This window comes from Camelus ferus, chromosome 10, assembly GCF_009834535.1.
Source record: "Camelus ferus isolate YT-003-E chromosome 10, BCGSAC_Cfer_1.0, whole genome shotgun sequence".
Taxonomy (NCBI): domain Eukaryota; kingdom Metazoa; phylum Chordata; class Mammalia; order Artiodactyla; family Camelidae; genus Camelus; species Camelus ferus.
Genome location: NC_045705.1, coordinates 71,037,375 through 71,286,758, shown reverse-complemented (window position 1 = coordinate 71,286,758; position 249,384 = coordinate 71,037,375). Strand labels below are relative to the sequence as shown.

Here is a 249,384-nt window from a genome sequence, read left to right as displayed (position 1 = left end):
CCACCACCAGCCTCACCGCTGCGTGCGGACTTCGCCCACTCAGGTTTGCCCACTTTACTCGCACTTCTGTCAAACTGACACAAGAAGCAACAGGGGTTTCCAAACAGTGGATGAGTTCTGACGTATGGGCAGAGATGAGGCCCAACAGACACGGGTTCCTGGCTGGGAGGCAGCACTGCCAGTTGTCACACAGCTTGAAATGTTTCCCTCAGTGACACACCCAGGTCCAAAGAGAGTGCAAAGAGGCCGTTTGGAGGACAGATGCATCAAGCCCAAAAGCACACCAGGGAAACAGCTGGACGTCCTGCATCGGAGGACCACCAGTACGTGGCTGGTGTCAGAACACGTCTCTCCTCGCCCTCTCGGTCTCCCCTTTTACATCTGCGAATTCCGGCGAAGGACACAGACACGGGTGCTCACGTCCAGCCAGGCACCCTGCCTGCTGCCTGACCCTCCAGGAAGCCAGCCCCAGACAAGCACGTGCCCCTGGAACACCTGTTCCAAAGCAGTAGGAACCAACACGCAAGTCCTCGTGCAAAAACGTGCAAGCCGCCAAGAGCACAGTCCAGGGAAGGTGATGACAGGTGTCGGCAGTAGTAGTGGTGCTTACACCTCAAAAGACGCCAGCAAGAAAATGAAAAGACTGGAAGAGCTCTGCAAGCCATATACCGATACAGGACTTCTGCCCACAACAGAGAAGATACTCTGTAAAGACGAAGAGGGAATGTTAAAAGCAACAATAACAAACAAGGTACCTCCCATAAGACTATTAGCTGATTTCTCAGCAGACGCTCTGCAGGCCAGATGGGAGGGGCACCCAAAGGGAAGAAAGGGAAAAACCTACAACCAAGAATACTCCACCCAGCAGGGCCCTCGTTCAGACCTGACAGAGAAAACAGAGGCATCACAGACGAGCAAAAGCTAAGAGCTCAGCACCACCAAACCAGCTTTACAGCTGACACTAAAGGACCTCCTCTAGAGGAGAAGAAAAGGCCACGACTAGCAACAGGAAAACTACACAACGGGGAAAGGCTCATGGGGAAGGGCGAATACACAATAAAGGCAGGAGACCATCCACACGCAAGGCCAGTGAGGAGGTAAACGACCAACGTGGTGAAGTCATCTCTATTGGTACAGCTAAGTGACATTCGAAACAATCAGATGTAAAATGTGGTGTCAAATGCTAAAATGCATTTGAAATCAAGAGATCAGCAATTTAAACAAGCACGCATGTATACAGACTGCTACACCAAAACCTCGTGGTGACAACAAGACAGATCTATCATAGGTACACACACAAAAAAGGAGAGGAATCCAAACATAACACTAAAGACAGTCATCAAATCACAAGAGAAAAGAACAAAAAAAAGAAAGAGAGGGGAAAAGACCTACAAAAACAAGTCCAAAACAATTAACAAAACAATTGTAGGAACATACATATTGATCACTACCTTAAATGGAAAGGGACTAAACGCTCCAACCAAAAGACACAGACAGACTGGCTGCATGGATGCAAAAACCAGACCCAAAAGTACACTGCCCGCAACAGACTCACTTCAGATCTAGAGACTGAAAGTAAGGGGATGGAAAAAGGTATTCTACGTAAATGGAGATCAAAAGAAAACGGGGGTAAGAAGACATATCAGACAGAACAGGCTATAAAACAAAGACCGTCACAAGAGACAAAGAACGCTGCATAATGACCAAAGAAACACTCCAAGAAGACGACGCAGCTATTGTAAATGCGTATGTACCCAACATACGAACACCTCGATCTAGAAGGCAGATGTTAACAGATGTAAAGGGAGAAGCTGACAGTAACAGAGTAGTGGGGGACTTTACCATCCTACTTACATCAATGGACAGATCACCCAGACAGAAAACCAATAAGGAAACACAGACCTTAAGTGACAGATTAGACCAGAGGGACTTAATTGATACTTATAGAGCATTCCATCCAAAAGCAGCAGAACACACATTCTTCTCAAGTGCACATGGAACATTCTCCAGAATAGATCACATGCTGAGCCACAAAACATGCCTCAGTAAATTTAAGAAAACTAAAATCACATCAACTATCCAACCGCAGTGCTTTGAGGCTAGAAATCAACTACCAGAAAAAAACTGCAAAAACACAAACATGTGGAGTCTAAACAACATGCTGTGACTTCAAAAAAGAAATAAAAACAACTGGAGACAAATGAAAATGGAAACACGATGATCCAAAACCTCTGGGAAGCAGCAAAAGCAGTTTAAAAGGGAATTTACAGCAACACAAGCCTACCTCAGGACACAAGCACAAGCTAACACACAACCTAAACTTACACTTAAAGCTACTAGAGAAAGAAGCACAAACAAAACCCAAAGTGAATAAAAGGAAAGAAATCATGAAGATCAGAGCAGAAATAAATGAGAGACTAAAACACTAAAGAAAAGAGCAATGAGACAAAAAACTGGCTTTCTGAAAAGATAAAATTGATAAATCTTTCGCCAGATTAATGAAGAAAAAAAGGGACAGGGCCCAAATCAATAAAATCAGAAACAAACAAAAAAAAGTTACAACTGATATCACAAAAATACAAAGGACCATAAGAGACTATTCCGAGCAAAACGGACACTGCAGAAGACATGGACGATTTCTCAGACAGGTACAATCTCCCAAGACCGAACAGGAGAAACAGACACTAGAACAGACCAAGTGCCAGCGCTGAAACTGAATTAGGAATTTAAAACTCCCAACGAACCAAAGTCCAGACGGTTTCACAGGCAAATTCTACCAAAAATTTAGAGAAGAGTTAACAACCATCCTTCTGAAACTATTCCAAAAAGCTGCAGAAGGAACATTTCCGAACTCATTTTATGAAGCCACCATCACACTGATACCAAAACAAGACAAAGAGATCACACAAACAAGAAAACTATAGGCCAGTACCACTGATGAACATGGATACAAACATCCTCAACAAAAAACTAGCAAACTGACTCCAACAACGTATTAAAGGGACCATACACCATGATCGAGTGGGATTTATTCCAGGGGTGCAAGGATTTTTCAATATCTGCATTACAAACACATTAACAAATCAAAGAATAAAAACCGTATGATCATATCAATAGATGCAGAAAAAGCTTCTGATAAAATTCAACATCCATTTATGATTAAGAAAAAAAAAAAAAACTCTCCAGAAAGTGGGCACAGAGGAAATGTAACTCCACATAATACAGGCCATATACGGCAAACCCACAGCTAACATTACACTCAATGAGGAAAAGCTGAAAGCATTTCCTCTATGACCAGGAACAAGACAAGGATGCTCACTCTTGCCACTTTAGTCCAACATAGTTTTGGAAATCCTAGCCATAGCAATCAAAGAAGAAAAAGAATAAAAGGAATCCAAATCAGAAAAGAACAAGTAAAATTGTCACTGTTTGCAGATGACATGACATTATACATAGAAAACCCTAAAGGAGCAACCAGAAAACTACTAAAGCTCATCAGTGAATTCAGAAAATTGCTGGATACAAAATTAATATACAGAAATCTGTTACACTTCTATACACTAACAACAAACTATAAGAAAGAGAAATTAAGGAAACAATCCCATTTACCATCCCATCAAAAAAAAAAAAAAAAAAAGAATAGAATTTTAAAGAAACAAAAAAATAAAATACCTAGGAATCAACCTACCTAAGGAGGCAAAAGACCTGTACTCCGAAAACTCTAAGACACTGATGAAAGAAACTGAAGATGACACAGAGAGAAAGATACACTGTATTCTTGGATCGGAAGAATCAATATTGCTAAAATTACCATACAACCCAAGGCAATATACAGAGTCAATGCAATCCCTATCAAACTACCAATGACAGTTTTCACAGAACTGGAACAAAAAATGGGAGACTGACCTAGGAAAACATTGCTATTAGTATGGAAACACAAAAAAAGACTCCAAATAGCCAAAACAATCTTGAGACAGAAGAACAGAGCTGGAGGAATCATGCTTTCTCACTTCAGACTACACTATAAAGCTACAGCAATCAAAACAGTATGGCACCAGCACAAAAACAGACACACAGATCAATGGAACAGGACAGAAAGCCCAGAAATAAACCCACCCACTTGTGATTAATTCATCTACAAGAAAGGAGACAAGAATATACAATGGAGAAAAGATACTCTCTTCGGTAAGCGTTGTTGAGCCACATGTAAATCAATGAAGTTAGAACACTCTCTCACATCACACACAAAAATGAACTCAAAAAGGTTTAAAGACTTAAATATAAGACAGGATACCATGAACACCCTAAAAGAGAACACAGGCAAAACATTACCTGACATAAATTGTAGCAGTGTTTTCATAGGTTAGTCTCCCAAGGCAACAGAAATAAAATTAAAAAATTAATAAATGAGACCTAATTAAACATATGATCTTTTGCACAACAAAGGAAACCATGAACAAAATGAAAAAACTTACAGACTGGGAGAAAATATTTGCAAATGATGCAACTGACAAAGGCTTAACTTCCAAAATATACAAATAGCTCATACAACTCAATAACAAAAAAAAAAAATCCCCAAACAACCCAATCAAAAAATGAGCTGAAGACCTAAACAGATGTTTCTCCAAAGAAGACATACAGATGGCCACTAGGCACATGAAAATATGCTCAGTATCGCTAATTATCAGAGTAATGGAAATCAAAACTACAATGAGGTATCACCTCACACCAGCCAGAATGGCCATCATCAAAAAGTCCATGAACAATAAGTGCTGGAGAGGGTGTGGAGAAAAGGGAACCCCCCACACTGTTGGTGGGATTGTAAACTGACGCAACCACTATGGAAAACAGTATGGAAATTCCTTTAGAAACTAGAAATAGACTTACCGTATGATCCAGCAATTCCACTCCTGGGCATGTATCCAGAGAAAACTGCAATTTGAAAAGATACATGCACCCCAGTGTTCACAGCAGCACTATTACAACAGCCAAGACATGGAAACAACCTAAATGCCCATCAACAGGTGAAAGAATAAAGATGTTGTGGTATCTCATACTAAGTGAAATCAGTCAGACAGAGAAAGATAAATATCACATGATATCACTTACATGTGGAATCTAAAAAATGAGACACATGAACTTATTTACAAAACACCTAGAATGGAATACTACTCACACATAAAAAGGAATGAAACAATGCCATTTGCAACAACAAAGATGGACCCAGAGATTATCATACCAAGTGAAGTCAGAAAGAGAAAGAAAAATACCATATGCTATCACTTATATGTGGAATCTAAAATAAAAGGACACAAATGAACTTATTTACAAAACAAATAAACTCAGACATAGAAAACAAACATGGTTACCAAAGGGGAAAGGGCGGGAGGCATAAACTGGGAGTTTGAGATTAGCAGATACAAGCTACTACGTACAGAAGAGATAAACAAGGTTCTACTGTAGAGCACAGGGAACTAAATTCAAGAGCTTGTAGTAATGTATAATGGAAAAGCATCTGAAAAAGAAGTGCTTTTTTTCGTGATCAAAAGCACTGCTCCCAGGGCAGAAAAGACAGCTTGCGGCTGGGGACAGGGGTCACTGTCTCTCCTCCCTCCCCGGCCTTCATGAGCCAAGCAGGCACAGAGCCCAGGCCACCAAAGAAAAGGGTGATGCAGGTCCCAGCAAGTCGCCCTGCCCTGCCTGCTGGTATAAGAGGCTGGCTGCAAGATTCAGCCCAAGATTCTGGGCTCCGGGCACAGGGAGGGGCTCGGAAACCCACGGGGGCAGCCCCGCTCCCGCAGAGCCTGCTGAGACCTCGCGTGTGGCTGAGACCTCCCCCTGCACTGGCACACTGGGAATCGTTCCCCCCCACAACACTGAAATCCAAGCAAGAAACAGCCTCTCACTAGAACAGAGCCAGAGAGACATGGAGGAGTGGCGCTGCGCCGTGGTGGGGCGGGGGTAAGCTTCCACGGGGTGGGGGGGACGGCCCCAGGAAGCCCAGTGCAGGGCTGGGGAAGGACTTCCTGCCCACAGCACCCCCATCCCCAGGCTGTCCCGTGTCCGCCCCCAGCAAGGTCACTGTCGCCCCTCTGCTGGAGCTGCAGACTCGGCAGTGCCCACGGGCCCATGCGCACAGAGGCTGAGCGAGCGGCTTCCTGTCACGGACACAGAGGCACTCGGCTGATTCCCGCCCTGTCCCTGGGGGGCTCGTGTGGGAGAAAGCCAGGGACGCAAGTCACGCAGAAAAGGGAGGCTGCCAGCCCCTCCTCCTCTGGACCCTCTGCTGGCCAAGGTCAAAGGGCAGAGGAAGGCAGGTGGCCCCTATGGTGCACTCCCTTTAACTGGAGGTGCTGCTTTCTCCTCTGAAGGCAGAGGGAAGGAGCCCCCCATGGGAGTGCGGGAAAGTGGCAGGAGAGTCAGCCGGAGATGCCGCAGCCCATACTTGAGATTCCTCAGGGGGAGGCGGGGGGGGGGGGGGGGCAGGCTGCGGAGCCCTGGGAGGAGGTGCTCCCTGGATAGAGGGCCAGCCAGCCACACCCTGGCCGCCCCGCTGGCTCCAACACACAACAGACTGGGCTCGGGGGTCAGGAGAAGGAAGGGCTGCAGGGATGTCGGTGACGGCGAGGTGGAGAAAAGATGTGTCCCAAGGCAGAGCCAGTCCAGAGAGCAAAGGAGCGCAGCGGAGGCCACAAAGGGGGAGCCCTTCGAGGACGCACACATCGCCGCGTGGCCTGGACGAACCCACCCCTTCCTCCTCCAAACTCGTCACATCACACACTACACCCTGCAGAATGACGTGGTACGTACACCGCACCCTGACACCACTGATCTCTCTCTCTCTGGCACGCACGCACGCACGCACGCGCACACACACACACACACACTTTCCAGCATGATCCCGAAATCTGGGAGATGAGACTGGGGTGGACAACCGCAAAGATGGGCCTAGAGGATGCCTGCCCGCCACCTCACCCGCCAGGGGAAGGCCACGTGGTACTTGTGCCCACAGTCAGGGTGGCTTATGTTACTGGAACCCAATTCACAATGAAATACAAGACTGTGGAGGAGCTTCCCTCCATGGTTCACACCTTTTCCAAAAAAAGTTCTCTGAAAGTATGCCCTGCACGTGTAACAAGGAAGGAAGGGTGAAACGACGCTGGAGCGACATGGACACGTCTGTCGTGCTGACAGCCACCGACAGGCCCGACACGCCAACCACGTGGAATTAGGTTTAATGTGGCTCGTCAGAAACTGAAGCCAGGAATTCCTAATTAGGGAAATTAAGAAGACAGACATCCCTGACTTATGGTTCAACTTAACGAATTTTTGACTTTATGATTGTGCAAAAGTAACACATGTTCAGTCAAAACCAGCCATGGAACGTGGAGCTTTGCTCTTTTCCTGGGCGGTGATCCACACCCCCCGCCCCCCGCTGTGGTGCTGGGGGCCCCAGTCAGCCCCCGATCACGGGGGACAACCACCACCCTGACAACCGTCCACTGCTCACTCGGAGTGCAGGAGTCAGTCAGTGACGCAGACAGTCAACCCCTGAGTACAAAACAGGCCTTGTGTGAGACGATGTGACCCACATGTGGGCTACTGGGCGTGTTCTGAGCACACTGAGGTGGGTGAGACGAAGCTACGACGTTCGGCAGGCATACCGAACGCATTTCCAACTTAGGCTGAGTCTGTCGGGACACAGGGAGAACAGTACCAGGAAAGGCCCCACACAGAGGATGCCCAGTCACACTCCTCTGAAATGAGCCAGTGTTGTCCGAGCAGCCTCCGGACAGTTACCCAGGATGAGTCTCAGCCCCGGTCCTTCAGCTGCGGCCCTCCCTGCACCCCAGCCATCTGCAGGGCAGCCCTTCCTCCCATGGCTGGAGACCCCCTTCCTGTCCCTTGGTACCGGGTCTCCTCAGAAACCTCCCAAAATAGGGTTTGTGGGAAGCAATTTCTTTTTTTTGCAGGACATGCGTGTGAGAAAATGTTTTTATTCAGCTGGGACAGAGTGGAGAGGCGGGGCTGGCAGCCAGGCCTCTGACCTCATACAGGGAGGAGGGGTTCAGGCATCAGTTGGTAGCTGCGTGCAGGGCCCCTACGGGAAGGTTCAGCTGATGTGATGACCACGTTGGAAATTCTTTCCTGACAGTCTCTTGAAGACTATCCTTCAGTTTCCAGGTTGGAATTTTGTTCGGATTCCTGATTTGTTTTTGATTTGCTCCTCTCTCTCAAGTTTCCCAAATCCTTTTTGGGTCCCTGGTGCTCTGAAATGTCACCACCATGTTCCTTGTCGTGGGAACAAGGAACATTCACTGTCTGGGGCACTGGGCAAGCCCGTTCAATCTGACCTCACTTTCTGTGATTCTGGAAAATTTCCTAGTTGCTTATAATTCCTGCTCTGTGTGGAGTCACCTACTGCTCTGACGGCCATCCCTTTGCCCTCCTGGTCCACACCTGACTTTTCCTTCTACTTGCTGGGAAATACACCTCCTACCTCTTTATCAGGGTTTTAATTTGCTCTCACACGTAACTTCCTTCTTTTTCCTTGCGGGATGTTCCTTTTTCGTAGTAGCCTACTCTCTGCAGCCTGGAGGTCTCTTGGGGAGAGAATGACAGCTCATTTCACTTGGCTGTTTGGTCTCTGTCTTTTCCTGCCCACACATTCAACAAAACATCCAGTGATCCGGGCCATCCACTCGCATTTGAAAGTGGGCACCAGAAAGCTCCGTGACCATGCGTGCGCACTGGCAGGCCGCTTCAGGGCCGCTCTCCGGGGGCCGTCTGGTGCCCTGGCACGCGGCACGGGGGTTGTCTGCCCCCCACTGTTGGGGCCTGGAGGGCTTTTCCCTTGGGCGGCCAGACTAACCCTCTTCTGCCCGGGGAGCAGACTGCAGCTGCCAGGGCCTTGGAGACCAGGACTGTCTGGAGTCGCAGTGCTGGGAGGCCCCCAGGCCTCACCTGCATGACAGTGGCCACAGTGCAGTCCTGTGACTCATGCTTTCCAGACTGTAACCCTCTGGGTCAAAGCAGACGGGCGGGGTGGGGTGTCCAGCTGCCTCTCAGACACACCTCCAGACCCTTCAGAGGCTCCTAAACTCCACGAATCTGGGAGCCACTCTGAACTTCCTCGGAAGAAACCAGCTCCCTGCCTGCCAGCGATTCAGCCTCCTCAGGCCTGCTCTCCACTCTATCCCCAGGGTTCAGCGTGCGACCCTGCCTGCTGTCTCGCCTCCCGCCCCTGTCCTGGGGTCTCTGCCTTCCCAGAGCCCTCAGCTCTCCTTCCAGTGGGGCTGTTGGGGGAGTAGGTACAACACACAAGTCCTGAACAGTCTACCCAGGCATCAGGGCCAAGTGCAACACAGGGTGCCGGCGGGCAGCCCATCAAAGGCCACTGTGCTCTCCGCCTTCCCGCAGGGCCCCGCACGCGGCTGCCAACTGATGCCTGAACCCCTCCTCCCTGTATGAGGACAGAGGCCTGGCTGCCGGCCCCGCCTCTCCACTCTGTCCCAGGGAGGACCAGGGCCCAGCACTGGAAGGAGCCTGCTGTCACTGCACTTGACTGTTGGGTTGGCCAGCCTCAGAGGAAGTGCGCTGCGATGGCCCCCCGCACAGCCTGGCCCCACTCTACTTCCCAGGCAGCTCCTCAGGATGACCCTCCCTTTGCCCCCTATGGCCAAGCGCCAGAGAGCCAGCACGTCCCGTGACCCAACCCTGAGGCTCAGGGAGTTGCACCCGACTCAAGGCCATGGGCTGTTACCCAAGCCCCGGCCCAAGGCTGCCTCTGTGGAGATGTGCCCAGTGCCCGAGGACAAACCACAAGTCTGCCGTCCAGTGGACTCTCCGCCCGGACCAAGGCTGCTAACCTAGGCTCCTGTCTGCACGGGGTGGGGGGGCACGCGGGAGGCAGGCACATGCCAACCAGCCCTGGCGTAAGCAGCACCCTGTGCTCGTGGGATGACATTGCCACTAGCCACACCCTGCCCTGCCTTGAAATTCGGAAAACCACTTGGAGAAGGTTTGTGCGGCTCAGAGAGGTCCCCACCCCCTCTGCTGTGGCCACAGGCAGAGTCCCTAATCCTGGCAGTGACCCTGCCCCAGGCCTCAGGCCATGGCTGGCAGAATGGCTGTTAAGTGGACAGTAAGCTCTGCCAGAAGCCTTCCAACAAAACCCCAGCATGGGGCTGGAGCGCAGGGTAAAATGAACAAGGCAAAGCAGTGGGCCACCTGAGACAAGGAAACATCTGTTCACTGACCAGACAGAGATGGGGACACTGACACCGCCCAGGTGGGAGCAGGAATCCTGCGGGGGCAGGTGTGGGAGGCTGGACTGGCCGCTCCCCCATTCACCAAGCGCTCAGGGGGGTCCAGTTGAGCTGACCCGCGCCTGCATCAGCATCCATGTGGCAGACAGGCAGCTCCTCCAGCCTCAATGGGTGGGACCGCAGGCTCATCTCTGTGCTCGCCTGGTGTTGGAAAGCCCAGCTTGGCAGCTGGCTCTGCCGCGGGCGCCCTCTGGTGGACGTGGGATCCACCCAGAGGTGAAAGTCCAGACCCAGCCTCCCTCTCTCCTCCTGCCAGTCCCGAAAAGTCCCCTGCCCCGAGGCCGCCCCACCCAGCTCCCCCAGCCACCCCCACTCCCCGCCCTCACCTCTGGGGGCTTCAGGGCCAGTGTCAGGAGGCCCTCAAAGCAGTCCCCCAGACACACACCAAAGGCTTGGAGAGCAGGCTCGGGGGCAGAGGGTGGGCATGTCACTTCCCAGCCTGGGGGCCTGGGCAACTGCCTGAACTGTGCCTCATTCTCCTGTCTGTAAAAGGGGAACACTGCCCTCCAGTCCACCGAGCAAGCCCCGAGCGGGCACCCTGCTCCTGGACACGCCTGGGCCACCCCACCAGGAGCTGCCACAACATGAGGCCCTGAACTGCGATGGGATCGTTTTCAAAAGGAACAGAACTGAGCGGATGAGGAAAGGGAGAGTCCTCGGGCAAGCGTGACTGTGGGCAGAAAAGGCGAATCTTACGCTGTGCAAACAGAATGTGCCAAGTACTGGCTGCTTCCCAGGCCCAGCTACCTCTGACTATGACAGCCCGGCGGGCTTCTGCCACCCAAGGGAAGCTTCTCTGCCTGTGAGCATCGTTGAAGGAACGAGCAAAGTAGATCCCTCCTCAGTGAGTGCTTGACTCAAAACCCAGCACCCGAGACTGACGAGCTGCTCACAGAGGAAGCGTGTAAGAGGGAACGAAGATGTAAAACAGGCTCAGCCCCGTGAGTGAGAGACACAGCGCCAGCGGAGGGACGCCTCCGCCTGCCGCATGGAGCGCCATAAAGGGCGGGCGGCCCCAGCAGCAGGAGGTGCCGGAAAGGACACGGCAAGGTGTGTCATCAAGGGAGGGCCAGCAGAGGTCTCCCTGGCCGAACCAAGTAGCAAAGGCAAACAGGCCAAGACGGTCCCGCCACACTCACACCACGCTGCGGCCTCCTGGGCGGGGAACAGCCCCAGCAGGCTTAAGCAAGAGCTGGGACACAGCATCAGCCGCTTCTGTTTCAAACACAGAAGGAAAACCAGGAGAGGGTCTGGGGTGGGGTGCCCCGACGGAAACTGATCCACGTGGAAGTGAGCCTGCGTCTCTTTGCACAAGGAAAAGCCCGACATAGAAACAGCTCAGATCCAAGCGTCAGGATGACCGCCCAGGTACATGCTCATCCCCCAGTGCGGTCCGGGGTTTCAGGAGAGAAAGTAAGTGCCAAGGACCCCAGGGGAAGGGCAGAGGCGGGGGGTGCTGACAGAACGAACGAGCCGCACTCTTCGGTCCCCGTGGAGCCCAGCCCCCCTCCCTGGTGGTGCCTCCTCCCCTCACCCATCACCCAGCTCCTGCTTCAGTGCTCACCGGGGCACTTGCAGCAATGACCACCCCCTCCCAGGCTGCTCCTCCCAGCGCTGCTTGGAGCTCCCCTTCCTCCACCCTCCCGCTCCCCTCCCAGGCACCGCTGAGGCTGAGGAGGGCAGGGAGGAGCAGGGTATGGACCACAGTCAGAGTCCGAGTGCCCACCACGTCATCATCTCCGTCTCCACCTTGGGCGCCCCAAGCTGGCACTGACCAGGCACTGGGACCCCGAGGTGTCCTAACTGGCATCCTGCTGGGGGTCCTGGCAACGTCACGTCATCCCCTTCTCACCACACCGGAGTGAGCTTGGGAAAGCCTCCCAAGGGGACGCCCCGCCCACAGCCGTACACATGGCTCACAGCCCCTGAGAGTTGGGTGCAGTCACCACTCCTGCCCCCGTGGGACGTCTCAGCTGGTACCGGGCCCACCAAGGCCACCCCTCAGTGTCTGCCTGAGTGCATGGGCAATGTCCTTCCCCACCCGTGAGCACGCCGAGGGCAGCCCAGCTGGGTGACTCACTGCCAAGGCCCCGGGCTTGGCACACAGACCACGGTCTTGGCAGTGGAGAGAGACCCTCACTGGCCTGGCCACCCGCAGGGCAGGGCTGTGGACTGACAGACTTAGCTGATGCTTGCTCTGTCAACCGGCACTGCAGTTAGCACCACAACACCATGCCCGGCCCTGCTTGGTGCCCGGAATGTGGCAGACTCATATCATGATGTTAAGTGATGTCATGTTATGTGGCCCAAATCCCCGCCTCCTGGAGCCACCACTTCCAAGGATGGACACAAACACAGAGAACTCAGGTACTTCCAGGTGAGTACGGGCCCTGCAGAGGACAGCATGGGGAAGGGGAAGGGAGGGGGCAGCTACCAGAAGTGGGAGGTCGGGGACAACCTCTCTGGTGAAGGGACACTAGCACCAAGACCTGGGTAACACGAAGGGGCAAGCCAAGAAAAGATGGCGGGAACAGCAAGTGCAAAGGGCTGGGGGCACCAAGCAGCTGGCTATGCAGCCTGGCAAGAAGGCCAGGAGGCTGCACCTGGGCAGCTGAGGCCCACAGGGCAGAGGGAGGAGTGGCGAGGCCTGAAAGTCCAGGGCCACAAGCTGACACAGGAGTCCAGGGCGACAGAAACCGATGTCCACAGCAGTGGGCGCTGCGGCAGGAGGGGTGCAGCCCATCTGCTGCTGCAGGGCGCACTCAGGTGCAGAGGCAGAGAAGAGGGGGCACCAGCTAGGGCGCCAAGAAAGTGGCGCAGGGGCAAGCCTCCTGGGGCTCCCCAGGCTCACCTGCGTGGCCAGAACCCAGCAGGCTTGGGGTGTATTTGGGGGTGGAGCTGCCTGGGCAGACGGCAGCGTTCCCCGGGACACGGCCAGTGGGCACATGGTGGGGACAATGGAGCTGAAGACCTGACATGTGGCGGAGCCGCGACGGAACCTTGACGGACAGAGGTCAGGACCCACAGGGGGCAAGAGCTGAAGGCTTGTGGTTGGGAGAGCAGGGGCCTGCGAGAGTAGCCCTCAAATACTCTCAGGAGCGCCAAGCGTCAGTTCCAGAAAGAGCTCCTAGTACTTTGCCCTGGACGCCGGCAGGAAGCAGGCAGAGGCTGCGGCTGCCGTGCCTGCTCCCCGGGAGCTGGGAGAGCAGGGCCGCAGAGCGCTGCGCACCTGGCGGGGGACAGCCTCCGGTGGAGGGAGAAGCCCTGCTCCAGCCCTCCTGCTGCTCCACCTTTCCCGTCCCCGCCGCCTGCCCACGCCGCCTGCCCACGCTGCACACCAGTCCCCTTCCGATACGGCCGGGGCGGGAGGTGGGGCTGCGCTGCGCCCAGGAGCAAGTCTGGGCCCTGGCACCGGGGCTGCCTGGGCCCTGCTGGCCGGGTGTCCGTGCAAGCAGAAGGTTCGGAGCTAAGGAGGGGTGAGAGACGGTATTCTCCCTGTTTTGAAAAACCTTTGCTCGTTCACTTAAACACGTTCGTAACAGAGAACCACACCGGCACACATGTCCTGGGGGCCTCGTTTTCTCCCAGGAGTCTCCATTCTGATTCATCACCACAACCTCATCTCTCTGGGTCCCCAGAGCAGAGGACGTGAAAGGCAAGAGGCGCCGGGCCTCCAAAGCTCCTCGCTGGGCCCCGAAGGGCGTCTGGGAAGCCAGAGCCAGGCCCGTGAGGTGGGGGGCAGAGGGCAGGGAACACGGGGTCCACACCTGAGCTGAGGCCAGGAGGAGCCCCGGTCCTGCCCCCTTCCCTCCTGACAGGAGCGACTAAGGACTGCGGAGAAAAGTCAGTACCACGGCCCTGAGGGTCCCAGGGCCCCAGCCCCTCAGCCCCAGGCAAGGCCGTGTTCAGCTCACGCCCCCACGACATGACCAGTTCCAGGGCCAGGCTGGGCTGCATTCCGGCTCCATCCCGACTGGCCGTGGCGGAGCTCTCACTCGGCCCCTGTCCTGGGAGGAGGCACCCCCGCACATGGCAGGAGCACGACCCACTCAGCCCGCACCCCCCCCGCACACGGCGGGAGCACCCGCACCCGCACAAACAGCGCATTTGAGGTCGCATTACAAAATGCATTTCTTACACGGGTAGTGATCACAACTGGGAAAGACTGCTCTGGCACCGACGGCTGCTGCCTCTGGCCCTTCGTCTGAGACGGTCTGTGGGGGGCACAGGGCTTGGGCCAGCTCGCCTGCTGCCGTGTGTCTATGGGAGGCCCTTCCTACACATCCAAGGGGCACACACAACAGAAGCATCGTCTCTGCTCGAGGCTGGTCCAGGGTGCAAGGGCGCAGCACAGGGTCTGCAGCAGCACTGGGAGATGCACGCTGGGGGAAGAAAAACGTAACTGTGCTTAAAAATGGAACCAACGGAAAATGCTTTCCAAGTGCAGTGTACTTCAGTGTGTTCAATGAATCAGTGTTTTAAAAGCTGGCTATGAACTTTAAATGAGGTCTGCTATTTTTAGAGCTGCTTTTCAAGTTCTGCTCCAGACAGTTACTCCAAGCTTCGCTTGACGAGTAAAGGTCCTCCCCAAACACCTCTCGCAGAACCGACACCTCAACACCCCCGACTCCCAGCCAGCTTCCTGCCTCCGGACCCTCAGGCTCCCAGCACCTCCCAGGCCTACGGTTCTCCCGAGCTGATGGGTGTTGGCGGTTAAGAGTGAAGACAGGCCGACGAGGGGAGCCATGGGCCCTGGCAGCACCAGCTCAGGGAGCGGGCGCGTCCGAGGCCCAGGACCTCCTCCCGCGTTCCGGCTGAAGCCGTGGGATGGGCACTGCTGACCGCACGGCCTGGGCTCCACACGGAGCCTGTGAGCAGGCCGCTACCGGGCACGGCCACCAGGCAGGCCAGCGGGCTAAGATCATACCACGGGGCAGCACATGTGCGGAAGGGAGTAGGGAAGTGAGAAGCTCTGTGACTCCCAGGGAGCCCACCACTGACACGGGCCACGGAGAGCAAGGCAGGCCAGGGCGGAGGGAGACCCGCTAGAAGGTGGGGGCACGGTAGACCCCGACGCTGCGAGGTCTGATGGTGCGAACCAGCCAACCGACCCAAACCAACCACAGGTGCTTCCCAAGGTGGAGCCGGGACAGAGGACAGGAGGAGGACACGGCTCAGACAGAGGGGGCTGACCCAGCCCTGCTCTGGCCATGCAGGGGGACAACAGAAGTGGGGCCTCTAGAGCGCAGTGCTGAGAGAGCTATGGTAGCCCCCAGCACACACACACGGAAACCCCCCACCTAACTTTAAAAAAGATCGACAGAAAAGAGAGGTGGGTGAATCTGATTCCAAGTTATTAAAAGACAACAGAGAATTAATAAATAAGAATTAGAAGAGCAGCCTCTGCACAAGGGAAGCATGCCAGACAGACCCACTCCTGAAGGTAAAAGCTGTCACCTTCAACTTCACAACTGCTTAAAAAACGAGGAAAACAGAAGAAGCCACAAGCGAACCATGATCACAAATCAGAATTCTGAAGACTCGGGGCGACAGGGGAAGACCCTACGGGCAGAGTCAGCTAACCTCCTGGAGAAAAGCGCCCCGGAGAGCACAGGACACCCTGACGTGGCCGAGGGGCACGGGCTTCCCCAGCCCTGCTCTCGGCATCAGCGCCAGGGGCAGCGCCAGAGGTGCTGTGACGTTCCGAGTCCTGAGTGTGGACAGGGATGCCTCAGGTGGGAATCTGTATCAGCGACTGAGCGCCCGGGTCCTCCACAGCCGAGGGGTGGCCACGGGCGAAGCAGGCGGCATGGAAGCCCCAGGCCGCAGGGGAATGCGGAGGGCTGGCACGGCCCCACGGCGCCTTCCGTCCTTCCACGTGTGGTCTGTTCACCGAGAAGTCCTAGAAACAACGGCCCTCCCAAAGCAGTGGGCACCCCTGGCACCTGGAACATGGCCTCTAAAACCCAATTCCCAGCACAAGAAACCAGGGCTCCGTGGACAAAAGGTGGAGTCCAGAGCTGGATGGTGCTGTCACAGTAGAGAGCAGTGATGCTGTCTGAGGTCACTAGGGTCACTGTCACCAAGACTTGGAACCAGCACAGATAAGCTCCCAAGGGCCAAAGATGGGACGATGTGACCACCTATGAGGACCACAGCTACAATGCACTCAAAGACCCCGACGGTGAATCCATGAATTCTTATTGAAAGATCTATTTTAAACCCTGTTGGCCACTTTGAGAAGACACTACAGAATCAACTCTGACAGGCGAAAGCATCTCTCCATAGGAGTCTGCGGCCAGAGCCCTGCACTCCAGGCCACCCTGACACTGGCCTGTGTCTACATCTCAGAAGAGAAGGCTCAACCAGCTCTGCCCCTCTCACCCCTTGAGGAGAAAATAACACGCAAAGTAAACAAATGTACACGCCCAACTCTGACCTTGGAGGTGAGGGGAGACCACACAATGCCGTGAGCTCGGCGGGGCAGGTTTCCGGCTGGCACACGGGGCGGCACGGGGCGGACGTCTTCTAGACCACACGCCCTGCCTGCCTGTGGCCACCGCAAGAAGCCAGCATCGCCTCTCTCCCGTCACCTCTGTGCACCCAGACCAGGCCGTGTGCGAGGATGGCCCAGGAGGACCTCCCCTCTGCGGGCCCAGGGCCCTGTGGAGGGCGAGAGGGGGAGGTGGTCAGGTGCCCGATGTTTATAAAATGGAAACAGGTGGAATTAATTTTATTACCATTGAACCCCAAATAGCGTCATACCCACGTCTAATCAATATGAAAACACTAGTGGCTCTTCACACTGGTTTCCAGGATGCAGTGTGCTTCAGACTTCAGCGCGCGCCCAGTACTCAGAGAGCACACGTGGCTCGTGGGCCTGGACTCGAACAGCTTCTGCGTTTGGACCCACCGTCTTCCAGGCTCGATTTTTCTTTGTACGATGTGAGGTTTGGGCCAAGTCTTAGATATATAATATGCACGGCCATCCAGCTGACCAGTGTGATTTATCACAAAGACTGTGCCTTCCCTCTTTCCTGACCAGTCTCACCAGAGATACTTCACTTCGTTCCTGTTTTCAAGGAGCTGCGTCTGGCCTTGATGACTGCTGAAGATCCAGCTTCTGTCTCACCTGCACTGCCCTTTCCCACCCTCCTCCTCTCCCCGGGTTTGCGCCGCTGTCCCCGTGGGGACTCGACACGTGTGTCCAAGGCCCTGGGTGGCCTTCTGGCCCCTGGACCCCACGAGTCTCCACATATAGAGCTTTGTCTAAATATGGAGAGCTAGCGTGTCTCTGTGGCTGCTTTCCGGCTGGGCTCCGCCAGGAACACCTGCTGGGCGTTTCAGTCTGCTGAAGTTGGCTCAGATTTCGGTCAGTCTTTGTTTAAGTGTCTGTGAGGGCCTGGAGAGGGTGTGCAGCCGGCTACTGTCGGGCTCCCCATTCCCCACGTTAGGTCAAAGGTGCGAATCGCGGTTTTCACAGCGCTACGCTGCAGGCACAAGTGGTCAGGGCACAGCCAAGCTGAGCTTCTGTGGGAAGGGCCACCCCCTCCTCCTGCATTGGTGCCAGGCAGGTGGGTGGGCTCAGCCTCCCCATGCCCTCCTGAGGCCCCAGACCAGCAGGGCAGCTCCACCTCCTCCTCAGGGCCATCCACGGACCCCAGGAACGCAGGAGCAACAGGAGAGGCTGGCCAGGACGGGCATCTTTTTTTTTTCCCTAAAAGTTTGTACCCTTTTACCAACCTCCCTATTTCCCTCACTCCCAGGCCCTGGTAACTGCTTTTCGACCCAGTTTTCTATGAGTTCCAACTTTTTATTTCTATTTTGAGATTCCAGACATCAGTGACACCAAGTGGCACTTTCTCCACCTGGCTCATTTCACTTAGTATGATGTCCACCAGGTTCATCCATGTTGTCCCAAATGACAGGATTTCTCTCTTGTTAAGGCTGCATAATATTCCATTATGTAAGCACGTGCATTTTCTTTATCTGTTCGTCCACTGTTGGACACTGAAGTTATTCCATACCTTAGCCACTGTGAATAATGCTACAGTGAACACAGGAATACAGACATCTCCTCAAGATAACTATTTCCTTCGACTCTATTCCCAGAAGTGGGATTGTGGGATCATACAGTAGGCCCACTTTTAATTTTCTGAGAACCTTCCATACTGTTTTCCACAGGGGCTGCACCAATTTACATTCTCACCAACAGTGCACAAGGGCCCCCTTTTCTCCATGCCCTCACCAGCACCTGCTGTCTCTTTGATGACGGCCATCCTGACAGGCGTGAGGCGGTGTCCCGTGGCTCTGATCTTCTCCGCAGTGAGGAGCAACGTGGAGCATCTTCGCATGCCTGCTGCCCCGCTGTGTCTCCTCCGCCCGCGCGGGCCTGCAGGCGCGGGCCTCTTGGCAGACCTGGGGGCTGCCGGTGCCTCCTCCTGTTCCCCGGGTGGTCTTTTCACTCGCTGATGGTCTCCTTTGTTGTGTAGAAGGTTTTAGTTCGATGCAGTCCCGTTACTTTTGCTTCTGTTGCCTTTGCTTTGGTGTCAGGTCCAAAAAATCAACACTAAGACCAACGTCAAGGAGCTTACTGCCTCGGTTCTCATCTGCAAGTTCCAGGTTTTCAGGTCTTACGTTCAAATCCTTAATGCGTTTTGAGTTCACTTCTGCATGTGGTATAAGGTGGCAGTGCAGGTCTCCCAGTGCCATTTATCAAAAACAGTGTCTCCTCCCCGCCGTGTATTCTTGGCGCCTTTGCTGTAAGTTAGCCAACCACATAAGCACAGGTTTATTTCTGGGCTCTATACTCTTTCCGTTGGTCTACGTGCCTTGTTTTTATGCCAAAACTGTCCTGTTCTTATTACCATAGCTTTGCAATATAGTTTGAAACCAGTGACTGTGATGCCTCCAACTTAGTTCTTTCTTAAGGTTATTTTGGGGTCTTTTGTGGTTCCATACAAATTTTGAATTGTTTTTATATTTCTGTAAAAAAATGTCATGGAATTTTGATTGTGATTACACTGAATCTGCAGACTGCTTTGGGTAGTATGGCCATTTTAACACTATTAATTCTGCCAATCCATGAACACAGAAAATCTTGTAGGTCTTCTTCAGTTTGGTTCATCAACATCTAACAGTTTTCAGCGTACAGATGTTTCACTTCCTTAGTTAAATTTATTCCTAAATATCTTATTCTTCTCCACGTTAATGTAAATGGGACTGCTTTCTTAATCTCTAATAGAGAGGGCAAGCATCTTTAAAAAGATGGCTGGGAAGCTGGCCCCTCGCCTCATTTGTGTTTGGGTCCTGAAGCTGAAGGTCAAGTGTTCTAAGAGCCCACAGCCAGCAAAGACACACAAGAGTCAGGCAGGCAAAGGGCCAATCTCCAGGCCAGGGAGGCAGCATGAACACAGGCCAGATGTCTCAGCTGAAGACGGTGCATCAGAGGCCTGACCAGGCTGCACTGCAACAGGTACCTATGGGCTGGGGGTCGGGGATGGGGGAAAACAGGGGATCTAGACTTCACCCATAGGCAAAGGGGTCCACTTTCAAGCAAGAGTGTGACATGGTCAGCACTCTGGTTTGTGGAGGCACCGAGAGCCTGGGCCCCGGCGGAGCTGGCTCAGCCCAGGGAACCAGGGGCCTGCCTGGAGCAAGCCCAGGGAGCTCGTGGCCCTGATGAGGCCACACCACCCACGACTGGCTCCTGGGCCGGGCTGGGCCCGGCAGCCGGGACACGAGGCATGCGAGCAGTCAGGGCCAGGCCTGCTCCAGCCTGGGTTCGAGGCCCAGACACACCGGCTGAAGAGTGTAGTCTCCACCTCGGAGCCTGCTGGACTTCATCTCAGGGGGTGTTTTGTTATTTCTAGCAGAAAGCAAGACTTCTGGGAAGGAAACGAGGGCTGGTGAGCTGCAGTGCTGCTGTGAACTGCTCCCGGCAGGCCGTGCGGCTCTCAGAGGACAGGAGGGCCCGCAGTCACCACTGTGCTCCCACCGGTGTCTGCTGTGTTACGAGGAGGACCTTGTGACCCCAATTATGTGAATCAGCAGAAGGCTGGGGACGTCTGCAGGTGCAGTGTCTGCATCCCACATGTGAACCATTGGGCTAAAAACTGTCAGAGCAGACTCAAAGCCTGATGCCTGGGCCCACAGCTCCCGGGCTCTGGGAAGTCACGAGGGCTGGGCCACTCCCTCGCAACACCCCCACCCTGCTGTCTGGTCCCAGCCCTGTCACCGCCTGCAGCACTCCGGTGCTGATGCCCAAAGGCCACAAATGCCATGACAGCACAGCTATGCACCACACCCTCCCTGTCAAGGCGGCGCAGGGCGAGGGCACTGCGGGGACACTGGCCACCAAGTCCTTCACAGCAGCGCCTGCCCCTAAAACGCGGTCACCGCTGCAGGCAGGACAAGAACAGGTGCCACCAGGAGCCAGGCGTCAGGACGTCACCAGCTGCCAGCAAGATACCACGGACCCCACACATGGCGGGTGACGGAGGCTTGGAGACCTGTCACAACAGTGCCTCCAGCCCCCCGTGTGTGCTGCCGCCAACGCCAGCCCTGGTCAGCCCTGTCCCAGCTGTGCTGATCGAGCGGGGAGGAGGCTGCAACAAAAGGAGGCAGACACCATGGGGGTGGGGGCAGACAGCACCCCTGCTGGGCCCCTCAGTCTGTGTGCCTTCCAACACCACGCCCCCGGCTGCCCAGAACCACCAGAGAGCACGCGGCTGAGCTGCTCCATCGGGAAAGAAGATCAATGCGGTCCCACGGAGGGTGCGTGCACCCTGGGGAGGGCCCCAGCCGGGAAGTAAACCAGAGCTGCCCACGGCCCCAGAGCGGCAGCAGAGCAGGGAGGGGCCGGCGGGGCAGGGGCGGCCGGGGCCCCAATGTGAGCACCAAGGGGCCTTCATAGCAGAGCCGGTGCTGTGCACACAGGCCTCCCACCCCCACCCCGCCTCCAGCGTTCACTCGGGGCACAGCAGGTCCTAGGTTAAGCCCAGTCCTCCGCCCAGGCCCCAGTGGTGCAGGGCGGGAGTCCAGCTCAGTGGCTGGGCAGGCCGGGGACCCTTGTGTGCATGGACCATGACCCCACAAAGGCCCCCCACGGCACCAGCTCCACCATCAGGGTGGCAGGGCTCCGCCCTCGCACAGAGCCATCTCAGGAGAGTGAACACTCTGCCAGTGAACCAAGGGCCCTGCTGCCTTCCTGGTGACAGTTCAGCCCTCGGAGGCCAGCAAACCACAAATGCTCCCACTTAAAACCACAAGTCCAACGAGGAGACAACAAATGAGACAAGGTGACACGGCACACACAGCACGCCAAGAGGAAGCGCATCCCAACCCCCCCAGTGTCGCAGAGTGAGGGGTCGCGGGGCCGGCCACCGTGCACCCGTAAAAGCCGGCTGCGCCAGGCTGGCCTTGGAGGCGGTGCACAAAAGCCAGCAAGGTCGCGACAAGGCAACGTGTCTACTTTCACATGAGTTATAAATGCCGGGAGCTCGACAGAGCTCAGCTGAGCCCAGCACTTCTTCAGCCAAAAGGCAGGAGACCTTCCAGCAGGAACAACAGAATGTACGTGAACACAGGATTTTCATTACAAAGCGTTCCTAAACCCCTGCTGCCGTGTCCACGTGCACAGAAGTTGCCTGGGTCTCCATTCCAGCAGCGCAGAGCAGACGTTGGGCGGCCCAGCACCCTGAAAACAGCGCCCCTGCCCAGAGCACAGCCAGACACAGCGCCTTCTGCATATGGCCACCCAGACCTAATCCCGGGCACCCTGCTTCCAGGAGGCAGGCAGGCTGCGGGGAGAAGCAGGGACAGCCTGCTTGATTACAAACGTGACCCACAAGACCACTGCCGGGTGTCCTTGGTGCTTCAGGTGCTCCGGGGGGCTTAAGCACATCAGCATCCCTGAAACCAGCAAAGCGACTGCAGTAAGGCGAACACTAGCCACTCTCCAGGGACCCACCGTGAAGGGCTGAGGTTTAGGGAGCAGTCTGGGCCCTAAGACCACCTGACCTGCAGATGGCATGTGGAGTGGGCACCCAGGCCTCCTTGTCCAGAGCCTGCAGGGCCAATGCCCCATGGCCAGCATTCACCATGGCCAGCTGCCCACAGGCTGGCTCCGGGGCCTCAGTGCCCACCTGCTCTCAGGCAGAAGAAGTGAGGCTGTGGAAGGGAAGCAACTGTCACACGTTTTGTCACAGGAGCAGGGCACAGGACAGTTGGCCAGCAGAAGGCGCTCCTCTGGTGGACAGGAGCAAGCTGTCCCGGGGACACAGCCGTGGCTCCAGTGGTCTGCACTGCACCCCATGTCGGCGATTCTCAGGAAGATGGGGCAGCCTTGGCCCCGTGCACCCGCTGAAGCCCCTCCGGTCCTCGGACGCCACACAGCTTATCCAGGAAAAGGAAGGGACGTCACTGGGTACTAAATGCCCCACACTTTCCAGCAATAAATTCCTCCAAGAGGACGCAGGGCCCTGGGGGGAGGGTCCCCATTAGCAGTGGGGTGAGTGAGCAGACAGCAGAGCCGTCTGGACGATCCACGGCCCTGATTTTCCTCTGCTAAGCCCTTTTGTGTTTGCTCATCACCTTCGACAGCTTGGAGAAAGCAAAGGCAGCGAGACTGGGAAGACGGCAGCGAGGGACACATTCTGCGGGGATGGCGGGGCAGTGGAGGCTGGGCTATGGGCCCACGAGCATCCACTCAGAGGACAGGCATTCCCTGAGTGACACTGAGAAACACTACTCTGGGCTCTCCACGTTCCCCACAGCCTTGGAGACCGGACGCAGACCCGCAGGGCCCCAGGCAGCAAGGGAGCTCCGTCTGTCCCCATGGTCCTGCTCAGGCCACACCCAGAGCCACACACACAGGGCCCAGACCCGCGCACCCGCACACAAGCCCACTGCACTCTCTGTCCCACCGCCACGGCTCCGGTCTCCCGGCACACGGAGCCGCTCTGGGCTCCCGGCCCAGCTCTCAGCACAGCCCCACACTCTCCCCTCGGCAGCAGAACCCATGCCCGCGGGAAGCGCAGCAAACCAGGGGGGCTGGGGGCCGTGGAGACAGCCCACTTTGGCTGGGTCCCAGCACCTCTGAGGCTCTGCCTGCTCTTATCTGTCTCTTTAAGAATAAGCTCTACCATCTTAGTACTTGGGATCTAATACCCTTAAAACAGAAAGAACTCCTGCCAGTCAAAAGAAGCCGGACCACTCAGCAAAGACCAGGCCGACGAGTCACAAGAGCAGGAGGCAGGGGCTGCACACCGGGGAACATCACCTGCTCCTGTCCTCCCGCAGGGGCAGACTAACCAGCACCCTCCTTGCCTGCTTGGCAACGGCCTTCCAAGAAAGAGCACCATGGCGCCCAGCCAAAAGCGCAGGGTGAGCAGACAGAGCCCCGGACGCGCCGCAGCTGCAGAGGCCCTGGCCAGTCCGCTCTCCAAGCCCACAGCGCCTTTCTAGAACTCCACCTGACGGCACGCCAACGCCCGGCAGGGTGGCCCACCTGCAGGGCTGTGCAGGACGCACACAGCCTGGAGACGCCGAGCACCCAGCCATAGCCAAACAGCCGCCGAAAATCCCCTGCTCAGAGGCCACACCGCCGGGGAGGGCATGCACAGGGTGCGAGAGCAGCTCCAAGTGGGAAGAACCGTCGGGGAGACCAAGTCGTCTACGCTTCTCGCACAGCTCCCCCTCGATGGGCCCTGAGGCCGAGTTCTGGGGGCGGGCGGCCCGCGGTGTCGGAAGTTTTTCAGAAGTGTTTGTCACTGAGACCGTGGGAGTCCTCCGCCTCTCTGGGTGTCCAGCCAGCCTCAGCCTCCCCGTGCTTGGGCTCCCCTCTCCACAGGCCTCAAAGCATGCTGTGCACAGGGACGCTGTGTCGGCTCCAAAGGAAGCAGCCAGGAGAAAGGACGAACGCACTGGCATCCACTCTGGGGTTGTGGGCCCAGTCCCCACGGTGGCCCCCAGGCCCATACCTGTCCCGTGTCTCCCTGTGTGTCCCCACCCAGCTGCCTGGGAAGCACGACCACGCTGCCCTGACGGCCCCCTCTGGCCTGATTCTGTGGCTTTCTCTGTCCATGACCCACGCACAGGATTGACAATCACCAGCACAGAGACCACAGACCACAGGCAAGTCTGGGGACAGCCTGAGCCAGGGTAGTGACCGCTCAGGGCCCATCCTGAGAAGCTGGTCTCGGCCTGGCAGGGCTGACACCTGGGCAGGGTCATTCCCGAGGTGGGGGGTCTTGCTGGCACCACAGGATGCCCAGCAGCGTGCCCGGCCTCTACCCACCCCAGCCCTGCAACAGCTCCAGCCCAAACTGCCTCCAGGCCCTTCCTGGAGACCCTGGAAGGGGAGGTGACTCCAGGCAGCCCGCTCCACGGAGTGCAGCGAGGGCAGGACCAGGACCAGGTCCCGAGAGGCAACGCACCAGGCCCTGGGGAGCCAAACGTGGGCGTGAGCCAGGGCCTGCCGTTTGGAAGTGCAGCCTGGTCAGTGAGGAAACCAACTTGCTGCCGCCAGGCTCCGTGGCCCCAGGCCTCGTCACAGTCCCGGAGCAGGGCCTGGGAGATGATCCGAGAAGAGAGCTTGAGCTCAGGGCAGCTGCCTCAGGCCCAGGCCTCCGAGCAGCCACAGGGGCTCCTCTCTCCAGCTGGGCTGGCGGCGCCCCGCGGGCCCCCAGTCTCCCACCCACCCCTCCTCTCCCATGCCTAACAGTGCTGACACAACAGAAGGACGTAAGAAAAAGCCAACCTTGCCGGCCTGCCCCGGGACCAGGCACCTCTACGTGGGCTAACTGGATCATTGCTGGCCACGCTGGCCACTCAACAAGGCTCCCTCCCACCCCCCTGCCAAGGAGGAAACAGGGAAGAGGGGACATGAGGGGCTTCAGACCGGGCTAGTGCCAGGCCTGTTTGTGTGCACCCCCCACTGCCTCCCAGTCCCCCCACAGCTGTCAGGAAGGCCAAGCTGAGATAAAGCTACAGTTCTGGGTACATCCGGCCATCTCCCATCTGCCTGCAGCGCCCTCTGCCCTGTGGGGCCAGGGGGACCCCAGTCAGTAAACACCACTCCTGGCCCCCTCCCCCAACCCTGACCGAGAGCCAGTGGGCCGGCGTCCCCACGCTTTGAATCGGAGAAGAGTCTGTTTTGATGAGAAGCCGAGGAACCCAACCAGCATTAAGCAGCCCCCTGGGGTACAGAGAACGGGGTGAGCTGCCCACAGAGAGGCTGACCCAACCACAGAAGAGGGCAAAAAGTTCTCCAAGCGGGCAGAGACGCCACAAGCGCCGTCCAGCAGGAGCAGGCCGGCCACGCTGCAGCCACTTTGGTGAGGCCTCTACTCTTTCCTTTCACTCAGAAGCCTTGGCTGCTGAGGGCGGTGTGCCCGCCCACAGACTAGGGCAACAAGGGCCAGGAGCGGGATGCTGGGACTGCAGGTATGCGTCCCCTGGGCCATGCTGAGGACCTGTGCAGGTGACACCCGCTGAGCCAGGATGCAGGGAAACACAATGGAGAACCCAGCGTGGACCCCTCATTTGCAGCCTGGCTGCACACCAAGAAGGCGCCCTCCCCTCAGAAGACAGGGCCAAGCATCACATTGCAGAGGAAGGAACCGGCCTGCAAGAAGAGGCTCTGCCCTGGGGTCGACCCCTATCAGCCTGCTAAGCTGCCCCAGCCTGCTTCGTTCCAGGGGGTGGGGGGGATGGAGGAAGGAGGTGGTCCAAGCCTGCCGGGCCCTAAGGCCTTGTGCTTCAAGGACGAGCCTAAAATGGGATCAGTCAGAAACACCCCTCACTGCTCCCCAGAGACGCTGCCAAGAGAAGCAAGCGCAGGGTGAGGGCAGGCACGGCGGCAGGACTAAGCTGGCTGAGCACGTGTGCATAAGCGGTGCCAGCACCACGGGCAGGGGCGCAGCACACTCGGGGTCAGACACCTCCGTCGGCATACGACCTCATTCTGAAAGCAGGGTCTCCTTTCAGGGGCCGTCCTTGGACGGACAGGGCACTGAGCATGGCTGAGATTCCCCCACGAGCCCGGGCGTGGAGGGGGAGGGCAGAGGGAGGAAGCCCGAGAGGCAGCACCGCGATGCAGCAGCCGCGAAGCCAGAGGGAGAAAGAGGCTGGGGCAGGAGGTGGGCTCGGAGCCAGGGCCCGCGAGCTCACACGGGAAGCGAGTCGGGAACTGGGGGGGAGAGTGGACCTGTGTGCAGAAGCCTGAGGGCAGGCCGGAGGCAGAGAGCTGCACCCAGCAGGGAGGTGACGGGAGCCACCATTTTAGTTTCAAGCTCTGCTGTGGGAAAAACAGCCAGTCAAGCAGGCAGAGGGAGGGCAGGAAGAGGGGCTGCCCTAACCCACGAAGGAAAGATGCACGAGGCGGGTGCAGAAGACACCCCTTTAAAACGAGAAAACAGTGTCGACGATGAAAAGCCCACCAGGCAAGGCCAGACCGGAGCTGATGCCTCCTGGCCCCCCGCCTCCGCCATCCCGTTCGGGCTCCGGCCCTGGGAACAGACTCTCCGCGGAGAAAGTGCAGCGACGAGAGCCAGCCACCACGGCACCTCCCATCCCAAAGGCGGCAGTGCCTTCAATACCTGCCAATGGTCACCCGATGGGGGAGGAGACACAAGGGGGCCCTGGCAGCTCCCACAGCACCCAGGCCGCACCCTTCCCGCCACCCCGGGGTCAGCGTCAGCAGAGGCGCTGGCGTCCAGCAAGGAGGTCGGTGGGGCGGGATGGCGGCACCGGGACGGGGCACGTGGTGGACAGCAGGCAGCATCCAGGGTGCCAAGCCCCAACCCATGGGCGCCCTGGGCTGTAGCAGCCAAGCCATCGGGGGAGGCCCCACTGGCACCCTATCCCCGTGCAACAGCGGCACTCGGAGAGCTGGGCGGGGGAGCACTCGGAGACAGGGACAAGGTGGCCGGCAGGATGCCAGCCCACGGAGCTCCAAGGCTGCAGCACTGCAGAGGGAGGGCAGGGACGGCAGGAGGGGCAACCCTCAGGCCCCCCCCCGGGGGGAATTCCAGAAATGAGGTCTTGAACCAGGGCCGGGGCTGAGCACCACCTCAGCTCGCACGGAGGACGCCTCACAAACCCACCTGCACCACCGGCCAGGGAAGGTGACCATTCAGCCCATCTCACAGACGACAAAACCAAGGCTCAAGGAAGTGAAACAGGACACCTAATGAAGCTGCAGTTGGGATTCAAACACTAAACCATCTGGCCTCCGAGCCCCATTCTCTTTAACACCTTCTGTGCAGAAAAGTCACCTGCCTCCAGACCAGAGGCCCTGAGCTCTGAGCTGTGGTGGACGCTGGGGTCCCGGCAAGACCTGGCCCGGGATTCCCAGCCCTCTCACCTCCCCGCATGTGGGAACCCTCAGCAGAGAGAAGGGTCCGTACCCTCCCACCCTGCCCCTGACCTGACTCTGGGAGGCCCTGGGACCTGCCTGACCAACAGAAAGCAGCAGAGCGATGCTCTCATCTTCCAGCAACGTCCACTGTGGCTGCCCTGGCCCGAGGGCTCCCTGACTAGAGCCAGGCCACGTGCAGAGCCCTAGAGCTGCGGTGCCCAAGGTGGGGTCCGGGGGCCCCTAGGGCTCCCCGAGGACCCTTCTTAAAACTATTCTCGTGGTAACGCGAAGACGTGACTTGCCTCTTCGACTCTCGCTCTCTCACAGGGTCCAGGAGAGCTTTCCAGAAGCCCAGACGTGTAAAATCACATCACAAGGAACACAGAGGCAGACAGAAGGATCCAGCACATGAGCTCTGCAAAGAGTCATACTCTTCCTCCCATTTTTTTTCACTCTGAAAAATACAGTCATTTTTTACTTTAAGAACGTTACTGACGTTAACGTATGCTGGTGTGACTATTCTCTCTAAACAAACTAAACAGTATTTTAAAAAATTTCTTAATTTAAATTTCTAATATGGTAAAAACTTCTGATCACTACAACCCACACAAACCTACCAATTTTTGAGAATGTCGAGGGTCCCAAGACCAAAAGCTTGAGAACCCTGTTCTAGACGGATGGAGCCCAGGTGCAGAGAGACCACTGGGGAAGGGGAGGCGTGACCTCGCCCATCACCCCACAGAATTGGAAAAGGTAGAGGTCCTCGTCTAGAGACATTAGTCTGGAGGTGATGTTGTGGTCCAGGCACCTCCCAACGTCCAGGCCAGAGAGAGCCCCGCAGATCCCGGGATGAGATGTAGGACACACGCCCGCACCCCGGCTAAGGCGCCACGCTCTGCTGGGAGTTGAAATGGCCAGCCACTCAAGTGCGTCCTCACCACCACCTGCGGGGACATGGCCCTGCAAGGCTGCCATCAGAGCTCCCACTCAAAGGGACACATCTCAGTGAGGCTGACCGCGTCACAGACAGCAGAGGCCGACTGTGCACCCACAGGGTGACAGGAGTAGAGCTGTGAGTGATTATGAGTTCACATACACTTTCCAACCTGACTTACGCAGTCTTTTTAGGTTTTACTTTATATTGTATCCTTCTAACATCAAAATCATAGTTACTAATGATACTGACGTATTGATTTTCTTTAAACCTACAACACTCATAAAATAGTTCCCAAATCGTGGGACCAGCATGACTTTTAACACCACCCTGAGTTGTTGGACGTCTTTCTGAACCCCTACTACAGCGGCTCGCGTGCCCCAGCTCCCCGTCCTCCCTCCCTGTTCACCTGCAGTCCTTCCCCACACCTCTGCTCAGAGCAGGTGCCCTGCATCCTCTGGCTCACACCCACACTTCACAGCACCACACAGACAAACTGCCTTGTCACAAGTGGCACCAGCACACTGCACAGGGTGGACCTGGGGGTCGTGCTGGGAAAGAGACAAGGTGCAAGGCTGCCCAGAATCAGACCCACAGACGAGCTGCCCCCCACTGGTCTCACCCCTGAGCTCGCTAGCTGGCCCGCCCAGGGCTGTGGGCCTCTGGCTCCCGCTCGGCCAGCTGGCACCACATCAGGTTCTTCCAAGGTCTGGGGCCCAGTCCCAGCAGAGCAGGGTCTGGACACCTCAGTGGAGGCCAACGGAGCTCTGGAGGTGCGGTTCCCGGGGGCAGCACACTCAACCCCATGCAGACACTGGAGGGGAAAAGTTTCTCGATCCTGGAGGGGCAGGACGGTACACCCCCCTGCTTTAGCACACTGGCCTGCCTTCTGGGGGAGAAAGTGCATCCCTCCATGGAAGCCCCACTTCCTGCCACCCCGAAATGCTCAATCAACACTTACCCAAAACCACCCCCACCACCCAACACAGCAGCAACACTCCAGACCGAACAGAGCGACATAACTGTGGTGACTCTACCCCCAGCGCCCCCGTGGTGAGCACACAGACACCTGCAGGGAGGCAGGGGATGAACGCCCCACCCCAGGCACCCGCATGACAGCTTGTTCTCACTAGAGAAGAAAACCAGGTGACAAGGAGAATGTGGCCACAGCCCAGGGCCACACAGTTCCACACAGTCCCACGGATCCCATGTGGCCCAGACGCCCGCCAACCACCCCCTCCTCTTCTCCTCAAGCATCCACTTCCTATCCTCCAGTCCAACTGGTCCCACTTCCACGCCCCTAGGCCTGTCCGAGGGAACAGCACAGAACACCCGCGGGTGCGCCCCAGCCAGGAGAAATCCTGTGCAGCAAGGAAAACAAACACGAGGAAGACAAAGAATGGGAGGCCCTCCAGCCAAGCCAGCCCGGAACGCCACCTCCCATTCCGGGCAGGACCGCTGCTGGCGGGGACACACACACAAGTCACCACTGGGGACTGAGACCAGCTTCCCACAAAAGCACAGAGGGCAGATGTCTCGCCAAGCAGACCCACCCCTGGGCCCAGCCTCCCTCAGTGGAGCCACACGAGCACGCCCATGACAGAGCCCAGGACGTGGGGTCTGGGGGAGTCCAGGTCTCCAGGACCACTTGAGGAAGACGGAGGAAACGCGGGGATGGCGGGAACACTCACCCTGGTGTCCCTGGAGGTGGCCTCCGGCACCCCCTTCCCAAATCAGCCTCACCCCTCCAGGAGGCGCCCTCAGAGCTGACGACAGCCTGGTCGGATCAGCGAACCCCTCCCAGGCCACCATTAGCTCCTGACAACATGGCACCTCCACACCATCTGGCGTTTCCAGCATCCTGGAGGAGAGGCCTCGGAGAGCTGGCAGCGGGCAGTGACACCTGGCGGTGAGGACAGGGGGACCAAGGCTGGAAGTGGGGTGCTGCAGCTGCCTCAGGAGCGCCTGCCAGGAGAAGGGCAGCCCCGCCCACCCCCCACAGGGCCTCCTGTGGCGCCTTCAGTGGATTCGTGTCCTGCCTGTCCCCTGCCAACAGCACAGCTCTGGGGACACTTTGCAACACGGCTACCAGCAGACTCACAGAGCAGGAGGACAGACGAGAAACGATGTGCTGCCAAGAGTGTCCAGGCACTTGGGGCTCACCCTACAAAGGGCTCTTTGTGACCCTGTTCTCTTTAAAGGGCATCTGAATGCACCCCAGCCCGGGCAAGCACAGCCACAAGTTAAGGCCCCAGTGGGCACCTGTGTGGAGAGCCGCTGTTCCTGGATGTTCCTCCGCCATCAGGGTTCCCAGCGCCCCTGCGCCTTCCCACACCCACCCGAGCCCACCACCCCACCTCATTCACTCACCTTCCCCAGCCCGACAAAGCTGAAACCGTGTCTTCTCCATCTTGGACGCTCTGATCCCCAGCACAGGGCCTGGCCCACGACAGACCCTGAACACAGTCGGGACCAGAGGTCTCCCGGTGGGAAGTGGGCCAGCTCGCTGCCAGAAAAGGCTGGGTCATGTCCCTATCTTTCAGGATCAGCAAAAAGCAGGAATAATCCAGATGTCAATGGGGAGACAAAATACACCTATCTCCATATGCTGGAGTATCATTTGGCTAAAATAAGGACCGCTGATACGTGCAACAACAGGGATGAACTTTTAAAACATCAGGCGAAGTGAACCAGCCACAAAAGACCACGTGTTGTGATGCCGTTCAATTCCCACATGAAATGCCCAGAATAGGCAAATCTGTAGAAATAGAAGGTAAACTAGTGACTGCCCAGGGCTGGGGTCATTGCGGGGGGCCAATTCAAAAATGGGCACAAGGTTTATCTCAGGCGTGATGGCCACGTTCTCAAACTAAACTGGTGATGATCACAAGACTTGGTAGTTTTCCTAAAAATTACTTAACTGTATGCTTGAAGCAAGCAAACTTCATGGCATGTAAATTATACCTCAAAGCTGCGGACCTTGTTGTCAGGAGCTACTGGTGGCCTCGGAGGGGTTCGTTGGTCCGACCAGGCTGTTAAAAAACAAGTCTAGAGACTCAAGCCAGTTCAGTCTGGGTATCCCCATAATCGGATTTGATTGGCAGCCACAACATCTTCCCCAGAGGCAATGTGCAAGAAAAAGAAAGTCATCCACACCCCAAATGCCTGCAGAGATGCCATCTGCAGGATGTGGTCCCCTCCGCCTGAGCACAAGATGCTTGAAGGCCAAGATGGGCGGGCCGAACACCCCGCGGCATGGAGCAGAGCCTTGTCAGCTGCCCACGAGCACCAGCTTCCGTCACCCTCTGCGTGAGAACGCCAGTCCTGCAAGCTTATCTCCTTCTGCCAGAGCCAGAGAGTGCTAACCTCCACCTCGCCCCACCCCATCCGCAGCCTGGGGGAGAAGAGAGGCACGGAAGTCATGGTAGGGTGCCGCCCAGGAAGGGGGCTCTGCAGGGCCCCACCCAGGGCCAGCAGAGGGCTGGTCTGCTCCTGCCAGCTGGAAGCGGGAGGAGGTGTGTTTCTCCTCTCTGGCAGCCCGGGTGCTTGCAGGGAAACTTCCGGACTGATCTTTGCTGGGCAGAACTTGAACTGCACTTCAGTCATCCGCTCACAGGGCCTGTCGCTACCCGTTAAGGACCAGACAGCAGCTTGCTCTGGACCACCACCCCGCCCCTGCTCCCACAGCATCTCCCTGGGGCTGGCTTCCTCCCGCCCTGTCGCCTGTCATCCACAAGGGCCAGGACTACAGGGGTGACCTACAGAAGTGGGAACCCTCTGCAGGTTGGAAATTACTTTTGCAAAAAAAAAAAAAAGGAAAAAAATGACTAGGCATCTCCTCCTACAGCCAGCTCAACGCCAAGCGGAGAAAAAGGCACTGAAGCAGATGGATGCAAGCTGCCCATCACAAAATTCTTCTCCCAAGAAGCCCCAGCAAACTCCCGCACAAGTCCTAACACGCTGGCTTTACTTCTGGCCTCCCTGGCGGGTTTCCTGCGGGACCTCCCTTCCCCGGCCGCTGCAGGGAGAGACAAGGCTGCCTGCACTGCTCAGCACGGCCCTCAGTGAGACTGGCTGCGGTCTCACTCCAACATCTGGGCACCGTGCTGTGGGTCGTGACAGTGATCACTGTCAGGAGAGGGAGGATGGCGCACTGCTTGCTACCACAGCTGAGTCTACGCTTCGTCACCTGAGATGAACTAATGCAGAGAAACTCTTTCTTTAAAAAAGTACAAAAAACACTTAAAACGTGAGAATTATATTCCAAACGACCTGGTTGACAGGATATAGTGTTGAATTAACAAAAATGTCAAAAAACAGTAAAAAAAAAAACAAAAAAAAAAAACCAGACATTTCCTCAATCCTTCCAGGCTGAAAGCTGGCCAAGGATTAAGGACAAGCGAAGCCACAGCAGCGAGCACGGAAAGGGCACCCGGCAGGAGGCAGCTCCGCGCAGCGCTGCTGGGGCTCTCCTCTCTGCTGGGGCTCTCCTCTAGAGGTGGGCGGGTGGCTCGGGGCGGGGCGGGGCGGGCTGGCGGGCCTGCGGGCCCAGGGTCTCCACTGTGCCCTCGCTGCAGCTGTGAGTCTGGGCCTGAAAACCCCCGCGCTCCATGGAGACCCTCAGTACGCACAGGGGAGGTGCAGAGGGCCACTGCAGTGTCCTGACACCCCGGGAACAAGCTCTCAAGAAGATAAGAACTTGACCACTGAGGTCGCACCACTGTTTTTTTTTTTTTAAAGAGGAGAGATTCACAATTAAAGAATTGTTAAAGAATTTATGATTCATAAAGTCTGATCTGCAATCCACTAAGTTTAAAAACACATGCACAAGGATGCCCAAACTCCATCCTCACCCCTCTTCCGAGCTGTCTGGCCCACTTTTGGAACTGACTATTTTACAGCCAGGCAGCAGCGAATGCTCCTTCCCTTGCCAGAGACCACAGGAGACGCAGCTCCAAGCCTTGTCCCTTTCCAAGCTGTATTCCTCCAGCACCTGGACAGCCACCCCCCACCCCCCCAGCATGGGGCCCACGAGGTAAGTGCTCCGCTGACCTTACCCAGACGACCGCCTGGCTGCCAAAGTCTTGACAAGGGCCTCAAGAATCAGACCCTCATGAGCCCAGCTGTGGGAGATTTCTGCTTGTCCACAACGATGACGGTAAAGTGCACAGAGAACAGACCTCGGTCAGCTTCCAGGCACAGAGTACCTGCTTCTTAGGGACACGAGCACATGATAATTACACACTGACAAAATACAACCAGCTGCTTCCTCAGCAGTCCAAGTGGCACGGCCGATCCTTCCGACACGGAGCCCTGTGAACTCAGCCAGTCAATTGTCTGCATCTCTGAAACAGACTCACAGGGTGGCCGGGTTGTCTCCAACGTAATCCCACCAATAAATGCAGAAAGGAAGCATCCAGGATTCAAAATAAAGCAAACACAGCTGTCTGCCCTGAATTTTCGGTGACTGTGGGTTACAAAAGCCTCCTACAAAACATCTCTCCTTAGCAACAGTGGCCAGCATTCACCAACATCAAGCACCGTGCTAAAGGCTTTTCTCTGTCACCTCAGTTTACCCTTCCACGAGGCTACACTGCGAGGGCTACAATTTCCACCTTACACATGAATTTTTTTTTTCCAGATGACTTTTTAAAAGCAGGTCTGGAGAAGAAGCGATCACCTAAGGTCACGGTTAACAAGCTGCAGGGCTGGGATGGCAGCAGTGCTGAAGCCAGGCCATGTGTCCTGCCCCATGGCTGGTCCCTGCATCACCCACACACTTCCCTGACCCCTGCACTCTGGCTCCGGGACTACCCCTGCCACACTCAGCACGTCTCTTTTGGTCTCGTGGTCCATCCTCATGCAGCTTGTTCCCCTCAGACACACTAGACTGCACCCAACCTGCAGGCAAAGACGGGTCTAATTCAACTCCTTGTTGTCCTGACAGCAACCCCCACTCTGCCTACGAAGGCCTTACACACACTGAAACGAAAGGTACAGCAGATCTTTCACCTCCCTCCCAGGACCTCAGTGTCTCCACAAGCCCTTCCACCAGCCCAAGGCCAACAAAATAGCAGCAGCTCCCTCACTCCCACCCCGAGCCCCTGGAATAATTAACCTGACTCCAGAGGGGTACTATTCAAATCAGAGGTAGGTACAGATGTAGAAGGACCACGCTACTGGGGGGAAACTGCCTGCCCTTCTCGTTTCTCCAAAAGAAATTAAACTAAAAAAGAAAAAAAAAAGGATCGCTTTAGCCAGAACAACTTGTTGAAACGACGTGACATTCTGCATGTTTATCTAACTTCCAGCAAGCTCAACACAAAGCCAACGGGAGGGAAGCCCGGCCCGCGGCCCCGGTGCCGATGCTTCCTTCCTACCCCGCCCTGCGGCCGGCCGCCCGCCCGCGTAGACGCCGATCGCACCCGCCCGGCCCCGCCAACCTCGCCCTGCTCTCCCTCCTCACCCGAGCCCCGCGGACGCGTTAGCACAGCTGAGTCGTTTTGCTTCTTTCCCCTCGTTTTTAAGAAACTCTTCTCTGCCGGCGTCAAAGTTTCTTCCAGAAGCAAGTTCCCTGCGGCGATCAGCGAGAGCAGCCGCAGTCCGACCTCCCCGGCCGCCCGACACCCAGCGGCGAGGTGTGGCCGGCGCGACCTGGGCCGGCCCCCGGGACGCGGCGGCCCCGCGCGGGCGCCGGAGCTGCAGGCCGGCGCGGCCCCGCTCCGGTCCCGGCGCCGCGACCCCGCTCTGAGGAGCCGCCAACCCCGCGCCGCGACCCCGGGGGAAGCCCCTCGCCGGCCCGGCCCGCTCCGCCCGGGCCCGGTGCCCTTGACCGGAGCAGCCCGCGGCGCGCCCCGTCGCCCTTCCCGCGGCCCGCCCCGCCCGCCCGGCCGCCCGACTGCCCGACTCACCCCATGAGCCAGTCCATGGCTGCGCGGGGCCCGCCGCACCCGCCGCCCGACTCGCTCGGCCCTCAGCCCGCGGCGGCGGCGGCCGGAAGTAAACACTCGCTCGCTCACTCCCACGCGCGCGCCGCTGGCGCCGCCGGAAGTGACGCGCAGGGCGCCGCCTGCTGGGAAATGTAGTCCTGGTGGCCCCGCCCGCTCGCCTGCGGCGCCTGGGTCCCCGCGGAGCTGTTCCCTCACAGCCCGGCTGTCCCCCTGCTCCCCACATTTCCCCCAAGCGCTGGCTGCCCCATCTCGCCAGAGGGAAGCAGCCCCTCCACCCGCCCCTCTCCGCCAGGTACCCTCCTTCCCCGGGCCCTCTCTACAGGCTCAGGAAGCCTCAAATATCAGGCTGAGCTCTCAGTTGCCATCAACAGAAAGGTCTGGGTGAAAAGGAATTTATGCACGGATACTGGGTAGCTCACAGCACTGCCAGGAGAGCCGGGGAGGTGGAGAACTTCTGAGACCATGGGCCACTCACAGGGGCCTCTTCTGTGACTCTAAGCCCCCGGTCTCCTGCCCTTCCCCGTGGTGGAGACCAGCAAGTGAAACCTTTCCATCCCAGCCTCCCTGGCAGCAGCGGCGGTCCGAGGACACAGCTACAGTCAAGGAGGTAAACCAGAGGTCTGCTGGGGAGGCTCCCTTCCCCAAAGGAAGGACCAAGCCTGGGGCAGAGAGGTGCTTGGACTTCTGCTGCTTCTGCAGGGGCATGATGCCTGGAGGTACAAGACCACAGGGATGGACGCCTCTGGCTAAGAACAAGGATGGAGAAGACAGAACTTGGGACCCGGCTGACATGCTGCCCGCCATAGTGTGCCCGCCCCTTAGATACTTGAAACACCACTCACCCCTCCCTAACGGGCCCAACCTGAGTCTTGTCAGGGCCGGTCAGGTGCGCGGAGACGCTGTTCTCCTTTTATTGTCTTCATCCCTGTGTGGCTCACGGGGAAAACCGCACACTTTTCCACCAACCACCTGAGACGGTGAGGAAAGACAAAGGAAAGTGGGGAACTCGCTTAACACACAGCTGCTCAGAAAGAAGCAACACGCAGATAGCCACCTGGGGCTCCGTCCGTACAGCCCAACAAGTGGCCGTGGCTGAAATGCACGACTTCGCCTGGTGCCAGGCACTCTGCAGTTGCCTCACTGCCTAGCACAGTGACCCAAAGCATCCTTCCTGAGGAGTGCGAGCCCTGGGAGTTCCTGCGTGCACCCGGTTGCTACAACCTTCCCTTAACTGTCACTGGAGCTTCAGGCAGCCCTCCAAGATTGTGTCCACCTTCCTGCCTCACTACCAGCAGTCCTGTGTCTCCATGGGAGTCTGGGTTTTGGGTCCCTGCTCTTCCACTTACTGACTGGGTGACTTGGATAAGTTGTTTAATGTCCCAGTGACTCAAGGCCTCTATTAGTGTAATGGGAGTAATAATGTCATAAGAAATTTCATCAGGTCACAGGTATCGGCTGAAGATGAGGAAGCAGGGAGGTATGACTTGGTGTATCAGGAGGGTGACCCACCTGCTCAGGCAACTTACCTGTGCTCCAGGTCCATCCACTTTCCCCTTGCTGATGGTTTCCTGTGAGGCACACCCCACTTTATGGCTTCATGTCAGCCAGTCTGTAATGGGCAGTTCAGATCCCATGGTCATGTGATGTCCCATTGTCTTAGGGACAGCCCAGAAATGGACCTCGGTGGCAAGCCGAAACTTGTATCTCAAAAAATCATGATTTATTTCATAAGAAGATATGGCTTTGCTCCAAAAGCCTGGGGCCCTCCTATCTCATTCTTCAATTAGAGTTGCCACAGTCCCCACAGAGCACCGCTGGATCTGTCGAGTCATAGGTTCCAAGTGATAGACCTGCTTCTAACGCAGCCTCAGCTAAATCTTCTTCTCAGTTCAAAGCTAGTATACCCTTAGGTCTCTTGATAATTTGATAAGAACTGTACACTCAAAAAGTGCTGGTCAGAGACTATACATTATTTGCCCAATATCCGTATCCCCTTCTTTCTTCTTCCTTTTCTTCTGATTCTCTTCCGTCACCACCTCCTCCTTCTTTTACTCAGCTTCCCATGTAGACAGGGTGGCCGATGAGATGTAAATGGAAGTTGTTGGATCGCTTCCAGGAAATCCTTTTTGTCCTTCCTCCCCACCACCATCCTGGTCCAGCCTCCCACTTCCTGACAATAAAAGGAAAATGATGGCTGGAGCTTCTGCAGCTATCTTGGACCATGAGGCAAGCAAACGATGGCAAAGGCAGAAAGAAAGAATCTGAGTGCCTTTGGAAACTCTGGGACCTCCACAGCAGTCCTGAACTTCTTACCTCCTTTAACTGAAAAAAAAAAATCTTAAGCCACTGTTCTTTCCAGTTTCTGTTACTTGAAGTTGAAGGCAACTGCCTAATTGATACACTTATCAAAATGGTTGTGTTCTTCCTATTGCTGAGGTGCTCAAGGTGTAATAACCTGTACTTCACTTTGGGGGGAATGTCTTGATATTGCCAGATGACTGAACCCCTCAAATTTCACCTAAGTGTGGCAAGTTCCTAAATTTTGGTGAGATCTGTCCCCTGGGCAAGCATGTCTGTTATTTCAGTGTCTAGAGTACCACCAAGTCCTGGGCCCCACAGCCTATCAATGGGACATACCCAGGTAATGGAATGATGTGATGTCCTGAGATAACCTGCATCTGCAGGGACTAAACCCAGGGGAAGGGAGTAAGGGCTGATGCCCATTCGGCAGGACCGCAGCGGTCTGCCAGTAACCGTGACCAAGGGCAGCTCACTGCTCTGGGCACTCCTGGTTGATGGGACGGGGTGAGGAGTGTTTGCACAATCTGTAGCTGAGTAATAACTGTACTGATTTGCTCCAGGAAGGACATCACATCGGGAAGGGCAGCTGCAGCTGGAATCATCCTGGCTTTAAACTTGCAATAACCCGTTGTCATCACCAACCTGCCTCCATCTTCTGCACAGACCACACGAGTAAGTAAAACTGGAGTGGGACAGGAGCCTCGTCCTCTGCACCCTTCGGGTCTCTGGTGGTGGCACTAACCTCCATGACTTCTCTGGAGATGCAGTTCTGCTTGGGGGCCACTGTTTTGGCAGGGAGGTGCACCTGGAGGGGTTTCCCCTGAGCCCTTCCTCTGTCCACTCATCCAGTCACTTGGCAAATAAGTATTGAGGGCCAGCCACGTGGCAGGCCCTGCTCAGGTGCCCGGAATGCAGTGGTAGATTAAAAAAACCCCAAAACTACCCCTATGGACCTTACAGGCTAGTGGGAGTAGATGGTCAAGGAAAAAAGTAAGAAAGACATATAGTACATTGACAAGTGGTCAGGACTCTGGAGAATGATGACACCTACAATGGGGACAAGGAAAGCTGGGGGTTGTGGGTTGAATTGGCCCCCACCCCCTAAAAGAGGTACACTGAATTCATCAGCCCCCAGACCTCAGAATGTGGCCTTATTTGGAAATAGAATAATTGCAGATTAAATTAGTGAAGATGAGGTCATCATAGAATAGGGTGGGCACCTAATCAAGTATTGCTAGTGTCCCTATAAAAAGGGGATATTTGAGCACATGGCAAGGATGGTGAGAAGAGACAGGGGGGAGGATGGCTCTCTGCAAGCCAACAAGAGGCCCAGGCCAGACCCTTCCCCCAGCAGCCCTCAGAAGGAAACAGACCTGCCGACGCCACCCACAACCATGAGACAGTAAACTCCTGTTGTTATAGGCCATGTGGTTTGTGGTCCTCTGTTACAGCAGGCCATCCTCACTGATACACACGCCCATCCCCAACCTTGCCTTTTCCACCAGACACCGGCCTTCTGCCCAGATTGTGAGGGGCACCTGGAGCCACGTGTCAGCTGGGAGTTCCAGGGTGGGGAAACAGGGCCTTGGTTTTCCCAATTATGCTTTGCTCTGGACTGGGGACTTCTTGAGGCAGGACCCCCAGGAATCCCCCAAAGGAAGCTGTCCTCTGTTGTGGGTGGAGGATGGGGCTTCCAGGGTAAGAGTGACCACATGGACAAGTCTGAAGGGAGGAAGCTGACTCTCAGCGGCCGATGTTGGGCACAAGCATCGAGCCCTGCTGGGTCCTCCCTTCTCCTGCACTGCCTCCAGCCTGACCGTGTCTGTCCGTCCCATAGGCCCACTCACTGCCAGTGCTGTGGGCAGAGGGCCGCCCTCCAGCTGCCTTCCCTTCTGCCTGACAGCCAGTGGGGAGCGTGTTCAGTTTGCTGTTCCAAAGCGTCCCCTCCCAGGGCCTGGTTGCCCGGCCAGGAGGCCTTGTCACGGGCCGGGCCACCTGGTGGTCTTTCTCCTACACTCCGAGGATGGAGAACAGTGGCTCTCTCTTGCCTTCTGAGCTGGTTCTTGTGTCTGGGACAGTCCCAGGTGAGGCTGAGTGAGTGACAGCTGGGCCCGGGCAGCAGAGAGGGCAGCCCTTGTGTCCCTGCCATCACAGAGGTCAGTGTTTCCTTGTCTCAGGGAAGCCTAGGGGTCTGCTTTGGGGAAGGCACTGCGGGAAGCCAGCCTCCTGGGATCTGCAGAGGTGGGTGGCCCCCCATCGACCCACTGCTGGCCTTCCCCCTCCCAAGGCATCAGCTCTTCCAGTCCCTCAGCTGCTGGGGGGACGCCCTCCTGCAGATCCACACTTACTCACTCAGTGATCTCAGGAAGGAGACAAGGACTCTTAGAGGGACAGGGACGTGTCCAGATGCCTTAGTGAGCAGGTGGGGAGCTGGGATTCCAGAACCATCTGTTCCTAAGCCCAGGATCTTCCCTCTACATTCTGCCTGGCAGAGGGGCTCTCCTCGCTGCATCCTGAGCAGACAGTGGAAGAGGTCACCCGTGGGAGCAGCCCTTGGAGCGGTCCTGTCTGGCAGTAGCAGAAGAGCTGAGCTGCCTGGAGAGCGCCCCTCCCCCTGCAGAGAGCAGGGAAACCCCTTTTGGGGGGCAGTCATCTTAGGTTCTGAGGAAGTAGGGGCTGGGATTACTTCTGGGGCACTAACCACCTGTCCACCCATGGCCTCTACCCGCTACCGCCTCCCAGCCTCTGCCCTTTTCCATTGCGCCCTCCCCGGCTCAAGTTCCTGGGTTGGTCGGGGCAGAACAGGCTAAGGGTCCCTATGCCATGGCCCTGGCAGGCGGCAGTGAAAGGAGCAGGCCTGGGAGGGAGTCAGGAGACTGGGCCCTCCTCCCCACATGCCACTAGCCAGCTCCGGCTCACCCCTGTCTCCTCCATTCAATGGGCGGGGGCTATTAGACATTGCGGGGGTCCCCAAATGCTACATCTTCCAGTCTGCACATGCAGCAGGCTCCCTGGAGAAGCTGGGAATACAAATTCCTGGGCCCTATCTCCCCCCCCCCCCACTGCCTCTGTAGGTCTGGATGGAGCCCAGGGATCTGTGTTTGAAGATGCTCTCAGGGGACCCTGAAGGGCAAGAAGCCATGGACCAGATGGTCCCTGGTGGCTTTTCCTGGTCCTGATTGAACTGGTGCCTGCTCTCTCTGGTCTGAGGATTCCAGGCAGTCAGGCCGGCTCCACAGCTGGAAATCCTTGTGCCCAGAGCAGGCTGCTGAGCAGAGCAGTGAGACAGGTGTGCGGGGCCGCCCCTGGTCATGTCCATGCCTACTGGCTGATTCCCGCCATTGGCTGCACTCTGTCCTACCCAAAATGATATGTCAGTCCTTACCTCTCCCCTCCCAGTGCCCCAGAATGGGACCTTACTTGGAAATAGGGTCTTTGCAGATAAAATTAGCTAAGATAAGGTCACCAGGTGGGCCCTAATCTTATATGACTGGTGTCCTTATAAACTGGGGACGTTTGGACACAGACACACACACAGGAGCATACCTGTTGACCATGAAGGCAGAGCTCCGGGACTGTCAGTGCTGGGCCCTTCTGGGCAGAGCGGGCAGAGGCAGACCCCCAACAGAGGGAGACAAGTGTGTCTGCTCAGCAATGGGACGGAGGATTCGAGTGAGGCCCTGCACCTAAGACTGGGGGAGCCACGGAGGAGCATGGAGTGACACTAGCAGAACCAGGCAGGGGCACCTTCGAGGAAGAGAAGAGGACCTGGCCCCAGGCGGGTTCTTTGTAGGCCGCTCAGTGGAGTGGGGAGGGACCAATGGAGGAGGCCAGAAACCAGAGGCCAGGAGGTTGGTGAGAGGTGCAGGGGGGCGGGCTGCGGGCCTAGTCAAGAACGGTGCTGCTTACTGGAGGGCAGTGGGGTGAGGATGGGGAAGGAGGGGTGAGGGGCTGTGGGCCAGGGGCAGGGAAGGGAGTTGGAGTTGCTGAGAGGGAAGGGAGACTAGGTAGCACCCAGCAGCTTGGCATTTCCGGGTCTGAAGGCCAAGGATGAAATCTGGCTGGAGACACAGTAGTGGCAGTTGACAGCATTTGTGTCCCTGATGCCTTGGGTGTGGCTGCGGGGCAGGGCGGCTGGAGCAGGTGGAGATTGTGGGCAGTTGAAGCTGCAGACGCGCCAAGGGGAGGGCGTCAGAAGGAAGATTGGGGGGAGGGTGCCGTGGGGCTGGAGGCCACTGAAGACTCGGACTCCCAGGCCACCCTTCCAGCCTGCAGAGCCCCTGGGATGTGCGGAGGCTGGGGGTCCTGGCCCGAGAACCGGCTGCCCCTCTGTTGGCGCGGGCAGCAGGTGGCGCTGCCGGCTGCTCTCGGGGTTCTGGAAGTGTGGGGACGGGTGACCCGCGAGCCCAGGTGGGAGCCCGAGGCCGGAGAGGAGCGCCTAGTGCGCTGGGCCCGGCGGGCCTAGCCTGGAGGGGCGCTCGCCTCGTCCCCGCCCGGCAGGTGTTTGTTTACCTGTCTGGGGCTGGGCCGGGCCGTGCCGGGCCGGGCCGGGGGCGGGGGCGGAGGCCGGCGATACCCACGGGCTTCCGCGCGGAGCAGGTGCTCACCGCGCCCCTCTCGGCTCGGGGCCCGGGCCAGCGAGGGTGCGCAGAGGACGGGAGCGCAGGGGCAGCGGCGCTTTGAGGATGAAGGGCGCCGCGGCGGGCAGGGCAGGCAGCGTCCGGGGGTGGGCGCGGCTTTCCCGGCATGAGCTCCGCGCGAGCCGGCGGCGCACCCACCGCGCCTAGCCTCCCGGCCCTCAGGCCTTGGGGCTGGCCCGGCGGTACGCGCCGGTTGGGGGGGATCTTGGCTCCTGGGAGGAGGACCCCAGGGTTGAGAATGTGATGGGGGCGCTTCCAGAAGGCCTAGAGGCCGGCTGCTCCCGCCCCAGCTAGGACGCTCTGGTCGCCCCTACACCTGGGCTGACGTCGCCGCCCAGCCCAGCAGCCCCGCTGATGCTGGTGGGACCGCGCCCACTCCCCACGCTGGCGCTGCAGCCGCTTCTTCCCCCTACTGGGTCTTTGGCCTTGGGGAGGGGCAGGGCAGCCACCACCTGCGGTGAGAGGTGAGAGCCCCCATCGTCCCCTCCCCTTCCCCGTCCTAGGGCCCCAAATCCTGCCCCTCCTGGAGCTTCCTGTTAGGGTTGACTCACAGGGAAGGGCCTTATCAGCTGCTCCCGCGCCACCCTCTTGTTCTTTATCCGTTCCCAGCCTGCCAGCTCCCCTCCCCACGGGTGACCACCAGCAGAAACCAGGAGCGGAGAAGGGCGGGCGCCTGGATGGGGGAACCTTAGAAAGGGTGAACTCCCCGTGGGAACCGTGTGTGAAGTCACGGGGCCAAGGGGAACTCAAGGAGGAAGCCCTGAGGTTCTCTCCTTCACCTCTGTGCCCCACGTGAGGTCGCAGTCCTGCAGGCCCTGAAGTTCAGATCCCCAGATCAGATGGTGGGAAAGGGCGGAATTTCGCTTCTGCCCCTCCTGGGAGACTTCAGGAAGGGGGGCCGCTCTGCCCGCAGGCCCCCTGGGAGCGGGAGGCCGAGAGCCAGGCGGGGAGCTGTGGCCGGCACAAGCCCCCTCCCGCCCCGCACCGGCCCCCACCCCCGCCTCCGGCAACCCGGCTGGCTTGACTTCACCCTGCCTCCCCAAACATTTCCGGGAGCGGACACCCCGTTGGACGGCGGCGGGGGTGGGGCTCTAGAACAGGGCTTTGTTTTCTCCCCTGGCCTCAGGCGTTCCGGTCCTTTCTCCTCCCGTCTGCGCTCCGGGACTCCGGCCCCTTCCCCCCCACTTCTATTTCAAGCTCTCCTTGGCTATTTATAGCTACGTCAGCCGATTGCGTCAGGCTGTGTCTGGCTTCGACCAGCCCCGACGCCAGTGATGCCACCACCCCGGTCCCGGGCCGTCACCTGCCCTGCTGGGTCCCGGGGGCGGCCCCAGGTGTGGGCGCTCGGGCGGCGCGCCCGGCCTGGGGCCGGGACGCCGGGGCGGGGGGGAGGGGGGGAGCCCTGGGAGGGCACGTGCCGCGGGCCGAAGGGGAGACGCCCCGCCTCATTCGAGGCAGGCAGCGGGTAAGGGGCAGCTCTCCCCGTGCTCCCAGGGTTGCCCCGCTGGGCTGCCCCGAGGAAAGGCTTTCGCTGTTCAAGTCAAATTTGGCGTTTGCAGAGAGACGGAGAAGCCGATGTCCGCCCGCGGCTGCCTCCCTGAGGCCAGCCCCTCCGCGCGGGCCCCTGGCGGGGGACGGTGGAAGGCCTACTCTGCTTTGAAAGACGGGAGGGAGCTCCCCAGGGACCTGCCTAGGGTTGGCCGAGGCCTGGCCCAGGCGTCGCCCTGCCCCACAGCCTTTGTGTGCTTGGCGTGGGGTGGGGGTGGGGGCGCGTTTGTCTCCGCCGCCCACCGCCGGCGCTGCCTCCGGGAACTGGACCTCTTTCGCCGCCTGGTTCCCCTGCTGGCTGCCCAAGACTGGTTTTGGTCCCCTCCTCAGAGGGAGCCACTCCTTGTTGCCCCTTCTCCCTTCTCCCTTCATAAAGCCACCATCACATCATTAGAGCCAGCTGCCCGCCTGTCTGCCCAGCGCATACCCCCTCCCGGTCTGGGAGAGTGGGACACCCACTGCCCGTTCCCGCTCTTCACACCCTCAGAGGCTCTGCGGCGTCTCCTTTTTTCTTCTCTAACTGAAGTATAGCCAGTTTGTGATGTGCCAGTTTCTGGTGCCCAGCGTCATGTCTTGAGCCACACACACACACACACACACACACACACACACACACACACACACACACACACACACGCATTCCTTTTCGTGTCCTTGTTCACGATGGGGTTCCGCAAGACACTGGGTGCGGTCCCTGCGCGCTGCGGAAGAAGCTCGTTTGTTTCATATGTACTAGTGAGTGTCTGCAAACCTAGAACTCCCGATTTCTCCTTCCCCCCCCCCTTTCCCCCCCCCCCCCCGGTAACCTTACGTTTGTTCTCTATGTGAGTCTGTTTCTGTTTGGTAGATAAGTTCATTTGTGTCTTTTTTTTTTTTAGATCCCACATATGCGTGGTATCACGGTTCTTTTCCTTCCCTTTCTGACTTACTTCACTTAGAACGAGGATCTCCAGGTCCATTGATGTTGCTGCAAATGGCATTATTTTATTCTTTTTTATGGCTGAGTAGTATTCTGTTGTATAAACACACCACAACTTATTTACCCAGTCGTCTGTTGATGGACGTTTAGGTTACCTCCATGTGTTGTCTGTTGTAAATGCTGCTGCTGTGAACGTTGAGGTGCATTGTCTTTTTGAATTAGAGTTCCCTCTGGATATATTATGACTTCTCCTTGACTGCAGAAGTCCTCTCCCCTGCCCCAGACAGACCATATTTCATCGGTTTTGCAGAAATTCCCCCACCCTGCCTGCCATTCAGAGCCATGCAGAGCCACGCCTCACTTCCCATCACAGGTGGTCCACTTCTGCAAGGCCCCAGCGATGCGCATTCCCACCTCTGCCCTCTCCAAATACAGCCTGGACTTTAGAGCCTCCCTGAGAACCTGCCTTCTTCACCCTTCCCCTGCTCAGAGCTCCCTCAGGTCTGAGCCTCAGAAGCACTGTGACAAATCCATCCTCAAGAAGACTGGTCTGAGCAGAAGGGGTCTGAGGGCCACTGAGACCAGCTACTTCCTAGATACTTTCAGAGGCTGCTCTGCCTGTCAGAGTGGAGCTTGGAGATCAGGGAACTGAGTCAGCCTCCCACTCTACCCTGACTCTGGGGGATGCTGAAGTTGGTTCCCCTCCGTGGGCCTTGGAGAGGGCTGGACTGGGCCTCTACAGTGGTGTGCAGCTCTGAGACTGGTGGTTTGTGGCTTGTTCATTGAACATTTTCTAGCACCTTCTGTACCAAGGACCGGATGCCTTGTGTTCCAGTGGGAGAATGGAGGTAAGCACACAGCTTTGATAAAAGGCCGACTGGTAGAGGTGCACTAGGTGTGTGATAGAATGTTACTATTCACCCACCTTCTTTCCCTCCTTCTCTGCCTTGCATCCATCCATCCATCCATCCATCTCCTCACCCACCCTCCCATTTACCCATCTATCCGTCTCCACCCCCAACTACCTACCCACCCATTCATCCATCTACTCATCCACATACCCCTATCCACCCATCCACTCCTTAATCACCCATCCTCCCAACCATCATCCATCCATCCATCCATCCATCCATCCATCCATCTGCCCTCTCTCCCTCCCAGCCACTCACCTACCCACTCATCCATCTATCCATCCACCAGCCGTCCACCACTGCAGTCTAAGTGCCTGATAATTAGGTTTTTTGGTTGTCAAGTGCCTGATTGTTGTCAAGCTTTTGATTGTTGAGGTGACCACTTCATCCATTTGGAACAAACACATGGCCACCTACACAACTGAAGAGCCAGGCCACCCCACCCATGAGGGTCCCTGTTCAGAAAGCCCTGGATGACAGATAACTGATCCCTTGTGTGACCCCATGTTTCCCTTTAAACATACCTTAATTCCCACTTTTGTCTTAATTCACCGATGAAGAGTGAATCCTCAAAACCCTGGGCCCCCCAGCCTTGACCCCAATAAGAGCAGAACCCCAGGTCTACACTCTCTCTCTTCCTGTGACCTCTCTGTGTGATCCCCGGTGTGCTGTGTATCTTCCAGGCTCTGTGAGTAACAAACCTTGTTTTTCCAAAGTTCTCTGGTGGTTGTTGCTGAGCGGTGTGGCAGGCAGATGTCTGTGGGGGCTTCCATGAGGAGCGCAGGCCCAGGTGAGGGCTGCCGGCTTCCCGGCCCCTAGAGCATGGTCAGCAGGCTGAGACCAGCCACAGAGGATCCCGTCCCACTCATCTGTCCAGCCATCCAAGACCCATCAAGTGCCTAACTCTCTTGGCTTGGGGGCCGGGGCAACACAGAGGCAGGAGCAGGGGTACCCAGCATCAGGGGACCTGGTGTTTGGGGACCGGGCTGTGGGGTCGGGTCGAGAGCAGGTGGAGGCCAGCCCACCAGGCCGAGATCTTGCCTCCCCACTGCCTTGTTCAGCCCTTGGGGAATCTGACCTCTGGGAACCTGGGGGACTGGGGAAATGGCCTCCCTGATGCCACTGGCCCCAGGGTCCTGAGGCCTTCTGTACCCCTGCTGGTCACCTGCCCCTCCCACGTCAGGGCAGGGGAAGTACCACTGTGCCCGTGCAACGACTATCAGCTTTTTCCAGTTCTGTTTTATGGACTTCAAGGGGCTGCCAGAGTTATAAATAGATGTTCCTGAGCTAAAGATAGCCTTGCCAGAGCCACAGCCAGTGTCTCTAGCTTTTGGCCTCTTGGAGGACTTCTGAAGATGCAAGATCTGAGGACCCTACCTTCTCCCACAGCCTCACCCTTTCATTTTCTCTCACTTCCTCTTCCTCCCAGGCCTCCAGAAACACATGTACACCACGCACACGTGTGTGCTCACCCCCTTGCCCTTGTGCTCATATACACACACGTGTGTGGTCACACCCACAAGCAGAGACACAGGTCTGGCTGTTGTCACTGGTTTGGGCTACCTGCCTGCTTGAAAAGGGGGAAGGAGCTGTAGGGTGAGCAGGTGAACCCTCCAAGAAGGGGCAGAGGCCCTCCGGGAACTGGCGCTGCGTTAGCCGGGGGACTGTGGGGCTAGGGCCCAGGTCTGCTGGCGAGGCTGCCTGGAGACTGCGGGCGCTAAGTTCTCAGGAAACACAGAGGGGTGCCTGGCGTGCCGTGAACGCTCAGTGCATTGGAGCCGCTGTGATGGTAACAACCAGACCAACTCTGGAGTGACCCAGAGGGGTCATGTCTAAAATCTGTCCCAGGGTAGCACACCATGGACGCTCAGAGCTACTGTGTAAACCCGCATGAGCATGTGAACCTCAACCCCGCCATGGGGGCTGGTCTAGCGCGTTCCGCGCACACACTGTGATCAGGGAGGGAGGCCTGCCTCCGGGGAGAGAACCCACACTCACGTGTGCACACACGCAGAGCTCTGCAAGGGCGCGTGGAACTGTTCCCAGGGGTTACTTCTGGAGAGAGGGGTGGGGGGAGCTAAGGGGCAAAACTGAGTTTCCGTTTGACACAGTTTGAAGTGATGTGAATTTTCAGTAGCATGTAGCAACAGAAAGGGGTGCTTTACAGCCCAGCGTGCAGCCAGGGACGTGGGCGCTGCCTGCCCAACCTGCCCGCTGGGCTCAGGGTAGTGAGTCCCGGGCAGTCTGACTTTCCAGGCCCAACTCCCCAACCTCCTGGGCCCAGGAAGACCCTCTACCACCCACCCACCCTCCCCAGCCTGAAGAAAGAGGCAGCCTGAGGTGCAGAGAAAACGTCCAGCTCAGAATTTATTACAACACGTTTCCAAATACAAAAGAAGGGGACAGGACAGGGGGCAGAGTGTGGCCGCGCTGGGGGAGGGGTTCTGAGGAGGGGTGGGCAGCTGGGTGGGTGGCCCAGTCCAGAGAGACCGGGAGCCCTGTCGGGGTACCTGCCACCTCTCCTCCGCTGGTCTTTCCAGCAGATAATAGGAGGGGGCTGGGTCCATTCCAGGGGACCCCCCATTGCCAGGGCACTGGGCCGGGGCAGGAGGGGTGGGAGGGCCGAGAGGCCTGGGGGCCCGCCCCCTCCCCCTTGGACCGTGGGTAGAAGTGACAAGGGAGGGGCTGTTGCCCAGTGCCTGGTTCCCCCAGCACAGGAGGTGGGGGTGCGGCTGAGGCAGGACCTTCTCCCCTGTCCCAGCTGCTCACTTTGGGGTCACCAGTGTCACAAGAGCCCCCACGCGCCCCAGGACAGAAGCCACAGGAGGCCCTGCAGCCCTGGAGAAGGACGGAAGGAGGGAGGATAGGCGTGGGACCTGCCTCGAGTTCTGAGGCCCAACCAGTGGCCCCGACCACTGTCTCCTGGACAGCACAGGGGTGGGGCGCGGAGGTGGGGGCCAGTGCATCCTCCACACCCAGGGTCACCTCAGAAACCCAACGCAATAGACAGACAAGAGGCAAATTTACATAATCAATAATAATAATAATAATAATTAACCAATAATAATAAATACTTAAACCTCTAATCCATGGATTGCAAATACAACAATGATAGCTTATTTTCTGGGGGATGGGCGGGGACAGAGGGGAGAGGAACAGGACTTCAGGTCATAGGAAGGAGGACAGGGACATAGGGCTGGGGGTCAAAAGAAGAACAAATAGAAGAAACAGCCAGAGGACAGCTGGGGGGGCAGGCACCCCCCCACACATGCCTGAGGACTCAGTCCTGCCCGGGTCACCCCTCCTGCCAAGCCCCTGACCTAGTCCCAAGGTGACCAGCCCCTACCCCTAGACTCTCTAGGACATCAGGTTGGAGGACGTTAATTCCTGCCTCCCAAAGCCTTGGGTCCCACCGACCCAAGAGGGTGGGGGCGGCTGGGGCTTTTCTGCCCTCACCCCCAGGCTGGCCCGCCTGGGCCAAAAAGCCACCTGCGGGTGGGGACTGGCACGTCACCTCAAAGATACCAGGGAGACTTCAGAGAGGAGAGCTCCCCGGGAAAGGGGTGTACGGGGGGGGGGCTCTCTCCTCCGAGGTCCTTGTGGGGCTTGGGGCAGACATAGGCCCCCTTCATCTGCTTACATCAGGGACCTTTATCTGCCTGGAGATGGCTCTCCCAAAACTAAGGGCCTCACCTTCTAGGAGTGAAAGGGTTTGACAGGCATTTAACTGCCCGCTTCCTCCGCAAAGCAGTCACTCGTGGAGGTACCTCAACCCGCAGGACCTTCCTGAACTCTAGGTCTGGCCTGGGGCCTGGGGCTGGGGGGGCCTGGGGGGGTGGGACAAGAGCCCACACCAAGCCTCTAAGTCCCTCTGCCCTCTGCTCAGTGGCGTGGGCACTAGCTGGCCCAGCTCCTCTCGCCTGACACCTGCAGGGGCCAAGCCCCCCTCCTGCTGTTCCCCACCTGGCAGCTGGCGCTAGGGGGCACCCATGAAGCGGAGGAGAGGGGAGCAGCCTCCTCTGAACCGGTGAAACTAGACCCAGGCTCAGGCAGGAGTGGAGACATTCCATCTCCAGCCCGCCCTGGGGACCCAAATCATCAGACACTCCGGGGGCCCCCTTCACTGCACTCCGGCCCTGTTCCACACCCCAGCCGTCTCAACACCCCGGTCTCCTCAGGCCCAAGCCCTCAACACCCGCCAGGCCACAGGCCTGGGGGGATGGGCAGTGGAGGTGCCCTCAGTGGCACCAAGCCTTGGCTCCTGGAGCTGACAGGCTGCTAGAAGTGCCCCCTCCGCCACACCCCGGCTCCTTGAGACACTGCCTCCCACCTATGGCTTTGGTGCAGCGCCCGGAAGAAGCAGGGGAGCTGGAAGAGGTTGGGGAGGACGGGGTGGGCAGGGAGGTTCTGCGGCTCAGTTTGTGGCAAAGTTTTTTTTTTATCCTTTTTTCCCCCTTTTTCTTATGTAAAAAGTGCACAAAAGCTCAGCAGCCTCTTTGCATCGATCAGCAGTGTTTCCTGGGGGAGCGGGTGGAGGGGACCCCAGGCCTGGCACCCCAGCCTGCAACTGAAGGTGGCCTCATATTGCTTAGAAACGTGGGTTTCAGTTTAAATACCAGACAGTAAAAATAGAGCTCCGAGGGCCGCCCGCAGTGTTGCCAAATCATTGCCAGAATGAACAGCTCAAATAAATAAAAAAATTGAAATATTTACTTCTCGATAAAAATCGCAGTAAAACCATTTACCTTTCTTTGCCATACATATACTATATATTTATAGCGGGCCGGCTGCTGGCGGCCCAGCCGAGGGAGCAGACGGCGGCAACGGCGCTCGGGGCGCTGGGTCCCCGCGGAAAGGCCGCGCCCGGCCGCGGTCAGGACACCTCGATGACCTCCACGCTGCCGGAGAAGCTGGGCTGCTTGCCCAGGGTGGCCAGCTCCTCGCCGCGCGCGCGCCCCTCCACCATGCCCTCCTCGAACTCCATCTGGCAGCTCCGGCGCTTGAACTGCGTCTCCGGGGCCGGCTCGTCCGGCCAGCCGGTCCTCGCGTCCCGGGCCTCGGGCCTCGCCGCCTCCCGCCGCCGCAGGTCGCCACCGCCCGCGCCCTGCCCGCCAGCCCGGCCGAAGGGTGCGAATCGCGCGCCGCCCGCGCCCTGCGCGCCCTCGGGGCTGAAGCACCAGGGCCCGTCGGGCGACGGCGTGCCCGGGGAGTCGAGCGGTGGCGCCCAGCCCCCAGGGCCGGCCGGCTGGCCGGGGCCAGGCAGCCCGGGCGCCGACAGGGCCGAGAGGCCGTGCCGCGGAGTCTGCCGGGGGGCGTCGCCGAAGTTCAGGAGGCCGTGGGCGGGGGAGCGCGCGGGGGAGCCGGCTGGAGGCCTGGGCCGCCTGCGGAGCCTCGGGCGCGTCTCCGGCGCCGAGTCCGGGCTGTCGGGGCTGGGCGAGGGCAGGCCCAGCGCACCCCCCGAAGGACTGTCCAGCTTGCAGAGCTTGGGGGCCTCGCCGGGGTCCGGGGGCCCGGGGTGGTCGGGCCGCCGGCTGGGGGCGTAGGCCGACTTGATGTCCAGCGAGAAGGAGCGCTTGAGGCGGTTGGTGTCCTGCAGGCGGTCGGAGGAGAGGTGCAGGCCCCGCAGGCCCTGCTGCAGCGCGCTGGTGGCAGGGGCTGGGGCCAGGGCCTCGCCCCCTGCCGTCTGGGCGCCCTCCCTGGCTGCAGCAGCCGCTGCGCTCCCGGTGGCAGCGCTCTCTGAGGTAGGTGGTGGCAGCGGTGGCAGTGGGGCCGCAGGGCCTGGGAGGGGCTCCGGGGTCCCCGGGTGGGGAGCCCCGTCGCCCTGCAGGGCGGCCAGCAGCTTCAGGCTGCGCTCATACTCCAGCAGCTGGCCCAGGAAGTTGAAGTTGGGCGAGATGGACGGGCGCCGGTCCTTCACGAACCTGGGGGAGGGGCAGCTCCGTGGGGCGGGGCTCCTTCTGGGCCAGGCTGCCGGCCGGACTTGCCCGGCACCCACGGCCCACGCCGGGGCACACACACCAACGTGCAGACCTGAGTGTGTGGGGCTAGGCTCAGGCCTCCCCCTCCCCTGAAGGGGCTGTTAGTGGCTTGAGGGGGAGGGGAGGGAGGGGCTACCTGTAGGCGTCGTCTGAGGACATGCCCATGGTCTTCATGATATACGCGATGGCAATGGTGGCAGAGCGGGAGATGCCGGCCAGACAGTGGACGATGACTTGGCAGCTGGACAGCTTGGCTTTATCTAGGGGCAGGGGGCCAGATGAGGGCTGGGATGGCACAGTCCTTCCCCGAGCCCAGGCTCGGGCCCCGCCCTCCCTACTGCCCATAATCCAGCTCCTTCCTGGGAAGAGCGCCTCCCAGGCCCCCTCCTTCAGGCCGCCCTCAGTCCCCTACCCGCCCGGCCAGCTCACCGATGAACTCGATGGACTTGTCCAGCCAGGGCAGCAGCTTGTCACAGTAGTTGTCATTAATGGGGATGCGCAGGAAGCGGCTCTCACAGATGAAGTCGGGCTTGGGGCAGGAGCTGCTGGCGTTGAGGACATAGCTGATCCCGTTCTGGGTCATCAGATCCTGGGGGAGGGGAGAGCGGAAGATCAGGCTGGAGAGGGGTGCTGCCCGAAAGGAGGTCCGAAGCCCGGGATGTGTTCAACGTAGGAGCCTGTGGCTCCTGGAGCCCGGGCATCTGTCCGAAGGGCTGGGCCTGGAAGCCCCCAGGGTTCCCACCCAGAGCCTGCAGCCCGGCCCAGCGCTGGGGCTGAGGGCCGCTGGTGGCCCACCGCGAGCCCCGCCCACAGCCTGCGGTAGGCTCCCAGGAATTTTACGGCCGCCTGGGCGTGGCTCCACCCTCCTCCCTCGTCACCATTTTTAAAACACGGGGTTCTTTCAGGGCTGGCCAGGGGCCCAGTGACATCAGCAGTCTGGCATGTGGGCTCTGCCGCCAAAGGGGCAGGGAGCTGCTTCCCGACCCGGCCCTGCTCCGGTGCTGCCAGCCCCCTTGGGTCCTCCTGTGCCCCCCAGGCCGTGCTTTGCCCACGCCGTCAGCATCCATCCCGAGTCGGGAGTGGGCCGACATCAGCGCCCTGCCTCCCCCAGCCCGCCCAGGAGCTGCTCTGGGCTCTAGCCGTGCACACACCTTGTTCAGGACGTCCTTCTGAGAGCCCAGGTACAGATGGGGCAGGATGCGGGTCAGGCCCACGCTTGGCACGGGCAGACAGGGCTGGGAGATGCTCATGGGCAGCAGGGCAGTAGGCTTGCCCTCACAGAGGCCAGGGAAGCAGGAGGAGAAGGTGGCAAAGCCCCCTGCAGAAGGAGCAGAGAGGAATGTGCGTCAGGGGCCCGGCCAGCTGGGGTGGGACAGCCAGAGCACCCCACCCCCGACGCGGTTCAGCCACACCCGGCCCGGACCCAGTCCACATGATGCCAGCCGCGTGAGCCTCTGCCCTGAGCACCTGGAGGGCGGCTCTTACGGCGATGGGGCTGCGTGCTGCGCACGTTTACAGCCTGCCCCACAACCACGTTCCTCCTCACACTAATTAGGGGCAGGCCCCATCAAGGACGCCGCTGTGATGCCTGTAAAAGCGGGCTGAGGTGGCTGACCAGCACAGCACGCTAGGGGCCGGGGCAGCAGGGGCTCAGAGGCCATGGGGGCCTTCCCAGCAAGGGTTTGTATTCCCAGCCCCTCCACACCCGTGCCCTAGGGCTAGGCTGGGCCCTTCTGCCTCTCCCTCCTTGCCTCCCGTTGGCTGGGAGTCCCAGGCCAGGCTTGGATGCCAAGGCTGGGAGGCAAGGGCATCTGAGGGGGCCCACCCCCAACCCGGGCATGACATCACCCATGGGAGTTGGCACAGCCGCAGGGGCACTGGCACTCTGGTTCTGGCTCCATTCCACCCAGCAGAAACTGGGCTGAGAGCTGGGAACCCTGGGGGCTGGGAGCACACGGGCCACACGCTCTACACGTGGTTGGTATGTGTCCAGTGGCCTTCCCCGCATGTCTCCTCCTGGGGTACAGGTCCCGGGAGCCCCTCTGCCATCCAGAAAGGCCTGAGAGGGACCCACTGGCACCGTCTGACTCAGCGTGTGACACAGGCCTCCGTTTCCTTGTCCTGCCTGTCCCAGGCCCTGATGCGAGGCTCACAGAAGATGACCATGAAACAACCTGGCCGCATGAGGCGGGGTCCCCAGCACCCTTGCCTGCCCTGGTCCCCAGAAGCAGCTGGTGCTGGAGACCTGTGTGATTCCCGAGGACCGAGCTGCCTGGTGACCTCCACCTTCACCCCGGGCCCCGCTCAGTGGCCATTCTGTACAAGCATCTGACCAGAATGCTGGCCACGTGTGCTCCTGTGCCCCCAACCAAAGCATGACTTTGGGGAGCCATTGAGGTGGGGGCACCATCAGCCTTGGAAGGGAAGGGGTCCCTTCATTGGGCACCTGCTGGTCAGGCAGGGAGAAGCTGGTGACTGGCACCACGTACAATGTCACAGCTCTCAGGTCCCCACAAGAGGAGGCTGGGCTGAGCTGGGGGATCCCCGGACGCTTCAGCTGCAGGACAGGCCCCAGGAGGCACGGGGTCTGCTCTCCCAGCAGCAAAGCTGGGCAAGTACGGGGGTGTGGGGGGTTCCACCAGGAACCTCCCTGATCAAAGGACAGTTCTGGCAGGTGCAGAGACCAGCCGGCTCTGCTGCAGTTCCTCAGGTAAGGCCCCCAGGAAGCCGGTCCAGGCAGAGCCAGGCAGCTAGGGGTGCCCCCTACAAACTCCCTATAGACGCCAGTCCTTCTGCAATGTCAGGGCCACCCCAGGCCCTGGGGATGGGTGACAAGGGAGGGCCACCTGGGACAGCACCAGTGCCAGCAACCCAGACCCTCTGCTCCCTGCACTCTCAGGGCCTGAGGTGCCCCTGGCCGTGGCACTCTCCAGGACACCCGTGCCTCAGGAGGGACCCCGCCCCCAACCCTGCGCTCTCTGCTTCGCAGGTCAGAGGAAGCCACACTGCAGCTCCCAGCCCCTCACAAAGAAATCCCCAACCGGCACAAATGCGCGTGCCGGGGAGGCACTCACTACCCGGCCACCGCCCCCACCGCCTCCACCGCCCCCACGCGCCTCCTCTCGCACCACACGCTCCTGCCTGGGTGGGGGGGGGGTGCCCCCGGTAGCGCCCACCACCCTGCCGCGGCTCCCGGGCTGGGGCTGCACCCACCCTCCGCGCAGGGGGGCCGCTCTCGCCACGGTCCCTGGCCAGGGTCCGAGGGCGGCGTGCACAGGGCAGGATGGCCTGCTGCGACATCACCAGCCTGTATTCCGCAGCAGTACGCACAGGGCGCAGGGGCGCAGCCAGCTCCAGGCGGGGCGCCCGCCGCTTAAAGGGCCAGGTTCCCTTTCCCGTCCCTGTCCCTGCCGGACGTCACCAGCCGAGCAGCTGTGGGGGAGGGGGGCGTGGCGGTGGTCGCAGCCACGGGTTCTGGGACCGCAGCATGGTCTGTCCCCACTGCCCTCTCCCGCGAACCTCCCTGTCCTGGAGCTCCCTTCTCTCCCGCTGTGACAGGTGCGCTTCCTTGACGCTCCTCAGCCCCACCCACGGGGGGGCGGAGTCTGGTCCTCTCTTCTGGCCTCTACTGAGGACCCGCCTACCGTGCCAGTGATCCTCAAGAGCCCCTTTCCCCCTTTGGGGTGAGCAGCACCCCTCTAACCTTGCCCCCACCCCTCCCATTCTCCATGGTTCAGGCGGGAGCTGTGGGCAAGGCCAGGGGGCTGTCCCCAAGTCTCGGTCCCTATTTGGTGTCACTATGAGCCATCCTCATACAGTGGGGGGTGTGGAGGGGTGTCATGACTCCTCCTTGGCCCAGCCCTCAGAGAAATAGGGGCAAATACTCTAACCTTGCAGGGTGACGCAGCTCCAAAGGCTGAGTGAGCCAGGTGGCCCAGCCAGGTCCCCGTGAGCCCCCTTGGGGCATCCCACCCAACCCAGGCCTGCCTTGCCAAGTTTTGGGTGAGGGCACCGCCCCCCCCCCCCCCCCAGGGAGACAGACCTTTAGAGGCTCCGAGCTTTCCCTGGACAGCCCGGGGTGGGGGCTCCTCTGGGACCCTCTTCTCAGACTCCCAGAAGGGCCTCTGCTTCCTCTTCCCTCGGGAATGAACACACACACACACACACACACACACACACACACACACACACACACACACACACACACACACACACGTGTTCCCAGCTGGGCCCTGGGAGAGTCCTGTTCTGCCTCGGACACCTGTAAAAATCGCAGAACTCTATCCTCCCTCCCCTCCACTCTTCACCTGCTTAGTCCCATACTGAACCCAGGGCAGTGGTTGAATCCAAGGGTCTGTAATTCTGCAGCTTCTCATTCCCCACAAACAATGCACACAAATCCCATATCCCACCCCAACAAACTCAGGACCACCAGAGGTGGGCCCCCCGCCCCCGACCATACACACACACTGGAGGAGCAGATGCTGACCGCCCTGTAACCACGCGGACTGTGACGCGGAGGGTTCCACCGGCGCCGGGACACCTGCGGAGAGCAGCACACACACCGCCCACGGTGCCGGCCCGCCCCGCTGCCTGCCACATGCCCTTCAGGGCTGGCTCCTACAGCGCCTCTCTGCGAAGTCTGCCCAGGGTTGCCTGGCTCCGGCAGTTGATGGAGCCTGCCCACATCCTCTCCATAATATGGGCTGTGCTGAAGGCTTTGGTGTCCCTGGACACTCGCACAAAGCCAGCCTGGTGCCCATTGACCACCCCTCATGTCTGTGTCCAGGAGGTGCTCAGGGCAGACGGATATGCAGAATGAACAGAAGTGTCCCGCCAGCGGATGCCGGGGCGGCCCTCCACATCCTCCACCAGCCTGCCACAGCCCACGCACAGAGGCCAGGGGCACGTACGGGGAAGGGCACACATCCCCGGGACAGGCCGGCTCCACCCGGCCCCAGGACCTGGGCCACCTATGTGGGGTGCGGGGTGGGTTCCACAGAAGCATACCAGCCACTGCCTACAGGATGAAGAAGTCAGTGGGAACCACAGCACAACCCGTGTGTGTGTGTGTGTGTGTGTGTGTGTGTGTGTGTGTGTGTGTGTGTGTGTGTGTTTGCGCGCGCATGTGCACACACACGCGCATGGGGTGGGGGGTGGGTCAGGCTGCTCTTGGGGAGAGGGAAGCCCTGTGGGGACCTCTGCTGGCCCCGAGACTGCAGTCCTGATCAAGTAAGCTATTGCCAGGCCACCTGTGCCAGCTGGAGTACGCAAGGGACCTGCCTGTTTGGGACCACTTCTGGCCCAAACCAACGTCCTAGTTTCCCCAGGATGGGGCCTCTGTCCCCTCCCTCAGACAGGCATTGTGTGTGTCTGTTGGGGGGGTGGGGGGACGCATTTCCAGAGCAGAGCCGTATCTTTGCCCAGATTCCCCCCTCCTTGCCACAGGCCTGTGCTGGGGTTTCCTCCTATCCCCCTCTTCACCTGCTAGTGGAGGAGGGGTGGGCCTATGCTGGAGGGGGTCCTGAAGTGTGGGGCACAGGGGAGGGGTTGGTGGAGCCCCTGAGAACTCCAGAGCACCTGAGATCCCCTCCTGTCCCTTCAGTGGCCCCAGCATATGCTGGTCTCTGGGCTTCGAGAAGAGAGTAGAGAGGGACCCAGAATCTCGTTTCCTGGAACAGCCCCCCTGCCCCACCCCTGCCCAGCTGATGGCGTGGGGAGAGCCTGCTGACAGCGTCCAGAACTCACCCGTGAGGATAGCCACACTGTCAAAGCAGCCGTCCAGCTTGCTGAGCAGGATGGAGAGGAAGCTGTCTGCGGCCAGCACGCTGGCGTCCCGGGTGCTCTGGTCATAGACCACCACGTCCTGCGGCTCTGCGGCCTCCACCTGGGGGCCGTGAGGGAGAAGGTCAGGGCACTGCCAGGTACCTGCCACCTGCTGGCCGGCCCATCCCCACTGCAGCAGTCCAGACGGAAAGGAGGGGCTGCTGCCACCCTGATGCCTCGAGGGGGAGGCAAGCGCCCAGCTGAGGTTCACACCTGGACAGGTATAGATGCCGACAGCCACACAGGTGGACCCTCAGAGCTGGTAGGGCAGGGGATACTCACCCCCATGCAGCCCTGCCCCGCGTGCACTCACACCGTGAAGGTGACTTAGACAGGGGTAAAGGCAGTGGGGTGCCCCAGGAGGCGCACACAGGTGCCCACAATGGCAGGGGCACGTGGATGAGGCCTGGATGGGCTCCTAGGGCACCTGAGGGAAACAGACTCTTCCTCAGGCATGTGTCGGTGGTTTTGAAGGTGGGGTGCCTTTGGGTCTGGGCTCCTTCCCTCCCCAGCTAGTGACTGGGAAACTGAGGATGCAGCAAGCCTCCCCCGCCCGCCCCATAAGGATTCAGGCAGCAGCCGGAGGCTGGGGTTCCACCTGCTCTCCCCGCCCGCAGTGCCCGCTGGGGCCCAGATGTTGAGTGGCTCCTGCGCAGAGAGCAGCTGATGCCCCCGCCCCCAAGCACGCTCAGCCCTTAAGCCAGCTGAGCTGCCAACCCTGGGCCAGATGATGTCACCAGTGGCCAATGGGAGGGCGCTCTGGCCGGGAGTCCTCGCTGGGGGTTATTAATCATCGGATTCCCCTCATTGGAGGCTGTGGGGAGCCTGTGCTGCCTCGGGGTGGGAGGCTCCCAGCTGGGTCCTCTCAAGTCCCAGCCTGGCACGGGGCAGGGCCTGTGACCAGGACCCCTCCCTCAGCCTCCGGGCTCCCGGGCATGCCACCCCTCCCCCAGTGGAGGAGCCACTGCCTTCCCAGGTCCCTTGCCCAGCGGCCCGTCCCCAGCACTGGACTTCATACTCCTGGGGGGGGGGTGGGCAGAGGCAGGACTGTCTACTGCAGGCGAACTGAGCCATTCTTGGGGGCCACAGAGAGAATTCCTGGTCCTCCAGACTCCAGAGGGGAAAGAATGGGGTGGGGGCTGAGAACACAGACTGCTTGTGTGAGCTCCTTGGCTACCCCTCCCATCCTCTTCCAAGTCCTCACAGCAGTCAGAGTGCTCCTGAGCCGGCTGCCTACCCCCCCCGCCCCCCCCACCCCCCGCTGCCCCTCTGCCGCCTGCCCGCCCCTACCTGGCTGCCCCTGTGCAGGCCACACACGTCCCCTCATCCAGTGCCCCCAGAGCCCTCGCTGGGCCGCGCGGGGCGGGGCGGTACCTGGCCGCGCACGGCGGGCTGGATCAGCTCGGCGATGGTCACCTTGCCCTGCTGCAGCCGCCGCTTCACCAGCTTGGAGCAGCAGATGTTGACGGAGCTGAGCACGTGCCCGCTGTTGTACTCCACAAAGGAGCGGCTGTCGATGACCAGCGGCCCCCCGGGCCCGCCCCGCAGCAGGCTGGCCAGTTTCCTGGCGTCCATCACCTTCCGAGGGAGCCGGTCCCCGGCCATGGCGTGGCAGTGGGCAGTGTGGAGGGGAGACCCCCAGAGCGAGCGGGGGCTGCTTCGAAGGCCAGGGTGTGGCCTAGGGTTCCAAGCGACTGGGCATGGCACCAGACCTGCAGGGAGAGGCAGACGGTCAGCAGCGGGTGGGCGCCAGGCCAGTGCCCCAGACGGGAGTGATCTCAGAGGGGCCGGTGGTGGGGCTGACTCCAGGGCACCAGAGCATCTGGGCCTGATGTGTGCCCGTGGGGCCCCGCCCCTTCTGGGTGGTCAGCGTCCCTCTGGCTCCTCCACGGAGGTCGAGCTCCCTGACCCCTCAGCTCTTGAGCTGGAACCTGTGAAGTGTGCTCAGTGAGTGGCCATCCAGTTCCGCACCCTCCAGGTCACAGTGTCAGCCTCCAGCAGGACGCAGCAAGGCAGATGGGGGACTACAGATGGAGGGGCCTTGGGGCCTGGGCTGGAGAGGTGGGATGAGGCCTGAGGGCCCCTCCTCTGGGCCTTTGGGTCTACGGACCCTTACTTATTCCAGAACACTTCTTTCTGACCCTGTGGCTCCTGTCGCCTCATCCCTGGGAGGCAGACCCCTCCCCAATCTGGCCTCCACGTCTTCTCAGTTCCCAGGACCCCAGGGCAAGACAGGGGTCCAGAACATGCCCCCCACCCTCCCTTGCTGCCAAGCCCTCCCCTCCCCGGCACACCCTCGCTCCCTAACCCCGCTCAGCCCCATGGCTCCAGAAGCCAATTATCTGGATGGGGTGAGTGGGGGAGTCTCCTGGACGTGGTGGCCAGGGTGGGGCGCTGGAGGGGGTTCGGGAGTGGAGTTCTGCTCCTGGGTTCTGCAGGCCAAGACTTAGACACGCCGTGGGCCAATGTCTGCCTCCTGCAGGGACATGACACGTGCTCACAGAATAGGGGTGACACATGGCCTGGGGTCCGAGGCACAGCAGTAGCCTGGGGTCTAGGACACCCTTTTTGGGACTGGTAGGTCCAAGGATGGGGTGTGGCAGGGGGCGCCCAAGGGCGCCCATGGGGCGCTGCTGGCCTGTATGTAGGACCCTCAGGCTCAGGGGTGCTTGGAAGGAGTGGGAGGTGGATGGGGTCAGGGGACTCAAGAGCCCTGGGCAGAAGCTCCCCCTACAATTTGGTGCCAAACCTCTGCCCCGCCTGTTACCTGTCAGAACTGGCCTTTCTCTAGGCCCACTCAGGCCTCACAGCCCTCTCCCCCTGGAGGCATTTGGCATAGGGATGATGAATTTGCTTTAAAGATGGGGAAACTGAGGCTCGAGGAGGGGGTGGGATCAACTCAAGGTCACATGAAGCAGACTGGACAGAACCCAGGGCCACTCAGTCAGGGCCTTCCCTCGACCACATCCCCAGCCAGTGTGGGGGGGGGGAGGCTGGGAGACGGCTGCCCCCCAGGGCCACAGAGAAGACCCCCTCGGCGGGGCCCCAGCTGCAGGGGCAGAGGGTGTTGGGGTGAGGGGACGTGTCGCCCTTCAAGCAGCGCTGATGACACTGCCGCAGCTGCCCCATCCCTGGGCCGCCCTCTTGGGGGAGCTCCCTGGCTGGAACTCTGGGCTCCTCAGTGGTAGTGGGGAGGCCTGGGGGTGCAGTTGGGGCTGCTCCCCACTCCACGCCAAGCAAGTCCGACAGTAACAGGGCCCACCTCATGAGGGGGACCTGCCTGTGAGCCAAGGGGTCCCTGATTTGATTCCTGTACCAGCTTTTTCCAGAAGCTTCTCCTGAGTTCTAACCCAAATCTTGTCAAGGCTGTGATGGGTCATGGCCACCAGGCCCCCTCCCACACACGGCTCCTGCAGGCCTGGGCAGGGCCTCCCCACCTTGGATGTGGGACCAAGAGGCCAGTTCAGAGGCCCAGGGCCCAGAGAGGGGTGAAGCAGGGTGGGGACACTGGGGGTCCAGAGGGTCCCAGCTGAGCCCCTGGCCTCAGAATCTTCATCAGCCAGGCGGGGGCGACTCCCTTTCACCTGAAACAACAGAAGCCAAACGGAATTTGGTGCAGGGAGGATGGAGGGGACTGGTAGGGAGAGGCCTTCACTCTGCCTGCAGCCGGCCTGCGCTGGGCTACCGCCCCCGGGTCCTTCAACAACCAGAGAAGGGCTGGGGTGTGGAGGGGTGCCCACTCCGCAGAGGGGCATGGAGGCTGGGGAAGGGGTGGGCGGCTGGCTCCCAGGCCCAGTACCTAGGCCCAGCCCCCGCCTCCCAAGGAACCCTCCAGCTCGGCCCTATTAACCACTGTAGTATTGTTATTTGCAGCCGAGGGGGACTCATTAGCAAGTTGGCACCTCCACCGTCGCCATGGCAACAGCAGAGGTGCCAGGCAACCGCTGCTCCTGCGGCAGCCGCTCAGAGCAGCTCGCTCTGCAGAGCCAGGTCCCCTCCTCACTGGCTCCCACCCCTCCCTGGCACTGCATGTGCCCAGTAGCTGAGCCTGGGACCACCCCCAGCCAGGCCACCCCTCTCCCCCCCAACTCTCGACCCCCAGTCCCAAAGCTCAGAGGGGTGGATGGATTCCTCCAGGCCCCTCCCTGTCTGCTCCACCTGGTCTTAACCCTTCTCACTCTGGGCACCCACGTGCACAGACTCATGCCCTGCAGCCCTCTCCCACCGCTGGAGCGCCTCTCCTGCAGACCTGTGGCACTCAGCTGGCTTTCTGGGAGTGCGCCCTCGCCCACAGGGCCTCCCTGGACCTGGAGCTCCTGGGGGGCAGACCCCTCACCTCCTGAAAGTGCAACAGAGATCAGGGCTCAGAGCTGGGCACTGGGGGGTGGCTGGAGAAAGTCGGGACAGCCTTGGGGACACCAGGTGGGCAGAGAGGAAGGAGACTGTAGGGTGTGGGCCACCCCCCTTTCAAGGACCCACCCCAGGCTCAACCGAGACCCCTTCCCTGGGAGCTGAGGGGGAGAGCATCCAGAGCCTGGGGCGGGTGGGAAGGAGGAACAGCCCTCCTTGCCCCAACCAAGGGGACAGCAGTACCCAGTCCAGAAGCAGAAGGAAGGCCCTCCCCTCCCTGCCCTGGCTGGGTGTGGCCTGCGAAGCCACAGGCAGCCCCCTTTCCCTGGGGAGGCCAGGTACCCAGGCTGCCTGGCCCCTGTGCGCTGGGCAGGTCAGACATGCCCCTTTGCACACTGACCGCACACCTCCTTTCCCACAATGCACCCCACCCCTGTGCACACTGTCTCACGTGACAACACGTGCGCACGTTCACGCGGTCGCTGGACGCACGCATCACCACCCCCTCCATGCCAAGCGCCCCAAGCTCCAGGAATCCCAAGCCCCAGTGCCAGCTACAGCACCTCCTTGCACCGTCGGCTGCGGCGGCCCGCACTCGGCACATCCCTGTCCCTGAGCGCATGTGTGACCAGAAAGCTCCCAATTCAGGGCAGCCTCATCAGATTCTGCTCAGAGTCTAGGGAACGCACGCCCCTGGGGCGCAGACAGCAACTGCAGCTCTCACGCAGACGGCGACTCCGGCCCGAGTGGTGCCTGGTACACACAGGCAGGCCTTCAGGAAGAGCTGCCAGCGGAGGGACCCACAGTGCTGAGACGTCCAGCTTGCTCTGACCCAGGCAGGGGCTTTGGAGGAAGAAACTGCTACACTGAGGAGGACAGGAGAGACTGGGAGGGGGTGACCTCCAGGAGGCAGGGGGCCCGAGTGCTCACCCTCAACTGCTGTCATCAGGGACCCCCAAATGTTCTTGCCCCTGCTCTCCCCCCGCCCTGTACTGGCCCTAGTTCTCGGGATGTGTGGCATGGGACCCAAGCTGGCCTTCACTTTGTCCTGGATGAACTTGGCAACACCAAGCAGAACCAGCCTAGTATGGGGAGGCAGTGGGCTTGGGAGACAGTGAGGTGAGGCTCCTGCCCTGCCCAGGGGTCTGGGCTGAGCCTGGGCTAGGGGGGCTTGGCACGTGGGTCCTTGACAGGGCAGGCCCAGGACCCTACACATGTAGATCTCCTGTTTCTGCCTGGCTTGTTCTAGCCCCACTGATGTGCAGAACTTCCACTGGTCACTGTCCCCCATGCTACACACCTGGGCCAGCGTCTACCGGTCATTGTCCCAAGGGGTTCAGGCAGAGGTGGCTCAGCCTGTGCAGTCCTGATGGCCAGAGTCTGAGCTATGTCTCTCTGGCGGTGGGTTTGGCTGCCTCCACTCCTTCCCCTCCGAGCTGCATGTCTAGGAGCCGAGCGGACACCCTCTGGCTTCCTCTGGCCCTGTCCCATGGCCCCACGAGCTCTGTCTGGTTGAAACCTCTGGGCCCTGAGGTCGGCCTCAGCCTGAGGGGGTGAGGCGATGCTGGGAAGGGTCCTGGAGCAGATGACTCCTGCATCTCTGTTCCTGGGAACCCACTCTTCCCAGAGGCAGCCTCTGGGGCCCAGGCACCTTTCCAGGGGCCGAGGGCAGCAGGGGACTAGAACCTGCCCAGCAACTCTCCTGAGGGCCGCAGGCGGCCTACAGGAGGCATTTCAGTCAGACTTCAGGACGAACTCCCAGCTCCTGGTCGCACGGTCTGGCCATCTTCGGCAGGTGCTTATCAACTATCTGCGGAGCAATGGAACATCTGTCCTCCCTGAGCAGGACAGGGACACTAGATGCTACCCTCATTCCCTGGGCTGTGCTGGGAGCAAGGAGTTCTGAGGGAGTCGACGAGGAGCGCATGGACCCTCAGACCATTGTGGACCCCTGGGAGCAGGGGCACAGGGCAGGAAGAACACTGCTTCCCTGGCCTGCAACATCCCCACCCCCACCCCAAGCAGCACAGGAACACGGCAGACGCCACACTAGATCCGGCCACCTCTCTCCTCCACCCGGCAAAGTACCCCCAACATTGCAGCACCCAGGCCCCAACACCCCCACTTCAGAAGCCAGTACAATTTTGCAGCAGGAAGTCAGAAGTCAATTCTCCCAGAATGTATGACCTGGTGGGGGCTGGGCCCATTGTCACCCCCTCCCCTTCAGGCTGGACCAGTAGGTACCCTCCAACCCTAGGTGGGCGGATAGGCTTTAGGGGGCTGGGTACACTCGGCCTGGCGGTGCCAGCCCCTCCCCCAGCACCCGCCGCTGCTTCTGCAGCAGGCTGGCGGATGGTCTTTATTCCGCAGAGACCAGCTGAGCACCCCGACGTGGGGGTGCGCTTCGCAGCTTGTCTAGACAGGGGAGACGGCTCCGCAGTCCTTCCCCACCGGACACAGAATGAGCCCTTTCTTGAGGCTCCCGCGGGCCAAGGCCTCCGCATCTCCCCGCCGGGCCCGGGGAACGGACAATTTCCTCCAATTCCGGGGCCCAGCGTGGTGCCGTTCGGGGACGTCTGGGGCTCGGGAAGGGGCTCGGACAGATCCAAGCTGGATCTCAAACGGCCCTCCTCGTTCTTAATTCATGCCCCTCCCCCACCAAATTAAGCAAGCACTGCAAGGAGAAAAGCGGCGAAGCCGTGGCCGGGTGTGGGCCGGGCCGGGGTCCGCTGGGCGATGCGGGAGGCGGGGGAAGAGCTTATCGGTCCGGTCAGTAGCGTCCCTGCGAGAGGGGTTAGGGGCCCGCGGGCCGGCACCGCTCACCTCCAGGCCGCCTCCTCCTCCCGGGTGCCCGCCGCGCGCAGCCCCCGAGCGCTCCTGATGCGGCGCCCACCTAGCCGGGCTCAAGGGCTCCGCGCCGGTTAACCCCCACTCCGCCGGCGCCCCGCGCGCCCCCCGCCCCGCTCACCTCGCTCACCTCGCCTCCCGGACGCACAGGGGACCTGAGCCGCGCTCAGCGCGCCCACTCTGCCGCGCCGCCCATGGGCCCGGCGGGGGCCCGCTCAGCTGGGGCCGGGGTCGGGGGAGCGCGCGGGCCGCGTCGCCGCCGCCGCCGCCGCCGCCGCCGCCGCCGCCGCGGGGAGCGCTCGCACGGGCCGGGGCGCGCGCACTGCGGGCGGGCGCGCGCGCTCGCGGCGCGCATCCCAACCCGCGGCTCGGCGGGCGCGGCCGGTGCGACTCCGGCTCGGGCTCGGGCTCGGGCTCCGGCTCCGGCGTCCGGCAAGGGGGGGCGGGGGGGTGAGCGGCGGAGCCGGCTCGGCAGCCGAGCTCGGCCGCGAGTGACAGGCCCGGGGCGGAGGGCGGGGCCGCCGGCGGGGATGAGGTCATGCCGAGCGAAAAAAGCCCCTGACGTCACCTGCAGCCAATCAGCGCGCACGGCTCCGGGGCAGGTGACGTCAGCCGGAGCCCGGGCTTCGGGTGCAGATTAGAGGCGGCGGCCGCCAGAGCCAGGGGCGGGCGAGGTAGGGTGGGGGGAGCCGGGCTCAGCGCCGCCGCCCTGCGCCCTCGGCCCTCAGCCCTCACCGGCTCTTAAAGGGGCCGCAAGGCGTCCCAATCCCGTGCCTGGACCCCGCCTCCGGGAAGCCCTCCCAGCCCCAGCGCTCGGCCCCACACAGGGACTCTCCCCTCAGCTTCGCTGCACACACACCCGCAGAGGGTCCGCCTGACCCGGTCCCGAGCGCGAAGGTCCTCTCCCCGCCGGCCTGGCCGGAGTTGGCGTCCCCTCTTGCGCCCCACAGCCTTTGTTCGTGCGGGGCCTGCCTCCGGGAGAGCCTTCGCTAGCCGGGGGCCCGGCGCGAGCGCGCACCGCGAGCCCGGCTCTGCGCCGCGCTTTACCTGCGGCATCTAAGCTTACCCTCTCCACGACCCCTGGAGGTGGGAACCTGGGTCTGCACTTTACTTGGAAGGAAATTAAAAGCTCAGAGGAGAGATGGTTTGCCTCAGGTCACACATCTCAGGAAGTCTGGAGGAGGGAGTCCCCTGTGCAGCGGTGTCCCCCAGCCCCACCCATGACCCCCAGCCTTTGTCGCGTCCGGTGAAAAGCCGCCCCTAAGCAGCGCTCAAGGTGACCCATCCTGATCATGCGACCCCTAACCCCATAAAGGCAGTTGAGGGACCGCCCCCAGCTGACCGCTGTTGAAACACAACCATTCGGCTGCTTGGACGCTGGCTCTCCAGTGCGGGAGCAAACATAGGTAATTACACCTTGGGCAAGCGTCCGGTGGAAGCACACTGGAGCGGGTGAGCGTCCCAGAGGCCACCCCAGGATGGGACATGCAAGCCATGACTGGAAGCCAAGGCAGCGCCCTGGTGCAGAAGGGACCACCCTGGGCAGGACAAGTCTTGTCCCTCCACCAGGAGGTCAGGGTGCTGGAGTCACTAAGGGGGAGCCGGGAGAGGTGTGACAGGACACCCTGTCTGGGGTCCACCCTCACGCCAGGTGTTTACTGAGAACCTGTGCCGGGCACTGGGGACTTAACTCTGAGAAAGGAGACAAAGACCCCTGCCGAGGGAGCCAAGGAGCCCTAAGAGCCTTTGAAGGTAATTATTTTGGGGGGAGGTGTGACCAGACAGCCTAGACATTCCTAAAACCACTCCCCCCACCCTGGGCTGCCTGGTGGAGAGTGAGGGCCGTTTCTCCTCCAGCCTGGAGCCCCCAGCCATCACAGGGCTCCCAGGGCCAACCTGTGCTCTGAGGGAGGCTTTGGCCCCCAGGAAGTGCAGCCCCTTCCCATGTAGGGTGGGATCTGGGAGGCCATAGCAGTTTGAATGAAGGATCCTATTGCAGGGAGCTGTGTCCTGTACCCTCCTGGGCTAGGTGGGCACTCAGGACCCCAGAACTCAGAGTTGTAGTGGGAGAGGGCAGCAGGCAGCAGGTGGATGTTAGGCAGGGGTCTGGAGGGCCCTCTGACTTCCCATGCTTGGTTCTCCTGACCTCCTGCCCAAGAACTTTGCACGCAGTAGGTGCTTACTAAGTGCTTGGCCCACTCCCTTGCTAGCTTGAGGAGTGCCCAAGTAGTTGTATCTGGTGTGTGTGTGTGTGTGTGTCTTGCAGGGGGAAAGAGTGTGTTCCTGGCTCAGAGCCAGCATCTAGGATAACAAATATTACTGGGGTGGAGGAGGGTGGGGAGTGGGGCTGTCCCGGAAGAAAGCACTGGTAACCTAGGGGTTATTTGTGTCTGAGGCTGGGTTCCGGTCCTTCCTCTTTCCTACCCCAGGCTGGGCCTCAAAGGAGGAAAGGCCTGCTGAGGAGAGAGGGCCTGGATAGAGGTGGTCCCTGAGCTCGGGGAGATGCCCAGCCCTGATACATGGCCAGGTCAGGTCAGTGATGGAGTGTGTGTTGTGGTGGGGCTCACTCCATGTCTGAAAAGTGGGTCCTGGGAGGGTGAGGAGGATTCAGGTGGAGCCTCGCTGCGGTCCTGGTGGCGGGAGCAGATACTTGAGGCCCTTGGGGAAGCAAGGACAGACCCCCAAAGGGCCTGGGACCCATAGGAGTGGGAGGATGCAGGCACTGTCTCCTGGGCCGGGAGGATGCTTATCTCAGTTTGCCCCTCTGCCAGGCCCAGGATGAGCCCAGTAGAGAGAAGGAAGACAGACCGCCCAAGTGGGCTCTTCTGCTCAGCCCAGATGTGGTCAGTGCCTGCATGTGGCCCCCCGGGCAACTCCCAGCTCCAGGCCTGAGCAGGGACAGTAAGCTGAGGGGAGGGGTTGGTGTCCTTGTGCCTCTTCTGGGAGAGTGGGGGTGGCATGCAGCACGCCCCACCCCCCGCCCCACTGTGTCTGGGCAGCGGAATTTGGGCCATGATTATTTTATTACTCTAAGAGTCACTTCTCCTGCAAATAAGCATTTAAAGCCTGGGGTTCTGCAAGGATGGGGCGGAGGGGAGCGTGGTACTCCCTCTGGAGAGGACAGTGACTTCCAAGGCGACCAACTCTGGCCCTGGGTTCTTTGCAGCCCCAGACCCTGCCAACTCAGCACGGCGTCCCCACCTCCCAGGGGCACGGGCGGCTTAGGGAGCGGGCTGCGCGTGGAAGGGACACCACGCGGCGGTGACGGCTCCCCGGGGGCCCAGCCTCAGGCTGGGGAGGCCGTGCGGGGCGGGGCCAGCTCCAAGCCTGGTAGGTGCTCGAGGGCGCCAGGCCCGCGCGTGCGGATGCCGCCTCGGGGTCTCCGCGGTGGAGCAGGGCCCCGCGCAGGGACCGGGAGGCACCGCGGCCGCGCGTGGGGTCGGGCCCCGCCGGACCTTCCCGATCGCTGCCCGCAGCCCTCGGCAGGACCCGTGCCTACAGCGGCCAGGTCGGAGTGCGGCTGCCCGGGAGGTCCGTGCGCGCCCCCTGCCGGCCACATGCGTTCTTTTCTTTCTTTTTCCGTTGAAGTTAATTTACAACGTTGTGGTAATTTCTGATGTACTACATAGTGATTCAGTTATACGTATATACATGTTTTCACATTATTTTTCATCGTAGGATATTATAAGATATTTAATACAGTTTCGTGAGCTATATATACAGTAGGACCTTGTTTATTTTATATGTAGTAGTTTCTGCAAATTTATTTTAAATTTTTATTTATTTATTTATTTGTTTTTAGTTTTATATTTTTTAAGGGGGAGGTAACTAGGTTTATTTATTTTTAGAAGCGGTACTGGGGATTGAACCCAAGACCCTGTGTATGCTGAGCATGAACTCTACCATTTGAGCTATGCCCTCCCCCCCAGTATCTGCAAATTTCAAATTCCCAATTTATCCCTTCCCACCCCCTTCCCGGCTGGTCGCCGTATGTTTATTTTCTGTTTGTGAGCCTATCTCTGTTTTGTAAATAAGTTCATTTGTGTCATTTTTTAAAGATTCCACATATGAGTGGTATCATATGTTTTTCTTTTCTTTCTCTTTCTGGCTTACTTCACTTAGAATGATGATCTCCAGGTCCACCCATGTTGCTGCAAAGGGCATTATTTCATTCTTTTTTATGGCTGAGTACTGTTCCCACCGGGACATTTCTTAATGCTTCTTTCTGGGCAAAAGGATTAGCAGGGTTCACTTATTTTTGTTGATGCTCAATTCTGTGTTCCACATAATGGCATACAGTAAACATGTACCCATGGCGTTACGTTTTTCGCAACCTGATTCTTTTTTCAGTCAAGGCATAGTTGATAGAATGCACATTCAGCCACGTGTTCAAGCGGTGGATTTTGACAACTGTCACCGCCCATAACAAGTTCTCTAGAAAGTTCCCTCACAACCCTTGCGGGCAGATCCCCCTCACCTCTGAGCTATCACCATCAGTGCTGTTGCCTGTTCTTGAACTTCACAGATGCGGGAACGTGCTGTGTGGATTCCTTTGTGTCTGACTCCTCTCACTCCAGGAGGTACTTCTGAGGCTCATTCTCATTCCTGTTTCCCACAACCTGGTGATAAATGTCTGTGTGGGTGGTGTTTTGTGGATGTATGGTGATACGTGAACCAATTCTCCATTTTTATATATTAGATTATTTCCGTATCTAAGCTATTAAAACCAGCAGTGAGTAGCTTCCTTCTATATGCTTTTAATACCACATTTCAGATTATTTCCTTCCTGAGTATCTTATGACATTTAAAAAATGGACAAATAAACACAGAGAATGACAGAACAGACCCCTGGCTCCTTACAGCCAGACCTGTCAGCACTTTCTCATTTTGCTTCAGGTTAGAAAACAACAGTACAGATGGGGGCAGTGCTCCCGGTGCCTCCCCTGCCTCCCTGTTCGGAGGCAGCCTCTGCGGAATGTGGCGGCCGTCTTCCCGGCTGGCTGTGTGTGTGAGAGTCTGTGTATGCCACGTGGTATTGTCTCGTGCGCTTTAAAATATTCATATGAGTATCATAGGAGCGGTTCTCCTTCAATTTGCTTTTTTTTTTTTTTTTTTTCCACATCTCAGTCCGCTCATCCTTGCTGATGCAGGTGAGCCTAGTTTATGCACTGGGGCTGCTGTACAGGTTTCCATGGCATGAACAGATCTCCTCTGCTGCCGTTTAGCTTGTTTTCCTGCGCGTGGCAGTGCCGCGAGGGACGTTATAGTAGCTATCTCCTGGCGCCTTGAGACCCCGGCCAGCTGTGTCAGCGTTGCCTGCGAGCGGGTTACAGGTGCAGACTCTCAGCTCCCACCCCAAGCCTGCTGAGCTGCAATCTGTGTTTTAACAACACCAGGAGATTCTTATGCACGTTCTGTTTTTCACTTTTCTTTTTTGCATCGTTTTATTTAATTTTTATGATTATTATGTAGTAAAATTGACTTTTGTTGATTTTCTATTGTGTAAAATCTATATAACGTAAAACTTACCATCCTAGCCATTTTTAAGTGCAGCCCTAAGCACATTCACACTGTTGTGCAACCATGACACCATCCACGTCCAGAACTTTCCATCTTCCCAAGCTGACTCTCTGTCCCATTGAACACTCAGTCCCTCCCCCCTCCCCCAGGCCCTGGCCCCCCAACCTACTTTCTGTCTCAATGGAATTGACCCCTCTAGGGACCTTATATGAGTGCGATCCGACAGGATTTGTTCTTTTTTTGCCTGGCTTATTGCACTTAACGCAATGTTTTCAAGATTCATCCACGTGGTAGCACATGTCAGAATTTCATTCTTTCTTATGATTGAATAATAGCCCATTGTATGGATGGACCGCGTTGTGTATCCAATCACCAGTCAGACGCCTGGGTTATTGCTTTCAGCTACTGCGAATAATGCTGCTAGGAACACGGGTGTGCAATTATTTGAAACCGTACTTTGAGTTATTTAGGGGAGACACCCAGAAGTGGAATTGCTGGATCATATGACAGTTTTAACTTGTGTTTAACTTTTGAAGAACCACCAAACTGTCACAGCACTGCATCGTTTTGTATTCCCAACAGCAGTTCCTTAGGGTTCAAATTTCTCAATATCCTTGGCAAAATGGACTCTTTTGAATTCTAACCCATGTGTAGTTCTGTGCCTTTTAACACATGTACAGATTCGTGTATTGTCATCATACTTAGGACACAGAAAAGCGCTACCACCCCAAGACTCTCCCTGGAGCTATTCCTTCATGGTGATGCCCCTCCCGCTGGCCTGTCTCCATCACCAGGACCTTTGTCTTTTGAGAGCGTGGTGGGGATGGAGTCATGGAGGAGGCGAGCTTCCGAGTCTCACGTGCCCAGGCAGCTCCTTCGGACTGTTCCAGATAACAGCAGGTCATCCCTCTGTGCTGCTGCGAAGTACTCAATGGCGTGTTTAAACCAAAGTTTACTCTTGCTGAAGAACATTTGGGTTGTTTTCAGTTTTTTTTAAGCACTTTTTTTTTTTTTACAATTTCACATTAAAAAATTTTTTTTTTTTTTTGTTGGGGGAGGTAATTAGGTTCTTATTTATTTTTAATGGAGGTACTGGGAATTGAACCTGGGACCTTATGCAAGCTAAGCACACGCTCTACCACCTGAGCTATACACCCCCCCCCCCTTTTCAGTTTTTGGAGATGACAAATGAAGCCACTGTAAACATTCCTGTGCATCACAGCCTCCTGGGACAGAGGACCTCTGGGTGCTAACGGGAAGGTGGTGGACTGTTCCTTGTGGGGGCAGATCTAGACAACCCATGAGGGCGAGGGTTGGTTGTTCCCAGTGACGGGCTCTTCCTCGGGCTGTTTGTCTGTCCCCAGGGTGGCCAGTCCAGAGCAGCCACAGCCCTCAGGCTTGGGACAGCTCTCCCCACACTGTCCATGGGATTCTACTAGCCTCAGGGATGTCTCCTGGGTTGGCCACACTGCTGTTGCTCAGACAGAAACCCGACAGCGCCTGCAGAGTGGATTGTGGGAGATGCCTGGCGGTCCCACCGCCCGCGGGGGAGTACGACCTTTGCCAGCCCCTGGGCATCCGGACCACCACCACTGCTCAGTCCGTCGGCCCAGGTGGCTGGTTCCCTCCTCCGCTGCTCTCCAGGTCTGCATCTTGGTCCTCTCCGCAGGGTCAGTGGCCTTGGGGATGGTCCTGCTCGTGGCTGTCGGGACAGGCTGTGGGTGTGCTTTCTCTGGGGGGGGGGGGGGGCCTCGGGGCGCTCCTGGTCCTGATGCCACAGGAGAGCCAGCAACAGTCAGGTGGCACTCGAGGGCTTCTTTAAATCCTCCTTCTTGCCACTCAGCCTCCAACCAGGTACTCAACTCAGGTCCAGTAACAGGGAGCACAGTGAGGGGCCACTTAGTCCCCGCCCCGCCCCACCCACTGCTGCCCCGCCCACCTCCGCCCCGCCCACCCGCCGCCCCGCCCACCGCTCACTGCTGGCCCCCGGAAATCTCCTCACAGGAGACTGTTAACTGTATTTCCTTCTGTTCCTGGTTTCTGCGGAGTTTTTTTTTTTTTTTTTTTTTAAATCATGAATAGGTGTTGATTTTTTTAAACGTGTGTGTGTGTGTGTGTGTGTGTTTTTCCCCCCTCGGGGGTAGTTAGATTTATTTATTTCCTAAAAAATTTTAAACGGAGGTACCGGAGACGGAACGCAGGACCCGCGCCTGCCGCTGAGAGGCGCCCTCTGCCCAGCGTTGGACTTTGCAACATGCTTTCTCCGCGCCTACTGGGCTGATCCTGTGCGGCTTCTCCGTTGTTCGGTACGTGTGATGAGCTGAGTTGATCAAACTTGGGATGTCAAGTCAATCTGTCATTGCTGGTTGTGACATAATAACCCTTTCCTATAACTGAGTCTTGTTGGACGTTTGCGTATGTTCGCGAGACGTTTCGGCATGTCGTGTTCTCTTGTTTTATCCAAGTGCGCGCTGGCCTCATGAAGTAAGTTGGGAAGCCTTACCTCTTCTCTCATCTCCGAAGGAGTTTGTGAAAGATTTGTGTGTCGGTTTCTCATTGTTGCTGTTAAACGTGACCACAGGGGTGGGGAGGGTAGAGCTCAGTGGTGGAGCGCGTGCTTAGCATGCACGAGGCCCTGGGTTCAATCCCCAGGACCGCTATTAAATCAGTAAACCTAATTACCTGCTCCCCCACCCCCCCAAAAAGGCAATCTACAAATGGGAGAAATCTTCACCACTGAAGAAACAAAATCTGTGTTAGGAGTAAACAAACTAGTGCCCATGGACCAAATCTAGCCCTCTGCCCAAGTGAAAAAGAGTGACCACAAATTCAGTGGCTTAAAACAACACACATTTGTTACCTGGTAGTTCCTAAGGACACAATAGGTCTTACAGCCCGAAATCAGGCCGTGTTCACAGCCGAGCGGGGTTTCCTCTGGAGGCGCTGGGGAGGACCCGTTCCTGGCCTCGAGCAGATTGTATACGCCAGCTGCATTCTGGGGTCACGGCCCCTTCCTCCATCTCCAGACACATCACGCCACGCTCAGCGTTTCCTCAGCGTCTCGTCACGTCTCCTTCTCTGATTTGGACCCTCCTGCCTCCCACGTAATAAGGATGATTGTGACGACAGGGGGCCTGCCTTGACAGCCCAGGACAGTCTCCTCGTTTCAAGGTCCTTGACCAAGCCACGTCTTAAAGCCTCCTTTATTCACTGGTTCTAAGGGTTAGGATGTGGGCAGCTTTGGGTGTCTGCTCTTCCTTCTCCCACCATTGGCACTACCGCTCCCTGAAGTGCCTGAAAGTGTTCACTCTTGGAGACGTCGGCCCTCTGCTTTCTTTGTGGGGAAGTTTTCAGTTACAGACTCAATGTCTTTAACAGATAAAGGACTCTTCACACTTTCTGTTTCTTCTCGTGTCAGTTGCGATGAACTTGTGTTTTTCAAGGAATTCACATATTTCATCTAAAACTTGAAGTTATTCGTGTAGATTTGTCCTCACACCTAGATATGTTTTTATTGTGTGCAGAGTATGTCATAGTGTCCCCTTTGTATTTCTTTTAGTTGAGATTTATCTTTTCCTCTGTTTTCTGGATCAGCGTTGCTAGTGGTTTGTACATTTTATTAATCTTTATGAAGAGCAAACGACTTGACGATGTTAATTTTCTGTTTTACATCTGATTCCATTCGTTGATTTCTGCTCCCACTTTTATATTTCCTTTCTTCTCCTTTATTTGAATTCAGTTTGCTTTTCTTTTTCCAGCTCCTTGAGATGGAAGTTTAGACAGCTGATTTTCACCTACTCTCCTTTTCTAATACATGTGTTTTGAGCTGTAGCCTTTTCTCTAAGCACAATGTAGCCGAAGCCAGCAGACTTGATGTCATATTTACATTGTAAGGCAGTCCAAAATATATCTCAATTTCCACTGGGATTTCTTAGACCTATGGGTTATATTGAAGTCTCTGACTTAATTTTCATACATTTGGGGATTACAGTGAGCTATCTTTCTCTTACTGAGTCCGAGTTTGACTCCTCTCTGTGAAAGGACATACTCTGTATGATTTCAATATACATCAATTAGGCAAGTTGGCTCCTTATGCTGTTCAGGTCGCCTGTATCTTTGCTGACTTTTTATCTCCTTGTTATATCAGTTACTGAGAGAGAGTTATTAAAGTTCTCAATTCTGTTTGTGAATTTGTGTACCACTTCTCTTGGTTTTGGCAACATCTGCTTTATACGTTTGGAAGCTTTGTTATTTGGTGCATAGAGACTGAGGGTCATTTTCCTCTTGATTGCATGGCACTTTCAGCATCGTCCGCTGTTCTTTGTTGTCTCTGATAACAGTTTCGTCTTGAAGTCTGTATTACCTGATATTAATATAGCCACACTAGCTTTTTTAGAAAATAAAATTAGTGTTTATAGGATATATCTTTCCCATCTTTTCACTTTCTACCTTTCTGGGTCCTGATGTTTAAAGCGTATCTTTTGTAAGTAGTGTGTGGTCGAGTGTCCTTTTAATGTCCCCGCCTGACAGTTGCCTTTTATTGGACTGTTCAGAGTACTTGCGTCTCCTGTGGTTGCCAACCTTGTTGGGCTTAAATGGCTGTTTTTATTTTGTATTTCTCTCATCTCTTCTTCCTTTATTCCTCCTTTTCTGTCTTCTTTCAGATTCATCAAATATTTTCTATTCAGCTTATCTCTTCTATTGGCTTTTGAGCTATATATTCATATATCATTTCTTAATGGCTATCCTAGAGATTACATTTTACTTTCTTGAAGTCTCATGACTTCCTGAACAAGGAGAGAACCTCACCTTTTAATTCCATGTGTTTAATTCCATGTGTTTGCTTATATTTTACTTCTGTGAATGTTAACGATCTTACTGGACATTAATGTACTGTTTTAGGCAGTTAATTTTCTTTTGTTCTTACCAGCCTATTTAGCCTCTCCATCGTGCTTTACTCACTCCTGAGGTTCACTCCCGTACAGCTACTTTCCTCCAGCTCAAAGAGCTTCCTTCAGTGTTTCTTGTGGCAGAGATCTTTCAGCTGAAAACAGCTGTATTCCACTTACATTTTGAAGGTGATTTTCTTTAGGCATAAAATTCCACGCTGGCAGTTTTTCCCTTTCAGCCCTGAAAAATGACTTTCCATTTTCTTCTGGATTCCATCATTTCTGTTAAAAAGTCCACTGTCATTCTTACAATTGCTCCTTCAGAGATAATGTGTCCTTGTCCTCCTGTTGCTTTTACAACTTTTAAAAATTGGTCTTTCGTGCTTGACAGGTGCCCTGAGGTTAGCCTCTGTGTGACTTTCTATTTATTTACTCTGCTGTGAGTTTGCTGAGCCTCTTGGATCTGTAGGCTCATGGTTTTCATGAATTCTGGAAAAATATACCATTATACTATGTCTTCAACATAGCCCTTGCTCCACTATTCCTCCCTTCTCTCTCTGGGAGTTCAGAAATGTGTTTTAAACTATGTTTTGCATTTCTCATGCTCCATGCTATTTTTATTTTCAACATTTTTTCTTTCTGTGTTTCAGTTAGCATATTTCCTATTTATATATCTTTGAGTTCTCTGAACTTATTTTTTGTTCTTAAATTTGTCGCATGAGTCATGAATTTTAGGCATTTCCACATAGTGCATTTTTCAGTATTAGAATGTCCATTAACATTTAAAAGTATATTCTATACTTTGGTCTGGCTGCTTCAGTAAAGACAATGCTCAGCTCATCACTGAGCCAGGAGTGTGTGCAGAAATTACCCAGACCCGCATCTCACCACGTCCCACCTCACACAGCTGCTTTACCATTTATAGGGAAGGTGCTATTAACCGCCCATTTCACAGATGTGGACATTGAGGTTCTAGGAGGAAAAGTGATTTGCTCAAAGCTGCTCAGATAGTTGGCTGTAGAAAACACACACAAAGTACTTGGGGGATGGGGAGCAGGCCAGCACTCTCTGGGGACACTCTGGGAAGCTTGGACAGGTGGGCTGTGAGCAGGTCCAGGGATGAGTGTAGCCACAGGTGATATTCTGATGTGCACCTCCTCCTCCCACCCCACCAGAGGACTAGAGACAGACAAATGTACCAACACAGAAATAGGGTTCTGGGTGAGTGGCTTTATTAGATGCTTAAAGGACAGAGAGATCTGAGCAACTAGTGACCAAGAAGGAGCAGAGTTGAGGGAACGTGTGCTGTCTGCTCAGAAGTCCTTGCTGGAGCAGGTGCCAGATGGGAAGGGCTTGGGACAGGCCTTTGCTGCAGGTGATTCAGGAAGGTCTCCAGATGCCGAGAAGGGGACTCTGGAAGTCATTCTTGGACACAAGTGCCTGAAGCATTTCTTAGCAAAAGGTCAAATAGGAAAAATTGTACTTGGCAAGAGAGGAGGATTCAAAACAGGGAAGTTGGGTAGGGAAGGAGAGTCCGGCTCAGAGGGGGCCGGGAGTAGGCAGATGATGGCTGTGTTGGAGCCCATGACCCCTGACCAGGGATGGCACTGGCTTCAGTAAGAGTCCCTGCAAAAACTGATAATCAGATCTTGTGCTGGCAGCAAACGGGGACACAGCAGCTGGACTGGGAGCAGCAGGGTCTGCAGCAGCTGGACTGGCAGCAAACGGGGACACAGCAGCTGGACTGGGAGCAGCCACAGGAGCCACAGCCCCCCTTGCCACAGCTAGAGCAGGAGCAGGTGGGCACACAGCAGCACACAGGCACACAGCAGCTGGAGCCACAGCCCCCCTTGCAGCCCCCGCAGGAGCCACAGCCCCCCTTGCCACAGCTGGAGCAGGAGCCACAGCCCCCCTTGCAGCCCCCGCAGGAGCCGCAGCCCCCCTTGCCACAGCTGGAACAGGAGCCACAGCCCCCCTTGCAGCCCCCGCAGGAGCCACAGCCCCCCTTGCCACAGCTGGAGCAGGAGCAGGTGGGCACACAGCGGCACACGGGCACACAGCAGCTGGAGCCACAGCCCCCCTTGCAGCCCCCACAGGAGCCACAGCCCCCCTTGCCACAGCTAGAGCAGGAGCAGGTGGGCACACAGCAGCACACAGGCACACAGCAGCTGGAGCCACAGCCCCCCTTGCCACAGCTGGAGCAGGAGCCACAGCCCCCCTTGCAGCCCCCGCAGGAGCCACAGCCCCCCTTGCAGCCCCCGCAGGAGCTGCAGCCCCCCTTGCAGCCCCCGCAGGAGCCGCAGCCCCCCTTGCCACAGCTGGAGCAGAAGCAGGCGGGCACACAGCGGCACACGGGCACACAGCAGCTGGAGCCACAGCCCCCGGAACAGCCACAGTGACTCATGGTTCTGGTGGGTGGAGAGTGGAGGAGGTCAGAGGAGCAGGTGGAGAGAGAGGGGAGGTGTTCAGGTGTGGAGCCTCCAGGGCCAGGGGCCTTTATACCCCTGCCAGGGTCAGGTGAGATGCTGGGCGCAGGGTCACTTCCTTGTGAGTGTTGATACTGTTTGTCTAAGCCCTGCTTTTTCCCTATGCTTGTGCCTTCCCCCTGGCTCAGTGAGCATCCACTTTCTGTATTTCCTATTTGTCCTCTTCCCCTTTGTTTTGGCCCCGTAACCAGGACCTCAGCTCCAGGCTCCCGGTGCTTCCTCCCAGGTGCTGGTCACGTGGATTCTCTGCTGACCTCAGGGGACCTCTGGATGACAGAGTCCACCCAGGTGCTCTTCCCTTTGCTGTGCTGGCTTCTCCATGACAGTGTTAACCTTACATGTGTACAGTTTAAAAGTCATCCATGGTGTCTACTGGAGACAATAAGAAACTAGAGAAGAAAGCAGATTACCCACAATCCTGTCCGCTGGAGATGGCACTGTGGTTGACTTCCCTCTGAAGGAGTACGTGTGTCTGTGTTCAGGTTGCCTCACTTCACCCAGGCCTTTGTCAGCTTTCTGGGGATCTCCTTTTCTTTAGAACCCAAACAAGGAGGATCTAGTCCCTATCCTGGTGTTCAGAAGGAACCCCCCCATCCTTGAGTAGTTCTTAAATCCTGACGAATGCCTCTGGTTCCTGCTTTTTTCCCCTTCTCCACTCAGACCACCCCCTCCTCCTGAGGCTGCTGCTTCCAGCTGCTGGTCCACCTCCCTCCTCGGCCTTGCTCTGTGGAAGAAACCAGGTTCCACTCTGATCACCAAGCCATTTTTGATTCAGGCCACTTCGTTGAAGGGATGGTTCTAAGCCTGGCAGAGGGGATAAGAGGATTACTTTACTGAAAAGGAAAACTTAAGCTTGCATTCCAGGTGTTGCTGCTTCTGAATCCTCTTGGGCACCGGGTCCCACTGGACGCCTTCCTCCTCAGCCCCCAACCCACTGCCTTTTTGGCTGGACCTCCTCCCTTTTGCATGAGAAGTCTCCTCCTTTTCTTCCATGTTTCGTTCAGTCTCCACCTCTGAGTCTTGTCCTGACAGGGGATCCTCCAAATTAGCAAAGTATACGATGACCTTGGCAGAGATGCACCTTTCTACTCGTGAAGTTAGCCTTTCCCTTGATTACACGGTGAAGTTAACACACCAGTCTGCAGCATCTTATCTCAGGGCTTCCTAACACGCGGTCAGATGGTCACCTCTACAGCTGTCAGTTTGACTAGAGTTTCTGATATTGAACCATCCTCACATGCTTGAAAAAACCCAGCTTGGTCATAGTGTATGTTTATCTTGATACACTGTTGGAGTCTATTGATTACTATTTAGAAAATTCGCATTGATATTCAGAAGTAAAATTTGGAGGGGATTCTTGGAAGATGACAGGTGACTATGCAGCATCTCCCCTCTACTGCCAACTTTGATTCCTACCCATGTGTCTTTCAAGGGCAGCAGGTAGGGATGTCATGGATGGGTGTCATGGATGAAGTTTCAGGCTTTCCTTGAAACTCTGGGATTGATGAGAACTCGGGAAAGAGTTAGAGACGGCCTGAGGAAGGATCAGGATGTGGTGGGTCTGGAGAAGGACTTGGACCACAGAGAGACAGAGAGCAGAGTGAGAGTCAAGCTTTCCTCACTCTTTGTCCCCAGGGAGCCAAGAAAAAGGTGGAATGAGTCCTCTGACTTCTGGAAGAACATTGAAATACGTGGGAGCAGAGTGGATTCCACCTAATGTCCTGATGGGGGTCTTGTGTTGTGCGATGGTCCACAGGGCCAGAGCCACGGTGCCTTCTACATCTTGTGAGAGTGCAGCCAGTACAGATAGCCTAGCAGGTGGAGTGGACACCGTGGGGCAGCAGGAGAGCTCACATCACACTTAAGAGGTGATGAATTTGGAGGAATGGGGAGACTGGGCACCAGCTCCCAATAAAAAGGAGTTTGTAGTGGAGATGAATGACAGTTAGGCAACAATAGAAAGGAGGAGTAGCCAAGAGGAGTCAAATGCAGGCGCACACACAGGCTTAAAAACATTCAATAGGCTGTATTATTTTTAAAAATGGTTTTAGGTTTACAGAAAAAAATGGAGTGAGAAGGTCAGAGTATTCCCATGTACGCCCTTTGCCCTCACCCGCATGGCTTCCCATATTTCTAACATTTTGCATTAACGTAGTACGTGTGTTACAACAGAGGAGCCAATATTGATGTATTACTGTTTAACCAAAGTCCATGGTTTACTTCAGAGGTCACTGTGTGCTTTACATTCTGTGGGTTCTGAAAAAAGTTTAATCCCATTTATCCGCCATTATGTATCTTACAGAATAATAGTCTCACCGCCCTAAACATTCTCTGTGCTCCATTTACTCCTCTCACCTCCTTGCACGCCCACCCCCACCCCTCATCTTTCCATCGTCCCCGTAGCTTTGCCTTTTCCAGAATGCCATGCGGGTGGAATCACACAGTCTGTCAACTTTCCAGACAGGCTTCTTTCGCTTAGTAACATGCTTTCACGTTTCCTCCATGTCTTTTCATGGCTTGATGCTCTTTTTTTTTTTTTAAAGCACGGAATAATATTTTGTTGTCTGGATGAACCATGGTCTATTCAGCCACTTGCCAACTGAAGAGCATCTTCGTGGCTTCCAATTTTTGATGATTGTGAATAATACTGCTATGAACATCTATGTGCAGGTTTTTCTGTGGACATGTTTTTCACTCACTTGGGTACCAAGGAGTGTGATTACTGAATCACAAGGGAAGAGCATATTTAGTTTTGTAGGAAACTGCCGAACTATCTTCCAAAGTGGCTGCACCATTTTGCACTCACACCAGGGTGTGTGTAGTGGTATCTCATGTCATTCTAATTTGCAGTTCTCGAAGGATATGTGATGTGGCGCATCTTTTTGTGTGCTTATGGGCCATCTGAGCATTCTCTTTGGTGATGTGTACTTCCAGATCCTTTGCCCACTTTTAAATTGAGTTGTTTGTTTCTGTATTGTTGAGTTTTAAGGATTCTTTGTATATTTTTGATACTAGTCCTGTATCTGATATGTCTTTTGGAAAGTTTTTAACTTTTTCCCCAGGCTTGTTTTTCATTCTCTTAACATTTTTTTTTTTTTTTTGCAAAGTAGGTATTTTTAATTTTAATGAAGTACAGCTTATCAAATTTTTTAAAATTGAAGTGTAGTTGATTTACACTTTTGTGTCAATTTCTGGTGTATAGCATAACAGTTCAGTCATACATATACATACATATATTCCTTTTCATATTCCTTTTCTTTATAGGTTACTACAAGATATTGAATATAATTCCCTGTGCTATATATAGTATAAACTTAAAAAATTTTTTTGGGGGGGAGGGAATTTGGTTTATTATTTATTTAACGGAGGTCCTGGGGATTGAACCCAGGACTGCGTGTGTGCTAAGCACACCCTCTACCACTGAGCTGTAATTCTCCCCGCTTTGCCTTTGTTCTTTCTTCTCCAAAATGGTTGGGCTCTCTCTCCATTGATTTGGTTCTCTGGTTTCATTCATCAGAGTTTTGTAGTTTTCCTCATATAAACCTTGTACATATTTCGTTAGATTTGTATGTGAGTGGTTCACTTTTTCGGGTGCAAAGCTAAGTGTCATTGTGTTTCACTTGCTGGTGTGAAGGCAGGTGGCTGACTTATTACGTCAACCTCGCTCACTGTGGCCCTGACGTGACTGCTTGCTCCTTCCAGGGGGTCGTTCTGGGCTGTTGTTGGTGATTTTGGATTTTCTACATGGGTGATCACACCATCTGTGAACAAAGATCATTTTATTTCTTCCTTCCCAATCTGTATACCTTTGATTTCTTTTTCTTGTCTTATTGCATTAGCTAGGACTTCCAGTGTGTTGTGGAAAGCAATGGTGAGAGGGCCCGTCTCTGCCTCGTCTCTGATCGTAGTGGGAAAGCTTGGCATTTCTTATCATGAAGTATGATGTCAGCTGTAGGTCTTTTGTAGATTTTTTTTTTATCAAGTTGAGGAAATTTCCCTCTATTTCTAATTTCTTGGGAGGAAATCACTGGTAATCATAGTCAGTCAGGTGAGTTTGTGGACATCAGATAAAAGCCCACCGTCAGATTTGCAAACATTTCCCACCATTCTGTGCTCGCGCTTCACTTTCACAGTGGCATCCTTTGAAGCACAAGCATCTTTAATTTTGCAGAGGTCCAATTTACCCATTTTCTTTTGTTGCTTGTGCTTTTGGTGTCATTTCTAAGAATGCTTTGCCAAATCCAAGGTCACGAAGACTTAAACCTACATTTTCTTCTAAGACTTTCATAGTTTTAGCTCTTAAATTTAGGTCTTGGATCTATTTTTAGCTATTTTTGCATAGCGTGTGAAGTGAGGGCCCAGCTTCATGCTTTGGCATGTGGATATCCACTTGTCCCAGGGCCGTTTGTTGAAAGACTCTTCTCTCCTCAGTAGGTAAGTCTGCCACATACTGCCTTGGTTGATGGTGGTCGCCAGTGAGTGGTGCTGGGTCGCTGTTCCTGGGTCCAGAGGGGTATCACCCTTGCCCCTGGCACACACCAGTCCTGCCTGCAGAACCCACCTTGACACCCATCCACTTTTGGTAATTGGCTGTACAGTCTTTTTTTTTCCCTTTCCTGCCAGGTGTTTGGCTTGGGCCCCTACGGTGCCTCCAGAGGTTTCCCTAACTTGGAGTCTGTGGGAGACAGGGTCGGATCTCACAAGAGGTTTCAGGCTTCTCAGGAAAAGCGTTGCAGCTCTTCTCTGGCGTTGACATCACCAATAATTCCTGTAGCAGCAGCATAATTGGAAAGCTAGACATAGGGACATTCTCTTTGCTGGTTCTGTTTCTGGTATAACCAGGCAGTGGACTCAGTGTAACCTGTTTCTTCATGTATGACTTAAGAGCATGCACATAGTTTATTTTCATTTTTGTGTTTTGCTTTTGATTTGAGTTGGGAAAGTCTACCTATCTTAGAAGTTTACGACTCACTGAACTTTTGTACCTGTGTAATCACCACTCATTTCAGGATAAAGAACGCTCACAGTGTCCCAAATCTGCATATTTAAAAAAAGTATTAATTTTTAAAATTAAAAATACAAATATTAGAGAATCCTCACCTCGTCCATCTCTTGCACAAACACGGTTGTGACCACATGCTCTGTAATGTTTTGCGTCCTGACGTTTTTCTGTGACACAACAACAAAGCCACATCCCCAGGTTATAAAAATCCCACAGGCATTTGTACTGCCTGCTTCCCCCTGCCCCCCAAAGAATATATCATGTCATGTCATTCGCAGTCATTCAATTTTAGGTGGTTGCTAATTTCATCCTCTAATGAATAATTTTGTGTTAACCAAACTTGTCCACGAAATCTGTGAACATCCAGTATCTTTTCCTCTAGATAAATACTGAGAACTCAAGGCACAGAGCACAGAGGTCAGCACGTGCTAATCGTTAGTAAATACTGCCGGCACACCATGGCTTCTGCTGCCACGAAAGGTGCACCAGACGTTCAGGAACGTTTCTAGCGAGGAAAGCGGTGAGGAAGGAATCACAGTGAGACACGGCTTGTCGAGACTTTGTTTATTTAGAGGCCTCACAAAGTTCAGAGTGGAATTTGCTAGAGCGAGAGTCAGAATGAGCTGGTGTCAGGGGAGAGGCGAGGGGCGTGTGATGGATGTGGCCCCCCAGGTTCCGGGGAATCAGCGCCAGCCCTGAGGTTATGTGAGAATGAGGACTGAGCAGGAAGGAACCGGGAGGAGGGAAATGGTAGCACAGCTCTGTGCCCCGTTCGGAGCATGAGGGGTGGGCCTTCTGGGGTTCAGTACGTGAAGAGCCTACAGATGGTAAAGTTCGGCTGCCAAGGACGAAGATTCCTCTGAGTTGTGTGTAGTAGTGAATCCCTGGATGGCTCAAAGCACATGAGGGGGACCCCTTTCTCCATCACGAAGTGTGAAGCGGGAACTCTGGTCCTGAAGATTCAGACTCCATGACTCCTGGAGGGGATGGGCATGGACCTGTGCACTGGGGGTATGGGGCATGACAAGATGCATGGCCAGGGAGCTTGAATTGATCTGATTTCAGATTCTCAGATCTTGCGCTGACAGCAAACGGGGACACAGCAGCTGGACTGGGAGCAGCAGGGTCTGCAGCAGCTGGACTGGCAGCAAATGGGGACACAGCAGCTGGACTGGGAGCAGCCACAGGAGCCACAGCCCCCCTTGCCACAGCTGGAGCAGGAGCCGCAGCCCCCCTTGCCACAGCTAGAGCAGGAGCAGGTGGGCACACAGCAGCACACAGGCACACAGCAGCTGGAGCCACAGCCCCCCTTGCAGCCCCCACAGGAGCCACAGCCCCCCTTGCCACAACTGGAGCAGGAGCCACAGCCCCCCTTGCAGCCCCCGCAGGAGCTACAGCTCCCCTTGCAGCCCCCACAGGAGCCGCAGCCCCCCTTGCAGCCCCCGCAGGAGCCGCAGCCCCCCTTGCCACAGCTGGAGCAGGAGCCACAGCCCCCCTTGCAGCCCCCGCAGGAGCCGCAGCCCCCCTTGCCACAGCTAGAGCAGGAGCAGGTGGGCACACAGCAGCACACAGGCACACAGCAGCTGGAGCCACAGCCCCCCTTGCAGCCCCCACAGGAGCCACAGCCCCCCTTGCCACAGCTGGAGCAGGAGCCGCAGCCCCCCTTGCAGCCCCCGCAGGAGCCGCAGCCCCCTTTGCCACAGCTGGAGCAGAAGCAGGCGGGCACACAGCGGCACACGGGCACACAGCAGCTGGAGCCACAGCCCCCGGAACAGCCACAGTGACTCATGGTTCTGGTGGGTGGAGAGTGGAGGAGGTCAGAGGAGCAGGTGGAGAGAGAGGGGAGGTGTTCAGGTGTGGAGCCTCCAGGGCCAGGGGCCTTTATACCCCTGCCAGGGTCAGGTGAGATCTGGGCGCAGGCCACTTCCTGGTTCCTGCTTGTGGTGTGTTTGTTTCTTCTCGTCCCCGTCCCCTCACTGACTCAGGTGGCATCGGCTTTCCTAGGTTTCTAAATTTGGTGTCTTCCCCTTTTTCGGTCCCTAAAGCTAGGAGCCCGGCTTCTGTTTGCTCAGTGTGTCCCTGGCCTCCCAAGGAAGTGGTCACCCAGCTTTTGTGCCCATCACAAGTGACCTTCCGTCGGGTGGCCCAGGCCTGTACCCCAGCAGCGTCTAAGGAACGTCCCCAGGCGTTAACGTCTCGGCAGCTGCTCACGCGAGGAGAGGCACGTGGCACAAAGCAAACGAGCTGGGTTTAGTCCCAACACCCTGAGGCCAATTCATTTCCACTTATTGAGAAGACCGTTAAATTCCAATTGCTCTTTTGCACTGATTTTAGTGTTTACTATCTAAGAGTTACCTTTAATGTTTTAAATCAAAGTAATACACACACAGTTTTAAAATTCTCATGAGGCTTTCCCCCAGGAATTCAAGGTCTGTGTACCATTCGGAAAGGAGTCCATGTAATTAACTATGCGAGTGGAATAGAGGAGAGAAGCCGCGTGATCACATCACACGCTCAGAACAAGCATTAGGCAGAAGCCAGTACCTGTTCATGATTTTTACCAAAATCTCTCAGAAAACTAGAAGAAGGGAGCTTCCTTAACGTGATAGAGCAAATGTCCAGAACTGTGAAGTGACTGAGGTATTTTTTCAATTGCAAACTGCAAGCTATACTGCCTCGGTTTCACAGGTCCTGGTAAAAGACACGAGACCCTTGGGTCAGAGACAAAGCACTGCTTGTCACTCGCCGCAGAACCAGCAGACAAGGACCAACCTTTAACGCCAGTTCCTTGAATTCCAGTTCCCACAGGGCGACCCATGTGACACCTGTGTACATGGAGGTACCTTACAGGGTAGGAGCCCTGAGCTTTGAGAATCTGAGCCTTTTATAATAGGCAGTAAACATGCCCACCCTTTGCTTCAAAGGGAGACAGTGCTATCTCCCAAGGCTGTTTGCTATACAAACACTCATGGAAAAATCATGCGGAGCTAAACACAGCTGTATCTCTATTCTTGAGACGCACAGAAATGAGAGACCCATGGTGCATTGTATCCCAATGTTTTTCTAAGAAAACATTACAGCAAACATCATACTCAGGGGTAAAACAAAAGGCTTTCTCCCTAAGACTGGGAACACGGGGAAAATGCTCACTATTACACTTCTAGTCAAGATAAGTTAGCAAGTGAAAAAAAAATCTGCTGGGATTTTAATTGACTGCAATAATAAATGTTTGGAAAACTGACATCTTGGCAACATTGAGCCATGAAATCTGGGAATAGGAGATAGCTTTCCATTTTTAAAATCCTCTTCAATAACTTTCAATAATGTTTTGTGATTTTCATTTTAGAGGTTGTGTATTACTTTATACGATTTATATTGCTAGGTGAATGATTTTGGGGGATGAATTAGAAATGATTTTTAGATTTTAATATAAATAACTATGTATTTTAAAATTTAACTTAAATTTCTAATTGCTGTTCTTAGCATATATGGAAAATTAATTTTATATTGATTGGTTATCCAGTGATCTTGCTATATTTACTTGCTTATTGCAATACTTTATTTATAGATTATTTTGGATTTTATTTTGTGTTTATCCATATCTTACCTTCCAGGAATTTCTTGACAGATTATAGTCCACATTAAAAATTATGACTTTACTCCTTCATAAAGAAAACAAGAAAAGCACAAGAGGTCGGCTCCGTCCGCCCTGCTGCTGACTTGCCCTCACGTGTTTCCCTTGTCCACATATTGCAAACCCCAGAAGCTGTACTTTTAAGCTGTTACTTTGAATGGTCATTGTACGAGCCTGCTTTGGCTGGAATGCCAAGGCACCACAGCACCGGTGTCTTAACAACAGGCATTTATCTTCCTAAAGTTCTGGAGGCTGGCGGTCCAAGCTCAAGGACGATTCTGGGCGAGACCCCGCTTTCTGGCTTGCAGCTCGCCGCCTTCGCGCTGTGCTGTCACAGGCCCCCCTTGTGTGAGGGGACACTGCGGGGCAGGCTCAGTTGTCTGGCGTCTCTTCCTCTTCTTCTCGGGACACTAGTCCTACAGAGTTAGGACCCACCCTATTTAACCTTAATTTCCCCGTAAGGGCCGTCTTTCCGAATGCCGCATTAGGACTTCAACCTGTAAATGGGGCGGGGGGGGGGGCACGACTCAGCCCATACGTGGTCGTTACTCTTTTGTATTTACCTGCAGACTCACACTTCGTAGTGGTCTTCCTGGAAATGTCTGTTTTTTATGAGACCACTTCCCTTCAGCCTGAAGAACTTCTTTCAGTATTTCTGGACGTGTGAGTCTGCTTGCGAAGCATTTTAGTTTTGTCTTCCTGAAGATGTCTTTATGTAATCGTCGTTTTTGAAAAATTATTTTTTTTGAAAATGGAATTTTCAACACAGAATTGTTCACTAACCATTCTCGTCTTTCATTCCTTTAGAGACGGCGTTCCACTGCCTTCTGGCTCCCGTAGTTTTTCCTGCAGAGTCAGCTCTACATATTACTGTTCCTTCTTTGGGAGTTATGTGCCATTTGTTATGCTCTTAAAATTTAAAAAAACCCTTTGTTTTTCAGAAGGTGGTCATTATGTAGCTAGGGTTTTAAAGATGTGTTCTTCTTGGGCGTTACTGAGCCTCCTGAAGCTGTGGGTTGGAGTCTCTGCTCAGTTCTAGACCCCACATAACCCCGTCCTTTCAGTATTGCACTTGCCCATTTCTTTCTCCTTTCCCTCTGAGTTGCCAGTTATACTTTTGTTTCTGTCTGACACACCTTTTGCACCCATTGATTTGTTCCCATTCTTATTTCTCTCTGTGCTTTAGCTTGGGTGTTTTCCCATGGACTCGTTTTTGCGTTCCCTAATCCCGTCTTTTGCTGTGTCCAGTCAGCTGTGAAAGCTAGCCAGTCAATTCTGGCCAGAATCTCCCCATCCAAGGTCAGCTGGTCAGCAGGCTGAAATTTCTTGCCACGTGAGCCAACATAGTCACCAGTTCTGGAGATTAGGAATGTATGTCTTTGGCCACAGTGGGACTGAACACAGTGAGCCAGGTGGTTCCAGAACCACTGAAAGGGGCAGAGACGTGGGCTCCAGGCTGAGCATCCTGGACAAGCATGACGCCCATGGCTGGACAATGGAATGCAGTTAATGGTGCAGCACTAAGGTCCAAGATGCCCTTACCTGCTTCTGCCTTATTTTTCTTTCCAAATCACATGAGAAGGCAGTGCAGGGCAGCTGAGCCTGTTGCAGCTGGAACCTCGTGCAAGGGAGTCAAGACAATGCTTCCCAGCCCCTGTGAGATGGGAGGGAAGGAGCGCGGAGAGGCTGCTGCCCCCCCGCAGTAAGTTTACTGCCCCGAAGGGAAACCCCCACTGCCGGGCGGTCGCAGACACAGGACGCAAGCCCCACATCCTGACCTGCAGGCCGGTTGTGCCTCATAAGGTCCCCTTGCCAGAACATCAGTGGAGGACAGTCACGGGTGGAGGCAGCCGGGACAGCTGGACGTAAACGGGGTCAGTGCCCAGGAGACAGGCGTGGGCTGCCAGGAGCGCATTCCGACCCAGGCTCCTTATTCATCAGCCCTTGCTGCAGAGGCGGCAGTGAGCTACTCTGTGACTTAAATTGTTTTGCAGTGACAAAGATAGTTTTATTGAAAAAGCATTTTGTCGTACTTTAGCAGACAAGTGTAGACCCCTGCTATCACGCAGGGGGCGCTGCAGGGCTGGGCTTTGTCGGGGAAGGACGCGTGGATGTGATCCGAGCAGCGTCTTTCCTCATGGAGGAGCCGGGAGGGATGTTCTCGACCGGCCGCCGGTAGACCCCTCACGTGGAGGTCAGCGCCTGCACGTGGCAGCTAGTGGCCCTTAGAAGGGTCAGAAAGACATGCAGTGGCCACTTGCTTTTTAGAGACTGTTAGAACATGGCCTTCTTCTGAGTATTGATGTCTAGGAGGGACAGAGACAGAGCCATTGCCACTCATGTGAATGGTGTTTCCTGTGCTGGACACAGGGCAGTGAAGGAAGGAGGTGTGCAGGGCAAGAAGTGTTCAGGGGAGTGACAAGACCAGGGGCCTCATGAGCCGCTGCAAGTGGAAGAAGCTGGCTGAATACCGGACTGGCCACTACATCCGGGCTTGTCCTGGCAGCAAACGGGGACACAGCAGCTGGACTGGGAGCAGCCACAGGTGCCAAGCCCCCTTTGCCACAGCTGAGCAGGAGCAGACAGCCGCCACTGCTGGAGCCGCCGCCCCGGAACAGCCACAGCGGCCCACGGTTCTGCTGGGTGGAGGTGGGGGGGCGGTCCGAGGAGCAGGTGGAGACAGAGGGGGTTGTTCAGGTGTGGAGCCTCTGGGGCCAGGAAACTACACACCTGCCAGGGTGTGTGCTGGGCACCCGCTCACCTCCTCGTGTCTGGACTGTTTGCCAGGATCAGGTTTTTGCTTGTTTCCTTTTCCATGAGTTCCTACTGCCTGTGCCACTAACAACTTTCTTAGGTTCCAAGTTTGATGTCTTCCTCATCCGTGCTAGATTTCAGTCTGTCCTTCCCCAGAGTCCCTGTCAACTGGTCACCTGCCTTGGTGTGGACTGCACACGACCTGTGATGACAGCCTTGCATCCAGGTTCCCTTACCTCGGATCTACTGGGAATTTTGCAGGTGTGATTAAATTCAGTCCTGACATAGAGAGACCATCCTGGGGGCTCTGGGTGGGCCTGAATGTAAGCCCATGTATCATCATGGGACAGAGGCAGGGGGAGCCTGGCGCACGCAGAGGAGGAGATGGGCTGTGGAGCAGAAGGTGGTGTGCAGACGCTGCCTTGACCGTTCGAGTGGTGTGGCCACAAGCCGCGGAGGCCGGCAGCCACCAGAAGGGAGGGGAGGTTTCCAGAGGGAGTGCAGCCTTGCTGACAGCTGCCTTAGTGGGATGAATAGCCTCCAGGACTGTGAGGGTGAGAATATATTTCTGTTGTTTCAAGCCACCGTATTTGTGATGACTTGTTGCGATGGCCACAAGAAAAACTAAATACAGATTTCGGTGACGGGAAGCGGCTTGCTGCTGTAAGCACCTGAAAACGTGGAGGTCGCTTTGCTAAGAGGGCCATGGGTCAGGGCTGCAAGGCTTCTGAGGTGTGTGGTAGCAAAAGCCTGCATTACCTCAAACGGCTTTCGGCAGGAATACGGACGTTAAAGGTGCTTTATGGCAGAACACAAGCACGTGAGAAACATGCTATTGGAAACCGGAGGAGAGGGGACCCTCGTTACAGACCAGCAGAAAACGAAGATGAATGTTTTCTAGACTTTCTAGGCATCACTTAGAAAGTGATGAATTTGGCTGTTTAGCTGAGGGTGTTTCCTAGCAAAGTGTTGGAGCCTGGTTTCTTCTTGCTCCTTACAGTAAGATGTGAGGGGAATGAGGTAAATCTAGGAAAGAACTGTTAAGCAAAGAGGAACCAGCACTTAAATATTTGGGAATATTCCAGCGTGTTCAGATTGCAGCAGATGCTAAGATTAGCCGTTCGGAAGGCGCGCTCTGTGGAGGAGGCCAGCGCGCGCCGGGACAAACTGTTCTTGAAGGGATTGGGCCGGTGGTTCCTGGATCGGCTCAGCCGTGGCACAGAAGTCAGTCCAGAGGCTGGGCTACTCGGCGAGGGGCCGGGAGGACCCGCTGGTCTAGCCGCGCGCAGCGCGGCTCCCCGCGTGGGTGAGCCGGGCTGTCTCCGCGCAGACGGCCGCGGGCGCCTGCCCTCCCGCCTGGTTTGCAGAACCTGCTGTGAGACGTTGGGGCCCGGTGCTCTTCACGAGCACACAGCCCGTGACGTTAGCATTTGCAGGTCTGGCTTTCCACGCACCGCGTCGTCCTGGCGGCCGGGGGACGCCGAGGCCCGGAGCCCCCGCGGGCACCGCGCGGCCCACTGCTTCGCGCACAGAGGCGTCGCTCTTGCTTGAGTGAGTCTGGCGTCGTTTCGAGCTGAAACTCTTGGTTTTAAGATCTGTATGCGTCCTCTGGTTTTTGGGGCCCAACTCAGAAAAAGTGTGCATATGTCTGAGTTAATAATTAGAATAAGAAATCACAGTAAATTACAGATTTAAAGAACTGACGAATACCGACAAATGCAGGAAAAGCCCTTATATTTTGTTGAGTTAATTGCCTGAACTCCCCCCGCCCCGCCCACCTCACAGCACTTTTCCCCGCTGGTTTTTGGCCACATGTCCTTCCATCACTTCCTCATATGACAGCAATTTTAAACTTCATTTTCTAAAGAGGGACTAGGAAGACGTATTAGTTTTTCAACTCTATCGTGGCTGCATGAGGTTTGTTTTTTTTATTGTCGATTTTGAAAATTTCTTTTAGTCTCATGGTATTGTAATACAGGTTTTTAGGTTTGCTGTCAAATCTGGGAAAATACTAATTAAATGTTTTAACATTCGCGCTGTCAAACTTCAGGACAGCGGCATTCTGTGTGCTGGTTAGTCTTACGTTCTCTTCTACTTAACTACATTCGTCGGTCTGTTCACAATGACGTCCTCATTAGAGTGGGCTGTTACGGGTTTTATAACACCTTTGGCTGCATCAATATTTTTACGTCCAATTAGCAGGAAACTTGAATCTCTCCCAAAATATTTAAATGATTCACTGTTATACATTAATCAGATTATCAAATAATCTATGAGCCTTTATTAATTCTGCTTGAATGTCTCTCTTCATGAATTCTGCTGTTGGTGTGATATGAAAATTTTGCTGCATTTGGGTCTCCTGTCGAAATGATTTATAGCTTGTTTTTTTATCATGTTCATTTCACATTTCATTACTTTTGGTGAGAAGTACCTCTCAGTTCTTTCATAAATAAATGTAAAGATGACAAAGGAATGCTTGCTTTATGTACATTCAACCCAGCGTCCCGTACTCCCTCACTTTTTAATTGGAAAGTTCAAAACGTATTTCCAAACTGCAGTTCAAAAGGCACATTGGTGCTGGAACAACTTTTTGTTTCTTGAACAACTTTTGTATACTGTTTGTGTTCAGCTTTCTCTTCTGAATTTTTGAAGACACGTTTCAGAGTTTTTAGAGTATTGAACCCACGTTGCAAGCCTTACGCTGGGCAGACCACCGTTACCTCTGGATTCTTTAGAGAAAAATGCCAGTTGACATGTGGCTTCTTAAGGACAGACCTGGAGCAAGTTAGGAAGCAGCTGCCTTCAGGGGCCTGGGGGCAGCCTTGTTCCGCTGTGACCGAGGCCAGGAGGTGGCTGGGCATGGCGTTCTGCGTGGACACCCTTACCTACGCGCTGTTCTGTCATCGCGAATGCCCTCCAAGGACGGGCTGGTTACAGCCATCTGCAAGTTTTTTCACTCTTTGAATAAAGCCGCAGGTGGATGGTGCTGAGTGATCAGTGCAGCCGATAAGGTCTTCTGTTTCGGCTGCAACGCGCAAGTCTTGCGGGCAAATCAGGGACCACCGTTTGCGAAGGAGGACGTTTGGCAGTGGGGATGTATTTCGTATCTGGCTTATTTTATTTCATGTATCGGTTTATTTTGTACACGTCCTTATTTAATTGGGTTGAATTTTCATCAACTGTTTTGGATAAATGAGGCACACGTGCTTTTACATTTTGACATCTTTTTAAGGGCTCATGCAAAAATGGATCCAATCCAGGATTTGGTTAATTTTGATCAAGGTTCCAAAATGTCTTTAAGAAAAAAAAAATATGCTCTCTTGGTGTTGGGAACCGTGCTCTGTATACGTTCAGGAGGCTAAGCTGCTGTTGGATGATTTGAATTTTCTGTTATTGTGCTGACGTTTTCTATTTTCAGTCTCATAATTACTGAGAGAAGCTCGTTAAAAACCTGCAGTGCTTGTAACTGCGGGGTCATCACTTTCTCCGTGTAACCCTCCCATTTTTGTTTTCTATATTTTTGTGTGCTTTATGTATTTGAATGCATGCAGGTTCAGGAACGAACGTCCTACCTTCCTTGTGAATTTGCCCTTTGATCATGAATTGAGAGGCGTTTATATTCACCATCTCCTTTTCCATTCTTCCCATCCCCACCTCCCTCTTTTGTAACTTTGCCTTGAAAACCTGCTTTGACGTTAAAACATAACTATATGCATTTTCCTTGGTTGAAATGTTCCTATTTCTTTATTCTCAGCATTTCCATGGCATTTTGTTTTACAACTATTCTCTTAACAGATTAAAGAAAACGAATCTGCAGGTTTGTCTTTGAAGTGATGACTTCACTTCCTTTTTGGGGGAGGGGAGTGTTGATACATTTTTCTTTCTTTTTTTTGGGGGGGGGTGTTTTCCAGTCACCGTACTTTTTCTTTGCTTCCTTATTGTATTAATCTAGCTTTTCATTTTTTATGTTCACCCTCCAGGCTCTGTGAAGGTGTGTAATTTATTTTTCCTGATTTGGTGGGAGGTCTTAGCTGCGTGCCCGGAGACCTGCTGTGGGTGACTTGTGGGCAGGGCGTGGAGAGCTCACAGGTCGCCTCCTGCAGGCTCGCCCCGAAGGCGGGAGCCTGAGCAGGGGAGGGGCGGCTACGACCGCCCGCCCAGCCCGGGGAGGAGGCTCCGTCTGCGCAGCTCCCGCCAGTGCTGCTGGCCCCCCACCGGGCGCTGGCCCCGCACTGGGCCGCGCTGCGGCCGCCGGGACCTGGGAGGGCTGCGCCCCCGAAGCGGACCTGTGGGGGCCCTGCTCCCCGCACCATTAGTCTCTGATGCGGTGCCTGGGGCCGGTTAGGTGGGCAAGCCTCGGCCTGTGTCCCCCTGAGAGGACGGTCAGGAGGGAGGCTATCGGCCCTCTGACTTTTCGTCCTGAGAGACAGGGCCGTCCTCTCCTGGAAGCGTCCCCGAGGAACCCCCCAGACACAGGACGGTGGCGCCGGAGCCCGTCGGCCCGCCGCCACGACGCCCTCCGCCACCACCTTCAACACGGAGCGAGCGCGGGGCTGGGTCCGAGCCCGGGGCCCCCCGGGGCGGGCCTGCGGGCCGAGGGGCCAGAGGGTCCCGGCTCTCGCGACCGCCCCCCCGGGGCCGCGTTGCTGCGCCGCCCCGGTCGGGCTGCTCTCCGCACGCGCCCTGCTCTGCGCCGTCCGCAGGCCACGAGCCTTGCGCACGCGCGTGGCTGCTGCCGTCAGCGCCCCCGGCCGCTCGGCTTTCCCGCCTCCCGAAGGGCCTGCGAGGCACGGGGGGGCCCGGCCGCGGGGCGGCGGCGGCGGCGGCGGCGGCGGGCTCTCTCATCTGAGCGGAGCGGAGCCGCGTTTCCACTTCACCCCTGACTGGTGCGGGCGGCCTTGCTGGGCGTAGAACCCCAGACCGACAGCGGTCCCCTTCCTCCTGGCGCTCGATGTCCCCCGCGTCTCCTGCCCCCTCCTTTCCAGCTGAGAAGTCTGTTGCCAATTGAAGCATTACTTAACCTTTCTGCTCTGGTAGTTTCAGAGATTTTCCGTTTGCCGTTGTGTTCTGAAGTTTTACTGTGATGTGGCTAGGTTTGGGTTTATTTATATTTTTGTTTATCATGTTTTGGCCTTGAGATTATTCAGTATGAAATTCATCCTTTTACCCATTCTGGATAACTGTTGTTTCCAAATGTTGAATTTTATCCACAATCTCTGTTCTCTCCCTCCGCAGCTTGTGTAAGTTGTACGTTGAAACTTTTCATTGTATTCTTCATGTGTCTTAAGGTTGTTTCCATATTTAAGCATTTTTCTATGCTGCATTCCAATCAGTTTTCTTTACCATTTGCCCTCTGTTCAGCATCTCTCTCTGCAGCTGTATCTACTCTTCTGTTTACTGGTCCTTTGGAGTTTCAATTTTAGTGACGTATTTTATATTGATAATTCTCTATGAACATTCTTACAAAATTTTCTGTTTGTTCTTAATATTTAAACCTTTGATAGATCCCAAGTTTTCCTCTTTAAAAGTCATGTTGTGATAGCTCTCCTTGTGTGTAAATCTTTGTGTTCATTTGCAGTTTTTCCCTTAGAATATATTTCTTGAAGGCTCATTGCCAGGCAAGTGGGTGCGCACATCTGAAGTGCTGATAAATGTGTATCTCAAGCTGGTTAGTTTTGGTGAGTCGTAACCACCCACAGTGCATGGGTTCAAGTCCTACTGCTGCAGCACAAGTCACCACAAACACGGTGTCTCAGCACAGCCCCTGGAGGCCAGAGCGTCACCAGGCGGCGGCCAAGGAACACAGGGCCGTATTCCCGCTGGAGGCTGGAAGGGAGGCTCTGCTCCTTCGCCTCCTCTGATTTCAGAAGTCCACCTGCTTCCCTCGGCTCCTGGCCCTCTTCTGTTTCCCAACTGCAGCACCCTGACCTCTGCTTTTGTGGTCACATCTCCCTTTCTGACTCTCAGAGGACCTTGGTATAAAGCTTCTGTCTTTTAAGACCCTGATGGTTACACTGGACACAGCAGAATAATCCAGGACAGCCTCGCATCTCCGCCCTCAGCTTAAGCACACCCGCAGAGTGACCCTTGCCGCACGTGGTAACGTATTCACAGGTTCCCCAGGTCAGAACATGCATGTCCTCGAGGGGCCATTATTCTGCTACCACAGTAAGTTTGAAAGATAACACAGTGAGAGGTAAATGTCTTTCTCCCACCCACGCCCCACTGCCTACTTGCCTTCCTCAGGGCCAGCGTAACGGGTTGCATCTTCTACACGTGATCTGCACCTTGATTTTTTCACTTAACACATTCTAGGTGCCAGGCTAAACCGTTACACCCAGGGCTGCTTCATTTTTGGACGTCACTGCTGATTACTTCATTTTTGACTGTGTTATATATTTCACGTAGCTTATTGTTACAGGACGTTCAAGTCATTATGGCTCCTTTGGAAGCTTGGAAGAATAATGAAATAATAATCCCTGTGTTGACTTCCTAGAACTGGGGTTTCCGGGGCAAACGATATGGACATTTAAAATTCTTGATAAATACTGTCAAATTTCCATCATGAGAAACCGATTAATATTCCCCGAAAGGTGTGAGCGTGCCCATCTTTGACAATTCATCGCGTTGTCAGACTTTCTGAGTAAGTTTGTCTGATAGCTGAGAACTTATGTATCTTAGAGTTACAATATGCATTTTTGTGTCATTTAAGACCCATTTGTATTTCTTCCCATAATCAGACTGTCCATGTTCTTTGCTCATTTTCAATATTGAATTTTTAAAAATTTTTTGGTAAGAAATACATACCATAAAATTTAAAATCTTAGCCATTTTAAAACGTACAGTCCAGCAGTGTTAGGCATATTTACATGGTTGTGAAACAGGTGTCCAGAACCTTTCCATCTTGCAGAGCTGAGACTCTATACCCATCAAAGCCAGCTGCCCTCCCCCTGCCCCTCTTCCCAGCCCCTGCAGCCACCACTGCATTTTCTACATCCATGAATTTGGCTGCTTTGGAGACCTCATATAATCGGAATTACATACTATTTGTTTTTTTGTGACCGACTTTTTTCATTAGTCTAAAATCCTCAAGGTTCATCCATGCTGTCGCCTACGGTGGGACATTCCCCTTTTGCGTCTCCATTCACCCACCTGTGGACATTGTGTTGCTTCCACTTCTTGAATGTTGTGAATAGTGCTGTTATGAACATGGGTGTGCAGATATTTCTTTGGGACTGTCCTTTTGATTCTTTTGGATGTATACCCAGAAGGGGAGTTACTAGATCATATAGTGGTTCTATTTTTAATTTTTTTGAGGCGCTGCCGTACAGTTTTCCATAGTGGCCGCGTCATTTTATAATCTCGCAAAGTGTGCACGAGGATTCTGACTTCTCTGCATCCCTGCCAACACCTGCTGTTTTCTGTTTCCTTAACGGCATGCATCTTCCTGGGGATAAGGCAATATTTATCAGACACACAACTTGCAAATGCTTTCTCCTGTCCTGCAGCTGCCTTTTCACTCTGTTGCCTGCTCCCGTTGCCGTGAAGAAGCTTTTCACTTTGATGTGATCTCACTTGCCTGGTTTTGCTTCTGCTGCCTGTGTTTTTGGTGTCTTATCCATGAAATAATTTTCAAAACCAATATCATAAAGATTCCCCCTATGTTTTCTTCTAGGAGTTCTGTAGTTTTGGGGTTATGTTTAGGTCTTTAATCCATTCTGAGCTGAATTTTGTATATGGCCCAAGGTAAGGGTGCAGTTTTGTTCTTTTGAATGTGGAGATCCAGCTTTCCTAATGCCACGTGTTGCCTAGATCGTCCTGTTCCCGTGGGGTTCTCTTAGTGCCCTAGTCAAAGGGCGTTCGATCCTGTATGTGAGGGTTTACTTCTGGACTCTCTGTTCTTCCCATCTCTGTCTCTATGCCAGTGTCACACTGTTGTGATTACTATAGCTTTGTAACCTGTTTTTGGAATCAGGAAATGTGAGTCCTCCAATTTTGTTCTTTTCCCCAAGCTGTTTGGCTGTTTACTAACAGTTTATTGAGGGTTTTTGCAGCAATGTTCGTTGAAAATATTGGTCTTTAGCTTTCCTTTCTTGTTGTGTCTTTGGTTTTGGTGTCAAGATAATGCTGGTCTCAGAATGGATTTGGAAGTGCTCCCTCCTCTTCAGTTCTTTGGGAAAGTCTGAGCAGGAGTGGTGCTAATTCTTCCTCAAGTGTTTGATAGAATTCTGGTTCACTCTCTGGTCCTGGGCTTTGTCAGGAGGCTTTGAGTTCCTGATTTAATCTCGTTGCTAGCTATCGTTCTGTTTAGAGCTTCCTTTTCTGCACGGTTCAGTCTTCGGAGATCGTGTATTTCCAGGAACTTACCCCTTCCTCTAGGTTATCCAACTTGCTGGCACACGATTGCTCACAGTATTCTCTTATAATCTTTCTTTAGTTTCTGTGGCATCATTTGTAATATTCCCTTTCACTTCTGATTTAGTTACTTGAGTCTTCTTTCTGTTTCCTTAGTTAATCTAGCTACGGGCTTGTCAGCTTTTCTACTGGCTTTCTATTCTGCAGTTCACTAATTTGTGCTCTAATATTTATTATTTCCTTCCTTCTGCTGGCTTTTGATTTCGCTCATTCTTCTTTCTGTAGTTCCTGTAAAGCTAGTTTGTTAATTTGAGATCATTTTTCTTTTGTAATGTATGAGTTTATAGCGAAACTCCCCAGCACGGCCGTCTCTTCGTTTGCTACGTTTTAGTGTGTTGTGTGTTCATTTTCATTAGTCTCTCGGTATTTTCCAATTTCTCTTATGACTTCTTTACTCATTGGTTATTTGAGAGTGTGTTGTTTAATTTTCACAGATGTACAGATTTTCCAGTCTTCCTTCTGTTATGGATTTTAAACTTCACCCTGTTGTGGTTGGAGGAGATACTTCATATGGTATCTGGTGTTTTACATCTGTTGAGAATGTTTTGTGGCCTGACATGAGGTCTATTCTGCAAAGGGTTCCATGTGCACGTGAGAAGAATTTGAACTCGGTCTTCTTTGAGTAGAGTGTTCTGTGCACGTCTGCTAGATCCAGTTTTTAAACTGTGTAACGCCTCTGTCTCCTTTTCGCTCCTCCGTCTTGCTGTTTATCCGTTATTGAGAGTGAGGCATTGCAGCCTCCTGCTGGTGTGCTGCTGCTTCTCCTTTCAGGTCTGTCAAGGTTTGCTTCATATATTTAGGCATGCTGATGTTTCAAACTTTGTCTGTGTTACTAATTTTAGTTGAAATATAGTTGACGTACAACATTGTCTTAGTTTCAGGTGTACTTCCTAGTGGTGTGACGTTTGCATACACCATGAAGTGGCCCCCACGGTAAGTCCAGGAACCACCTGTCCCCATACAGAAGCTATTACAGTGCTGTTGCCCTGTTCCTCGTGCTGTGCCTCTCACCCCCGCGGCGTATTTATGTAATAGCTGGAGGTTTGTACCTACTAACCCCTTTCACCTACTTTGCATCCCACCCCCCAGCCCCTGGCAGCCACCTGTTTGTTCTTTGTGTCTGTGAGTCTGTTTTAATTTTCTTTTGTTTCTCCATTTTGTTTTTTAGTTTCCACATATAAGTGAGACCTGTCTTTCTCTGACTTATTTCACTAAGCGTAAAGCCTCTAGTTCCATCAATGTTGTCACAAATGGCAAGATTTCACTTTTTACGGCAGAGTAGCATTCCATCGTACACATATATGTGTGTGCGTCTGTACCTCGAATCTTCTTTATCTATTCATCTATCAGTGGACACTTAGGTTGCTTCCATATCTTGGCCATTGTAAATGATGCTGCAGTGAACATTGGTGTGCATGTATCTTTGAATCCTGATTTTATTTTCTTAGGATAAATACTCAGCTGTGAAGTTGCCAGATCACATGGTATTTATATTTTTGATTTTCCGAGGAACTTCCGTACTGTTTTCCATTATGACTGGACTGATTTACGTTCCCGCTGACGGTGCACGAGGGCCCCCTCTTCTCCCCGCCCCCACCACCGCTTGCTGTTTGCTGCCTTCAGGGTAATCCCCGTCCCGGCGGGCGTGAGGTAGCCTCTCAGACGTTTTCGGAGGCTGTGTCTTCTCTGGGTCTGTGTGTGTGCTTCTAGTCACCTCAGACTTCCTAAGCATGTTGTCCCTGCCCCTTCTCAGAAGCCTGTAATGTCGCGAGTCCCCGGCACCCGCCTCTGGGAGGGCAGCTGACCGTGCCACGCGTCGCGCCTGTGTTCCGTGTCTCCCGCACAAGGACGGTGGCTGTCAGCGCGCGCGGCGGGCGAGATGCACGGCTGCCCTCGGGCGGGGCCTGGCGCCTCGTGGACTGTCCGTTGACGCTGCTCTTATTTATTTATTTTTTTTGCCATGCAGATTAGCTTTTTCTTTTTACGTGTCTATTGTCCTTTTACGCTGAATTTATCAATCTTTTCTTTTTGTGGGCTGCTGAATTTTGTGTTGTGCTTAGAAAAAAGCGATTCCATCCCGATGTTATTTTAAAATTCCTGTTTTCTTTTAGCTTTTTGTGTGTTTTTTGTTTGTGTCTTTATTCCGTATGGAATTTATTTTTGGAGTAAGAGGTGAAGTAAAGATACAACTTTGGTTTTCCTAGATCCTACTGATTGCTTTAATACCATGCACGGAGTAATACATTGTTAAACAAATCACACGTGCCGTCTTTCACAGGTAAGGGGGCCTGTGCGTGCTTGCTTCCCCTTCCCGTGGGTCTGCTCTTTGACATTTATCCGTTGGATCTTCATGTGTTTGTGTCAAGTTGTTTGAATTATCGTCACTTTATACGTTTGATAGCTGGTCCCCTTTCTTTTTAACATTGTCTCGGCTGTTTTTATGCGTATATTTGTTCTGTGTGAATGTTACAATCAGAATAGCTACTTAAAAGATCTTCTTGGTATATTTATTCAGATTAAATATATATTAATTCAATAAGCATGACTTGGTTATAGTGTTAACACTTCCTATTAAGAGAAGAGTTATCTGCTCTTTTATTCATGAGTCCTTTTACGTCTCGCAGCATATTAAAGTGTTCTTCACATAGATTTTAAGAGACTTTTATTGAAATATAAATTCAAGGAGAAAAATGCACATAAGAAAGCAGCCTGATAAACTTTCACAAAATGAACACACATGTATTTAGAAACAGAACATTACCAGACCTCAGGATCTCTCTTCCTGTCTCCCTTCCAGACACTTCTCTCCGAAAGAGCTCTGCTCCGCTCCTTGGTGGCACAGACCAGCCTGTTCTTTGCGTGTGTGTGTGTGTGTGTGTGTGTGTGCGCGTGCATGACTCCTATTGAAGGAGTCATGGTGTATACCTTTTTGTTGGATTCTTCCACTCAGTATTATGTTTCTAAGATTCTCTTTGCCATGTGGTATTCCACTGACTGACTATACTGCAAAGAATTTTTCTCTTCTACTATTAATAGACATCTAGACAATTTCCAGTTTTTACTATCATAAATGCTTCTTTTTTGTATAGATTTTTGAAATGTGTCTTATAAAGTTCATGTTGAAAGAGTGTGGTTCTTTTCTCTCATTACATTTCTGTTTATTATGTGTGACTAGAAATGCTGTTGATTTTACATATTATGTACCCAGCCCTACCTGAGTTCACTTACATTTTGTAGCATTTTTTATTTGACTCTCCCCACCCACCCAGGTATACGGTGGAACCATCTGTGGATAATGATAATTTTGCCTTCTGCTTCCAATTGTTACATTTTTCTGTTTCATTCTCTTTAATAATTGTATTGGATAATGCCGCCAAAGCAAGTAAAAATAATACTGTCAATGGCGAAATTGTAGTAAACATTGCCAAATTTACCTTCAGAAAAAGAAGTTCCACCTGTTTTTACTCCCATCAATAATGCACAGGTGTTTTTTGAATTTCCCATTGGAGCGAATATTAGAGAAATACCATGGAGATAGAGTCCCTCAGCTAGGAACGAGTTTATTTAGAGCTGTCGCCAGGTCAGTGTGGACCTTGGCAGGTGAAAGAAACACAGGCAGGTTACAAAGAAGCGCCAGAGCCGGGCCAGGTGGTGTGGGGTTGGGGGAGGGTGTTGTGCAAGCTGGACATCTCCTGGGCTGTGCTCCAGACTTTGAACTTGTGGGACTGACCAGGCTCAGCCAAGTCTGAAGCATGATGGGTGATGGGCTCCAGGGATCAGGGGCCTGAGGAGACAGTCATTGTTGAAGGGACTGTGGGAAGGAAGTTACTCTCCCCCAAGGTGGATGAGGCAGAGGATCCAGAATGGACAGAAGGCACAGGAGATCCATCTTCTCCTCTAGAATCTGGGGAGAAACCACTGGGACTGGAAATCTAGACTCCCCCATTCTAGAAAAGGTGAATTCACAGCTGCAATTTGCCACTCTGGGATGGGACACTGATCACTTCCTAGACATCCTGGATCTGCAGGAGCCACTTGAGGTCCCTGGACAGAGCCTCAGATCTTGCGCTGGCAGCAAACGGGGACACAGCAGCTGGACTGGGAGCAGCAGGGTCTGCAGCAGCTGGACTGGCAGCAAACGGGGACACAGCAGCTGGACTGGGAGCAGCCACAGGAGCCACAGCCCCCCTTGCCACAGCTGGAGCAGGAGCCACAGCCCCCCTTGCAGCCCCCGCAGGAGCCGCAGCCCCCCTTGCCACAGCTGGAACAGGAGCCACAGCCCCCCTTGCCACAGCTGGAGCAGGAGCCACAGCCCCCCTTGCAGCCCCCGCAGGAGCCACAGCCCCCCTTGCCACAGCTGGAGCAGGAGCCACAGCCCCCCTTGCAGCCCCCGCAGGAGCCACAGCCCCCCTTGCCACAGCTGGAACAGGAGCAGGTGGGCACACAGCAGCACACAGGCACACAGCAGCTGGAGCCACAGCCCCCCTTGCCACAGCTGGAGCAGGAGCCACAGCCCCCCTTGCCACAGCTGGAACAGGAGCAGGTGGGCACACAGCAGCACACAGGCACACAGCAGCTGGAGCCACAGCCCCCCTTGCCACAGCTGGAGCAGGAGCCACAGCCCCCCTTGCCACAGCTGGAACAGGAGCAGGTGGGCACACAGCGGCACACGGGCACACAGCAGCTGGAGCCACAGCCCCCGGAACAGCCACAGCAGCTCATGGTTCTGGTGGGTGGAAAGTGGAGGAGGTCAGAGGAGCAGGTGGAGAGAGAGGGGAGGTGTTCAGGTGTGGAGCCTCCAGGGCCAGGGGCCTTTATACCCCTGCCAGGGTCAGGTGAGATGCTGGGCGCAGGCCACTTCCTGGTTCCTTTTGTGCTACCATGTCCTGTTTGTGCTCCTAGAATCCCCGGGCTTTTTTTGGCTTTTGTCCAGCAGACACCTTCATAGGTTTCTAAATCTGGCTTCTTCCCCATCCTGCTTATTTCCTGTAAAAAGGAACAGCTCCAGATTCATGAAGTTTCTAGTTATCTTTTGACTACGTCTAATTGAGGGATCCAGGGGTCACTGTCAACTTATCTATCTTCTGTACTGAAAATTTCCCTATTATTTATCTTCAATATTTTATTTTATTTTTTTTAATTGAGGTTTGCAATGGAAACAAAAGCAAAAATAAACAGGTAGGACTACGTCAAACTAAAAAGCTTCTTGCACGGCAAAGGAAACCATCAACAAAATTAAAAGGCAGCCTACTGAATAGGAGGAAATATTTATCAATCAAACATCTGATAAGGAGTTAATGTCCGAAATATGTGACGAACTCATACAACTCAATAACAGGAAAACAAACAATACACTTTAAAAATGCGCAAAAGATCTGAATAAACAGTTTTCTAAGGAAGGCACACAGATGACCAACAGGCACATGAGGAGGTGCTCGCCATGGCCGCTCATCAGGGAAATGCTCCGGGAGACACCGTCACCCCTGTCAGAGTGGCCGTCATCAAGCAGGCAACAAATAACAAATGCTGGTGCGGGCGTGGAGGGAAGGGGGCCCTGGTGCCCTGCTGGTGGGAACGCAAACTGGTGCAGCCCCTGTGGGAAACAGCACGGAGTTTCCTCCAAAAATTAAAAATAGACCTGCCATATGATCCAGCAATTCTGCTAATGGGTATTTATCTTAAAGAAAGGAAAACATTACCTTGAAACAACCCTGGACCCGCGTGCTCACTGCCGCGTTATTTGCAACAGTCGAGACATGGAAGCGGCCTAGGTGTCCACTGAGGACGAATGGCACAGCAGACGTGATTTGTGACGTAATACTGTTCAGCCACAAAAAGGAAGGAAATCTTGCCATTTGTAAGAAAACGGTTGGACCTAGAGGGCATCGTGACAAACGAGTTAAGTCAGACGGAGTAAGATGCTGTGGCATCTCACTTGCATGTAGAATATTTAAAAAAAAAAAAAGCCAAATGGGCTCACAGGTGCAGAGAGCTGATTGATAAGAGGGTGACGACTGGGCAGAATAGGTGAGGGGGTCAAAGGTACAAACTTCCAGTTATAAATAAGTCCCGGAGGGGGCGGGGGACAGCTCAGTGGTGCAGCACGTGCTCAGCACGCACGAGGTCCTGGGTTCAATCCCCCGTCCCTCCACTAAAAATAACAAAGAAATAAACCCAGTTAGCCCCCCAAAATCAACAAAAACTAGTCCCTAAAAATAAGTCACGGGGGTGCGACGTGCAGCGCGGGGACTGTGGTCAATGACACTGTCTTCTACGTTTGCACGTTGCTAAAAGAGCAGATCTTAGCGTTCTCATCACAAGAAGGAAATGGTGATTCCGAGGCGGCGTCTGTCCGCTGGACTTGCTGGGACGCCTGTTTCACAGTGTATGCAAATGTCAAACCATCGCGTAGCCCGCCTGAACCTGGTCTCCGTGTGTGTCAGTCATATCTCAGTAAGAAAACGGGGTCTTAGTTAAACAAAAGTAGCAAATTAGAGGAGAAAGCAAATCGCCCACGGCCCCGTTCGCTAGTGCTCACACTTCGGTTGATCGCATGTAATTTAAAAAAAAAGTCGGCATAGCTCATGCTTACTGTGTATCCAAGGTCGCCCGTGTTTTCAGCTCTCTGAAGCGCACGTCCTTTACTAGCCAAGTAAGAATGACGTGGCCCTTGCCCTGATGTGACCGGTCCCCTTCCCGTCCCACGTGGACCCCTGGCCCGCGGGGCCGGGAGCTGCTCCTCCGTCTCCCTCTGACCGACTGCCGGGTACCCGTCCCAGGCCCCCTACCCTCCCTCCTGACTGCTCTCCGCTCTCACAGGGGAACCTCTGGGAACCAAGTCCTGCATCCCCGCTGTGGCTTCAAGTGGGTTCCCCGTGGCGGAGAACAGGGGCGCCATGGCAGGGCCTGGTCTGGGCCTGGCTCTGCGTCGGAAGTGGACGCTGCCCGCCGGTGCTGGAGGTGGTGGGCGGCAGCCTGCCGCTGGCCCGAGGTGCTTCTGTTCCTGGGGAAGAAGAAGGTGGCTTTGGGATTCAGGAACAGCGGTCAGCGTCTTGTCTGGCTGCTCTGAGTCTTGGAGGGAACAGGACTCCAAGCTCGGCGGGAAACATGGGCGAGAGCAGGAAGGCGGTCAAGACCCGGGCTGCCCTCTGGCTGCGTCCAGGGCGGTCAGGGCAGGGGCGGGAGCCGTAGGTCTGTTCACCCCCATCTTCGTCCTGTGCTCTTCAACTGGCCTGGGCGCCCCTCGACCCCCGCCCACTCTGCTTTCCCAAGTGGAGAATGTGGAACAGAAAACAGAGGCCGAGATGGGGCAGACACAACTCAAGAGTCCGGTGATAAAGGCGCCCGCCCCTGCAGCCAGCCCTGGGCTGAGCTGGGGTCTCTCTTTAGTGGGGGGGTGGTCCCGGTGCCCGGCCGTGGGGGACGAGGCAGCTCCCCGAGCAGCACCCTGTGTCTGCAGCATCTCAGGTTAGTACTTGATTGTCTTCGCTGTGGAACCAGAGGTCTCGGGGAAGTTCCGCAGGGCCGTGGGGCAGCATCGGTCAGGGGTACCCTGGGAAGCCAGTGTGCGCGCCTGGGGGCCCCACCCAGGGTCAGCCGGGTCCTCGGCGGGCTTCCAGGCACACGACTGGTTATGGTGACCTCTGAGCCCTGAGTCCCCACAGTTCTGAAGGCACGTCTCCCTACCCTTCCTCTGCACGTGCGCGTGTGCGTGAGCGCGCACACACACACACACGCCTCCCTCTGGTGTCAGGGCTTCAGACTTTCCGAACGTGAAGAGGGGACGTGAGTCTCTGCGCAGAGAGCCTCACTCCTCTTCTGCAGGTCTGGCCGCCTCCGGGTGGCAGGTGTTTGGGGACCACCCACAGGTGGCTTGGGACTTCCCTGTTGGCTTTTCTAAGACTTGAAGATACAAATCCTTCGAAAACAAACAGCGACCTCGTAGCCCGACTCCGGTGCCGCCCGGCACCACACTGTTCTGACGCAGAACCACACCCGAAACCAAGGGTGCGGGTGGCTGTGCGGTCCCCGACTCAGAGACAGTCCTTTCCTCCCGCTCCTCCTCATGCCCCTCCCAGTCCCAGCGGTCGCCACGTCCAAAATTCTACCTTCAAGTGACTTAAGACGTTGGCTGGTCCCCAGTCCCTCCACGGCCGGTCTCACCTTCATGCCTCTGTCCCTCCCCAGGTGTCCTGTCGCCCTGGTGGCTGCCTGGCCCTCTGCCCTTCTCCCACACCACGGTTGTGGGCGCCTTGGGCAGGTGCACGCCGCGTTCCTTCCTGACCGCCAGCCCCTCGCACCGCGCGAGCAGTGCGCGCTGAGCACGCCGTGTCGTGTGGGTCACTGAACACCCTGGCGGGATTCTGGAGAACCACAAAGGACGCGACGCTCCAGAGACAGGACGGATGCTGACGTGGCCGACTAACAGCAACGGTAAGAAGAGAATCATGTAAAGACCAGCGCTTGTGCCGGGAAGGGGTAGGTTTATTTAAAGGAATCTCAAAGACTCTAAGAACTTGCAGACCCTGATAAACAGAATTACGCACCTGACGTCAGGAATCTTCCTCAGAGAGATGTCCGAGGGCTGGGGCCGAGGCTGAGAGGAGGGGCCGTGTAAGTCCCGGTAGAGAGAGGCGATCTGGGAGAGGAGGCTGCCTGGCTCCATTTTCAAGGGCTCTTCACAAGATGATGGGAGGTGAGGGGGACGACCACCCTCACAGGTCCTGGGCACGCGGTTCCTGCTCTGAACGCTCCTCTGCCCACATTCCAGGAAACACCAGGCCAGGGCCAGGACTAAGGGCTGTGAGATCGAGTTCGGGTCTCTGTCCAGGGCATCCGATCTGCAGCCACTGGGGTGTGTTACAGAAGCAGAGCTCACACTGGCAGCGCAGGGGAGCACAGCAGCTGGACTGGGAGCCCCCACACCAGCCACAGCCCCGGAACAGCCGCAGCGCCCACTGTGCTGGTGGGGGGGGGAGGTCCGAGGAGCAGGTGGAGAGAGAGGGGGGCGTTCAGGTGCGGAGCCCCCGGGGTCAGGAGCCTCAGGACACCTGCCGGGGGTCCCACTCAGCCCATGACTGCTTCCTCTGATGCGTTTCCCTAGTTCACGTGCACAAGTGCTGTGTTTAAACTCTGCCACCCCATGAGCTCCCGACAGCTCAAGCCACAGTCCACTTCTCTGGTTTCTAAATGTGGCCTCTCCCTTTTGGGCGCGTCTCTTTTTAAACAGTCACCGAGCTCCCCCGTCAGGGAGCTCCTGGGAGCGGAGTCACTGCCCTCGGTTTTCCCATTTCTGTTTGTTGATATCCAACCTCTGTCCCCTGCCCTAATGTTTCTATTTCTCTACTTACACATCAGTGGGTGTCATTTTTTAAATAAAAGTGTTGAGCAGAAAAATAGACCGTTTATAGTTCCTGCTCCCCAAAACGACCAGTCTCAGTATTTTGTCAAGTTTGAAAAGCGAGATGTGAAGCACTTTGCTAGCAGTGCTTCCTTGGGGTGCCCCTGTTCTCATTTCCTGCCCCCACCTGCTCGGCTTGTCGCCCCAAACACGGATCCGACCCGGCATTCTCTCTCTCCACGTGGCCCGGCGTCACCAATCACTGTTACTCTTCCTGCGCCTCTCGGTTTTGTTCAGTCCGCTTTTATGAAACTCCCTCACGTCAGCGGACAGAGCCCACGTCCCCCGTCTTTAAAGGCTGCACAACCGCTTAGAGCGAGCGTCGGCTGCCGTCCTCTCCAACGGACCTCCGTGTCTTAGACAATGAATTTCCATTGTTTTCATGAAGGTAGAACTTAGACCCAGTGAGGCGCGCACGTCTGCACGTACGACGCGCAGGTTTGCCCCTCGAGCACCGATGCAGCCACCGCCCCGGTCACGACGGACCGCTGCCACCGTCCAGAAAGCCCGCCCTGCGCTCCCGGTGGCCGCCCGGCGGCCACCCTCTCTTCTGGCAGGCTTCGCCTGCGTGGACGTCTTAGAACTGGAACGCAGAGCGGGCGCTCTCAGCACGTCGCCCTGCGCACCGGCACCTGTGCATGGCTTTATCGCCGCGGAGGGTTCCAGGCGGGAACGCACCCCAGGGGACCCCGGTCTCTCGTTCACAGACCCTCGGAGTGTTTCCAGCCCGCGGCTCCGAGGGGTGGAACTTTTCATGGGCATCCTTGTGCGCGTCTTTTGGTGAAGCCGTGTCTCGTTCCCTTTGGGGGCGGGACTCCGGGGGAGCGCACGATCAGCTGTGCAAGCAGCCCTCATCTTCCGCGATGGGTGGCCATGCCGCCTCGCCTCCAGCCCCCCCGGGTCCGCGCCGCCGCCGCGCCCACAGCCTGTGCGTCCCCGCGGGGGCGCAACGCCACTGCCCTGGTGACGGAGGTGGCCAAGCGCCTTTCCATGAGCCTGCTGATCATTTAGACACTTTTTGGGTAAAGAATGTTTGCTCAGTTTTGTTAGCCCCTTTTTATTGTGTTTTTTGGTTTTCTTCTTTTGTGACAGATTTATTGGAGTTCTTCATAAATTCTGGCTGAAGTGCTTGCTCTGTGTGTATAAACACATTTGTATACAGGTAAATGTGTACTTTCCTCCTAGCATTTAGTTGCCTCATCATTAACGTATTAATATTAATAGCACCTTTTGATAGGGGAATTTGGGAGGGCTTGAACTGAAGTTTTTTTTCCTTTTCCAGTTTTCAGAGGTAGAATTATTACAGTCGGACCGCACATATGCAATGTATCGTATGTAAACACATATACACCACGTACTGCTCATATTTAAAAACTTTGCATATATGTGCTGATCACTGTTTACAAGAACAGATTAGAGCTTTAGCTTTTTAAACTTACATATTATCAAAGGAATAAAGCCAACCACAATACAAGAGTCAACAGCATGCGGTGATCCAGTCACGAAGGACAGTCAGATGTGCTGGCACATATTCAAGAAATCAGTCCTCTTAGTTATAAGTCATAAGTAGTTCATTTGTGTCCTTTTTTTTTTAAGGTTCCACATATGAGTGATATCACATGGTATTTTTCTTTCTCTTTCTGGCTGACTCCTCTTAGAATGATGATCTCCAGGTCCATCCGTGTTGCTGCAAATGAATGGCACTATTTTATTATTTTTTATGGCTGAGTAGTATTCCACTGTATACATACACCACAGCTTCTTTACCCAGGCATCTGTTGGTGGACATTTAGGCTGCTTCCATGTCGTGGCTGCTGTAAACAGTGCTGCTATGAACAGTGGGCTGTGTGTATCCTTTTGAATTAGAGCTTTGGTCTTTTCCAGGCAGATGCCCAGGAGAGGGATTGCTGGATCACAGGCAAGTCTATTTTCAGTTTTTATGGACCCCCATACCGTTTTCCACGGGGCTTCATGGCTGAGCGTCTTTGTCATGGTGGTTAGGGCTTTCTTCGACTTCTCTGAAAAATCTCCTGGTTTCCCTCCTAGGAGCATTGGTTTTTTTTACATTTATTTTTATGGTGGATCTCAAACCTGATTTTGTTTGCCAGGAGAGGCAGGACCAGGGCCTTAGCGGTCCCTGAGTACTGGGTCTGCAGAGCCGGCAGGGCTGCCGGATAGACTACATCTCAGGCGGGTGAGCTGTAGCGGGAGGTGGATAATTTTAGAAGGGCTGGCTTGTCCGGGAACACTTTCAAGACATGATGGACCTTTCCTGGGACTCGAGTGACATGGCCTGGGGTAACAGGCCCGCCGGACTGAGCCTGGCGAAGCGGGCTGGGTGGAGGGCTGGACGTGGAGGGAGCATGCGGGGCGGCTCCGTGCTTCATGGAGTTTCGGGGATGGGGAGCCGCTCCTGACCCGAGGGCGGGGGAGGATGGAGCCTGGGCGGCACCGACGCCCCGTTTCTTTCAGTGCCACCAGCCCCAGTCGGTTCTACTTCTGAAACCCACCTGGCATCTGGTCTTTGCCACCTTCCCTGCCCCCACCAAGCCCCTGCAGCTCCTTCTGCACACACGCACTTCATGGACGTCAAGTCCCTTAAGTGTACGCTTCTGTGGGGGCTGAGCTTCTCACTCCAGCCCCGAACCTGGGGGTGGCTGCGGACCCCTGCCACCCCTGGGGCAGCCGGGGAGCTACACGCTTAGAGTGGGGATGTCTTAGATTGAGTTTGCCTCGCCCTTTGCTGCCCGAGGACCTTCTGAGTGTCACTCCCTTCCAGCTGGGGGTGAGAATCCCGTAGCCCCCCCACGTTTCCGGACTTTCCTCACACCTTTCCTTCTGGCTTGCAAAGCAGGCAGGTCCCTGAACGTTGCCAGATGCGGACACAACGGCCGCAGGGAGGCAGCACTGAGCCCCCGAGCGGGCGCTCCTCCCGGAGACACGCCGTCTGGGGCCGCCTCCCCAGATGCGTAATAACCATCTTCCCGCCGCTGAAGGCCTCGTCCTCTCCGCCCCCGCCTGGCCACCCGCAGCACCATTCGTGCGTCTGTGCCGGGAGGTTTCTGGGGCAAGGGACAGGCCACCGCCGAGTCCGTGGGTGACACAGGCAGGTTCACTTCTTGCCCCTGCGGGTCAGCTGGGGCTCTGCCCTGCGTGCCCTCCCTCTGGGAGTCAGGATGAGCCCCGGCGGGGACATCAGGGGCTCCTGGAAGAAGGGGACGCCAGTGCGGAGACCGCAGCACCTGTTTGCCGGCTCGGACCGCCCCCGCGGCCACGCCCAGCTCCCAGGGGACTCGTGCCAGGCCGCCACCTGCCGTGCGCAGGGCTCCCGGGGCAGGGGCCAGGGTCGGCAGAAGCCGCGTCACGCTCGGTGGCGGCCCAGTGGGTGCCTGAGACGGGCTTTCAGCTCCGGGGTCCTCCGCCTGTCCTCCCGCCGGCGCCCGCGCTCCAGGCGGCACGTTGTCCTCTGAGCGCTGATTTGGTCGCGTCCAGTTAATTCGATGTGAAATGATTCATTCTCGTCACCTGTAGCCACCGTTTCATGAGTCCTGCAGAGTGGTGTGTTTCTAACCCTGCCGTTCCTCCTGCGTTCACAATCTGGAATTCTTCCTCCCACGGTGTGACAACCGTAACAGAGTTTGTTAGTATAAAAAGCAGGGTGAACGCAACATTCTCTCCCTCACTTACTCCTGTTCAAAATAATGAATCGATTCGCAGCCTCCTCCGAAGGCAACTGATAAAGGTTGGGTTTTTCGTATTTTTTCCCCTTTAAATGAAAGAAAACGGTATGATTGATCAATAAAAAATGTATGTGTTCAGGTTGTACCACGTGATGTTTTGATACATATACACATATACATACATTGCAAAATGATGACAGTCATCAAGTCAATTCACACATCCGTCACCTCACAGGTGCCTTTTTGGGGATGAGAACACTTTGCAAGCTGCTCTCTCAGCGAAGTTCAAGCATTCAAGGCAGCGCTATTACCTCCAGTCACCGTGCTGTGCATTAGGTCCCTGGCACTTACCTGTCTTAAAGCTGAAAGTTTGTGCCCTTTGACCAGCTCCCCCCATGCCCCTCGCCTCCAGCCCCTGGTGAAGAGGGGAATGCTGGTTTCATGGTTCTGTTCTTTGCTACTATGAGTTCAGTATATTTTTTAGATTCCACATGTGAGTGGGATCGCACAGTAACTGTCCTTCTGTGTGTGGCTTGTTTTACTTTGCAGTGTCCCCCAGGTTCACCCGCGTTGCCACAGTTGGCAGGGTTCTCATCCTTTTGTAAGACTGTATAATATTCCAGTGTGTGTGTGTGTGTGTGTGTGTGTGTGTGTGTGTGTGTGTGTATACACACACACACCACATCTTCTTTATCCATTCATCTGTTGATGGACACCCAGGCTGCTTCCGTATCTCGGCTGCAGTAAACGTGGGGTGCGGGTAGCTCTCCCGTATATAGTTTTATTTCTTTTGGGTATGTATCCAGACGAGGAATTGCTGGATTGGAGGGTAAGTCTATTTTCAACTTTTTGAGGAACTTCCACACTGTTTTCCGTGGTGGCCGCGCCGATCTGCATTCCCGCCAGCAGCGTGAAGGGCTCCCTCCGCTCCATGCCCTCTCCAGCGCTTGTTACTTGGGTTCTTTTTGACGACGGCCGTTCCGGCAGGTGCGAGGTGGTGGCTCGCTGTGGTTGGGATCTGCCTTCCCTGGTGGTGATGCTGAGCATCTTTCCACGTGCCCACTGGCCGTCTGTACGAGGCCTTGGGAACATGTCTATTCGTGTCCTTTGCCCAGTTTTAGCTGAGTTATTTGGTTTTTGTGGTTGAGTTATGTGAGTTCCTTGTGTGTTTGGATATGAACCCCTTATCAGATAAAGTTTTGCAAATATTTTCTCCTGTGTGGGCTGCCTCGCCCCTCACTGACGGCCCCCTCTGCCGTGCAGGAGCTTTTCAGATTGACCTGGTCCCACTTGTTTGTTTTCGCTTTTGTTTCCCACGGAGCCGCCGTCCTGGGCTTTCCCTCGGGGGCTGTTGGGTCAGTCTCCTCGCTGGTCACAGGGCTGTTCAGATTTTCTCTTCTTCATGATTCAGACTTGATTGTGTGTTTCCAGGAATGTATCTCTTTCTTCTAGGCTGCTGTGGAGAAATAAGAAATACATATGGTCTCTGTGTCCAGCTCCGGCACAGGGCCCCCAGGCCCTCGGAGTTTTGTGAGAGATGGGAGTGTCCTTTGCCGCCCACTACGAGTCCCTTTTGAGTCCTGAGTGTATGCTAATGAGGTGACAGGTGGCGCCTGGACAGCCTCCGGGTGGGGCTGGTCCTCAGAGAGACTAAGTGATCAGAGGGTGGGATGCGCAGGCCTGCCCTGAGCTCTGGGAAGGGGACGCTGCAGGCCGAGTGCTGTGAACGCTCGTCAACACGAGGGTGAGTGCGCTTCCAGGCTGCGGAGCCCGTGGAGCTTCACGGAGAAGGGGCACCTGAGCGGGCGTGGAAACTGCACCCCACACCCGGAGTCCCAGTTCCTGCTGCCAGCGACACCCGCGCGGCAGGCTCTGAGCGACACGGCCGACTCTGCCGCCGACAAGGCGGTGACCAATGGGAGCCCAGATCTCCAGTTTTTGTTCTTCTGCGCTTAGGCTCTATCCCACCAGTACATGACTGAGTTTTCAGATGACTTGAAACAATCCGTCTCCATTGGTACCGCCTTTCGTGAAGTTTGAGATAACGCTGTTGGGAGGGCCCTTAGGGTAGCAGGGACACCTCAGAGCACCACTCCCCAAGGTCCTTGGTCTGGGAAGCAGCCGCCGTCTATTCTTTTCCTTAACAATCCCTTACGTGTTCTGCAGATTGAGAAAAACAGGCGAAGGGCTGTAAAGGGGGACATGGAAGGCGCGTGCTCTTCCTTAGGTGGGCGGGCCTGCGAGGGCTTCTGGTGGCAACAGGCTGGCGTGCTCGGTCCTCGAACGTGAAAGGACAGCGGTTATGCCCCCCCAGCCCGGCCCTGCTGACTGAGACAGGGCTTCCCGAGGGCAGCTGGAGGAAGAGAGCTCTCCCATCTAATGAAGGTGACGGCCGGGGCCGGGGCCTGGGGGGCGTGGAGTCTGAACTCTCCAGGTATTTTCGGTGGCCTCCTGGGCCTCTGTTGTCCTGGGCCCAGGGACAGTTCTGTCTCCATCAAATCAATGGCTGATAAAACGCAGGGAAGAGAAGGGTCCAGAGAGAGGGAGGCGATGGGCCAAGGAGGAGGCTCGAGGCAGGGAGACCGCCAGCCTCACCTGGTGGGGAGGCTTTCGTGCCTCCTGCCGACATCTCCATCAGCCCCCGAGGTCTGCAAAGCGACCAGAACCAGAACAACAGTGACCAGAGCAGTGGTACTGACCAACGGCAGAGCAGTCGTAAGGTGTGGAGCCCAGTGTGTCGACGTGAGGCCTCTATTGATTTGCAACATGCAATTTAAGACGAAGCAGAGTGTTTGACGTGTCTCTTTAGCTCCCCCCACCTTGTTCCAAGCGGAATACCAACACTGCGGCCCCCGGGGTGAGAGCGCAGGGTTCCGGCACTCCCACCTCCGAGCGGGCCGGTCGCGGGCAGGCTGCGTGGTGGCGGGCGCGGCCTGGCCGCAGTCTGACTCAGGGGGAGCTGGCGACTTGGGTATTAGGCTGATTCTCCTCAGGAACGAGCAGCCGCATCAGGCGTCATCCTGCAGGGGTGGGGGTGTCCTGAGGCCCCGATCTCAGCAGTGACGCGCACAGCCCGCCCCGGGAAACCAGCAGGGCTCACCGGGGGCCTGAGGTCGGCACCTCAGGTCGTGCACTGGCAGCAAAGGGAGACACAGCCGCTGGACTGGGGGCCCCCCACGAGCCACAGCCCGCACAGCGGGAGCCACAGCCCTCAGAACAGCCACAGCGGCCCACGGTTCTGGTGGGAGGAGGGGGGAGGAGGTCAGAGGAGTAGGTGGAGAGAGGGGGGCTGCTCAGGTGTGGAGCCTCCGGGGTCAGAAGCCTCTCTGCCCCTCCAGGGTCGGGTGAGATCTGGGCACCTGCTCACTCCTGTTCCTGTCTGCGGCGTTTCCCCGGGGGGGGGGGGCTCCCTGCCCTGCATTTTCTAACCCCACTTCTTTTTCTACCTTGTGGTCAGTTCCATTGGTGGAACGTTGCTCTCAGTGAAGGAGAACGGGTCCCCTTCTCCTGGGGACGCGTGTGGCCGCACGGAGGAAGTGGCGGCTCGCTCAGAGACTGGTCTCGGGAGCTGAAGCTGAGCCCACAGCCTGGATCGTCCCCGTGCGAGGTCGTCCTGCAGCCTCTTCTCTTGCTCTGGAGGGGCCTGGGCCCTCATCGTCGCCGTCCACCGGGAGCCCCTGGCCAGGGGCTGCTTCTGAAGAGCCGGGGCTTCGGCTCTGTGGCCTCCAGGTGTCTCATCCATGTAAGACTTCTCTGGAGGTGCTGCGTGTTGGCGAGCGAGCGCGTTAAGACGCTTGTCCCAGGGTTCTGCCAGGGGCTCCCCGTGGGAAGGGGCTCCTGTGGTAACAGGTGTGCTTCCAGCCCTTTCAGACCTCTCTGCTCAGCCCGCCACCGGGGGCAGGGTCCAGGATGCCAGTGGAAACTGGATGCCAGTGAGACATGTACTTTTTAAGTATAATACGTCCCCAGTATCATCTGCGTGTCAGTGTCGCATCTGTGCTCAGGTGGGGACAGACGCTGTGCTGTTCTTCCCGCTGCCACACGATGTCGCTCCAAGACCTCGCAGGAGCTGGAGTGCAGGCCAGGAGGCAGCGAAATCCCAGGGCAAAGGCCGCTCCTCTTCCTTGAAGAAGTTACATAGAGAAGCGGTCACATGGAGGTGACTGAAACAGTCTCTCAGCCCGCCCGGTGGGCTCCGAGTAACTGCCCCGGGCGGGCTCCCTGCCCCGGGACGGGACGGGACGTGTTCTCAGCCGCACGCTTTCTTAGAGCAAGGCTGCATTCCCTTTGGCCCTTTGATTGCCTGTAGGTTCAGCGAGTCAGGCAAAGCGGGTCTCGGTCTGAACAGGGAAGGAGAGCCCCTAAAATGTTCCTGCTGGACTGTCGACCCAGCAGTGGCCTCTGCCCTTGCTGTGGTAAAGCCAGCAGTAAACAGCTTCTGAACAGGCACCCGTGGAATATGTGTGTTTCTACAACATACAGATGTTCCTGTGCAGTCACGCATTGCATGTTAGTTTTTGAAGGTGAAACGCATGCATGTTTTAACACCCTCTCCCTGCTCCACCTTGGGGACCACATCTGTACCCCCCTCCTCTGACAGTCCAGCGAGCTTCTCCTAGGAGAAGTCTACACCCACGTGCATGAGCGCACCAGTCTGCATAAAGCTCTTAAGACTCCGTGTCAGAGCTTATGTCCACCCACGGCTTGCGGGCCCCAGATTAAGGGCTCCCTACAAGGGGAGGCTTTAAGGAAGAGGGGAGGTGTCTCCCCTTCACATCCATGGAGGGTGTCCCATGATTGCACGGGGTCTCACTCCTCTACCTCCTGAAGCCAAAATAAAATGAGAGCAAAGGTGCAAGGGCAGCATTTTTTAGAAAAAGATAATAAAGTACTAACAGAGTTAGCTGAGCAAGGAAAGTTGCAGGCTTTAGAGAGGATCATGAATGAGCAATGTCCCCAACAGCGGTTCCCTTCAGCGAACAGAATGGGCAGAGCTGATGGTGTGTGACTTGGAGGCCAGGTCATGAAGGGCAGGTGCCATGCCACAGTCCAGTGGGGAAGCCCACATGTGAGGAACTGAGGCCTCCAGCCCACAGCCATGTGGGTGCACCATTTGAGAATGGGTCCTCCAGCCCCAGGCGAGCCTTCAGATGATGCAGCCCCAGTCAACACCTTGGCAAGAGTCTTAGGAGAGACCTTGAGCCAGGATGACTCAGGAAAATTTAGAGCCAGACAGAAAAGATTGAAAACAAGGTAAGTATTCAAATGGAGATGCTAGGAAAGTGCCAAAGGAAACTGAAGTAATTAGGAGGAAGCGGAACAGAAGTGAGACATGAGTTACAAAAGAAAGCTTTTTTTTTTTTTTTAAATTAATTAGATAGATGGATCTCTGAAAAACTGAGCCACAAAAAGGAAGCAAGATGGAGATAAACAAAATACAAACTGGGCAAGTTTGAATGACGTAGATAGAACAGATTTTACAAAAAGGAACATGGAGAAGAGATTTTGCTGATAAACTTGGTGTCTGGAAGAAATGGATGCATTTTTGAAAGAAAAAACGTGAAATGGTAAAATTCACACGGAGAGATTTGGGAAACTCGAGTGGCTCCCTGCCATTAAAGACAATGAAACGGTCACCAGAAATCTCAAGCCTGGAAAAGCCCCAACCCCGGGTGGCTTTACGGATGAGCTCTAAGAAGGGCCCACTCTCACCCACATCCTGAGAATCAAACGGAAGGGAGGCTGAGCAGGTTCATGAAGCCATTATCCCTTGGCTTCAAAGTCAGGCAAGGGCTATCAGACAAAGGAAAATTACAGACCCACTTCATTACGAACAAAAATGCACCATTTCTAAATCTAGTATTAGAGCAATCAGACAGGTTATTTAAAGAGTAACAAGCCATAACCAAGCAGGGCTTGTTCCTAGACCGTGAAGGTGGCTCACCGCCAGTGAACACATCCACGTGGCTCACTGCAGCAATGGCTCCAAGGGGAAAAGAAGGCACGTGACCATCTCAGCCTGCGTAGCAATAAAGGTTTGATGAAATTAGTTATGACGTTGCTGCCCAGAAGTTGAGGGACAGAGGGACCTTCTTTAACCTGATAAAATCTGCCTATCAATCTCTCTAGCAAATATATTTAGTTAAGAAATTTAAGAAACATTACTTTTTTTTAAAATCTTTTTTGCTGGCGGTGGGGAGGTGATTAGGCTTATTTATTTATTTTAATGGAGGTGCTGGGGATTGAACTCGGGACCTCGTGCATGCTAAGCACACGGACTACCACTGAGCTACACCTTTGCCCCAGACATATTAAATTTATGCATAAGATCAGCATTGCATCGTGACTACAGGAAAAGACAAAGGGGTCATTTGCAGATGACATGGTCATCTACGAAGAAAAGCAATCCAGAACCAGCAGAGACAGAATGAGAGAATTCAGCGAGGTCTCAGGGTATCTGCTCAGCATTCAAGAAGTAATCGTTTTCTTCATCGGGAACTGGAAAGTGAGATAATGTGCACAAGGACAAGTGTCAGCTACCCGGGATCGCTCCTCACTCAGGCTGGTCCTTCACCGAACTACTCAGCTGGAGAAAGCCTGCACTGACACAACGTAGCAATTGACCGCATGGTACACGGCAGTGGACCTGCACTGATAAAACACAGTGGTGGAAGGAAGACGCCGGTCCTCTCCCAGCTGGCCTACACAGCCCACTCTGACAGCTCCCAGAGGGCTCTGTGAAGAACTTAACAAGCAATTCTGAAATTACATGGAAGCCTGAAGCTTCAGGGGCCACAGCGAGGGGAGAGTCCGCCTCCCCGACGTGGAGCCTGGGCCCTGAGAGGCCGTGCTGGGTCCGAGCGGGGAGGCAAGGGGGCCAGGGACAGTGGGCAAAGTATGCACCAGACAGACGATGGACTGGGTTCATATAAAGAAACGTGGCTTCGACACAGGGATCTCTATTCAATTTCTTGTAATAAGCTGTAGTGGAAAAGAATCTGAAAATATATGTACGATTATGTATGTACATGCATAACTGGATCGCTTTGCTGTACACCTGAAACTCACATTGTAAGTCAACCACACCTCAATAAAAACAAAATAAAATAAAAGGAAATGTGGCTTTTCCCCTTTACACAAAGTTTCACAAATACAATATTCTGCAAGTGAGAGGAACGAAGTAAGATCTGAGGGGCAACGTGGTTGTCCATTTAAACTGAAACAGGAAGAGCCAGACTGTGTTGCCAGGAGGTACACGTCTGCGTGAGTATCTTTGGAGGCTCTTGTGGGGGGGGAGCCCCTCCCTGACAGGGAGGCAGGATGAGAGTAATCGAAACCAAGTCAGGGAGAGACCGTTTTCAAAAGACACCGGTGACCCCGGCTCTCGTGACTAACCACGCTCATTCGGAAGACGCAGGAGGAACGGGGTGGGGAGGAAGCAGAGGCTCTGCGGCTCACGGGGTCTGCTGACGTCCCCAGGGCGGGCCTGCTGCCGACTGCTCGGAACGAGCCTCCTCGGGTCGACTTCCCACCAGAGCTTCCTCTGCTCGGCTTTGATGTGGGTCGGCCCCAGCAGGATGGAGCCCTGTTATCAGTTTGTCGAGGAGCCCGCGCTGCGTCAGTTATCTGGGTTTCTGTCCTGTTTGGGGCTGTTTGCCTTTCTTCTTTACTTCAGAGGCGTTGCGTCTAAGTATGCTGTCCCTGGGTCATACTTGTTTTCGACGGGTTTTTGGAGATATTGCGCCACCGTCTTTGGGTCTGGGATGTTCTGAGGGGCATCTGGAGCCAGCCAGATATCTCCGTATCTGGGAATCTGCTGTTTTCACAACACTTTAAACCCCTTTGGAATTCAACACCGGAATCGCTGTGTGTCCTGGGCTGGGGCTCGCTCCCCCTTGAGCCACGTTGTGTCCCTTTGGCTGAACTTTCAGATTTTCCTCCAGGTCACGGGGAATTTCACATAGTGAGACTGTACTTCAGCTCCACGTCCGGGGGTCTTCACCACGCGCACGGGGCTGGTCGCCCCTGCCCTCCGCATCCGGGAGCGCCTCCCCGGCTGATGCGGCAGCCCTGCGTTCGCAGCTGCTGCGCGGGCCTCCCAAGTCTTCTTTCTTGGCGTCAGCTCTTCCTTGTCTAGCCGTCCCTGTGCCGCCCCGTGTTTTCCTACTGCCGTTACTCGGTCTGCGGCGCCTGACCCTCGTCCACGGGCCTCTTCAGCGCCCCTTCAAAGCTTACTCCAAGGTTTAATCGTTTCACCTGTGAGTCCCCTCAAGCTGATTCTGCCACGTCTTACTTGCATTACAGCTCGACCACCTGTGGGAAATGCACCTTCGTCTCCTGGATAAGGAGCGATTTATCTGGCTTTTCCTTCCTTCCTCCCTTCGCTCGCTCCCTCCTCCTCCTTCCTTTCTCCATGGTTTGTTTGCGTAGTTGTCAGGTTTGGGCAGCCCCGTCTACACCCTCTACTTTTGTTGAACAAAGTGGGAAGTTTCTTGTTTCCTCTGCCCCGTGTTTGAGGGCCGGGCTGCGGGCTCTGGCTGGACAGTGGGGCACCTGCAGCCCTGCCCCATCCTGCCCAGGGCGGCCCTGGGCACGGCGGGTGGAGGGGAGCTTCGCGAGCATGGCCAGGGGCTGCTTGTACCTTCCAGTCCTTAGGACGCGTCCCCACCTGGTGGGAAGCTGTGAGCTGCCGCCACGGGGGCTGCCCAGGCTTCAGATGCAGGGTTTTGCTGGGGGGCACGTTCCGGGCTGGCGCACGCGGGCAGAGCTGGTGGCCCCTGTCTGTGTCCCGCTGCATGTTCCTCTCCGACTCCATGAGCAACGTGAATGAACTGGAACGACACCGTCTCACTCCTCCCAAACGGGACACCGCCTTCCCCTCTCGGACGGTCATCTTACACCATCTAAACGTGCTGGCCAGGCAGAAAAAAACTGGCCATTAAGGAAAAGTGAAAAGGGCTTTTTAAAAGTCAAAAACTAAACAACCACATAAACACCTGTGGAAAACAAACCACACTGAGCACAGGGAATCTATTTCCCCAGCAGACGGAGGACTTTGAAGGCAATGAAGGGAACGCCAAGACAGTACAGTTTATAGTAAAGAGGAGACCCCTCGCAAAAAAGAAATTAAAGCAAAAACGAGATGCTTTCTTCCACGGGCGAAATTCATGAAGGCTTGAAAAATAAATGGTGACGCCGTCATGAGGCTGTTTCCACAGGAGCCAAGAGCTGGGAGCGAGCTGAGCGCTGGAGAGGCCAGAAGGCAGAAGAAACCAGTGCTCATGGGCCTGTGTGTGCTGAGATGGGACGAGGCTGCAAAATCTCCTTTTCAGTGAAGCCTCTTTAAGGACGTGGATTCAAGAGTCAGCGAAAAAGAACTAGGTTTCCCGGGAAATCAGAATCTGAAAGGAAACGCAGCTGCAGAGATGGAAGGTGGAACTGGGAGAGGCGAATCAAAGCGTCACACTGGGAGCTGGGAGCACTGGGCACTGTAGCATCCTTCCTTGCATTTCCAGAGTTCCTCTTTCTGGCACAGCCATCTTGTATTTTAGGAGTCAGAAGTGTTATAAAGATATAGCTGCTGTTAATCACATTTGATTAAACATATTTTGGCTGCAGACCTCAGGTGTCCGGGCTCTGTCTTCACCTCTCTGTGTGCAGGGAGGAGCTGGGGGGTGGGGGTGTCTAGCTCAGGACCTGAGTCACTCGGGGACCCAGAACGGAGGCTCTAGCTCTGGTTCAGGAGGGCAGTGGAGCAGGAGGGGCGTGAGACTGTGAGTCCCCACCGCCCCGTGTTCCCTGCTTCCTTCCCATGTCGGCTGCACGGTCTCCTCGGAAGGCTGCTCCTCCCCTAGGGCCGCCTGGTGGGCCTGTGGCCTCTGCAGACACACTGCGTCCCCTGCGCAACACGCTCCGTGTCGTCAGTAGGCCACAGACCCCAGCCCACCCTGTCCCGACCGACCTCCAGGTCTCCCCCACCAGCTTGCAGGACCCACAGGCAGCCCACTCAGCCGGCCCCAAACCATCTTCTTCCACTGCCCCCCACCCCTCCCATATGGGTGAGCAGCCCCAGGACCTATCCAGAAGCCAGAGGCCAGGAACCGTGCTGTGCAACCCCCGCCCCCGCCTCCACGCCAAGCATTGCACTCACCCCTCGCTCTCCTGCACGACCGTGATCCCCTGCAGCCCACACAGGGTTTTGTGACCTGTGCCTCCATCAGGTCATCAGTGCTGCCTCCGTCTGTCTGTCCACGGAGGAGAAATTGCCTGTGCATGTGCCCACAGCAACGTGAGCAGACTTGCAGGGCTAGCAGTGCGTGAGCGGGTGTGCGGGGCTAGCTGTAGCAACAGCAACAACAGAGAACCAAGTGTCTGAACCAAGGGGAATTCGGCCGCACTGCACACAACAGAAAAGTATGGCAACGACCAAACAGAGAAGATTTGTTCTCCCACGAGAACAGCATTCTAGTGAGAGGCCGCCAGGCTAGGATGAAAACAGCCAAGTAAATGCAAGTGATGGAGGAGACTTTTTACCTGTTGGAGTCCGGGGAAGCCACTCCGGCTTGCATGTGATGTAACTTGAGTTTTGAGCTAACCAGAACATTAGTCTTATGGCCTGTCAATCACGTACCGCACGCCGGCTTTAACCATTAAAGCAAAGAACGCATTTAACAATCAAAATGGAGTCACTGTGGAGCAGGCATCCAAAACGGAGCTGGGCGGCCACTGTGGATGTGGTTTCAGACACGTTCCTGCGTCACTGAGAACTTGGATTTTCTGGACGTTGTCGGACTCAAGGGCACCACCAGCCATTCTCAAAACAGCAGCTGCAGCACAAACCTTAGTCTCAAGGTCTGCCCTTGCCTGTGCAACCATTTCGGCCCCCAAGCAACCCTCACTAACAAGCACCCCGACTGCTCGCCAGCTCCCACCTTAATTCTTGATGAACAGTTCACGTAACCGTGCGGTTTTTGCCTGTGTAAGGTTCCCGCACTTTGCAGGCCGGGAACATAATTCAGGTGCTTCTGAATCTGTGTCTCCCATGCCAGAGCCTCAGTTTGGCTGGAATACAGCTCTTTTCTACTCCTGCAGGTTGTTTATTGATGGTTTCCGGCGTACAAGGGAAGCAAAAGGGTGGCATTCATCAAGTGGAAGCAGGAACGTGCGATCGGGGGACAGCCTCGAAGGCAAACACAGGACAGAGAGCAGTCACTTGGTTGTTCTGAAAAATGAAGTTCCCCAGACCAGAAAGGCAACAGAGACCACCTCATGTGAGCTAGATAAACGGCGGGCTTCTGCCGGATAGCCCAGGGAGCCGAATCCGGTATCTTGTGGTGACCTGCGATGAAGAAGGACGTGAAAAGGAGTGCCCGTATGAACATGTAGGGCTGAACACCACGCTGGGCACCAGAGGTGACGCAACATTGTAACTGACTGCACTTCAATTCAAGAAAAAAAGAATAAAAAAGAAAGTCAGAGGAGGAAGCAGTCTCAGAAGGGGGGAAAACGTGGAATTAAAACAGTCAAGGAAAAAGTTTTTTAATTCACTTACTTATTTTGGGGCAAGGAAACTGTTCGCAGCGTGGCTAAGGTGGGAGGGGGCCCGGGGGCGCGCGCGTTGCTGCTCGACCCGGGGGGCTGGCACAGCCGGCAGAGCCCCGGCCGCAGGCGGCACCTCGAAGGTGGTTGGAGCCGCCCAGAGACAAAGCCCAGGCCCCCGGCCTCCCCGGCGGCCCCCACCTGCTCTTCCCGAGCAAACACCCACGTGCAGCTCAAACACGGTGGTGCAGGGGAGGAAGGCCAGCTTCCAGGTGACTTTTGTGAGGCCACCACCCCATGGGGGACAAGACGTGACAAGAGAGGGTGACCACAGAATTTCAGCCCCTCCCATACAACAGACTTGGTGCTGAGACGCTGAATAAAAGTCCTGGCAGATCGATTCCCACGTCACATGCACAATACAGTGGCCACAGAGGGTTCGCAACAAGAACGCGAAGCGGCTGCCCCGTGATGGACGTGGGAGCCCTTCACCACTCGGGTGGAAGGGGACGCACATCTGCTCGTGTCCTCCTTCCTGGGAAGTGCTGGTGACAGGCACCAGCACCGAAGTGGCGGGAGGGCGGCCACTGGGCCCCCGGGTAGCATGATGGCAGCGCGTTTGCTCATCGATGCTCGCGTGTTCCCGTGGACACGTGTGCCCCGGCTCCAGTGCCGTGTCTTTCCCGCCGAGTCCGGGAGTGGAGCCGTGTTCGGGACACCCGTGCTTACACCGAGGATGCCAGGGCCCAGGATGCCGGGGCCCTGGCCGCGGGGCTTCGCCCGCGGGGCCTTGGGGGCTGCGGCTGGGCTGACCTGAGGAAGTGGAGGTCCCGGCGGGGCCCCCGGGAGCCTGGCCGCCCCCTTGGGCCCCAGGAGCTCTGCTCAAATCAAACAAATGAGTGTCTCCTCCTCCCTAAGTCTCCTTCCTGGACGGAGGGATATCAGTAAATTCCGGGCAGACGGAAGAATGTAAACAGCTGTCCTGCAGGTCATGTGTGCGTGTGTGTGTGTGCGTGTGTGTGCGCGCGCGCACGTGTGTGTCCGGGCCTGGGGAAGCAGGGATTTCTGTCCTCTCTGTTTGAGAAGCACTAGGCACAGATTCTCTGGATGTTCACGCTTTTTAAACAAACATAAGAAAGATTTTTAATAATGGAAAGGAAAGCCTGCAATGAGATGCGCCCAACCCCTCATTCCTGCCGAGCTGGGAGCAGAGCGCGTGCCCGCCTGCGTCCTTCTCTCCCCGGAACCGGAGCGTCGCAGCTGAAGCGCCGGTGCCAGCCCCGTGCCCCGCACCCCTGCAGGCGGTGTCGGCCACCTGCGTGCTTCACTTTCTTTCTTCGTACGTGAACGCTCGCCAACGCCCTGTAACACGCAGCCCCCGCCCTCCTGCCCGGCTTGTGGTCCCGCCGATGCCACCTTTCCTCCGTCAGTCGTGTCTCCTCCTCAGAAGGTTGGCGCCCTGAGAACAGGGTCGCTGTGGCTTTGGTGGTGTTGGTCACTGTTCTGTTCTGTGCCCACAGCAGTGCCCCAACCATAGCAGAAACTCAATCAATATTTGCAGAACAAATGGGTGGACTTGCCTGACCCTCAGCTGCTCTGGACGGTGGTTCTGGAAGCTAACTGTGGCTTCTGGGTTGCAGGTGGGACCCCCAGCTGGTGCAGGACCAGAGAACAGGCTTGGATCGGGAGAGCCGCTGGGGTGCTGTGCCCTGGGAGGTGGCGGTGGCATCTCTGAGCACAAAGGGAGACCCCCAGGGGCCCCGGGGACGGGGGGAGGGTGGCCAAGCCGCCTGGCTGAGGCACAGCCGGGCCTCCAGAGGTTGAGTGTCTGTCAGGGGCTCTCGGGTGAGAGCAAAGGACGGTCCTTCTAGAAACACGTGAACTGAGCCTTGTTTCCTCTTGTTTTGTGTTTGTGGTTAGAGCCAGGAGCAGGGCGAGTGCGAGGCCCCGAGGCCCGAGTGTGTGTGCAAGGGGGCACGGCAACGGGCGTGACACAGGTAGAGCTGGGGGCTGAAGGGCAGCGCTGGTCGCGGTGCAGGGTCGCAGCGGTGAGGCTGACGCGATGGAGACGGTGCGGGAGGAGCGGGCCCTGCGGCCTTGTCGCCCGGCTGCGTTTTAAGTGCCCTCGGACGCTCGCAGCGGAGGAGCCGTGGTGCGTGGCGCCCTACCCGGGCCGCCCGGGCCCCGCTAAACCTCCCCGGTCTTCATCCAGGCCTCCGGGCCGCTGCTTCCTTTGCTCTTTGACCCTCTATTTCTGGCAAACAAATGTTATTTTTACCTAAACATTTTCTTAGTTAGTTATCTGATTGAGCCCGGGGCCTGCTGCCCCCCCCCCCCCCCCCCGTTCAGGACATTCCTGGTCTCCTCGGAGGGCCCTGGGCTCCCCTGGGCGGTCGAGGGGTCCACGCCGGCCTGGAGGCTCCCAGGGAGCAGGGTGGTCCAACCCCTGTGCGTCCCGACGCGCCTGCCGTGGGGGGTCAGTCTCAGCCGGCGAGGGGGGCGTCTGCTCGTCTGTGGGCGACCCCGCATGCGCTTTGCCGGCGTCTGGACACAGCTGCGAGGCGGCCTCGTCTGTGTCACCTTGTTGTGGTCTCAGCTTGCTGGGACAGTCTGTGTCCAACAGGGGGATGGGCGGCCCAGCGGGGGTGCCAGCCGCTTCCCTGGCCGCGGCCTTTTCTCGTTCCCTTTCCTGCCATTCCCTCCCTCGTCCCCCTTCCTTCCTTCCTTTTTTTCTTTGCCATCCAGAAAATCCCATCATTCTTATTTATTTGTTCTCCCCCCATGTTTTAATTGAAGTACGCTCAGGTGCAACGCGGCGTCAGTCTGGTGCGCGCATCGTGTTTCAGTCACACATGTTCATGCAGACACTCCGTTTCATGATCTCGTCCAGGATCCGCAAGATGTTGAGTGCAGTTCCCTGGGCTGTGCTGAATGAGCTTGCTGTCCATCCGTGTTACAGAGCTTTCCCTCTTCCTCTTGCCTTCCTTCCCTCTGACTTGTAACTCCTCTGTCACTCAGCCCTCACCCGCGTGCTCAACCCTGAAGCTCCGGGCAGGCAGACGTCCCCAGCGCGTCCCGGGCGGCCTGGCACACCTCCCTGATACACTCCTGCCGCAGGGGCCTCCCCCTCCGGAGAAGCAGTGCCTTTGCTGTAATCTAAGGCTGGTGCAGGCCACCTCCCACCCCCCAACCCCACACCACCCCCATGACCCCCATGACCTCCGAGAGAGAGGCTGAATCTGCAGGCTCCACCCTCGAGTCTCCACTCACCCCTTCCCCAGGGACCCTGAACCGAGCAGCTCCGGGGAGTGGGGACCATGGTGGGTGGCTCTGCCACGACCTCCGACCTCTGCAGAGGAGCCCAGGCGGCCCCGCACACAGCACCCCCGGAGGCCCAGCTGCTCTGGCGCGTCCACCCCTGCCCTGGCCGCCGGGCCCTCCGCACGCGGTCCCCGGGATGAAGTCCAGATCAGTTCTTCTCGTCCCTGGCTTAACAACATCTCACAGCCGTCTAACCTTCCTGTTACTCAGTTACATTGGTCAATTTTTATTGCTAAAACTATTTCTCATTCCAAACCGCTCTGGAAACTTTTCAGAGCATTCTATCTCTTAGACATGGATTCATGATTTCTTATTTTTTAGCAGCTGAAACACACTTATTATATTAATTAGTGTTTATTTTATTTTTCTGAAAGTTCCAAAACCTCATGAACTTCTGAATCTGTTCCTTCCTTCCTTTCTTTTCTTTCTTTCTTTTTTTTGCTCCTGATGCTCAAAAAAGGTAGCCTTTTCCCCTTGGTATTTGTTTTTGGTTGTGGTTGGGAGCTCACATGCAATGAAAATCTGTTTGTGGAGACATTGGAGACACCAGTTTAGAGTAAGTTCTTCCAGAAATAATTTGCATGTCTGTCGCCCAGCTCAGCTGGCCTTCTGTGAACTCAGGAAATTGGAAAGCAGGTTCGCAAGCAGAGGGTTTGAGCGGCGAGGGTGCCAGCTTCGTCCGTGAGTCCCCGCGTGGGCCGGCGCCGCAGGCCCTGGCCTGCCACACCGGCTGCGGGCCGGGCCAGGGCAGGGGTCCCCTCCCAGCGTCTGTGCACGTGTGTCTGACTGGCTTTCTGTCTTGTGGTCACTATACCAAGACTTGGCCATCCGACACCTGACGTCGGGTCACTGGACCCGGCCGACGTCCCTTACGCCCACTGGTCTCACTGGGTGCCTGTGTTGAGTTTCCTACGGCCGCGGCCGCCAAGCACCGCAGGGACTTAGCAGAAATGTGCGGTCTCACTCGCACAGGCCTGGGGGTCCGAAGCCCAGGATCACGGCTTTTTCCTGAGGCTGTGGGTGGGGGAGAGACTGGGCCAGGCCCCTCTCCTCTTCGGGCGGCCCGCGGGCTGGCCATCGGAGGGGCCCCTCGGTTTGCAGACACGCTGCCCCCGTGTCCGCCCCACCCTCACCTGGTGCGCCCCCGGCACCCAGGTGAGCCTCAGTGCTTTCTTTTCATGAAGATACCGATCTAGCTGGATTACAGCCCACACTGAGGACCTCGTTTTGGCCTGGTTAGTCCTGTGAAGCCTCCATGTCCAAGTAAGGTGACATTCTAGGGACAGGACTTCGGCGTGTGGCTTGGAGTGAGGCGGGGAGGGGGGCCCAGTTCCACCCGCGGCAGCTACAGCAGCGCCATCGAGGGCCTCACGGCTCTTGGCGTCTGATGATCCCCTGTGTTCTCGCGCCAGGCCAGCCGGGCTTCGGGGAAAAAGGGAGCAGTCATGCAATCAGGAGGGAAGGAACGCACGCATTTCCTATAACGGGTGTGACCTCCGCTGCGGATCTTCCCGGCTCCCACAAACGGCAGGAAGATTATAAAGGAATTTGGCAATTTCTGTAAAGATAAACTCTTTGAAAACTAAAATTTATACAGAGGCAGTGAAGAAGAAATAGAACATCTAAATAATTCTGTCTGTTAAGTAAGTTGAATCCACTACTGAAGTCCTCCCGCAAGGGCAACCCAGGCCCAGCCGGCTTCCTCAGAGGACCCCGAAAACACTGGAAACAGAGCACCAACTTCACATACATTTCTTCCTGAAGAACAGACAAAGTGGAAGATTTAAAAATTTTTTATGAGGTTAGCATGACTATGATCCCCCCAAACCTTGAAGGCCATTGCAAGAAAGAATTTAGAATCCGCACTGTGTCGTGAATATAGATGCAAAGCGGCTTAACAAAATACACGCTCATTAAATGTAACAGCATCTGAAAAAATAATGTATTATGATCAAGTGGAACTGATTCCAGGTTTGCAAGGGTGGTGTAAACATCAACAAATCAATCAGCATAATTCATTACAGAACAAGGAGGAAATTTCATGTGATCGTCTCAGTTGTTGCAGAACAATTGTTTGACAAGGCCCCACAGCAATTCGCAGCGGAGCTCCTAGGCCTCAGCCTTGCTGGCGTTTGGGGTAGAGCATTCTGTTCTGCCTTGTGTGGTATTTATTTTCAGTTTTTTAAAAACGGAAGCGCGGTTGATTCGCTGTGCTCGTTTCCGGTGGACAGCAACGCGATTCAGTCGTGCACACACGCATTCTTTTCCGGGCTCTTTTCCATCGTGAGTTGCTGTGAGCTACTGAACGTAGTTCCCTGTGCTGCACAGCAGGACTTGTCGTCTGTCTATCCTGTGCATAGTAGTTTGTATCTGCTAATCCCAAACCCCTAATTTATTCTTCACCATCCTCCCGCCTGGTAGCCATAGTTTGTTTTCTATGTCTGTGGGTCTGTTCCTGCTTTGTAAATAAGTTTATTTGTGTCATGTTTTGAATTCCACATGTAAGTGATATTAAATGGTATTTGTCTTTCTCTGTCTGACTTACTTCACTTAGTATGATAATCTGTAGGTCCCTCCATGTTTCTGCAAATGGCATTATTCCATTCTCTTTTATGGCTGAGTAGTATTCCATTGCATACATACACCACGTCGTCTCTGTCCAGTCTACGGCCATTTAGGCTGCTTCCATGTCTTGGCTGTTGTGAACAGTGCTGCTGCGAGCACTGGGGTGCAGGTGCCTTTTCAAATTAGAGTCTTCTCGGGATACATGCCCAGGAGAGGGATTGCTGGGTCATAGGGTAAGTCTACTTTTAGCTTTTTAAGGAACCTCCATGCTGTTTTCCATGGTGGCTGCACCAGTTTACATTCCTGCCAACAGTGTGGGACGGCTCCCTTTTCTCCGCACCCTCCCCAGCCTTTGTCGTTGGTGAACTTTTTGGTGACGGCCCTTCTGAGCAGTGTGAGGTGGCACCTTGCTGTGCTTTCGAGTTGCATCTCTCTGATAATTGGCGATGCTGGGCGTCCTTCCGTGTGCCCGCTGGCCCTCTGCATGTCTTCTTTGGAGAAATGGCTGTCTAGGTCTTCTGCCATTTTTGGATTGGGTTGTTTGTTTTTGATATTGAGCTGTATGAGCTGTTTGTGTGTTTTGGAAGTTAAGCCCTTGTCGGTCACATCATTTGCAAATATGTTCTCCCAGTCCATAGGTTGTCTTTTCATTTTGTTTATGGCTTCCTTTGCTATGCAAAAGCTTTTAAGTTTGATTAGATCCCATTTGTTTATTTTTGATTTTATTCCTATTGCCTTGGGAAACTGACCTAAGAAAACACTGCTGTGATTAATGTCAGAGAATGTTTTGCCTGTGTCCCCTTCTAGGAGATTTATGGTGTCATGTCTTATATTTAAGACTTTAAGCTATTTTGAGTTTATTTTTGCATGTAGTGTGAGAGAGAGTTCTCACTTGATTCCATGCATCATATGATATTTAGAAATAGCCTCGTCATCTACCCACTAGAGGCCAGTAGAGCCACACACCTAAGTCACGACAGCCAGAATGTCTCCAGATTTTGTCAAATGTTCCAGGGGGCAAACCTGCACCCAGTTGAGAACCACAGTATAAAAAAAATGTAGCAAACTATGACTAGAAGTAAACATTCCTACCTGGTTTTTAAATCTACAAATTCACAGCAAACATTAAATATTGGAATAGTAAACATTTTACCCTAAAAGCATAAACAAGACCTGGCTGCACTTGATGACCAGATCCATTAAACGCTGTCGTGGAGAAATCCAGTCCGTTCAATAAGGAAAAAAAAAAAGGAGATAACATTATAGATATTGGAGAGGAAGAAGTAAAATTGCTATAATTCATGAGTAACATGATTTTTTAATGTATGAAGTTCAAAGAAGTCTATTATAATCAATACGTTTGTCTAGCAAGATAGACACCAGATCAGCATAAAAATTAATCATGTTTTGACTACAGGCAACAATCCCACAGAAGATGAAATGGAAAATATGTCATGAACAAGGACAGTTTTAAAAATCAATTACCGGGGCGTCAAACAGAAGGAAGAACTAACGAAAACTGCGACATACGCTTGAGGGGCGTGGGCAAGTAAAGCCGAGCGTCGTTCATGGAGCTGAAAAGCCAAGTTATAAAGGTGTTGATTCTTCCAAGACTTACACAGAGTGTCAGAAGGTTCACTTTGTTTAAGGTGATCAGCTGGTTCCAAAATTTATATGGAGAGTCCAAAGACCAGGAAGAGCCAAGGTGATCTTGAGGACCAAAGCTGGAGGATTTGTCCACTGACATCAAAGCCTAGCATGAAGGCAGAGTGTGTAAGACAGAGAGGGTGGTGAGAGACAGGCAGCGCGCGGGGTGCAGAGGCGCGGCCCCCGCCCCTCGGAAGTGTCCGTGCTGCCCTGTGCCCCGGGCCCTGCCACGTCCGGCTACTGGGCATTTGAAAAGTGACCAAAGAGACTGAAGAACCAAATTTTAAGTTGTATGTGTTTGTAAATAATTTAATTTAAAATAGCCACATGTGGCTCATGGCTACCGCGTTGCCAAGCACGTTTGCGGGGAAGCCAGCAACAGCCCCGCGTCTCATACGACACCTTTATTTGTAACCAAGGTGATGCTTCAGTGCAACATGGAGAGGCCGCTCTTTTCAATAAATGGTTTGAGAGAAACAGACCATCCATATTAAAGACAGGCCGCTTGCCCCTCACCTCACACCACGCTCAAAAGTCAGCTCCAGATGCCCTGCATTTCTACAGGTGGAAGGTCAGAAAGGACAGCGCTCTGCTAGGAAGCCTCGGGGGACGACTTTCTGATGGTCCATGTTCTCTTAAGAAGTAAAGTAATAGTTCGGGATATTTAAAATGTGAGAAATCTGCCATTAAAGAGAAACACTGAAGGCAATAAAAGGCACCTGGAAGAGCTGGAGAAGATGTTGAAAAGGCATGTATTTGACAAAGAGCTAGTGTCAGGCTGCTGTGAGTAATTTAAATATAATCATAATGACTTCTATGAATAATTTTTAGAAGACAGACAGTCCAGTGGAAAACAGGCCAAAGGTTGGAACAGCCGTCTCACAGAGAGGACAGGCAAGTGGCTAATACACAGAGCAGAAGCTGCTCAGATCCGTAGGCATCAGAAAAATGCAAAATTATAGTCACCATGCGGCACTGTGCTACACGGGTGAGGGCGGAGAAAACGGGGGGCTCGAGGCGCCCGGGGGCCGCGGGAACTCTCCCACGCTGGCGAGGAAGCGAAACTTGGCTCAGTCGCGTTCGAAAACTGTCTCCTCGTGATCCAGCAAATCCCCCCCGATTACTGCACACCCAACAGACGTGAGCGCTGACGTCAACCAAAAAGTCAGACGCGAGAGCGATCAAAGCCACTTTGTTCCCAATAACCCAGACCTGGAAGCATTTCAAACGTCCATAAACGGCAGAGCAGATCAGGAGCCTGTGTGTTTGTCCCGGGGAACCGCCCACAAGGGGAGAAGGTGTGGTACGTCGCGTGCGACAGGGTGAACTGTTTTCCCAGACCTGCACGTTGAGCAGGTCGGCCTCTAGAGACTGTGTCTGTACGGGTCTGCGCTTACGAGCGACCAAAGCAAGGTGCCACTCACCTCTGGTGACACAGGGGAGGGTGGCGGGTAGATCTGAAGTCCCCACTGGGAGGAGACACATGGGAGCCTTTTAAGCCCACAGGTAATTTCAACAGAAAGGTCGAAACTATCAGAAAGAACACCACTGAAGTGCTGGAGTGGGAGAACGCAGCCACAGAACCAGAGTGCCTCCCGAAGGGCCGTCAGCAGGCTTGACGTGGCTGAAGGGAGACCCTGAACTCAGACAGGGCCAGAGGAAGGCACGAGCTGACACACAGAGCGGGAAAGAGAGTGGGCCGGAAGGGACAGAGCCTCCCAGGGCCAAAGCAGGGGCTTCAGAAGTGGGACAAAGGGAGGCAAGATGCAGTTGCCTTGTTTTTAACTGTCCTACAAGGTGGCTGTTGAAGCAGTGATGGTAATGATGAGTGGGAGACGACAGCGCCCGTAAACGGGGGACGCTGGCAGCCGCGGCAGCAGACAGAGGAGTGAGGTGTCCCCTCTGCAGGAGAGAGCCACCTGCGCGGCTCATTCGTACAGGTGTGAGCCTCTAAGGGGGCTCTGAGAGTTGGCCTCCTCCCAGTGGCTTTGGTCCCAGTGCCCTCCTGTGACCGAGCCCAAGCTCGCGCCACTCGCTGCAGGGCCAGCCAGTCATTCGAGAGGCGAGGCGTTGGGGCAAGAAGGGTGGCTTTATTCGGAAGCCAGCAGGCGGAGAAGGTGGTGGACTGGGGTCCTAAAGAGCCATCTTGACTCGGGTTGGGCCTCGGGCTTCAGGAGGAGAAGCCACGGGAACTGGGGGGGGGGGCCCTCAGACCAAAGGGCAGAGGCGGGCGCAGACCTCCCGGAGCCACCTGGCCTCCAGGGAAGCACGCGCTTCTCTGTTGCCCTGGCTGCTCCGCAGCGGTCCGAGGCCCCTGCAGAACCTCAGGCTGTTAGCAGTTACTTCTGTGTTGCGGCTCTTATCTCTGCTTGTTTGCAAGGTTTCTGGGCTGAAAGCAAACTTATCTGCAAGTAGGAGCCATAACTAACCCGGACCGTGGGATGGGAACTTTCTTCAGGGAACTTAATGAGCTATTTGGGCACAAACAACATTTCTCTGATGTTTAACTCTTGACGCGCGGGGCTAAAGCAACAGGACGCGGGGTCACAGGCTGGGCGGGGGCAGGCCCAATGCGGCGGCGCTGCGCCCCTCCGTTTCCCTTCCTCTTAAAAGCCTGCATTTCCCACATTCCAGGGGGCGTTTTAAATATTATAAATCTACTCATCACATCAAAATGATGCTTTGTGAACTCTTAGAGCTCAGGTGAAAATATTAAAATCTGGTTGATTGATATTGAGGGAAGCAGTGAGTTGCGCCGTGTGGGAGACAGGCGGTGTTTGTTCTTCGTCACAGAGACGAATGGTTTTGAAGCCATGTTTTGGTCTCGGCCGAGGAGGGCCTGAAACAGGGCGTGAGTGCGCACAGGATGGGGGCTCGGTGAGGGGCTGCAAGGCAGCGTCTCCCTTGTACGAAGGGGTCGTCACTTCATGAGCTTTTCTGGAGGTAGGGGGTGGATTTCAAGCTGCGCTGGCCCGAGTGCCCCCCTCCTGCCCGTCTCCCACCGCCAGGCCAGGCCGGAGCAGCGCTTTGGGAAGGCAGCTGGTTCGTGCCCCTTCTGCACCCCCCCCGCCCCCCTGCCCAGGATCGGCAGGAAGGCTGTAAAGCCGAGAGGAATGTTCCCAGAGGAGCGTCCCCGGCAGACGCATTTCAGCTGCCATCAGCCCTGATCTGTAAAGACCCAAATACCTTCCGATAAACCGCCTTTGGGAACTTCATATCTTCAAACATTTTTGTCTTTAGTGGAAATATTTCAGATCCAGCTCATCTGAAGCACTAATCTCTCCCACAGCTGCTGCCTGGAGATAAGGCGCTGTCCAGGGGCCGCGGCGGGAAGCTTTCCCGCGGGGGCAGGGGGGCCGGACAGGGCGCCCCGGGCTCCGGGAGGCGGCCGGGGTGGCGGCGGGTGGCACCGCTCTGCCGGGGGTGGGTGCCGCTTCGCATTGCTCTATTACTGAACGTGAAAGGGCCACAGACGACAGCGACTCAGCATGAGGTTTCGTCTTCTTCCACAAAAGGTGACAGGAAAACACGCATCGGTTGAGTGCGCAGTCCCACTGGTGGCAGGGACGTGGGAGGTGCGGGTGAACGCGGGGCGGGCGGCACCTGCGTGCCTCTGCAGGGGTGCTGCTGCGGGGTTCCCCGCGCCCTGAGCGTCCTCCGGGCCGAGCCTGCTGGGCCGTCCGCTCGGGCAGACACTGCGCCCTCTGGCGGTTGAGGCGTCCAGGTGGCGGCACCTCCGGACGGAGCCCCGGCCTGAAGAAAACCCGGACAGGAGTGGGATGTGGTTTCCTGCCTCCCCGGGATGCCCACGGTTTACAGTGGCGACCCACCTCATCAGTGCCGTGTCTGCAGCCCCCAGGGCGGTGCAGCCTGCCGCAGGGCCAGCCCCGAGCTGCTCCCCTCTCTCCGGGGAGGGACCCTTACCCCACATGCTTCCCTCTTGTCCATGCTCCCCGCTGACCTCCCAGCACCTGCAGGCCCAGGCGGGACGAGGGAAGGAGACGCTTCTCCCCCTGGGCGGGCGGACCCCTCTCTTCTCTGCTGCTCGGCGGTCGTGCCGTCAGCCGGCTGGGGTCTGGGGCTGAGGCTCTCTCTGCCCTCAGGTTCTCAGGGGCAGTGGAGGATTATCAAGCCAGAAGGCCGAGAAGAAAGCATTGCAGACGACATGTTTCACTAGTAACAGGGGCAAGACGTCCAGCTGGTCTCTTTCTTTAGTTTCAGAACTATGTTTTATCTAAACCAATAGATCTGAAACAGCATGTCAACACGTGATCAATATAATAACATTGCTTCCAGGGTTTTTTTTGACATGACACTTCCTAATAGTTAAGTGTTGACAGCTACTTTTGGACGAGGGTGGGGCTAACTAGGTTTATTTCTTTATTTCTTTGTTTGTTTATTTATTTATTTATTTAATGGAGGTGCTGGGGATTGAACCCAGGACCTCGTGCATGCTAGGCACGTGTTCCACGCCTGGCTGTACCCTCCCCGCCAAGAGCGGACCTCTGTGGGCGCCCCGGGCAGTCCTGGTCTGGTGTCCCGAGACTGAGCCCGTCCACCCCAGGCTGGGTGTTCCGGGCAAGGCAGACAAGGCGATGACAGGGCACCAAGACTGGAGACCCTGCACCGGAGGCTCCTGGCCGGGGACACAGATCAAGTGAGACGTTCCCTGCCCCCCCCCAGAGACCCACCCCCCACCGCCTTGTGCTCTGCCTCCTAAGAGCATGTCCTGCGTCACCCTTTTGCCCAGATCCTCTATATTCTGGCTTTTTCTCAGAGCTGAGAAAGGGCACCGACACATTGTCTCCCCCTGAACACCCCTCCGGGGCCATCCGGAGGTGCAGGCCGCCGGCCAGGTCAGCACAGCACAGCCAGCCCGGCCTCACCCCTGCCCCCGGGAGGGTTCGGACGCTGCTTTTTCTGCCTCCGTGGAAAAGGGTGCAGGACTCTTGACCTGAGTGGCGTCGGGCCGAATTGGGAGGAGGAGATGCTTAAAGGGACCATGGTGGTACCAGACGTGGGACATCAGGTCTGCCCGACCCCTTGGTCCTCGCCCTTCCAGCCGGAGAGCCGCTTGGGCTGGTGAGAAAGACAGAAATGGCCCTCCTGAGGAGAAAAAGGGGTCTTGCTAATCCCCCGCCTGCCCCAGGGCGTGGTGCCCTTGACATGGACGTAGGACAGCTTTGTCCTGACCGGTGTTTCAACAGGACCTTGGGACAGTGGAAGCCCAGACGCTCCTGGCCGTTTAAAGAGCGTACACGGGGAGAAACTGAGGCAAGAGCGTGACGGCCAGCTGAGCTCTCAGGGGACTCCAGTCCGCCCCGCGTCTGCGAAGCCGAGGCTGGCGCGTGCCTCGCGGCTTTCCCTCCTCCGCCCAGACGCCCGAGTTTCCCCCGTTTGGGGCCATGTGTGGGCGTCCCGGCTGTTTTTGGTAGAGTATTTTGGGAACTTCAGCTCTTCCTTATTAAATTCAGTAAGCCCCTGCGTCTGGCTTAGTAACTGAGGAAAGGGTCACTTTGTGCGGGGTCGGGGGTGGGGAGGGGTCGTGTTCTGAAATGTTCTTTTCGAACTAGAAGGGGACGGGCTGCGACACACGGAGCCGGCCACCAGATGGCACTGTTGCACGGCAGACCGAGTGCAGTGGCTGGTGGGGACGGAGCCTCTCCGAGGACACAAGCCAAGAGCCATGACCGCCGGGGTGCCCAGGCGCGCGGGCAGAGAGTCCTGGGCAGCCCGACCCGACGGAGAGCCAAGGGGGACCCAGGGCAGCGCGCCCGGTGGGGCAGTCGTCATCGGGCTGTGTCCCTCCTGAGCCCAGGAGACCACGGAGGACGGGCCTCTTCCCCTGTGGAGTCGTCCTCTGCGTTCCGTGTGCAGGATGTGGCAGCCCCGTCTCGGAGCTTCCCACCCGGAGCCTCCCTGCCCCCCGAATGCAGGCACTGTCCCACCAGGTGGGGCAGAGTCTCACGCATGTAGGTGCATTTTTAACCCCCCCCAAACCCCCGGGGCCTGCGGGGTAGTGACCTCTGGACCCCAAAGCATCAGCGCTGTCTGTGTGCTTCTGAAGGGACACAGAGCCCCGGGCCCGCTCTCGAGCCTCCTCTTGCTGGGGGTCCAGTGACCGAGGGGATAATTACAGGCTGGGGGCAAAGTCCCTGCCAGGCCTGCCCCGAGTTGGGTTTGGGTTGAAATTCTGTTATTCATCTGTTTCCCACACTGTCCAGCTCTGACTGGCGTGTGGCCACAGGCTTCTTTGTCCCCATAAGTCCAGGGGAGGGCCGCAGCTGTCTGGGGAAGGCACCTCTTCTGAGGCGATGCTGGCAGGGTCCTTGCTCGGGAAATGGGTGTCCTACTCGGTCAGGGGGTCAGGACGCTGAGAAGCCTGGAAGCCAGGGAGGGATGGGTCGGTCGTGCCGCCAGGAGACAGGACGGATCTGGCTTCTTGGCTCTGGTGCTGGGACGACACCTCTGCCTCCCCCAAACTGTCCACCTCGGGGTCCCCCCCACAGGAACGCGGTGCAAATAGGAAAGATGGTTGGTGGCTGCAAAACCTAATGACATCAAAAATAGTCCCTACATCCTGCGCGAAGCACTTGATGAAACGCAGCCTCTTTTCTTTACAAAACCCAGCGTCAAACGGAGGTGCAAAGAAACCGCTTACGCTGGAAAAACCTTACGTTTCAAAACGTGAACTCAAACCGCTGCCACTCAGGAGGACCCTGAGACTTCCCTGGTCGTGTGGTCATCGGCTGAGATGCTGGTGGCCCTGGGCGGCAGGGGTAGGACACAGAATTAGCCTTAGGGGAGAAACACAGTCAGGAGAGCTGGGCGGACGGGCAGGTGCTGGTGGACCCCTTGCTTGCTGTTGACAAATCGCCGGGCAGGGAGGCTGAGCTCGCTCCCACCGCGTGGGTTGCGCAGGTCTGGGGGCTTCCCTGGGGCACGGGACTTCCAGTGGGAAACAGGCAGGGTCCCGGGCGGGCCTGGCTGTGACTGATGGACCCCTGCCTCCTCCCCAGGCCGGGACGAGGGAGGGGTCTCATTCGTGGTTTTCCTCTGTGTTTGGGCCGCGGCTCCGGGTCTTTTCAGGCGAGCGCTGCCCTCAGCACTTCCTCCTCTGTGCGAATTTCTCATTTACATGATTTGTCCATATTTCTACCAGTCCTCTTTGTTTTCGCCTTTTCCATTTGAATTGCAAATATCCTTTGGGGCTCCAGGCCCCTTTGGGATGTGCTTCTTAACTGGAACGGGTCAGCGCAGAGATGTCCATGAACAAGGGTGTCTAGGAGGCGCTCTGTGTCATGGAGACTGCAAAACAATGCAGGACAAATGATCTGGAAATAATCGTGTTTTCCACCTACAGGGTGATCGTTTAAGATGCGGTGATACAATTAAACTGTGGAATATTATGCGACAATAGAAAAGAGTGGGTTACACCTACAGGTGCGACCTTAAAATATTCCTGTTTTGCAAAGAAAAAGACGTCTGCATCCACGTCCAGGCCAGGCAGGAAACCAGGTGAAAGCTGGTAGCGGAAGGGAGCCCGTGTGGAGAACGGGGACCCGGCGGGGACCCGGCGCGGGGGAGGCTCTCACTCGTGGCGGCGCTGCTGCCACATGGGCTCCTGGTAACAGCGGTCAGACGCTCTCTGTGCGGCTAAAGACATGAACGATTTACAGAGAACTTGTCAGGATACAGAGCATCATGTACATCGTGATCCTTCTGTTGAAATAAAAAACAGCTTATCAAAGAGTCAGAGGCAAAGGGTTTGACTTACTCGTTTTTGAGAACGAGGTGAGTGGGTGAAGGTACAAGCACGACGCAAAGAGACAGAAAAGAAGGGAAACCCCAGTAAACTCAACGAGACCGAAGCCCGGGGTTTGCTCAGCTAACTAACTATTTAATAGAGAAACACGGGGAGGAGGGGGAGCCCCTCCACCCGTCCGTCCCGGGCGACGCTGCGTCCTGCCGTGCCGGCCACCCACACCCCGCGTGCGTTCACACGGGCGCAGGAGAAGGCCCACCCTCTGCTGTGGGCACCAGCCTCTGCCAAGGCGTTTAGCTTTTCTTCTGAGAACAGTGGGGGGCCAGCGGGGCTTTGAAGACCGGAGTGAGAGGGGACAGTTCGTGCTTTTTAGAGACCATGGCTGCTGCTCGGTGATGACAAGTTGTCGGCTGGAGGGAAGGATGGACGTGACCGGCCAGATGCAGGGAATAAAGCTTTGGGCACATTACAAATGATGGAGGCTGAGATGGGGCCGGAGGGGGCCGTCAGCCGCGATTCTGAGCTGTGGACGAATGTGCAGCCCATTTCAGACGGGAAATGACAGCCCTGTTGATGGATGGGGTGGGGGGTGAAGGAAGAGCGAGGCCCCAGCATGACGCCCAGGTTGCTCCCTGGGCGCGGGAGCTCTCGCACAACGGGGCTGACGCGGCCATGGGCGGGCGGGCAGGTGCCTGCGGCCCGCAGAGTGGTGCCCAGTAGGTAGCGGGTCACAAAAGCGTGTGTGGGAGCGCGGCTGGGGAGGGGGCTCCCGTTGGGAACTTCTTGCATGCAGATGTCAAATGGGGGCGAGGGGGAGAGAGGGACACTGTAGGGGGTGGAGGGAGAGACAGGGAGCGGGAGGAAGGGGAGGACGAGAGAGGGACCGCAGGCGAGGGGCGGGGGAGACGGGGACCTCACCTCTAACAGGCGAGGAGGACCAGGCAAGCCGGGAGGGAAGCTGATGGCAGATCTTGGAAGTGGGGGTGGGGAGCCCACTGGAAGGAGGGAGGGTGAGTTGAGAGGACAGCTGTGGGCGCCCAGTAAGATGACGCTGAAATTGTCTGGAGGATGCTGAGGGCTGAGACCTGTGCTGGGGGAGATGCCGCGCCCGACTTAGAGCTAACAGATCAGCCTGTGCTGTCTCCGGGTGCAAATAAACACTCTCACCACAGCCCACATCCTCTGGCGGCAAGTGTCACCCAGGCAGCTGCTGCCTCCCACAAAGAGGACGCTGCCCCGACCGGGCTCCGTACACTCTGGGTCAGAGACAAAGGCCTCCTTACTCAGCACGGCAGGCAGTGTGGACATCAGCACATTTACGTCGGTTCCCGTTACCCCAGAGCACCCAGCAGGGATGGGGGACACAGTGACCACGGGCCCAGATGCCGCTTGCACAGCCAGCCGTACTGCAGCAAGCAGCAACTGTGGCCGCAAACAGTGATACGGCAACAAGGAGCAGACACTCTAGCGAGCGGTGAACCGCGCAGGGAGCCCCGAGCACGCGCACCCCCTCCGCTGGGAGCCAGCAGCTGCGGGTGGTCACACTGAGGTCCCCACACCCGCTTCCCCGCCGGTGTGGCCAGCTGCAGCGAGAGGGCTCGGCCCCAGGGGACGGGGGGGCCTTGTCTCTGGAGCCACAGCACGCACAGGCATGGATGCTCGGGCCCCGGGGATGCCTCTCCCGACACGAGCCGAGGCTGCAGGGCCAGAACAGGAGGGAGCAGGACAACGGATCGCCGGCGCCCACCCTGCTGTCCATGTCTGGTCCCAGGCCCTTCTCTGCTGGGACGCGCTGCCCTGCAGACGCCAGGAAGGGGCAGACGCTGGGCTGGGGTCTGGAGGCTCCACTGCCCTAGAGCAGGGCTGGGCGGGCTGCAGGAGGAGGGGAAGGAGCCGGGCTCCCCAAGCGGTGGCCGTCCCTCCTACAGAACCGAGGGCCACACCGTCTCCATCCTCAAGACGGAGTTGCCCCCTGAAGCCTTCACCCGGATGCAAGCCTCTGTCTCGGCACCAAGAGCTGTCGTCAGACCAAGAGCTGTTGGTAACAGGCCCTTCGTTCCTTCTGGCTGGGTCTGCGACCAGCCGCTCTGTGTCATCAGACATGACGGCTCCGGGGACAGAAGACGGACACGTTTCTGTCTCATCCATGCCAGGTGTCTGCGTGAGTGTGTGTGTGTCTCTGTGTGAGTGTGTGTGTGTGTGTGTGTGTGTGTGAGTGAGTGTCTGTGTGTGTGTCTCTGTGTGAGTGTGTGTCTGTGTGTGTCTCTGTGTGAGTGCGTGCGTGCTGGGGGGTAATGACATAATGAAGTCACTCCGTGAATACGCATCACTTTCCCTGCGTCAGTGTCGGTGACTAACAGGTGTCTGTCACCCCGTCCACACTTCGAATGAGAAGATCCGCTCACTCGCTGCTCTCGCTCTGGACACGGCAGCGCGGTCGGGATTCGTGACCCAGAACTTGTGTCCTGTTGTCGTCAAAAAGCACAAATGCAGGCCTTTTTAAGTAACCAAATTAAGTTAACAGCCAGACAGATTCAAAGTGTGGCCTATCACCTGCTAAATACAACGACCAAGGCTGTGACCGCCAACGCCTGGACGACGTGCACAGTCAACCAAACACCAAACCCACGCGAAACGGGCGAGCTGAGACGGTGACCACAGGTAGGAAACATGCTCACCGTTTAGTTAAAAAGAAAGAAGCAAAAGGGAAGGGACACCAGGGAAAGGAGAGCTGCGGCCCCTTTGGCTCTCCGAGGCCACCCCACGCGCCGTCGTCAGACTCGGCGTTCGCTGGCCGCGGGCGGCGGGGGCAGAGCACTTCTGGGAGCAGCCGGGCAGGTGCCCGGAACCTTGCTCTCCTCCCGCGCTTGGGAACAGCAGCTTCCCTGCTGCGCTTTGCCTGCAGGAGCACCGAGAGCACGGCTCCCAGAAGTGCTGCCGGGTCCAGATCGCCGGCAGCACGACAGGACACGGACAGCCTCACGTGGAGCGACACTGACACCAACGTCCCGGAAGTAAAAAAGATCGGGGTCCCGGGGATACACAAGTGTGCGACTCTGCTTGCACAGTCACACCAGTTCTCAAGGAGACGTCAGGGCAGGTGCAGGAAACACTGGAGGGCCAGCGAGAGAAGGGCTGAGCCCCGGCGTGTCCGGGTGGTGAGGCGGGCGATCCGCTTTCATTGTTGTGTCATTCTTTTCTATAATAAGAGAGAATTATTCCAATTTTCTAAAATCTAGGATTACTTTTAAAGAGACAGTGCATTACAGAAAGCCCCCAGTAACAATGGCTTAAACCGTTCTAAGGAGTGGGAATTTAATTCTCAATCACATTTTTCAAAAAGTCTAGATGTAGGGTCCACTGAGGCTCGTTATAAAGAGGCACCAACACACACTCTGGTGTTTAAGCTCCCTCTGTCTTTCTACTCCATCATCCCAGCACGAGGAAGCCATCCTTTAAGTTCTAAGATGGCTGCTGGAGCAGCTGGCATTGCCCCAGCATTCTAAAAGGCAGAAGGGGGCACAGAGGAAAGACCAAAGAGTCACTAGGAGCAGAGAGCGTCCCTTTTGAGAAAGAGGGTTGAGCATAGAATTCCCGTGTGACCCAGCAATCCCCCCTCCTCAGTACAGACCCAAAGAATGGAAAGCAGAGATTGAAATAGATATTTGCACACCCGTGTTCACAGCAGCATTACTCACAATAGCCCGAATGTGGAAACAACCCCGTCTCCATCAACAAGTGAATGGATGCACAAAATGCGGTCCATACACACAGTGCGACGGTGCTCAGCCTTAACTTAAGAAGGAAGGACGTTCGGACACAGCTCCAAACACGGGTGGACCCTGGGGACGAGATGCTCAGTGAAATAATCCAGACACGAGAGGCCAAATCCTGTGTGACTCCCGTCACGTGAGGACCCCGGAGGAGTCAGACCCACGGAGACAGGAAGCAGGACTGGGGGCAGTGGGGGCAGGGGGGGGAGGACCGAGTGTTTGATGGGGCCAGAGTGTCAGTTTGGGAAGATGGAAAGTTCTGGACATGGTGGTGTGATGGTCTCACAACAGTGTGACTGGGTTTCATGCCACGGAGCTGTGCGCTCAGAATGGTTAAGATGCCAAAGTTAGGCAGTGTGCGGTTTATCACAATTTCAAAAAATGGAGGGAAGGAAGAAGGAAGGCGCCTGCCCGCCAGGCTGTCGGGCACCACGTCACGGGTCCTTTCTTGGCGGCCGGACACCGGCGTGTGGCGCCTGCCGGTGCGAACGAGGCCGGGCCCCCCGGGTGGCAGCGCAGGGCTCCGGGCCCCGGTGGGAGGCGCGTGGGCGCCGGGCGGCTCCGGGGGTCTGGCGGGGGCTGGGGGGAGGCGGTGGGCCGAGCGGTGGGCGCGGCGGCCCCGGGCGCCGTCTTGGGAAGGGCGTGGGTTCAGAGCCGCGTCACGTCTGCCGTCCCTGGGGGCTGAGGGGCTGGCGTTTCCTGAGAGCACCGGGGAGCTGGGCAGGGAGTTCTACCGGGGGGGGGGGTGTGCTCTGTGGGGTGGGGGTGGGAGCTCGGGACCCAGCAGTGGCCCCCAGTGATGCGGGGGTGGCCCCGGAAGAGGGGTGAGCAGTGGGATGGAGGTGGGGTGCCGGTGGGGAAAACCAGAGACGTGGACAGTCCGGGCCCACCTGACCCGCTGCTCTGAGCGGGGCTGGGGCCTGAGGAGGACACGGCCCCGGCGACCTCGGGGTCTGTGAGCTGGACGCCATGAGGGTGGTGATGCCCTAACCAGACAGATCACACGGGGGAGATTCGGGGTCCGGGCCTGGGGCTCGGGAGGGGCCGTGGTCTGAAGAGGAGGTGGGGGCACCCCTGTCTACGGGGCCACGTGGACGAGCCCGGCAGGCTCTGAGCACAGATGTCGTGGAGTCGTGCTGAGTAGCGTGGCTCTGGCAGCTGGGGGGACGAGGAGGGGAGGTGGGGGGAGGCTCGGGGAGGGGAGCATGGCTGGGACGGGACCACAGGGCCGCAGCCCCAGCACAGCCCCAGCGGCCCGTGTTCTGGGGGTGGAGGGTGGAGAGGGCCGGGGGGCAGGTGGAGGGGAGGGGACCAGGGGCCAGACGCCTGTGCCAGGGGCCTCTGATCCCTGCCGCGGGTCTGCCTGCCAGGACCCCTATCTGGGCACCTCCCCTCCCCTGCTGTCACTGAGCCCCCACCGGGCCCCTGGGGTCGGGTCTGGACACTTGGTCCTGGGAAGTGGGGCCCCTCAGAGTCCGTGGACAGCGCAGGCCCTGGTGCCACCGTCACCCCTCTTGCAGAACACCCTGGAGGGCGCGGCGCCCGGCCCCCTGGGCCTGCAGCTCCTTGGGGTGGAGCAGCCCCCAGCCCTCCACCTCAGGCTCCTGCCCAGGCTGCAGGCCGCCTCCTTCCCCGCCCAGGGGTCCCCAGACCCTCCCCGTCGGCCCTGCGGGCACAGACCCCGGCTGACCACCGGGGGCCAGGCCACGAGCTGATGGGTCCCCTGGACGGGCGGTCCCGAGGTGGCGTGACCGGCGTGGTGTCGCGGACGGTCCCGCAGGGACCCGGGAGGGACCTGCGGAGCGTTACGGCCAAATGAAAGAGAAGGCGCGGGAGAGACAGATGTGCTGTCCTGTAAACAGTCTGATTTCTCAACGTAAACCAGATTCAGGCCCTGGACATCAGGTAAACATCTGTGTCAGAGCCGGGCCCCCCACCTCGGGGAGGCCCCGCGGTCCGCAGCGCCTACTCTGGGACACGTCAGAGTGACCGCCCAGACGTTTCGTAATTAGGCAAAATTGGTCTTGCATTCCTGCCCTAAATCCCCGAGATCTCTGCAATTTCAGGTCTTCTCAAAAATGAAAACATTTGCTAATTAAATGATACAAGTGAAAAAAAGCATAGAATGTTCTGTCAACTGGAAAATACCAATTAAGGCAGCAGTTCTGATTTTCCACCCACCTTGGGCCGAGCTGGGAGCTTATCTGGCTCTGAGGCAGGAGTCCGCCGGGAGGAGGGTCTGGGCAGGGCCCCTTCCCGGAGCTCCCTCTGGGGGAGGCTGGCTGGGGAGGGCCTGGGGAGGCGGCCGGGCTGAGCCTGGCTCTCTGACACCAGGGCCGGGGGCTGGGGGCTGGGGGCTGGGAGGCCCCACTATTGGCTCCAGCTGTGTGGCAGCACCACGGACAGTGGCCTTGACGCCAAATGTGGGCGATGGGCTCCCTTGCCTGCTGGCTGGCTGGGCCCTGCCTGCCCTGCCCGCTGGAGGACCCGGGAGTTCGTGGTGGGAGCCGGCTGCCCGTGCTTCATCCTGGTTGCCAAGTGTGCCCTGGGAGCTCCCTTCCCCACTGGTGCTGCCTGAGCTGGTCTGGGACTTGTCTCTGAGGCATGGAGCTCAGGTCTGTGTGTGCGGGCGTCGGTCCCCTTCGTCTCTCGGCTGCGAACCCCTGGGTCTCCTCCTCCTCCCGGCTCAGTGTCTCCCACTGTCCGGAGATTTATGTGTCACTCCCATCGAGCCTGACCCTGGACCCCTGGGCTGGCTTTGAGAACACTTCCCTGTGCAGCCCACCAGCTTAGAATGGGATTTAGGTTTTTGTTGGTTGGATGAAACCAAAAGAAAGCCACACTTTGTGACACCTGAAAATTACACGGAGCTGGCATTTCGGAGCCCATGGCCCGTTTTGGAGCGATGGCCCGTCTGTTCGCAGACTGTCCGTGGCTACTTTCTGGCCACCACGGCAGGGCTGAGTCGTGGCCACAGGGGCCGTGAGGCCCATGAAGCAGACAAGATTCATCATCCGGCCCCTGTGTGAACTGTTCGTCGATTCTGACACGTGCCGTCTCCGGCCAGGCCCAAGTCGCTGGCCGGCTCTGGTCTCCGAGTCTGTGGCGCTGCCGTCAGCCTTTGAGTCAGGCTGGTGGAGCCTTTAGAAAGTGCTTCATGCAAGCGTTTGAATACTCTCTCCAGATCCCTGGGCTTCCAGAAATTCCAGTCAATGTGTAGACATATTTCTAGAACATTAACTTGCAATGGGCTATAGGGATGAGGGAGCTGGAGACAGGCTAACTGAGAAGTGGTCCTGGTCCTCAAGGGTGTCCCAGCCAACCCACAAAGACACCAAGTAACGGTGTCTAGTGTCACGGGTCGCTCCTGGGTCCAGGCTGGGATGCCCGCGGAGCTGCGGCTCCAGCCCCCAGGAAAAACAATCCTGAACACGGTTTTTAGCCTCTCTGAGTGTTGGCCCCCTTTTTCCAACGGACGCGGTTGTCAATCAGCAGGCCTGTGTCATGTGCCTGCCTTTTTTTAGAGAACGTAATTGCTGGGTTTCAGGCAACGATGATTTCTGTGCGTGTAATTACACACACACAAGTCTATACATACACCCGCGTCTGCAGTGGGGCCAGCGGCTTGTGGTTTTTTTTGGATGAAAATGCAGCTGCATCAGATATGGGATTGGGGGGCTGTTGTGGTCACCCTAAAGGACCCCCCCACCAGAAATCTGGTTCCAGCGTCAAGACAGTAATGCCATGCACTTACCAAGAGAAGATGGAAAGGTTTGTCACTTAGGAACGAGGTTTCTGGGGAGAGCGGGGCGGCTTTAGGAGAGGGGCTGGCTTGGGGCTCTGACTGAGGGGTGAGACCTCCTCACAAGGCAAGAGATGAGTGTTTGAAACTCTCTGGTACCAAAGGAGTACCCGGCGCTCCTAGCAGCGTGCCGCGATGCAGGCAGGACGGGAGGAGGGGCGGGGCTTAAAACTGTCAGCAGCAAAGCATCGTAAACATCACACAAATGGGGTCAGACTCTTTATTCCAGGGAACAGGTCGTTTGCATCTCCCAGAACAGCTGGAGGAGTCGGGGGTCTCTGCGCTGGGTTTTGAGGGGTGAGGGGCTTCACTGGGCCCACGCACATGGCGGATTACCCCGAGAAGGGCACAGAGAGTTTTCAGCGCTGCCCGTGGGAGAAGTATTTCCCGGTCACCTCCAGCACAGAGATGCTGAAACAGCAATGTTTACAGTCTGACGGCAGAGCTGTCATTTTTAAGAAGACAGATGGCCTGGCTGTTTTTCCTGATAAGACGGCATCCCATTGTTGGCGCTGTGAACTCACAGGGGGCTGGGGCCCCCACAGCCGCCGCCGCGGAGCCGCAGGGACCAGGCCTCGCCCCCCTCCCTCGGGCCTTTGTGCTGCGGGGACCAGATGCTCCAGCGCCTGCCTGAGGCGTGCTTTGTCCCGTCCCTGTCAGGTCCCTGATTGTCCTGAGCAGACCCTCGGCACGTCCTGCTTGGGGGCTTGCGGGGCATCCTCGCGGTTGGCCTTTGGACTGCAGTTTGGGAAGAAGGGGAGAGGAGAGGCCAGGAGGGAGGGGAGAGGGAGCAACCATTTACCGGGACCCATGAGGGCCAGGCACCCCTCCCACCAGCACCCCCGCCCGCCGCGCCCCCAGCTCGCATTTGAGGAAACTGAAGCTGGGGAACCGAAGCAGCCTGCCCGAGGTCACGCACACTGAGGGTCCGCTCCCCGAGAGGCCCTGTTGCATCAGACAGCAAGCAGGGGCCGCGGCAGAGAATCTGGTTGAGGTCAACTTCCTCAGAGCCAAAAACATTCTCTTCTGGCAGCAAGAAAGTACAGCGGGTCACGATGACTCAGTCAAGGCCAGTCCCTCACCTGCGCGCGTCCTGAGCACGGCCCGGCCCTGGTCTCGGCGGACGGCCCGGGCCCCTCTGCCTGGCCGGCCGCGCGCTGCGTCACCCCCGACGCCGCGGGGCTGCTGGGGTCTCCACCTGGGATTCTGGCCTCGAGCACTGTTTTCTGCCTGGTGCTTCCCTCCATGCAGACACAGTGTCAGTGTCAGGAGTCCCTCCAGAGAAAGTCACGTGCTAACGGCCACTTGCCTGGGGTTCTCTTTTCCCCGGGATCATGAACCACAAACATATGTACGTGTCTGCATACGTGCATATGTGAAGAGATTTACCATCAGAAATTGGCTCGTGTGGTTACAAAGGCTGGTGAGTCCAAAATCCCCCGAGTGGGCCCAGGGCGCAGATGAAGTCCACCACTGCAGAGCTCCCTCCTGCTCGGGGCGGGCAGGCTTTTGTTCTGGTCAGGCCTTCGACTGATTGGACAAGGCCCACCACATCATGGAGGTCTGTCTGATTTTCTGAACATCTAAAGCCAGTTTAAATGTTAACCTTGGCCCCCAAACACCTGCCGGGTTGATGCAAGAAATCAACCCTCACAGAAGAGTTAGTATTTGCCTCGTGATAGCCACAGGGGTGCTTTTCAGACAGAGAAAACAAACATGTTTACCGGGGGAGCAGGTGGGGGTGGGGGATAAACAGGGAGTTTGGGATTTGCAGATACAAGCTACCATGTACAGAACAGATAAACAACTGTGGAGCACAGGGAACTGCATTCGAGAGCTTGTAATAGCCTATAATGGAAAATAATCTGAAAAAGAATACATATGTGTGTGTGTGTGTGTATACACATATATGTATAGATGTGCAACTGAGTCACTGTGCTGTGACTCCAGAAATTTTATAAAAGTAAAATCAAGATAAAGTAAAATGGAAAAAAAAGCAAAAACCAAAGCAGTAGTTTTCAACAAGACGTTAGGAGTTTGAATGTCGGGCCTGGGGTGTGCGGGAGACCCAGACGGCGGGTTTCTCCCCTCTGGCGGGGAGAGGCCCCGGGCACGGCTTAGGAGAGGAGAGGGCGCGGCTCTGGGGCTGAAAAGCGCAGCCCGGAGCCTGGCCTGCAGGGGCGGTGGGAGAAAGAGAGGGCGCGAGAGCGTGGAAGTTAAACGGAGCCGGCCTGTTTTCGCCTACATCGCAGTATCCTTGGGAGCAGTAAACTGCACCATCTGAAGTGCGACCCTGGTGAGCCCCGCCGTGCATTCAGCCGTGAAGCCACCTCCACCAGCAGGCTAACGGACACGCCCGTCACCCGCCGAGTTCCCGCCAGCGCCTGACCCTCCCCGCCCCACGAGACCCACGGGCTCTGTCCCTGGGACTAACTGGCATTTTGTACAGAGGTGGACTCACCAGCTGTGTGCTCTCTGGGGCTGGCCTTTCCGCTCAGCATACATCTGAGGCTCATCCACATTCCTGCCGGATCGGGAGTTCATTCTGCTGCTGAGAAGAAGCCCACGTAGGGAAAGACCCTCGAATGCAAAGGCCGCCGGTGCGTTCATCCGTCCACCCGCTGGAGACCTCGGGGCCGTTTCCGGTTTGGGGCTGTACAGGCCCTTATGGGGTCATACACTTCCGCTGCTCTTAGGGAGGCGCCTCGGGCCGCGTGCCTGGGTCACGCGGGAGGCGTACGTCTCACCATGCAAGACGCCACCAAGCTGACCTCCACATGCCGCGCCACGTGCCCATCAGCAGGGAGTGAGGTGAGGGCCCAGGCTCCCCACGCGCGTCCTGGCTGAGGGTGGCGCTCTGACAGACGTGTGACAGCGTCTCACTGCGGTCCTAGCTCCCTTCCAGTGGCCGCGCGCACTTGGCACGGGCTTGGGTTCCATCTGCGTATTTCAGAAAGGCTGTTCAACTCCTGCCCGTTTTTGAATTGGGTTCTTTGTTTTCTGATGGTTGACACTGGAGTTACACCTTCTGGCCAGACACCCGGGACCAGATGAGTGGTTTGCAGACAGCTTCTTCCGGTCTGGGCTTGACTTCCCGTCCTCCTCGCTGTGAACCTTCAGGAGCTGAAGCTGCGCTTTTGCACTTCGATACGGTCTAGCCTAGCAGTTTGTTCTTTAATGAGCCGAAGAAACCTTTGCCTAACCCACTGCTCAGAGCAGGCCAGGTGTTGGCTGGGGACGAGGTGAGGGCAGGTGGGGGCAGGTGGTCACAACTGGACCACGCCTGACACTCTTGTCCTGGACTGTTCGGGTCCAGTGTGTGTGGACGAGTCCCTGCTGTTTGTGTGGCCACAGGCTCCCTGTGCAGATTCTCCCAAAGTGGGTCCCAACCACCTTCTCTTTGGGGACAGAAAACTGCCGTGGCATCAGGCAGTCCGCTTTCCCAGATCCTCCCAACCAGTTCCAACAGCATGCCGTCATGCAGTCTCAGCCGGGGGCCATCTTACCCCCCGGGACTCCAAGGAGCAGACAGTGTGCCCTGGTGTGTTTCCAGCGGTGGAGTGTGCGGGCTCTGGGCGCCTCTGCCGGGGATGGCGTCGTGGGACAGGTGACTCCTCAAACGTCCAGCCCTGGGACGTGCAGCCGCTCTGGCGGAAGCCACCCACAGTGACACCCAGGAGCAGACCGACACTGGGCTGGATGCTGGGGCGGGAGGGGGCGGGGGACTGCAGGCCGAGCCAGCTGGGCAGTTAGCAGACGCTACTGGGCACTTTGAGGACAATGAATAAGGTGCGACTCCCTGCTTCCGAGGCCGAGGAGGTGGAGTGTGTGTGCCCAGCCCTGACTGCCCGGCTAACCCCGCCTGGGTCTGGGCGGTGCCCTCTGCCTTGAAGTCTCGGCCTCGTCTGACCTCACAGCCTCACAAAGAACCACCCTTTAGGCCACGCCCCAGGTGAGAGTTGCAGGAGGCAGCTGTGCAGACCGTTACAATGGTTACAATGACGGCCAAGATGCTGGACTCCGATTCGTCACGTGGCAGGCTTATTTCTTCACGGGCTGCGCCCTGAGCCTCCTGCGTTTCTGGAGGTTGAATGAGACAAGGACTTGGCACCCCCGGCAGCAGGACCCCGTATGGGGAAGTGCGCCGCATCCTTCCACTCCCGGACCACGTGTGACTGCCTGCCTCGTCCCCCAGGGGCTTGGTGGCCGGTCCCACCTGCGCCGCAGCCCCTGCTGGAGGCTGGCTCTTTGCGCCGCCGAGCCGGGTCCGCCTTTACTGAGGCCGGCACGCCCTGCGGCTGGTTCAGGTCCCAGAGGCTCCGTGGGCAGGACAAGGAGTGCCAGACCCAGGACGGGGCCCAGCCACCGGTCCCCAGCCCACGGCCCTGATGCGCGGGGTCTTCTGCCCCATGAAGCCGGTCAGTTCACCCCTCCTGGGTATTTCTGGCTTCAGAGTCAAGGCCAGCCCTTCCCCAGACTGTGTCCGCCTTCCCTACAGATCCTCCCACTGACAGGCAGGCGCAACGGAAGCCGTGGAAGAGTGACGGGGGCAAAGGTTACTGCAAGACGCTGAATACAGTCCCCTGTGCCACGCAGAAGAAGTTTGCTTTTTATCTATTTTTATGTACAGCGGTTAGCGTTTGCACATCTCAAACTCCCAAACGCACCCCTTCCCACCCCCTGCCCCCGGTAACCGTAGGATTGTTTACCGCGTCTGCGAGTCTGCTTCTGTTTTGTAGATGAGTTCATCAGTGTCTTCTTTTTTCCCTAGAATAGCTAATTTTTTTAAAACCACTTTTAAGACTCAAGTCGGAGGAATCACACCACTCGATCCGCAGACTTGCTCTAGGGCTGCTGGGATCCAGAGTGGGGCCCTGGGGAAGAGATGGGCTCACAGCAAATGGAACAGAGTGGGGTCCACATACAGCCCCGCACAAGTGCGGCCAACGCTGCTTTACAAAATGCCAAAGCCACTGCCTGGAGGACATGGAGTCTTGGCAACAAACTGCTGGATGGAGCAGTTAGGTATCCAGAGCGAGGAAAAGGCCCTTGACCTACACCTCACACCGTCTCATAAAGAAAGTGAACTCAAATTGGGTCATAGATTTAAACATACACTATAATACTTAAAACTTCTAAAGGCAAACAGAGGAGAAGGTCTCCAGGACTTGGCAGACCTCTTAGACACAACATCAAAAGCCAGATCCATGAATTGTTCAAAAAATCATCGAAATTAAAACCTTTTACCCTGCAAAGGCCCCTGTTAAGAGGATGAAAAGATAAGCTATAGACTGGGAGGAGACGTTTGCAAACCGCGTATCTGACAAAGGCCTCACCTAGAACACACGGAGCCTCTCACACAGCGCGGCCGGAGGGGCACTGATGGCAAGGGCGTGCAAGCGGACGCATCGCGGGGGAGGAGACGCGGGCGGCGAACAGGCCCTGGGAGGGGGCCTGGCCGGGCTGGCCGTTAAGGAAACGCAAGCGAAGGCTGCAGTGAGGCCTCCCTACACGCCTACCAGAGCAGCGAACATAAAAAATGGTGATGACGGCGCGTGCTGGGGGGACACACACGGCTGCTGGGGATCGAAGACGGGCATCCGCTCTGGAAAACAGTCGGACAGTTTCCTTAAAAGCTAAGCGTACGCGTAGCCTACGGCCCAGCAGTCACACTCCCGGGCATTTATCCCAGAGAAATGAAAACTTATGTTCACATACAGGCAAAAACGCACACGACCGTTTACAGGAGCACCATTTGTAATAGTAAAAACTGGAAGGTAAAATGTCCTTCCAGGCGTGGAGGCTGGACAGGCGGCGGTCCACGAGTTCCACAGGAGAATGTCTGTGAGTCAGAGAAATAGATCACCGACAGGCTGAGCAGCGCAGATGGGGCCAAGGGCACCACGCCGAATCAGAAAGCCCGTCTCGAAGGGTCACATCCTGTGTCGTTCCATCTGTGTGTTGTCTTGAAAGAGACACGATGATAGCCGTGGGACGTGGCCAGGCGGTGGCTGAGGGTCAGGGGTGGGCTTGGAGTCTTGCCTCTGAGGTGCACGGTTCCAGGGGGAGCCGTCCGTTACCCGAGGCCACACAGGCTGTACTGGCTCCTGGGACCACACCGCACAGGGCACCCCCAGGGTCCCGCATCCAGGCTGTGCTGTAGCTCAGAGCCCACCCTGGGGGACTGGGGGAGTAGTTGGGCTGTGAGCACTACATCTGAAAACCCCTGCGAGTCTGTAATTATTGCAAAATAAAAACTACTTTTTAAAAGCCATTGTAAGCTATTAAAAAGGAGCTTGTAGTATGTACTGCCTCACATGTAAGAAATGGGGGAAATCGGAAAAGAACATGAAAATGAATACACGCATGTGTACGTGTGACTGAAACGCGATGCTGTGCACCAGAAACTGACACATTTTAAACAGATTATAATTAAATTAAAAATATTTTTAAGAGGCGTAAGTAGAAAAACACACGTATCTAGTTACACTTGCAAGCAAAACCCCAGGAAGGCAAACCAGAAACGGAGGAAAGGCTGAGTGAGAACAGGAGGTTTGAACTTCTGGAGCTGTTTAAATGTGTTACATTAGCAAACGATCACCGGGAATTAAAATCAACAAGGATGGGGGAAACTAAAACGCATTAAACCACCACTTATGAGCATTTCACATGAATAGCTGCTTGAGAAGGCTGAAGCACGGGCAGCCGGCTCCCACCACGAACTCCCGGGTCCTCCAGCGGGCAGGGCAGGCAGGGCAGGCAGGGCCCAGCCAGCCAGCAGGCAAGGGAGCCCATCGCCCACATTTGGCGTCAAGGCCACTGTCCGTGGTGCTGCCACACAGCTGGAGCCAATAGTGGGGCCTCCCAGCCCCCAGCCCCCAGCCCCCGGCCCTGGTGTCAGAGAGCCAGGCTCAGCCCGGCCGCCTCCCCAGGCCCTCCCCAGCCAGCCTCCCCCAGAGGGAGCTCCGGGAAGGGGCCCTGCCCAGACCCTCCTCCCGGCGGACTCCTGCCTCAGAGCCAGATAAGCTCCCAGCTCGGCCCAAGGTGGGTGGAAAATCAGAACTGCTGCCTTAATTGGTATTTTCCAGTTGACAGAACATTCTATGCTTTTTTTCACTTGTATCATTTAATTAGCAAATGTTTTCATTTTTGAGAAGACCTGAAATTGCAGAGATCTCGGGGATTTAGGGCAGGAATGCAAGACCAATTTTGCCTAATTACGAAACGTCTGGGCGGTCACTCTGACGTGTCCCAGAGTAGGCGCTGCGGACCGCGGGGCCTCCCCGAGGTGGGGGGCCCGGCTCTGACACAGATGTTTACCTGATGTCCAGGGCCTGAATCTGGTTTACGTTGAGAAATCAGACTGTTTACAGGACAGCACATCTGTCTCTCCCGCGCCTTCTCTTTCATTTGGCCGTAACGCTCCGCAGGTCCCTCCCGGGTCCCTGCGGGACCGTCCGCGACACCACGCCGGTCACGCCACCTCGGGACCGCCCGTCCAGGGGACCCATCAGCTCGTGGCCTGGCCCCCGGTGGTCAGCCGGGGTCTGTGCCCGCAGGGCCGACGGGGAGGGTCTGGGGACCCCTGGGCGGGGAAGGAGGCGGCCTGCAGCCTGGGCAGGAGCCTGAGGTGGAGGGCTGGGGGCTGCTCCACCCCAAGGAGCTGCAGGCCCAGGGGGCCGGGCGCCGCGCCCTCCAGGGTGTTCTGCAAGAGGGGTGACGGTGGCACCAGGGCCTGCGCTGTCCACGGACTCTGAGGGGCCCCACTTCCCAGGACCAAGTGTCCAGACCCGACCCCAGGGGCCCGGTGGGGGCTCAGTGACAGCAGGGGAGGGGAGGTGCCCAGATAGGGGTCCTGGCAGGCAGACCCGCGGCAGGGATCAGAGGCCCCTGGCACAGGCGTCTGGCCCCTGGTCCCCTCCCCTCCACCTGCCCCCCGGCCCTCTCCACCCTCCACCCCCAGAACACGGGCCGCTGGGGCTGTGCTGGGGCTGCGGCCCTGTGGTCCCGTCCCAGCCATGCTCCCCTCCCCGAGCCTCCCCCCACCTCCCCTCCTCGTCCCCCCAGCTGCCAGAGCCACGCTACTCAGCACGACTCCACGACATCTGTGCTCAGAGCCTGCCGGGCTCGTCCACGTGGCCCCGTAGACAGGGGTGCCCCCACCTCCTCTTCAGACCACGGCCCCTCCCGAGCCCCAGGCCCGGACCCCGAATCTCCCCCGTGTGATCTGTCTGGTTAGGGCATCACCACCCTCATGGCGTCCAGCTCACAGACCCCGAGGTCGCCGGGGCCGTGTCCTCCTCAGGCCCCAGCCCCGCTCAGAGCAGCGGGTCAGGTGGGCCCGGACTGTCCACGTCTCTGGTTTTCCCCACCGGCACCCCACCTCCATCCCACTGCTCACCCCTCTTCCGGGGCCACCCCCGCATCACTGGGGGCCACTGCTGGGTCCCGAGCTCCCACCCCCACCCCACAGAGCACACCCCCCCCCCCGGTAGAACTCCCTGCCCAGCTCCCCGGTGCTCTCAGGAAACGCCAGCCCCTCAGCCCCCAGGGACGGCAGACGTGACGCGGCTCTGAACCCACGCCCTTCCCAAGACGGCGCCCGGGGCCGCCGCGCCCACCGCTCGGCCCACCGCCTCCCCCCAGCCCCCGCCAGACCCCCGGAGCCGCCCGGCGCCCACGCGCCTCCCACCGGGGCCCGGAGCCCTGCGCTGCCACCCGGGGGGCCCGGCCTCGTTCGCACCGGCAGGCGCCACACGCCGGTGTCCGGCCGCCAAGAAAGGACCCGTGACGTGGTGCCCGACAGCCTGGCGGGCAGGCGCCTTCCTTCTTCCTTCCCTCCATTTTTTGAAATTGTGATAAACCGCACACTGCCTAACTTTGGCATCTTAACCATTCTGAGCGCACAGCTCCGTGGCATGAAACCCAGTCACACTGTTGTGAGACCATCACACCACCATGTCCAGAACTTTCCATCTTCCCAAACTGACACTCTGGCCCCATCAAACACTCGGTCCTCCCCCCCCTGCCCCCACTGCCCCCAGTCCTGCTTCCTGTCTCCGTGGGTCTGACTCCTCCGGGGTCCTCACGTGACGGGAGTCACACAGGATTTGGCCTCTCGTGTCTGGATTATTTCACTGAGCATCTCGTCCCCAGGGTCCACCCGTGTTTGGAGCTGTGTCCGAACGTCCTTCCTTCTTAAGTTAAGGCTGAGCACCGTCGCACTGTGTGTATGGACCGCATTTTGTGCATCCATTCACTTGTTGATGGAGACGGGGTTGTTTCCACATTCGGGCTATTGTGAGTAATGCTGCTGTGAACACGGGTGTGCAAATATCTATTTCAATCTCTGCTTTCCATTCTTTGGGTCTGTACTGAGGAGGGGGGATTGCTGGGTCACACGGGAATTCTATGCTCAACCCTCTTTCTCAAAAGGGACGCTCTCTGCTCCTAGTGACTCTTTGGTCTTTCCTCTGTGCCCCCTTCTGCCTTTTAGAATGCTGGGGCAATGCCAGCTGCTCCAGCAGCCATCTTAGAACTTAAAGGATGGCTTCCTCGTGCTGGGATGATGGAGTAGAAAGACAGAGGGAGCTTAAACACCAGAGTGTGTGTTGGTGCCTCTTTATAACGAGCCTCAGTGGACCCTACATCTAGACTTTTTGAAAAATGTGATTGAGAATTAAATTCCCACTCCTTAGAACGGTTTAAGCCATTGTTACTGGGGGCTTTCTGTAATGCACTGTCTCTTTAAAAGTAATCCTAGATTTTAGAAAATTGGAATAATTCTCTCTTATTATAGAAAAGAATGACACAACAATGAAAGCGGATCGCCCGCCTCACCACCCGGACACGCCGGGGCTCAGCCCTTCTCTCGCTGGCCCTCCAGTGTTTCCTGCACCTGCCCTGACGTCTCCTTGAGAACTGGTGTGACTGTGCAAGCAGAGTCGCACACTTGTGTATCCCCGGGACCCCGATCTTTTTTACTTCCGGGACGTTGGTGTCAGTGTCGCTCCACGTGAGGCTGTCCGTGTCCTGTCGTGCTGCCGGCGATCTGGACCCGGCAGCACTTCTGGGAGCCGTGCTCTCGGTGCTCCTGCAGGCAAAGCGCAGCAGGGAAGCTGCTGTTCCCAAGCGCGGGAGGAGAGCAAGGTTCCGGGCACCTGCCCGGCTGCTCCCAGAAGTGCTCTGCCCCCGCCGCCCGCGGCCAGCGAACGCCGAGTCTGACGACGGCGCGTGGGGTGGCCTCGGAGAGCCAAAGGGGCCGCAGCTCTCCTTTCCCTGGTGTCCCTTCCCTTTTGCTTCTTTCTTTTTAACTAAACGGTGAGCATGTTTCCTACCTGTGGTCACCGTCTCAGCTCGCCCGTTTCGCGTGGGTTTGGTGTTTGGTTGACTGTGCACGTCGTCCAGGCGTTGGCGGTCACAGCCTTGGTCGTTGTATTTAGCAGGTGATAGGCCACACTTTGAATCTGTCTGGCTGTTAACTTAATTTGGTTACTTAAAAAGGCCTGCATTTGTGCTTTTTGACGACAACAGGACACAAGTTCTGGGTCACGAATCCCGACCGCGCTGCCGTGTCCAGAGCGAGAGCAGCGAGTGAGCGGATCTTCTCATTCGAAGTGTGGACGGGGTGACAGACACCTGTTAGTCACCGACACTGACGCAGGGAAAGTGATGCGTATTCACGGAGTGACTTCATTATGTCATTACCCCCCAGCACGCACGCACTCACACAGAGACACACACAGACACACACTCACACAGAGACACACACACAGACACTCACTCACACACACACACACACACACACACACTCACACAGAGACACACACACACTCACGCAGACACCTGGCATGGATGAGACAGAAACGTGTCCGTCTTCTGTCCCCGGAGCCGTCATGTCTGATGACACAGAGCGGCTGGTCGCAGACCCAGCCAGAAGGAACGAAGGGCCTGTTACCAACAGCTCTTGGTCTGACGACAGCTCTTGGTGCCGAGACAGAGGCTTGCATCCGGGTGAAGGCTTCAGGGGGCAACTCCGTCTTGAGGATGGAGACGGTGTGGCCCTCGGTTCTGTAGGAGGGACGGCCACCGCTTGGGGAGCCCGGCTCCTTCCCCTCCTCCTGCAGCCCGCCCAGCCCTGCTCTAGGGCAGTGGAGCCTCCAGACCCCAGCCCAGCGTCTGCCCCTTCCTGGCGTCTGCAGGGCAGCGCGTCCCAGCAGAGAAGGGCCTGGGACCAGACATGGACAGCAGGGTGGGCGCCGGCGATCCGTTGTCCTGCTCCCTCCTGTTCTGGCCCTGCAGCCTCGGCTCGTGTCGGGAGAGGCATCCCCGGGGCCCGAGCATCCATGCCTGTGCGTGCTGTGGCTCCAGAGACAAGGCCCCCCCGTCCCCTGGGGCCGAGCCCTCTCGCTGCAGCTGGCCACACCGGCGGGGAAGCGGGTGTGGGGACCTCAGTGTGACCACCCGCAGCTGCTGGCTCCCAGCGGAGGGGGTGCGCGTGCTCGGGGCTCCCTGCGCGGTTCACCGCTCGCTAGAGTGTCTGCTCCTTGTTGCCGTATCACTGTTTGCGGCCACAGTTGCTGCTTGCTGCAGTACGGCTGGCTGTGCAAGCGGCATCTGGGCCCGTGGTCACTGTGTCCCCCATCCCTGCTGGGTGCTCTGGGGTAACGGGAACCGACGTAAATGTGCTGATGTCCACACTGCCTGCCGTGCTGAGTAAGGAGGCCTTTGTCTCTGACCCAGAGTGTACGGAGCCCGGTCGGGGCAGCGTCCTCTTTGTGGGAGGCAGCAGCTGCCTCTGTGACACTCGCGGCTGGAAGAGGGACGTGGTGAGTGGCGAGTATAGCTGTCATGGCTCTGGGGAAGACTCTGGCCTTCTCAGGGGACCCTGGGTCCTGAGGGACCTGGGTCTCAGGCTGGAGGTCCTGCAGAACACCCTATGGGGCTCAGGGAAGGCAGGAACCCCCAGGTCTCCAGTAGCGCCGAGCTGGTCCTTGGTGGTTTTCCTGAGCCTCGGCACCAGGCAGCTGTGCGGATGTCACATGTCTGCAGCGCCAGCTGCTCAGATCCTTGGCGTCCTCATCCTCACTCTCCCTCCCCCACCACCCCGGGAACCTTTCCCCTGGCTTTCCAGAGGCCAGTGCTGACCTGTCCCTGAAGCCCTTTCCTTCCCCACCTGCATCCCCCCAGGGCCAGTCTTCTCCACGGCTGCCTCCTGCATGTCCATCTCTGATCCTAACGCTTCCAAAGTCTTGCCTGAGATGCTCCCCAAATTACTCAGCGGTGTGCTGGCATTTGAGGGAGGGCATCAGGCTGTGTCAGCAACTCCTCCGTTGATTAGAGAGAAATCGATTTAGGGATTAATTTATGGTGAAAAATAGATGAATGGGACCCTCGAAGTAAGTGCTTTCCAATCTCCAGACAACGTCAGCCTGCTAGCCTGGCCCCGTGGACTCGGTTCGGTTCCACTCTTTTCTCGGGTGGGCCCAGGCCGGGAGAGCTGTGACCTCATCAGAGCTCCAGCTGTTTCAGTGGCACCTGACCCGCTGGGGACACCGCCCCTCGAGGTCCCGGTGGATTCCTGCCGACCCCAAACCCTGGAGGTCAGCTGGGCACCCTCCCAACAGCCTTCCTTCTGCCGGCCGGTGCGCCACCGTGTGCACCCCCCGCCACCAGGTGGCGCCCTCTCACCCCGCTGACTTTTCAGGGCCTGGAAGAGGCCCCCCTGAGCATCTTCCCACTTAGTGGGGATGGGCTCTACTCTCACTGTTGGGATTTTTGAGTTGAGAAGAGGAGGTTCAGCGAGCATCAGCAACTTGGCAACAGACAGGCCGAGGACTGGAGCCTACCCAGGACACAGACAGCCCCTGGGGATGGGGACGGGGCTGGGGGACAGGGACCTGGAGGACCCAGAGGCTGATGGGGGGGGCCAGGGACGGGGGCACCAGAGGCCAGCAAGTGCGGGGCTGCTTCCTCGTGGGCCTGAGCCCGTAGACCCAGTGCCCAGGGAGCTGGCCCGAGCCACGGAGTGACGGGCAGGTGGGGGGTCTGAGGGCACAGACCAGCCGGCTTGCCGGGCACACGGCGAGGACCCTGCTGGCAGTCGGACCCAAGGGAAGGGCCTTGCTCTTACCCCTTCCCTGCTCAGGCCCTTCCAGCCCCGGGACAGCTCAGCGCGGTCCACACGGAGGGGTGGGGCCAGAGTAGGAACATGGGTCACCTCAGAGCCAGGGTCAGCTCCCTGGGGGGAAGGGTCGTGGTACCAGTGCTCCAAGCGCACAGCCCCAGGGAGCCACGTCGGCGCCCTTTCTCTGCACCAGCCTGTGCCCAGGGTTCCAGACTATCTGCTGCTCAGAGCCGGGGTCCTGCCCCAGGGCCCTGTCTGCAGACTCAGAGCTCCCGGCACCAGGGGGCGCCCGCGGACTTTGCAGCGACCTCTGCTCGCCCCCCTCCTTTCCCACCCTGTCTGCTCCTCAAAGAGGCCCTCCCTAAACCCTGAGGGGAGGGAGGACCATGCGGACAGCCCCGGGCCCAGGAGAGGACAGAGGGCCAGAGTGAAAAGGTCACCGTGCTCTCCCTGGGAACCTGGGAAGGGCCAGGTTTTCATCCACTCTCATGAAGTAACCTCAAAGCAGTTACTGTGGGTCCTTTTACAGATGAGGACCCTGAGGGCCAGCAAGCCTGTGTGGCGCCCCAGGTCACCGGACAGGGAGGGGAGGTGGGCGTCTGCACCAGGCAGTGTCTCTGCCAACTGGGCCTCACGGCCGCACGGCCTGCCACCCCGACAGGCAAGTCTCCAGCCCGCGTGAGGAGGCTGTGCTCGTGGCGCTCAGGGTTACCTGCGGGGGCAGAGCCGGCAGGCCGCCTTCACTGGGGGGGTGAGTGGAGGAGGGATGTGCGGATGGGGGGTGGGGGACCGGGGACGGGGGACGGTGGCTGGGGGGTGGGTGGACACCTCTGAGGTGAGGAGACCGGATGCGGTCATTGTCCATTACAAAGCCAGCGTAGCAACATGTCTGCTATTCAGATGGTCTGTCCTTAGAACATTAAAACACATCTACAACTTGTTTTTTCACAAGAACACAAAATGCCCACAGACATCCATGCACCCCGAATGGCTGACCACGGCTTATAGGGGATGATGACCAGGGACTGGAGGCGCAGGGAGGTCGAGGAAAGGGAGCTGGGCTCCGCTGCCTCCGCCGTGAACTCCTCCTCTCCTCTCCCCCTCCCTCCTTCCCTTCCTTCCTTCCTTCCTTCCCTCCCTCACCTCTCCCTGTCTCCCCCACCCCCAGCTCCTGACAGCTGCTTTTCTTCTCTGCTTCTGTGAGTTTGGGTCTTTACTTTTTAGATCCCACATGGAAGTGACACCAGGCGGTGTTCGTGCTTCTCTGTCTGACACTTCACTTAGCACAGCGCCCTCCAGATCTGTCCATGTTGTTGCAAATGGCAGGGTTTCCTTCCTCCCGTGGTTGAGCACTGTTCCACTGGGTAAACACGCCACTTGAAGGGCACCGTGTTTGTTCCCGAGCCTTGGCTGCGGCGGACGCTGCGGCGGTGGACGGGGGTGCCCGTGTCTCTTCGAGCTAGTGTTTCCGTTTCCTCAGGTGTCCCCAGGAGCGGACTTCGGGCCCCAGAGCTGGGAGAGGACACATTCCCACTGTTCTCCACCCCCAGATGTCGTCATCTGTTCCAGCGGCCACTGGACACCAGGGCAGGCAGCACAGATGGACAGAGCATCGGAGCCAAGGACCCCGCCCCGCCATGGCCAACCGACACGGACACCAGGGCTTTGCTGTTCCTCAGGGACACGTGAGGGAAAACAATGACCTAAGGAAAGAGCACAAGATGACGGCACCATCGAGGTACCTCTGGGGTTAAACAGAGAAACGCAGTCTCCCCGGGGAAGACGCCCAAAGGGGAACCAGGAGTGAGCGGCGCCCGGCCTCACCTGACCCGGCCCCGGAGGCTCCACACCCGAACACCCCCCCGCCCCCCGCTCCTCAGACCACCCCCACCCCGGCACCGCGGGCGCTGTGGCTGTTCCGGGGCAGTGGCTCCAGCTGCCGTGTGCCCGCCTGCTCCCGTTCCAGCTGTGGCTGGTGGGGGGCTCCCAGTCCAGCTGCTGTGTCCCCATGCGCTGCCAGTGTGAGATCTGAGCCTCTGACCGTGGGTCTTGGGGGGCCACTCTCCCCAGGAAGTGACCTCTCGGCTCTGGACTGACTTCCAGACCCAGGAGCGGCGTCCCCTGAGTCCTGAGGGAGGGAGTGGCCCTGTCACTGTCCTTGGCCTGTCCCGGGACCCCTCTGCAGTCACGCACCACGAGGACTCTCCTTTCCCACCCTGCCCGGCTGCCAGCAGCTCCCAAAGCCCAAAACCTCCTGCAACAAGCCCCCGCCGGGTCCAGCCCAGGCGGGACCCTCGCTCTTGCCCCTTTCCCTCCCACAGACTCGCCGCCTGAGCCGGCCTTGCCGCCGGGTCGGCCCCGGGGGGGACAGAGCCACAGCTGAGGCTCTTAGTGTCCAGCTGGACCTTCGGTCCCTTTGAGTGAACGTTCCCCTGCCACGGCCGCCTTGCTCTCGCTGGCTCTTTTAAGGTCTTCATCATTCATTGCAGGAGCCCCGGTAGGTTTCGGGCTGTCTGCTCTGCCAGGGACACAGCAGCGAGGACGTCAAAGGCCCTCACCTGAGGGCTGCGTCTGGGTGGGGACGGCTCTCCGGCCCACAGCACCCTTCAGGTTGGCCCTGTGGCGTCTGCGTTTCTCGACGCAGAGCCCCAGGCACAGAGCGGTGCACACCTGGGCAGGCGGCGCAGGTGGAATTCCGGCCCCTTATCTGCCTGCAAGTCCCGCTCGTGACCACAATGGAACACCCAGCCAGTGCAGAGAGCTTCAGTGTAGAAAGATGCCGGGAGGGCAGAGGACAAGCAGAGGCTCCTCTGCTCGGGGGCAACAGGCTCACACAGACACGCTGTGACACCTCGCACTTGGATGGCCGGGGAGGTGGCTGCACTGGGCACCTGCCTGGGGCTCGTGTCCTTCCTGGGCCCACGGGGCACACAGGCTCAGAGAGGGTACAGTCTGGGCTTGGCCGGCAGGCACAGGATCTGGGGTGTATGTGTCAGTTTCCTTCCAGGGCCCCCACAGCCCCAGGTCTGGGGAAGTTCAGGTCCCTAGTGGGCAGTGGACCTGGGCCTGGAGGTCCCCGTGCCTCCTCTGGGCTGGCCGCAGGCTCCCCTCCCACCCTTCATACTCACAAGGTGTCCAAGGCATCGTGAGTGCCACATCACAGGAGAAGCTGTGTCCCCAGGGCCGTGGGACCCCTCGACCACTCATCAGGACAGATGCCTGTGGCTCGCAGGAGGCCCCGGGCTGTGACTCCAAAGCCCCTGCCCTGTCTGAGCGTCCCCATGTGAGGTGGCACCAGAGGGCTCAGAGTGCTGCGAGCATCTCCCCAGCCCCACCTTCCCACCCCGGACCGCCCTCCCCTCAGGAGCCCCAATTAAGGCCTGTGCCAGCCCAGACCTCTTCTCATCATGACTTCTCTCTCTGACCCAGGGCCAGCGTAGGGCAGGCGGGACCTCGGCTGGACGGTGGCACCTTCTCCCCAGGCCTTCCCGACAGGCCCCTGAACCCCAGGTGTCAGCAGCCGGACCCCCTGGGGACCAGCCTTGGGCACTGGAAGGGCCTCGCATCTCTCTGCCTCTGCCCTTGGCCAGGAGTGCTCCCTGCTGGCTGGGGTGCCCACTCCATTCACATCTAATTTAGTGCTTCCCATAACATGAAAAAATGATTTAAAAATAATAACAAATTTTATTGAATGTCAGGCTCTGAGTTAAATATTTACACATTCTGTCCTAAATGTAGAATTAAAAAACCGAGAGGTAAAGGAGTTGTCCCAAGCCAGAGAGCTAGGAAATCCAGAGCCAGAGTCTAAATCAATGTCACTCTGTCCCCAAGGCCAGATGCTGACTGGCTTTCTTTGGATGTGTAGGTTATTTTAGAGCAAAAGTTCAGCAAGAATATGACCTCCCAGAGGAAAGAAAGAGCAGACGGGACCATGATATCATTGCATCCAGGTTCAGGGAAAGGCAAGCCTGACAGCCCAGCTTTTGCTGTGAGCTCCCTAGCAGCCACAGCAAAAAGGGAGAGGCCTCATAGACCTCGTCACCTGTAGGAGGGAACAAAGTGGTTTACAGAAGGACCTCTGCCCCATTTCAGAGGGAAAAGTTACATGCGGTGACGCGCCCCAGAAGAAAGAAGCCCTCCAGGGCAGAGGGTCCCCACTGTTGCCTCAGAGACTCAGGGACCTGTTCTCAGACTGACGTGGAAGTTCTGCACACCAAGCCTGAAAGCGCGAGTAACTTACGCACGGGCAGCAAGTCTGAAGTTCACGTTCAGGGAAAGCGCGACTGGTCCAGTGTGAAGCAAGGGCGCGACTGTCAGCTGGGCGGGGCCACGCTGCCCAGGCATTTGGTCACGTGTTGCTCTGGGGGTTCCTGCGAGGGCGTTTTTGGACGAGGTTAGCATTTACACGGGTAGTTTTTACTGTTGTTTGTTTGTTTTTTTGCTGGGGATTAAACCCAGGACCTCATGCGTGCAAAGCATGTGCTCCACCGCTGAGCTACACCCTCGCCCCACCCCCAAATGGGTGGATTTTGAGCAAAGTGGACAGCTGGCCATAATGTGGGTGGGCCTCACCTAATCAGCTGCAAGCCCGAGCCCAACCGAAGGCCGACTCCCCCACCACCCTGAGCAGGAGGAAGTCCTGCAACAGGCGGGCTTCCCTCAGCCGCATGGGCACCTGCTAGCTAGCCAGCAGACTGTCTTCAGACGCAGACTGCAGCTCTGCCCTGAGTCTCCTAGCCCGCCTCCCCCATCAGATCGCACTTGCCAAGCCGCCACAGCGGGGTGAGTCAGTTCCTTAAGTAAGTGTCCTTCTGTGGACACACATCTTGTTGGTTCTGTTGGGCTGGAGGAGCCGACTGGCCCTGGCTGTCGGCGGCAGGGACACTGCCCGCAGACCCCCACCCACAGCCTGCGGGTCCTGGTCCTCCTGAGCCCTTCTGCGTGATGCGGTCCTAGACGGTGGAGGCGAGAATTCTGCGAAGACCTCCAGCAGCCAGCTCTGGAAAGACACCTCCCCTGCAGGAAGGCTCTGGTGTGAAACCTGAGCAGGTCTGCACACGCCTGGAACCACACTGGGGTCCGGGCCGAGCCGGGCCTGTTGCTGTGTGCGTGGGCCTCCTTCTGTGAGAAGCAGGTCACTGAACCTGCCGGGGCGGGTGGGGGGTGGTGGCACGAGTAAGAGATGGCGTCAAACAGTAGAAAGCCCACGGCAGCCTGGCATCAAAGGGCAGGCCCAGGCGGGGGCGTGGGGGAGGCCGAGGCTCGCCGGCTCCACGCGGTCCCGGGTCCCCCGCACCCAGGCCTCTGTCTCCTCGCCCTGACCTGGCTGGAGCCGGGCCCGCGGGTGCGAGGGGGTGGCTGCTGCTGGCCCCCACCTGCTGGGCTGTGCCGTTTCCAGCGTGGGACTCATCCTCAGAGGGTCCTCCAGCTCTCGAAATGCAAGATGTGCAGCCAGGAACAATCCCTCCGGCTTAAAAGACATGTAGCTGTTGGGTGAAACAGAGAAAGTGCTTGTCAGCCCAGAGCTGACTCACGGGTGCCGGGCCGGAGGTCACGGGACGGCGGGGAGGAGACGGACGCGGCTGTGAGGGGCCGAGGTCAGGGCGGCCCATCGATGCCCTCCAGACTCCCCGCCGCTGCCTTCTCCGTCCTGAAGCACGTTCTGCTGAGAGGAAACCACAGAGAAGGGGACCAACGATGCACACAGACCTTGCCCTTGCACAAGCTGACCGCCCTCCCGTGGCCAGGCCTCAGAGCAAGACACAGAGCATTCTGGCGTCCTGGGAGCGCCCACGTCCACCTGCTGCCCTGTCCCCCAAGGGCCCACTGGCTCGAATTCTCCAATCAAATGAGTCCTGCCCGTCACTGAGAGCCACACAAATGCCATCAGACTGTGTATCTTTCCTTCTTTTCCACCCAGGTGTGTTGGTGTGTTTCATCCACGTGGTGCAGGTGACGGGGGTCCACTCAGGGCCCTGCGGCAGAACGTCCCTGGGGTGGATGGACCGCCACGTACTCGTGCGACCTGGGACTTTGGTTTTATGAGCCAGGTGAAGGCAGGGCTGCACTGCTCACCCGGAGGTGAGAGTCCCAGAGGCTGCACACACCCCCCCCCAGTAAGAGGGGCCCGGGGAAGCCCGCCCACGTCTGAAGGGGGCAGCAAGAAAATGTTCTTCCTGAGTCTGAGCTGTGGGCGATGAGGGTTCCATGCCTCCCCTGAGAAGTGACAAGCCAGGCCTCCCTCACATAGCTGGAGGCCCAAACCGACATTGACTTGCAGTCCAGGAAACCGCAGGCTGAGAAGGACACGTGGAGAGGTCTTGGGTCCGGAGTGGCCAGTGCAGCTGGGCGGAGGCAAAGCAAAACTTCAAGGAGAGGAGCAGCCTCACCTGGGAGCTTGGGTTCCTGCTAGAGTCTGGGCGACACGAATCCACAGCAGAAACCAAAAACCCACAAAACCACACAGCACGCGAGGAAGAAGGCCCCTGCGTGAGAGCCAGCAGACACCCGGGGAGAAGCGCGGACCCCCAGAAGCTCGTGAGAGAGAGCGCCGGGGGAACACCTCATGTGGGGCTTCGCCAGCGGTCTTGGGACCACAGGGCTTCCTGTCAGGCAGGAAGCTTCCAGCCCTCAGGGTTTTAGGGGGACACGGGGAGCACGCTGACATCTCTGCCCACGTGTGCCTCGACAGCTGAGGTCCCGAGGCCAGGGTCCCCAGGGGTGAGCCGCCAAGCTCAGTCCAGAAGACACAGACGGTCTGAACAGCCCTACATCCCCGACGGAACCGAAGTCATCGTGAGAACAAAAGCCTCCCTCACACCCGAGGGAGCTCCACGTCCAGACGGCTTCGCTGGTCAGTCAGACAAAGCCTTTGAGGGAGAAATAATCCAAACTTTGTAGTCGTTTCCAAAACATGGAAGAGGACGGAACACGTCCCAGCTCTTTTGGGGGAGCCAGTGCTATCCTGACACCAAAACTTTTCAAGAGGAAATCCACAGACCTGACTCAGCCAAGCACCAGCTCAAACCCAGCTGCGATACGTGTACACATGTAACTCTGTACGCGGGTGCACGGGAACACATACGCGGCGTCATCTGCGAGTGTGCGCAGGTAAGCGTGCCGTGTGGTAGAGGGGAAAGGGAAGAGGAGATATTTACAGAAACTTAGTTAAAGATTAAATGCAGGGAATTCCCTTCAAATATACATGATACATAATCACATATCTATGTACAAAACATATGCTTTATATTACATACATACACCCATCCATCCGTTCGTCCGTCCGTCCATCTGTGCACCTATCATCTACCACCCACCTGACGTCCACACCCACCTGCTGGCGCCCCTGCACCAGAAGAGCAGCCGACCACCCCGCAGCCCACGGCCCTGAGCCGCGGTCCTGCCGCGGTCCTGCCGCGGTCCTGCCCCGGCCGACCAGGTCGGGGTTGAGGGTGTCTTCTGAGACCTGGCTGACGTCGCTGTATTAGGGCTGCAGTTTTGCTTTTTCTTTGACTGTGTGACTGACTTTGTGGCGATCGTGTGGCATCGGAGGCTTTTCCCTGGCTTTTATTTAAGGCGCACCCAGGCCCCAGGAACCCGGTGAACAGACTGGAGGGAAGATCTGGAGGCAGATCCAGGAGGCACCGGGGCAGCCTTGTCTCCTTCCCTGACTGTTGGGATGGTGCCTCGAGGGGCCTCATTTGCCTCGGGACAGGGATGGGCTGGGGCAGGCTTCACCCTGCCAGCGACTTCCCTTGAGCGCCCAGCAGGCTGGGGGGAGGGGACAGGCCCCGCCCACCCCCAGGCTCCTCCCGGGCTGAGCCCCTTGCTTGGGGAACAGAAGCAGCCCCGGCAGCGGGCTGCTCGTGGCCTGACCTCAGAAGCTCCAGGGCTGGTGAGAACCTGGCTCCTTCATCGGGAGAATTTTATCCTGTCTCTTTTGTTCGGTGGTTTGGAGACATTCCGGGGTGCGGTTTGGTTAGTTACAATTAAAAGTTGACTCTTTATTCAGGAAAAAAAAATACAGCCTCAAAAGTGAACCCTCAGGTACACGGTGGACTTTGGGTGATGATGACGGTCAGCGTAGGTCCTCAGCTGTAACAAACGCGCCACCTGATGGGGGTGTCAGTGGTGGGGAAGCCTGTGCGAGTCCGGGGCGGAGGGCACATGGGGAGTCTCTGTACTTCCCACCCAGTTCTGCTGCGGTCCTTAAACTGCTCTAAAAAATAAAGCATGTTTTTAAATAAATAGTCTATTTAAAAAATAGCCTCAGAGGTGAAATACTTAGGTATAAGCTGAACAAATCAAGGGAGACTCAGTGGTGGGGGAAGAGAGGGGGCCTCTGTGGGTTAAAGAGTCAAAGCAGTGAAGACAGCCACTGGTCCCGAACTGATTTGCAAATTTAATAGGATTCCATTAAAGAAATCTTAGCAGGATTTTTTTTTTTTTTGGTAAATAGAGACAAAAAGAAATTTTGTTTGTGAAATGTATGTAGAGAGGCAAAAAAAAAAAAAAAACTTGCCAAAGCAATTTTGAAAAAGAGAAATAAAGTTGGAGGCGTGGTATTACATGACTTGAAGACGTCTTACAAAGTTCTGGTGAGGCGGGAAGCCCCACAAAAAGACCGGCAGGACCCCAGGCAGGGCCTCTACCCTTGCAGCGGCACCACCCAGTTCGCTGGCCCAGAGGCTCTATCTCACTTTTTGCCTCTGAAACAGCTTACTTACCCCTAAAATTCTATTGGTTCCCTGAGCTCACTCCTGATTGGTTATTTCCTTCACTCCTGATTGGTCCATTTCCCTAACTTCTGATTAGTCCATTTGTAGTACTTCATTTGCATGGAGCTCACTCCTGATTGGTTATTTCTCTCCCTCCTGATTGGTCCATTTCTACAAAGCTTGTCCTTAATTAGTCAACTTTTGTTATACCTTATTTGCATATACTGTTGCACAGTGTAAACTGGCAGCCTAGAAAAGCCTGTGTAAACCTACAGACGGGGTCCAGAGCTTGGAGTGTTAACTCTTGTGGGCCTGCTGGCGTAATAAACTGGGGTCTCCAGTTCTGCGTGCTGCTTGGTTTTTCGGCAGGATCTGTGTTGCTGTCACAACTGAGCTGTAACACGTTTTTCTGCAACACTGGTGATCTGGACAGTGTGGTGCTGGCAGGGGGCAAGGGCAGAGATCCATGGGAAAGTACTGAGTGTAGACAGAACTGGGTAGAAATAAGACCCATTGCTTTCCGACAAAGGTGCAAAGACAGCTAATGAGAGTGAGAGTCTTTGTCGACAAATGGGGTCGAAACAATTGAGCAGCCATACTAAAAAATTAAAATGAAAATAGTGCAAAATTAACTCTGGATCAGTCCTCGCTCTAAATGCAACCTGGTAAGCTGTAAGACATTTAGAATCAGGCACAGGAGAAAATCTTCGTGACCTTGAGTGACACAAACAAGTGTGTTAGAAGGCGCACCGTGGCATAAGCAGGGTGTATTACAGTCTGGAGGTGAAGGGGAAGTGGTAAAACCCTGCTGTTCCTCCCAAGGAAGAAGGGACAGTAGGACAGCGGGTGGCAGCTGGAGGGGGAGGGGCCCGTGGAGGGTCCCTTTGGAAGGCACTTCTTTTTTCTGCGCCATTTTCTTCAACTGCTTAGCCTTTGGGGGCTCAAGATCATCTTCTACCCAAATTTCACTTAATTATAAAGTGATGGGGGAATCCTGCTCTCAGCCTGACAGTGGAGAGGGCGGCGAGGGGAAGCTCTGCAGATCCACTCAGACGTGAAGCGGGAGAAAATTCGTTTTTGAAAAATGCAAACGGCCGTTCTCCGGAAGCGGCGCTGGAGCCCTGTCAAATGAAGAAACATTCATTCCATCAAATCTCCCGGACTTGGGCAGAACTGTGAGCGTCCGTGGTGTCTGGACCGAGGTGTGTGCCTGCCCTGCTCCGGGGCAGCCAGGCACGCGGGGCCCCTCCCCAGCCCCCTCAGCTCCTGGCTCGTCAGTCTCCCTGGGGAGGGGGTGGCGGGCAGCATGTCTGCGTTTCTCATCCTGCCCTCCAGCCCTCTGCTTTTGTGGCTCAGTCCTCAGTGAGTGTGGCTGAGAGGTGGGGGCTTCTTGCTCCCGCTCAGGCCCCACCTGAGGGACTGAGGCTTCACCTGGGGCTCAGAGCACTGAGGATGCTGGCTGCCTGTCGTCCTTGCTCCGGCTTGTGGTGGGCTGGAGGGGTCCACCCAGAGACCTGGAGCTGCTGCCAAGTATCAGAATGGGCCAATGACTGAAAGAGACGCTTGACCCAAGGAGAGTCAGGTGGCAGATGAGCACAGGGAAGGATGCTCAGCACATACGTCCTCAGGGAAATGCAGATTAAAGCCGCAGGGAGGCACCACCATGTACTTTTGAGAGTGGCCAGAATGAAAGAAAAGTTCGGGCCCTCTCCAGTGCGGACCAGGATGGTAGTCCCGGAAACCAGAGGTGGCAACACAGAGCGAGCAGCCCTTTGGGAAAGGAGTCTGGTCGTTTCTTATAAGTGAAGCACGAACTTATTATGTGACTCAGCAATCCTGCTCAAAGACAAAACTAACAAGCGAAATAAAAAGCTGTATTCTCAAGAAACCTGTACTCACCAAAGGCCAGGAACAACCCACACTGACCTGCCCCTGGGGACCGGTGAGCTAGAGCCACTGCGCAGCCTAACGCCCCGTAGCAACACACAGAAACAGCTCCCCCACGCAGCTGCGTGAACGAAGCTCGGCCCACCATCACCAGTGAGACAAGGGACAGAAGACATGCATCCTGGGAGATACCACTTGCACGGCATTCTGGAAAGAGCTGTATTACAGAAACAGGAAGAAAAATGAAGAAAAAAGTCAGTGGTTGCCAGGGCCTGGGGGTGCAGAGGGGCTTGATCTCAAAGCAGCACAGGGGAATTTCTTGTGATGGGGAAACTGTTCTATGTTTTGCTTTTGGTGGAGGTCATGGGACACTTGTCAGAAGTCAGTGAACTGAATTTTACTGTATCTTACTTACACCTCCGTTTTTTTTTTTTTTTTTTTAATGTGTGTGGGTTTCTTTTCTTTTCTTTTTTTTTGGTGGAGGTGGGCAGGATAACTAGGTGTATTTATTCATTTTAATTCTTTTAGTTGGTGGTGCTGGGCACTGAACCCAGGCCCTCGCGCCTGCCACCCACACACTCTACCACCGAGCTCTACCCCCCCCCCCCCCCATCAATTATTTTAATGGGGAAAAGGACCAATCCCACAAGCACTGCCCGGGCTCCTGCCAGGACCTGCCGGCTGGCTCTTGTGATGCTGCAGGTGAGCGGTGTCTTTCCCGCCCCACGTGCCCTGGCTGGACCCTGCTGGGCAAGACCTCGGGGAATCCCGAAGCCACCGTCTTCCATGCGAGAGAGAGCCGGGCCTGCCTGGGAACCCCGTCGTCGGCCCCCTGTCGGCTGCCTGGGCTGTGGTGCGCGTGCGGGGTTAGATTTTGAGAGCAGCTGCTGGGGCCTTTGATCAGTTGCGCGCCACCAAAATGGAGCCAACAAGTACGCGGAGGATCTGACATCCCTGCGAAAAAATTCTACCTACGAGTCACATTGAGAACCCAACACCGACACTGTAAAGTCAGTAATTTTTCAAGGGCATGTGATGCATTGAAAAGTGTATCAAGGGTACAAAACACTGACGGGGGGAGGGTCCAGCTCAGCGGCAGAGCGCATGCTCAGCACGCACGAGGCCCTGGGTTCAGTCCCCAGTGCCTCCGTTAACAAAAATTAGACGAGAGCCTGCCCGACAGCGCAGGAGGGCCGGCGAAGGGCGGAGCAGAAGCCCCCGCGAGAGCGGCGCCGAGCACAGACGCGGCGGAGCGGGCGGTGTGGCCCGTGTCGCCCGCGCCCCTCCTGCTGGTGCCGCGCACGGAGCGGAACGGAGCACTGGGGGCTCGCCCGCACGTGGCGCTCACCGCCAGCTGTCTGATGTAGCGTGCCCCAACGCTGCGCGTGAGAGTGGAAAAAAAGCACCCTTGTCCGAAGCCACACTGGCCGAAGACCGCGTCGTGTATTTCTTTATGGAACACGTCTGGGGACAGAGAGGCTGCTCGACTGGGGCCACAGAAACGGCTGTGCTAAAGGTCGTGCAAGCTCTCAGCGGCCTTTACGGCGGAGAGTCACAGGCTGAACGGCGGTTGTGTCTGTGTCTGCAAATGAGAAAAGACAGACGAACGAGCGAGGGGTTTCATGTGAGGCACTGGGGGTGGAAACGAATAAACGAGACAAGTAAAGAGGCAGCTACGAAGGAAACTGTAGCCAAGATGAAACCTTCCCGCTTAGAAAGCTCCGGGGCCACGTGGTTGCACCGGTGACCACTCCCAAAGGGGAACACAAACAAAAGCCCCTGGAATAACGCAAGGCGAGCGGGGCTTTGCCGCCAACACCCGAGCGGACGGTGTGAGAAGGCGGGCTTGCGAGCCCGGCAGAGCCCTGAGCGTGACGTGGGCGAGAAAGCGGATCTCCGCAAGCGCGGCCACGCTTTCGAGGAAGAACCCACTGGGCGCCTTAGCTTTGCTCCAGGCGCACGAGGTTGTTTCGTATCAGGGAGAATCAAATACAGCGACTTACAGCACAAACTTATTGAAGGCGGAGTCCCACGATCCGACCCAGAGAGAAGGCCTGCTCGGCAGCGCGCGCTCCTGCGTCAGCAAGCCCGCGGCGCGCGGCGCCGGTGCGTGCTCGTGGAGCTCAGAGCGGCTCAGGAGCCGCTGCTGGTAAGTAAAGAGCCGTCAGGATGGCAGGGGGCTGATACTTTTTGTTTGGCTGTTAGGGACCGAACCCTGGACCTTGTGCTTCCAAGCACGCACTCTACCATTGAGCCCCCCCCCCCCCCCGTTTTTTTCCCCACATTTTTTAAAATTGAAATGTCATCAGTTTACAATGTTGTGTCAATCTCTGGTGCCCAGCATCACGTTCCAGTCCTGCATGGACATACGTGTACCTGTTTTCATGTTCTTTTTCACTATTGCTTACTGCAGGATATTGAATGTAGTTCCCTGTGCTGTACAGAAGAAACTGGTTTATTTTATATATAGTGGTTAGTATCTGCAGATTTCAATTTCTTTTTAAATGGCAGTACTGGGGGCTGACCCAGGACCTTGTGCGTGCCAGCCATGCGCTCTGCCACTGCGCTCTGCCCTCCTCCTGACAATGATGCTCGTTTAGACCCATTTTCCCCAGCCTGGTAACAGTGTAAATGACTGAGGTGGGCATGTTCACATTTATAGAGAAAGTCTTGGGAGCTGGGAAGGCCTGGAGGGAAGCTGACAGCCCTGGAGGAGAGTCTCCCAGCGCGAGCTGCTGGGTGCCGCCCCGGGGGTCTCCAGCATCCCTGGTGTTAAGCTGTCTGGAGAAGCCGGAGCGCAAATGGAAATGCTGGGGAGATGCTTTCCTCTGTGTTAAAAAAAGGCTGAAAATGTCTGTGCTCTGGGCCAGATGTTAAGAGTTTGGTGAAATCTGGAGTGAATGCCTTTAAGGACCCAGTGGTTAAAATAAGAAACCTGGGCCAGGGCTGAAGGCTGCAGGGGAGGCCAGCTGAGGTCCCAGCTGATGGCGACGATGTCGGTGAAGGTGACGGTGGGCCTGGATGACGCTGTTGGCCATTCTTTGCTCGGGTCATAAAGCCCCACAGGCTTTGAGTGGTCTGCCCCCAGAGTCCACCCTCCTGTTGGCTGTGTTATTTTCATTCCATGATTTTGCAGAGGGTGAAGTTTTTCATACTTATGGCATCGTGGTAAAAATGTCAATATTAGCATATTATAAGGAACAAGGAAGTTCCTTAAACTAACACGAGAGGTCTGCAAATACCTAGAGCAAACATCACCCGAAATTAAACAGCCGGACAGACTCACCTCTGCGATAAGGATCGCAAAGGAAACCCTTCCCTCGGGACCTCTGCCTCACGCTGTAACTGAAGTCCTAGAAAGCGCAGTGAGTCAGGAAGAACAAATCAAATGCATGCAGATCAGAAAGAAGAAGTAAACCTGATTATTCATGTGACTGTGTGCTACGACTGTGTGTGTGTGGAAAACCCAGAGCTTACAAAAGCCATTGTGATGATGAGAACACTTTTATAAGGATGTGGGCCCCATGGTCATTCTTTAAAAGTCAGTTGCATTTCTTTGCAACAGCAACAAACATTCAGCAAAGAATATTTCAAACTGTGACATGTATGATACAAATCAAGTATCTGTGCATGACCTCCGCACAGAAAACTGCAGAGCGCGTTGGGGAGAGCTCAAAGAAGGGGAAGGCTGCAGCATGCTTACAGATCTGGGAGACAGCGTGTTACGCAAGTGCAGGTTCTTCCCAAATGCGCCTGTAGATTTAACCATAGTCCCAATCAGCTTTTTCCTCCTTGACAAGTCGATTCTAAAATGAAACGACTCTCCAGACGGTGAAAGACAAATATTACGTGGTATCAGGTGTATGCGATACAAGGCTGTGTCTAGCTGGTGCTGAGCATCTGGGTAAACTGTGAAACACTGAAGCCGACACTGAGCCATTGTGTCTACAGAACAGCAAACATCCAACCTGAAAACCTGAAAACATTTAAAATGACACAAATGAACTTATTTACAAACCAGCAACAAACTCGCGGGCATGGAAAACAAACTCATGGTTACCAAAGAGGAAAGGCAGAGGATGGATAAGTTAGGAGTTGGGGATTAGCAGATGCAAACCACTGTATATAAAACAGATGACAGGGCCCTACTGTGGAGCACAGGGAGCTGTGTTCACTAGCTTGTAATAACCTGTCATGGAAAAGGAAGTGAACAAGACCGCGTCTGTGTGGGTAACTGAGTCACTTCACTGTATGTCTGAAACACAGCACATCAACAGTGCTTCAATAAAAGGAAGAAGAATTAAATTATTTTGAATGACTATCGAAAGCAGAACAAGCCCAGAAATTCTCGAGCTGATCCTTGACGGCGAGAAGGCCGGCGGACACTGGGACTCACGATGCAACTCCAGCAATTCAGAGTCTGTGGTATCGGTTCAGGGCCAGACAGACCAAATAGAGAACCTAGAACCAGACGCCTCCATAAACGGACCCTCAGGACCTGACAGAGATGCCGCCGGAAAGAATAAAGAAAGGGCAGCTTCCAAAAACTAGAGAGAGATGAAACGCACCTCTATCGTTCTACACACACAGGTGGATTACATATTTAAATGTGAAAAGCAAAGAGATGAAGATGGCAGGTGGTTTTATAGACTGGTAAATTAATAACTGCTAATAGAGGAAGAGGCACCACGGAAGACACCTGCTTCTCTGAGCCGTGGTGCATGTGCCCCGTTAGGTCAAGATGCTGCGGCCAGGAGAGCAAACACGGATTCCAGACACGTGCGACACTCGCAAGTCCTGGAAGCAGTGGAGACCACGGGGGCCCCTTCCGGGGAGCAAGAGCCTTCTCCACGCAGTCGATGTAACTGGCCTGCTTCTCTCGGGGCTGGTCCCTGGGGCGGGGGGTGGGGTGGCGCCCAGGATTGTGCCAGGGAACCGGGACTCTCCCAGGGAAGCGGGGTCTTGTGGTCCGGTGATGGGCTGGAAGGCAGAGCCTGCCTGGCCACTGGCCACTTGCTGAGTGCCCACACAGGCCGGGATGGCAGGATGGAAATTTCCAAGAGGCTGAATGAAACCTCACGGCCTCCCCAGAGAGGGTGGGGCTACCTCAGACGAGTGATCCCCCTTGGGACTTCTGTCTGGCCACATGGGGAGAGGTTACGGTGAGCCCAGCATCCCTGGGGGAGACAGCATCCCTGCCCCTCAGGGCCTGGGCCTTTGTGCACAGTGCAGGGAGCATGACAAAAAACAAAGAGCAGATGGACCCAAATCAGTGATGACGGCCAGACACCAAAGCCAGGGCACCAGGAGTGAACGCAGACACGGATCAAAACTCCAGCTGTAAGTGAAACACGAGAGAAAACAGAGGAGGGGACAAAGCATCTCCCCAGAAAACTGGAATCTAGGAAAAACAAATGAACATTCTTGAACTGAAAATCCAGTAACCAAAATAAAAAGTGCGTTGCGTGTGCTGAGCAGCTGCCTGAGCACAACAGAAGACAGAGTTCGCGAGCTCCAGAGAATGAAGAGAAAAGATCAAAACCAGGCACAGAGTGAAGAGTGTGACAATCGGAGAAGAGCGGACCTTAGACGTGGGGCGAGCCCCGTGCCTAAGGCGCACGGGGCCGAAGCCGCCGGACAGGGGGCATGAGGCGGGGGCAGCACGGGACAGAGCCAAGGCGCCGGGTCTTCTCCCAGACAGAGGCAAGCCCTCAAACTGCAGCGTCAGGACTCTGGGGGGCCAGACAGTGTGCGTTTAAAGCCACAAGGGCAACACCACCACCAACCAGGGCTCCAGGGACACGCTGCTGAAAACCAAGGTCAAGGAAAACCTTAAAAGGAGCCAGAAAAAAGGACTTTCTTTCTGTGTAAGGGAGGAAAGTGCTCCCTTTGCCCCCATGTTGGTCCCGCCTTCCCAGGCGCAGAACCCCAGGAGGGAGACCTGGGTGCACAAGGGAGGGGCTTCCTTGGGAGGTGGGAAGCGGGCTTGGAGGGAGAGTGTGGTGGGCCTCAGGCCTCCTCGGGGGGCTCCCATCACCGACTCCACTCAGACGTGGAGCAGGGCTCTGGAGGTCTGGCGTGGGTTAAGGCGGTGGGACCAGACGCATCAGGCTCTTCATGGGTGCAGAGCAGCTCGGTGGCCCCAGGGCAGCCCCCAAAACTGTCCCAGCTGTGGGGTCTTTGGGAGCTCAGGAAGGAGCGCAAAGAAATGGTGGGAGTGGGGGGGGGTGTAGCTCCGTGATGGAGTGCATACTTAGCGTGCATGAAGTCCTGCATTCAATCCCCAGCATCTCCATTAAAAAAAAAACAAAAACCTGATTATCTGCCCCCTCAAAAAAGTTGAAAAAAAGTAGACCACAAAAATAAATAAATAAAAATAAAAAAGAAATGGTGGGGATGATGCAAGGGGGTCTGGGGAACCTCAGGGTGTCCTCTGATCCCTGCCTCACACCGTACACAGAGACTAATTCACGATGTGTCGTAGACCTCAACACAGAACAACATGAACTTGTTACTGCAAACGAGGAGAAGACCTTCAGGACCGTGGGGGGATGGGAAAAATAAAAAACAGCAGGATGGCTATCACAGTGACAAAAACATCAAGCCTATAGGAGAAACTTACGAATGGGATGTGAAAAACAGTAACTGTAGTTTATCAAAAGATGATGTTAAGAGGCTGAAGACGCAAGCCTCAGAGTGGGAATGTTTATACATACTCTCTGGTTTTCACGGCTCTTGTGTCGGAAGAGTTCCTCGGTCTCCCCTGGCTCCCGCGGCCTTCGTGCTTCTGAAGCTCCCAGGACCGCTACCCTGTTTTCCGTAGTACAGTGAGTTTGCAGCGTGCCGGCTTCTGGCGCCCGGCACAAGGTCCCAGTCACGCGCATCCGTGCATATGTTCGTTTTTTTTTTGGTCTTCGTTTTCGTTTTCGTTATAGGCTACTGTAAGATATTGAGTAGTTTCCTGTGCTGCACAGAAGGCACTTGTCGTCAGGACAGCTGCATTTTTACTGTCCTTCAGCTTGGGTCTGCCTTGTGCTTGGCTGTGCGTTTTCGGAGGTGTCTCATCAGCCGGGCTGGCCCGGAGCTCCTGAAACCCTGGGAGATACGAACCCAGGAGCTTCTGCTAGCATTTCTCTCTGACCCCATCACCGCACTCCTAAATCCCAGGGGATTTCCTGGGTAACAGGTGGGTCTTTTGTTGTAAGAGGGGACTCCGGGTGGGCTCTTGGGTGGGGCTGGTCAGCGAGAGAGAGCAAGCTGTGATTAGGAGCTCGGAGCTCCCAGCCCCATCCTCCACCCTCCAGAGCGGGGAGAAGGCTGGAGGCCGGGCTAAAGATTGCTCATACCGCGTGGGGAAGGCCCCGTGAAATCCCGGGAGCGTGAGGTTTGGAGAGCTGCCCGGCGCCCACGTACCCGGCCCCTTGCGGCTCTTCCATTGCGATGTCTGTCTGCATCCTTCATCACATCCTTTTACCACAAACTGGTAATCGGTGCGTAACTGTTTTCCTGAGTTCTTTGAGCCCCTCCTGCAAATTAACCGAAACCAATGAGGGGGTCGCGGAGCGGAGACCTCTGATTTAGAGTCAGCGGGCCAGAAGCACAGGTGGCCACTGGGACTGGCCATGGGCACCTGAAGTGGGAACATCTCGTGGGAATGAACCCTTTGCCTGTGGGATCACCGCTGTCTCTAGGTGGACAGCATGAGAATTGAGTTAAATCGTAGGACACCCAGCTGGTGTCGTGCAGTTGCTTGGTGTGGGAAAAGCTCTCACACATCCAGTGTCAGAGGTGCCGTGAGTGTGGGAGCCGCGCGAAGGCAGGTTTCCTGTACAGGCTGCTGGAACGGGACGCCGCAGAGCGGGCGGCCTACCAGCAGACTGCTCCTCTCCCTGGAGGCCCTAGAGGCCAGGGGCTGGGGTCCAGGTGGCCAGCCCCTCTCGCTGGGTCCTTGAGTGCAGGAGAAGGAGGTCTGCTGTCTCTCCCTTTTCTCATAAGGGCGCTAAGCACGCCCAGCGGGCCCACCCTCGGGAGCCCATCTAACCCACGTCACCTCCCTGCAGCCCCACCTCCCCAGGTCCTCACGCTGGGGCATTTGAACTTGGGGAGGCACGCGGTCCACACGAGGGAGGCTGTGTTCTCAGGGCATCCCATCCAGGGGTGGATAATTCCGATCTCGCCCCCTCCTGGTCGGGCATCCTGATCGTTAGAGCAAGTGGGGCCTTCTGGGCTCTCCGCCTGTAACAGTACCTACTTCTCCCTTGGTCGTTATAATTATTCTCCGGGATGGTTCTTTGAAGCTAAGGATCCCAGAGCTTATTAAACCCCCAGATTATTTATTTATTAATCACTATGGATTCCCAGTTTCCTATTTTATTCAAAAGATTATAATTGGTGCTAATATTGTTTGCTTTGATGCTCAGATCGGCCTGGATTTGGGAGGTGGCTCCTGTGTGTTTTGGACACGCCCTCCTCATCCTTCAGCCCTTTCCTGCTTCCCAGTGCAGGATGGGCCAGACCAGCCCGTGCTTGCGGTCACAGCCCTGGACGTCCCCTGGGAGCTCGGGCTCCTGTCGGTGGTGGCTGCCCGCTGGGTGCTGGCTGGGTGGCCTTGTTGCCGTTGGCATGCCGCAGACGCCCTTAGCGGGGAGAGCTGGAAGACACACCTACCCCTCCGATCTCACGCAGCACCTCAGGTGCGTTGCCTTCCACGTCCCTTGCCCTCCTTGCCAACACCCGACTCCCGCCAGCTGTGGTGCTCTTGCTAATCTGACCACTTCCCTCGTCGGCCACCAGCCTCCCCTCAACACTGGTGCCCGTCCCCCACCACGCTAGGCTGCAACCCCCGGTGTGGGTCCAGCCATCTGTAGAGTGCCTTGGGTGCTATGTACGTTTGAACGATGTTAATTCTTCCAGTTCACGAGCACGGTCTGTCCTTCCACCCGTTTCTGTCGTCTTCAGCTCTCCCATCAGCGTCTTGTGCTTTGCCAAGTACAGGCCTTTCACCCGCTTCGTTAGATTTATTCCCCAGGATTTTATTCTTTTTGGTGCGATTTTGAATGGGAGGGTTTTCTTAATGCCTCTTTCTGGTAGTTTGTTGTTAGTGTAGAGAAACACTACAGATTTCTGCGTCTTACTTTTGTGTCCTGCTGTGTTACTGAGTTCAGGATGAGCTCCAGCGGTATTTTGGTGGCGTCTTTAGGGTTTTCTATGTATCACATCATGTCATCTGCAGACAGTGAGAGTTCTGCTGCTTCCTTGCCAATTTGGGTTCCTTTTATTTCTTTTTCTTGTCTAATTGCTGTGGCTGGGACTGTGTTGAGTAAAAGCGGCGAGAGTGGGCATCCTTGTCTTATTCCTGATCTTAGAGGAACAGCTTTTCACCACTAAGTGTGATGTTAACTGTGGGCTTGTCACATACGGTCTGTAACATGTTGAGGTATGTTCCCTCTATAACCCACTTTCTGGAGTGGGTTGACTTGTGAATACTGAGCCATCCTTGCACCCCTGGAATAGAGCCCACTGGGTCATGGTATTTGACCCTTTTAGTGTGCTGTTGAATTCAGTTTGCTAATATTTTGCTGAGGTTTTTTTGTATTCATGTTCATCAGTGATATTGACCTGTAATTTTTTTTTCTGTAATATCTTTGTCTGGTGTTGGTATCAGTGTGATGGTGGCCTCATAGAATGAGTTGGGAAGTGTTCCTTCCTCTGCAAGTCTTTGGAATATTTTGAGAAGGACCGGTGTTAACTCTTCTCTAAATGTTTGGTAGAATTCGCCTGTGAAGCCATCTGATTCTGGACTTTTAGGTCAGGTGGGTCTGACCCAGGCTCCAGTCAACTTACTGCCTCTGACCTGGGTCCCAGAGAATGTGAGATTTTGTGCGTGCCTTTTAAGACTGGAGTCTCTATTTCCCTTAGCCCTTCAGGACTCCCGATGGTAAGCCCCACAGGACTTCAGAGCCAAACATCCTGGGTGCTCGTCTTCCCAGTGCAGGACCCCCCGGCTAGGGAGCCCGATATGGGGCTGGGTCTCCTTGCTCCTTGGGAAGAACCTCTGTGGCTGTAATTATCCTCCCGGTTGCGGGCGCTTCTCAGGGTGGGGGCGCCCCCAGGGTGTGGGTCTGGACTGCGCCGGGTCTCCGCCCCTCCCACCTGTTTCGCTGGTTCTTCCTCTACGTCTCTGGCCGCAGAGGGTCTTGCTGCTCTCATGAATAGCTGCTCTGTAATAGTTGCAGTTTTGATGTGCCCGCTGGAGGAGGGGAGCCCAGGGTCCTGTTCTCGTGTTTCTTTGTGTTATTTCTGTTTGTGTCCTGCGGAGAAAAGCCCTAAGCAAAGGGAAGGTGTTGGTAATTGTGACTCTTTTGAAATTGGAAACTTTTGTTCATAAAGATGCCCCTGAGATAAATTAGGAGTTTGGGATCTGCAGATACACGCTTCTATTCATAAAACAGATAAACAACAAGATCCTACCGTTCAGCACAGGGAACTATATTCAGTATCTTGCAGTGACCTATGATGACAAAGGATATGAAGAAGAATATATATGTAACTGAATCACTATGCTGTACACCAGAAACTCACACAACACTGTAAATCAACTCTACTTCAATAACAAACAATACAGTTTTAAAAAGATGCCCCTGAGAGCATGAGGAGAAGTGGAGAGTGAAGTGGAGAAGCCATCTTCGAAGCAGAGAACCTCAGAGGACAGGTGTAAGATGCAAAAGGACTCCTACAAACGACTAAGAAATGGACATCCCGGTGGAAAAGAAATGGTCCAGGTAAGAAAACAGGCATTTAGCAAAAGAGGATGTCCAAATGGAAAAGACACTCAGGGCTGGTCAGGGAGGCACAGACTAAAACCACCCCAGGGCATCACGGCACGCCCGCCACGAGGGCTGCACGGAGGGGGGGACACGAAGCTGGGGGACGCATGCTTTGCTCAGGGGTGACAGTGCCTGGCATTCCGTAGGGGTGGAAGACCCGTTCACATTCCAACCCGGCGACTGCAGTCTGCAGCGCGGGCCCGGGGGGAGAATGGCCCACCTGTCCCGGACGGCACAGGAGCCTTGAAGCATCATGGTGAGTGCCCACTGGGGAGCCCTGCACGTGTCTGTTAACAGTGTAACAACTGAGAAGCTGATATATTTGCACAATGGAGCACCGCCCGGCCACAAAGACTCGAGGGGCCCCACCCAGAGAGAGCTGGGTGCAGGGGGTCGCGTGCTCAGCTGGAAGACACGACGTCCTGGGGCGACTGCAGCACATTGGTCACTCGGGCTGTGGTCACCGCGGGGTCTCTGCAAGGCACCCCTTCTTTGTGTTGTATGGGTGTCTGCTTTATAAAAACCCATCAAACCGTACATTTTATTTTGGTTTGTCTTGTGCACTTTCCTGCATGTTATAAGAAGTTTTAAGAAGTGCAGTTTTAAAACTGTATTTAAGAAGTTGTGTTGGTTTGTTTTGGTTCTTGTCTTAAGAGATGTTTCTTTTCCCGCAGGTCACCAAGACATGCCACCATTTGGGCGAGAAGGACCTGCCAGCCCAGCGCTGCTGTTTTGCAGGCGATCTGTCTTGTTCCCTCCGGCTGCTTCACGGGTCCCCTTGCTCCTTTTCTCCTTGTCTGGGGTGCCCTGCATGTCCCTGGGATGCGTCCCAGCGGGGGTTTGTCTGTGTTTGGGCTTCTTTGTTCTTGCATTTGTGGCCTAATGGATGTGAAAAGAGGCAGAACGTTTCCCATCAGTGATGGAAACGTTCTGCCTCTTTCCAGGGCTCTCTGGCTGCCCTCCCGGGAGCCTGTCTTTCTGTCCCAGAAACCAGCCCTGAGCCCTGCCTTTGGGCGGCCGCCTCGGCAGGTGGACACCGTGGAGGTGGGGGAGGTGGGGTGTGGGAGAGGACACTGACTCGAAGGAGCCCCCCATTCCTGCCCCAGCTGTCCCCTCCCCCTCAGGGAACATGGAAGGAGCCAGTCTTGTGGGCCTGGGATTTTGGTGTTGGGGACTCGGCCTTCCCCTCATGCCCCCGCCCCCCACTGTCTGAGCTGGTCTCTATTCTGTAGGAGGGGAGCCCTGGGGAGACACCCTGAGCTCTGCACCCACGCTGGTGGTGGAGTTGAGAGCACATGGTCAAGAAAGACTATTCTGTGGGTTTCCAATGTCCGCAGAGAAGGAGTCAGGCTGGAGTGGGTGGTGGGTTTGTAAGTGGATGGGGGCCCAGAGGACTCTGGCCACTGAGGTCAAGGCGAGAGAGGCTGGGGCTGGCTGCACAACACCCCCCCCCCGCACGCCTGCACATGTACACACATGCGCACGCGCACACGCACACGCCAGGGCACACCCTTTAGACCTGCTCCCCCTTCAGCCGCTTGGTCCTGATCCTTTTACACTGGACGGCGGGCTGGAGGTCATAAGGGAAGTGGCCAGGGCCAACCCAGGCACAGCGAGGTGGGGGGAGGACGGGGGAGTCCCATGACGCCCCCTAAGCTGTGGAGAACCCAGGGGCACGTCCAGAGGAGCACAGTGTCAACTGAAATGAAGTCACACAACGTGAGAGCTGTGGGCTAAGTTTCATCTGGGGCAAAATGAGGACTACAGCCCGGGAGACAGCATCTCAGAAAGCGCCAAGAACCTGTTCCAAAGCGGCCGGGGGAGAACCGGTGTCACGTGTGACTTCCGTGAAGGGGCCGTGCAGCCGAGCACACACGGGGGCCGAGGCTGCCGCTGGGCTCGAGGAGCAGGTGTCCCCTTAATGATTTTAGTGCTTCTCTAGATATGGGGAGATGCAAGTATGTGGCTCCTAAAATCTCCTGAAAATGCCTAACTATCTGAAGGCCTGTTCACCCGTTGTCCCAGAGCGCAGAGGCCTCATTCCTGACCCCAGCCTGCAGTCCTCCCCGGGAGCGCTGGGGGTCGGCGGCCACAGCGGCTCGTGATTTAACCCAAGCGGAGGCAGACGGCGAGGGCTGATTTTACTTGGCAACAGGAAGAGGGAGGGAGGGCGATTCCTTCTTCAGATCTATTTGTTGGGTATTTATTGACAGCCAGTGTGTTCCAGGCACTGTGAAATCAAATAAAAGTGGGGAGGGGGCAGTGCAAGGGGAAGGGGAGACAGAAGGTCAGGGAAGAGCCCAGAGAGGCAAAGACACAGACCTGGAAGCCGAGACCCAGGCAGGAGCTCACGCCCACCGGCTGCCTGCTGAGGACTGGAAGTGTCTGACCCACCAGGATCACCTGCCTGGGACGCAGGCTCTTCTCCTGAGCGGGATGGAGGCAGCTGGAGCCTCTGGGCTGGCTGCGAGCCCACCTGCTGAACGGATGGAAACGTCCTTTGCTGGCTGCAGGGCGAGGGTGCCGTTTCCTGATGTGGGTTGACTGCCTCCGCTGGGCGGGCACGTCCCAGGGAGAAGCTGGCAGAAGCATCCTCAATGCCGATGCCCTTCCTCCTGGGACTCGGGCGGGCGGCCAGCCACCCACTGGCTTCAAAGGCTCACGGAAAACGAGCTTCTGGGCTGCCCTCCGGGATACAGAGTCCTCCCCTGTCTGCACCTGAGCTGCTCAGAGCCCCCTCCGGCTTCCCAGACCAGCCGTGTCCCTCTCAGGGCAAGGGCTGGACTCAAGGCTCGCTCAGCCTGCCGCCCCACCGCAGCCCCGGGCTGACTGACTCGGGGCTGCTCTTCTCCTGCCCTGAGACTCCTCAGGCTTGTGTTCAGGACTGGCCGACCCCCACCGGCTGTGGGTTCACCTCCGCTGAAGCATCGCCGCCCTGGTTCCCGGCACTGACCTCGACCCTGGAACACCAACCCCCAGTTGATACCTTGTTTTCCCCTCTGGTGACCTTCACAGCAACCCCGAATAGCAGGAAAACCACGTCCCCAAGTCGGGGGTGAGGAGACGGGCAGGAGAGGACTGGAGGAAGTTGCCCGGGTCCTGGGTCCCAAGAGGGACAGGGATAGGCCAGGGTGCTGCCACCACTGCCATGTGCTCCGTCCTGGTGAAAGCTCCCACTCTCAGCCAGTTGGGCAGCTGCGCCCCCGTCCCTCGTCTCCAAGGAGGCCACCTGATCCTCGTGGGGTCTTGAGTTCGGGGGACACGCCATCAAAAGCCCTGCTTAGTCCCTTCTCGCACAGCGGGCAGAAGACCAGCTGGGTTACAGAGTAGACGTTCCCCAGCAAAGTCAGTGGGAGGCAGCAGTGGGGGCCCTGGGCCACCAGGCAGTGCCTGAATGGAGGCCCCAAAGCCTCCAGATCCTGCATAGGCAACCCCTCCTCCCATGTAGAGGACAGGAGGCGGGGTCAGAGCTGGGCAGGAATTTTATTGAAAGTTCACAGATACAAGAGCTCTGAGCAGGGTCACAGCTTGAAGGAGGCGGGGTCGGGGAGGATGGAGTGAGTCCTCAGATGCTGGCAGCCACCCCCCCCCCCATCCTGGGAGGCTCCCACAGAAGCCCTTCTTGCTGGGTGTCAGGTCTGAGGGGCCCCAGGAGCCCGGGAGGGGGCACAGGCGGGCAGGGAGGGCAGCCACTGGGAGCCAAGGTGCAGCAGCACAGGAGGAAACCACGGGCCCAAGAAACAGGCGGAGAGCCAGGAGGCAAAAGCTCGCTGCCCGCTGACTGTACGAAGCTTCTGATGGCCCTGCTGCCGGGTTCACAGCTTCAGGGGGGGCCCCAGGGCAGACGCCCTGCTCTGCCCCGACCACTCAGCATCCAGCATCGCGCCCATCACGAACGCGACCACGTCTCAGGGCTCCGTCTCCAGGCGGGCGGCCTCAGTAGTCGGTGAGCGGGTACCGCAGGAAGATGAAGACCAGGATGATGCAGGAGGCCGCCAGGGCCGAGCTGGTGATGTTGAACAGCCGGGCCGTCTTCGCGTCTTCCACCGCGCCATTCAGGTCGTTGAGAAGCTTCTTGTCCCGAACCTGAAGCCAGAGGGAGGAGGTGAGACCAGCAGCCAGACCAGGGGGCCAGACCCGGGGGTGGGCGGGCGCGGCGGGAGGGCGCGCGGGCGCGGAGCCCGGCGGCTCCTGGTTCCGGAGCTGCGGAGGAAGCGCACGCGCACGTGTCGGGGGCGGGGCCGGGGCGCCGCGCGAAACTCACTCGCAAGCAGCGCACGAAGCGAATAACGTGTAGTCAGTTATAGAGGGAGCGAAGGAAAAGGCGAGTGCGGGCCACCGCCAGCACTGGGACGTCGGGACTGAAAAAGAGCTCATGTTCCCAAAGGGGCGGCGGAGGGATGAGCCAGGGGTTTGGGAGCAGGACACACGCTACTGTATACAAGACAGATGACCAATGGAGACCGGCTGCAGAGCACAGGGAACCGGATTCAGTATCTGGTAATAACCTCTCATGGAAAAGAACCTGCAAAAGAATATATATACACACGCACATATATGCGTCTTTTATATTTAACTGGATCACTATGCTGTACACCTGAAACTAACACAACACTGTAAATCAACTATACTTCAATTTAAAAAAAAAAAACCCAAAACACTGGGACAGCTATGTGAAGGATATGCAGGAATTCTGTGTTTCTTTTTTTCTTTTGGGGGGGCAACTTTTCTGTAAATCTAAAAATATTTAAAATAAAACAGATTGTTAACCATACTGGATTATATACTTGAAAATTGCTAAGAGAGTAGATCTTCAGTGTTCTTACCACCACCACCACCACCACCACCACCAAAAAAAAAAAAAAAAAAGCTAACTACGTGAGGTGGTGGAGATGTTAACCAGCCCCACTGTGGAAATCATCTCACAATATAAGCATGGATCAGATCACCACGTTGTCGACCTGAAGCTTGTACAATTCTGCCTGTCAATTAGATCTCAATAATGCTGGACACATAAGTAACTATAATAAAAGAGGAAGCTGGCCTCAGAGGGAGTGATATGACTGGACGATGGGGCAGCACAAGTGTGTCCTAATCTGACTGGTCTCACCTAATTTAAAATTAACTGGGATTCCCTGAGAATATGCACTATTCATAGCCAGCAGGCAGCTCCAGGGTGTCTGAGCAGAGATGCTAAGGTGCCGGGAGTGGGCTGGAGCCCAGTAAGTCCAGGGAGCCCATGGACAGTGGTGGACCCATTTCCAAGGTCCTCTGGCTGTGAAGAGATGTCCTTGGGGAGCGTGTCTCCCTCGTCCAGGATGGGTCTGAGGAGTTCCCCCCACTCCACACCCTCTCCTTCCACGAAGCCCAAAGAAGTGTGGGCCTGGGCTTGCTGCAAACAGAAAGCAAAGCCTGCGAGGCCGGAGGAAGAGGGGAGGGAGGGAGAGAGATGAGAGAGGCAGGGAGAGAAAGTCTTTGCAGCAGCAGATTGGTGGATGGATGAATGGACAGAAGGCAGGGGTGCAGGTGGACGGGAGGGCAGATGGGTAGCTAACGTGGTGGGGACACAGCTGGGCAGGAGGGAGTGTGGCTGGGTGGCTGGATTTCCTAGAGGTGGGTGGATGGAGGAGGTGGGACAATGGAGGGAACAGACAGAGGAGAGGGAAAAGAAGACGGTGAATGTCCAGTGGTGGACAGAGCGGGTGAGGAAGGGGAGGAGGCAATGGAGCTGATGGAGCAGGAAGACAAGTTGGAGGGGTTGGGGGAGGGAGGGGAAGGCTGGGTGACTTCACGTGGATGGCACAGAACCGAGGTGGGGTAGGGAAGGAAGCAGGTGCTGAGGGGCCAGGGAAGGGAAGGAGAGAAGGAGAAAGTCTACATCCGTGTGGAATTTTTATTCCAGTGATTCTGGAGAGAACCCACATCACTGAATTTTGTTTTCCTTTATGAGAACGCGGTGTCTCACCCACTTACGCAGGTCTTATCTGATGTCTTCATTAGACTAAAATGTTACAGTTCTCTCCAGAAAGAGCTATTATATCTTTTGTTAGATTTAGTGTTTGTCTGTTTATTTCGGCTGTCATCACACCGTAAGAGATGTCTGGAATCCTGCCAGCTGGGTTTTGCTGGTGTGCAATAATGCAGCAGATTGGTTTTGTACCCAGCTAAACTATCGTATTCACTCATTGCGATAACTGGCCAAGTTTTCTGTGTAATAAATCATAGCTACCTTAAATAGCAGTTCCATTTCTTCCTGTAAGTCCTTATCCTAGGCTCTATGGAACAGTGATTAAGAGTACAGACGCCAGAGGGGAGGGAGTAGCTCAGTGGTAGAGCACCTGCTGAGCATGCATGAGGTCCTGGGTTCAATCCCCAGTCCCTCCACTAAAAATAAATAAATAAATAAATCTAATTACCTCCCCACCAAAAAAAAAAAAAAAAAGAAAAAATCCAAACCAAAACAAAGCAAAGAGTACAGATGCCAGAGAGTCACTGCCTGGATCTGAATCTCAGTTTTTCCCATCACCAGCTGCATAATCTTAGCAAGAATTCTCATCCGTAACACCTACTGTGAAGGTCACAATAGCACCTACTGATCAGGTTGCTGAAAGGGAGTAACGAGTCGGTGGACAGAAAGCCTGAGCACACATAGTGTCTGGTCCAAAGCAAGCTCTTCTATCACGAGGCAAGACTCGCAGAACCATGCTGAATGGCAAGGGTCATAGCGGGGAGCCTCCTCTCCATCTTCATCTCAAAGCTCACTGCTCAGAATGACGTTCATCATGTTGTTAGAGGTGTATCAGTGTGTTCGTAAAAACCACCACGAGACAAATATATTTCTTCTCTAATTCATTAAGTAGTAAATTATATTCATTGATTATTTTTCATTTTAAACAACACTAAATTTTAAAAATAAGCCCTTGATCATGACTTCTTTGTTGGATACTTGGAATGAGGAAAAGAATGATAGAGCTGGATGTTTCAGGTGGATGGATGAGTGGTGGGAAGGAAGATGGGTTACTGAATGGATGGGGAATGGTGGCTGGTTGTAAAGGTGTCTAGGAAGAGGAGGACTGAAGAGGTGCCTTGATGTTGGGAAGGTGGATGGATGACAAGGAGGGAGATACGGAGTGTACGCTGGATGTGCGGGACAGACAGGGAAATGGACACAGGAATGGATGCTGGGTGGGAGGGAGAGCTGGATGGATAGGTGAGTGTTTCCTGAAAGGGTAGAGCTGGTACATAGGTGGATATGTGAAAGCTCAGTGGGTGGGATGAGCTAGTACATGAACACCTGAGAATGGATGCCGAACGGATGGAACAGGTGGCCGGATGGACACATAAATGTATGCCAGGTGGGGCAGGTAGATAGTGGATATATGAAATTAAGTTGTGTGGTTGGAACAGGGAACAGATACCTGGGTACATACAGGAATGTGTGCTGGATGGGGGAGCAGGCAGGTAGAGGAACCCATGAATACATCCTGGATAATCTGGACAGGTGGGTGGATGGAGGCGTGAGCGCGCGCTGGATGGGTAGGACAGGAGGGTACGTGGATTTAGAAATAAATGCTGAATTGTTGGGAGAGGCAGATAGATGGACGTGTGCTGGGTTGGCGGGAAAGATGCATATGTGGACAAGAAATGTGTGTCAAGTGGATGGAGCAGGTGGATAGACGGATATATGAATTGTGTTGGGGGAGTCGATGGGCAGATAAATGGAAAAGAGGGAGGGCTGTTGGATAGGTTATAGACTAATGCATGCAGATGGATAGCTTCATTAACTCAGTCAGTGTGTGCTCAGTGCCTGCTCTGTGTAACTGTGGGTCTAGGTCCCAAGCGTAGGGCAGGGAATGAAACAGTGTCCCCTGTCCTCATGGAGCTCACGTTCTAGGGAGAGGACACGGAAGGTAAACACGATAAATAGGTAAAATACATGATGTGTTAAATGTCCAAAAAGAAAACTGAAGGGAACAGGCAGCAGAGAGAATTGTGGGAGGTGCAGTTCCAGCTGGGTGCTCGGGAAGGCAGGCATGGAGTGGGGACATTTGAGTAAAGTCTAGAAAAGTGTGACAGACTCATATGTTTGCCTGCAGCGAACACATGTCTCAGAGCACAGAGCTCTGAGGCGGGAGTGTGCCTGGGTTCCGAGGAATAACCAGGACCAGTGTGCGGGGAGCGGAACCCCAAAGCGGGGGAGTAAGGCTTAAGGGCAGAGAGCAAACTGAAGCAGCAGATTGTGGAGGGCTTTGTGGAGCTTTTTAGCAGAAAACATGACATGCTCTGGCACATTTTAACGTGGTAATTCTGGATGCTGGGTGAAAAACAGACTTACGGGGCAGAGGCTGGACGAAAGCTGAGACAAGCCTAATAATAGCCCAGGTGAGTGATCAGGGTGGTCGTACGGCTGAGAGCAATGAAGGTGCTAAGAGCTGATCTTTTTAAAAAAATCTATTTTGAAGATAGAGTTGACGGTATTTGCGAGGCTCAGACATGGAGTGCGATACACACACACACACACGAACCGGAATGGAATTTGAGACAATTTCAAGGCTTTTTGGTTTGACCTGCTGAAGTAAAGGAGCCGTGGAAGACCCCAGGAGGGGGCATTTGTGCAAGCTTCGCTGGCTTGATTTCTGACACGTTAACCCATATTGATGAAGGATGTACAGCTAGATGGATAAATGAATAAACTGAGAAAGATGAACAGAAAGTGCTGGAAAATGGCCACTTTGAGGTCAGTACGGCCCCAGTTTATGAGGAGGAACACGAGGCACAGTCACCAGCCCCTCACCACACCTGCTCCCCGCCTCCTGCCCCCGCCCCACCCTGGGTCAAGCACAGGCTCTCTCCCCTGGACCCCGGCACTGGGACCTCCCTCCTCTCTGCCTCTGGGCTTCTCTCGTGCCCTCCCTCCACACTGGCGGCAGACTTTCCAGCTCTGATCACCTTTCCCTTCCATGTCCCCCACACCCCTCGTGTGGAATTCCAAGTCCTTGAGCGCGTGGCCTCAGTGTGCCTTTCCAGGACTACCTTCTTCTGCGCCCCACCAATGATGGGGGCTTACTGCTCCCTGCGATGCCCCACCCTCGTCTGTTAGCTTATGGTTTTTTTCTCCATCGGGAACACCCGTCCCCTCAGCCATCCTTCAAGGCCCAGAGAAAAAGCTGCCTCCTCCGGGAAGTGGCCGTGCCTGAGCCCAGCCTCACCCCCAGCTGGGAGTGAAGCCTCCGAAACGTTTGCTGCTTATTCACCTTCCCCCGCATCCTCGGTCCCTCCGCCCAGTCATCCAGCATCCTCTGACCCCGACCTTGGTCGGCCTGCGTCGGGTCTGGGTGGGCAGCGGGCTGTTGTGGGCAGGGCAGGGGGCTCTCTGGTTGGGAGGGAGAGTCGGCCTGAGGGAGGCGGCAGGAGGGGACCCGGGTCTCACAAGAGTCTCAGGCTGAGGGAGCAGCGCAGTGACTCAGAACGGCGGGGGCGGAGCGTTTGGTGAGCCTAGGAAGATGGCCAGAAACGGGTCCCGCAGGGCCTTGAATGCCAGCATGAGGAGTCAGGACTTCTCCCGGCCAAGCATGGGGAGCCGCGGTCCTGTGAGCTGCTTGTGCCGCAGGCGTGAATGGGGAATTGTGTCTGCGCCTCCCCAGGCCGTCTGCGTGGTGCGGACTCAGCCAGCATCGGATGCCTGGCCTGTGGGGGCCGAGCGGGCGGGCAGGCAGACAGGGTGGGCAGGGACACAGGGCTCCCTTCATATGCCCTGAATGCCAGCCTCTGCCCTGCTCACGGGTGTGCTCACTTGAATGTCGTTTTGTTTTGATGTGTTTTGTGAACGGATGGGGGAACGGGCTCAGTGAAGCGAAGCGGCTCACTGCTCTTAAGGGACCATGCTGGGAACTGAGCCACGGCCTTCTGACCCCACGGCCGTCAGGTGCCCTTGGAAGTGCCCAGGACTGGCTGCAGACCATGTAGGGTGCAGCAGGCCAGGAGACGTGCAGCTGGATGGACAGATGGGACAAATTCCCAGGCGCAGGAGCCCGTGCCAGCCAGTCTGTCCTCCCTGCTGCCCAGGACGGAGACAGCTCACCCTGCACACCCCTCCCAGGGAAGCGCCAAGCTTTCCTGCCCTCGAACACCCTGCTCCCAGGAGGGACACAGGGCGCAACCCAGGCTGGAGGCACAGTGAGTCCCAGCCTGCCCCTCAGAAGCACCAACTCCCACCCCCTGGGCCCAGCATGAGTTCTGCACCACTCAGAAATCTGTGACCTACCTACAGCCCACGGCAGATGGGCCCGCCCTGTGCCAGCTGGCTGCCGCCACGAGAATCCACGCAGCCCCACCTGACCCACGGCCACAGGCCACTGGCTGAGCAAGGCAAGTGGGCACGGGGGAGGCAGAGCCCTGCCAGCTGCCCGGTGACTGGGCCCTCTGCTCCGCCGGAGCCCGGGGGAGCCAGAGCTGAGGTTGGCCTGGGGGCTTCACCCCCCAACTCCCGGGACCCCTTCCCTTTGCTGTCTCCACAGCCCACAGGCACATGCACTCACACACAGACAAATGCACATGCAGGCATTCACACCTACACATACAGTTACACACACATCTGTATGTGCACACACAGTGCACGCACATATTTAAATTTCATACATGCACACTCCCAGTTGTATGCAGGTGCACACACAATTACACATACATCCACCCTCACACACACTCACACACGGTTACAAACACACTTACGCCTACACACCTCATGCGTGCACCTACACACGTGCGTGCTCACACCTTATGCACACACTCGTGCACTCTGCACGCTCACACATGTACCCCCACACACGCACACACACTCCACCCAGGCCCCGTGTGGTGGAGCCTGGGGCTGGGCGCACAGGCCTGAAGACGCTGGTGAGTGGCGGTGGGTGAGGGTGAGTCAGGAGGACGGGAAGCCAGGGGCCGGAGTGTGTGATGCCGGGCCAGGGGAGGGGGGGACTCAGTGCTTGAAGGTGCTCAGAGGCAGTGCTGTCCCAGCGGCCTACTCCCGGCCCAGCCCCTCCTCCCCCTCCAGCCCCTGTTTCTCCCCCACCCCGCTGGGCAGCTGCAGTCAGTGAGATGCAGTCAGTGAGATGCGCCTGGCCTTGGACAGTCAAATCTGGGCTCAGGAAAAGTGATGAGCTGGCAAGATGTGAGCCAGGCCCTTCCGGGTGATGGACAGGGAGTGGGGGGCGGTGTCCAAGTCCACCCCCTCTTCCTGCCGATGGGCCCCAGCAGCCCAGGGCTCTTTGGTCCTTACACATCCGCAGGGATCTCCCAACCCCAAGGGTGAGCCCATCACAGCTTCCCTCCTTGAATCTCAGTCCAACTCTCTCCACTCGGCCCTCGGGGGGATGGAGTCCTGTCTGCCTGGCACTCTGCTCTGCTCCCAGCTGGAACTCTCACAGCAGCGAGGGGCTTCTGGGAGGTGCACCCACTCAGGGCATGGGGCAGGGGTGTATGGGACCTGGCTCCCGGGATGGATGGTCTACCAACTGCGTGTGATGGAGCAGGCAGAGCATCGGTCTGCCATGGCCTCTCTCTGAGTACCTGTTTGGCACCAGGTGCCCTGAGAGGGGCTTGGACAAGAAGGCCTCCAGCAGTGACATCGCCCCTCCTATCAACAGGGGAAGGATTCCAAGGCCTCTTCCTCCTGGTGCTGGCTTTATACCGTAAGCTCAGGGACAGCTTGGCCCAGACCTAATTCCCATGTCCGCCGCCCAGAGGACAGGACACTGGGTCCCACGTCCCCATCCCATTGACTAAACTGGCTGTGCAGAGACCTTGACCCTGAGGACCCCAAATCCTGCCAAGCCACCCTGGAAGGTTCCCCAGCTCAGGACAGGGACGGACAGGCCCTCCCTGACAGCCTCAAGCTGGGTGACATCCCTCTTGCTGGGTCCCCCACCATCCTTCTATTCCTCAGCCCCTCCCTCCTCGGCACCTGCTGCACCGGGATTTCTCTGAGAGGGAGGGGGCAGAGTGACTCTGCTCCTCCTGCCCCGCCCCCTGCTTCTCAAGCCCCGCCCCCGCCCCGCCCGCCCCGCCCACTCACTTTGAGGGAGTAGGCCAGGGCGATGAAGCCAAGGCAGCAGAAGTTGAGGTAGACAAAGTTGAAGATGGACCAGAGGTAGTAGTCGTTCACCTCGGTGGTGTCGGGGTAGACCTCGATGACAGTCGTGGGGTTCGTCATGGTCTTCTTCTCTGCCAGGTGCTTGCAGGCCTGGGGAGCGCCGGCGGCCCGCACGCTGTCTGTCTTGCTGTTCTTGGACTCCATGGGGAAGAGAGTGGGCGCCATGGGGGGCGAGGCCGAGGGCTCGGGGGCCGGGGCCGCTGGAGCCTGCAGAGCGGGGGGCTTGGACACGCAGGCGAAGCAGCCCTTGGGCGAACCTGCCGGGGGCCTGGGGATCCAGAAGGCCCCGTCCAGGGGCACTCGGGCTTCCTGGGTGCCGTCCGTGGTGCTGGCTGGGGATCCCAGCGGGGCTGGGTACTGGCCGGGGCCCTGGGCCTGGAGGGAGAGGGTGAGGAAGAATGAGCTAGGTCCTGCGCCGCCTCCAGCGTCCAACCTGGCACCCTGTAGCATCTCCCTTGCGGCCCCATCGACAGCCCCAAAGGACATGGAAACCCCTGCCGAGGCAGCCAGCTGCCTGCCGCCACCTGCCCCCCCCCCCCCACCGCTCTAGCCACCAATGATGCCAAAGCCCTCGCAGCAGCCTTGGCAGGGACTTGGGGGCTTTTCGTCACTTTTCCATCTGTGCACAAACACTCACCCACTGACACGCAACAGCAACACCCCCACGTTCCCCACGGCACCCCGACTGGCGCGCTCGTGGAATAAAGGGAGCAACCGGCGCCCCAGACACCGGCACACACGGGGCACGCAGACCCCCAGTGACACGGCCCCGTCACTATTTGGCAGAAGGAGCAGAGCTCTCTGGAGCACCTGCACGCTGGCACCCGCCAACACATCCGCCGCAAACGCCAGCACCATCGCCCGGCTCTCCAGACCCCGGCACACGCTGTGCGCTCAGAGCTGCCGCCCGGTAAACAGCTCCGCACTGTGACACGCACACGGCAACACAGGCTCGGACGCGATCGCGGGAGAATGAACGCGGCGGCTGCTGGGGCTCCGAACTCGCGCACCATCGCCCCTGCCCCCAACCCGAGCCCCAAGCGGTGCCCGGACCCCAGGCGCGCGCGACCGCAGCAAGCTACCCGCCTGGTGCCACAAACACGCACAATGACTCTCTGCGAAACAAGCACTTGTCCAAAGAGGCCCCGAGGCGCCCGCGCCTGGCGCCGCCCCGGGGGTCGGCCGCCGAGGCCCCGCGGCCCCCAGCCGGCCCGGGTCTGCCGCAGCCGCCCGGACGGCGCGCCCTCACCTACTGGAGACTCCTCGGCGGGCGGGCCCGACCCTGCGCCGCGGTCCGCGCGTCCTTCGGCCGTCCCGCGGGTGGCTGGCTGTCCCGCCGCTCCGCGTCCCGGCGGCCCGACCTCGGCGTGGGGAGCGCGCGGGGTGGCGGGCGGGGAGGGGCGCGGGGCTGGCGGCGCTCCCTCCGCAGCGCCAGGCCGGCCGCGCGGCTGCAGCCCAAGCCTGACTCACGGCGGCGGCGGCGGCGGCGGCGGGCGCAGCCACCTCCCCGCCTCCTCCCGCCGGCAGGGTGGGGGCCGCGGGCGCCGGCCGGAAGCGGCGACCCTCGGGGGGTGGGGTGCAGGGCCGGCCGGGCAGGGGTTCCCTTCCAGCGCCAGACCTCAGGGCTCGCGCCACCCGAGTCTCCCCGGACCCCACCCCACCCCAGTCCCTGCCCACTTCCTCTGGCTGAGCCCCCAGCCCCTGTCGGAGCCCGTTCCTTCGCTGAGCCCTCCCATCCGTCTCCCCGGGACTGAGAGCCCCTACCTCCTTCTGTGCTCCTCTCAGCTCCACCCTGGCTCCCAGATGGCGTCAGAGCCCCCTCCCCTCCAGTGCTGCCCCTTCCCCGCCTGTGGAATATCACATCCCCAAGGGATCCGTCCGCATCTAGGACCCTGCCCCTCCCCACCACATCCCAGGCCCGGCAGGTGGGTGGCCGAGCCGCACCAAGCCCTGCAGCCCCAGAGCCCAGGTGCCTCCAGCCTGTCCCCCTCACCCTAGCCGGCCCTCCTGCGGAGCCGAGCCCCTCCCTGCCCTCCTGGCCCTGCACTACCCGCGCCCCCCAACCAAGCCCCCTCCAGGGCCCTTGTCCTTCTTGAGTCTCTGGCCCCTCCCAGTCCCCAAGCCCCCAGTTACAGGGTGCACCTCACCAAGCCCCTTTCCTCCGAGGGCCCAGCTCTGCACCATCCTGTCCCTGACCGGAGCCTCAGACCCCAGGGCACCTCACAGCTTCAACATTCTGAGTAAGTCCAGGCCTTCATCGAGCCCTGGTGGCCCCCACTCGGCCCCGTCCTTCCAGAGCCCACCCCCCTTTGGCATTCCCGTCCCCTCCTTTTCCCAAATCTGAACCCCACACACCCAGCCCAGAGCCCCCGAGCCCCACCCTCCATAACCTGGCTCCCTCACCAAGTCCAGTCTTGGAGACCATGAACTCTCAGCTGTTGGAAGCCGCTGCCCCTGGGGCCAGGTGTCCCCTCCAAGCCCCTGTGACACCCATCTCCTTGCAGCTCAGGCCACTTGCCTGCCCTGGCCTTTCTGCAAGCCTGGCCGCCCTACCCTGTGGGTGCCTCTGTCCCCAGGTCTCTTCCCCTCCCAGCCGGCGTCTTCCCCACCATGCCTTCACCGTCTCTCTGACACTTGCCCCCAGCTAGCTTCCCCTTCCTGCAGATGTCCCCATGATACCCTCCACCACGGAGAAACCCTAGCCCTCTCGGCCTCCTCCTCAGCCCCCACCTCACTGTGCAGCGGCCCCTTGCTAAGCTGGGTCCTCTTCACCAATCTGCCAGCCCCACAAGAGTCCAGACCCACCAGAGCCCCCCTCCCCCCAGCTGCCTCCTGTGTGGCAGCCTGGTTCCTCCCTCCCTCCCTTGAGCCCTGCGTCCTCCCCATAGGCTCTGCTCTGAGACCTGCCTCCCATGAAACCCCTTTCTGCTCTCTCTCAACCTGCCTCCCTTCTCTCCCTGACCCTCTCCTGCGAGCCTGGGCCCTTGTCCCGGACCCCCTCTCCTCGTTCATGCCTGCCTGTGCCAGGTCCTGTCCAGTCCCCTTCTCTCCCAAACCTCTGTGCGCTCTGAGCCTGAGCCCTTCTCGCCAGGCATTCTTGTACCTGGACAGGCCCCACCCCCTCACCAGGCCCTTCACCTTCCCAGCCCACCGCTCTCTCCTTCCCTTCTCGGACCCTGGCACGGCCTCATTCAGGGCTTGTCAGGAACCGGCAGCACCTGAGTTGGCTTTAAAGCTGTTGAGAAAACCCTCTTCCGGTGGGAGGGGTTCCCAAGCACAAGCCCCGCCCCCACCCTGACGACGCCCTCGGCGGGGCCCGGGCCCGGGCCCAGGCTCACAGGTGTGGGGCCGGGCGTGGGCGGGGACTGTGGGGAAGCGGGGCGCAGTTCTCCCTCACCCAACCCCCTCTGCCCCCTCCCCAGGAACCTGGCCTGGGGGCACCTGGACCCCATCCTTGGGCTGAGCCTGGCCTAAGCAGCCCTCTCAGAGGACACCTGGGCTCCTTGGAGTCTGAGCTGGTCTCCCCGGGGCCAGGCTCCCAGGCTGCTCCCAGGCCACGGGCTCTGTTGGGGGCTGCACTGCACCGACAGGCTGCAGGGGACCAGAGGGCTGGTCTGTGCCAAGCCCAGCGGGTCCCCAGGCCGCAGGAAGGTCCCTGGGCCCACAGGGACCTGCTCCCGGCTGCTGGGTGGGGTCGAGCTGCCTCTCTCTAGGGCCCCAGGAGCCCACGGTTAGGAGGCGTATTAGCCACCTCTGGTCTCCACCCTAAGCTGGGGAGGAGCAGGGATTCAGGCCAGCTGCTCAGAGCTCAGCCCGAGACCAGGTGTCCTCACCCGGGCGCACGACTGGCGCAGAGCACCCCGAGCTGGCCGGAGGACAGTCAGCGCTGGAGCGGCTGGATGCCAAGCGCTGTGCGGGGCTCCTCATCCTGTCAGGCCCGCAGCGGGTAGTGCCCTGTTGTCACCCACCTTCCAAAGACAGGGGCTTCAGGCTCAGGTTGGGTCACAGGAGCTGGACCTGAGCCCAGAGTCTGACTCCAGGGCCTGAGGGATCCCCACCAGCTGGATAGAGCCCCCTGCGGGCAGCCCAGGGCCGCACTGGCCCAGCAGAGGGTGGGAGCACCAGGGCCCTGCCGGCTACGCTAACCAGCACGGCATCCAGGGGTCTGGGGGCGTCCCACTGCTCTTGTCCCCGTGTTCTAGAAGAGGGAACCGCGTGTCCCGCAGGAGCCCCTACTGAGCCTCCACTGAGGGTCACGGTGTGCGGGCCGAGTGGAGCAGGGGGCCTGTGAGCTGGCGAGCCCTGGCTGGCTGTGGGCGGTGGGAGACTGAGGGGGACAGAGAGCGGAGGCAGAGCCCAGGACAGTCAGCGGGCAGGCCGGGAGAGGGAAGGGCTGCCTCCTTCCTGGCGGCTCTGTCCCACAGGCCCCTCAGTGCACCAGCCTTGATGACAGTCTCCCCAGAAGCTCTGCAGCCCTGCAGAGCTTTGCCTGCTCCCAGCTCGGATTTCAGGTGCAGAGAACACTGGGAACGTGCTATTGATCCTCCTTGCGATTCTGGGTAAACGCCTTTCAGAGTAAGTGTCCGCTAGGGCTCAGCTCTGGGGTGCAGTCCTCTGGACCCCCGAGGCCAGGCTGACGACAGCCTTAACCCTGCAGGGCGAGAAGGCACCAGGATGATGACCAAACGTGGCCCTGGCCGCGGCCCTACACCTGCAGGGGGCGGGCTTCAAGCAGGACTCCAGAGCTACCCATCCCTGAAAATTTTACCCCTGCCCCATCAAGGGTTTGCAAACTCCTACTCACCCCTCAAACCCTCCTGGCTGTGCAGCTTCTGACCCCGCCCCCCCACTTCCCCTGAAGCCAAACAGGCCAGACCAGCCGGGAGGTGACTAGCCTGAGAGGATTCCTAACTCAGATCCCTGGACCCTGCGAGCCCTGAACCCCAGGCAGGCCTGCTCTAGCACTGACACAGCTTGCCGAGCCGTGGAGACACTGCCTCCAAGGGCTGACAGGGAGGCCCAGACAGGGGGCAAGCCACCCCGGGGCCGTCAACCCTTTCCTAGGCCCCGCTCAGGTGTGCCCCACCAGCTGGATGGAGCCCCGGGGGGATCAGGGAACACTGCAGACCCCGCTGCTCGTGGAACATTCTCCAAGAAAGCATGGAAGGCAGTCGCCTGGGCCTGAAAATCGTGCCTCAGTGCAGATACTCACTCGAGAAGCCCTGTGCCAGGCCCCACCCTGCAGCCTCCAGCCACGGTCACGTCCTGATGGCCGCTGGTCCAGGCCCCCGAAGGGGCCAGACCCCGCCAGTGGCCACAGGGCCGGGCAGAGTCAAAGCCCTGGGGGCCTGTGCGCGGAGCAGGGGGCCTGGCCGGTGAGCCTGGCTGGGGCTCTCCCAGGCGCGCCCCCTAGGCTGGCTGGGCCAGTCCTCTGAACCGGCAGCAGGGCACCAACCGCGACAACTCTGTCCCCACCTCCTGATTCAGAACCACCCTCCCCAAGGAGCACAAGACACGCCCACACACGGGAGGAGGCCAGTTTTATTTTTTCCATGCCAACTCTGGCTCCCAGCCATTCAAGAGGGGGCAGCCGCAGGGAAGGCTTTCCCAACCCTCTGCCCCTTCCCTCCTGTCCCACACCTTGGCCCGTGAGGCCCTGAATGCCTCCAGGATGGCCCCAGTGGCCTCACCACAGGCCTCACAAGACTGGCTTTTGTCCCCTGCCACCCCTGCCAGCTCTTCTGCGGGCCTCAGCCGGCCCCTTCCTCACCAGGTCCAGGACAAATGGACAGGTGGGGGCGGCGACGCCAAGTGCCAGGCCCCAAGCTGGACGGAGGAGGAGCTAAGTGCACAGCCCGGCTCAGGGCGGGGCTCTGCCCAGGGCACCGTCCAGGCAGCCAGGACCCCAAGGCGCAGGCTGGGGAGAGAACTCGGCGGGGCAGGCGTCCTCCGACACACAGCTGGCCACTGCCCGGGGGACGGGGTCTTCCGAGCTAGAGAAAGGAGTCTGTGCCCTGGAGCTGCCCAGAGTCTCTTCCCTGGGCCCGTCCTTCCGTCAGACAGACAGACAGACAAGCAGGCGGCGTTTCTGAACCAGGGAGGGGAAAACCACAGAACAGAACAGTGAGCCCGACAGGCCGGTGCCTCCAGTGTGAGTGTGAGTGTGAGCTGAGTGTGGGGGGCGGGGTGGCCAGGAGGTGGGGGTGTGGCCTCCCCCCCCTGCATTCTCTCCTCCTCACTCTGCCAGCGGGGTGCCCAGCTAGAGCCTGGCGGCCTCAGCCAGGCCCACCCGGTTCTGGTCCCGGTCGAACACGGCGTAGTAGCGGCCGATGAAGACGTCGCCCAGGATCCAGAGGGGCCCGCCGGGCGGGGGAATGTCCATGCCCATGAAGCCGCTCAGACAGATGGTCTTCCCAGCCTGCGACACCTGGACGGCCATGCCGGTCACCACCCAGGCCACCGGCCTCAGAGGTCCGGGCCGGTGCCCTGCCCGCCCTCTCCCACTCACCTTGAGTGTGTAGTCCTCCGAGGACAGCTTGTAGCCTCTCCCCCCCAGCTTCAGAGTGACCTCGGGCAGGCTGGACACCTTCTCGCAGGGGATCATGTACTGAAGGAGGAAGAGAACAGCATGGATGCGGGGCACAGCGGCCTGGGGCACCTGTCTGCCCCACCCGCCCCGCCAGCCCGCTCACCTCGCCCTGGATCAGCGGCACGGCCCCGATGGCCTTCTGCAGCTCGCGCACCTCTTCCACGGGGCCCACGATGAGGGAAGTGCCCGTGTCCACAATGGCCTCACAGCCCCCCTTACACAGAGTCAGGCTGGTGCCCACGTCCACCCTGCAGGGGAAGGGGTGTGAGTCCCCCAGCCTGGGCTCGGGGTGAGCCACCTCCCAGGGCCATCTGGAGCCCCCATCCTGCTCCCACTGCAGCAGGACTTGGCCATGAGCAGAGCTGCGTGGGATGGAAGGGGAAGGGCTCTAGAGGCAAGAACAGGTTAACAGCCACCCAAGTAGCCATGAGGAGGAGAGGACACTGGCCAGAGCCCAGGGGCCAAGAGCTTAGCAAGAGGCACCTAGGGCCAGTGGGACACAGGGGCCAGGGTCCATCCTGCCCAGCCCCCCTCCTCCCCCAAAGCCCTAAGGAGGGGGAGGCTGGGGGAGGGGCCCCCACAAGCCACACCCCCTGCAGGACCAGTGAGGGGTCCCTGCCAAGTACTCACTGCTCCATGTGGACCTGCCAGTAGGCCATGCGGGTGACATTGTGGTAGGTCAGTGGGCCTTTATAGTACTTGGAGTCAGTGCCCCCAAGCATCAGCTCGCCCCCGGGCTGTGCACTTGGGTCCCTGAGGGGAGAGGCAAGGGAGTCGGCTGCCCTGCCCACTCTGGGACCACAGGTCCAGCCTGAGGACTGGGTGGGACGGGAACAGGGCGGGGCCAAGTCAGAAGGGCTGAGGCAATCTCGGAAGGCCTCTCAGAGCGCAGGAGTAAAAAGACCCAGAAGGGACAGAAGAAGGGATGGCACCTCCTTGTCCCCTGAGGGAGAGGCTCTGATCTCACAGCCCCGCAAGATCCTGCTGGAGCTGTAAGGGCTCCTGCCCTGTCAGCTGAGAATGGCCAGGGTCGGGCCAGTGGGCAGGTCGGGAAGTGAAGGCTCAGAGCTCAGGAGGGGAGACCTCATCTGCCTGGAAGAAAATCTAAGGGCTTCCAGGAGGAAGTGTCGAGCAGCCCTGAGAGAAGCTGAGCCAGCTGTTCTTGCCCCAGGCCCTTTGCACTTGCTGCTCCAGGGAAGGCTCTCCACCCAGGCGCTGCATGATTCACTCCCCTTCCGGATCTCAGCTTCTCTACCCCCAGCCTGAGCTGCTGGATGACTCTCCTCGCCTCTACTGTTATTCACGCTTGCATTTTGAGCTAAGCACCGTCCCCCGGGCTGTCCATGGACCTCAGAAGCACCTAGCGAGCCTTATCCTCTGGCCACCACAATGGCCTCCACCTCCCATCACCTCCAAAACCCACATGTGCAAAGCACACCACACCTCCTGTCCCCCTCCTCACCCGACACTCAGCCCTGCCCTTGGGGGCCTCCATCTCCCGACCCCACCCCCACTTCCTGCCATCACCCGGGGAGTCCCAGTGCTTGGACACCTATCCCCCGTCCACCTCCTGAATCCTCTGCCCCTCACGGGGCAACGGCCCCACCTGTTCACCTCCACCCCAGCATCTAGTGGGGGGCTCTGCCCTGAGCAACTGCTGCGTGTTGGCCACTGACCGAGCAAGGGGCAAGGGGCAGCATCCAGGCAGAGGGCTAGGCCGAGGGCGGGGGCTGAGCCAGAGGGGAGGGGACCCTGGGCTGGTCAGACCCCGAGCACCCAGTGGGCCCTGGAGGGGGTCGTGCAGGCACGGTGACTAGGAGCAGCAAGGGACAGCGGGCCACCCGGCTCACACCCTGCCCTGGCCCACCCTCCTGACACTGCATCACTCCTCCTGTCTGGGGCTTCCTTTCAGGACCCATGGCACTGTCCTGAGAAATGGCCGGAGGCTAGAGGAGTGAGACTCCTTTCCAAGGACCCCCCTCCCAGGCAGGAAGGGCACAAGGCATAGCTCCTGCAGGGCAGCAGCACCTGTGGGGTGGGGGCCCATGCAGCACCACCCCGTGCCCACCCCGCCTGAAGCCCACACCCCCCGGGTCACTTCCCATGGGAAAAGCCCAGCCCCTTTGCCCACAGACCTATCACAGATCAAGGCTTGTGGCCTTGTCCCCTCTCAGCTGGAAGAGACCCAGGGGCCAGGGCCACGTCTGCCCATCAACAGGCCTGGGAACATCTGGTGGACTGACTCGCGAGGGGCCCTGACAAGCCCCCTGGGCCAGCGGGACCCAAGTCCCCAGGACCTCCCACTGGGAGACCCCACTGAGACACAGCCTTCTGTAGGGGCTGTTTGTCCATCTGTAAAAGGGCGCCAACCCCTCCTGCAGTCAGAGGTGAGGAGCGGTGGCCCGATGGCCAGCAGGGAGCACCGGGAAGGTGGGACCCCCCCACCTGTTTAGGTAGAAGGAGAAGATGTTCTTGTCCACCAGCTTCTGCTGCATCAGGTTATCGAAGACGGGCAGCACGTTGTTCACGGAGATGCGGGGGTAGGCCATGCCCAGGATGCCGTCGAACTTGGCTGCGATGAAGGTGATGCCTGGCTGCTTGGTGGCCTCCCCGAACGTCTGCCTCTCCACCTTGACGCCACCCAGGGTCGCCACCGCCGAATTACAGGGCACCTGAGGGCCACGGGGGGTCAGCGGGCCACGTGGACCGCCAAGCCCGACGCTGGGCCCCAGGCGGGCCACCACCTCCCACCCCTGCACAGGCAGCTAGGGCTACAAAACCCGCTCCACTGTGGCCCAGCACCTGACACATGGGGACTCAAGATGGGCAGGGGGCCCAGAAGAAAGAGCTGGGGACCCTAGCCAGACAGTGCCGGGGATGTGGGGGATGGCAGTGTGGGGCCCACACTCCGCCAGGACTGTTTCAACCACAGAGATGCCACAGGCACGGAGGGGGGGCTCCTTGCTGGGCTCGGGCCCTCCGCACCCTGGCCTGCTCCCGCCCTTCGGCCCAACCTGGGAGACAGGGAACCCTGTGACCCGACCCTGCTCAGCAGACCCCAGGCCATGCTCCCCTCACCCCGCAGCGAGGAGCACAGGCCGCAAAGATAATGAAGCGGAGCAGGATGTGGGGAGGGACGGCCGTTTGGGGCTGACGCTGGGAGGAGGGGGGACGCTGGGGACATCCTGTCTCAGCCCAGAGAGAAACTGGCCGAGAGCCCCGCAGATAAACCTGGACAAGCAGGTATGGAGGAGAAGGCTGACGGCCCGCAGGGAGCCTCAGAGCCCCTGACCCGCCAAGATTGTCAGGAACGGGCCGCTGGAGGAAGGGCCCTCCCTCCCGGACCCCCAGGCCTGCAACCTCCCTGCCCCACCTGGGGAGGGGGGCACTGTTTTCTGCTTTGCCTCCCCCCCCCCCCCCCCAACTTGCAGTTTGGGCCCGTGCTGTGGCTTGGCACCTGCAGCTCCACCCAAGAGCCTGTGCAGAGGTGTGAGGAGGACCCGCTCGCCCCTCCTCAGGGGAGGAGGCCGCGTCCTGCAGGCTCAGCCCCGCAGCCCTCCCCAGTGTCCTCTGAAGGCGCTCCCTGCCAGCGGCTCCAGTCCTTCCCAAACGTCCCCCGCAGCCGGACCCTGAACACGCCAGACCCCGAGCCCCAAACTGGCACCTTAAACCCAACACACTGGAGTGGAACCCGACCTTCCCCCACTCCTCTGCTCAGTCGCTCACCAGGTCCTGGTCCCAGACCACCCCCAGTGCCCCACCTGTGCCTGAGTCACTACGCCCCGTGTCCCCCCGCCCCCTTTCCCCGACGGGACCCCGTCCGCCCCGTCCTGTCCTGTCCCCTCCCCTCCTCGCACTGCCAAGCACGTCAAGCTCCCTCCCACCTCCAGGCCCAGAGCACCCCCCCACCCCCGGAGCAGGCACAGCCCCACCCCCACAGGCCCCTCACCGACACGGTGTCCTGGCTCAGGTACCCGGAGAGGCTGCCGGAGCCGTAGTGGATGTCGAACGTGGTGCCATTCTTCACGTACGTGCTGGACTTGCCACTGTTGTATTTGTGGTGGATCCCTGCGCCCGCCAGGGAGCCCATCAGCCTGCTACCCACCAGCCCCGACCTCCACTAGGAGGCCTGGACCGCCTTGTGCGGGCCCCCAGCTGCCTGCCATGGAGCCTCTCCCCAAGCCGCCCTCCCAGGGCAGGATGAGCCAGTGGCCCCCACCCTCGGCCTCAGCCCAGTGGGCGGCGCAGCCCACAGTTTACACCATCCTTGGCCAGCCCGGTCCCAGCCCAGATGGGAGCAAGGCTGCGGGAACAGGTTCATCCAGAGGTGGGGAGCCCTGGGCAGGACAGGGCAGAGGGGCCACCTGTCTGGTGCAGCCGAGACAGGAATAGCATCCTGCCCAGAGGTGCTGGTGCAGGACCAATGAAGGTCCGGGGCTGCCCTCTGCCCTGGCACCCCAGCAGCCTGGCCCACAGCGGCACCCCAGGGCTGGCAGAGACGGGTGAGGCCGGGCAGTGGGCCCAGAGCCCATCCTCCGAGTCTATAGCCGATAGGGGCTGGGCTGGGCCCGGCCCTTGGTCTCCCTGCGTCTCGATGGGAGAGGTGTCGGGCAGGACTTACAGCAGGCGAGGTCTAGCAGTTTGCAGTGGATGGAGGGGACCCACAGGTTGGAGGAGCCAGTGTCAAAGACCACGGTGAAGCACTGCGGGGGCGTCCCGATGCCAATCTCCCCATAGTACTGGGCCTGGGGGCAGGCGGGGCCTGTCAGGGCTGCGGCTGGGGCGCCCCACCTCCCCATGGGGCTGAGAGAAGGCCCACGCCAGAGGAGGGGCCCAGGGTCAGACCTACTGCCTTGGCTGTCCACCCCCACCTACCCCTCCCAAGCCCTTGGTCCTGGTGCCCGTGGACACTTTGGCTTCCAGGGTCTCTGCCTGACCAGAGTGAGGCTGGGGAAAGAACCATCTCATTTGAAAGATAAAACCAGTGGCCGAGACAGCGTCCAACTGCCTGTCTGTCCAAGTGCCTGCCTGGAAGATCGGCCTGTGCTCAGGGGTCCAGGGCCTTGGAGGGGGAGACCTCCTCCCCAGCACGGGGGCCGAGTCGGGGCCTGACTCTGGGGCCTCAGATCCCACAGGCCCCTGCCCCACAGGGCCAAGCCTGGAGGACCCCCAGGCAGAGAAGCCCGGGTGGCCAAGGGGAGAAGGTCCAGGCTGGAGACTGAGTCTCCCACCACTGGCCACGCTGCCTTCCCTGCGCGGGACTGAACCTCAGTTTTCCCATCCATGGGGGAACAGAGGCAGCCTGGGGGAAGCCCGGGTACTGACCCAGGGCGCAGGTGAGCAGGCAGGGGGCACGCGCCCTCTGAGCCTCCAAGGGAAACGCTGTCTCTGGTCCTCTCATAGATCAGAATACAGGTGGGCGTTCATTTTGGCCCTGCCTGCCTGGGCACTCCCACCGCGGGGAGGGAGGTGGGGCCTTCAGCGAGGCCAGGGTTCCAGCTCCAGTCCCTCCAGGCGTCTCACTCCGGCCACTTGGCTCCAGGGAGCACCCGTGGCCGCTGACTCATGACCCAACAGAAGTGTCCAGATTCGGGAAGGGGGGGAGGGGATGACTCAGCAAAACTCCATGCCTGCGGGGGGATCGGAGCCTGGTCGGTCAGGCCCCAGGTAGACGGCCCCCCTCCTCCAGCCTGATCGCATGCCTGTGAGGCCACAGCTTCCTGGCACGGCTGGGGCTCCAGCCAGGCAGGACAGAGGGCACGGCCACCGGTCCCAAACTTAGGCGGACCACAGGCTGGATGGCAGCTGACTCCCCAAGACTCGGGGGGCAGGGAACACAATGAGGATGTCACCGGGCAGCCCCAGAGGTACCAGGCTGGGGCCCAGAGCCTGTCACCAGAGCTGGGGCCAGGACGACCTGCCCCAGCTGCTGTGTGGCCTCCGGACTGCGCCACCGTGTCCCCTCCACAAGCAGTGGGCGTGGTGAGAGGAGGAGGGCGGGGCAGGGAGCGGGTCCTGGGAGGCCCCGGGCCTTTGAGCCAGACGGGCAAGAACCCAGAAGCTCCGGAGCTGTCGGCTCCCCCTAGGCAGGCAGGCCGGCCCAGGTGACCGAAGCTCAAAGCCCCCTAGACCCCCGCCCCACAGCTCCTCCGGCCGGCCTGGGCCTGACTTTGGGCTCCTCCCCACCCCGCCCAGCTCCCTCATCTGTAGAGGGTGAAGCTGTCTCCCACCCCCCAGAGCCTGGCCATCAGGATGAAGACGCCCACCCAGCTATGAGCTGACAGCTGGTGGCCCGTGGGGGAGATGTCACGGGGGTACCAAAGCCACCCCAACCAACCCTCGGAGTCCCCAAAGGACTAGGACCAAGAGCAGGGGAGCCCAGAGCTGGGCAGGACACAGAGGGTCAGAGCCCTCAATCTCTAGGGGGCGGGAATCCGACAGGAAGGGGCGTGGCTGAGTGGAAGCCCCTCCCCTACAGCGCACAAGTGAGGCACCCCAAACCACCAGTGGCTGAGAACAAGTGTTTTCCCAAAATCCACGCTGGCTCACGCAGAAGTTTCTGTGAGAGCAGCTCCTGTCTGTAGCAGTTTCTGCAGCCAGCCTGGCCCCCAGCCCCAAGCTGACCGCCCCCCGCCCAACTCACATCCATATAGTTCTTGAGAAGCTCGGGAATGGGCCCCTGGGTCATAGCAGGCGGCCCCTGGGTGTACTTGGAAATGGGGCCCTTGGCGATCAGGTCTTCCACGGGGCCTCCCATCTCCGACAAGGTCCGGCGGATGGATGTGAATTTGTGCAGCGGGATTCTGTCAAGGGAGGGGTCGGGGCACGTTAGGGCTGGGTGGCCTCCACGCGGGGGCTGCTGCATCCCCCATCAAAATGGAGGCCTAGCACGCCTGCTCCTCCCCCTTTGCAGTCACCAGCAGGTCCAACGTCTCCAACACCACACTCTCGCCGGTCTCCTCTCCCCACTCTGGTCTCTTTCAGGACAGTGACCAGTGGGGCTGCTGGGGAGTCGGTGGTCACCTGTCACACCTGCTCAAAGCCCTCCGAGGAGTCCTATTCCCCTGACTCTCTGGCTGAATCTGCCACTCTCCACCCAGATCCCACCCTGAGATGGTCTCCATTTCCCGGTCTGGCCTCCCACGTGGCCGTCTCCTAGCTATCAGATGGGACGTCCACTCCAGCCCCTCTGACAGGCTGTCCCTGACCAGTTCCCCTCACATGACCCTGCTTCCTTCCAGTCCTCGCCCCAGGCCACCCTGCACCCAGTCATGGTCTCCTCACGACACAGGCCCCTGGAGGGCAAGGGCCCTGGGGGTCTGTGCTTCCAGCCTGCCTTCCAGAACACATGCCGGCCTGGGTGGTCTTGGCCTTGGCGGTCTGCTCAGCAGCAAGAAGCCCAGGGTCCTGCACTTAGGGGGCAGAGTGAGAGGTCCTTCTCGGCCCCCCTCCCAGGTGTCTGAACTTGCTCCAGGAGGCAGGAGAGGAGAACCACCTGGGCAAACAGAGCCACTGGACGAAACACCGTCCCAGCCCTGGGGACTGGGGAGTTCAAGGTCAAGCTGGCTCTTTCTGGCATGCCAAGGGTGTGCTCCAGGAAGATGAGACTCCTGCCTAAGAGCTGATAGGCTGGAAGAGCTGAGGTTCTTGCCTGGGGGAGGAGAGGCACGCCCTCCATGAACCAAGGGAACAGTAGCCTTCAGTCCCACAGGACTGGGAGGAGCCGTGAGGGGCTTGGGGTCAGCTGTCCCACCCCCAGAAGGCCCAGGAGCCCTTCCCCACTGCCACCCATCCCTGAGAGAAGGCCCATGGGTGGGGCCAGGACAGGCTCAGGCCTGCAGCTACTCCCCAACACCTGCTCCAACGGGGCTGTTCGCCCCTAGGCCGCAGCCCACAGAGGAGCCCACACAGCCAGCCCTTTGGCAAGGCTCGGGTCCCACTCGGCCCCCAGCCAGCTCCTGCAGCCCCAAGACCTCACCCACCTGCTCACAGGCAAAGGCCCTCAGCAGAGGTGGCAGAATGCCTGCCCAGGCCTGGCACAAAGGCCCCCGTGCAAGGTTGGGGGCAGGAGCAGAAGGGGTGGGCTCACGCATCTCATCCCTCCCCTGCTGGGCTAGCAGGCTGCCTTGTGAGGCTGGAAGGGTGGGGGGACCCTCAGCCTAGCTGGCACAGCAGAGCACAGCCCTGGTCCAGGCCTGATGGTCAGTGGCCTCACCTGACACAGTGGCCCCCATCCCAGGCCTGAGGAGGGCATGGTCCTCACTGGGGCAGCTGCTGCTGGTGAGACAGAGCCCCAGCCCCAGAGTGGGGGAAGGTGCCCACTGCCTGGTGCCAGCGGGGCCCCTCCCCCAGACCCCTCAGGCTAACTCCCTCTGGTCTCTGGGACATGTGGGCCTCCTGGTGTCCAGAGGGTCTCCCAGCTTGGCCCAGGGCCCGTGTAAAGATCCCACGGGACAAATCAGGTGATGCCACTCCCAGTTCACCGCTGGCAAAGGGAGCCCTAGAAGGAAAACTGACTTGCCCAGCTCAGGGAGCTCTGAGGCCTACACCTGGGCCTCCCGACTTCCACCCACCTGCGGGCACCGTGTGCAGGCCCCCGCCCTGTCTGTCCTGGGGAGGCTGGGTCAGCCCTGAATCACAGCCACCCTCCCTCGTGCATCCTTCTGTCCCCCAGGCTCCCACAGCGGTAGAGAGAACGGGTCTCTGGGCTGGCAGGGGCCCTGAGCGAGCCCCACACCTGCAGAGTTCCCCAGCCCCGCCCGAGGGTGGGCCCTGCAGGACACCGCGGGGGCGGCACAGCGGCATCCCATGCAGGGCGCACGGGGGTGCACGGGGGTGCACGGGGGTGCACGGGAGTCGGCGGGGCGCGGGAGGGACGGGGCTCACCTGACCAGCGCGGCGGCGGGCGCGGCCAGCAGGCCGAGGACGAGCAGCAGCAGGCCGGAGGGCTGCATGGCGGCGGCGGTCGGGTCGAAGCTGAGGGCCCAGGAGGTCGGGCGCTTATAGCCGGGATGACGGCGCAGTCGAGCTGAGTCAGCTGACCCGCTTGTTTGCGCCCGGGCTGGTCACGTGGGCGCGGCCGGCGGCGCGGGGGCGGGGCCGGGGCGGGGCCGGGGCGGGGCGACCCCGGGCCGGGAGCGGACGCGCCCACTCGGGCCCGCGCACGGCGCTCGGGGGCGCGCCCGTCCCCGCACCTGACGCCGAGAACCACGGAGACGGGGGCGCCGGGCTGTTTGTGAAGGCGGGCCCGGGCAGCTTCCGGGTCTGAGCCGAAGGGGAGCGGGCCTGGAGACCCCCGGTCGCCTCAGCCGGGCGAGGCCGCCGGAGCCGTGGCTACTTCCCAGACCCAGGCGCGCGGGTCCCCGGGGTCCCCTGCTCCACCCTGTCCCTGCGCCCCGCCTGGGCACCCCCTCCCTCCCACTCTTTCATGGCCCAGGGAGTCTCCCAGGAACCCTCTCTGGTGGCTCCAGCCACCTTCATCCTCCCTCTCCAAGTGTCCGCAACCCTCCCATCCCCGGCACCCCGCCCCACAGCAGCACCTGGCCTGGCCCTGCCCGGGGTCACCCTGAGTTCTCCTTCCTCTGTCCCTTCGTACCCCAACAGGCGCCAGGTCTCAAAGGATGCTCTGCAAGGGGAAAAGGAAGTATGTCTCAGCTCTGGCCTCTCCTGCTAGGTTTTTACCAGCATCAGAGGGGTAGGAGAGGGGGTCCCTTGCTCCAGCCAGTGCTTGGCACTGCAGAGGCCACAGTGAGCCCTCCGCACCCATCCTTCCTGCCAGGATCCCTGGCTGCTCAGGGAGAGGGCCAGATCCATCCCTCTGCCCTCATCCTAGCCAGAGCGGGGCCAGGTGTTAATAGAGGAGAGGAATTTGGACAGGTCATTTCAGAGAAGGTGGAGGAGGAAGCTAAGAGGAAAATGTGCCAAGAAGTGACCACTGTTGCGGGACAGGTCTCTCTGAGGTGACATTTGAGCAGGATGTGAACAGAGGAAACTTCACAAGGGCAAGGGGGCCAAGGTGAGGTTCTGTGGCTCACAGCAGGCAGAGTTGGAATTCCCATCTTTTCTGTAACCACCAAATAAACCAGGGCCCTGACCCTGGCTACCATGCTGTCATTCTGATGGCCACTGCCTTGCCCTGCCTCCATGCCCAGCCAGTCCACAAACATTTACTGGGCTCCCTGATGTGATCTGAAATATGAGGATTAAAGCCAGTAGTAAAGCAGATAAAAATCCTTGCCCTCAGAGTCTGACCGCAGCTCCTCGGGCCCAAGGGTGTCCTGGGTGCAGGCCCAGAATCAGGACCTTTGCAGTGGACGTTATCGCCTCCCTCCCAGCAGGCTGGTATCTCGGAGAAGTCAACCAGGCCCCAGGTGGGTTGGACTGTGGCACGTGGTGGCAGGTGGTCCCAGCTGGTGTCCCATGGTCACCACACTCGGTCTGGGTGCCCAGGGGGACATGGCAGTGTGTATCCATGGTGCTCAGAGGCAGACTTGCAAGGAAACACATGCTCAGGGTGTGCCAGCTGCTTCCTCCCAGAAGCATTTACCAGGCCGGTGAGGCCACTGGAGGGTACAGGCAAGAGGAAGTGTGGATGGTCAGAGGGGCCGGAAAGTTGACCCAAGTTTGACGGTTGTGTCTGGCCCAATCTGGTGGGGTGTGTGCAGAGCTGGTCCCAGCCAGCCTGACAGACTTGGCTTTCCCCTGAGGGCGGCAGAGAAGGGACCCTCTGGTGGTCTGAAGGGTGGAGAGGCCCCCATCCCCCTGCAGAGGCTGCCTGTCTGTTCACTGCAGAGAAGAGACACTCTGCTGTCCCCAGCACCCAGAGCGTGCCTGGCACTCAGTGGGTGCTCCACAGTCCTGTGGGACGGATGGACCCTCGGGGTCCCTGAGGGACTGACCCGCGAGGGCTCCCATGTAGGTCAAAGGGAGTGGCTCTCATCCCTGCTCATCCCCCGACTCACTTGGGGAGACCCTTCCCACATGGACCTCAGTGCTCCCTCCTGGAGTGTTGAAGGTTGAGTGGGACAGTTGCTAGAGCCCGGCCCCCGGCCCCTGCCCCGAAGGAGGTGCTGGCCCCGAGTGTGCGCACAGCCCATGGCTCCCTTCTCTGCCCCTTCCCCCTCCAGTTCTCCGAGATGCCCAGTTTCCCCGTCTTTCCAAAGGCCAGCAGAGGCCTGGGGTGGAAGGGAAGGGAGGAGAGCTACCCCTTGGTCTCCGAGGTTGGCTGCCAGGAGAGGAGCTCAGGGTCCCTCCCTGGTAGGCAGTGCGTGGGCCGGGACTCAGAGGCTGGCACCAGGCTGGGCCGGGCCCCCACCAGTAGCATGCAGAACCCTGGCTGGTGGGAACGGGGCTCCCAGGTCTGTGCGGCAGGTGAGGGGGTGCTGGAGGCCTAAGCCCAGCGAGGAGCGGAGCGTGGCTACTGAGTTTCTGGCTCCTTGTGGGTGGGGGCCAGGCTTTAGAGACGGTCCAGCCCAACCCTTGACGCTCAAGGAGGGAGAGCCCAGGCACAGACAGCGAGGGTCTGCCCGGGGAAGTCGGGGGATGAGCAGGGATGAGAGCCACTCCCTTGACCTACACGGGGCCCCTCGCGGGTCAGTGCCTCTGGGACCCTGAGTGTCCGTCCGTCCCACCTGACTGGAGCACCCACTGTGTGCCAGGTGTGCTCTGGGTGCTGGGGAAATCTCGAGAACAGAGGATAATCCCTGCCTTGGTGGGGCTTATGCTCCAGACAGGCGAGACAGACGCAAAATGAAACAGGTCACTTACACGGGCCTTTGGAAGGAGGTCGTGATCAGGGAAGTTGGGGCAGGAGGGACAGCAAGTGACAGGAAGGGGGTGTTGCAATCGAAGCCTCATGTGAGCAGATTTAATCAACTGAGCAGAGCACAGGCAGGGGGGCAAGAGGGACAAGGTCAGGGGTCAGGAGCTGTCCTGCCAGGTCACCTGGGTGTCCATCCATGGAGAGGACCTGGGTGGGATGAGCTGGAAGGCTCTGAACAGCATCACTCTGGCTGCCCTGCAGAGACGGGAGTGGGAGCCCTGGAGGCAGGAGACCCTCTGGGAGGCTGGGGTGACCATCCGGATGGGAGGCGGCCTGGACTGGGGCGGTGGCCAGGGATGCTCTGAGAAGCAGCGGGTTCTGGAAGCACTTTTGAGGCAGGGCCAGCAGCGTTGCCTGATGGACTGGACAAACGGGGTGAACAGAGGGACTGATACCGACTCCAGGCCTGTCCAGGGTAGCTGGAAGGACAGTGTGCGATTGGCTGGGATGAGCATGGATGCAGGAGGCAGGGCTGGGGAGGGGGACCGGGAGCTCTGCTGTGGGTGTTTGTCTGGCTGGGGCGATGTCCAGGGGACATGTTGTGGCCCAGCTGAGTGGCAGCGGCTACTGGGGCTGGGGTTTGAGTGGGGAGACACCAGCTGAGCAGAAACCTGAGAGTCGTCCGCATGCAGTGGTTTCTAAGCTAAGTGCAGACAGACGAGCGGGCCCCGGAGGCCTCCTGACTTTAAGAGGTTAGAGATTCAAGGGGGACCCAGCGGAGGAGAGCACAGGGGCAGGGGGGACAGGAACAGTGCCTGGACGCCAAGCAAAGAGGAAAGTTGCAGGAGAGGGCGGCCTGCCGATGCACTGGGTGGAGGATGGGGCTCAGCGCTGACCACTGGGCTTGGCCTAGAGGGGAGGAGCTTCAGGGAAGTGGTGGCAGTGAGGCTTAAGAGAGAAGGGCTCTTGTAAAAATCCAGTCATCAGGACAGGGTGGTATTGATGCAAAGGCAGGCAAATAGACGGTGCGGGGTGGTGAGCAGAGGGAGACCCTCCTACTGAGGTCCAGGGGCGGAGGGTCTCTTCTCAATGGATGGTGCGGGGTTGGGTGGGGGACCTTGACCCCTCCCTCACGCCACACACCACTACCAGTTCCAGGTGAGTCAGGGAGGTGGTAAATTCCTTAGGTGACTTAGGTCCGTGGTGACATCTTTAGGGGGAAAAAGGCGAAGGAGGTGATCTTCATGATCCTGGAACCAACAGAGGTTTATGGTTTACACAGGAAATGCACAAAGCCCGCCAACTCTATGAAGAAGAAAGACAGTGTCATGAGAATGAGAGGCCACAGGCTGAGAGGCTCAGGTCTGGCCTCCAAACTCTGTGAAGAACTCTTAGCACGACCGCACGCAAGTGAGTGGGAACGGAGGCCTGACCGGAGGAGAGACCCAGGGGCAGAGGAGCCTGGGAGACACCGGTGCCATCAGGAAAGGCTTGTTAAAATGCGCTTCTAACACGCGGAGAGGGGCCGCCACACCCGGCGGCGCGGCCCGGACGCGGGCGCCCGGCACGCAGCGCTGGCTGGCGGAGCTGGAGCCGCGGGCACTGTCCCCGTCGCCGGCGGGCGCGGGCACCGGCGCGGCCGCTGTGGGAGGCAGTTTGGCGGTTTCTCACAAAACTGAATGGCACCTCGCCGTGAGATCGGGCAGCCGTGCTCCTTGGAATTTACACAGAGGAGCTGAAAACTTACAGCCGCAGGAAAACCTGCGCGCAGATGTTTATAGCAGCTTTATTCAGAATTGCCAAATCTGGAAGCAACCAAGATGGCCTTCAGTAGGTGAGCAGAAAAGTAAACTGTGGTGCATCCAGACAATGGAATATTAGTCAGCACTAAAGAGGAACGAGCTAGCGTGCCGTGAAAAGGCATGGAGAAGATGTAAATGCACGTGACTTGGGGAAGAAGCAGGTCTGAAAGGCTACCTGTTGTATGATTCCGACCGTATGACGTTCTGAGACAGGCAAAATCATGCAGACAGTGAAAGGATTGGTGGTTTGAGGGTTGGGGGAGGGGAGAGGGATCAGTGGGCAGATGGGGTGCAGCCATTTTCACGGCAGGTGAAGGACTCTGTATGACATTTTAAGGATAGACATGGGACATTACAGGTTTCTCAAAACCCATAGAACATGCAGCACGGGAGCGAAACTCAATGTCAGCTGTGGACTCTGGCTAATGGCAGCGCTTTGGCAAACGCACCACGAAGGCAAGATGTTGATAACAGAGGACACCGTGTGTGCGCATGCGTCTGCATTTGGGGGGCAGGGGCGGGTTTGTGGGAACTCTGAACTATCTGCCAATTTTCCTGTGTATGTAAAACTGTTCTAAGTAATACGGCGTTAATAGAAAGCGTAGCATCAACCTCCTTCGAGGGAAAATGATAAATAAATAAATACACCACGTTAAGAGAGCAAAAAGGCAAGCCGCAGAGAGGGACTAGTCTCCCTCACACGTAGTGTCTGAAATATGAAAAGCAATAGACCAGTGAAAAGATAACCTGACAGAAGAAAAGGAAAGCAGGCAAATGACTGGGCAGACCCTTCACACACACGCAAAGGACACCCAGGTGCCCGGTGAACAGGAACAGTGGTTCCCATCCTTCCTCGCCAGGAAAGTGCCCATCACACCAGCCCAGGATCCTGCACGCCCTGCAGGACGGCTCCCCGGTAAGCACCAGATGAGCCAAGGGTGGTCGGGGCGGGGGGCAGGTGCACCTGCCAGCTGGTGGGCAGGCGTGGGGACCGGCCCTTGGAGAGCCGTGTGGCCTGTCCACTGAAGCTGGTCCCCGGCTGTCCTTGGCCAGTGGTGTACAGCCGATGGACGTGTCCCTGGTCATGGAAGCAGGCAGAGAATGGACCAGGATAACCCCACAAGGAAAGTCCCGCAGCCCCTAGACGTTCTGTCCCCGAGACTGGAGCGAGGTGAGTGCCTCGTGGCACTGTCACAGGACTGGGGGCCCCACAGCCTGCAGGGGGAACAAGCAGCCACACGGGACGCGGTGGCCCCTGTCCTGCTCTCCTCACTGCCCTCCCCTCAGTCAGAGGGCGGGGGCGGGTGCGAGCTGACTGGCGGTGTCTCTCTCTGCCCTGGTCTCCCTGCCCCAGGCCTGGGTCCACCCCGTCCTGGGCCCCCAGCCCCGCCTGAAGCTCTGCGCCTGCGGCTTCCAGGCACCTGGAGGGAGTGAGGCTCTGGTGCATCCTGCGGCTGAGGGGCCAGACCCAATGGCAGAGCGGGCGGATGCCCTCTGGGTGGGAGGCGGGAAGTGGTTTGTCCCCAGGTCCTCCCTGTGGTGGGTGGGGGTGCAGCTGAGCTGCTGAGTCATGGGGCTCCATCCTCACTGCCCTGCCCGCCCCTGGGGCCTGAGTCACACTGTCAGTCCCTCAGGCCCTCAGGAGGAGGGAGGGGTGCAGCCCCTGGGTCCAGCGACAGGCTTGGGCTGCTAGTTTTGCAAGGACCACGTGAGGGAATGAGCTCCAGGTCAGCTGGTGGGGAAGAGGAGGATGTGAGTGGTTGGCGCAGTTAGGTCAAGGGGAGGGGTGCCCAGGTATAGCTGGGGCTGGGGAGGGGGCCTGGGCACAGGCGAAGGATGGGGGAGGGGGCCTGGGCACAGGTGAAGGATGGGGGAGGGGGCCTAGGCACAGGTGAAGGATGGGGGAGGGGGCCTGCGCACAGGTGAAGGATGGGGATGGTGCCTCCGTGGTGCAGGTACTTAGATTTACCCCTGGTCCAGGGCATGGGGTCCTGGGTAGGCTTGGCTAATGTGCCCTCCTCCACCCTGACCCCCAACAGGGTCACTCAAGGCCTCCCGCCCTGGCCGCTGCCCCCACACCTCAGGCCAGCTCCGCACGATGGGGAGAGAGTGCTTCCAGGGCCCACCGTGGCTGGCAGCCCCCCGTGAGCCCTGCCCCATGAGCCCCTGCTCCTGCCCGGCACCCCCACTGTGCATGTCCCCCAGTTCTGAGCCTAGTGTGGGACCCAGGTCCGTACCAGCAAGGAGCTGTGGGCAGGGCCTGGCTGCTCGGGTGGGCATCTCTGGGACATCTGGATGGGCCCAGGGGCTACAGAGGAGAGCAGCATTCTTACGACTTTTCAGTTATACCCCCTCTCCTACCCGCTGGTTGATCGTGCTGAGCTTTGTGGAATCCCAGGTTCTGAGATGGAGATAAGACCCGAGGCTTTGAGAACACAGAGTTCTCTCAGTGCTTCAGTCTAGGCAATGATGGAAAGGAGACCAGGGTCCCAGTGGCTCACAAGCCCTCTGGATCAGGCATTCTACCCCAGGGGGTGAGCCCTGAGCCACGGCCTTCCTCCATCATGGTTTCTCTGGGTACAGGGGACTGGGAGTCCACTTGAGGGACTCCAGGAGCCCAGTTGGGGACCTGCCTCAAGGGAGTGCAGATGCTGCTCTGCCTGGCACCTGGAGTGACTGCATGTTGACTCACCATCCCCTGCTTTTGGTCAGGGACCCCTCCCTTATTCGGGAACAAAACTCGCCACACTGCTGGGTGCCAGCTAGGGCTCTGCATGCTGGGGATAGATAAGACAGACACAGATCTGCCTTTTTGGGGCCACTAGACCCAAACCAAGTCCTTAACCAGGACATCAGCTGGTCACAGGCTGTAGCGTGTGCTGAAAGGACAGCTGGGACAGGGTGAGGACAAGCACACCCCCTTCTGAACGGCGAGCAAGATCTGGCCCAGGGGCCAGGGGCCGGGGGAAGGTAGTGAGGGCCTTTTGGGCTTGGAGAGCAGCATGTGCAAAGGCCCTGGGGTAGGATGGAGAGCCGTGAGCTCCAGGGGTACAGAGAGACCCTTGTAGGGGGCAGGGGTGGGGGGCTGCCCAGCCAGGTGATGTGCCCAGTGTGTGTTTGGCCAGGCTGGGGGACGTCCAGGAGCAAGAGTCCCACCCCTATTCCTGGAGGCGACAAGCACCCACTGAATGATGGCAACCTGCAGTGATCCCTTCTGCGGGCCCCACGAGGCCAGCTCATGGGACAGGCCTGAAGCCGTGGGCACGGTGGGGTCATGGAAAGCAGAGGACCCTGCAGTGACGTGATCACCGCCTCCTGCACGCCACAGTGGCCTGGGGGCTCTCCAGGTGTGAGGGGATGGCCTGATGGGCATGGTGGCCTTAGGAATGGGGTGAAAGGACTGACAGCAGGCACTGGAAGGTGTGGATGCTGGGGGGTGGGGGAGAGGAGGAGTGAAGCCTCCTGTGTCCCCATCTGGCCCTCCTGAAAATAAGGATGCCCCTGGTTCTGGCAGGAGGCGCTGGCAGAGGTGCAGAGTCCCTCCCTTGCAGCTCTGGCTGTCTGGAGCCTGAACTCAGCCTCCTGGGGCTGGAAGCATGGTGTCTCTGGGCTGGTTACTTCTGGAGGCTCGGGGCAGAGTCTGTCCCTTAGCTCTTCCAGCTTCTAGAGGCGACGCACCCTCGGCTCGTGGCCCCTCCTCCACCCTCAAAGCCAGCAGCGCCGCCTCTCTTGTGAAGTCCCCTGTGCTGCGTTAGACCCACACGGGAAGCAGGACTGTGGCCCATCCCCAGAGCCTCAGTTTCATCCCATCTGCAGTCCCCATTGCCCTGCAAGATCACATTCACAGGTTTGGGTGGGGCGGGTAGGACGTGGATGTCCTTGGGAGGGGCCGTTTATCTGCCCTCCACACTCTCCTCGTCGAAGTAGGGGAGATTAAGGGGAGGCCCAGGAGCTCACTGTGGGGCCCAGAGGGTGCGCTGCGCTGGTGGGCCGGACCCGATAATGCAGGTGTCCCCAAGGCCTTGGACCTGCACACGGGGTGAGGTCACAGCAGGGCTGGGAGGGGGCAGAGGCGTGGGCGTTGGCTGGTGGGGGCCTGGCCGAGGAAGACAGGGGAAGCGAGTGGGCAGGTAAGGGGGTGCTGGACCGGTGCCCCAGCGAGGCCGAGTCGAGGCACCGGGGTGAGATGGGTGGGAGGCTCGTGGGGCTGTGGAGCGGGTTGGCGCAGCTGGGGTGGCGGCTGCACTGATCTGCCCGGGGCTGCTGGGCTGGGCCGGCCTGGGTGGCTCTTTTAAGGTGCCGGCTTTGTGAGTGTCAGGAAGAATTGAGCAATGTCAGTGGCTTCCCTTAAGTATTCCTGGGCCCTCCAAGTGTCCCATGGAACTAAGGAGTGACTGGTGCCCCGGCAGCCGGAGGGCGATGGAGTGCAGGGGCACTGCCCCAAATCTGCATTTGCCTCCACCTCCGGATGTGGCCAGCGACCCAGACAGGACAGGCAGCCGCCCGCAGCCGACCTCCCCCCGCAGCCAGACACTGGGTCAGCTGCTCGTGGGGGACGGGGACTTCCCGCCAAGATGGGACACAGGCTGTCTTGCCTCAGTGTGCCCCAATCCACCAGAGGTGTCCTTGGAGCAGAGCAAAGGGGGATCTCACATCGCTGTCCCCCCTGAGGGTAGGGTCACGGCGACCCCAGGGTGACCTCCCAGGGGTGGGTGCACCTGTAGGTGGCAGCCGGATCCCAGCGGTGCTGGGGTGCTGGCTCACCCTCCGGTCCCAGGGCTGGTCCTGCTGCCGGAAGAGACCTTAGCTCTCTTCCCGCAGCCCCCACCCTCCCTCTGCCCATGGCCATGCAGGGCCAATTCCCGGGGACGGGCAGGTGGCGTGCGGTCAGTACCTGCCTGCTCTGGGGACACCAGCGCCTCTGTGGCAACCGGGGCAGCCGGACAAACGGGTCTGGGGCTGCAACACCCACTGCTTTTGGAGCAGTGAGTCAGAAGAGTGGGAGAGTGGGCAGGACAGGTGGCCCCTCTGTCCCACGAACAATGCCCTGATTCTTCCGACAGCCGGCTCCGGGTGGAGGGGACTGCTGGGTGACTCTGTCACGGCCAGTGCGGGAGCTGAGGGGCAGGAGGGATGGGCTGCAGCCCTGCCTGGAGGCGAGTACTGAGGCCTTGACCAATCCTGCAGGGACGGGGAGCCGGGGATTCGCACCCGCATTCTCTGAGTGACCCAGGGTGTCCTTGCACGTCCCCATTTGGGAAGCATGACTCTGCTGGCAGGCTTCTCCCCAGCAGCGAGCCGTTGGCCCTCTGGCAGTTCACTCAGCCTCTGCCTTGGTCTCTCGTCTGTAAAATGGGATCATGCCGCAGAATCTCTCCTGCGGGGAGAGAGCGAGAGCGCAGGGGTGGGTGTGTTGGGGGGCAGACGGCAGGTGCTCATGGGGTGACCAGCCCTCCCTGTCCCCTCAGGGCTGCTTGGCTGTCCCTGCAGAAAGCTGAGGGGCCTTTGCCTCCTCTGGCCACAGGCTGAAGAGAGGAGCTGCAGAGGGTGGGAGAGGCGTGGGGACTGGGCTCAGGGACTCTGAGCATAGGGGGTTGACTTCCAGGAGGCAGCCTCGGGTGGGAGGATTTCTGCTGGTGGAGGTGGAGGCCCCGAAGGAAGGGCGCCTGGGCAGGGACCCCGGCACCGCAGGGCAGGTGAATTCTGCACACAGCTCCCGCTGGCTGGGCTAGAACTGAGGGTGCACAGGCAGAGGGGGCGGAGGACGGGGGGCGGGAGGAGGGAGATGCTCGCATTGGCTGTTTTGAAGCAGGCTCCTCTCCCGGCCCCAGCCCATCACGTGCTGGTCTGCCCTGATCCCCCTGTGCTTTACAAAGGGGCCTGGAGACGGGCAGAGCTTAACCCACAGGAGGCAGCTCAGGCCCTGGGCAGGGGGCAGGGGGCAGGGGGCAGGGGCCCCAGGGCCCCCCGGGGACCACCTGCTCCTCCTCCTCATCAGTTGAGTCCCGGGGGGTCTCCCCTGAGGAGTGCCCTCAGTAGGGCCTGGTGCCAGTTAGGAGTGGGCTTGGCGCCCACAGCCCCCAAGTCTTCGAGGTGACTGCTTGGTGGGGTCCTCGCCCAGTGAGGAGGCCAGCACTGTCCCGCCCCCACCGGGAGGGCACACAGCAGGGAGGGGCGGGCCAGGCCGCACTGCGGGCACTGGGGTGCTGTGATGAGCAGAACAGACACCCCCCGCCCCAGGAGCAGACGCACCCGGTGGAGAGGCAGCATAGAGATGGTGGGAGGGGACAGTGACACTGGGGACAGTGGAGGGAGATGGACACTGGGCTCTGGCTGGGCATGTCGCAACTTACATGGGAGGTCAGGACGGTGGCGTGGGAGGAAGCATGCCTCCTGACTCGGGGCCAAGCGTCAGGCAGAGGGACCGGCGGCCAGCGGGAGGCCCTGAGGTGAGCAGGGGGTGGGGTCGGGGCGGAGGGCAGGGCCCGGGCCCGGGGCCCCAGTGCTCTGGGGACTTCGCAGGGCTGAGAAGCAGAGGGGACAGGGCGCAGCCCAACTGGGTCGAGGGAAAGCAGGGAGCCCCCTCAGGAGACGGGGGACCGGAGGGAGTTGGCAGGGGCGGGCTGGCTGAGGGAGAGAGACAAAAGCCGCCAAGGACGCCTTCCAGGAGCTGAGGCCGCAGGAGGGGCGGGTCTGAGGTGCTGCTAGAGCCCCCGTGGTGACCAGCACGGGTTCTGGGGCCGGGGGGGGGGCCCCCGGCTGGCGTGGGCAGAGCTCACGGGGGAGGGCACGTGCAGGGGCCAGGGAGGAACCAGAAGAGAAGGAGACGGAGAGCCCAGTGGGGAGACGGCAGGAGGAGAGAAGGTTCTGGGAGGTTCTGGAAGGTCCTGGAAGGTTCTGGAAGCCGAGAACAGGAAGTGGCCCCTGGCTGGCTGAAACTCAGATGCCGCCAAAGGCCCGAGGCTGGAGGCAGCCTGTGTGGTCGAGGGGACCAGGAGCAGCTCCGAGTGGCCCAGCAAGGAGAGGGAGAAGGTGGTGGTGGCGTTGTCCTCCCAGGGAGGCTGGTGGAGACGTGACCCCAGGGAGGGCCCTGCAGGGAAGATGGCCTCGGAGAGCGGGGCCAGAGGAGGCTGGGTGCCTGGCTCACCAGCGGGCAGGCGGCCCCTCGCCCCGCAGTGCGCGCATCGAGGGCCGTGGGGCCCCAGGGCTGCTGACCTCGGAGCGCCTGAGGGGAGGCCCTTCCTGCGGGCGCAGGTCCAGCCGGCAGCTTCCTTCCCTTTGTGGCTGGGGCACCTGATGTCTGGGCCGGTGTCATGTGAGACTGGCTTGGCTCCAAGCTCCACCCGACACTGTCCCCAGGCGAGGCAGCCCCGGTTCTCGGCTGCAGCCGCCCGCCCTGCACACCAGGCCTGGCCTTTCTGCCGGACGGAGGCTCTAGGAGGCCCTTCCAGAGTGGCCAGCACCTGTGGGCCCTGCTGCTCTGGCCGCAACCCCACCCTGCACAGCGGCACCCTCTTTCTGCCTCTTCCCACCTGCTGAGACCACGGCAGGGTGTCACCTCGGCCTGGGCTCTCCCCTTCCTGGGGTGCAGACAGCGAGGGGGCAGGTGTCACCATGGGGAACTGTTATTACCCTGGGGCCTGGGGGGCTGCAGGGTGCACGGCCGAACCCCGGGACGACACGGTGTGATTTTCAGGGGGTGGGATTTCTGCCGAGGACGGCAGGGGAGGCCTGGGGGCAGAGGGGAGGGTAGTCAGGAGCGGGTCGGCAGGAGGCCCCAGCAGAGTGGGGACGAGGTGCCAGGTGGGGGCAGTGGTCCCGGGAGAGGCCATCTGCAGGCGGGTCACCAGCACCCCCTCGCTCCCTGCACCCCGGCTTCACCCCAAAAGCCCTCTCTTGCCACCCCCTCCACCCTGTCTTGGGCCCCGGGGTCCTGTGGGGAGTCTGAGCCTCGTCCACGTCACAGGTGAGGACGCCCATGGAGACATTGTCGAGGAAACCCTCCTCCCACTTTTGCAGAAACCATCGTCCCTGTCAGGGTGACAGCTAGGTCCTTCCCTCCCCAAAGTTGTGGGCCCTCCTGGCTGTGTCCGCTGGCAAGGAGCCCCCTGCTCTGTGGCCAGGACAGCAGTCCTGATGGGCAGGGGGCTTGAGGGCTGACTCCAAGCTCCCTGCGAGCCGGATGCCTATTTAGCCCCGGCCCCATACCCACCGCCCAGAGGCTCACTTCTGGGGAAGACCCTGCCCCAAGCCCCCAGGTCTGCCCTGCAGAGATCCCAGCACACCATGGAGCCCCCAGCTGCAGGCTGCTGGCCCCGCACCCCCAGAAGAGAGGAAGCACTTGCCCCAAAGCCCTGGGCAGACCTGCAGGATGGTGAGCGGGGCCCAGGCCCCGAGCTACAGCCAGAGCCCTGGCGAGCCCCATCCCACGTGGCGCGCGAGGGCTGGGGCTCTCTCCCATCTCCCAGTCTGCCCACCCTCCTGTGTCCCTTCCTGCCACCTGTCTTCCTGCTGGGTTGAATGATTCTCACCCCCACAAGAGACATCCATGTCTGTGAGGGTGAATTGTGCGTGTCAATCCGACTGGACCACAGGGGTCCCAGATGTGCGGTCCAGCAGGAGCCTGGGTGTGTCTGGGAAGGCATTTCTGGGTGAGGTTAGCTCCTGAATCAGTAGCCTCAGTACAGCAGATCGTCAACCGCCGTCTGGGTGGGCCTCGTCTAATCAGTTGAAGGCCCGAGTAGCGCAGACGGCTGAGCTTCCCGCAGGCTGGAGGGAAGTCCTCCCGCCCCACTGCTTGAGCTGGCCTGCTGCCTTCAGCCTGGAATGACTCCATTGCCCACCCCCCACCATCTCCAGCCTAGAGACTAGGTGTTGGGCCTTGTTCTTCACAATCCTGTGATCAGTTCCGTACAAGACAGTCAGGCAGGCAGGCAGGCAGGCAGGCACCCGGCCGGTTCTGGTTCTCTGGAGAACCCTGACGAATGCAGCACCCAAGTGCCCGGAACCCATGCCCACGTGACCTCCCACGGCAGAGGGGCTTTGCAGCTGTAACTGGGGGAGGATCTCAGGATGGGGAGCTTCTCCTGGATTCTTGGGGTAGACCCTAAATGTGACCACGAGGGGCCTGACTAGAGGCAGGCAGGAGGGTCAGAGTCCCAAGGAGTCTGGGAGACTCAGAGCTGCTGCCTTTGAAGATTGAGGAGGAAGGGGGTGTGGACCAAGGATGCGGCGCCTCCAGAAGCTGGAAAGGCAGGGAAGGGGTTTCCCCTGGAGCCTCCGGAGGGAACTGGCCCGCAGCACCTTGATTTCAGCGCCGTGAGGCCTGTGTTGGACTTCCTCGCTCCTCCCCTCACTCTGAGGCTGTAAGGTGATGAATTTGGGTTGTGTTAAGGCCTGTGTCGGTGGCGGCTGGCTGGGTCACAGTAGGAGAGCCACCCAGGGCTCGTGGAGGGTGACCTGGCAGCCCAGGGCTTTTCGTGCTTTAAAAGTAAAAGTCTTAGCGGGGAGGGTGTAGCTCAAGCTGTAAAGCAGGTACTTAGAGCGCACGGGGTCCTGGGTTTAATCCCAGTGCCGCCTCTAAAAACAAGTAACTACACAAGCCTAATTACCTCCCTCGCCAAGAGAAAAGCTTAAAAAGAAACGCAGAAGTCTTTCCTGGAAGCCTCTCACCTCCGGGCCAGCTGGGGTGGCTGTCACCTCCCCACTTGGCCTCTCACCCCCCGAATCCCCGACGTGCAGTCGCAGGCCTCGAGATGCCCACTCTCCCGTGTGTCCACCACGTCGGGGCAGGACATGGCCTGGGAAGCTCAGGAGGGGGCACCATCCCACCTCCCTTCAAGGGAGACTGGGCCGTTACCCCATCTCACAGGTGCGGGGCTGCGCCCCGCAGGGCCACCTCAGGACGGAAGGAAGAGCCCGGAGTCAGCGACAGAGTCATCGGCGGTTTAACAGGCAGGGATCTTGTGTGTCTGAGGCAAGGCCCCGGAGCGACACCCCACCGTGTGCAGCAGACGGCGGTCAGGACGTGGCAGTGGTCACTACAGGGCCGGGCGGTGGGGAGAAGGAGGTTACCAGTTACAGGGCTGAGAGGTCAGGCGGGCTGACCGGTGACCAGGGACGCCGGCAGAGGGGCGTGCCCCCACCGCCCCTTTGATAAACCATCACGAGGAGATAGTTCTGATCTGCAGGTCAGAACAGTCACCAGCCGGGGCCAGGGGCGGGCAGGCGTTTACTGATTGGGATCTGTGACTCAGAGGGGAGGTCAGTGGGGTGAGTGCGTAGGTGAGGCAGAACTGGTCGAGCAGGGAGGTTCCAAGAGCCAGAGAGCAGCCATCTTGCGTGGCCTGACACACAGCAGGCGAGGGGACAGAGGCACGGACTGGTTGGGCAGCTGTTAAGCAGAGAAGTCAGGATTTTAACTCCAGGGTCTGGATCCCAAGCCTGAGCTCCCCCCACCCGAGGGGTGCAGGCAGGGTGACTGCAGCAGCTTGCCCAGCCCCCTGCCCTCCCCAGCCCCCGCAGGCCAGGGGCCAAGGGCGGGGCACACCCCCTCCAGCCACCGATCCTGCATCAGAGGCAGCCTCTCAGGGCCAGCCAGTCCTTCCGTCCCCTTGTTCAGACAGACCTACGTTTTATCAGTTTTACATCACTTAGTGATGGAGGCCGAAAGATGCCAGCAGTTTGCTTAGAAAAGCAGTGTCTGAGTCAGACACGTCTCCGTGACAAACACTACAACAGGGCGGCTGAAACAGCGGACGGTCACCATCCCCCGTCCTGGAGGCTGGAGTCCGAGGTCCGGAAGTGGGCAGGGTCGGCTCCGCCAGGGGCCTCTCTGGTCGGCGTGGAGACGGCCGTCTTCTCCCGCGTCCTCACGTGGTCGTCCCTCTGTGTGTGTCTGTGTCCTGATCTCCTTTTCCTGTAAGGACACCAGGCCTGTGGGATTAGGGCCCACCCCAGTGACCTCCTTTGACCTTATTCACCTCTTTAAAGCCCTCACCTCCAAACAGAGCCACCTGCTGGGGTGCTGGTCCCCGGACTCCAGGTGAGAATCTGGGGACACAGCTCAGTGCCTCACAGGCAGGGCCCCTCTGCCCTCCGTCCGCTTCCTCCGCCCCGGTCACCCCGCTCTTTCTCTCAGCGAGTCTTTCTTCACTCCCCTCTGTGTTTCTAAATAACAGTCTTATTTCTAAAGAGCAGCTATTTCTAAATGGGACGCTGCTCCGCGCTATTTCTTTCTCAGACATCTGTTGACTTCCCACCAGCGTACAGAGATTTCACATTCTTCCATCACCCCAAATGCTGGCCCCTTCCCAACCCCCGCCCTCCCAAACCCTTTCTCCAGGGCACCCCCTGGGCCCCCGAGTCCTCTCTCCTCTGCTCCCTGGAGCCCCCAGACTTGGAGGCCTCGTCAGACGTGCACCTGATCCTGTTCCCCTCCTGCAGAAGCTTCCTGGTGACTCCCAGGGCACTTGGAAACAGGACCGAGTTCTATCCGGTTCTCCCCAGTCCTTAAGGTCCCATAGGGTCCACCCCTGCTGACCCCACTGGCCCCTGCCCACCCCAAGGACCCTTCCCCGAGCAGGCCCTCCCCCTCTTCCTTGGGCTCTGAGGGCACTGACCCCTCTGCCCACCCCTCTCTGTGCCGCCGCCCTGCTCTCTCCTGTCCTCAGGTCCTGCCACCGACACTGCTCTCTGAGCAGCCTCCGCACCCCGGACGGGGTCGGTCTACCCCCAGCCCACGTCCACACCCCACATTCCTTTCGGACCGTCTGATACCACTTTCACTGTGCCCCCTCGTGAACATTCGACAGGCTGCAGCATTTTCCACCATTTTATCTGATGTACACGTGACCTGCGATAAGCCACACGTCTTTCAAGCGCACCCGTGAACGTCTCCACACACAGCGGCCCACAGACCGCACCTCGTGGTCAGACGGTGAGCGCGCCCAGGGCGAAGGTCCCACCGCCCCACGTGCCCCCCTTCTGCATCACCGCGGGGCCCGGGGATCCAGGGATGGGCTTCCGGGCCCTGCGACGAGCTCAGGATCCGGAAGTCTGTGCGGATGGAATTGACACGTGCCGGTCTGCACCCGCTCTCCCCCGCGCGGCGTAATTACGTGGAGACTTAGCCACGGTACCGCCTGCACCAGGGTGTGCGCTTGCCGTGGCTGCCGTGACAAGGCTGCTGCGCACTTAGCGGCTTAAGACAAGCACGTTTTACAGTTCTGGGAGTCACAACCGTGCCCCCCCAGGGGCTCCAAGGGAAAACCCGGACCCACACTCCCTGCTGCCCGAGCCCCCCGCAACCCCATTCCTTGGCTTAGGGCCTGTTTCCACCATCAAAGCAGCAACGGCGGTCAGTCTGTCTGACCCTGACCTTCACGGGCAGTCACACGCCCCTCTGACTCTCCGCTTCAGCCCCCCTCCCACTTTTAAACACCCTCGTGATTCCTTTGCCCCCCCGGCTAATCCAGATAATCCCCCACTTTGAGGTCAGTTGCCTGGCAACTCTAATCCCCCATTTGCCGGGAAACTGGGCGTAGTCACAGAGCCTAGGACGTAAGACGTGGACGTCTTTGGGGAGGCTTGTCCTGCCCCCCAATCAACCTTGTTAGTTTTTATTGCCGTGCACCATCCCATAATACGCGTGCCACGGTCGTCTCTCCATCTAAGTGCTGGTGGACACTGGGGTGGGCTCCTTTTCGGGGCTCTTCCGCGGAAAGCGGCTCGAACCCCCACACAGCAGCCCCAGGGTGGGTGCGTGTCTTGGGCTCTCCCGCGCAGACGCCTCGCTGGGCTGCCTGGTGCAGGTGTGGTCACTCTCAGACGCAGCCCGCCGGCGCTTGTGCCGCGTCGCGCTCCCGCTGGCTGCGCAGGGGCGCCGGCTGGCCCACGCCCTCACCAGCGCTCCCGCGGGCAGCAGTCTTCATTTCAGCCACGTGGAAGGTGTTCTGTGGAGTCTCCCTGCGGTTTTCATTTGCGTTTCCCTAATGACTGTGAGCTTGGGCACCTCTTCACGTGCTCACTGGCCATTTGTGCGTCTTCTTTGTGAAGTATTCACTCCAGTCTGTTCCTCGTTGCTTTACTGGGCTGTCTTGTTACTGAAGGGAAGAGTGACCGGGAGAAGAAATGTGACTCCACGTTGGATCTGTTTCTTTGTCTTTACCCTTTGCGTGCTATTACTTTTGCTACAAGTTAGTCACTGAAGGAATGTTGCCTGTAAGCATAAAGTATACATCACGATGCACCTCCGGGAACCCCGCCTCCCAGGCAACTAGCGTTAAGCTAAAATACCTTTGTTTAGCTCCCAGGAAGCACCCTGCCCAAGCCCCCCCATGAGTGAGGGCGGGGGAAGAAATTAGCACCTCCCCTCTGGAGGCTGAGCAGGACGTGTTTGACGCTACTGCCTCCTCTTTCAGTATCAAAGAAGTGTGAATTCTAACTCAGGCAAGACCGTGTCTTTGGGACACTAGTCCACCATCTTCTCCATCTGCTGGCTTTCCAAATAAAGCCATCATTCCTGCCCCTACAACGTATCCTCAATTAATTGGTCTGCCCTGCGGCGAGCAGTTCCAGCTTGGACTTGATAACGGAAAAACTGCTTTGTATCTTTTGGATGCAAGTGGTTTGTTTTCTGCAAAAAACAATACGTTTGGCAAATATTTCCTCCTCGTCTGTGGCTTGTCTTTTCATTCTTTTGACCATGTCTTTCAAAGAACAGTTTAAAAAAATCAAGCAAATCAAATTTATTGATTTTTTTTCTTTTACACTGGCTTTTAAACATTGTATTTAATAAATCGTTGCTGAACTCAAGCTGGGTAAGATTTCCACCTGTGCTTTTTTTTCTAGAAGTTTTACAGTTTTGTCTCTTACATTAGGTCTATGATCCATTTGGAATTAATTTTTGTTTATGATATGAGGTAAGGGTGAGTGTTGATCATTGTTTCAACACCTTTTGTTTAAAAGATAATCCTTTCCCCATTGAGTTGCCTTGGCAACCTGGTGAAAGTCAGTTGGCCACGCGGACGGTCTGCTCTGCTCTGTCTCTCCGCGTCCACTTTCACACCAACACCGCACAAACCTGGCTTTCACTGCAGCTTTGTAACAGTTCTTGAGGTCGAGTCAGGGAAGCTGCTCATTGTTACTCTTCTTTTTCAAAGTTACTTTAGTTATCTTAGGTCCTACGCATTTTTATATGAAATTTGGAATCAGCTTGTCAATTTCCTTTTTTTTTTTTACCTCAACTAAAAAATACTTCACTGTTAAAAATGCTAACCATCATCTGAGCCTTCAGTGAGTCACAGTAGTTACATCCGAGATTGCCCATCACAGAGCACCTTCACAAGTGTAACACCAACGAAAAAATTGGAAACGTTGCAAGAATTACCAAACGTGACCCAGAGGCAGGGAGTCAGCAAGTGCTGCTGGAAAAATGGTGCAGGCAGAATCGCTGGACACAGGGTTGCCACAAACCGTCCATTTGTGAGATGTGCAGTGTCTGCAAAGCGCAGTTAAGCGAGGTAGACCTGCAGAGACGAGGTCAGGGGCACAGAACTGGGATTCAGAGCGGTAATTCCAGTTAGAAAGGGAGAGAGAGAAATGTTGAAAAGGAGCAGCTCAGAAACAGCTTGTCAATTTCTTAAAAAAATTTTTTTCCTCCTGGGGTTTTGACTCACATCGGTTTGAATCTGCAGGCCATTTGGGGAACAGCATTGATTTTTCCTTCCTGTCTGTGAACACTGTGTATCTCTCCATTTGCTCATTCTGCACCTGCTGTTAGTAATTTTTTATAGTTTCAGAGTTCAAGTCTTGGGCAACTTTTGTCGATTTCCTATTTTGGTTCTCTTGTGAACGGTGTTTTAAAACTGCAGTTTCCAAGCGTTCATCACCAGTGTATGACAGTACAACTGACCCTCGCCTGCTGACCTTCTGGTATATGACCCTGCTTGGGCATCGTGTGAGTTCCAGGAACTCCTTGGTGGCTTTGCAGGATTATGGCAAAGACGACCGTGTCTTCCCCAGGCAAAGCCAGCGTCCTGTCCTTTCCGGTCTGTATGCGCTGTTCCCTCCCTCCTAATGCACTAGCTGGAGCCTCCGGCGCCACTGAACACAGTGAGGGGAGCAGCCTCGTTCCCCCCGACCTCAGGAGGAGAACATCCAGTCTCACGTACGAAGGCTCTTCAGAGATGCCTTTTGTGGAAATTCCATGATTCTGTGGTGGGAAGTCCCTTTGATTCTGACTTCCCGGAGCTTCCATCGGGACTGGAAGTTAGATGTTGTGAAATGCTTTTTCTGCACCTTTGGAGATGACTGTGAGCTTTTCCTTGTCAGTCTGTTAATACAATGAATTAAATTCATTGATTTTGAAATGTTGAAACAACCTGCCAGTCCCAGGTTGTCCCCCACGTGCTCATAACATTGTGTCCTATCTGTTTATCTTGGGATCTGATTTGCTAACCTTTTGTTGAGAATTTTTGCATTTATGTTCATGGCCTGTAGTGTTTTTCCTTCTAATAGCTTTGCCTGACTATAGTGTCAGGGCGAAGCTGGCCTCCGAGAACGAGCCAGGAGGCGCGCCTCTCTTCAGCTTTCCGGGACAGTTGGTGTAGAACTAAGTATTTTTCTTTGACAGACAGAGGTGTGTCTTCTCCTTCAGTGAGCTCTGGAGGCTGCTTCATTTCATCTTAGTAGTTGAGTGTCTTGGCACAAGTGTCCCCTCTGGAAGCAGACAGGGCAGGGGGTCCCCGGAGGAAAAGAACCGGGTGCAGCTTTTTGACTTAAGAGAAGCCGTGTTTGACCCAAGTCGTTTTGTGGTCTGAGCCTGGCTGCAGTGCTTCCCCTTGAACTGGCCTCAGGAACTAATGATCCTAAGAGAACAGAGAACAAACGTACCAGCCAACAGGAGTGATGACAGCAAAGGTAACAGATCGGCGGAGCAGACTCCCAGGTCTGGCCTGAAGCCTCGACTGCCACATCTCCTGGGCCCTAAGGGACGATGGCGCTGACCTTGTCCGACCCTCCTGACCCCCATCAAATAAGGCTGGGGATCTGTCCCCCGCACCCCAGTTCCATGCAGAAGTCTCCGCTCAAGCCCTCCGGGCACAAGCGCACGCCCTTAGCCTGAAACGTCCCCGAGTTGGCTGCTGGGGAGACCCTGCTTTGGGGGAGACCCCCGAGGCTCTCCTTAACTTGCTGCGCGTGGCAACACCTTCCTTCCCCTGGCCTTTGGCTTGGCTGTGCTTGTGGCTGGACACCCACCAAGAGGAGAACCCAGCTTTCGGGTAACATCCTTAGTCTGCTGCTCGCATTTGGAGGGACCCCCGGGCCCATCGCTGTATCACTTCTCACATTCCCGGTCATCTGGGTTTTCTCTCCTTTTCTGGATCGATCGGACTAGACCGAGCTTTATCAATTTTTTTCGATCTTCTCAAGAAAGAAAAATCAAAACCAAACAGCTTTGGTTTCACTGACTTTCTCTTCCTATTTCATAGATTTCTGCTCTTTTTCCCCTTGCTTCTTTTCTTCTGCCTACTTTACAGTTAATGTTTCTTTTTTTGTTTGTTTTTCTGATTTCTTAAGGAGGTAACTGGCTTGAGAAATTTCTTCTTTCCTCACAGCTTAGCCTAAAGCCAACTCGTGTCTCTATGCTGTATTTTCATCCTCACTCAGTTGCAAATGCTGCCCCATCGCCCTTCTGAGCGCTTCGACGCCTGTGTTATTTAGCGTGCACTCTTCTACACCGTGCTGGTTTTGCACAGCGGCACGATGGCAGGGCTCAGAGCCGCCCTCCTGGACCGTCACGGGGCTCGGCCGGTCGGGGTCCCGCGCCGTCTCACCGGGAGCTGGCGTCCTCGGGGCTCCTTCCTGTCGTTGGCGGAGCTGCGTTCCTTCAGCCGCGCGACCGACGCCCGTGTCTCCCGCGGGCTGCGGGCGCGGGGCCGCTCCCCGCTCGTGCGCAGGGCCTCGCTCCGCGGTTGCTCACGGCGCTCCAGCTTCACGGCCTCCCTGGTTTCTGCTTGCTTACGACAGTTCTCTCAGTTACTGACAGAGACTCGCTGAGCTCTCCTAATATGTTTGTGGCTTTACCTGTGTCTCCTCTCAGTGCTGTTAACTTCTGCTTTATGCATTTTAAAGCACTGTTACTAGGTGTGTTTGCGTTTAAGATGGCTAGGCCCCCTCGACGACTTTACCTCTTTATCATTATGGAACGACCCTTTTACGCCTGGTGATGGCCTTTGCCCAAACTGTGCTTTGTATAAAGCTGATACAAGCAGCTCTGTTTCCTTTCGGTAACTGTTAACATGGTGTATCCTTTCCCACCCATTTACTTCTACCCTATTATTCTCTTTATGTTTTTAAGCAAGTTTCTTTTATACAGTATATAGTTGAGTGTTGCTTTTCCTTGTTAAATCCAAGCTGACAATTTCTCCCTTTAAGAAGTTATAGATTTTAGATCGTTTACATTTAATGGGATTGTTGACGTGGTTGAACATAAGTCTATCATCTTGCTAGCAGTTTTCTGTTTGTCCCCTATGTTCTTTGTTCTTTTTTTCTCTTTTTTTTTTCCAGTTGAGTATTTCAATAATTCCATTTCATTTCCTTTGATGGTTTCTTTATTCTAACTCTTTGCTTCGTTGTTTTGCTGGTCAAGCCAGGACTTAGACCTTTAGCTTTTCCCTGTGTGCCTTCAAATACTGTCACGCTACCTCACGTGGCGCGTGGGAGCTGTACAAGCGAGGCCGCTGCTCGCCCCTCCCGGCTGTACTGTTGTTGTTACACACTTAGACCACATTCTAAACCTTACAGTATACTTTTACAGTTTTTACTGTAAACCACCAGTTCTCTTTTTTTGTGAGTGAAATGAATGACATTTTTATAGAGTAAGGACAATTCCCTTTTAAAAATACTTTAAGTAGAATTTTTTACCTCCATGTTTATTATGTCTACATACTTCATTGCTTTGCACGGGTCCAGATTTCCATCAAGGGTCATGTTCTCCTGCCTGAAGGATTTCCTTTGAGAACTTCCTGTTACGCAGGTTTGCCGGTTAGCAACCTTTTGATGTCTGAAAAAAAAATCCAGTTTTTTCTTTGCCTTTAATTTTAGATGAATTCTTGCTGAACGTAGAAATTCAGGTTTACAGGTCTTTTATTTTCTCTCAGAGCTTAGAGACGTCGCTCTGCTGTTTTCCAAAGTGAATTGTCTGATAGTGTCTCCTGTCCTTCTTATTTTATTCGTCACTTTCCTATAGATGCTTTTAAAATTTGTTTCCTCTGTTCCTGATTGCTGGTTTTAAGCAATTTAAGTATGATGTATCTTGTGTACTTTATTCATGTTCATTGTGCTTGGGGTTCATTAAAATTTTTGAGTCTGTGGATTTCCATACTTTATGAAATTTGGAGACGTTCCAGCTGGTGTTCCTCTGAATAATGTTTTTGTCTCCCCGCCTTTGAGGACTACGATTGTACGCGCCGCCCTGCTCGGAGCTGCTTGACCGCTCAGTGACGCTCTGTTCATCTTTGGGCTTTTTACCCCAGCCTTTGCTTTCTCTCTGACCGTCATCTGGGTATTTAGTTCACTAATTTGCCATTGATGTTATTCAGTGGAATTTTGTCTCTGATGCTGCAGTTTCTTTTTAAGTTTATTTTATTTTTAACATTTGTTTAGAGGAGAGGTAATTAGGTTTATTTGCTCACTTATTTAATGGAGGGAGTGGGGATTGAACCCAGGACCCCGTGCGTGCTGAGCACGTGCCCCACCACTGAGCTGCACGTGGCTCCATCGCTCGACGTTCCTGGCCTTCCTCACGTCTTCTCTGTCTCTGTCGTGCTCGTGTTTCCTTTCACCTCCTTGAACGTCGCGGACGACAGCCGCCATTACCGCGCTAACACCCTCCCCGCGAGCCCTTCCACGTCGGCGTCTGCGGGTCTGCTCCTGTGGACTGACTCTTCCTCCTCATGGTGGGTCATATTTTCATACGCTTACTTGTGTTCTGGTGACTTCTGGTTGGATGCCAGGCAGTGTGCCCTCCACCTCGTCGGCTGGTGGATGTGTCTGTGTCCCTGTGAATGTTCTCGAGCTTTCTCCCGGGACGCGGTTGTGGGTGATCCCCTTGGGTCTCGGGGGGAAAGCCTCGGCCCGCAGAGCCAGAGCAGCGTTCAGTCCAGAGCTAGTCTTGCCCTGCTCGTGAGGCAGGACCTCTCGGGTGCCCTGCTCAGTGCCCTGTGAATTGTGAGGTGTTTCCACTCGGGCGAACGCCAGCTCTGCCTGGTGCTGTGTGAGCTCCAAGGAGCGTTCCGTCTCCTTTGAGGTGGTTCTTTCCCCATCTTGGGGTAGTTTCCCCAAATGCATGTGCTGACAGTAGCTGAAAATCTGAAAGGGCTCCTTGCAGGCCTCCGGGGGCCTCCTTGCTCTGCTCTGTCCTCGCTGGTGCTTTGCTGGGTGAACCCCAGCTGCTTTGGCCTCCCTGGACTCCACGACCATCTCCTCCATCCAGCAAGGCTGCCAGACGCCCCCTGGGTCCCAGCACCGCTGGGTCCGCAGACTCTCTCCCGGCGCTTCACTGCTACACCCCAACCTCAAGGACCCCAGCCCCGCCCTGACAGATGTCCAACATCTGAAAACCTTTTGTTTTATTTTTTCTATTTCTATTTGTTTCAAATTGGAGGGTAAATCTGGTCCCTGCTACTTACCGTGGCAGGAAGCAGTAATTCTCCCAGATGGGGAACTGTTCTGTCTCTCTTCCCATTTTTTTTTGTTTCCTTAGAAAGTTTTGAGGTTTTGGTCAGAACTTTTTCAGGAAGAGGCGAGCCAGGTTTTGCTTGGTTCTGCCTTGGGGACTAATTGCAATTTATAGCAGCAGAACACAGAGAGGTGGGTTTTTATAGATTAAATAAGAGGAAAATTGTCCCGACAGACAGACATCATGTTTCCCAGAAACAGGAGTGGAGGGAGGGCAGAGCTCAGTGGTAGAGCGTGAAATGCTTCGTATGCACGAGGCCCTGGGCTCAATCCCCAGAACCTCCATTAACAAACAAACAAACGAACAAACAAACAGGAGGAAGGTTACCCACGGCTTCCCTTTGTATTCAGAGAGGATGCAAGCCCCAGACGCAAGTGTCGCCTTCCCAGGCCGTCCGTTCACCCCGACGTGTCCTGCGCGGGCCACCCCCCCCAACACACACCCTGTGACCCCCTTGAGACTAAGAGAAGATGAGAGTGGGGCGGTCACCCTCCTGCACTTGAGCAGTAGATCCAAGCTCCTTTGAAATCCCCCGAGCAGGATTCCAAGGGCCCTGCTCCCAGCAGCAGCTCGGCTGGGCTGGGGCATCTTCTTGGAGGACAGGTGCCACTGGAGACGCAGGCATCCAACCTGGGTCAAGGAGCCGGCGTCTGCCCGTCGTTCATTATGGACGTGGGCTGGCTGGGAGCAGAGACCCAGGACGTCACACTCACCCGGGCCCGGGATGCTGGTGCCTGGCGTTCCTCCCGGGCCTCACACCACTCCTCTCGTCACCCGAGGAAGTGGTGGGACAAGCAGCCCCTGCCGGAGCGGGCACATGCTGCAAGTTTTGTGTGTTTCGGGTGAGAACTCACAGGACCTGCTGCTGGATTAGATGCGAGTGTGAGGGAGGGGAGGGCCAAGGTGCGTGGCCTGCACACCCCGGAGACTAGAGCTGGGAGACCCGGGGGGGGAGCAGGGCTGGTGGGGGGGCACCGTGGGCTGGGAGGGCGGCATCCGAGGGGCGATGCTGAGTGGAGAGTAACGTTCCTGAGTCGAGTTCAGGGAAGAAGCCCGGGCTGGCCTTAGACTCCGGGAGCCGGGGTACAGGTGGGGTTTGAGTGAGCTCCCCGAGGACGGGTGGGGAGAGCCAGGGAGATGGCGGAGGCGGAGTTAATGTGGAATTTCAAATCCGGGGAAGACGTGGTGCTGGAAGACACGGCACTGCACCGTTATTTCACAGCCGGGAGGTCATGAGTGTGTCTCACCACCCCCCCCAAAATTAAATTCCAGGATCATCAGCGATTTCACAGTAAACAGCGGGATTGCACAAAGCATCCAGCAGACGAGGGGGACAGTGGAGCAGGTGGACGAAAGGGAGGCTCTGGGGCCAGAAGGTCCAGGTGCCCATCTTGGCTCATGTAGGCGTGACCTCTGTGACCTCGTGAAGGTCACGCCCAGCCTCGGGGCCTCCCGCTCCTCGTCTGGAGGAAGGAATCATGACAGAGCCACCTTGGGGAATGAGCGAGCTGGTCCGCGCTGAGCCCTCACAGAGGCCCGGCGCCTGTGCCGCACTGGGCGGGGGCTGCCTGCTGTTACTGTCACTGTGTTTTTGCTGTTGTTGTTGTTTCAGCATCTCGGAGTAGGGAAGGCCTTTCCAAGCACGCCACTCATCCCAGAAGCCAAAACCCTGAAAGGCTGATGAGTTTGGTTACATGCATTATAACAAAGATGTTTAATTAGTCAAAAAATTTTAGTGTTTAATTGGGTAAGTCTCTAAAAGGCGACGTCAAAGGCCTCTGACGAGCTTTGAATAAACTAAAAATCACGAGAAAGACTCCTTTCCCTGATGCACGAGGAGCTGCTGTGAGTAATAATTTTTTTAAAAAAAGAGCCCAGTAGAATCTTGGCAACTGAGAAAAGCAAGAATGCAGAGGAAAGGAAGCGTGGCTGTGGGGATTGGGGCGCCGAACCCCGTGCAGTCGAAAAGCCACGACGTTTTGACTCCCCCGAACTCATGGCTACTGTGGCCAGCACCCTACTGATAACACAAGCCGTCGGTTAACACGTATTTTCTATGCTACAAGTGTATCTGCACATATTTTGTGCGTTCTTGGCGTGTCTCGTGTGTAACTCTTTGACATCCCTAGGCTATGTGGCTCATCGCTGTAACTGCCACAGAGGTGGACACGCAGCTCACACCCCTGCTGTTCAAGGACCAGCTGCATGACTGGCCTCAACCTATGAAACGTGGTCAGTCACAGAGAGCAGCAGTCACCCGCCACAAGAGCCGAACGCCGAGACAAAGCCTGTGACGCCCGCTCAACGCTGCTGCCCAGGAGGGCGAGGAAGGGGGCGCCGGGGACGCTGCTGGAGCGGGTGCCGGGGGGGGGGCACCCTCGGGGGGAGAGTCGGCTGGCACGGCTGAATTCCGGGTGTGCGCAGCTCTGACTCAGCTGCTGTCTTTGGGGTTTGGTCGTGCAGACACACTCACCCACTGCAAGGTGAAGTGTATGACGTGTCACCGACCACAGCCTGCGTGTGCCAGCGGGGCCGGGAAGAGCAGCCCCAGGAGACTAGTTAAGCACACCGAGCCCACCCAGGCGGCCGGTGCCGGACGGCTGCCGCAGAAATGGGAATAGGAGACGCCCCGTGTGCTCACGGGGAATAACCTCAGACAAACTGCGAAGCGAAACAAACAAACAGAACAACCATGACCCAAAGTAATTGTACACTGTGGTCCAGAAGGTGCAGAAAAGGAGCAGTAACATAATGTATTGTTTCATTCTTTTCTACGTGCAGGATGTCTCAGGGGGACACGAGTGAGCCTGGGGTCACAGCTGTCCCGTGTGGGGAGAGAGGCGCTGAAGACAGGGATGCGCAGAGAGTTTTCACTATGTCCCCTTTTAGTTTACACCCACATGAACACAGGACTTATTCAAAAACAATAAATTAAAATTTAAACAAGTTTCAAGAAAATCCATTAACAGCCACTACAGAAAACAGCATGGAGATGCCTCAAAAAATTAAAACCAGAACTCCCATACAATCCAGCAATTCCACTCCTGGGTATTTATCTGAAGAAAATGAAAACATTCATTCAAGAAGATATGTGCACCCGTATATTCACTGCACTATTTACAGTTGCCAAACTATGGAAGCAACCTAAGTGCTCATAGACGGATGAATGGGTAAAGAAGATGTGGTGTACGTACATAAATGGAATATCACTCAGCCATAAGAAATGAAATCTTGTCATTTGTGCCAACATGAGTGGACCACAAGGGCATTATACTCAGCGAAATAAGTCAGACAGAGAAAGACAAATACTGTAAGATTTCACTTATGTGTGGAATCTGAAAAACAAAACAAATGAACAAACGTAAAACAGAAACAGGGTCATAGATACAGAGAACAAACAGGTGGTCGCAAGAGTGAGTGGGGGTGGGGCAGGAGAAAACCAGGTGAGGGAGACTGAAAGGTACAAACTTTCAGTTACAAAATAAATGAGTCACAGGCCTGAAAGATACAGTGTACAGTGCTAGGGAATATAGTCAATGATTATGTAACACCTTTGTGTGGGGACACATGGTAACTAGACTTACCATGGCGATCATTTTGAAATATATAGAAATATTGGATCATTGTGTTGTGTAACAGGAACTAGCATAGTGTTGTAGGTCAATTATACTTCAAAAAAAAAAAAACTCATAGAAAAAGAGATCAGACTTGTGGTTACAGAGGTGGTGGGTGAGGGGAGGGGGAACTGGGTGAAGATGGTCAGTAGGTTCAAACTTCCAGTTGTAAGATAAATAAGAACTAGGGGTGTAATATACGATGTGACAAATATAATGTACTCTGCTGCACATCGTACATGAAAGTTGTTGAGAGAGTAAATCCTAAGAGTTCTTGTCGCAATGGAAACATTTAATCATCGAAAAATGTGTTGAAAGGAGTTAAAAGAGACCTAAATAAATGGCGAGGTGTACCATATTCATGGACATGAAGACACAGCCCCGAGGAGGGGTTAATTCTCTCCAAAATGATCTGTAACTTCAGCCTAATTCTAATCAACATCATGACAGCGTTTTTCATGAAAACAAACAAGCTGATTCCAAAATTTATATAAAAGAGCAGTGTTGTCAAGAACCTCCTTGTGCTTGGTTAATATGTACATTGTGTGTATCCTGGTATAAAGGAAAGAGAGAGACAGAGACAGAGAGAGAGCAGACCCCAGGCTTTGTCCCACCAGAGAGCAAGTGTCACTCTGAAACCGCGGTTATCAAGAACCGCAGAGGGAGACACCACGTAGCAGGGAAGTTGTGCTTTATTTTTATGCAAAGCACAGACTACACGCAACTGACATCTTCATACTGGCTGGTTGGTTGCGTCTCCCCCACTGGGACGGAAGCTCCTGGGTTTGTTCACTGCTGAATCCCGGAGCCTCGAAGATGCTAACAAAATACCGCCTCGAATGAGGCATTGCCCTAAATTCCACTTCATACATGACTTTGTCTTTAATACAGTTTCTGATAAGTCACACTTACACTCTTGGTTTAAACCCAAATTGGTCCGGGAGATTTGCTTAGGATGTGATTTGCTTCGTGTTTATTCAGGATGTTTGCATTCCAATGAGATTGTCTTGTAAGTCTTCTTTCTCGACTGTCCTTGTCTGATTTTGGTATTAGAGTCACACCGGCCTCATGAAATGAACCGTGAAACCGACTCACTTCCCGATCCACGTGTGTGCAGGGCTGGAACCGCCGGTCTTCAGTCCCCACCGCCACCTCCTCACGGTTACGTTGTCACCGCTGGTTCACCTGCTCCAGGGCTGCCCACACACTCAGGGTTTCTTTTTCTTTTTGAGTCAGTTTGATGTTATCTTTCTCCATGGATTTGTTCATTTCAAATACAGTTCGAATTTCTCGGCGCACAGCTGATGGGAGCTTTCTATTATTATTATTAATTATTATTATTATTATTACTACTATTATTTATGTTTTGGGTGCATTCGTGTTTGTCTCTGTTTCACTACTGATATCGCACATTTATTCTCTCTCTCTCCCTTGGATCTTGCAAGCACTTCTGATACATCTTTGTTTTTCAGTTCTGTTCGTTTCTACCCTATTTTAAAAAAATCTCTTTCCCGCACCTTTGGCAGAGGGCCATCCTGCTCTTCTTTCCAACCTCGCAGGTTAGGTGGTGACCTTCCTGGTTTCAGCCTCTCTTCATTTCCAACTTGGAGCCGCTGGCTTTTCTCTAAGCGCTGCTCTCCAGCAACCCTCAAACTCTGGCTGCCAGTGTTTTCTGTTTTCATGACCACTTAGTTTCAAATTCTAAATTCCATTGTGACTCCTTTGTAGGATGTCTTTTTCTTTTTCAGGCTTAAAAATGCACTTTGGGTTATCTTGCCGTTATTTTGGTTTTCTCGCTTACCAGCAATATGATCAGAGAGCGGGGGCAAAATGGCACAACTTCGCTGAAACGTGCAGACTTACTTCATGGACCGAAACGCAGTCAGTGGCCACAGGTGTGAGCCCGAGGAGGATGGTGGTTCTCTGTTACCAGCCTGACTCCAAAACCAAAGTCAGCGCAAATGTCTCCAAACTCCCAAAAGGCTGAAGTCTCACAGAGTCTATTACCTGAACCCAAGGGAAATTAGAAATTGATTTTTAAAAAGGTATCTAGGGAAGCCCCCAAAATATTTGACAAAAACCAAAATCAAACAAACAAACAAACAAACAAACCAAAAAAAAAAACAAGACACCAGAAGGGAGATCTGAACACATTTGACCCAAATAAAGGTGAAAACTCAGTTGACGCTGTGCTTAGAAGGAACTGTGTAGTTTAAAATGACAGTATCAACAAGGAAGGAACGTTTAAAATTAGGTATTTAAGTCTGCACCTGACACAGTTGGAAAAAAATAAAAGAACCAATTAAACAACCTTTAGCAGAACTAAAACTAAGGGCAGAAACTGATAGAAAATTATTAAGAAATTGGTTGAACTCCTAACCAAGAAAAAAAGAGAGAAAGCACACGTGTTTCCGACGGGTGGAACCTGGGAGGGGTGTGGGGACCCCACCCTGCGTGGGCCCGCCCCTCTCGGCAGCCTTGGTCCTGGTCTGACTTTGTGAGAACGTCTGTGGAGCAGCCTTGGAGGACAGTGCCTCCCTGTGGGGCAGGAGGCAGACTGTCCAGACTCGTACACACAGTGTTTCCCTCTGGGGCCAAAGCTGAGTGGCTTTGCTAGCAGCCCCTTAAGAAATATTGGGGGTTTGCTAGACCTTGGGGGTCTCAGCTGGGATGCAGATCCACTGCATCTGTGGAACTCTGGCAGGAAGCGGGGTAAACTCTGCTAAGGAAAATGAGGAGCAAGTGAGGAGACGACCGCGTTGCCCAGATGCCATTACTGTCAAATCCGTCCACAGAGGAGACACGTGTCCGGCACAAGTACCAGCAGGACCCACACCTGTGAGGGAAAGAGGAGCTGGCACGGCCAGAACGGTTCTTGAAAAGACCCGACTTGGAGCAGCCTCTGGCACCCAGACTTGTTCTAGAAGCCCGGGGTCCGTGGGCTGGGAGGGCGCGTCCTGACACGGACCCACACGAAGACGCTCCATCGAGTTTTGACAAAGGCGCAAGAACAGATCAGCGGAGAAAGGGCTGGCTGTTCCGCCAGTGGTGCTGGAATAACCAGACATCCCCCTCGATCAAGGCAGATAAACAGCCTTGAGCTCTACTTCTCACGCACACAAAAGTGAGCTCAAAGCGACCGAAGACCTAACTCACCACCATGGCACAGTGCAACTCGTCAAAGAAACCAGAGGCGGGAAAGCTGCCGGAGCCTGACGTAGGCAGAGCTCTTGGACCTGAGGCCAAAAGCATAATCTGCAAATGGAAGAATCCTCGTGGCGGGTTTCAGCACAATTCAAACTTTGCTTTCCATTGCCTTTAATTTCGTTTTTATTGAAGTGTAGTTGATTTTCAGTATTAGTTCCAGGCGTACGGCCAAGCGATCCAGGTATGCAGGTACACATGTGTGTTTTCAGATTCTTCTCCATTAGAGCTCATTGTAAGCTACTGAAGGTGGTTCGCTCTGCTCACAGCAGGGCCTTGCTGTTTACCTTGCTGTTACAGCAGTGCGTACCTGCCAGTCCCACACGCCTGATCTGCCCCTCCCCTGCCCTTTCCCCTTTGGTAACCATAGTTTGTTTTCTGTGTCCGGGAGTCTGTTAAAACTTTGCTTTTCAAAAGACACCTTTAAAAAGGGGTGACCAGCTATGGACTTGGAGAAACTTTTGCAGATCACATGTCCAACAGTGCATTTGCATCCAGGGGGCACAAAAGTGCTCACGACTTAATAAGAGAATAAAAAGCCCAATGAAACGATGGGCAAGAGACTTAGACCTGCTTCACCCGAGATGCACGCACGGGGGACGCTCAGCGGCGTTCCTGTCCTGAAACCCAAACCAAAGCCCAGTGAGCTGCGCCGCAGACCTGTGAGAGCAGCGCGAGCAGAGCAGCTGGAGGACGGACGGGCCCAGGGCTGCAGGCGGCAGGGCCGCCGGGAACCCCGCGCTGCGCGGCAGCTGGAGGGAGAGGAAAGCTCAGGGTCACACAAAGAGCTGCGCGTCCCAACTCACCTGCCAGAGAGGCCGGCGCGCAGCGTAGTGGACAGCCGTGGTGGCGGGGGCGAGGGGCGGGAAGGGACAAATCTGGGAGTCTGAGATTTGCAAATGTTAGCCGCCGTATATAAAAATATATAAAAAACCAAACTTTCTGTACAACACAGGAAGCTCTGTTCCGTATCCTGCCATAGCCTTTAAACAAGCACGGCCATGTGACGCACACTGAAGACGCGCCCTCCGGCTCCTGCACCCGGGGTGGGGCTGCGGGCCGGGCACAGGGAGCGCGCGCCTGTGCTTTTCCCGATAACCTTGAACTGGCCTCCCGCTTCGTGCCGGTTTCCAGCACGACAGCGTCGCGGACGGCCCCTGGCCTGCACCTGCGATGAAGCTTGGCTCGGTCGGGCTTTTAAGGTTTGTCCAGCGGGGAGGCTCTGAGGGCAAGTCAGTGTGATGTCTTCCCCACAGCTTTACTGAGATACAATCCGCAAACCATACCACGTGCACTTCAGGGCGTTTAGCGTGCTCGCAGAGTTGTGTGGCCATCGCCACCAGGTACGTCCAGGTGCTGGCATCACCCCTGACCCCTCAGCTGCCACCCGGTCTCCCGTCCCGCAGCCCCGGGAACTAGCACTTTGGGACTGCGCATCGGCACGTCCTGGACACTTCATGCACTACGGATGGAATCACAGGATAGAAGGTCTTTGGTGAGTGGCTTCTGTCGCTTGGCGTGATGTTTCCACGCCCCACCCATGCTGCTGCGGTCAGCGGCGCTCCACCGTCTCGGCAGGCGCTGCCGGGGCCCGGCACGTCCTGCTCGTCCATCCACTGCCTGGCGGGTGCTCAGGCCGCTTCCAGCCTGCGGCTGCGCTCAGTCTCACCACCAGCAACGCTCGTGCACGAGTTCTGTGTGGATGCGGGTTTCCCTGTCCCTTGGGCGGACAGCTACCCAGGGGTAGGATCGCCGGGCCCTCCGTTAATTCTACGTTTGCGCTTTTGAGGAGCTTTCTCCACACCCTCGCTGGCACTCGTGATTGTCTGATTTTGATTCTTCCCATCCTGGCAGGTGTGATGGGACGTCTCCTCGTGGGTTTGGTTTGTTTCCCTGACGGCTGACGAGGTTGAGCGGCTTCTCATGGGTTCGGTGGCCACCTGGACGTCTCCTCTGGAGAGCTGTCCGTTCATCAGCGCAGTTTCAATTTGCGTTTCCTGATTCCCTAGTGGTGAAACGGCTGCTTAAACACTTTGCCCGTTTTCTACTGCACCATCGGTTGGCCTGGCGGCGATCTGCCGGAGGGGGTCACTCACATGGTACACTACGCCTGTGTGTGTGATACGTGTTCCAGACGCTCTCTGCCCATTTGTGACTTTTCCTTGCACTCGTTTTGTGGTGTCATTTGATGACCAGAACTTAGAGAGTTAAGTACATTTAAAGATAGTCAAATATGTCGATTTTCTTTTCTGTTCAAATGTGCTGTAAGTGGAGGCGGGTACAGCTCAGTGGTAGAGTGCGTGCCTAGCATGCACAAGGTCCTGGGTTCAATCCCCAGTACCCCCATTAAAAATAAATAAACGTAATGATGGCCCCCCCCCAATTTTTTTTTTAAAAGAGGGGGAAGGTATAGCTTAGTGGTAGAGAGCATGCTTAGCATGCATGAGGTCCTGGGTTCAATCCCCAGTATCTCCATTAAAAAATAAAGAAATAAACCTAATTATCTCCGCTCCAAAATTAAATAAATAAAAATATTTAAAAACAACAACAACAAAAGAAAAACCAAATACGGTTTAAGAGATGTTTTCCTGTCTTGAGTCATGAGAACATGTTCGCATCTCTTCCAAATGTCCGAGGACCCCGTCCACATACACAACGCTGTATGTTTCTTTTCATCCACAAGGGCGCCCTGTTGCTCCAGCTCCACATTCGAAGGGACTGCCCCCTGGCAGCAGCCTTGACACCTACCAGTGGCCCAAGCCCATCCGGATTGCTCTGCGGGGTTAGCATTCCGTTCTATTCTTATCCGTTATCACGAGGCCCATGTGTAAACACCATACTCTCGGTTGTGACAGCTCCGTGATGCCCTGATGGCTGGATGGGAGGCTCTCGTGACTTGTCTCCCGGACTGTCTCCCTCCTTGTGGCCCTTTGAGTCTTTCTCCTGAACGTTAGACTCAGTTGATCGATTTCTACGAAACACCAGTGGGAGTTTTGATCAGGGCTGTGTTTAACCTGTAGGTCACTTTGGGGACGGTGGACGTATCTAGATTATTAAGGATGTAGAAGCAGCCGCCCCTTCGTTCAATCAGCCATTACTGTTGTGTAACATACAGCAGAAAGCACACCGTGCGTACGTGCAGTTTAATAAATTACCGCAAAGCAAACTCCCACGTAAGCCCCTTGCGGGTCAAGAAACAGAGTATCATTGCCCCTCCAGAAACCTCTTACGTGGCCCACCTCCACCATAATCCCCCCTGCTCAGCTGGTAACCACTCGCCGTTAACGGGTGTTGCTTCTGCTGTCATGCCAACACTGCATTTGCCAAAACCTTGGTAAACATCTGAATAGCCGTCAGTTGCAAAATGGGTAAATAAATGTGGATGTTCACACGGTGAGTGTGACACAGCAGTTGCAGACGCCACTAGGGAGGATGCACGCGGGTTTGCGCACAGGCCGGACGTGCGGCGTGTGTACGTGCGTGTCCGGCGCCCCCGTGTGCGTCTGTGCACACACTCTGGTACACGGGCAGGCAGACAGCCATCCGTTCTTTGTGCACGCGCACGTAAGGCGTTCGTGTATTCTGCACGTATGTGTGCGTGCGTGCGTGTTCACAGTCACGTAAATGCACATGCACGAAATGCTCGGTACTTGGCAAAGGCGGATGAGCACAGGAGGCAGTCTGACAACGCTGCCCTGCCTTCCAGAGCGCTCGCACAAATCAACGCACTCCCAGCCGGGCGTGAGCGTCCCCGAGGCTCCCGACGCGTGGCGTCTGTGGACTCTGAAATGACCGCCAGTCTGACGAGTGGGCAGTCCTTTACTATTACAGTTGATATTTGCGTTTCCCCAAACTGCCAGTGAGCACCTTTTCCTGTGTTTCTTGGGAACTTGGATACGCAATTTGGTAAAGTACCTTTTCAAATTTCTTGCTAATTTCCAGAAGAATTATCTGCTACCTGCTCATTGATCAAAAAAAAATTTTTTTTAATGGAGGTACTGGGGATTGAACCCAGGACCTCATGCATGCTTGGCGCGCGCCCTGCCGCTCAGCTGGGCCTGCCCCCCTCCCCTCTGACTTTCATAAGCCCCTGTTGTACTGAGCACCAGTTCTTCTCAGTTGCGTGTGTGGAAAATATCTCATTCAGCTCCACAAATCCTCTTTGCGCTGTTTGTGGGGATTTATTGCATTTCTTTCTCTCTCTCTCTCTCTCTTTTTTTTTTTTTTTTTTTTGTGGGGGGAGGAGGCAATTAGGTTCATTTACTTATGTTTTCTGACGGAGGCACTGGGGATTGAACCCAGGACCGCGTGCGCGCCAGGCACGCGCCCCACTGCTGAGCTGTGCCGCCCCTCCTGTGGGGATGTATTACATCGACTTTACTGAGACATAATTAAACACAATAAGATGAATATACTTTAAGCGTGTAGTCCAGTTAGTTGAAAGACCGTACACGCGCATTTAACCGCGGCTGCATTAGGATGGAAAGCACCCCCATTTCTCCATTTAATTCTGTCCATCCATCGGCTGAGGGACACCAGGTTGCCTCCACGTCTCGGCGGTTGTGGATAACGCTGCGGTGCTCACGGGGTGCAGACAGCCCTTCAACACCCTGTTTCCATGTCCTGGGATGTGTGCCCAGGAGCGGAGCGGCCGGGGCGTGTGGCTGCTGCGCTTTTAATTTTTTGATGCCAAGCTGTTTCCCATAGTGGCTGCATCGATTTACATCCCCATCTATCTTGCATATCCCTTTCTGTGTTTTTAAATATTTGATGTTTCTCCCAGGCTACAAACTCTCTTTCAAGTTGTGCCTAATGCCTTTTGTCTCCATCTGGCCACCACTGAGGGTTTTGTGGTTTTTAATTCTAGAATTTTCATTGGATGCTTTTTCATAATTTCTAATTTTCTGCCAAATTCCTTCTAGGTTCTTTGATTTCTTAAACATCGTAGTCAGAGTTATAGTAAAGTGATGCCTGACAAGTCAGTGTCTGAGGCTTTTCTTGGTCTGTTCCTGCTGCTGCTTTTTCTCTCTGCTCTGGTTCGCACATTTCTCTGCGCTTGCTGACTTCTAACTGCTCAGCAGACCTGTGATGGGACAGTCCCCGAGCTGGCGGGAGGCGCTGGATGGTATTAGCGCCCTCCAGAGAGGGTTCCCTTCTGCATCTATGCGGATGTCCACCCACCATGCTCAGAGGATGGTTTTCATTCAGTCGAGGATGAAGTCGATCCAAAATGCATCAGTCTTTTTTTAAAACTTGTATCTGTTTGTTTATTTTTGTTGAAGTACAGTCAGTTACAACGTGTCAGTCTCTGGTGTCCAGCACAATGTCCCAGCCATGCACAGACATACACACGTTAGCTTTCATATTCTTTTTCATTAAAGGTCATCACAAGATACTGAATACAGCTCCCTGTGCAAAGTGGATCAGTCCTGATGGGGACCTCTCCTCCTCGGGTGTGGCGCTCCAGGCCCCCCCAGGATCTCCTGGACATGCTCTGTGCCCCCAGCCACGGGAGACGCCAGCCTCTCCTCGACTCCCCCAACTTTCAGCTGCAGAAGTTGCTTTAGGGCTGTGTCAGCTTCTGAAGGGAAGAGCAGCCCCAGGCCTGACCTCGCCACTCTTATCTGCCGCCTCCTGCTGCTTCTTGGACACATAAATCCTCGCAGCCACGCCGAGCCTCCCATTGTCTCCAGAACGTCGCTTTATTTTTCCTTCCTTGCTGTTTTCTCCGGCCGCTCTCATCGGGGAGGTCGGCCCTCTGACCCCCTCCCGGAAGCCGGGACCCTCCGCCCGCTTTTATTATCTGGGAAGGACTGTTATTTTCTGGAAAGCTCAGCGCACTTGTTTTGAAGGGTCATTGTTCAGCACGCCGGGCCGTTTTTACAGGGGAAGAGCTGAGCGGCTTGCTGTCCGCCTGGCTGTGAGTTATGTCTCTGCTCACGTCCTCAGCTGCGTCCCAGGAGGGCGAGGGCGGGACGCTGGCGCAGCGCCGGGCTCCTGGGAGCAGGGGCGTCGCAGAGCCGTGCGGCCCTGCGGGGAGCGTGTCCCTGCTGGTGGCCGGCAGCGCGCGGGTCGGCTGCCCCGGAGCCGCTGGAAGTAAAATCCCCTTCCCGCCTTGACCGGACTGCGTCTGAGCGCGGCCCTGGCCTCTCCACTGGGCCCTGGGGCACGTGCGTCCCGCTTCTGGGACTCCCGCCTCGCCCGGGGCCCGCGGCACAGCGGAGGCGGCCGGCTCGGGGTGGCCCCGGGAGGCAGGGCCGGGGGCCCAGGTTTCGGAGCAAGCACCCCCGAGGGCCGAGGCGCCCGGTCCTGCACCCCCTGGGGCTGGCGTGTCGCCCGCGGGGAAGCCCGCAGCGCGGAGCACGGGCCGATGCGGCAGGCGGCGGTGCGCGCTCCCGGCTGAGCCCGCGCCCGCCCAGCTCCCGCTCCCGCTGCTGCGCGCGCCCGTGAACCGCGCTTTGTGGGACCCTGTCGCTGACGGTGGTGCCCGGGAAAGGTGGCTGTGAACCAAGCCCGAGCAGGACCCTCTGGTCCAGGCCCCCGTGTCCCCGGCCCGCACCAAGGCCACAAGCGGCTCCCGTGTGACCAGGTGGAAGGAAAGAGGAGGCCCCGCCTAGTGTCCCTGCTCCGCACGCAGGTGCTAGGCGAGAAGGACAGTGGGCCGCTGCACTCCCGGCCTCGGGTGGCCTTGAGAGATCTTGGAGCAGGAAACCTCGCAGGTGGGGCTGAGAGCAGCCCAGCCGACCGCCCACCTGTGCGGGAGGAGGAGCGGCCCCCGTGGAGAAAACACGGATTCCTGGGCAGGGACCTGCGGCCGCGCGCTCTCCACTCAGGGGCCTGGAAGGAAGGGGATGGAGGACGGGAGATGAGGGTCAGCGGGAGAGGCGTGGGCGGGGCGGGCAGGGGCGGGGCCGCGGGGGAGGTCCTCGCGTCCCAGGTGAGCACCCACTAGAGAGCAGCCCCTGGGGAGCCCTGACCACCCCGTGGACAGGACGCGTGGGGCAGCCTTCCCGTGAGCCGTCCAGGCCAGGCACCGTGCGCGTGGACGGAGTGACCACAGACTGGTGGACGCCTGGGAGGCCTTGACCTGCCAAGGTCAGTCCGGCCTCTGCTGCCTCTGGAGCCCAAATGTCAGCTACAAAGATCAACGCTGGGTCCCCATTCGGTTTCTCTTGGAGGCACGTCAACTACAGGGAGTCTGCCATCCTGGAGGGACAGCAGTTCCCTCTTGTGAAGACACCAAGCTCTCCTAAGCGTGGGTGTCCTTTCCTGCCTGTAGAGCCCACTGGCATGGGGTCCCACGTGACAGAGCGTCCAGCCAGGGAGCCCCAGGGAGGGTGCGGGGAGTGGGCCCACGAACGCCGGACCCGCTGGTGTGCACACACCCCGCCGCGTGGAGGGCGGGCACAGCCTTCTGCAGGCATTGCTGAAGCACCACTTGCAGACAACACCACGCTCAACATTGCTAATTATCAGAGAAATGCAAATCAAAATAACTATGAGGTATCACCTCACACCGCTCAGAATGGCCGTCATCAGAAAGTCTACAAACAACGAATGCTGGAGAGGCTGTGGAGGAAAGGGAGCCCTCCTACACTGCTGGTGGGAATGCAGGCTGGTGCAGCCGTTATGGGAAACAGTATGGAGATTCCTCAAAAACCTAAAAATAGACTCACCATATGATCCAGCAATCCCACTTCTGAGTATGTATCTGGAGGGAACTCTAATTCGAAAAGACCCCTGCACCGCAGTGTTCACAACAGCACCATCACAACAGCCAAGGCATGGAAACAGCCCAAATGTCCATGGACAGATGCCTGGGTAAGGAAGATGTGAATATATTTATATAATGGAATACTACGCATCCATAAAAAAGAATAAAAGAATGCCATTTGCAGCAACATGGATGGACCTGGAGATCGTCATTCTAAGAGAAGTGAGCCAGAAAGAGAAAGAAAAATACCATATGAGATCGCTCACATGTGGAATCTAAAAAAAGACACAAATGAACTTGTTTACAAAACGGAAACAGACTCACAGACACAGACAACAAACTCGTGGTTACTGGGCGGGTGGTTAGGGGTGGGAAGGGATAAACTGGGATAATAAGGGTGGCGAATTGAAACGCGTGGGGGTGGGCACAGCTGGCGCGGCCCCCGCGAGTCAGGCTGGGATGCAACCAGCGCCATCCCCTCCAGCGCGGGTGGGGTCTGCGACTTGCTTCTGACCAACATACAGGAGCCAAGGACTTTCGAGGGTAACCGAGGGCTTTTGAGGTCATCGAGGGCAGCATTTCCTGGTGGGCCTGACCTGATCAGGCAAGCCCTTTCTGAGAGGGTCCGGGCTGTCCCTGGAGCTGAGGCTCAGGGACACAGAGGCTCTCCCTGGGGGCATGCTTTGAGGAAGAGGCCAGCATGGAAACGCACTTTGTCACCAGCTGGGGGTACCTTCTCCAGCCCAGCCTCCAGGCGGCAGCTCCGCCCAGCACACACCTGCACCTCCACTCCGGGAGGCCCGAGCAGAGGGCTGAGTGGAGTCATGAATTACAGATGGACTTCTGACCCACAGGAGGGCAAGGCGACAAAGGTGTGTGATTTTCAAACCCTGAGGCTTGTGGTGACTGCTGCGCAGCAACAAGAATGGCTACGTGAACAAAACGCATTTAAACAATGTGCTCAAATTCGTGAGTCCCTAGTGAGACGTGCACATAAATGGTACCTCTATGTGGGCACATGCGCCGAGGTCGGCGTCTCCGTGCCTCCTCTGCCTTCCCTGTCCCACGTCTGCGACACACGCGTCCTTAGAGAAGAATTCGCACAAGCAAAACGCTGGAGAAATGCCGGCCTTGGAAACCGACTGTGCTGAGCGGGCCTCCTGCCACCCCCCGGGCCCCCTGCCGCCCCCCGGGCCCCAGCCCTCGTGGGAAGGGGCCCGGGCTTGGCACTGGCAGCAGGTGCGGCTAAGGGCTGGCGCGCCACCGCGAGGACGCTGGGGCCTGGGGAGGGCCACCGTGTGCCAACAGCCTGCGGACGGGCTCGTGTGACGGGGACCTGCGGCGCCCCGAGGAGGTGAGGGCCAGCTTCTGAAGCCGGGAGCTGAACTCCACGCACTGGCTCCAGCTCGGAAGTGCCCCCCACAGTCGAAATTCAGACCCAGCGGCCTGGTCGAGCTGAACCACAAAACGGGTGAGAGAGCAGCGGTGGGGGCTGTTCTCGGCACTGCACGTCCACACGCACCACGGGGCGTGTGCCTGCCTGAGTCATCGCCTCTGCCAGTTCCACCCTGCTCTCTGGGCCCTGTCAGTCAGTCAGCACCTACCCTTGTGCATGCGTGTCTTGTCCATCCCTCCTCCATCCTCTGCTGATCCCCCATCCCTCCCTCACCCACCCACCCAGCCACCCACCTCCACAGTCACCCAGCCACGTACCCACCCACCCACCCAGCCACCCACCTACCCAGCCATCCTCCATCTGCCCATTTTGCCATTCTTCTCTCCTTTCCTCCTTCCCTCCCTCCCTCCTTCTCTCTTCCTTCCTCCCTCCCATCTCTGACCTCATGTCGCCCTGACCCAGGGACTTCCCAGGGCCCACTTCCTGCAGCCAGGGAAGCTGTTGGAGACATTAGGCCTGAGGGACGAGCAAGGGTGCACTTCCCTGAGTCCATCCTGGGGGCGGGCACGGATGCTCGCCCACGAGGACCCTGCCAGTCTGGGCGCTCCTTGTGTAGGTGCAGCCGCCGGGCAGCTCTCCAGGAGGCTTGCGCCACTGGGATGCGGTGCCTCAAGCCCCGGGTCCCCCGTAACCTTGCTGGGTAAAGATCCCAGGGCCTCGCCGGCTGAAGGTGCGAGAGCACCTTGCTTGCCTGCTGTGGCTGGGGCCCTGCCGTCACCCCGCACTGCTGGCACAGGGACCGGCAGGGGTGGCCTTGGAGGGCGCTGGCCGGGTCTCCCGGTGGGGAGGGGGCTGACGCCTCTCCCCTCCCCCACTTCTCTGTGTCCTGGGGACACAGCCCCCCTGGAGTTTCACTTCCTGCCTCCTTGGGCCTGCTGGGGGTGTTGGGGGTGGTGGGCACACGCCGTGCTGGCTGGAGGAGAGTGGTGGAGAGCTAGGCTGCCGGCCGGGTGGGGCTGTGCAGCGGGCACCCAGGAGAGGAGCGTGCCACCTCTTCCCCACCTGCTGCACAAGGCTGTTCTGGACCAGGTGCTGGCCACGTTGGACCCCACGCCCCCGCTTGGGGCCCAGTGATTAGGAGCAGGGGTGGAGGCGGCCCGAGCCCTGCAGGGAAGTTCTGGGCAGCCCGGCCAGGGTCCACTCGTGCCCTGCCCGAGGCTGTCTGCTCCCAGGGCAGAGGCAGGGCCCGCAAGGTCTGTGTGACTGTCCAGCGGGGCAGTGAGGGTGTGTGGGAGCCGGTGGCTGTTGTGGGACCAAGACCCCTTTTTCCTCCCACACAGGTGAGGCTGAGACAGTGAGGGGGATGGCGAGGCAGAGGACACGCTGGCCCAGCAGTGTGGCGTCGACCGGGAGAGGGAGCGTGCACGTGTGTGGGTGTGTGCACGGCCCACGCACGCAGATGAGGGGAGTCCCCGCGTGTCCTGGAGGAGCCTGCCGTCCCTGAGGCCCCTCGGCTGGGCGCGCTGCTGCCTCATAACCCAGGAGAGGGGCTGCTCAGCATCCTCTGGCCGGGGTCTGCGGGCAGCCTGAGGCCCGCGCTCCCCTCCCACTCGGCCCTTGAGCTGCCCCGCGCCCACCCCTCTGCCTTCATCCCGCCCATCGCCCGTCCTTACAGCTCCGGCCCAGCTGGTCACTCTCCACCTCACCCCCTTCCCTGCTCCCCCAGGGCTGCCACCTCTCCCTCCGCCTTGGGATGGTGGCCTTTGCA

At 57.0% G+C, this 249,384-nt stretch overlaps 5 protein-coding genes and 2 long non-coding RNA genes across 17 annotated transcripts; 3 read left to right on the top strand and 4 right to left on the bottom strand.

The window, feature by feature from the left end:
- Nucleotides 1-33,479: 33,479 nt before the first annotated feature.
- Nucleotides 33,480-55,574, top strand: LOC116666562. The gene is made up of 3 exons (XR_004323504.1): nucleotides 33,480-33,491; nucleotides 43,992-43,999; nucleotides 55,406-55,574. It is a non-coding gene; the product is annotated as an uncharacterized LOC116666562 (long non-coding RNA).
- On the bottom strand, nucleotides 48,243-65,373 carry DUSP8 (dual specificity phosphatase 8). The gene is made up of 7 exons (XM_032490250.1): nucleotides 65,016-65,373; nucleotides 59,072-59,409; nucleotides 57,620-57,758; nucleotides 53,023-53,189; nucleotides 52,301-52,460; nucleotides 52,008-52,131; nucleotides 48,243-51,814 (listed from the first exon to the last, which is right to left on the bottom strand). Exons 2-7 carry the CDS (start codon nucleotides 59,300-59,302, stop codon nucleotides 50,767-50,769), a joined length of 1,869 nt encoding a protein of 622 aa, XP_032346141.1. The 5' UTR covers nucleotides 59,303-59,409; nucleotides 65,016-65,373; the 3' UTR covers nucleotides 48,243-50,766.
- A 390-nt stretch (nucleotides 65,374-65,763) lies between these two features.
- Nucleotides 65,764-166,933, top strand: LOC116666561. Of its 4 annotated transcripts, none has more exons than XR_004323503.1 (4): nucleotides 65,764-66,646; nucleotides 105,782-106,027; nucleotides 159,762-159,949; nucleotides 161,641-166,933. It is a non-coding gene; the product is annotated as an uncharacterized LOC116666561 (long non-coding RNA). The 4 variants fall into 4 exon arrangements; XR_004323502.1 differs by lacking the exon at nucleotides 65,764-66,646 and adding an exon at nucleotides 67,349-67,426 and having other exon boundaries at nucleotides 162,304-166,933; XR_004323500.1 differs by lacking the exon at nucleotides 65,764-66,646 and adding an exon at nucleotides 67,349-67,426.
- Nucleotides 76,514-102,414, bottom strand: LOC102511703 (keratin, ultra high-sulfur matrix protein-like). Of its 5 annotated transcripts, XM_032490252.1 has the most exons (5): nucleotides 102,005-102,412; nucleotides 101,769-101,974; nucleotides 77,414-77,474; nucleotides 77,018-77,245; nucleotides 76,514-76,957 (listed from the first exon to the last, which is right to left on the bottom strand). In XM_032490252.1, the coding sequence occupies exons 1-5, from the start codon at nucleotides 102,314-102,316 to the stop codon at nucleotides 76,946-76,948; spliced, it is 819 nt and encodes a 272-aa protein (XP_032346143.1). In that variant the 5' UTR covers nucleotides 102,317-102,412; the 3' UTR covers nucleotides 76,514-76,945. The 5 variants fall into 5 exon arrangements, with proteins under 5 accessions (XP_032346143.1, XP_032346146.1, XP_032346147.1 ...); XM_032490255.1 differs by lacking the exon at nucleotides 77,414-77,474 and adding an exon at nucleotides 84,317-84,391 and having other exon boundaries at nucleotides 76,514-77,245; nucleotides 101,942-101,974; nucleotides 102,005-102,409; XM_032490256.1 differs by lacking the exons at nucleotides 76,514-76,957; nucleotides 77,018-77,245; nucleotides 77,414-77,474 and adding exons at nucleotides 83,341-83,992; nucleotides 84,026-84,100; nucleotides 84,254-84,391 and having other exon boundaries at nucleotides 101,942-102,414.
- A 2,801-nt stretch (nucleotides 166,934-169,734) lies between the features above and the next one.
- On the top strand, nucleotides 169,735-180,524 carry LOC106729974. The gene is made up of 5 exons (XM_032490524.1): nucleotides 169,735-169,747; nucleotides 169,980-170,164; nucleotides 170,531-170,964; nucleotides 179,788-179,897; nucleotides 180,316-180,524. Exons 1-5 carry the CDS (start codon nucleotides 169,735-169,737, stop codon nucleotides 180,522-180,524), a joined length of 951 nt encoding a protein of 316 aa, XP_032346415.1.
- Nucleotides 180,525-183,105: 2,581 nt separating this feature from the next.
- On the bottom strand, nucleotides 183,106-195,012 carry IFITM10 (interferon induced transmembrane protein 10). 2 transcript variants are annotated; one of them, XM_032490258.1, is made up of 3 exons: nucleotides 194,931-195,012; nucleotides 191,715-192,167; nucleotides 183,106-183,727 (listed from the first exon to the last, which is right to left on the bottom strand). In XM_032490258.1, exons 2-3 carry the CDS (start codon nucleotides 191,955-191,957, stop codon nucleotides 183,578-183,580), a joined length of 393 nt encoding a protein of 130 aa, XP_032346149.1. In that variant the 5' UTR covers nucleotides 191,958-192,167; nucleotides 194,931-195,012; the 3' UTR covers nucleotides 183,106-183,577. The 2 variants fall into 2 exon arrangements, with proteins under 2 accessions (XP_032346149.1, XP_032346148.1); XM_032490257.1 differs by lacking the exon at nucleotides 194,931-195,012 and adding an exon at nucleotides 193,042-193,839.
- A 2,303-nt stretch (nucleotides 195,013-197,315) lies between these two features.
- Nucleotides 197,316-207,436, bottom strand: CTSD (cathepsin D). 3 transcript variants are annotated; one of them, XM_032490227.1, is made up of 10 exons: nucleotides 207,268-207,436; nucleotides 205,025-205,184; nucleotides 203,003-203,126; nucleotides 202,331-202,449; nucleotides 200,827-201,053; nucleotides 199,012-199,134; nucleotides 198,485-198,629; nucleotides 198,301-198,399; nucleotides 198,032-198,219; nucleotides 197,316-197,880 (listed from the first exon to the last, which is right to left on the bottom strand). In XM_032490227.1, the coding sequence occupies exons 1-9, from the start codon at nucleotides 207,333-207,335 to the stop codon at nucleotides 198,052-198,054; spliced, it is 1,233 nt and encodes a 410-aa protein (XP_032346118.1). In that variant the 5' UTR covers nucleotides 207,336-207,436; the 3' UTR covers nucleotides 197,316-197,880; nucleotides 198,032-198,051. The 3 variants fall into 3 exon arrangements, with proteins under 3 accessions (XP_032346118.1, XP_032346117.1, XP_032346119.1); XM_032490226.1 differs by having other exon boundaries at nucleotides 197,316-198,219; XM_032490228.1 differs by lacking the exons at nucleotides 202,331-202,449; nucleotides 203,003-203,126 and having other exon boundaries at nucleotides 197,316-198,219; nucleotides 207,268-207,428.
- Nucleotides 207,437-249,384: the final 41,948 nt, after the last annotated feature.

Coding starts and splice junctions, on each gene's coding strand:
- DUSP8 (XM_032490250.1), bottom strand. CDS start 59,302: ATGGCCGGGGACCGGCTCCCTCGGAAGGTGATGGACGCCAGGAAACTG. Junction 52,132..52,300: donor CAAGTCCATCGAGTTCATCG/GTGAGCTGGCCG, acceptor CCCTGCCCCTAG/ATAAAGCCAAGCTGTCCAGC. Junction 51,815..52,007: donor TCCTCAGACGACGCCTACAG/GTAGCCCCTCCC, acceptor CCCCTCCCCCAG/GTTCGTGAAGGACCGGCGCC.
- LOC102511703 (XM_032490252.1), bottom strand. CDS start 102,316: ATGAGCTGCTGTGGCTGTTCCGGGGGCTGTGGCTCCAGCTGCTGTGTG. Junction 101,975..102,004: donor CCTGTTCCAGCTGTGGCAAG/GGGGGCTGTGGC, acceptor GGGGGCTGCAAG/GGGGGCTGTGGCTCCTGCTC. Junction 77,475..101,768: donor GGCAAGGGGGGCTGTGGCTC/CTGTGGCTGCTC, acceptor GGGCTGTGGCTC/CAGCTGCTGTGTGCCTGTGT.
- LOC106729974 (XM_032490524.1), top strand. Junction 170,165..170,530: donor GCCCGCACGTGGCGCTCACC/GCCAGCTGTCTG, acceptor CTTCCCGCTTAG/AAAGCTCCGGGGCCACGTGG. Junction 179,898..180,315: donor AGGAGCCTTGAAGCATCATG/GTGAGTGCCCAC, acceptor CTTTTCCCGCAG/GTCACCAAGACATGCCACCA.
- IFITM10 (XM_032490258.1), bottom strand. CDS start 191,957: ATGGCGCCCACTCTCTTCCCCATGGAGTCCAAGAACAGCAAGACAGAC. Junction 183,728..191,714: donor CCCTGGCCTACTCCCTCAAA/GTGAGTGGGCGG, acceptor CTCTGGCTTCAG/GTTCGGGACAAGAAGCTTCT.
- CTSD (XM_032490226.1), bottom strand. CDS start 207,335: ATGCAGCCCTCCGGCCTGCTGCTGCTCGTCCTCGGCCTGCTGGCCGCG. Junction 199,135..200,826: donor TTCTCCTTCTACCTAAACAG/GTGGGGGGGTCC, acceptor CTCTCCCCTCAG/GGACCCAAGTGCACAGCCCG. Junction 198,630..199,011: donor TGGCAGGTCCACATGGAGCA/GTGAGTACTTGG, acceptor CTTCCCCTGCAG/GGTGGACGTGGGCACCAGCC.